This window comes from Podospora pseudopauciseta (genome assembly GCF_035222475.1).
Source record: "Podospora pseudopauciseta strain CBS 411.78 chromosome 2 map unlocalized CBS411.78m_2, whole genome shotgun sequence".
Classification (NCBI taxonomy): Eukaryota; Fungi; Ascomycota; class Sordariomycetes; order Sordariales; family Podosporaceae; genus Podospora; species Podospora pseudopauciseta.
Window position 1 is genome coordinate 810,315 of NW_026946663.1, and position 260,107 is coordinate 1,070,421.

A 260,107-nucleotide genomic window follows, 5' to 3' on the forward strand; every position below is an offset into this window, starting at 1 on the left:
AAATGTTCGGGCGACAGGAAAACTGTGTGTGTGTGGGCTTGTATCAAAAGCCAGCCAAGCTCCTGACTTTGACCATGCAACTACCCGTCCGATTTCCTTGCACCTCTTCTTATACAGTATGAAAAGTAAAACGCCACTACATGTAAAAAGTTGCACTTTATTTCCATGTCAAAAGCATGATCAATCAGTGGTGTTGGTGTGAATCCGAGCCTCTGTTGTGTGTGTATTGTGTCACTAAAGGTGCCCAAACTTGCCATGTCTGCCCTCCCACCATAATCACTCTCCCCGAAACACCATCATGATATCTCGCAAGAAAAACCACAACGCCACACACACGACCAACCGAACAAATCTTTTCACAAAAACGACACACACCACCCCCAAGAAAAACGTACCACACACACGCACACACACACATGCGAAACTCAAAATCAAAACATAACCTCTCTCAAAATATCTCTGTTTCTTTCTCTTTCTTCTTCTCTTCTCACATATAACTCAAACACACACAAGTTACACACCGCCCCCCCCCCCCCCCGCCCCTCCCCAATGATAAAAAAACAAAAATGCCATGAACACTCCCCCTCCCCAGTGATAACACCTTCCCCTTCCCCCCCAAACCCCAATCCCTACCTTTGCCCCACCGTATATGTTTGTACTCTTCTTTCTCCCCATTGCACCATAAAATAAAAGCCAGCCAGCCAGTAGCAAAAAAAGAAAATCAAGTCCCAATAACACAAGTCTTTCAGGCGAGAACAGTAAAAAGGAAAAAAGGGAAAAAAAAGAGGGGGTATATGTATATACAAATATCAACCGTACACAAACCAAAAAAAAAAAAAAAAAGATCTTCACATTCGCATTTTCCCACTTCTTTTTGATTCCTCCTCCTCCCCGGCGGCAGTGGTGGTTGTTGCAAAGGTGATTGAATATATTTCCTTCTCCCACATGGAGAAAAAAAACGTATTCGGGTATTCGAAAAACATTGGGTGTGTGATATAAAAAAACGACATGGTTGCAGAAGACGGATACACGTGTTTGTTGCCTGGAAGGAGAGAAGACCAAAAAAACAAAAAAAGAAAAAAGACCGGTCAATACTAGCTCCGGTCCTCGGATGGCTTCGGCCTCAGCGACCTCTGATCAAGCTGCCTTTTTCGCTCCAGTTTCGCATAGTGAAGACCGCAGGCGTTGCATAGCGTCCTCGCCCCGTCGGGACCGCGCCTCCACTCTGGGGTGTCAATCCTGTTGCAGCTGTGACACCGTCCGGGAGGAGCCGCACGCTGTTTTGATAACTTTGTTAGCTTGCCATGTGCCATTTATCCGGTAACCATCTGTCAGACAACAACAAAAAAAAAAAAAAAAAAAACTTACGCCGCGCCGCTTCTTAACCTCGTTCAGACTGTAGGCTGGCTTCATCCCGTCGTTGTACATGGCCACATCCTCGTCCTCGGGCTTTCGGCCGTGATCGCGCGCTCGCTCGTCCTGAATTCTATTCCGTTGAATCATTTCCCGCACCTCCTCGAGCTTCTTGAGGGCAAGCAGGAGGCTGTTGAGAAGCCCGCCGACCTCGTTCTCGGTGGGCATTCTCGACAGGATGGGCTGCGAGCCACCCTGCTCCCGCGCGGCAGCTACGTAGGCCTCGGCAAAATTGAAGCCAGTACGGCACGAGTTGGCAACCTGGTATAAGTTGTTAGCATCTGAGTTTTGGCATCACGGTTCAAGATGCGACTCACGATTTGCAGAGCATCTTGGTAGCCATATGTTTCGTAATGCTTGTCCAGGGCGGCCTTGTAGTCCGACAACCGATGGTGCATATATTCGCTGTTTTCCTCACCATACGCAGGTGGCCGTTGCGAATCATATGGGGATGCGAAGCTTGGTCCTGAGCTTCTAGGGGATGCTGGGTATGCCGACAGAGGCAACTGTCCAGGTGGCAGGCGTCCGGTTTCAGAATAAAGCCCTGGCAACTGCTGCGGCGGCTGCTCGCGATGGCCAGCGCTGAGAGGCGGTTGTTGTGGCTGCGGTGGCCTGTGGTCCGACTCAGCCGAGTCGACTTTGTGTGCATGTGAAGGGGAGTGGTGTGGCCCCGAGAAAGTGTTCAGTGGTGGAGGTGCAGGTCGGCTAGCCAAAGCAGGCCGTGATGGGTCAGAGAAGGCAGGGAGGGTATCTGATCGTGGGTAACCCGACGATACAGGATGCAGTGTTCTTGGCGACTGGTTCTTCTCGACTCCAGCCTCAAAGGACCGTGGCGGACCTGTGAGCGATGCGACCGAGAAAGGCGCTGGGAGGCTCTGAGGAGGCATTTGTTGAGGCACTGGGGGTGCAAATGACCCAGGCTTTGTCCCCGAGATGACTTCGGAGATGGAAGGGAGGGATTGCCGGTGGTTGTTAGCGGATTCTGGTTCTTCAGCCGACCGGCGCGGCTCAACCGGCGAGATCATGCCAGGGATGCTGGTGACGGGAGCCGAGTGTGGGTATCCCGAATTATACGAAGAGTGATGCTGATGGTAACCCGGGGCGCTCGGGCTGATGATGGTAGCGGTCGCCATGTTTTGCCCTTCTCTATACGAGGTATCGATGCGTTGGTCTCGAGGTCGTCTATCAAAATGATCCAAGGGGTTGCTGTTGGCAGTTGGAATTCCACTGGAGAATTGAGAATGTTAGACGCGCCTTGGGGGAGGGAGCAGCAGCAATCAAGCAAAGAAGAAAAAGTCACAAACCTTTGCCTGTTACCCGAATCACCCGCTTCCATAGCGGGTCTTGTTCAAACTATGTGTGTATATATATCCTTCAAGCAAGCAAGGCGCTACGGGGTGTGTTTGACGTGCAGATTGACGGGTGGTGCTTGTCGAGTGTGCACAGTCGCTACCATCCAGCTGGCGGTGACGGTCGGACTTGGGACCGTTTTTGGCGTCGGCTCTGCGGCTCAATCAGGGCCGGGTGGGCAACGGTGGTTCGGCGAACGTATAAGAATGCTATTGTCGGCTTTCCGCTTTTCGGTTCCGTAGGCAGTCCGCGGGCCAATTCCTGAGAGGAGAGGCCTAATAGCACTCAACAAGCACGGGGCGATGCTGCAAGAATCCTCAAAGGGCACGGCGGCGGTAGATTGGGGGGGGGGTGGAAGGCAGTAGGTCACAGGCGTGCAAAAGACGGACAGGAAAGGGAGGCCAGGTGGAGGTGGGCGGACAGGCGCGGTTTTGTGTCTTTCCTTATTTTGTTAGGGGACCCGGGGGAGGGGGCTGCTGAGGCTAGAGGACTCGCAGATAGCCAGCCGCTCGGGGGGAGAAGGGGGGGAAAGGTAGGTATGTATGTGTACTGTGTGGGTTTGGGGTGGATTGGAGGGAGGGGCGATCGAGATCAGGTGTGGGTCACCACTCTCCCGTGGAAATGGATTGTGGGAAACGTGCTGTTTCCCCCCGGACCCTTGTGTCTCGCGCCGACGTGAGACCAGGTACCTCGACCAAGCGTTAGCGTTCCCAGCTCCGCACCTCGCAAGCCTGGGCAGAGAAGCAGCCAGCCAGCCTACGGATACAGCCAGCCAGCGGCCAGTCAGCCAGCCCGTCCACAGCACAGCACAGCACAGCGCAGCTCCCACAGCAGCAAGCACCAAACAGCTCACTCACCCCCCTCTTTTCGAGCCGAGTGAGAAGAGGAAAGCAAGCTGCCAAGCCCGGGCTACCAGATTCGATGATGCCTGTGCCGTGTTGATGTCACTGTCCTGTCAATCTGGACGATCGTTGCGAAGAAACCGAAAAGGCGGAACAATTCGCTCTCGGCCCTGGCGGGCTCGTGTGGTTGGCCAGAAATCCCTCTGCCTGGATAGTGATGACGACTGGTCGTTGGAATTGGGAACTGGTGCACCGTAGTCAAAGCAGAAGAGACAGGAAAAGAGAAGAGAAAGTGAAAGCGGGCCGCTGACGGGCGAGGGCCGGACGACAGACAGTAATTATTACACCTCTCTCTCACCTCGAGGTGGGAGCACCTCCAAGCTGCAACACGGGTAGATGTGTCTGGTAGTGGCAGTTTATCGCTTGCTGTGCGTACACTACTGTGCTCTGTGTGCCTCGCACAAAGTCGGAGAAAAAGACGGGAGGACTTGAAAAGGCTCTCCCTCTCCCCAGATCGATTGGAAAACATGTTACAGTATGTAAAGTACTGGTACTTGCCCAACAGCGTCTTATGTCCGCAGTCTCTTTTGCTGGTTGCTGCTGCAGCATCAGGCACTTCTGGAAATGCTCTCTACCTGTTCTTCCAAGTACTGTACTGTACCTCGCGGTACCGGAAACGATCGCGTTCCCGGCATGGCATGGCATGGCATGGCTTCTCCCCCTCTCTGATGAGATTTGATGAACCGATGCGCGGGTCGTCCAGTCAGGAAATGCAGTTGGTTTGAGTGGGGGAGGGAAAGGGGGTGCATGGGGGCGCCATCTCATGCTCCACCTGATGCTTGGGTTACCACTGGGCTGGGGCCTTGCTGCGATGCTGGCTGGGATTTTGGTCAGCCAGGAATTTGGTACCCCAGCCCGATGCGGTGAAGGCGAACCTTGTCGCCTGGTTGGCCGGCTTCCTGCCGAGTCCACTTTGTCCACGGGTACTTGGCGGTACCATGTCGACACCCCGTCACCGTACCGTGTGCTCTTTTTGGCTTCGAACTGTGTCGTCGCTTTTTCCTCGACAGAAGAAGGAAAACGTCAGCGCCCAGCAAAAAAAACGCCAGCTGACAAGGAAACACCCCCCAAGGTCTCCAAGGTGGGTGCATTTCGATCTGCAGGATCCTTTTCGAGTCACGTTATTAGAAGAACATGACAGATAACAGTCTCAACCACAATCATTGTTTGATCAAATGGCAAGTTCCGCCGTCGTCCCGAGCTGCTGCCATTGTCTGCCGCATTCAAGAGGGCGGCTCGCATCTCTATCCGTACGTACACGGCCTCTGTCCCCGCACACAGAAGATCTGGCTATCGGATCGGACATCGCCCCCCGATCTGGGTGCCGTATCGTGCCACTGTGCCTCCACCATAGGTCAGCTTTTGAGCGCGTACGTAAGGTAGCTATTGTACGTGTGTACTAGGTGGCATGTTGGGCAGATAAGGAAACATCCAGGCAGCAGCAAACACGCCCAGCGTCATAGTGTATAAAAGTCTGGTTAAGCTTATGTTACGGACCTATTTGTCGGGTCGCTCAGGGCGGCAACGGAGGCTGCACCAACAACAGCTGGAGAGCACTTGTTTCTGTGGTGGGTTTTCGGTAGGGAATCTCTGACTCTGCCGAGGCCAATTCATCACTATCGCACGATTTCACCCTGGTGTTTGCCCGGCTTGGCGTCACATTCTAGAAGGAAAATGTCTGTGACTGCCCCCTATGCTGGATCGAGATCCCTGGTCTTAGCCCCCTTTGTCGTGTAAATCGTTGCTGTAAACGGCAATCCCAGCCAGACCAGATGGATGGGACGGATGAGATGACGCCTTTGTTCCAATACAACCGCTGTTTATACTATCTGGCCGGCCGTCTGGCTCTGCTTGAATGTGCTGTCACAGGGCGCTGTGGAACAGCGTCGTAGCTGTGAGCTATTGAGGAGTTATATCCAGTGGTTGCTCACTAGTCCAGTCGGGGCACTCCGAGCATAGCAGACTGCCGATTTCCCCAGCGATCGGTACCGGTATCTCGGCGGAGAATGTGCATAAGCAGTTCCCTGCTTTTCAGTCGGCTCCGTGGTCCGCTGGAGGGCTCAGCAGAGGGAAAATTGCCAACGGTTGGCAGTTTTCCAGTCCCGGCATCTGTCAGAGGATGCCAGCGCCCAAGGCGGCTGGTCTGGCAGCCGCTGACCTGACAGACTCATCTGATGGAGGGGTAGTACTCCGACCTCTCCATCTCCGCCTCGACGAATGGGCTGTGGCATCACACTGCTCCCAGGTGCACTCAGCCATATGAGCTGGCACTCTCGTGCGTGATACAAACAATGCGGTGTTGTTGCTACCAGCGGCCCCCAGAGATATGCCGAGCGAGGTGATTGAAAAGGCCTCATCGTGGTCAGAAGAGGCGGGCCCCCGTCCAGCATGAAATTCCCTCTATCGAATTCTGGCTTTTATGACGAATCTCCAAGCGGGAATAGTGTCAGGTATCGCATCCGCTCCATCCTCTCGCCCCTCCAAATCTCCGGGTCTTCCAGCGTGGGGCCGCCGCGAGGGTCGTGTCGTGATGGATTCAGGAGGTTCGCACACGAGGAATACGACGCTGTTCCAACACCAGCACGTGGGCTCTTGCTGGGTTGTACCACGGGATACCCTGAGGATTTCGAGGGAGCGGTTTGAGCCGAAGGATTGGGCCACAAGGGGTTTCTCATCGATCGGATCTGGCCTGGTGTCCCCGCTGACGGGCAAGGGTCATGAGATGAAAGGACACGGCCAATCTTGAGTGCCACAGTGCATGGCGCTAGGCTGGCAGGCCTGCGTGCTGAAAGGTTGCGGTTTGCTGGATTTTTCTCGCTAATCGAATGGCCGAATCGGGCTTGGGCCTTGTCGAGAGCGTGGATGGGTGGAATATGGGCAGATGGGATGATGGAATCAGTGGATAATGCAACGCACCCGAAAAGTCCCGCCAAGCTCGGTTTTGTGAGCGGCCCAATCTGTTTTCCCCGCTCTGCAACTCCACGGGCAGACGGGTTGGCCCTATCAGCATTGGCTGATTATTTTCCTGCAGGCCAAAGAGCTGTCTGCGACAAGAAAAAAAAATCGCTGAAACGGGCAACATTCACGGGTAAAGTCAGATGATGAACGGTGGATCGGCTTCGGGGGGGAACCGCGCGGGACGGGAAAGATGGCGTCGATATGTTCGATATTTGCATGTACGGCACGTGATTGTGAGGTAATAGGTATTAGGTATCTCCCTGCAATTTGCAGGATATTCCTCTTCGGACAATAGAAGCAGTGGCGGTGGTAGTGTACCTATGCTGTCTCGAGAACTTTCGGCAGAATGCTACCTGGAGAAGCATCAGCAGCATCAGCAGCATCATCATCAATCAACCCGCAACTCTGGGAGATCGAACCAACAACAGCCGGGAACGGATATCATCATTTTATTACATGCCGCGGGAAGAGGGTCACCTATCTAGTGTCGCGGTCCCTGTCTGCCTTGACCCGCTTTTTGTTCCACGCTTGGGCCTGGTGGACGATGGAACCGTTCGTCCTAAAAATACCACCAACGCCCGCACTGTGTACATCTGAAGCTTCCCAGCAGTGAGAGGTGTACAGTGTGCCGATGATCTCAACCGCTCTTGCATCTGTCAGAAACAGGAATTCTGCGCCCCTGGCATTCTTCTCTGCATCTGCCACTCACTTGTCATCACTTTCCCTTTTCCCCATCGCTGTGCCTCGTCAGCCATCACAAAACGAACACCGAGCCCAGGACTGACCACCAGTGCAGTGAGATGTGTGCGTGCCCAAGGCCCCACAGCGGGGAGAATTGGACGGAACAGCATCCGGGCTCTGTGCTCTCTGCTCGTCGAGTTTCAAAACATGCTGATCCGATAGATCCCCAGTGATTTCTTCAGAAAACATTCAGGCACCCGAACCTGAAGGCACCATCGCTCTTTTCCCCTTTCTGGCCTGCTGTTCATCAAGACCCTGACAGCTAAAACGCACTATCGACCAGACCAGGATCGGATATGGACAGGTTTTCTTAACGGTTGCTTTTATCACGCTAGCCATCTTGATCTCGTGTGGGGACCCAGCGGGCTAGAGGAAAGCGAATACGTGAGATCGACACAACGAGACATCCACCCAACGGCCGGCAGTTGTGGGTGCAAAGAGACCGGAATAACTGGGAACAAGTGGCCGTTCTTACCGACACATCTTCTTCGAAGCCTTCTTCCCGAGCCTACCTACCAACAACCGCTCTTCCACAAGTTCTTTGTATCGTGCGGTCTGTCTCTACGAGGAGTCATACTCACCCTCGGTCCAACACCATCCCGCAGATGTCCGATGTGGCAGCCAGGGGATACGGCAAACCTCGCACAAATACAACTCTGCTTAAGTCAGCGGTGGTTGCGTTCTCGCAGCCCTCACACTCTCTGGCCGTCCAAGGGGATGGGCTCTGGATCGGGAATGGTTCCTGAATGAGCCAATGTCCCAATTCCTGCCATTGGTGCGGGGGTCCGTAGCCGCATCCCAGATCAGGCGATATCTGCAGGAAATCACATCTCGCGACCTCCCCACTGGGTTCCATCGAGACCGATGTCGCGCTGGCCCCCCGTCAATGTACTCACAGGTACCTTAATTACTGGCCGACCCCACTGACCAACAACCCTCCCTGTCCGGTTTCATGGTTCGCTGTCCACCCTTGCCCGTCCCACGAGCCTGCCGAGCTCCGGACTAGTTCAGAGGATTATCAGCTTCGCCGGCGACCTTTCCAGAAGTCAGATTGGCTGGAAAAAGAGGGGTGGGGGCGGTGGGGGCACGGGGAACCGTGCTCCATGTTCTGTTCTGACGCGGTCGACGATGGGGATTGCAACGTTGGAAAGGACGCCTTGCATCCGATCATCCAATTTTATCGCCTCTCCATCGCATCCGCATGACGAGATCCAAGTTCTGTTTCTCGTGTGTCGACCACTAGCACGAGTCCGTTGGCAAGTGTTGGAGGTTGGGGGACTTTGGCGGGGGAGGGGGGGGGGGCAGGGCAGTATCTCACTGAATATCAGTCACCAGGTCTTCTTGCCATGTGGCATGTCGTTAGCCCGCTGCAGGCAGAATTATTGAGACTGATGGCTCTGACGTTGACAGCTTTGACAGGTTCGGCCAATTTTCTCGAACAAGAAGAAGCCTACTACATACATGTCGGGTTGATATAAATGCACATGCATTCCATTGATACACACCGAATCTCACCTACTACTATTGTGCTGTCTCATTGGATATGTTCTGTTCAGCCTGAAAAGCGAATTGTGTGTGTTTTTCCCCCATCGATCTCACAAAATCTCTTATCTCAACCCGTCCGTTCCCGCGGGCTGCGCACCCCACAGTCCATCGCATCTGATGGGTAAATTTTTTTTTTCCCGATCTGATTTCCATCGCATCTGATCTGATCTGGCCCGACCGATCTTGGGAGGATTTTTTGATTCCGCAGCAGCCAGGGTGTGGTAATTGATTTACTACGTCAACTCCGGCCCCATATAGCCTTGTTTTGAGTTTTTCCAACGGTCAAAGACACATCGGGTTTTGCGTTGTCAAGGACTGAAGAAAGATAGGTAATACCCGCATTCGCTTCTAATGCAGGCAGGATATCCACCGACTTTTTCGGATGTGTGGGGGGAGTATGGATGGGACTTGGAAGTGTGGTCACGGGATGGGGATATGGAGGTGGATGGCTGGGCTAAAAATATCGGGGATTTTCCTGCATTGGACACATCACTTATCCTACCTACGTGCGGTCTGGGGGGGTTGCCCACTACTTACATGTGTCACTGAGACTGAGAAATGTATTCTCGTGTGAGAAGATATTTTTTGGTTTTTTGGCCATTGGAAAATCAAGGCGGCGGTGGCCAACATCTGTCTCACGTGGTCGAGCAGTCAGTGTTAAACGAAACGTACATATATAATCGTCCTTGATATGTACCGATCCGTGGCAGGCACGCGGTGTCATCAACAACAAGTCGAGGCTGAAGGATTGGCACTAGGTTTGAACAGCCAGACAACGGGTGCTTGCTTTTGCCTTCCCGCTTTTTTTTTTTTTTTTTTTTTTTTTTTTTTTTTTTTTTGAAAATCCCCGACGGGTTGTGTTACCTGTTTCTGTGCGAGGGTGTATCATGGTTTTTTTTGTTTTGGACCAGTTGATGCTTCGGCTTGATGTATGTCAAATGGCAGCCGGCAGTCGGATAGCTTCTACATAACTTGCAGATTTGAGGATCCCGATGCTCGGACTGGGGGGGGACGCTCGGATAGGGGAGTGGTAGGTTCGGAACAGTGGGTTTCCCTTGTCTGTTGCTGTACAACCGTGGTCGAGGTATACTAAGGTAGGACAACTCTTTGCTTTGTTGTTTTAGTGGTCCGCTTGGGCCGCATGTTGGGCTTGTTGAGCCTCCTTTTCTCTCTCGGCTGAGGGGGCATGGTGAGGATATGAGGCTGACGACTGAGTGATTGTGACTCGGGCAACGGATCATACGTATTGCATATATCGTTGCCTTACTTTTGTACCCCCACTCTTTTGGGGTCTCTCTACCTGCAGCTTTGAGGGGGAGGAGAGGAGGGGGAGGTGATGGTCAAGAGATCAGGATGAGCTTGGCGGGATCAAGTTGCTGTTGTTGGACAAGGACAAGTGGGTGGACTTTCCGAGGTTTTGGGGGAAGTTGGAGCAACTCCAGATCCCGCACGCTGAGAGGTTCGATGTGGTCGATTCCCGTTTTCGTGTTTTAGTCGTACTGGATTAGGAGAGACCAATGGTTGCGGGGGGGGGGGTTTGTTGAACGTTACGGTTACGCAGTTTTGTAACGAGAGATTCTGGACTCTCTGGAGTGGACTGGATGGGGAGGGAGGGAGCGTAATCTCGTCCTTCGATTTTGTTGCTGTGTGTGTGACAGTCATCAGGAAGTTGTGGTTGGTCGAGTGTGGTACTGTGGTTAGAAGGCCCGAAGGGAGGTGCAAGAATTACTTTACCTATGGGAGTACATTTGAGAAATGGGTTTGTGTGTTCCAGAAGAACAACCGACTTCAAGGGGAGAGCGATCATCACTATGAGAGTGGGTGTGGCTGTCTCACACCGGTCAATATCACTGACACATATCCACACGCCGGATGACCTCAACGGTAGGAGAGAAGGGGGGCAGAGGGGGGGACCTGTCTCGCTCGATCTGGACAGATCTAGGACCTTGGGTTTGAGTGGTGTGGTTGCAAGCAAACCCCAAGGATGTCAGCACAAATACCACCACAGCCGCGGAGGGTTTGAAGTTCCAGGCTGCTGGCCACGTAGGAGGCGCTTTGTGACAGCTTTTGCTCAGGGTGCATGGGCAAGTCACGCTCTGTATTTGATGCATCTACCCTTGAGATCAGCAAAAGTGCTGTTTTTTGCTCATCCGGCTTGGGTGTCAGTCAGTGCCTCCCCTTTTCACAACCTCTAGGATGCAACTTACACCTGGAACTTTTCACGGCAGCTCTTCTTGTCTGTGTTCGTGATCATCGTTGCGGTGTAGCTATTGCCACGGCACACAGCTTGGATAGGACAGAGTTCAGATCCTGCAGAGGGCCGATGAGGGACAAGGCCTAGAAAAATGTGCTTCGTATACGATCTGCTGGCTTTTCCCCGAAAACAGATTTGTGGTCTCCAAGTTGTGGTCGCTTGCGTATTTGCAGAGAGATCTTGAGACAAGTACGCCTATACACTAGCACACACGGGCCGCTTTCTTTTCTTCTTTCTTCTGTGTACATACATGTAAGTCAGTGTCGGTGATATGCACACAGACCCCTTTTTTTATGCGTTCTGTTCTTCGATATCATTGCTTCTTTTTGTCTTGTCTCTTGCAGAGACGCTAAGCTGAGAGGAGCTTGGTGATGTTTCTGAGCTTGGTTTTCCCACAAAGACTTCTTCCAAAGAAGGGAATTCATCAGCACGAGCGTGCACGACACCAGGCAAGCGGTCCCCGCCCCCGGACCGTTCCTTGGGTCCGACCGTCCGTTGGTGGTTTTTGTTCCCGCTGAAGAAAAAAATATGATAAAATCGATACCATGCGAGCTTGCATGGATAAATATACCAGGCTGGGTGAGACTACGCTATGTTACTAGTAACCGAGAAAGTAGATCTCTTTGGCATGGTGGGTAAGATTTTCAACAAAGTTGCACAAGCAAAATGCCGAGTTCGAAATGGGGGAAGAAAGAGTGGTGATCGCTTTGGGGGAAGCGGGACCACCACCTTGCAGCTTGCAACTGTCAACCTCGGATCCCCCGCTTTTTTTTTTTTTTTTTTTTTTTTTTGTGCTTCTGGTAGCCGATCGAAAAGCTGCCCGGTGGTCAGGGAATTCTGATTCGGGGGTACTTGATCCTGCTTCCCCTGTCTTTCCCCCATCTCTTCTCTGTCTTGCTTTCCCCTGCCTGCCGGCTGAGCTGCGCTGACGTCTATGGCGGATTCTTTTGGGCATCCAGCTCGCGGTTGTCGATTTTCAGCTCTTTCCTACTGACGACTATGTGAAGAAGCTAAACCCAAAAAAGTCCAACATCACCTTTTCTCCCATAGTCACATTCATCTTTCACCACTCATCTCTCTCAAGCTCAACTACCGAGGTCCAAACCCCCCCAAGTCTAGGCTCATCTGGTACGCTCTGGATCTGATCAGCGTGTTGTCCATCGAAGGAAATCAGATCAGACCAAGCCCATGACTTGCAGTACCTTCCGGAGAAATGTCAAAAGTCTGGTTGAAACACTGCAGCACACACGCACACACGCGGGGTTGTATCGAAACGCTGATCTTTACCTCGAATCCGGAACCAATATCTCATTCACTATAGCAGATCGCCTACAGATTTTCCCCATTTGTTACCCTGGTGTTAGCCTCCTGCTAGTCTAAGACATATATATAACGGACGATAAGGCAAGTTCTCCAAAATTAAAAATCCAGAGAGGTAAAATTGAGAAAAGCTAATTGTACGCTACATCTACCTATCAACCTGCTATTATATAAGCAAGGATTACCAAACTTCTCTTATATTTTTGCTTTTTTAACTCATAACTACGCGCTAAATGCTACATCTAAATAATATTTAATTCAAGTCTTTATAAATATAATTACTCGTTGTGACGAACCCCTATCCAGAACCTCTGAAAGGGATATCGGTTGAAGGCACTTCTGAATAATCCTGGTTCGGTGCAGCTAAACAGTGCACAACAAGATGTCTCAATGTAAACACTAGATGCCGTGAATACAACTTGAATTGCATACTGCGGAACTGTCTATCTACACCAGCCAGTTCCTCCGTATATATAGTCCCTATGCCAAGCCTGGCATCGTTCTGGATCGATTGACTCGACCCTCGATCCTATGGATACTGTCCCTTTTGGGATTGACTCTTCTGGATCGATCCTCGATCCCAATGATCCTGTCCTGATTGGTCCTTGCTTATGTACTAACGATTGGTCCGTGGTGCGCCCCGCGCCCCACCAGGTGTCAAGCTGTGACACTCGTCTATTTTATTATATATTTTCATTTTTTTAAATTACAAAATATTATTTGTATGTAAAATTATATATAAACGTTATTTACAGCTATAAAGAAAATATAGCAGTAATGATAGATAATATGTACTATGTAGTGCTCAAATAGTAATACGACAGTAATATAGTAAATTAAAAGTTATTTGTAAGTAGTATATAGGACTTAGCATATAGCATGTAGCCTTAACATTGTTCGGCTTTAGTAGGTAACTGGCCTAGCCTTAGCAGGTAGCTTGTAAGTACCTAAATTGTAACTCGAGCAGGTGCCACAGTAAGCACGGGCATTTTTTTAGCTAATCTTTCCAATGTTAACTTTTTAGAATTATTTTTTTTGGAAAAACTTGCCTTATCGTCCTTTATAGACATGGCCGTGTATAGACCTATATACATAGCTGCTTTTATTCTGCACAGGCGGCAAAGGCGCTAAAATCCTAAGGTTTTTTTTTTTTTTTTTTTTTTTTTTTTTTTTTTTTGCGCGGGAGAAGAAACAAGTAAAAGAAGAAAAAAGCAATGTCTGTCAAAACTCTTGGGGGTTCCTTGATCCGGTAAGGACTATCTGTACGGTTTCTGTGAGTCTTTTGGGGAGGTGTGGGAAGTGGGTGAATGTAAGCTATGTCTCACTTTATCTCGCAAGCATCTATTGGAAGTGGAAAAAAAAAAAGTGAGATCTGAGCTGCTTGTCTTGTGTGTGTGTGTGTGTGTGTGTGGTGGTGGCGAGCCAAGAAGGGATAGGCATAATCATTACATACGTGAGAGGCACATACATCAGCATCGAATCGATCTTACTTTTTGCCTTTGCGTCTCGGGGACCCGGGGACAGGGACGTGGGGAGGTGTGAGATGATGCTTGGGAAGGGGGAGGCTTGGCGGCTTGGTGGCTTTTGTTGGTTGGGGATGGGGTGCTGATGGTTTTTGTCAGGTGCTGGTGGTGAGCAAACTTCACAAGACCGGCCATGTCAACGTGATGTAAGAGATGATAGAGAGTCTATCTATTGACATCAGCACGTAAAAGGGATTCCAAGTACCAAAAGCATACCTACCTGAACTGATCAAGCGGAAGTTCTCAGACAAAAATTGCAGACAAATCATTGAGTTGGGCTGCCAGTATCGTATTCGCGCAGATTACCCCTTGGAGGAGATAGGACAATGCTATCTTTTACACGGCCACAAACATGATAGGCTAAGATAGGTAGGTAGGTGTGAGAAATAAATGTCAGTTAAATGTGTCTTCATCTCTTCCAAAACCTCCAAATAAGGGTATCGGAGCCTATGTAGCAGATGTGAGCACACTCCATGTGTCAGGCATATCTTCAATAACAACACTGGCAATTAAAAGTTACAGGACAGCTCACGCGTCATAAAAGACGCTGGGTTTGTAGCTATGATATGGCGAAGAATGGGTATGGTGTTGGTGGTGTATGCGCCATGGTGGTCCTGAGATGATGAATAACTCACTTACCAAGAAGTATTCCAAGGTACCTTTTGACCTGGACGTAAGCCCAGATATAGAGATTCGAACAAAAGATTTATTTCATCAGGGAATCACTCTTTAGTCGCCACAAAGCCAACTCTGCGCCTTCTCAAACTTGAACTAATGTACATACCTGACCTTGACTCTGAACCTATACTGAGCTCGTACGTGTGGTGGAGTATCTTATAATAGTAGTAACAGATCAGACATGAATGTGTATCCTCCCTTCTCGCTCGTAGGAATGAGATAAGCCTGATTCCTAACTGCCCGATTCTATCTAGCTCAACGATTTTGACTTCTATTCCCCTCGCTTTACGTCTCTCTGATGGATCTGGTATTGTGAAAACCAGTGAGATTGTTCCAAAAGAAACAGCTCCTTCTTTTAAATGTTCGTGGATAGGTATCTAGAGTCGGACAATTACTTGGCCACCGCCCAGGAACCTCCACATCTCGCTCATGACAACTTTCTTTCGCCTCTTTATCGTGTCCCGGAGCGATTAGCCTAAAGGAGGGGAAAGCGGCTCTGGGAGACTGAGGATGCTATACATCCCTCAGGTTGATGGTAGTTGGGTACCTACAGAGAAGGTTGGTTGGACTGTGAGAGCCACCTAGTAGTCGATGTCCTCCGCTGTCCACTCCTTCTGTCCAGAGGACTCAGATATCTCGCAAGCCTCTACTTCTTAACGATTCTCTCCAGTTTCACTTTAACTCGACATAAGGATCATAATGTATCGGACTCAGAACCCTGGAAAGGTCGGTCGGTAATAACCAGAGCAGCAGCAGCAGCAGCAGCAGTAGTAGTAGTAGTAGAGGCATCAGAATCAATTAACACGGGAGCTGGCGCTCACAGCAGGCGCTCAGTCACAGACGTGTTGCATATTTCAACGTGGATTTGAGAGAAGTTTTGATTTGTTGTTGTAAACGTAGTCGTAAATTCATGCTTCATAACTCATTCTTAAAAGCCAAAATGAAACAAGCGCTCTATCCCCCAAATCGCAGACAAAAGTTACAATATTGTTACAGGGTATCTCCATCATCCCCATCATGCGCCCATTACATCCATTATCATATCCCATCATTCATATGCATTTAGTAAAATCTCCTCCTGCTTCCCCGGCCATCAGTGCCATGCATCCTCCTCGTGCCCGCAGCCTTCTGGCCAGGTCTTCCAGTGAGAGTTCCCTTCAACTTCAGGAAGGCACCACTGATCTTGTCACCGATGGAGGGCCGCCTCTGCTGGTGATGGACAGGGGCGACGGTGGTGTGGTGGTGGTGATGGGTGGTAGTGGCATGATGTCTGCGCTTTCCGCCAAAGAGACCGCCTCGGCGACCGGTAGAGGTAGTTATGGGAGCGGCGGTGGTGTGATGAGTGCGACGAGGGCCGCCGAAGAGACCTCTGCGACGGCGGGGAGCGGTAGTAGTGACTACAGGAGCGGCGTGGTGACGGCGACCGAACATTTTGATGGTTTGGGTTTGGTGTTGTGGTTGGTATTGGTTAAAGTAGGTAGTGTTTGGTTTGCAGTTGATGTTCAAATTGAACTCTTGAGAATGCTTGTTTGTTTGTTTTGCTTCTGTGTAAATGCTGATGATAATGAGAAATTAAGACCTGTTTCTCGAGGTCAGATCAAGCAAAATATATACACCATCTCATCGGCCCTTCCCTCTCCCTCCCACGTCACAGCTTTCTTTCAATGTGATCTCACATACTTGATTCAGACCCTTGGACCCTTGATGCATTCAGATCTCGATCTTATCCACAGCTTAATCCAACTTTCCAAAGACAGGGATGACATCAACCTCTTGCCAAACCAAAGAACACAAAACAAGCAAAAAAGTCAACCATGACGAGCCCCTTTGGACCCTTGAACCACCTAACATCGTCAGTGGCGTCCGCTGCGGTAATGCACTGAGAATCTCATTGGTTGCCCTAAACACCCTTCTCTTTCAGCGAGCCTTCATTGCAACCAAATGCACACCAATCAGGTCTCGTTTCTTGGACTTTTTGGGCAACCGAAGCGGCCCCACACAGGGTATGATGTCACGGTTCATGTCACTTGTCAGACGGCTCGTGCCGTGGCGACCGTTGGACTCAAACTCGAAGTTGGCATTCTACCTACTGCACATACCGCTGGGCACTGACGGAGTAAGCTCCAATGATTTGAGGACGTTGATTGTTGCGCGAGCATCATAGCTTGCGTGTTCACCACGTGGATGTGATACCTTGTTCGGACCGTTGGACCGTTGGGCCGTTGGGAGTGGAAACTTGCGATGTTCGACATGACGACTGCCTATGTATATAGGTAGCCGAATATTCCAAGGAGGAAAACAAGTGTCTGCTAAGAATAGAATTCGAGCATTAGCTAACAGCGATAGAAGGATTCTAGTGGTATTATACAGTCTTGATGCTCTCAGCAACATGTGAGAGTCTTGCACGGCTGGGTGATGCCATCACTTTACTCAAAGTCACTTCTGATCCAGACACTCCTTGCTTATTGATATCCCACCTCAATATTATCACATTATTCAAGTCCGAAGATATGTCATATCCCTTGCACCAACTTTTTGTCCACCAAAATCAAATTACAACTTGAGTAGGTACGGAATAAATAATTGTTGTCACCGAACTGTAACTGCTGGCTGCCCCGTCCCGCCAAGTCTCGCATCTCCAGCACACTCGGATATGTGTCCACAAAACCCACATTCGATAACAAATTCATGTCGGGAATTATTGAAAAGCCCTAATCCTGCACCAGATCCACAACAACTCAATAAAATCCCCTTGTGGTGTAGTTGGCTATCACGTTCGGCTGTAAATGCAATTTATCGATACCGAAAGGTCACCGGCTCGATTCCGGTCGAGGGGACACATCCTTTTGCCTTCACCTCAGTAAGGTGACTCTTTGTTTTTGATCCAGCTATGAAGACTCTTCTTTTTTTCTGGGATGCTATGTGCTTCACAAACAACCCTGCGTGCATAATTCTGGAGAAATATATTATACAATGGGTTGCTTAACCTACACCGCACCGTCATTACATAGGTCACCAGAACCCATGACATTGGACTCAACCCATTGAAATGCCATGTCGTTCATCAGAAAATCATTAAACAGGCTGTAGATTCCTGGTAATAGCTTCGGCGAACATTGAGTACCAATCTTTAGGATTTGCTAGCAACTTTAAAAGACCCATTTCAGGCTGTTTCGTAGAAAACAATAAACTTCCTCCGCCAAGGGTATCATTCCAACCAAGCCACTCTACAGTCTCATCAATGCCGTATCCACACTTCGCGTTATCATACAACGAAAACTTACAACCCCCCTCAAGCCTTAAAGCTGAAACAATCACTCACACCCTCGAAGCTTTCCACGCCTCCCAACAACCCCTTCTTATCCCCAAAGTACCTGATCCGATACGCCGTCCCCTTCTCCATCTCCCCCTCTCCCTCAAGAGCGGTATCCCACCCGATCGTCACCTCACTCCAACCCATAAGCTCACTCGTCCTCTCCCACTCAAAAATCACACTCCAGTCCCCATCATCTCTGAACCTTTCCCACGTCCCATCCTTACCCAGCTTCTCAACAGCAGCATACGTGCCGCCCAGCTTCAGATTGTTTCTCGGATTGGCTCCAACAAACCGAACCTTGACCACATCCCCAATCACATAAGGAGTACCCTTCTCAGCATCCGTCAAAACATCCCCAAAAGACTTGAAAAGCGGCGCATTGTCCATCACCACTGACGGGATAAACGACAACGACCGGTTCGTATTATCCGGCGGATACACCATAGACTTCTGATCATGCGGCGGAGGCGCCGGCGAATCCGGATTCAAATACCCCAACAGCCCCATCGTGACGTTGATATACGCCGCCAGCGTGTGCGGTCCATACAGAGTCGAAGCCCCTTCATACCTCTGGATCTCGTACTCCTCTTCCGTAGTGATATAATGCGTATAACTGTTGGCCGGACCCCCCAACACAACAACCGCATCCTCTCCCGCCTCATCGCTGGTCCTCACGGCCTCCTTCCATCTCCGTCCAGCCATCGTCGTCGCTTCCCCAGGTGAAACAATAATAAAAAGCTGTCCAACTCTAAACACTTGAACATCAACCACATTCGGCGTCCACAGATACGGCCTCTCCATCTCCCCCACATCCAGCAAAATCGGCTTGGCACCATGACACGCCCTCTGCTCCTCGTTCGCATCCTTCAAAAACCTCGACACAACCTTCCACACCGGCGAAGTGGTGTTTTCGTTCCCATCATGCTGCGTAAAATCAAACGCCCCCGGCCCATCACTCGTCCCCGCCGCAAAAGAATACCCCAGCGCAGCCGGACAAGTCTTTGCCATCCTCCCACCCGGCAGCTCAAACTCAAACCCGGTCATGTTGTGAAACTTGTGAAAAGCCTTCACCCAACCCCCCCTCACCGGCGTGAGGCCCCCCTCGTCAAACAGTTTCCTCGCAGGCTCAAACTGCCTCTTCCCGATCTCGAAACAGGACCTAGCTCCGCTGTCCGGAGTTTGAAACCCGGGCCCACGACCATGACAAGACTGTGACTTGCCATCAATAGGACAAGTGCTATTCTCAAAACTGCACATCTTCCCTGACCCATCCTCGCACCACGCGCCCAGAACATTAGGACTCGTATCACCCACACTCGCCTGGCTAAAACCAGCCACAAAATCTGGATTCTCCCCTCTCATCGACTTTTCAAACAAATAGGCCGCAACCCCTTTATTATCCCCCGCAATAAGGGTGTTGTTCCCCAACAACGAAGTCCCATGGACGGGAAACCACGTCAGCACACCCAAAGCCTTCTCATCAGCGGCACGTTCAAATTTCAAGAGCGTCAAATCCTTTTCAACGGACCCGTCGTCTTCGATGCTAATATTATACCTCACCCTCTCCTCCTCAGGGTTGGCAAGGTAAGCGAACAAACTCCGGTTGATATTCGCGCCAAAAACCTTTGTCGTCCCGACGCTGAGATACCCCGGCGTGAGACTCTGATGCGCTTTTCTGATGGATTCCACCGCCCCGTCCACAATGGCTCGGTAGCCTTGATGATCAAACCCTTTGCTTGTGATTTGTGGGAGGAGGTAATTCAACCACCCAGCTGGCCCAGCGTGGGAGTGCGTTCCCGTAACAGCAACGTTGTGGTGACCGTACACTTTATATTCCTCCCCCAAGCTCTCGAGAGCGTTGAGGATGCCGTAGCGAACGGCGGTGTCACCTGATTGGGTGTCCAGCACCAAGTAAACCAACCGGTCGGAAGGGTTGTCGATGTTGCCGACGATGAAGGCGCGGGAGTAGAGGCGTTGACGGAGACCGGAACCGACTTGTCTGGGGTCGGCGTAGCCCATGAGGTTGATTTCGACTACGGGGCCGGTGATGTCTGCTTTGCCCACGCCGAGGAGATATGTGTTGTTGTTGTTGTTGTTGTTGTTGTTGTTGTTTGTTGGTGGGGGGTGGGGGGTTGAGGTTGTCCATGATGTCCAGTTTCCGGGGGCTTCGGCGGCAAACAATCTAAGTAGTGCACAGCCGAGGATGAGGGCGCCGAGAATGGAGGTGAGGTACCCGATGATGGACCGGTAGTATATTCTTTTCGGTAGTGATCTCTTGTTCTCCGAGTCCCCGTCTTTGGTCTGTTGATGTGGTTGTGATAGCAACGGCTGTTGTTGATAAGCTCCGTCCTTTTCCGAGTCCACCCAGACGTTGGCGGGGTCGAGCAGTTTTTCATGGGCGTCCATGGTGGAGGATTTGCAGGGCGGAAGCTACCTGCACTGCATATTCTAGATGATAATTGAGAGAAACAAAAAAAAGTTTGAGATAGGTACTGTTGAAGCGGTGTTATCTGTTGTTGATCACTTGAACCCAACTGTATTAGAAACCAAGCAACCATGAACGATAGGCCTGGAGGTGATTTCTTGGCAGCGACTGCCTTGTGTCGTCATTGTCGCAGGAAACTGCCCGATTCGACAAAGGGGCGGTGCACACCCCGCTGCCAAGAGTATCGGGGTGGGTGGCAGCCGTTTGCACTGAACTGAGGAGTTTGGCATTATATTTTACTTGGGAAGCTGTTGTTTAGTTTTGAATGTCAGAACAGTTTTTCTATATTTTGGATGGATGAGGCAGGTGCAGTATTATATCTTTAACTGCCGAAGCTGTCTTGGATATCTCATACCGGAAGAGCAGCAAGTGCTGTCTTAACTTGAAGTTGTCGTGCAGACACTAGATAAGAGCTCCGATAAGAAGGCTAAGCCCACCCCGGGCGTCTGTTCACTGTGTAGAGTGGAGACCGCATTTTTCCAAAGTGAGATCCAGCGCGTCTTCAAGCATCGCATCGCGCAGTCGCATTCATTTTGAGATTTCGTCAAGTTCAACCGTCCAGCACCACCACCACCACCACCAAGATCCCCACGCCTGCTTCACACCAGTTATACAATCATAACAACAACAAAACAACCAACCTTTTCGCCCTCCACAAGTTCCCAATCTCTCTCAAGTATAACCACCTACCCACCCTCCAAAATGCCATCCATAACCACCGTCCACGAGTCCCTCCCATGTAAGTTTCCTTCCCCTCCCCCCCCATCTGCCCTATTATCCAACTCTCATCCTAACCTCCCAGACATCGACCCCCCCCCCACATCAACCCAACTAACCGCCGCCCAAACCCTCATTACCCGCGAACGCACCCTCCACCCTGACGACCCCAACCACGCCCTCCTCCCCCCCCCCTACCACCCCCAATTCCTCACCCCTCTCCTCACATCCGAATTCTCCCGCCTCTCCAGTACCTCCCCCCCACCAAAACTAAACGCCCTGGACCTGTCCCGATACAACACCCTCCCCTCCCAACCCCCCAACCCCACCCCCCACTCCCTCCAGTCAGAACTCTCAAAAGCCTACACCTCCCACGCCTATATCTCCTCCCGCCGCTCCCACCTCGCCCTCCTAGACACCTACGGAAAAACCGCCTGGCTAGTCGGCAACTACCACCTCGAGGGCGAGCTCAAGGCCCTAGAGAAGGAACTCGCCCAGACCAAACAAGAGATCGATCTTGTGACTCTGGCGAGGAAGACAAGACAAGAAGAGGTCGGGTCGGAGATGAGGATGCTAGAGGAGAATTGGAAAATGGGGGTGGGGAGGGTGCTGGAGACGGAGGTGGCGACCGAGGGGGTGAGGAGGGAGGTTTTGGGGGTTCTTGCCGGGAGGGAGTAAGAGATTGTTGTTGTTGTTGGCAAAAGAGACTGCGAGAAACGAGGCGGTATTTCGAGAAGGGGGAGAGAAAGAGGTCAGGTGAAAGAAGCAAGGGAGATGTGTGAGGTGGGAATTGTAACGAAATGTTGGGAGTTTTACGAGTTTACCACAACAGGGGAGGTTCTATGCTGAGGATTGTTGTTTAGGGGGCAGAGTAAGGGACAGACACGTAAAATGGGAAGGGATATTGTCATAAATATGCTGGAGTTTGGGAATATAAATCAGGGAGAATATGTTGCTTCACACGGAAAGTGTTAATATACTTAAATATGGCCGGGTTATAAACCAAAAGTGCTGCCCAAAGAATTGTCGAAAGGCGTGAAAAGGGGTCCAAAAAACTTCTTGACACGGCGCTATATTCCACAAGACAAGAAGCACTTTGTTGTCTATGTGTCCGTCAACGACTATGCATTTCACACAATACATATGGGTGGGGTGAGCAATGTACATAACCCTAGGCAAACATAGCATTTGCTATTATGACCTGTTTGCTACTCCTTCAGGTATCTAATAACAAGCCAAAGTGTTTGGTCTTGAATAATCATGTAGGCCCAAAAAAAATAGGGAGACAGCAGAGTGAGAATAATAATCCAAAACTCCAGCCCCAACCCACAAAGCCACACCAAGAATACCATACTTTGTTCCTTCTCCAATATTTGTTCTTTTCACCACCAAAAAAACTCGAGAAGCAAGCGCCCACACCGCGCCCCATTACACCTCGTTTCCCTATTCTGATCTCTCTCCATGCTCCATCATCCTTTAAACTGTCTGAAGGGGATCCATCTCCTCCACCCCAGTCTTGACACCCACATACTTGGTTCTCCGCATAATACTCTCGACCGGCCCCAACAAACGCTGGAACGCCGACTTGCCAAGCGACACAACCTTGACCTCGGTGGTGCTCACGACGCTGGCGGCGCGTGGTGCGTCGTTTAGCAGAGCGAGCTCGCCAAAGAAATCGCCCTTTTTGTAGTGCTTGACAGCGGTCTCGTCGCCCCTCCTAAGAGCGACCGCCTCGCCATCCACAAGCAAGTAAAAGGAGTCACCCGGGTCGCCCTCGCGAATAATGGTGTGACCGGCCGGGAATTTCTCGCTCTTGAGCGCATCCGCAATCTTGGAGCGCTCATACGGGGTCAGGCTTGAGAGCAAAGGCACCTCCTCGAGGAAGCCCTCGTACATGCGACGACGGGCAAAGGTCGACTCCATCAGGATCCTCCGGAAGGTCATACGGTCCAAGGCCCAGAGGGTGCAGTTGGGCTCGGCGGAAATAACAGTAGCGGCCCGCGGGGCGTTGTACATGAGCGCAAGCTCTCCAAAAGAACCGCCTGCACCAATGGTGCTAACCTTCCTGCCAGCCCCGTCCAAACCAGGCTCGACCTTTCCTGTGAGGCTGACGTAAATATCGAAAGAACCCTTTTCGATGATATAAAAGAAGTCACCGGTATCTCCTTGGGTAATCACCTGCCAAACAGATTAGTCGTGCCCTTTTTGGCCAACACGAACGCCCAACTCACCTTGATATCCTTGGATGGGATCGGCTTCTCTATCAAAGCCCCCAATACCTGGGCGGTTTGCTCGTCATCGAGGTGGCTGAACAGGAAATTGCCGCTGATGGCTTCCTTCAACCGCTCCAGCTGCTCGGGCGTCTTGGGATGCACAGGAGGTGTCCAATTGTCATAAGCTTCTCCGGTAGGGGGTTTCAGTGACTCGGCCGATACCGAAGTGCGACGGCCCAAGTTGTACTGGGCTGGGTAGCCTGTTGGATCAAGATGGGGCCTGTTGACTCCAGTCATGTGTGTATCAGATGCCGCATCGGCACCAAAAGGGCTTCGGAAGAGACCGGCGCCATGGTCGGCTGGAGCGCGGCCAAAGCTCGCCGTTGTGGGCGAAGTCACCATGTCATTTTCGTCCTCCTCGGCGACTCTTTGCATACCAGTGGTCTCCAGTCTGCCAAATGGGTTCGAGTTGCCCCCGAAAGGGCTGCTGAAGCCAGTGGACATGTTGGACAACGTTCAGAAAGTGGGTGTGGTTTATCGATTGGAGAATTTCAGGATCTGGTTCGAAAAAAAGGGGGGCCGAGCCTGATGTACTTGAGGTCGGCCTGGGCGAGTATGTCGGTTACAGAGTCAGGATACTAACTCTGTTTCTCTCTGGGTGCTGCAGCACACGGTTAGAACATGGCCGACTCAAGCGGTGCAATGCGAGGATGTAGGAAAAGGGCCATTTAGAGACAAAATGGGCTGCGCGACTCGGAGAAGTGCAGGGCGCCGGCAAGCTGCTGTTGTATGAACGGTCTCGTCATGCAGAGCTCAAACCCGTCTGGTTTCGCCGAAAGAGAAATTGAGACAGGGCAACAAAAGCCGTGAAACATGAGAAGGCATGGCTTGACTTACTTTTCGGCCAGAGACACAGGAGGCGTCGATATGGTTTGGCTGGACAAAGCCACCGACGGTGGGAGTATGTGTGGTGGAGTGGCTATGGGGGGTCTGCGGCGTTCGGAATCCAGAAGCGGGAGCTGGCGAAGAGGGGTAGTGTTGTAGGAGAAAAAGATGCCGCAGTCGACGAGGAGCTTTCTCAATGATAAAGAACAGGAGAGAGAGGGTGCAATCCGAGCTAAGCCAGGGAGGTGGTAGGGAAGCTTAACGATCGGCTTGCAGGCGAACAAGGAATAAAGGCCGAGACAGACAAGTCCGGCACACGGCGGCAGAAATTGGGAGAGACAAACGGCAATGTGTAATGTAGGTATGTAGAGTAGAGATAGTGACAGGAGAAACGGAGAGAGTTAGTACAAGGAGGTTGGGTTGAGCAGGAGGATCAGGTATAGAAGAGGCCGAGATGGCAAGATGCAGAGATGGAAAAAAAATAAAGGGGAGTCCAGGAAGGCGGAAAGGGGGGGAGACTGGAAGGCGAGGAGGGGAGATGGAGGTGAAGCTTTACGTTTGGCGAGTGGGGTGGTTCCCGCCCTACAGTTCGACAGTGCGGTATCGAGACGCCTGTGTTCCCTGCATTTCATCACCGAAAGACTTTGGAGCCATCAAGGACCCCAGTCAGGCCCGCAACCAGGCGGCGCAAATCCGGGGAGACGCCACTTTGGAGCAGCGGTTGACGACTAGGCAGAGCAAGATGATATCTAATACCTCGCAGCTCAGAGTCATGGGTGCCGTGACCAAGCACATGAGTGACATTGGTGAGAGCTTGCTGTTATCAGCAGAGTCACTGGCTGAGAACGGACATCAGGCCCCCCTCACAACCGGGACCTCCCTCTCGCTTTGACTCCACAATACCGCTAGGCGCAGGCCAGTCATTTGCGTCGAACAATTCTAGAAAGCGCATGGACCGTCATATGGCCCATGCCTTGGCCGCTGACGTGCTGCTGAACTTGACCGATCTTCTGCTTCGGCTTCTCTTGCAGATCTGCCGCAGCGTGCTCACCAGGTGGCAACTGCGTACCCTTGGCACCGGGAGTGAAAGAAGGAATGCTTCTGTCCGGATTTGGGGCACACAAGCCAGGGCAACACTTCAGACGTTGGAATTGGGGCTCTGTCTGCCGGTGGCCTGGCACATGCGCAGGAACACTGTGTGGCTGTCACTCTTCCATAAGGCTTCATGTCGGTACTAGGACGGCATTGCTGAGGCCTGCAGCTCCTCCCAATCCCTACTATTTGATAAACACCAGATAGTCGTCAACGGTACGGATATGTCCCTTACCAGAGAGATTCGTATCAATCAGACAATGGCTCTCGCCCGCCCAGAGTGGTATTCAGCAATTTACGAACCCTCTGATCGGACACCCCGAGAGTATCTCAATCTCCACTGTTTTTCATGATTTCCCCTGTGATGAACAGTCCCATCACACTCGATATTTGTCCCACGTGCTGGATCGCGTGACCGCTCTCTCTTGTCTGGTCGTCGCCATTGGGTTGTTCCAAAAATGGATTTCCTTCTGCCTGTCTCCGTCAGCACTGGAGCCGTCACAGCCTCCTGCCAAGACACAGCACGGGCCATTGAACTCGCCGCAGACACCGAAGACTCCGTGTCGCTCCTTTTCCAGAGATCCTCTCCCTTTGACAACCCCCCAAGCCACCCCGCAACGACGACGACGACGACGTCGGAAAAAATACGCCCGCCATGGCTCCGAGACGTCGCCGCGGAGCCTCCGACGATGCTGCCGCAGATGACCACTCCGAGACGGATGCGCCCAAGAACCGCCCACCCAATACAGCCTTTCGCCAGCAACGCATGCGCGCCTGGCAGTGTGTGCTGACACCGAAACTTATTGTCACCATCTTCTCCATTCTCGCCGTCATCTACCTTGGCTTCGGCGCCTATCTTACATACCTTGCGCATACTGTGGGTTGGCTGTCCGATGAACTGCCCTTGTAGGGCACATGCTTATAAATTATGTTTCCAGGTCCGCGACATCTCGATCGACTACACCAAGTGTATCACCGACGCACCAACAGATGACTTTGGACCGATTCCGGCTGAAAACATCGAGGCTCATTTCTCGGTGACAAATCCCGACTTGGATCCCTTCCGGTCTCAGTGGAAAAGAGAGACGATCAATGATGTCAAGGTCGCCAATTACACTGCGAAGCGGGAGTATTGCTATGTCCGAATCAACATCCCCGAGGACCTGAAGCCGACCATCAGCTTCTTCTATCACCTCAACAACTTTTACCAGAACCACCGTCGTTATGTCAATTCTTTCAATGCCAAGCAACTTCTCGGCGACGCAGTAGATGGCGGTACCATCAACGCCTCCACCTGCGCACCCCTGACTCACAACCACGAGGGCAAGATCATTTATCCCTGTGGCTTGGTGGCCAACTCAATCTTCAACGACACTTTCTCTCCGCCCCTGTTGTTGAACCCGCGAAATTCGTCAGAGGACAGTGTCGAGTATCCCATGTCGACCAAGGGCATCGCTTGGCCTGGAATCAAAGACTTGTATGGCCTTACAAGCTACAAATATTCAGATATTGTGCCCCCACCCAACTGGGAGGAGCGTTACAAGTTTGGTTATGATGAGGTGAACAACCCGGTACCGGATCTCAAGAGTGACGAGCTTTTCCAAAACTGGATGATGTTGGCTGCCGCGCCCAACTTTTACAAACTGTACCAGAAGAGTAACACCAGCGAGGTGATGGCTGCTGGTACATACGAGATCAAGATTGAGTCCAACTTCGACACCACCAAGTATAATGGCGGGAAGTCTTTCGTCCTCACCACTGTCTCGACAATGGGATCGCGCAACATCTGGCCAGGAATCATTTTCCTGATTGTTGGCGGTATCTGTCTTGTTCTTGACGTCTACTTCATCTTGTCGTTCTTTTTGTGGAAGCCGCGCAAGCTTGGCGACCCATCATATCTTTCGTGGAACCAGCCATCGGCACCACAGGGGCATGCTTCGACTTCATAAGGCCACAGCATGGGCGGTGGGAGAAAAGTAGAGTTATGAGAGCATTATAGGGCGGGGCTGGACTCGCCGTTCTGTTTTCTGTCTGACAACAGTGTGCAGTGTCTTGGGAATAGCTTAGGGGTTACACGGCGTATGGCGGTCACTGGGTTTTTGGCTTGTTTTCTTGTTATTTCTCTATGCCCCACGATTCCTGGAAAGGACGTGGTGGGTTGTCATCAGTTACGCTTGAACTGTACTGTACAGATACCTGGCTCCTCTCGGGGCTCTATTTGGCATTGGGGTGTTCTGAATCGAATGAATATAATGACGTGTTCTTGCCTGACGTGCCTACCTAGGTAAGTAGCAGACTCGCAACAGTTTGTGGACGCCCGCCGACCCATCTACTACCAATCTGCGGTCAGTGCTGTATTTCTCTAGCAAGAACCGTCCACTAATCACCAATTCACTGCTCGCACCGACGAGCCTTTGCTTTGTCTTGCCATCCACCCCGCACCGGCGACCTTTCAACACTCGGTTCGCCGTCCCGAGTCCCGATACCGAATAACTCACGGCAGCTAGTTTCATCTTCCAAAACTCCGGATCATTGTTGGACCTCAAGATTGACGGACCAAGATTTTCATTCCCTCAGACTGCTCAGTCAGAAAAGTGGCAGCCTCAGGCCACTAAAAAACCACTTAGGCAACCAAGCACGCCAAAACGCGACGGGGTGGTCCGTGAACGTCCAGCAACGCGACACCCCTGTAAATTTTTGCCTTGGCCCGCCGAGCCTTGTTAAGTTGTTGCACCCCTGCACACCTCCTTTGCTCGGCGGCAGACAATCTGCTACCTCTCCATCTCCATACCTACCGACAACCACTTTTCCATCGAGGGCGACGACTCTTCCCACCAGCATCATCACCCCACCGACTGGCTTTTGCGCCGCCATCGCCATCGTCAACCCCCGCGAAAGCGCAGTCGCCCATCATGGCCGACATCAAAATCGACGCCAAGGTCTTCCAGGAGCGCATCTCGCATTTTGTCAACGCCTGGAAGGCCGACAAGCGCTCCGGCGACGCGCTGTTCAATGGCGCCTCGTCCATCCTCATCCTGATGGGCAAGGTCACCGAGGAGCCCGAGCTCTACAAAAATAATGCCATGCACGTAAGTTTATCAACATTGCCCCGGATTGTAGCTTGCGCCGTCTGACAACAAGCTCTGCAGTTTTGGCTCCTCGGCTACGAGTTTCCAACGACATTGATGCTCCTAACTACCGATACCCTCTACATTCTCACGACTCAGAAGAAAGGTCAGCTTGATTGATCTCCGGCTCGATTGCCACCTGTTTGTGCGCTGACACTGCCTACAGCCAAATACCTAGACCAGATCAAGGGCGGCCGGTTCCCCGTCGAGGTGCTTGTCAAGGGCAAGGACGCGGCCGAAAACGAGAGGCACTTCATCAAAATCACAGATGCCATCAAGGCAGCAGGGGTGAGTCATCACGCGCGTGAGTTCGTATGTCTGTTTTCGGAGCTAACGAGCCATGGTTACAGAAGAAGGTCGGTGTGCTTACCAAAGACACCTCCAGCGGCCCATTCATCGATGAGTGGAAGAAGATTTATGCCGACAACTGCAAAGATGTGGAACAGGTCGAGATCGCTCCGGCACTCTCCACCGCTGCCTTCTCTGTGAAGGATGAGGCAGAGCTCCGCGCCATGCGTAGCTCATCCAAGGCCTGCGTGGCCCTTTTGACCCCGTACTTCCTCGACGAAATGTCCAACATCCTCGATCAAGACAAGAAGATCAAGCACAGCGCCTTGGCCGACAAGGTGTACAACAAATTGGAGGACGAGAATTTCTGGAAATCTGTCCAGCTTCCCAATCGCCAGAAATTACCGAGCGATTTTGACCCAGAACAGCTTGACTGGGTCTTGGGTCCTATTGTGCAGAGCGGCGGAAAATTCGACCTCAAGTGGCAGCAGGACTCAGACGACGAGATCCTCCACCCTGGTATCATCATTGCGGCCATGGGCCTGAGATACAAGTCATACTGCTCGCAGATTGCCAGAACCTTTATGGTGGACCCCAACAAGTCCCAGGAGAGCAACTACAAGTTTTTGCTCTCTGTTCACAACATGATCCTGAAGGGGATCCGGGACGGGGTGGTGGTCAAGGATGTTTACTCCAAGGCTCTTGGCTTGATCAAATCAAAGAAGCCCGAGCTCGAGAAGCATTTCTTGAAGAATGTTGGCTACGGAATTGGTCTTGAGAACAAGGACCCCACTTTGGTTCTGAACGCCAAGAACCAAAGGACTCTGCGGGATGGCATGACACTTGTCATCACCACTGGATTCAGCGACATTCAGAACCCCAACCCACAGGATAAGAATAGCAAGACTTACTCCTTGGTTCTCACCGACACAGTCCGCGTCACCGCTGCAGAGCCAGTGGTGTTCACAGGCGAGGCTCCCGTGGAGGTTGATGCTACCTCTTTCTTCTTCAAAGACGAGGATGAGGCTCAGCCAACCCCCAAAAAGGAAAAGAGAGACTCGCGAGTCGGTGCTGTTGCTACTAAGAACATCACTAGCACTCGCCTGCGCTCTGAACGTAACACGGCGGTGGATGACGACGCTGAAAAGAGGCGTCGCGCTCATCAAAAGGAGCTTTCAGCAAAGAAGCAGGCCGAGGGTTTGGCCAAGTATGCCGAGTCCACGGCCGACCAAAACGGCGTAGAGGTGAAGAAGTTCAAGCGCTTCGAGTCGTACAAGCGCGATAACCAGTTCCCACCCAAGGTCAGGGATATGGGCATTGTTATTGACCAAAAGAACGCCACCATCGTTCTGCCAGTGATGGGCAGACCCGTTCCGTTCCACGTCAATACCATCAAGAATGCCAGCAAGAGTGATGAAGGCGAGTGGTCATTCCTGCGCATCAACTTCCTGTCACCAGGTCAGGGTGTTGGACGCAAGGATGATCAGCCATTCGAGGATGCCTCGGCTCACTTCGTCAGAAGCTTGACCTTCCGTTCGACTGATGGTGATCGGTATACCGACATTGCCAACCAGATTGCCAACCTCAAGCGCGAGGCCGTCAAGAAGGAGCAGGAGAAGAAGGACCTGGAGGATGTTATCGAGCAGGACAAGCTGGTTGAGATAAGAAGTAAGAGGATTTCGCTTTTGACTACTGTGACTGCCACTAACCTGTGTTTCAGACCGCCGCCCCGCTGTTTTGGATAACGTCTTCATTCGGCCGGCCATGGAAGGCAAGCGTGTGCCAGGTAAGGTAGAGATTCACCAGAACGGTCTCCGCTACCAGTCACCATTGAGCACCACCCAACGTGTCGACATTCTCTTCTCCAACGTCCGCCACCTGTTTTTCCAGCCCTGCGAGCACGAGTTGATTGTCATCATCCACGTCCACCTCAAGGACCCCATCCTCTTCGGCAAGAAGAAGACCAAGGATGTGCAGTTTTATCGTGAAGCCACCGATATCCAGTTTGACGAAACCGGCAATAGGAAGCGGAAGTACAGGTATGGTGATGAGGACGAATTCGAAGCCGAGCAGGAGGAGCGCCGTCGTCGCAACGAGCTCGATAGGCTGTTTAAGAGCTTTGCCGACAAGATAGCCGAAGCGGGCAAGAACGAGGGATTGGAAGTGGACATGCCGCTCCGCGAGATAGGATTCAATGGCGTGCCCTTCCGTAGTAACGTGTACATCCAGCCCACGACCGAGTGTCTGATCCAGATCACGGAACCGCCATTCATGGTCATCACGCTGGACGACATTGAAATCGCCCATCTGGAACGTGTGCAATACGGTCTCAAGAACTTTGATCTGGTCTTTATCTTTAAGGACTTTACTCGACCGCCAGCGCACATCAACACCATCCCGGTTGAGTCGCTCGAGGACGTGAAAGAGTTTCTGGACTCCGTTAACATCGCCTACTCGGAGGGTCCCCTGAACCTCAACTGGTCGGTCATCATGAAGACCGTCACGGCAGACACCCACCAGTTCTTTTTGGACGGCGGCTGGGGTTTCCTCCAGAACGACTCGGACGAGGAGGGCGGGTCTGACGAGGAGGAGGAGGAGTCGGCGTTTGAGATTAGCGAGTCGGAGCTGGATGTTGCCAGCGAGTCGAGCGAGGAGGACTCGGACTTTGACAGTAATGCGTCTGCCGAGGCTAGTGATGAGGCGGAGATGTCTGATGAGGAGGAGGGGGAGGATTGGGATGAGCTGGAGAAGAAGGCAAGGAAGAGGGATAGGGAGAGTGGGTTGGAGGAGGAGGATAATAAGAAGGGGGCCAAGAAGCAGAAGAGAAGGTAAATTTGGATGGGGTAAAGGAGCAAGAGAAAGGGGAAAAGAAAAACTGGTGATGATGATGGTTTCGTCTTCTTTTTTTTTTTTTTTTTTTTTTTTGATGGGGTCTTTAGCAGGTTATCGTCTATTGACTGGTCTGTTTCTGTCGAAGGATAGGGAAGGGGGGTACCAACAAAGTGTATATGTATTTTTCTAGGCTTTTCTTTTAGTAAAAACGGAAGGAAAGGTTTTTTTTCGTTGTCTTAATTTGATTACCTACCCTGTCACCCTTTTCTATGTTGCTGGACACAGAATGGCATGGCTGGGGTGGTCCAGGCAACAAGGCGATGAGTTGGCATCTTGGGGTTTGTATAGCAAGCAGCTTGTCTAGCTAGGTAGTGTTGGTTATTGTATGACTATTTTACATGAAATTTCCCTTCCCTCATTGTGACCATTATCGCCGTGGAGACCTACGTGCGTGCAAAGTAAATCGTAAAAAGCAAATGACCAGCAAATATAAACAGTCAGGTAATTACCACCATCCTTGAACAAGATTATCCACCAACATGTCAGCACCACAGAGATCTTGCTGTTCCAAATGTTTCACCACTCCACACCCAGCACACACAACCTCCCCACCCTCGGCGACCACCCAAACGTCAGCGTCACTCTCGAATACAACAGCCGCTCCTCCACGTCCCTCAGCGAATCGTTATCAAGCCTAGTCAGCACCTTCCACGACTCATAACTCTGCTTTGCCACCACCTCCTGCGGCTGGAGATCATCAAACGGGTCGTCCAAATCATCCAGGTCGTCAAAGATGTCGTCTCCAAGGAAGTGCTTTTCGTACTCGATCTCAACACTGTCGCTTTTCTCCTTTTTGATGCTCACATCACCATTGTCATCCCCGTTCTTGACAGCGACGACACCTCCATCAGCGTGAGAGTCGTCGGCCAGTTCGGAAAACACATGCGTAGCCTGCGTGTGTACAGCTTCGGCTGGGGCAGTGTTGTTATTCCCGAATAGGAGTTCAGTCCACGCTCTATCACTCCAGATCAGTTTCCCTGCTGCCACGGAGCCGGCCTCGTCTGTCAAGGGGCCGATGATCTTTGGGTTGAGGGAGAGCTCGTGTGTTTTGAGGCAGTTTTTGCAGGTGGCGTTGGCGTTGTGGGAGTAGAGGGGGATGTTGCAGCTGAGCAGCAAAGGTGTCAGTATACTTGAGTGGAAGGGATGGGGGAGGTGATCAAGGGGTAAAATAAAGTGTAGGAAATGAGTTCACAAAAGGGTAAGTGAAGATGCGAGCCTACCATTCGAAGCAGCAGAGCTGCCGCTTCCTGCATTGCTCCACAATCGACACCCCCGTGATCAACAGGTTGAGTTTGCCTGTGAAAACTACCTCTGGTACTTCGCGGACATACTCATCAATGTCTGCCAGCGTGTAGAGCGTCCGGCCAGGCCCGTGGATAGCAGCGTCAACATCCCAAATGTCAACCGGGAAGGGGATATGGACGCTTTCTTTTCTCGTGCGAGCGGCAGCCATGTGTCGAAGCCAGTCAGCATCCGGAAAGTCAGGGTCGACCTCGACCATAGAACTCGATCCGATGCCAAGTTCCACCAGCCCATTGCTCCTGATAGAGTGCTTCAAGATTGGGTTGGTGATGAGAAGAATGGTCTGGTTGGCGACCCAGGATGCGGCTGAGGACACCTTGTCCTCCCAGAGTTTGAGCACACAGTTGTTGCATGTCTCGTCAAAGACTCGAACTTCGATCAACTCCAGATCTTTCTGCTTGTCCTTGGACCAAACCGTCAAACATGGGCCGGCACTGAAGACGCATACCAGAATATGGGCGTCCTGGTTGTCATCATACCCACTGCTGATGTAGGCTTTGAGACTCATGAGACCAGGAACCTGAGATAAATTGATGAAGTTATCGTAGTTCAAAGGCACACGGCAAAGCTCGGTGGTGTCTTGCGATGGATTGGTTTCGTTGTGGAATCTGATACAGGATGTTGACCCTGCAGAGGGATGAATGGAGATCATCAACGAGACGAATGGGATTCGAAAATTAGAATACGCTATGTGTGCTGCCGAGTAATCGGCCACAAAGCCAGACCAGACAGTCACGAGGGTGCCGAGTTTGAGAAAGTCCTGGTCAGAGCCCGAGCTTAGGAGTTTGAGCTGCCATGTATATTAGAACTGACCATGTACTAATGCATAGGGTACTCACGAGGACAACGCCAGTGTCATCTTTGACGATCAGCGTGTGAAAGTTCTCTGGGAGCGCAGAGCGACCTCTTCCTCTTCCATGTGTGGCGGCAGAAAAGTTCACGATCCTCGCCTTGAACCGAACCTTGGCAGGTCCAGGTTGAAGTTCAGCAATAGTGACTTCCTCGTAGACGCCCTTTGGTCGCCAGGATTGTGTAAGTGGTCGGCGAGCTGCCTCAATCTCGGCCTGTGTAAAGGCCTCGTTCTCAGGATTGTGAGGTTTGCAAGACCTAGAGGGGGCCGAGTCTTTGTGGTAGAAGGATTGTATCGACGACATGGTTTGTGTATGACGGCAGCTAACGGCCTTGTGCGAATACAATTGGTAAGAATGCCGACAAAATGATATTAAGGTATAAGAGTGAGCACAATGCTCTTGGAACTGGTGAAAATGCTGTGTGGGTTTCCCATGAAGCAGGGCCACATAAGCCCTGCCTGTGTGTTCCTTCCTCGCCTTCTCATAATCTCAGTAGGCCCTTCCTCGCCCTCTCACCCTGAATTCCAGGAGCTCCTTCCGCCTCGCAAGCTAGGCAGGTACATAACATCACTCAAGTTTCCGACTTTTTGGGAAGGGACGAGGGTAAGTCCACATGAAACAGAAACCTCGAACTTGTCACGTTCAACGCTAGGTAAGTGTTCTACACAAATATTGACCCCCAAACTCCATCCCAAATCCCCCGACAAATGCTCAAGCCAGCTTGGACGCCTTGGGCGCACTGTCGCCCACCTCCTTCGCCGCACGCTCCCGCAGAATCTTGCGGAGAATCTTGCCAGACTAAAATTATCGTCAATATTCATCTTCATCGATGTGGGATATGATTTACTTACCGGATTCTTTGGAATCTCGGCCACAAACACAACACCACCCTTTAACCGCTTATAACGAGTAACCTTGCCCTCCATCCACTTGGCAACGTCCTGCTCCGAAGCCTTCGACGTTGGATTCCGCACAATGTACGCCCGCGGCAGCTCTTCACCGTTGATCGTTACACCAACAACAGCAGCATCATTCACGTCTGGGTTCTCAAGAAGAAGAGCCTCCAGCTCTGCTGGTGCAACCTGGTTACCCTTGACCTTGATCAGCTCCTTGGAGCGGTCCACGATGTGGAAGATACCACCGGGCTCATACTTCTCCACGTACGAGATGTCACCGGTCTTAAGCCAACGAGTCCCATCGCCGTCGACCACGATAGTATCGGCAGTCTGTTCAGGCTTGTTCCAATAGCCACGCATCAGAGTGGGACCCGACACCCAGAGTTCACCTCGCTCGCCAGCCTTGGTGATTTCTGTCTTTCCATCCAGAGACATGAGCTTTGCCTTACAGTTGGGGTTCATCTCACCCACACCACCGGAGGAACCCTCGGTGCTGTTAGGATCCCAGGCCATTGCCGTGCAGGTGACCTCGGTCATTCCCCATCCCTGGCGGATGTAGTCGGCATTTGGAAGCAACTTTTCAACTTCTCTGGCGACCTCAAGGCCCAACGGGGCCGCTCCAGATCCTATGCTCTCGATACTGGAAAGGTCGAACTTCTTGGCCGCAGGGTGCTTGGCAAAGGCGATGACGATTGGGGGTACGCAAGCCAGGGTGGTGATGCGAAACTTTTGGATATACGTGAGAAGCTTCACAAAATCAAAGCCTTGCATGATGTATACTGGGGTACGGAGGTACGGCATGGTGGCGACGAAGTATGTCTGACCGTATGCGTGATAGAGTGGAAGGAAGCAGACCATCCGGGCTCGCTTCTGCTTCTCTTGAAATTGGGGATCCAGGTTGTTGATGTAGACGACGCCGACACTGTTGGCAACATAAGAGTAATGAGTGATCATGACACCCTTGGGCACTCCCGTCGTCCCGCTGCTGTAGTTGAGGCAGCAGAGAGTGTTCTCTGGGTCAGCAGGCTCCTGCCACGACCACTTCTCAGCCTGTGAGCGGTTGCCAACAAGCAGCTCGGTCCAGTGTCGGGCCCCTTCCGCCTTCCCCTGAACACCTGGGCTCGGGTTCGTGGAAGCAATCAACTCGGGAGCGACAGGGGTGTTGCCGCCAAGGATGAAGACGCGATCTCTGGGCAGTCCGGCCTCCTTTGCCGCTTCAAGGCCCGTCTTCAGAGCTGCCTCGGCAACAAACATGTAACTGGCGCCACTATCGCGAAGCTGATAGGCGAGTTCTCTTGTCACCATGGTTGGGTTGGCACCAGTGAAGATGCCACCCGCCATGAGAACGCCGAGGAAAATCGAGGGGAAGAAAATGTTGTTACCCGAGAAGATCAAGACTCGTTCGCCAGTCTTCAAGCCGGCCTTTTGCAGGCCCAGGGCCACCCTCTTCGAGAGGAGTCGGTAGTCACTGAGGGTGATGTAGTTGCTGTCGGGGTTCTCGGGGTCGATGAACGACTTTGTATCCGCCAGAGGTTCGGTTGCTGAGCCAAAGATCCATTTCTGTAGGGAGCTGCGTGGAATATCAACCGTCCATCTTGAGTTGATCACCATTTTGGGCGGTTACTGGTTGGCTATGGGTCGGAATTCGAGTAACAAAAGGAGGAGGAGAACGGTTAACGGAATAGTGAGGAGGACGGAAGGTGAGCCGAACGCCAATATGTATAAACGCCAAAATGATTCACGATGTCCACTCGCAATGTTCTTGAAGCAATCCGAGGAAGTTGTGCAACTTGACCGGGGGGAGGGGGCAGCTGGGTTTATTAACGAGGAACGGGTTGAGCGCCCGCCACGGAACACGTTTGTCGAGGGCCCCTAATAAATACCCCAACTTGGTGTATGTCTGGTTCGGACGGGACGGTGGGCTAGGGAGACGTTCGCCGGTTCGCCCGAAATCCGTCTTGTTTCCATGACTCTCATATTCGAGGGAAGGGGACGAGCTGAGGGGAGCTATGGTCGGCTTCCCTACAGAGGTGGGGGTGCGCAGAAGTGCCAGAGATCTGGAGGAAGTGGAAACTTGAAGCTTCAACATCCTGGAAGGTGCTGTGACTAGGAAAATTATTGATGTTGCGATTGGACGCCTTTGTTGGAGAAGGAGGATGGCGGTTGGGGGAGCGGGACCCCATCCCCGCGTTTTGCAAGGACCAGCTTCCCCGCAGAATGAATGGATACCGAGGTTCGAGACCGATTTGGCGACACGGAGCAAGACGGTGTTAGATTGAGGAGTGTTTGCCTAGGTATGGATAGACAGATAGATGTCTTTGTCAGGATCGCGATTATGGAAGAGGCGGAAACTCGAAGTCAATCTTCGGGAATGTTCAGACGTTGTCGGCTGGTGGCCGTTATGTTCGACATCGCATCACCTTCCGACACTGCATCTTGGATGTTGCTCGCCGTGGACGAGAGCTTTATATCGGTTTGGTTACAGCAAATATATGGTGACTGGAAGCCCAGTTGACTCGGCTGCACGGCCGTCCCTCTTTGGTTGAGGGTTGTCGCTAGCCGACAAGTCCACGCCAAACCTCGGATTTTCAACTCTCGATATCTGAAAGGGTCCGTCCCATTTGTTACACAAGATTCCTATCTGCCCTAACACGGACCGAGCCACAGGAACCGGAGTCAGACGTTGGCACACCGTTGTAGCCAGCGCAGGATAATTGTTGGTTGCTGGTAGTGGCGTTGGTGTTGGCCATGGAGCTTAAATCCACGTCCAGTGTCAAAGCAGTCTCAAAATTATAACGTGCAAATGCTGACTACAAGTCAAAGAGCAGACACAGTATGTGTCTGGTGTCAAAAAGTTGGAAAAAGTAATCCGACGTGGGCCTGATTCGAACAGACGCTCCCGAAGGAACAAGATTTCTAGTCTTGCGCATTAGACCACTCTGCCACCACGCCTTGTTGATATTCACGTGACTGAAATAGCACTTATGTATGTCAAAAATACCCTGCATCGGCATCGCCTCTTTGCATCAACCTCCTTTCCAGTCATCTTCAAAAACAGCACATTATTTTCCACCCCTTCATTCACATCTCAAATCACATCAATGCCCAAAGTCCAAACACCCCCGCCACCCCCAGTGTCAACCCTCCCACAATCACCCTCCCACCCCCGGAGTCATCACCACCACCCCCGTCCCCTCCCACCCCGTCAAGAAAATACGCAGCTAATACACCCCCCCAACCGCCAGAAACATCCCCCTGCCTCACCAAACCAACCTGCTCACCAACCCTATAAACCATATTCTCCACACTTTTACTCCCCATAGAAAACCACCTCACCCCTTCCATCGTCCCCCTGACAAAAACCATATTCGTCTGACAAACCCCACCCGTCCCCTCACACTGCGGATCATCCCACAAGTTATCATCCATCCCGTTGAAAAACACCCACATTGCCGACCCGTGGATGGTTGTATCGGTCACGTTGTCGAGGTACGCTCCCCAGGCGCGGAAGCACCTGTCATCACCACCCATTCCTTGTTTCTCACAATGATGAAATGCTACCTCTCCCTCCCATGGCCCCGGAGCTCGCAAGGAAGTACCCTGACCCTGCCAGTAAGGTGATTCAGTCTGTTGCCCTATCACCAGAATATCTCTCGTGTCGAAGAAGCCGTATTGATACAGTACGCAGTGTTCGAAGCTCGTTCCGATCATGGTTACCGGCCCCGAGGTGTGGGAGATGGCCAACCCGCGACCAACAGCTATGTTTTGCGCTGGGACGTTGGGGATCACATCCAGGGCATGGTCGGCTGCCCAGCCCCAGATGTTTTCTAGGTAGATGTTTGACGTTGTGGAGGTGATATCCAACAAGGTGTGCGCGGCGAGGCAGGTTGATGGGTTCGGGTTGGAGCAGGAATCGGTGATGATTGTGTCGATGCTGCCTCCTACTCTCAGCACGACAGACCAGAGGGAGACATCGGGGAGGGAGATTTGCAGGAGGGTGGCGCCGGGGGAGATTTCTTGGACTGAAATGAGGATGTCGGATAGCTCTACTGGGCCAGTGACATCGGAGTTGGGGGGAGCGGCGATGTGGACGACTGGTTGGGGGGAGGAGGAGTTGGAGAAAAGGGGACCGGTGCCGGAGATGGTGGATAGGACTTCGCCGACGAGGCGGGTGTTTGGTGGGATCAGGATGGTTGAGCGGGTGAGGTAAATGCCTCGGGGGAAGAGGACCACAGTGCTGCATCCGGGGGTGTATGCTTTGGCGAGGATAGCGCTGATGGAGGGGCCGTCGTCGTGGGTGTTGTCTCCGTAGACGGGGTGGGAGGGGTCGGATCTGATGTTGATTATTTGGGAGGGAGAGAACGAGGTGTATTGCGGCAGGGGTTTGGTGAGGTAGGTTCCTTCTGGGGTGACGAGGGAGGGCTGCCGGGGGGCAGGGTAGGTTTTGGGTTCTTGAGAGTCATTAGGCGATCTGGAGTGAGTCTTTGTCAGTTGTGTTCTTTACCACACCCCCCCCTTCCACCTTTCCACCTCTTCTTTTCAGATCAACAAACAGAAAAGACTCACCTATTCCCCATAACCCACACCTGCCCCCTTTTCACATTTCCCCTCAGTAACACCTCCATATCCCCAGTTCTAACAGCCACATTCTCTCCACCACCAACCTCAACCCAATCCAACACCACCCCCTGCCCCCTGTCTCTCACCATCACTCCTGTCTCACATTCCCTCAAAACAGTATCAACAACCGACACCCCCCCAACCACCTCCCCCTTTTGCCATTCTCCCCCCCTTAAATCCAACCCAATCCCACACCCCTCAACTTCCGCCCCTATGATGTTAACCACATACCCCCTCTTCACCCTAATCCCCACCTCCGCCCCCTTAACCTTCACCCCCTTTAACGTGTATTGCTGATTATTTATTTCCAACCCTATCTGTCCGCCCTCAACCATCACCTCACTAACAACCTTCCCCGACCCACCCCCAAAATCCATCGCCACCCCCCTATGCCTCACCCCCTCACCCCTCGGCATCACAATCTTGATGTTGGAGAGACTACTCCCCTGACTTACACTCCATTCGATCCCCTCTGTAACGCTGGTTACCACCATCTCCAACACAGGGAACAGTGAAACGACTTACTAGCTGCCGTCTCTTTCGGTACAGCAGTCATATCAACCACCACATTGCGGAGGGCGATATAAAAGTTCTTGTTGGCGCTGCCTTGGCCTTGGTAGGGATCGTAACCAAGCACCACCCTACAAACACAAGTTCATCAGCACTTCTCGCCAGCAAAATCGGAGTAACCCCACGACAGAACAAGAAATAAACAAGTGCCAGCCACCAGCAAGAGCAAATCACCCACTCACGGCCGTGTCCCCAATTCCGGTGCCGCCTTCAACACCGTCTCCCCAAACACCCCCGGACTCCCGACAAGATAAGTCGACACCAATAACTGCACCGGCTCCGTAATCAGATAAACCCCCGGGGGCAGCGAGACATAAGCCGGGAGGGTAGTAACAGTATTGTTCGCCCTGTTCCCGGCTGATACCGCCGCATTGATGCTCTCACTGCTCGACTTCCCCCCCGTCGGATCAGCCCCAAACTCGACCACGTCCCGATAATACTCGTATGCCTGATCTCCAGCGTAGTAAGGTGTACTCCCGTTTCGGGACATCGAGGCACGCCACCATTTTGGTGGTGGGTGCTGCTCTTCACCCCCAGAGTGACAATCCTGTGGTTTGTGATGAGCAACAACATCATCACCGGCTACTACTGATGAGGAGGAGAAAGATGGGAAGAGGATTAACACAAGGAGAGTTTTCATTGTTGATCACCGATGATGATGATGATGATGATGATGATGATGATAATCCGGTTGAAGTGGAAATTGAAAAGTCGAGTGTCTTGGCTACCGCATTGTTGTAGGTGAGTAAAGCTGTAGCTGGTTAGCTAGCTAGCTAGCTAGGTAGGTAGGTAGGTAGGTAGGTAGGTTTGTGAATTGATCGTGTGTAACTTGGATGACACTTGCACTTACGGGAAACGAGCAAGACAAACGACCTTTGACGGCAACAAAAGTCAAGTCAGCAATCACTCCCTCATACAAACAAATCCCCGAGTGTATACCAGTTTGTCTGCAGTCAGCATTTTACCCCAACAAAACCCATGGTATGGCGGGCAACATTTTGTCTGGACGCCTTCTACACCTCACACAAGCCTCACTCACACTCACACACTCTCAACATCCAATCAATCCACACAACACATCAAACACATCCATCATGTTCACCCTTCTCACCTGTAAGACCGGCAATATTTACAAATACACATTCTCCCCTCTCATATTTATTCTCTCTCTCTCTCTCTCTTGGGAATCTTCAAAATACCCGATCTCTCATTGTTTTGTTCACTCGCCCCCTTCCCCTGCACCCTCCCCCAACAGTTAATCAATCTCAAGACAGGACAGCCCCAATCATCCATCCATCCATACCATACCAAACATTCCAATCCAAACCCCCCATACCAAAAAACAACAACTTGAAAAAAACTGGTAGTTACATTTAACAGAAAGATGGAAAAGGTAAAATCGCAAACCAATGAATGCTGATGCCCCCCCCAAAACTGTGTCGATAATAAAGTTACATTTCCTTCCTTACCCTCCCTACCCCTACCCCCTAATCCCACACACACCACCCCAATATCAAAATATGTGCTGCCATCTAATGCAAACTAAAAAAAAAACCATTTCTGTCGAAACAAAAAAATAACCTTACCTTTTATACACCCCATGCTGATCAATGCCTAGGATATACAATACCCCCAACCCATACACCTTTCCCGAATTTTAAATAAATAAAAAATAATAATAAATTACTCCCCCAACCCCTCCCCTCACTTCTTCTCATTCCCCTTCTTCTCCCCCTCCAACTTCCCCGCCAACACCTCCGCCATCTCCTTCGTCTTGACCTGCAACATCCACGTCTCTAACCCCTTCCCATTATCCTTCGCCACCACCACCTTCACCGCCTTCGCCCCCGGCGGGTCAACCTTGTACGTTATGCTCGGAATCAACAACTTATTAAACGCAATGTGCCCGCGCGGCTCTGCTCTCAACAACAACCTCACCGCCCCCGTCTCCTTGTGCTTCAGCAGCTTCAGATTACCAATCCCCTGCACCGCCCACCCCTTCTTCTTGTTGCTGTTATTATCAGTCGACGAGTCGTTCTCGTCAGCCTCTCCCGTGTTATACTTCATTGCCTTGGCGCGGACTTCATGGACGACGGACTCGTCCTCCTCGCCCCGGCCGCCGTCGGTTAGCGAGATTTGATGCTCCTGTGGTGCGTCATCCCCGTCAGCGTTTGTCCCTTGAGTGTTACCATCTTGAGTAGCAGTGGTGGCAGTAGCAGCGGCAGCAGCGGCAGCATTATTGCCGCTGGCAGAAGGCTCGGGGGTCCCAGCAGCCGGCGTCGTCGCCAGACTTGAAGCACCTCCGAATGTGAAAGGGGTATCTGGGGAGAAAGGGGAAAAGATCGAATTAATATGGATTTTGAAGTGAAGTGAAGTCAGGGGTAGGGCAAATACTCACTTGTACCTGTAGAGGTTCCCCCACCAGGAGCCAAACTGTTTGCAAAGATGGAACCCCCGGCGGGGTTCTGGGACGCACCACCAAAGGAGAACACGGGCCCCGATGAAGGAACGGCTTGAGAGGCGCCGGCATCCGACGCGCCACCGAAGCTGAAAGTAGGGACACCGCCCGCACTAGGGGCAGGGGTGCTGCCAAAGGTGAAGGACTGCGTGGCGGCAGGAGCACCACTGCCGAAGGTGAAAGATGTCGGGGCGGTCGGGGGACCGTCCTGGCCCGACGTGAATGGGTTGTTGAACGAGTTGTTGGCCGAGTTGCTACCACCGGCCGTGAAGTTGAACGAGGTGGAAGCGCCGGCAGTGGCACCGGCGTTGCCAAAGGTGGAACCACCCGCCGGCGCCGCAGGCTGCGAGGCAGGTGTAGATCCAAAGGTAAAGGACTGTGTAGCCGGAACCGTAGTCTGTGAGCCACCGAAGCTGAAAATGTTGCTAGCCAGGGGCGCAGAGGGCGCCAGAGTCTGGCTGTTAGCAAACAGGCTGGCAGGAGGCTTCGACTCTGGCTGGATCGTGCTTCCACCAAAGAAGGGCTTGCTCTCTGGCGCCGAGGTGGTGCCAAACAGGCTCTTCGTTTCCGTGGCAGCGGAAGAAGTGTTGCCAAACAGCGACTTGGTCTCCGCCGCAGGAGCAGCACCAAACGTAAAGGGCTTGGCCTCCGGGGCAGGAGTGGTGCTGCCGAACAAAGACTTGGTCTCGGGGGCCGGCGTAGTGCTACCGAAAAGAGGCTTGCTCTCCGGAACAGGTGTAGTCGCAGTGCTACCAAACAAACTCTTGGTCTCGGTAGCCGGGGCCGCAGTGGTGCTGGCACCAAAGAGAGGCGTGCCGGCAGCGGCAGGCTGTTTGTTGCTTCCGAACAAGCTGGCACCCGGAGCGGCGGTCGAGGCGCCGAACAAGCTCTTAGTCTCCGTGGCAGGAGCAGCAGTACCTGCGCCAAAGAGGCTCTTAGTCTCGGCAGGCTTGGGAGCCTCAGGTACAGGAGTGGAAGCATTAGATCCAAAAAGAGAAGGAGTCGCAGACTTGGTGTCAGTGCTGCCAAAGGCAAACTTCTTCGCCGCAGGCTCCTCGGTAGACGGGGCAGTAGCGGAAGCACCAAACAGGGTCTTGGTCTCCATCGTGGGGGCCACAGTGCTCGCGCCAAAGAGACTCTTGGCCTCGGCGGGCTTAGCAGCCTCGGTGGTCGCAGTGCTGCCGAACAGGGACGCGGCGGGAGGAGTGCTCGCCGCAGGAGTCTCCTCCTTCTTGGCCTCGCCAAATAGGAGCTTGGCAGGGGCAATCTCCTTCTTGTTCTCACCAAACATGTCCGTAGGCTTGAAGGTAGCAGTAGCAGTAGCAGCCTTGTTGTCGGCAGCAACGCTGATAGACTTCCCGCCGAAGGTGAACGAGGTAGGGGCAGTGGTTGGCAGACCAGGCACGGTGGCAACCTTCTTCTCCTCCTCCTTCTTGGGCTCAGAGGCAGCGGGAGCAGCGACGGACGAGCCAAAGAGTGACGAGCCTGTGCCGGTAGACGTGGATGGCTTAAATCCGTCAAAAGCAGGAGTAGCAGCAGGAGTCGAATCAGCGGGCTTAGGCTGGAAGCCCGAGAATAGGTTAGCAGGAGGCTTGGAAGTCTCCTCGGAAGCCTCATCAACCGTCTTCACAGTACCTCCAAACAGGTTAGTAGGTGCAGGCGTCTCCTTGGGTGTCTCCGCAGGCTTGGCCGACCCGAAAAGGCTGCCACTAGACGCGGCAGGCTTGGGAGCAGTAGAACCGAACAGAGAAGTGCCTGGAGCTGTAGCCGCAGCCGGGGCCGCGAACTTGATAGGAGTATTAGCATCCCAGGTCTTGTTGGCAGGCGCAGGCTTAGGCGCAGGCACAGGGGCAGTCTCCTTGACTGGGCTGACAGCTCTCTCCTTTTCAGCAGGGGTAGGGAACAGAGATCCATCATGAGTACCGAGCTTCCGGACTGGCTTGCCGTCAGCGTCCCGTGTGATTCTTTCAAACAGGCTGCGGCCCTGGCTGAAGCTCTCGCCCGCCTCCGACGAGGAGCTCGAGGTGCCGTTAACCGACGCCTTCTTATCGCCAGAAGAACCCTCGCCGCTGTCAGTCTGGTCCTCGGATCCGCTAGCCTCCTCGGTGTCCTCTTCCTCGGCATCGGATTCACTGTCACTGTCTTCATCAGCACCCTCATTACCGCTGTTCTTGCTCGTGTCGGACAGATGACCAAAGATATTAGACGACCCAGCTGGCTTCGAGGAAGACGCAAACAGTCCGTTGGGCTTGGCTTTCGTGCTAGGCTCGAAGAGGCTGCTTGTCGAAGCCTTCAAGGACTTGACAGGAGTGTTGTTCGCGACTTTCTCAAACAGAGACTTGGTAGCCGATGGAGCCTTGGCAGGGGAAGAACCTGGCTTCTGCAACTTGGCCGGCTGGTTGCTCTCCTCGGGCTCCTCGTCGGCCTTGCGCTTGTTCTTCGCAGAAACCTCGGGCGCACGAGTGCGCTGGATACTGCTCAGACCAAGGCCTGGGCGGGCCCCTGGCTGAGGGCTCAGCTCGATCGACGCCTTGCGCTTCGCTCCGCCGTTCGTCTTGGGCGCAGTCTCTTCCTCGTCATCGGAATCGGGGATATTGTGCTTATCCTTCCATTCCTTCTTGACAGCCTCGGAGGCGCGCACCGTCTTGAACTCGTAAAGGCCATATCGCAGCATGATCAAGCTTCGGCTCTTCTCGTACTCCTTTGCAAAGTTCAAGATATTAATCTTCCAGTCTTTCTTGTTAAAAACCTCGTCGGCGGCATACTTCAACCGTCGCAAGTCGAGAATGCAAAAGAACTGGCGTCTCTGTTGCTCGTCGAGATCGGGGGGGCAGTAGTGCGCCAGGAACTCGTCGGCATAGACCGATCCGGTTCGGTTGAGCTCACTGGGCACCTCCTTAGCCATCATTTCTCCCGTGAGATGAACCGGTGGGGACTGAATCCTCATCTTGAAGAGATCACCCGAGGTGGATGGTTGGGGCAGGGCGCGCCCATTAAGCTCGGCGGTAGCAGCCCGTGTCGTCGCCCTGCCGGGGGTGTTTGGCGGGAAGCTCTGGTTCAGTGAGCTCGTCGGCTTCGAGGACGAGTAGTTGGGAAGGCCAGGGCGGGATGAGATGGCTGAGGAACGGAAGATGTTGGTTCGGGTAGAGCTCTGGCCTGTGAAGTTTGTATTGGGGCGCGTCGCCATGGACGAGGAAAACGAGGAGGGTTTGTTGGGATTGTCGCCAGGCATCCGTCTTGGTGTCCCGATCGTGACGGTTCTGGTGTTGAGTTCTGATGCTGTGAAGCTCTGGGAGAGCTTGCTTGATGGGCCATGGGGCCGACCGATGATTCTGCGCGAAGCCATCTGGGAGTCGGAGGCGCGCTTCGCCGGACTCTCGGGCGCAGACGACGCGCTGGCGGCACGTGGCAGTGAGGGCGCAGCGTCCTTCATGGTGGCATCCTTCTTGGAGTCCTGCTCAGTTGGGGTGGTAGAGCGCTGGAACAGGGCGCCGAGGCCGAAGATGCTTCGCTTCTTGGATGAGGGCTCCATGATTGCGAGTCGCTCGTGTGGCCGGTGTTGAGCTTTTCGAGTGCAATCGGAGGGTGAGGCCGAAAGTCGCCAGAAAATAATTTCTATTATCTAGACAACAATGGCAGAGTCGAGACAAGGGAGTGAGCGAGTCTCTCTTGTCGATAGAGCCGCAGGTGGTGGGTTGGGGTTGCGTCGCGTGTTAGGTCGCGTCGTTAGTAGTGGTAGGATTTTGGTGAAGAGGCTTTTCGGGCCCTGTTGGGGTTGATTGACGTGATGTGATGTGCGCGAAGTTGCGCGGTGTGGGTTTGCGACTTTTTGGCGCGGCTAGGGCTGTCAACCAACGCGCTTTCTATCGGGCAGAGATAGCGGAGACGTGGGAGACAGAAATGCAGGATATGGTGGTCCTGTGAAGAGACAGGTAGACGATGGCAGATTGCCTTGGTCGACAGCTGGGAGCAGCAACAGGAAAAAAATCCTTGCAACTTTTCCCAAGCAAAAGCAGCGGCACAGGAGAGCAGCAAAGCTGGAGAAAGGGCGCTAGCTGGGCAAAGCAGAGACTGGGGGTCGTGTGCACGGGCCACATTCTTCTCCTGACCGATTGATGACTTCTGGCGCCTTCTTTAGGCGGCGGATCTTGCCGAAGCCAACCATTTTGCTGTCTTTGCTGCAACTCTTTGAGCAGCCTTGCAGACAATGTAGCTGTAAGGTTTTCACTTTGGCGCGAAGCCCGATGCTCTATTTGATCTTGTTTTCACATGGCTATTGATAGGATGTAAGCAGTAAGCAAAAGACTTCCAAGCAACACCAACTTCTATCTATACCTGTCAGTTACAGGGGGCCACTTGTGGCCTTGGTGAGAGAGGCGCAAGTCTCTTCACCTGACAAGAGCATGCTTAAGCCAATCAGTTTGTACTACAGGCCCCAGAGACTCTTGCCCCTCGGAGAGAGCTGCTCCAATGATCTCCGTGCTCCTCTCCAAGTCGTGTCCTCTCTGACATGCAAACAATACTTCGGCCAAATGTCCAGCATATGCCTTACCTTAGCATATACTCCAGCCACGGTATATCAGACCCAAGACAACGGTTCAGCCAATAGCCTGCAAAGTGCAAAGTTTTAATTGTTACAAACCCCATCCCCAATGCCCGTTCACCCTCCCCGCGAAATAGTTGATACACACAAGTAGGTTAGCCCGTATGATATCAAAGATCATTAGTAGGCCTTTTAAATATCTCTAAAGGCCTATTGATCTGCTTTTAAGGTATAGTTGATAACAGAGCATAGGTTGACCTGCTTTTACTATGTCAACTATTTTATGGTGAGGGTGCCATTCAATACAAGGCAAGTTTCGTGACCCGCATCACCACCCTTGGCAACTTGACAACAAACCCACCCCAACAAAAAAATATAATCACAGAAAAAAATAAGTCGCATTCGTCCGCCCTCATCTCAGGAGCTCTGCCTGCCCCCCCTCTGAATCCAATCCTCAAGAGGGGAACAGGGTGGTATAATACTAATACAAAGAGATCCCAGCAGTACATCGCACAATCATTAAATCAGACAACAACAACATCTAAACTCCCAGCCCCTCCCCAAAAGGAAAACATCTAAAGCTTAGCCTTAGTCTGCGCCTTCTTAAGAATAGGATCCAGCTTGGTAGCCTTCATGACATCTCCCTTGATCTTGAGCTTGCCAGACATGAACAGTCTCTGCGCGTTGGCCTTGCCGGCGACAAGAGCGCCAAAGTCGGCGTCGGAGAGGGAGAGGGTGACTATTTCCACACACCACACACATCAATAAACAATCCTTCCAATTTTTATTTTTTTCAGGGGAAAACATACCAGTAGGCTTTTCCCCAAGCCCCTTGCCAACAGCCCCCTTGTTCTTAAGATCAATGTGCCACTCGTCCGTCTCGCCAGCCTTGTTCTTGAGCACAAAGGCGAAAACAGCGTTGCCGGCCTTGATGGCCTCCTTGCGGTCGGCGTCGGAAGCAGAGATGGCCTGGTTGATCGCGTCAAAGGCGGCCGAGGAGGGGAACTTGTCTGTTCATTGTTAGCAATCCAGTGTTGTTGCGACACGACGTCGGGTAGCGCGGGAGCAGGGGATTGCGTACCGTTGGCGAGAGACATGGTTGCGGGTTGTAGCGGTGATAATGATGTATGAAAAGTTGTGTAAAAGTCGCGAGGTGATACGATGGATGAAAGATTAAAAACAAACCACCCCGGGAGAGAGAGAGAGAGAGAGAGAGAAAAGGCTTATAAGTTGTTCGGTCTTTCGGCGCACTTCTAGCGCTTCCTGCCTCCGGATGCGATGACGACTGTTACATGTGAACTCAACCTCGGCGCATTTTCTCTCAGGTCCAACAAGCCAAGCCCTCACGCGCCATGTGGCCCCAAACGGGAATCGGACCCATTACCCCACACCAGGGGATCTTGGCCTTGTTTTCCTCCTCCGTGATCAACACTTTGCTCGCACTTTCACCAGTCATTAATGTCGACGACTTGAGGATGAACTGCATGAACCCATTCCCGCGGCTAGGAATTTGTGTTTGTTCCCGAGTCCGTTTTGCAGGCATGTGCCTGGTTGAGCAGCTTTGCGTCGAGTCAATGTCAGGCACTACGAAGTAGCGCAGCATACGTTCCAAGTTTCAAACGGCCCGTTGCCAACGGTTTTTGATTGTCTTCTACCACGACATATCTTGACCAGGAGTAAGCTCTTCTGAGAGAGATATCGCCGATCTCTGTTTATCTTGCAGCTTCACGGTTTACAAAGTAAAAAAGCACGTTAAGCCACTGGGAGGCAACCTACTAACGAATACACACATCGTCAAATATCAAGCCCATCTCACTCAACCCACAGTCCAATCAAGTATAACTCATCTAATACTGTCCCCCGTATTACAGAACCGACACACATATCAACACCAATCAGCAACAATATAAATCAAACTTCTCTTATTCATTTTCCCCCCCACTATCCCTTCCCTAAACACACCCAAACCTTACAACATTAACAAGTATCCCTTACAAAAAAAAAAAAAAAAAAAAAGACAAAGCTCTCCCAGAGAATAATCACCACTCCACCTCATCAGCCCCAACCAACCACAACCCGGCCACATCCTTCGCCAACCCCAACCTCAACCTTCTCATAATCTCCTTCCCCGCCGTATTCCTCCCAATCCCCTCCCCAACCCTCCAATCCCACCCCCTCTTCACATTGCCAACCCCCCTTCCGCCGTTCCCACCACTCAAGCTCTTACTCAACTCACTCACAACCCTCCCCATCCCACTTCCCGCACCAGCAAGCATCAAATTCCCCCCCTTGCCCTTCCCCAACAAATCCTCCGGCCTCCCCCCCTTCGCCAGTCCACTCCCAGGCACATTCCCCAGCACCACCCTCAAAAACTCCTCACACGCCTCCTTGACCCTCTCCCCCACCGCCTCCAGGTCCTCAATCGCCTTGAGTATAGTGTCAATCTGATCCATGCTCAAGACCGGCTGGCTAGCCTGTCCAAAGTGAACGTTTGTATTAGACGGATCAGTCACAAACACCAGTGCCTCCCCGAGCAAAGCAAGAAGGAAGTCTTCCGAGACGATCCCATCGCGTGTTTGATCGTACAGACCGCCGCGGATGTTGTCGTCCGAACTGGCGATCACGCTGACTAGAGCAGTGGCGGCTTGCTGCTTCCGTGCAAAGGGGCTGATGTGGCCAGGGAGGGAGTCTTTGTTGTCTCTAATGTCGTAGAATTGTCTGAGGGAAGCATAACCGCTGAGCATCTTGCCGAGGAGCTCAGCACCTTCCATGTCTCTGGCAGCGAGGTCCTCGAGGGTTTTGTTCCTGTCGTTGAGGAGACGCTCGAGGTAGTTGTCTAGCTCCTGGGCAGGAGGGAAGGCGCAGGACTGGATGAGGGAGTAGGACAGCAAAAGGTTCATGACCTCGCGGACTTTGTTAGGGCGGTGAGCGAGAGCGTAGTACCACATTGCCTCGCCGTAGCGTTTCGAGTCGCGGGCGAGGATCTCACCAAAAGACTGCAAACGATGTTAGCATCAGTGGCAGACCACAAAACAAGGCGAAAAAAACATACCTCAGCGGTGTCCTCAGCATAAGGAATCATCCCCAACTCATTCAACAAGCTCCATAGCTTATCCACCGTCCTGCTCGAGTCAACATGCAGCTTGTCAATCTGCTGCTGCACCAAATCCTTCATCAGGTCCTCGCTGTACTCGGCAGAGTCCATCCTCCCCAGCACGTGAATGGCCAGCTCCCATCCATCCCTGGTGACTCCCTGAACCGCCACCTTGGAAAGCTCCTCAAACTCGGACAAGGCCCTGGCGTACTGGGCAAGGGTGCTATCCTTGATGCCATCAACATCGTCCGGGCTCCCAGGATCGACACCCAGCACCTCCAGATCATCCATGTCCAGGTCATCAAACCCAAACACGCCCACCGGCCGGTGAGCTGGCAGCCACTTGCCCAAGCTGGCAATCTCGGCCAGTGCAGTCGCGATCGGCAGCGACCATCCCCTCAGCAGCCCAATAACAGCCTTGACGTTATCCTCAAAGATGCACGCCATCCCCAACTCAACCGGGTTCTGACTGTTGAAGTGGAAATCACTCTCCACCGCCGCGTGAAAGGCCCTCCCCAACCTATCCAAATAATTCCCATCCTCCACCCCCCTATCCCTCACAACCAAAGCCTGTGACCTCCCCATCTGGCTTCCCCTAAACCCCTTCCCACCCTCCCCCCCCTTCCTCTCCACCCTGCTCTCATCCCACCACCCCAGCAACCCAACCGTAGCCTCCAGCCAGTCCTGCGCCGCCTCCATAATCGCCGCCTTCTCCCCCAGCACAATGTCAAAAACAATATTCAGATTCTCATAAATCTCCCACGGCACTTTGCTCTCCGCCCGTCTCGCCATCCCCCCAAAACTCTCCTTGTTACTCCCCAGGCTCCCCCCAAATTCCCCCTCATCACTCCCCTCCGCGAACCGCCTCAACAACTCCAAACTCGCCCTCGCCCTCACCCTAAACAGCTCCCACTCCCCCCCATAAATCTCCCAACCCCCCCCCACCCCCGGACACCCCTCCAAAACACTCACCAGCTCCCCCACCGCCCTGTCCACATTCTCCAGCGCCCTCTCCGTGTAGGCATACTCCCTATTCACCCCCCTCACAGCCTCCCACCCGGCATTCGCCAGCAGCGCCACCGCATCCTCCACCTTCCCCCTCAGCAAGCTCACAAAAACCGCCTGCCAGAACAGCCCGTGGCACGCCGGGCTGGGGTTGTGCGCCAAAATCTCCTCCGTCTGGTTCTGGTACATATCATGATACTCCTCCAGCCACTGAAACATCGTCTGCGGCAGCGGCTCCGCCATCCCCTCCTCATATCTCGTGTGGTGGATCCGCAGCGCCAGATTAGCCAAATAGTTTGCCTTTTCAAACGTGGTCGCATGCGGGCCGGGCCCTATCTCGACCGGATGCTCCTCGTACGGCCTCGGCAGCTTGTTCGCGTAGTCCCTCCACAGCTCCGCCACGCCGCCCGCAACCTCAGCGAGGACGTCGTCCATCTTCTCGGGGTTTTCCCCCTCCTCGCCAACGCCCTCGTCGTAGAGCTTCTCGATGAGGTTCTCCGTGTTGAGGATGATCTGAGGAGTTTCATTGATTTCGGCGGTGCCCATCCGGCTGTAGGCATCCTTGGCCAAAGCCGCAAAGCGGAATTCCTTTGGCTTGGTGAAGCCGCTTGGACCGACAGACGACCGGGCGGTAGCACGGAAGATGTTCTCCGCGTCCATACGAGCTCTCTCGGTGGCAGCGGGTGTGGCGAACATGAGCAGATCAGACTCATCACCTACTTGGGCTCGCTTAGCAGCAGCAGCCGCGTTCATATCCAACCACATGTCGGTGTCGCCTTCGTCATCCTCACTATCAGACTCTGGAACGGCGAAACCTCTAGTTGGCGCCGTGGTTCCCGCATTGCTCGTGGTCGTGGGGGCAAACTGAGTTCTCTTGGCGGTAGGAAGAACCGGTTCCTCGATTTCTTCAGCGATGCCCTCTTCCTCTGAAGCAAATTCCTCGGCCATGACGCTGCGGCTCAGTTTGCTAGGTTGTCTGGTATGGTGCTGCCCGATGGCGGATCTGCCTCCGAGAGATGGCTTAGGAGCAGCACCTCCAAACAATGGCTTTGGGGGAGCCTGAGGCTGTTTGGGAGCAGCAAACATGTTTGAGGATGGGGCCTGCGGCTTTGGCTGTGCGAAGAGACTGGCGGGGGGCTTTTCTTGATATTGGTTTGCAAATAGGCTCGAGGGTGGTTTCTCCTGAGCCTGGTTGGCAAATAGACTAGAGGGCGGCTTCTCCTGTGACTGGTTCGCAAAAAGACTCGCAGGAGGCTTGTCCTGAGCTGGCTTCGCAAATAGGCTGGCAGGAGGCTTATCCTGAGGAGGGTGTGAAAACAAGCTAGAAGCTGGTTTCTCCTGGCTCGGTGGTGGTTGCGAGAAAAGGCTCGAAGGCGGCTTCTCCTGCGGTTTTGTCCCAAACAAATTATCCGATTTGCTCGTAAAGAGACCAGACGGAGCCTTAGTCTCCTTTGCCTCTTGCCCAAACGAACCCGAAGGGGCCTTATCGGCAGCTGGCTTGGCAAAGAGACTGGAAGGTGGCTCCTCCTGAGCTTTCTCCTCCTGCGGGTTCGTCGAAAATAACCCTCCCGTCGAAGGCTTTACCTGGGCCGTGTTAGTGTTAAACATGCCCCCTCCATTCCCAAAGAGCCCCGACACCGGCTTATCCGTCGTCGTCGTCGTTGTCTGCGAAAACAACCCACCCTCCACCTTCTCCCCCCCCTCCTCCTTCCTCCCCCCCGCCTGCCCAAACAAACTCTTCCCCTGCCCCCCAAACATCTTATTCCCCCTCCCCCCTCCCCCACCACCACCACCACCCAACCCCTTCACCTCAGGCGTCTTATCCCCCCCAACACTACTCCCAAAGCTCAGACTAAAATCATTCATCTTCTCTTTGTTATCCCCCCCACCACCAGTAAACAACCCCCTTCCTCCCCCTCCCATAACCGAACTAGCCATATACCTCGGCTGCCCCGCCGGCGTAAAACTACCCGCAGTATCAAGCCCGCTACTAGCAAACTCAGGATGTTCCTCCTTGAATTTACCACCAAAACCACCACCGCCCGCGTTGTTTGAAGAAACAGACTCCCCAAACAGACTATCCCCAAAACTCGAAAAATTCTTTTTATTCACCCGAGCGTTGGGACTCCCAGGCGGGGAGGACGACTCTGGGAGGCGAAAGCCCGACATGGTAGCTAGTTGTCGGGCGGGTGCTTCCCTTGTCAAATTGTGATGTGGTGATTCGGGGGTGGTGTTGATAAGAAGTCGTGATCGAGTCGAAGTCGGTTTGTATTTTGCGATGGAACGATGTCGCTCGCGCAAGTCGCAATGTTATGTTTGTTGAGCTTTTCCTATGATGAAAGTCGACTCAATATTCGTCGTGAAAATAAATCGACTCGTATCTCAATTGTCGCCGCTGACAAAAAGAAAAAGAAAAAAAAGGTATCGCGACAAAAGTCGGGTCGGGGTCGGCGATTGGTTGTTGTTTATGGTTGAAGAAAGATGGAAAGCTACCCCAAATGGTTACAGCAGGGAGAAAGCTTCAGCACGCACTTGTTGCTTCCAAGCCAGTGGTCTGGGGCACAGACCCGACCCGACGCGACTTTTTTGCCCAGGGCAGCAGCAGCCAGCGCGCCTCGCTCATCAGCCGGCAAGTTCCGCTCCACTTTTTGGCTTCACCACTTCTTGGTTTTCACCACTTCTTGGCATTATCAACTCCTCCTCAACATCAAACATCTTCTCCAAAATGTATATTCTCGCTATAATGCTAATCTCTCTCTCTTTCTCCCTCTCTCTCTCTCTCTTTCTTTCTTTCAAAAAAAAAAAAAAAAGGTATCGACTTTCTCCCATTCGTACACTTGTGCCCCACCCCTCCCCCTCATCTCATCAAATATTATATTTACATCCCATTCCCATCCATCCCATCATATCACAACCTCTCTCTCCCAGCGCTTCGTCACCCAGAAACCTCATATTACAAATCACCAAAAATACACACCCACATGAAAAAGACATGCCACAAACATAACAAGAGACGACACAAACAGGCTTCCAAAGGACATGATAGAATACTTCAAATCGGCCTTCACAAAAAAAACTTGGCACAAAATTCTCCTCTTCCTTGACCTCCAACTCCTGTGTCAAGACCATCGCACCCCCCTCATTGTTATCATATCATGTATCACTCTTTCGCTAACCTCAACAAAAGAAAATCTCGCTCAGGCGCAATCGATCGTTTGACCGTGGGTATTTTGGGCAAAGCACTTTGTAAAAATATGCGCCGCCGCGACGGCAGCGAGTGAAACTGATGCGGGTTCAGTCGTCTCCCAAGCTCCAACTAGGCACTCTGGGGCACTGAATCCTTTTCTGAACCGAAGCTGGCAAACCTTCCCGGCGCGCGGGCACTGTCGGGATGCGGTTGCAAGCCAAACTTTCCCATGCCGGAAACTCCACTGTCCGCCTCGCTGTAGGTGATTCCGAGACCATTCTTTTCCTTGTCGGCCGCTCGTTTCTCGGCCTCGCAGTTCTCCCCGTTGTTGCGAGCGTTCTCGTCCAGGCCCATGAGTGCTGGTGGTCTGTGACGCATCTGCCGCGCCTTAGCCAGCGAGATTGTCTTTTGCTGGTATGTCGTCGTTATGGGCTGCGTGTCGTCGCGATCGATGGTGGCCTTCATGAGAGCGGCCATCCACAGCCGGCCCTGCTTAATGTTGGGTACCGCAAAATAATGGACGGTTGGCTTGGTGAAAGTAACCGCCCGGGAGAGACCAGCGCGAGGTGGTACAAGCTTGAAAATAAAGATCGAATCTGGGCCCTCGGAAGTTGGATCACGCTCTGCATCACTGGCGGCAAGAGTGTGAATCTGGCTTCCGGCGGGAATGGCTGGCGAGTTGGTAGCACCGGTCAAGGTAGCGTGGAGCCCGGTGAGCTTCTCGTTATCGGCAGGCAGAACGCGGTGGAATGAAATATCGATCAGGCCCTTCTCCTGGTCATCGTCCTCCGAGTAGTAGTACGCGAGACGTCTCCCCTTGAGAACAAACAGACGAGGCTTCCAGGTCGTCATGAGATTGGCGCTCCGCTTCTTCATCCAGCCGCTGTAATCAGCAGTCTTCATGGCCTCCTGCGGCGTAATCTTTTGCAGACCACGAGTGTACGCGCTCGTCTCCTTCTTGGTCTTCTTGCGGCTGCCGCGGCTTGCTTGTGTCGTGGCCGTGCTAGGACTCTTGGTGGCATCGGCAGAGTCCATCTCGAAGCTCGGGCCAACCGAAGGGGTACTAGATCCTGTCCGGGCTGGCGAGTACATTGGCGAGTCCTTGAGCGGTGAATCCAGAGGTGACAGTTTCGCCTTTTCGTTTCCTGTGATGGCATCCGAAGCTGCCCTCAACCCTCCCAACCCGCTGCGCAGCATCATGCTGACGTTAAAGTCGGGGTGGTTGACTTGGCTGAGGCGCTTCATGGCGTTGACGGATTTTGGCGATGATCGAGATGCGTCTGACGTATTGCTGTCGAGCCGGGTGACGGTGGGGTTCATGGACTCCTTCAAGCTCCCCGAAGTTTGGCGCATCGAATCGGTGGTTATTGTCGAAGGTGTGCGCTTGTTCAGGCCATAATACTTTTGGGCGGCAGCCGACACGGATGATTCGCGCACCGAGTCCACACTCCCAAACCTTGAGTGCCTAGACAAGGCGGTTGCGCTCCTGACACGCTGCTCTTCGGCGTAGCTCGTCTTGGGTGAGGTGCGTCCAGCCTGCACACTGTCGCGCTTCTTGAGCACATTTCTCTTCCGGGGGTCGGCGTCGGTGCCGGAAAAGTAACCACGGTCCAGGTCGACTGCTGAATCTTGCAGTTCTGCTCCGGGCTCCGAAGACTCTCGGACGCCGGCCGAGGACAGAGGTCTTTGCTGGAAAGACGACGACGAAGTAGCGCCACCCAACGTCCAGTTTCTATCAAAGGACGGTTGCTTCTTATGGGCCGTCTGCTGTTGGGGAAACGTGCTGGTGGAGGCGGGTTTGGTGGGTGCACCGGTAGGGCCCGCGATCCGGAAATCCGTCGACGAATGGCGGCGCGAGTGATGCAAATCTCGGATTGACGCAGCAGAGGGGCGTTTGTCGTGGTACGTGCGGCCGGGCGAATCTACCAAGGGCGATACAGGTGATACGGGCTCATACGGCTCAATCTTGGGTGTTTGTGACAAACGTCGCGCATGGGGCGACATGTTGGACTCCTGGGTCGAATTGTACCGCTGTGGCCCCGAGCTCGTGATGGTGTTGGTCCTGCTTCGCATTCTCCCGACATCAGACCCGGCCTCGCTCCCATATGTCTGAGTTGTCCTCCCTGTGCTCGTCCCCAAACCGTTGGCTTCGTCCTGGAGCTGCTTGATCTTTTGCCACGTTTTGAGCCGCCTTCCTACCGAGCCCAAGTCGAGGGCCTTGATGAATACCGAGGTCTGATCCATTCCCAAAAGCACCTCTCCTGTGATTTCCTGGTCCCGAAATACCTCGCAGTGGTGCTTCTCGACACCAACCGTGAACAAATATTCAGCGACCTGATCTGCGTTCCACGATTCGACCTCGAATCGAGAGTGCACCGTCTCTTCCTCTTCGTCTGTTTCCTCGCCCTGGATATACGAGATGCGGTGGCCGACGTGAGAGCTGTACTCGCTGCCCGAATCATTAGCCCTATGCCCCTGGCCGCCATCGGGGGATCTCAGGTCGGTGATGTGTTCGTTGATGACATTGAGTGTTTCGTGCAAAACATGGCTGTCGGTGCTAGCGTTGGGCCGTATCGAGTCCAGGCCAGATGCTGCGCCGGTCGGCAGACTGCTAGAGAACGGAGGAGGGCTTATCGTAGGGGAAGCAAGCGTATTCAGTGAGCTCGGTGGGAGCTGAGCGGGTATTGGCTTCGGTGCGCTTTTCGTATCCTCTGCAGGGTGGGCTAGGGGCGTCGCATGCTCGTTATCTTCGGCTAGGGGGGTCAGTGGTGGCTTCGATGCGTTAGAAAACGATGTGTTGGTTGTGACGACAGCTTTCGGTGCTGGTCGGGTGTAGACTGTTGACACGTCAGCCTGAGTTTTGCGAAACCAGGCTCTCCCTTCTCGACCTACCCTCAGGGAACAAGCCGCTGTTGTTGTTGACCAAATGTCGGCCCAAGTACCATCCATCGCCAAACTCGTCGTCGCGCTCGAGCAGCTCCACGCGCTCGCCCTTTACCAAGCTCAACTCGTCAGAACTGCGGGCTACAAAGTCGTCTGTATCTCGAGAGAGTCAGCGACGGTTCTATATACCTAGGTTCAGGGGCAGGCATGGCATACGGATGACAAGCAGAATGTCGCCAATCTCGGGCTTCGCATTGTGAGCCGCCATTGTGTGTACCGGGGGTGGCAGCCCGATCGCTGCGCGCGTTGCGGTTGCGTGTGGGTGCTGAAGAGCAAATGTTCAAAAGCGACGACGGCCCAAAATACACAAACCCCGGAGGAAAAGAAAGGCGTCAGAGTCGGCGCTGAAGGAGGGGCGGCAGTCGAGAACTGAAAAATCACGGGCGGGATGCCCCGAAATAAAGGTCGAGTAGTAAGTAGGGGACCTGGGGGGTGGTGACCTCCAAGACCTCTTGGAAGGTGGGCGGCGGCCAAATGAGGCCGGCTGGAGCCAGGCTGCCGTAGAATCCAATGCAGTGGCAGTACAGCAGATCACAGAGATCACAGATATGCGGTGTTCTTAGCAGCGCCGTGGTCTTTCGGCATCCATGATCTCTTGTTGTTGGACTCTTCTATTTCGGTGGCGGTACCTATATGTGTAGGTCCCGTCTCCGGAGTAGAAGACCACGTATTGGGAGAGGGGGAGGGTGGTAGGTATCGGGCTGAAGCGTCGGCGGCGTGGGTGCAGGTTCCGAGATCTGATTGGGGGAGAAGCAATTAAACGGGCGCAAAAGGTTGGGCAGAGTGTGGGCTTCTTCCAGACCTTCTGCCAGGGGGGGCACAGCGCACGCTGACGGAGGACCAAGCGGCGGGAGGGGTGAACAGAAGCGTATCAGAAGTATCAGAGCCAGAGAAGCTGTGACGGTTGGCTTCCGATGATGACAGATGACAATTCAAGAACTTGAGCAAGCAAAAGAAAAAGGTACGTCCGTACAGATAACCAAATGGACCAGGGGAAGGGGCGACAGCGAGATGCTCCCGCAGTCCACAAAAAAGCCGCCAAGACCAACGTAGCGCTCGCAATGGATGGGTAATTCTTTTAGCAGTAGCGCCGCTCCCGTTACGACGTTTACGGTGTACCTACTGTGTATGGTCTTACAATTAAATCTATCTGGCACAGTCTTTTGTTGAGATATTAGTACAGATGGTCACATTCCTGGCCTCCTACCGCAGCAACAGTTTGTGTCACCCAAACCCTCTCTCTTCCTTGAATGTTTGTCTCTTCATAGGTGTCAGGACCTTTTCTCTCAAGAGGAAGCGCCACCCTTGGCGGACCTTGCTCTCCCGCCGTCACAGTCGTCCGCCAGCATTACAGCATGCCTTTTCCCTGTTGAGCATGCAGTGTGCAGGATTGCAGCAGAAACACGTGTGTGGGGACAGGGGTTCTTGAGAGTGGGCTACGAAAGGTCCATTCATCACACATATATATCTCGAACTCGAAACCAGACTGATGTGGTTTCTGTATGAATCATTATCACAGCTCTTCAGTAATATGCGAATGACTCGGACAGCCAAAACCGGAACCTGTCACACAATGCCAAAGATCGACTTACGAGTCTCTACTTCTTACCGGCCTCTTCGGTGGTCACAACGTCAAAGCCGCCAAGCTTCATCTTCAAGCGCGACCAAAGATTCCGAGTTGACAGGATGTCTGCCGAGCTGACAGTCAGTCAGCCTCGACCTCTCCATGTGTTTCAAAGATCTTCACATTTCACATGTTTGTTATCAAAATCGAGGGTCTCATTTTGTGGAGACATCTCACAACACACCCCGCTGAAGCCCAGTTGCGGGCCTTGACCTCTTAGCGACCGGTTAGTGAACCCCAGATTCGGCGCCGGCCCAGCTTCCCGTCTTTGGGGTAGCTCCCTCATCTGTGGTAGACGAACCCCGAGCCGTCCGTCTTCCGTGTGCCGAGGCATCTTTTGTCTTGGGGCCAGTCCGGTGATGTAGTCCCGTATGCCATCATAGCTGACAGCTACAAATCATTGACGTTTCTCATCAAACAACGACACTATTTGCGGCACCAAACTGAATCATCTTACTTCTCTGCTGTTATTCCATTTCATCGCGCCGCCCACTTACACCCCAGGTCCATCACCACCACTCCCAGCTCACCCAGCACTGACCACCACCCCAACCACCAAAAATGTCCTTCACAGAGCAATACGCCAAATACCAGTACTTCCTCACCTCTTCCCCGGCCCCTTATGTAGCCCACGTCCAAATCAACCGCACCTCCAAGCTCAACGCCTTCAAAGAGGCTATGTGGCTCGAGCTCCGCACCCTTTTCCAGCAACTCTCATCCGACCCCGAAGTCCGCGCCGTCGTCCTGTCGGGAGCCGGCGACAAGGCCTTCACCGCCGGCCTCGACGTAACGGAAGCCAGCCAGAACGGGCTGTTGAACCCGGACGGGAACCTAGACGGCGCGAGAAAGGCGGCGAGGCTGCGGAGACACATTGCCGAGTTTCAAGAGTGCATTTCGGCGGTGGAGAAGTGCGAGAAGCGTGAGTTTTCCTCTTCATCGACATGAATTGGGCATGATATTGACAACAGGTACATAGCTGTCATTGCCGTTCTGCACGGCATCAGCATTGGTCTCGCGATTGACATCGCCTGCTGCGCCGACGTCAGAATCGCTGCTGCCAACACCCGGTTCGCGGTGAAAGAGGTTGACATCGGGCTCGCGGCTGATATCGGCACGCTTGCGCGGCTGCCAAAGGTGGTGGGGAGCTTCTCTTGGGTGAAGGATATCGCGCTGAGCGCTAGGGATTTCGGGGCCGAGGAGGCGTTGAGGGTTGGGTTTGTCAGTCAGGTGCACGAGTCAAAGGACAAGGCGGTCGAGGCGGCGGTGAAGATGGCGGCGTTTATCGGGGGGAAGAGTCCAGTGGCGGTGCAGGGGACTAAGGAGGTGTTGAATCATTCGAGGGATCACGCTGTGGAGGAGAACTTGAGGTATGTGGGCATCTGGAACGCGGCGGCGCTGCAGACGAATGATGTGCAGGCTGCGCTGCTGTCGGGGATGCAGAAGAGGAAGCCTACTTTTGAGAAGCTCTAGGTGTTTTCTGGGGGATGTAAATAATAGGATTTCAATTGTCCCGAAACTCCGTGCTATGCCAGTTGCTATGTAGCTATCCTGTCCGGCATATCTTACATGCCCTTGTCCTCATCACTGTCATCCAAAGGCACCTCAACACGGTAAGTCTCCTTGAGTTTCTGTTGCGAATCATCAGTGTTCACAGTCTTGTAACGTGGAAAATAAAATAAAATAAAAGAACCCACCTCATCTAACCGGGCCTGCAGGGTCTTAACCATTTGCTCCTTCACCATCAGATGAGTCTCGTCAAGGTCCTCGATGATGGCGTCGTTGTTGAGCTGGGTGTTGTCGATGTGGATGAGGATGGACTTGATGGCTGGCTCGCACTCGATGAGGACGCCGCGGATGGCTCTTGGCATTTTGGCGGTTGGATGTCGATGTGAGGCGTGGCGGTAGTGATATGGATGAAGGTATTGTCAACTGTTCTGATTCTGGTGAGTGGTTAGTATATCAAGGCGAGGATGAAAGCAATGAATGAGCGAGCGATGAAACTGGTCGATGAACAGAAATGATGATGTATAAGAACCATCACAGATGAGCAATACACTGACAGAGATATCATCTGCCCTAACTCTACCAAAATACAGGCCCCGGTTCATCTCTACCTCATCTCCAACAAATCAAAGCCCGTTGCTGCTCACCTTTTTGCCTGCCGGTACAATCACGATGACGAACTGGTGGTGTTGGTTGAAAGCGGGACTGCAACAGCAGCGGGTAAAAAACGCCCCAAAATGCTAAAAATGGGGCGCTGCAAGGGCACTGTGAAACCAAAGATCTCCCCCACCAACCCAAACCCTCGGGGTTAGCAGTGCACCACTCGGATTCTGCTCTATTTTTCACCACCAATGACCATCTCACTCTTACACAGAACCTCGCCCCAAGCGGCGCAAGCAAACAAGTCTTGCCATCAGACCCAAAGCTGCGCCCCCTCGCCTCTCGCAGCAACAGCAGATCTGCCAGTTTCAAACCCAAGCTTTTTACCCCAGTCTGACCCAACCGCGACTCCTGACAGTGCCTGTGTTGGAGGCGCTGGCGTTGAAAGGATGCAATGCGAGCTATTCTCAGGTTGAAGCCTCCTCACCTCAAGGTGGGAAACATAAGTTCAGACAAAATGGCGGTTGACCCTTCCCTCCCCCCTCCCCCGAATCTAACCTCCGGGATTGAAATGTTTATGATTTGTCTTTTTAAACACTTTCTACCACTGGTCGATCATAGCAAGAGGTCACAATGTATTCACTCAAGCAATCCTCCCTCCTCACCTTCCTCACTTCAGGCCTCACCATCCTCGCCGCACCCCAAGTCACTCCACCACCACCCATCCCATCAATCGCCGTCCCACAACCACACCCAGTCCCAACCCTCCCAGTACCACAACCACTTCCTCTCCCAACAGCTCCAAACCCAGGTCTTATCCCAACCCCAAGACCGAACCCTAACCCCGACGACGACGACGACGACCAACCTCAGGATGAACCCTCAACCACCACCACCACCCCAGCAACAAACCCCTGCCTAACCTCCCTCTCCGCCCTCTTATCAGGTTTCCCCTCCCCCTCCAGTTCCGAAAACCCCCTCTTCCCCCCCTGGGCCTCCTCCTCCCCCCCACCAATCCTGATCATCTCCTCCGCCCTATCAAGCAACCAATCCTTCTCCCCCGAGCTAGGCCTAGGCGACTCAACAGACGAGATGTGCTTCTCCGCCGTGGCAGCCATCACCCCTTCCCCTACCGAACTAGCAGCAGCCTACTCTGCCTATCTGGACGATGTCCAGATGTGGAGATTTGCTGTTGAAGGAGAGGCGTACAGGCTGGCGGAGAAGTGTGGAGGGGGGGTGGGGTTGGGGTTGGAGCTTATGATGGCGACGGAGGGGCCGATGTGCACGAGTGGGATTCGGGAGAGTGTCAGGCCTTGGGCTACCGGGGGGGTGGAGGGTGGGTTGGGTGTGAGTGCGGGTGTTGGGGGGGGGGAGAAGATGAGGTGGGGGGTTATGGGGGGGATGTTGGGGTTGGTTGCGGTGGGGATGGTGATGCTTTAGGGGATGGTGATGCTTTAGGGGGGCGTTGAAGAAACAAGGAAAAATAAAAAGAGAAAGGGCTGCGTGGAAAGTTATTCGAAAGGGGAAGTGATAGACTTACTGCTGTGCCATTGGGCAGGTTGTTTGTGTTACTTTATTGTCTAGTTGTATACCCGGGAGTGTATTTGGTGTTTTGACTGGATAGACTGGAATGTTGGATATGGGTCGAGATAGAGGCGAACTCTTCGGAAACGGCAAATAATACAATCTACTATTGATTTTGAACACGACGATGCCTGTTCCGGCGTGATTGGGAATTGTCTGTGCGGATGCATGATGCAATGGGAGAGGTTTACACAGTAGTGTCACAACATTGGCGTCACCAGGGGACAGCACACCGAGTTTGGGTGGAAGACACGATGCTATCTGGGATATATATCCTGGTCGTTCAGGTTCTAGAACGTGAGGATCCAAGACATGCGTTGTGTGTGTGGTTCGATCCGGCAAGCAGGGGCCGGTCAGCTTCGGTGCAAACACTCGGTGTTAGCGGGGTGGGTGTGTTTCGGTAGCAAAGCTTCTTGAACTCTACCTGAGATATCTCAACCCAAGCTTCTTCTTTGTATTTTGTTTTGCTCTCTTGATGTCATATCATGACATGTTGCAACAGGGATAGCATTAAAACAACATGCGTTCTCAGTCTCGAACAGTCTCTTCATCATCTGTCATGATTTATTCCCCCCCCCCCCTTCCAAATGGGCATCGGCACTTCCACCCACTCTAACACAAGCTGCATGCAGCAGCTCTTACCACGTACCTCGTACTAAGGAAGTTAGGTACTGCCAGTCTGCAAACGGGGCTGCATCTCACCAGTCTTAGCACCTTCAACATGCCCAACAACCGTTGAAAGCCTGAGCACCGAGGACCGATTGAAACTTTGTTTTTGTGGTTCTTTTCTCTCCGTGCCCTTTGTTGTTGGTGTTGTTGTTGTTATTGTTGTTGTTGTATCTTTTTTTGCTTTTCCAACACATATGTAATCCACTCCCCCTGGTTCACTAATAACCCACCTCACATACCTCTCTGTTCCTGCTGTGTGAAGAAGAATAGAAGACGAGAGTGAAAGGCCTGTTGGGGCTCTTTCTTTATTCTTTTCACTCGTTTATTTATTTTTGTCCCCTCACAGTATTGTTATTCCACACGACTTTCACCTCCTATCTTACTTTACCCTCCCTCGCTGATTTTAACGGTGGTGGTGGTGGTAGTGGTGGTGGTAGTGGTGGCGGTAGTGGCAGTGGTGTGTCGTCATAATCCTGCCCGTTAGAAGGGGAGCCGTTAACGGATGAACCTCCTTCCCCTTCCTGCTCATAGCCGCGGGGACTCACATCAACCCACCTAGCTTACCAGCCCGTTGGTACCCGTTATCCGGTGTTTTCAATGACATCCCCCTTCGCAACAATGACCTCCTTCGGACCACCCCCGGGCTTCACCCCCCCCTTTTCCTCCTCCCCAACCTCAGCACCGTCATCCTCATCCTCCAACGGTGACGACGGGTTGTTTTCCGCTGACCATCCTTGGTATGTTCCCCCCCCCCCCTTTTTTTTTTCATATTACCCTCATGGTTGCTAACTCTCCCAGGGCATGGGTCCTAATCCCAGTAGCCCTCCTCTCAACTTTAGGCCTCCTAGCAGCCTGCCTCCACAACTCCCGCCGCCGCCGCGCCGCCCGCAAACAAGCAGCCACAACCCTGCTACTTAACCACCCACGTCGTCCCGGCCCCCCAGACTCAACCCAGGTTACGATCCGGGATCTTGAATCAGGGTGGGTGATTCCCGGACGGGAGGCAGCAAGGTGGGCTTGGCCTCCTCCGGCGATGAGAGAGGAGGGGTTGAATGAACTTGGGGAGGCGCCGCCGCCGTATGAGAATCATAAGGAGAAGGCGGCGGCGGTGGAGCTGGGTGGGGAGGGGGAGGTGAGGGAGATTGGGGAAGGGAGCAGTACACAGATTGGGCTGATGGAGTTGGATGGGAGGGAGGTGGTGGTGGGGGAGGAGAGGAGTTGGGTTGAGGGGGTGGATGACGAGATTGATACTAGGAGGGTTGGGCCTGATGGGGAGGATGGGGAGGTGGATAAGGAGGGGAGGGGGTCTGACGGTGGGAGTGAGGATGAGGAGGAAAGGGGGCACAGAGAAAGGGAAAGGAAAAGGGAAAGGGGGAGTAGCAGCACTGATCGTGCGTATGATGTTGCGGAGGAGGTAGTTATCACGCAGCCACCTCCGGCGGTGCTACGGGAGACTGACAGTGGGAGGCAGCAGCAACGGGTGGATGATGGGAAGGGGAAGAGGGTGTGATGCTGCGTAGAGCTGGTTGGTTTTGCAGATAATTTGTTTGGGATTACACAAGTGGTCATGGAATCAAACCAAAAGAGAAAGAAAAAAAAACCTGCCTTTATTTTTGAAACATTCCAAACCATGCAATTTCTATAGCAAGTTGCTCTCATGTCATGCCACCCCGTCATCCTTTATATGTTTTCCCCCCCATCACAGCCTCTGACCACCCCTAGTCTCAACCCTCAACCCAACCACGGCCCCAAAAGCAGCCAGTATCAAAACCCCCGCCACCATCACCGGCCCGTCATTCCCTTTCTCTCCGTCACTCCCCATCCTCGCCGCCACAACCGGCGCCAGCAAGCCCATGACCCTATTCAAAAAACTAGCCACCCCCACCGCCGACCCCCTCACCGGCGCGGGGAATATCTCCGGGGTGTACGCATACAGCACCCCATACATGATATTCTGACTAAAAGCCTCCACGCAGCTAAACACCACCCTTAACACCTCGTTTCTCCCCCACCGAACAAACGCGAACAGACCCACTGCCGACACGAGCGTTGAGGTCGCCAGTGTCCCTTTCCGTCCACCGAGGAACGGGAGAGGGGAGTCAACGAGGTGGTAAGCCAGTACAGACCCCGGGATGCCGGTGAGGGAGTAGAGGATTATGGATGTGTACACTGATGATGATGATGATGATGATGATGAGTCCGGTGAAGAGTGGGATAGATACTGCGGTAAAAACGCATTAAACAACGGGTATCCCATTCCTATCGTCGCCCAGGTGAGCCAGATCAGGCATGTCGTTGCGCCCAAGCGGCGGGTTGCAAACAATGGTTTGAGACGGGAGGTAGAGAGGAGGTGGGATCTGACTATCGCGAGCGTTGACAGCCGGCGTGGTTGGCGAAGATGGCCGGTTGACCCGCGGTGGCCGTCATCAGCAACAACATCCAAAAGCTCCTCCGTCAACCACGTCTTCCTTCCATTCCGAAACGCAATCCCATGCACCACCTTCACCGCCTCCTCTTGTCTCCCCTGAGAGAGCAAAAACTTGGGTGATTCCAACAGGTCGAAAATGAAGAATCTCGTGACAAACATGCCAAAGGTGATGACCCCGATGCTAAAAACAAAGCACCGCCACCCCTCGTCGACAGGCCAGTGAGCAATAAAAAACCAGGCGGCTATCGAGGAGAATAGCTGGCCTATTGGCCACCAGACCGACAGCAGGGTCAACAGCGAGCTTGAGGCGTCGGGGAGGAATTCGAGAAATAATGCGCCGTCGACAGGGAGGTTACCCCCTACCCCGAAACCGAGGGCCGCATACGTCAAGCAGACGGCCGGCCAGGTCGGTGCCCAGGCCGAGGCGATGCCAAAGAGGGAGGTGATGAGAAGCGTGGCGTTGAAGGCGATGCGGCGGCCGATGATGTCGGACCCAATCCCCCAGACGAAGCTGCCTAGGCAGAGGCCGATGAAGAGGGAGGAGGTGGTGTACCGGATGTCGGCTTCAGAAACACCAAACTCGGCAGAGAGGGAGGGGAGGGTGAGGGCGATCCCCTGGAAGGTGTCAGTATCAACCTCTTTCGGGAGTGGCGGAAACAGTTGTGAGATACCTGCATCCATAAACTACCATCCCGTCAGCACTCTCCCGTTTCATCATCTTGTGTGTAGTAAAGAACTCACTTGTCAGCAAACCACCCAAACCCACAGAGCACAAACAACTGCCAGTTGTACCTCCCCATCCCGATGTCCTGTATAGCTTTGTTCACCAGCCTAGATTTCACTGTTTTTTTCTTTTTCTTCAGCAACCTTCTCACTTTCCCCCCCCTCTCAAGTTCACTCACTCTCATATTCCCCCCTCCCAGCTGCCGTCCTTTTCCCACCACCAGCCCTGACCTCACGTCTCAAGCTCCCAATCGTGTACTCCCTCTCAGCAGCCGTCATGCCCAGTAGTTCCCCAGAAGAGCTGCTTCGTCGGAGTAACATGCCTGTTCCTTCATCACGATCACCACCACCCTCTAGGTCATCATCATCATCATTGTTATCATCATCATCTTTTGGGGTATCCTCAACGGTGTCATCCGTGGAAGTGAGTCTTGACCGGTAAGAATGACTGTGTAAATGCGCCTCTGACAGTGGAATAAGGACATTATCGATGGTGTTGATCACCACGCCGGGTGGTAGTGGTGGTGGGGGGTCCAGGAAAAGCGTTGAGATTGTGCGTAGCATTTTCTTGAGGTTGTTGTTGTTGTTGTTGTTGTTGCTCCCAAAAAGGGGGGGGTTGTGAGGTGAGGCGGGTACCGTTTACTGAACGAAACATACACGGTGTGCTCTGCAGCTTCTGATATTTGACCGCCAATCTGAAGGATCAGAAAAGGGGGTTTTGCCGAGTCAGGAGAAAGGGGCTAAACTGAGATGTCAGATTGTCAAAAGGTGTGAGGAAACAATATTTCGAGGCTGGAGTTGAGGCTTGAGGCGGCTGGGCTTGAAGCTGTACTGTGGTGAACCAAGAACGTCCTTGTGGCCGTTCCAGGATTCGGGCAAAGCGACAGGGCGGGGCCGGATCGGATCCGCTGTGGGTAGGGTTGGTGCAGAAATGTCTAGGCCAAGAAACTCACTCACTCACCACTCACTCTCACCAAAACCTCAGCAACATCAAAACTGCCATTTCATCACATCACTGCACCAAGGTAGTAGATTTTTCAGCGGTGAAAATGAACTCAAGCCCCCAAATGAAGACCCTCTCCCCAAATCCTGTGCAACGTCGGGTGATTTTGATGCTTTGCGACAGCTCAGTTCTTTTCCGCACTGTGGCACTGTGTCCAGTAGACCACCGACGGAACACACGTCCCTGGATTCCGCCAGTGTGGAAGTTGGGAGCTTTTCCCATGCGAACAGCAATGAAACACTGCCAGCAGCTCACCTTCATTGCATAATTTACCTCCAGCCGGGCACTCCAATCCACCCGACATTCCGGGTCGCCATCCATCTTTCGGTGAGAGAAACACGTGGATCCTAAACCCACCTATCCATAGTCGGGGGCCAATATGGCATGCTGAACCGCTGTGAACCGTCACCAGCCCACAGCGAATGGCGCCAAGTTCCGACAAGCTCGCGTGATATCGTTTTGTAATCCGAAAAAGAAACAGCTAAAGAGACCCCTAAGTGTTATGCCATCAGATGTCTTGAAAAGGCGGCGAAAAACAGTTCAGCTGTGACATCTGATCCCTCCTGCGCTCGAGGGAAGCGATCACCACCAATCCGCCCCGGCCTAACCATTTATCCCCCAAGCTACGCCGTCGTCCCATACCCAAAACTGTGACTTTTACCCCTGACCAATGTTGACCCCACTCTGCCTCCTCCTCTCCCACCCGTGGTAGCAATTCCGAGTTTGAGGATGAGTGCTGAGCAACCATGACAATCCCACCTGCATTTCGAGTGTCACTCCCCCCTTTTATTCTCCCTCGTGTCGTGCGCGTTCGATATTTTCCATTCTCTAGCGACTGCAAGACTGCAAAGTTGAAGTGACCCGCGTGCTGTATGCTGTTCTATTGGAAGTGCGGGTTCGAGACCCGGATTATATACTGCGTCCCTGATAGCAAATACCCTCCATTCTACCCTGTCATGATCTGGGAGCGTCATATTCCTCCCCGTATTACATTATTATTCTTCTCTGTGCACCTGTCCAAGTTCTCCAACCCCTGCATCCTAATCCCATTTCCGCTTCTTGAACACAAGTTGAGCACCATCCTAGCACAATCAGCATCATATCAACATAAGCATCAGGATAGCAACACTTACCATGGGGAACAGGGTGGCAAACACCTTGATCTCCTCGGACCTAGGCGTCGCATGGTGCGTCCAGTCTAGCTCCAACGACGCCTTGCCAATCATGCCCGCAAAAGACATGGGCACATATCTCCTCGCAAGACAGTCGTGAGGGCCAGCCCCAAACACCAACCAGTTCTTGGTCTTCGTCTCGGCATCGCCCGTGATCCACCTGTCAGGGTCAAAATACTCGGGGTTGGGGTACACCGCTGGGTCGTGGAGTGCCGGGTAGCACGAGGGGATGATCATGGACCCCTTGGGAACCGTGTAGTCAGGTGTGACCGGAAAGTCCTTGAGAGCCAGGTAGGGGACAAAAATGACGGGCGGTCTCCAGCGGAGCAGCTCCTTGACGACCGCGTTGGTGTAGGTGAGTGATTCGATCATTTCGAGGTCAAAAGGCTTGGTCCTGTCACCCCCGCGCGCAGCCAGGTTTTCCTCCCGCACCTTGTCGAGCACATCCGGTCGTTGAGCAAGAATCTGGAACATCCAAGTGGTGGCGCTGCTCGAGGCATCCTGTGAAGCGAAGAGGAAGGTGAACAGAGTCTCCGAGATCTCCATGTTGGTGAACTCGCGGATCAAGTTCGCCGGCTTCTCCACTCCTTCTTCCCCGGCGGCAATTCTTTCGCGGTATCTGTTGGACTCGAGCATGTTGAGGACCCAATGGTCAATGGTGCAGATCGGGGCGGCACCGGTGGCCATGTTCTTCTTGCAGGCACCAGCAGCGCGTGCAAACTCCTCGTGAACCTCATCGGCCACCTTCTTGCCGATCCATTGCTTGGTAAACGGGATGTACATGGAAAAGGGAACATTGACTAGCTCCATGGCAGCAGTGACCTTGTAAAAGTCGTCGGCGATTCGCTTGACAGCGCCCTCGGAGATGTAGTCGCCGAAGAAGGTGCGCAGAGAAAGGGCGCATTGGATTTCGCGAAACGACGTCATGAAAGCCGTTGGCTTGCCGTTATTGGCTTCGCTGATGGCCACAAACCTGTCAAAATACTCGCCCAGCACCTTTTCTTGGACTGGCAGGTAAGTCGACAGGGCCTTGCTGGTAAACAAAGGCGCCAGTCCTCGACGAAATTCGACATGGACCTTGCCGGTGAGGAAGACCCAGGCCTTGTGGCTCAGGAGGTCCTTTGCAATGGGGACAATGCATGGCTCGGTATACTGGGGCGATTTGAATACTTTGTGGGCGAGATCGCGGTCGGAAGCAAGGACAACGAATCTGGGGCAAAAGTGTATCAGCGTTGGGGTTAGCAATGACAAAAGAAACAAAAAAAAACATACTTGTGGAAGACGGAAACACAGCTGAGGGGCCCACTTGCCCACTGGGCCAGATAACCGTCGAATTTGGGGTCGAGGGCCTGCAAGAAGGGTCCCATGAAGGGAATCTTGAAGCTGGGGCCAGCAATGGATCCTTTGCGGTAAATGTACATGACCTGGTCGTAGACCACCAGACCGAGAAAAATGGTCACAACATATTGCCAAGTCTCCCACCCTTTGAGGCAGCTCGTTGCAAGCCCAATGACCGATGATGGCTTCAGGTTATGAATCAGCTTCTCAGGCTGGCCATACGAGGAGGAATTGACAGGGTCAGCCATGTTGCCGGTGGTGTTGCTGGAGGAAGTCCCAGTTGGTTGGTGGGGGCAAAGTGCGGGTTCGGGGGAAAACCTTCAGGGAAAATAGAAGAAAAATTAATGGGCGCGCCATGTTCATTTATTATTTGCGGACGGACATCCGCGGCAGTCAAAATAACAGCAGCTTAATCACAACCGTCCCCCTCGAAAGAAACAAACGGCGGCTCCAAATTGGAAGGCAGGAACGTTGTGCTTCGACCTTGCGAACTGTGAAAGGAGGAGCGAGGTGTCCAAAAGAGGACTAGTCTCCGAATGTTGCACATGCCAAGCCGGACGCTATCTCACCCTCCTTGGCCGACGTTTGGCTGAACAGTTCGGTGAGCTGCGCACTGTGTCGGCGGCGTCTAGTCCTCTTTTGGAATTCTGCTGGTCAGTATATACGCGGGAAGTCGCGGGGGACATTGCACACATTGCATGCTGACCAAACCACAGACAGAGATTTTCGAACCGCCTGGGATCTCTCTTCTCTTTTTTGATTGCTCAATTCCCCGTTCGACTTGCCCTGCCTCTCACAACCATGCGCCACACGCTCCGGCGGTCGTGCTCTGCATGCGCAAAGTCCAAACACAGCTGTGATCTTGGCACTCCCCGCTGCTCCCGCTGTGTCAAACGCAAGGTCCAGTGTTTGTATGCAAATGAACCCTTGACTGCCCCTCAAAAGAAGACAATCATCCTCCCCGTTGGCACCAGGTTCTCGTCTGTTGATCCTTTCGAGTCCTACCCGCAGACCAGACTGCCCCGAAGCCACGTCCAGCGTCTCATTCACAGCTTTCTCCACAAGATTGCCTTTCAATACTACCCTCTGGATCTCAGCCCAACCTCGAACCCCTTTCTGGTGTCTTGGTGGCCCCAAGCGCTCGGTGATCCAGCCCTGTTTCACGTCTCACTACAGACGGCATGCCTCGACGAGGAGCTGCTGGCCCAGAGGGGGTTTCAGGCTTCGACGGTGCTCATGGCTGATTCAGTGGCATTGCTGCGCCGAAAGGTCGAAGACTCGGCTCTTGCAGTCCAAGACGGGACCATGAACTCTGTTATCACGCTGGCGGCTATCGAGGTGAGCCATTGCCATCACTTGTATCGGCCTATTGGCTAATTGCCGTGGCCAGTTTGGGAAAGGCAACACGAGGGTCAGTGAGATGCATGTGGCTGGAGTCAAGAGACTGGTCGACCTACGAGGCGGCATCAGCTCTGTAAGGCGAACGAGTCCACTTACAGCGAGGATGGTCAGTTGGTGAGTTTTTCTCTTCATTCACTCACAGCACATCGTACCTCTGACTCTGCCAGGGTATCACTGCTCGTCATGGGCCATCCACAATTCGACACTCAAGATGACGCCGGCATTGGAGACGGCATACCTCCAATACCAGAATGGCGGCTGGACTTGCCCATTCTCGAGGACCAACTTGGCAACCTCAATATCGACCATCCCGTCAAGAACGTTCTCACACGCCTTCGCTGCGTTTTTGAACGGGCACAATCCGCCCCATTCCCCAACACACGACTGCACGACCTCACATGCTTTGCAGTACACCGTCTCTTGCTCACCGCCGCTGGGGCCCATGTATCATCGCCCACGACCGAGTGCATCCGTTACGGCATTGTTCTCTACATGTTCATCATCCAGGGGCCAACCTACTTCTCCCACGCCGTGCTCATGAACAAACTGGTCACCAACCTGAGGCAACACCTCGAGCAGCAGCAATTCGAGTTCGCAGCACACCAAGACGTCAACGTCTGGCTTGCCGCAGTCGGGCTGGTAGCCTCCGCCAACAACACGGCTCACTACGAGTGGTTCGCCGAACGAGCACGGGCGGCATCGGCTTCGTTGCAATTACGCAGCTGGACCGACACATTATCTTGCATCAAGAGGGTGCTCTGGCTCGAGACGGTACACAGCGAAGGCATTTTCCGACCACATTGGGACATGTTTTTTATATCAAGCCACAATGACGTGGCCACTACAGATATCAGCCAGCCGACAACGCCCCGTTCACTAGTAGCGATACGGTCACTGCCAAGGGGATCACCGCCAGGGAAAAAGCAGAGCGGTGTTGTGACTAGCAGTATGGATGTCATAGGTTTTGGGTAGACATGTGGGCTTAATGAAGAAAAAAAAAAAACTGTATGACCCTACTACTAGTTTCATGCTGCTTGAAAAAAAACTTTAAATTTGACATATGTAGGATAAGGAAATATTTATCTAGTGGTATTCCTATATCGATCAGTTGTTTTGAAAACCCCTCACCACCACCCCCCCCAATCCCATTTTCAACCCGACGCCAGCGGCACCCTACTCGCCCTACTACCATCCCCCATCTCAACCTCCCACCTCCCTTGCTTCTCTCCCCTAACCCTAACCACGACCTCCACATCCCGCTTGGGATTTAAAACAGTAACCGGATCAGCAAACTCCAACCCCGGCTTCTCCTCCCACTCTGTCCCCTCAGCAGGATGGATATCAGTCCTGACAACCAGCATAGCCACCAAAATCAATATCTCCGTCGCGGCGAACTGCCTTGCAGGACAGAGATGCGGCGGGGCGCCCCAAGCAAGAAAATCCGCACCGCCCCTTTTGAGATTTGGATCCATGAACCGCTCAGGAACGAAATCTCGAGCGGTCGGGCCGTAGGTGGATTGGGAGTAGTGGATTGCGTGGCCTGGCATCTGGAGGTAGTTCCCTTCCTTCAGCAAAAGCTTGCCGCTGTCCAAAAGAGTGTTGGTTGTGACTTTCCGGATGGCGGCGTGGATGTGTCTTGTCCGTTGGGTTTCCTGAAAGGTGGAGAGGAGGAGCGGGCATGAGGTTTTGAGGTTGGTCAGGTTGAGGATGTGACGAGGGCCGGAGGTGGTGATGGCAAAAGTGAGGATTTCGGAGCGGATCGAGGACAAAAGAGCAGGCCGGGAAAAAATCTCGTAGATGGTCCAGAAAAAGGTCGGGACTGTGTTGGAGAGCATTCCTATTGGGAGTGTGGCTTGTTGTTTGGAGGCTTCTGACACGGAAAGGCCAGAGGAGAGGAGGCACTGCCAGCGGGAGAGGAAGAGGGAGGAGGTGTCCGGGGGGATGGAGGTGCAGTATTTTGCGTGGGCGGCAAAGACGACGGCTCGGGCATGGTAGCCGTGGGAGAGGATGTCAAAGTTGATTCCTGAGATGTGGGCTGATAGGTGGGCGTGCCAGGCCCTGGGGGGGGGGAGGATGTCAGCAAGGGTTGACGAAGGAGGGAGAGGGGGGGTTAGGTGTGTACCAAAAAGCTTCATAAACCTTGTCATCGAGAAACGGGTGTTTATTCCCATAAACACCACAGCTACTCGCCTGCGTGATAGCAAACCTCGCCCACTCGAGCAGTTTGATTTTTTTATCTTTCCCATCCCCAAGCAAGAGATCCAAATCAACCAGTGCCCGTTGTGCCATCCTCATATTCATCTCATCCAGCTGCGGCCCGGGAGCCAGACTCGTCTTCATGACATGGCTAAACTCAGTAATGAGATCAGTCTCACGAAACAACCTGTCAGTCTCATCATTTGCGTCACCCCATTTTCTGGCCACCGTCTGGATCATTGGCCGGAACGAAAGGGCTCTGCTCTGGCGTTGGATCAACGGCAGCAGCCGGGTGGACACCGAGGTGTAGAGTTTGTAATTGAGGATCCCGAGCGTGTAAATCTCGGTGGTTTCATCATTGCGGATGACGCTGTGGTAGGAAGGACCGTTGACGATGATGCCGATGAGGTGTCCAATCAGCGGTATCCTCGCCCGCAGGCGGGGAGGTTCCTTTGGGTCGTCGTTCCAGGCGAGCAGGTAATCTGCTAGATAAGCGAGCGAGACCACGGCGAGGAGAGCGTAGAGTATGGTTGTTATCATGTTGATCATGATCGTCGTTGCACGGCATGACACAACACACGCCCACCGGGAAAGAGAAGTCTTACTGGAACGAGAGGATGGGGACCACAAAAAAGCTTGACAGCGAGCTGAGTGTAACTGTCTGTCCGTGTATCCCAACCTACCTTTGGAGAGGGATCAGGATTGACTGACCGCTCGAGTCCACATGTGTGTCCCGGACCAGTTCCTCACATGGAGGGGCTCGAAAATCAAACATTGGATGGCCGAGGATAACATGCTCCCCACCTCGCTGCGGCACAGCAGCTATTGGCAATTTGGCCCCCCTCTCCATCATCAATCAAGGCAGTCCCATCGCTTGCATGACCCAAGACAGCAAGAGCATGACATGACTGCAGATAGCAAAAATCTACTTGCCTTTTTCTTTTCCATCCACACTTCGCTAAGCTCGCCCAAATCCTTAGGTCCACATATAAGTAAGACCGAGAACGAGCAGCGGAGTCCGTGGAATCCTTCGAAAGCTTCTCCCAGCTTGGCTTAATGCAGAAATTCCGTACGCAAGCGCTTACTCTGGGAACCGGATCCAACCCTGGAGACGCGGGGGAACATCCGTTTTGGCCAAGCCAGCAACCTGGAAAGTTCTGGATATATCCTGCGTATCATAGAGCCTCTTCCCACGATTGGTGACACCACACTGGGGACTTGATTCCTCATGGCCCATAAACAAGGTCGCTGGGGGCGACGATTCCCTTATTCCCATTAAGCCGAGCGTCGACAAGCTGATAAGCCAGTATCCCTACGTGTTTTCGGACTGTGTTCCTGTAATGCCACGTTCTCATTGAAGGCCTTGTCCCGCATATATTGCTGTGCCGCGGGCTGTGCCTGCGTTATTTGATTTTTATATCAAATTCCCAGTGCGACCTTGACGTTGATGGATGCACACAAAAAGCCCACACACGGATATACAAAGGTATGTAGGTCCTCGCTCGCTCCCCACTTATCGTAAGATCTTCTTTATTAGTGTGGTTTACTCTAGACATCGTCCCTCGGGGAGGGTTCCCTGATGAAGAAAGAGCTCGTACGTACAGTACACTGCACAACCAAATGAGGGGCTGCGCCGTAGGATCTAGACACTTATGCACAGTGCCAATAATTCTGGCCAGAAAGGTTTGGGGTTGCGGCCGCTTTATGCAGTCATGTCCGCGGCTGGAAGGCACACAGAAGCTGGCAGTGTTTGTGGTGCTCCGTCGATGTCGAACTTTGGCTCGATCTGCATCAACTGACCGAGCTCATGGGAATAAGCATAAACCCACGAGGTGTGACACCCGGTTGATGGGTATCACAGCATTCACCTGAAAGCTTATGTTAGTGATCGTGGTAGGCTGTGTAGCTAGGTCAGGTCGCTGAGCATGCAAAAGAGTGGCAGGCAATGCCAGGTGGGGGGTAAGTAGGTGATATGCAAGAGATTCAAGTATAAACTCGGTGTTGACGTCAAAGCTTGTGGTGGTTGGGTGTTAGCTACGTGCAGACTGCACCAGAGCACCGCATCGAGAGCTCGCCATATGCAACGTCCCAGCATCCGGCAATGTAGAAATATATCCAGATCCGTATTACAGGATGGATGGTTGAAGCGGGGAGCGGCGTGGCACATGCAAACGTGCAATGTCACCACTCCCACGAGGTCGAGAGGACAGTCCGAAACGAGGGGTGTGTGTTGCAGCAGACTGAGCCGCACATGCACCGATAGGTGTGTGGATTCTCCACCTCGCCGTCGCCTTGCTTCGCACCAGTAAATAGAAGCATATGGCTCGGGTCATCCAGCTGCTGTGACTGATAGGCGGAAACAGGTCGGCGGATGCGCCCGTGGTTCTCGTGGGCCTTATTCCGGGCTGCAAAGAGTGTTGTTGGATGACATGATTGCTATGCTCCGGCGGGAGGATCTGGTGCGAACCATGGTGCCACCTGCCTCTTTTTAAACATAAATTTCGGCCTCTTCGGAAGTGTCTTGTTCCTTTCCAACCCTGACATCTTCTTGCCGGGCAAATCGTCAGCACCATGGATATCGTCAACAGGTCCTTCGCCAGTGTACTCCCAGAGGGTAGATCACTGCCCGCCGGGGGCATTGACTCCTCCACCTTCCAATTCTCATCTTCCATTGCAACTGCCATCCTCTGTGGCCTCACACTCTGGTACTGGTGGGCAATCACCAAGGCGAAGGCCTCCCGGGACTTCATCGACGGCAATTACAACTTCGATGCCCCCATCATCGGTCCCAAAAATGCTGTCCTGGGCCGTCTAGCCTTCTTCCGCAATGGCCCAAAGTACATCGCCGAGGGCTATGCCAAGTACAAAGACACCTTCTTCAAGGTATCGGGCAATGATCTGCTGATCGTCCCCAACAAGTACCTCCAAGAGCTGGCCTCCATGCCCCCTGAGAAGCTCTCTCTCAACACCGCCATCGTGGACGCCTTCCAGCGCCTCCACTCCATCACCAATGTCATCACCGACCACAGTCTCCAAACTCGCATGCTCAATGCTCGTCTCACCCCCAGACTGGGTCTCCAAGTACCGGCAGTCCAGGAGCAGTTCAAGAAGTACCTTCCCGTCGAACTCCCTGCGAATTCCACCACAGAATGGACCAGCATCAACGCCCTTCACTTGGCCAGGAGAATGGTCCACCGCGGAGTAGCCACCCAGTTCGTCGACGAGCTCAAGGAGAACGAAGAGTATATCCAGACCGCCATCAACTACTCAGAACACGGTTTCAAGCACAATTTTGCCCTTCGCCTCTTCCCCGACTTTTTCAAGCCGATTGCCGCCCAGTTCTCTCCAACTTCATGGGGTGTTGACGCCGCACTCCGCAAGGCCAGAAAGATGCTCATCCCCCTCATCCAGAAGCGTCGCGTCCTCGAAAAGGATCCTGACTATAAGAAGCCAGAGGACTTCTTGCAGTACCTTATGGACGGCGGAATTGCGGAAGGCGATAGCGACGAGATCACCGTCCAGAGATTGATGGTGACGTATCTCGGTTCCGGCCCGTCCACCATCATTGCCGTGGCCCAGCTCCTGTTTGATCTCTGCGTGCACAGCGAGTACGTCGAGGTGCTGAGGGAGGAGATTATCCAAGTCTTGACTGAACACAACGGGTTCACTCACACCGCCCTGGCCGAGATGAAGAAGCTGGACAGCTTTATGCGTGAGTCGCAGAGGCTCAGTCCGCCTACTCTTTGTAAGTCTCTTTTTCCCTATTCAATCCATGATCAACTGAGACTGACACCGCCTCAGTGGGCTTCAACGCCATAGTCCGCTCCGACATCGTCCTCCACGACGGTGTCGTTCTCCCCAACGGCTGCCACATCCAAATGGCCACCTACGCCATCGGCATGGACCCGGAGAAGAACGGCCCCGACCCCGAGAAGTTTGATGGTTTGCGCCAGTACAACAAGCGGAAGCTCCCAGGCCAGGAGAAGATCCACCGGTTTACTACTACTGCTGACAACAACCTCCATTTCGGGCACGGCAAGATTGTGTGCCCGGGGAGGTTTTTTGCTGATCACTCGATGAAGATGATTGCGGCGAACATTCTGTTGAGATATGACTTGCAGTTCCCCGGGGGTAAGAAGGAGAGGCCGGGGAATACGAGTATGTATGATGTGTTGATTCCGGACTTGGGGACGTGTGTTGAGTTTAGGTTGAGGGAGGATGCGGGGAGGTGGAATTGGTAGAGTCCTGTCTGAGATTGTTAGCGCGACATGCATGTTTGAAGTGTCGGGTTGAGGTTGTTGATCGGCTGGGAAAGAGACCATTGGGAGGAAGGGTAAATGTAGACAAATAGGGGAAAAAAAAGATGAATTTCCATATGACTGGAGTAGTTAAGCCACGGTTAGTATTTTTGGTGATACTAAGAATGGGACTCGAGGTGAAAGTAAAAGGTACAATGGTTGGTTTGTGTGCTGCTCGACAACCCTAACCCACGTTTGACATCATGTATTTTAGGCCAACCCTAACCCTCATATTTTGTGATTACATCTGAAATCTTCACCTTTCAACGACTATTTCTCACTCTCAACCTCGTGATTCTTCTCGTGATATGGAGAGAGCCATATCTTACGTACACACTGCACTATCCACATAATGCGCCACACTCTCGTCGTGTTCTTCTCGCGCGACCAAGCCACTGCGCCACACCCAATCTTTTAGCTGATCAAGTGATGTCATGGGCACATGCAACCACTTGTGGCTGCCTCCCACGCCAGCGCATACGTCACTGGGGTTGTCGGCGCGTCCGTGCCCAAAGCTTGGGGACGGGAGGCTTTGAAAAATCGCGAGCGAACGCGCAATCATTATTCAATTGGCCAAGGAAGCTATGATATCAAGGAGGGGAATTCGCCTGGGGCAAAAGCCTTGGACTACGTTTTGCGATTTTGGGATGGTTGGTTTTGCTGTTTAACGTTGAACTAACTGGCGGGGTAGCTAGCTTTGTGAGACGGAGCGGTTTGGTGGCTGGAACTACACGATGATGATGGTGATTTGTTGGGGGGTGTTAGAGGGGGAAATTATCTGTGGGGAGGGATGTGAAACGGGGGACGAAAATAAATGTTGTCAAGAGTACTTTGGATGGGGGGAGGATGGTGAAAGGTGAGGTGGTTGGCTGTTGTCAGCCCTAGAGAGCTGGAGCTGTAGCTGGATATGCGGCACAAGGCTTCTGGACTTTTTGGACCCTTGTCACGTCATAAACCTGCCCTCTTTTATTAGCAGAAAAGTCGACGGCGTCAAGACGGGTTTTTTGGTGCCGGGTGGGTTGGGCGGTGCCGGTTCAACCGTCTTGGGGGGCTTCCCGAAGGCGATGGTGGAATCCAAGGTTTGGGTAGTGTATTTTCTGCTGGAAGAACGGTGATGGTTTGTGTATGACGCATATAGTGAAACCTGGATAGAAGAATTCCAGTTGAGGTTGCCGGCGAGCAAGCACACCAGGCTGTGTACACACCACAGCATCTTATGACCTACGTTTGAAAAAAGGTGACCTCTCACCGCAACGGGCACACGGGTTACGGCACGGGAAAGCTTCAAGGCAAAGGGACCCGCTCATGGGTCAAGAGTGGACTTGGGCCTTGGCAGGCGGTAAAGCCAGCCATGGCATGAGATCGATCAACGGTGCGCTGCCCTGGTGTGCTGCCGGAAGGTAGAGTTGGACCAGGTCCCCAGTTTCCTTGCTGGGGTGGGCTGCCCGGGCTGGTGCTGTCGCCTGACGTATGAAAGGTATTTAACTAACCTGACCTGACCTGGATTTTGCTTTTCGGGTCCTCTCTCTTTGTTTCTTCATACCCCAACACATACCAACAATCACAGAACGAACCGTTTTCGATCAACCAATATCGATACCATCTACACCTACCAGTTTTACACACAACTCAAACAAACAACACCATCAACATGCCTTTCACCGGGTCTGACATCTGCAAGATCATCTTCGCCGTCTTGCTCCCTCCTCTTGGAGTTTTCCTCGAGCGCGGCTGCGGTGCTGACCTCTTGATCAACCTCCTCTTGACGATCCTTGGTGTATGTGCCCTTTCTTCACCTTCGATCTTTTTCTATCCCACTAACATAAATCCAGTACATCCCTGGCATCGTCCACGCCCTCTACATCATTTGCAAATACTAGTCTCGTCCCCTCACACAAAAACCGCCCAATTGAATTCTCACCGATAGCGACGCAAAACTCACCGTCGGGGAAGAAAAATGAGGTTGGGCGGTGGAGGAGGATGGGACCGACAGGAAGATGGGCGGAAGAAAACCAATGACATAATTGCGCTTTCTCCAAGCCTGCGCCGCTGACGCTGACCGCCCTTGCGCTACCTTACCAACCACCGCACGACCCCGCTCTCTTTTGCTCGGTGGGCTGAGCTACCCCTAGCTTCAGCGCCAAGAAACCTCGGCAATCGATGGCATGTCACTTTCTAAGATCGGGACTACCGGTGGTGGTATCAACGGCAGTGGGAACGGTGCGGAATCCGGGGACCGTTAATTTTTGTTCTTTGGAACAAGGAGTGGATAATGACTTTACGGCTCTTGTTTTTTTGTTGTTTTCAGTTTTCTGAGCGAGGGTTTACTCAAGTAATTGTTAGCTTGGGAAGGAAGAAAGGCGAGGAGGGAAGGAAGAAAGGCGAGGAGGAAAGGAAGTGGTGGTTGTAATAACTTACGATACCCGTTGTTTTGAGAATTGAAGATACTATCGTCTCATGATTTCGTGAATGTTGAATAAACTTGTTCGCAGTGACTCTCACATGTTTCTTAGACGGGCGGTCCATGACGTTCCAGATTGATATCGGTCTCGTATGTTTACAGAGAGCTCTGACAACATCACAGCCCAGCCAAAAGTTTTGATGGAATTTTCGACTATGTATATAGCAAGTGTTATTATCTTGCCAAACTGGTCCATTCAAAACATGGTTTCCCGTCGTCATAAGTTCTCGCTATCTCTTTCTCCCCTATACTCTTCCTCACAACCTCATATACTCCCTGTTATATAGGGACAGTGTCTTACATAACCCACCTTTCCTATGTCGATAATTTGTCTGGTTTTTCTACAGGGGCGATAAACCTCAGCATCAAACTGAACAAGGGGCCAGACGGGGTATATAACATTGCTGCCTCTGATAATCAGATCTGGAAAGGCTGATATGGTCGCTGGTATCTCATAACTCGCAGGCCCAGAGTCGCAAAGAGAGGTGAATGTGAATAAGTCCTATAACTAGCATCAACCGGTTGCAACCGACATTGGCAATTCGCTATGCCTGCTGTTATACATTTATATTCCAACACCACCCCCATCTACCTATCCTGCCGCAAGGACTCGTAGTACGCCTGTAGAATATATGAATTCCATAGTCGCAGATCACAACGCTCTCAGCCCCATCTAACAGTTCCATGGAATCGTCGCCGTAGCGTCAAGATACCACCCACTCGTCTCAATATCCTCCATGTATGATACTCCGCTCTGTATGCCATGCACCCGACCTACTTACCAACCTTGAAAGACAAAATCTAAGAAACCGTTAGCAACCCACCGCACCTCTCCCGAATCAAAAAGCACCGCAACAAAGCAACTCACATCGTTCTTCCCAACCGCCACCAACTGATCCTCCGCAACCCTTAACCCCCCAGCCCCCTCAATATACGCAATCGGCGCATCCCCCATCACCTTCCTCGCCACATCCCCCACCGTTGACCCCTTCTTCACCAGCACACAATCCCTAAACACCCCCTTATTACTCCCCATCCCCTCCCCCACACCCCCCGACCCAAAGGTAGCAATATTCCTCACCGGAAAAACCGGCACAAGCCCCAGAATCTCGGCTGCCTTCGTCAGGACATGCACCACGCCCGTAGATCCAAACCGGTAGAGAACCATATCCTTGAGGTTCTCTATCCTGTTCCTGTTCTTCTCGTCGAGCTCTTTAAGCCCACCACCATCCGGATCCCCATCTGCTATCAAGTCCTCTCTCGTGTCGACAAACTCTGATCCTTCCGTGTAGCGGATATAGCCTTGCTTGGCCATCTTCCTGAGAAAAATCTCCGAAATGGCCGAGCAGAGCACGATCGAGTTGGGGTCTTGCTGCTTGGCGATTTTGGCAATGTTCTTGTCCGCATCGGGGTGGTCGATTTTGTTGAGGGCGATGACGGTGGGGAATTTCTCGTCTGTAAAAGCGTTTACCACGCGGTCGATGGTTTCATCTATTGCCATATTAGAAAGGAGGGAAAAAAAAAAGGAAAAAAAACAAAGGGGGGGGGAACCAAACCACTCCACTCCTCCAATGGCTCCTTCAGTCCCAACTTATCCAACGTTCTTGCCACCACAGTGCTCGTACTCCCGTACCCGGAGAACTGGTTCTGTAAGGTTTCTACTGCGGTCGCTTTGACGGCGATGTGTCTTCTTTTGATGCTTCCCCATTTCGCCATGAGATTCCCCCTGATCCAGGCTACAATCTCGCTTCGTAACCAGGCGATGTCGACGGAGGGGTCGTAGCCCCGGGTTACTTTGCCTTCTGCATCGGTGGTGCCCGAGGCGTCGACGACGTGGATGAGGGCGTCGGCGTGGCGGAGGTCGTCGAGGAATTTGTTACCGAGGCCTTTGCCTTCGTGCGCGCCGGGGACGAGACCGGCTACGTCGAGGAGCTCGATGGGGACGGAGCGGCGGCCGTTGTCGCAGGAGCCGTAGTTTGGCTTGCATTTGTCGGTTAAGTTGTAGCGGGTGCAGGCGCAGTCAATTTGGAGGTAGCCTATTGCGCGTTGGGGGTCTATGGTTGTGAAGCTAGTGGGCGAGTTGGGGGTTAGTTATGGGAGAGAGATTGGGAGGGAGAGAGAGAGAGGTCGTACGGGAAGTTTCCTACGGCGGTATCAGCCTCTGGAGCTTGGGAAGCAAGGGTTTGTTTTGTTTTGTCTCTACCCACCAACTTTGGAGGAGGCATCTGTGAGGGAGTTGAGGGTGCTTGATTTGCCGGCGCTGGGCTTGCCCACGAGGCCGATGAGGGGGTCTCGAGGCATGGTGGACGTTTGTCAAATCTGGTGAGAAGGAGGTTTCGTATTTTAGGGTATATATCAGGAGATGGGGCCGGTATTGAGAGGTGAGCGGGCGCGAGGTGGTTTGCGCCGCGAATGTCGTTGCGCGCGATTGAGTGTCCTTGGTTGAAAATATCTGCCCCGCAGTGGTTGATAACGATAACGGGCCATGGAGGGGCACAATCGTGGTGTCTCGGGATTGAAATTCAATGTCACCTTCACACATGGCATGTCTGAGATTTGTTCAGCCTATGAGAAGCATCAATTGAATAGTTGATGTTTTTGAGTCCAGTGGGTAACCTTCACAGAACAGACTGCTGACTATCGCCAGCCCTATACGTCCTCGAGAAGGTTGATCTGTAAGTCCCACCAGCAAACGGACAATCGAAAGAGCATACACCGTCATGACAATTTAAGAGTTTCGAATGTTTACTGAATTCTATTCCATTTGAGCGGGTAATAATTTGGCGGAAGGAAGCGATCACCAATACCGGCATCGACCGAGGAAAGGCACATTCGAGCGAGAGTAACTGCATTTGTGTCAAGTCCAGTGGAGTCGGTCATTCTTAGACCAACCGGCAATCAAGGCTGTTGGTCAGCACAATCACAAGCTTGAGAACAAAACAAACAAAAACCCGCCATGGCCCTCCCGATACAAGATCTTCCTGCATGGGCCCGCCTCAACGATGTCTCCTTCGACAATGTCGAGGTAACCACCACCGTGGACAAGGGATACGGCGTGGTCAGCCAAAAGGACCTCGCTGCCCCTGAAGGCACCGTCGAGACCCCACAGCTGCTCGCTGTCCCCCACGACCTCATTCTCAACTCTCTGGCTGTCGAGGAACACGCAAAAGAAGACAAAGAGTTCAAACAGCTCCTAGAAGCCGTCGGCCACCATGTAACCGTGATCCCCAAAACTTGACCTTCTGACACAGACGGCTGACAATAACGTAGCCACCCCGCGTCAACGTTCTGCTCTTCCTGCTTGTTCAGTTAGCGCGGAACTCCAGTCACGCCCATGTGGGTGTTTCCAATCCATGGACTCAGTACTTGCAGTTCCTGCCCAAGACAGTCTTGCTGCCTACCGTCTGGACCGAGGACGAAAGGCCACTGTTGAAAGGCACCTCACTGGAGGTGGCTGTGGGAGCAAAACTCAGAGCCCTCGACAATGAGTTTGAAATGATTCGAGAAGCCTCGTCTGATATCCCTTGCTGGAACGGCCTTCTTTGGCACAGTGGCACCGTCTCGCTCAAAGATTGGGTGCATCTCGACGCCCTCTATCGATCAAGATGCCTGGAGCTTCCCAAATCCGGAGAGTCAATGGTCCCCTGCATCGACATGATCAACCATTCGTCCGACCCAAGTGCCTACTACGACCAAAACTCCGACTACAAGGCAGTACTGTTACTTCGCCCGGGAGTGAGCATGTCCAAGGGTCAAGAAGTAACCATCAGTTACGGCGACACCAAGTCTGCAGCTGAGATGCTCTTTAGCTACGGCTTCATCGACCCCAAATCGACGTCCGAGAGCCTGGTACTCCCTCTGGCACCCTTTCCCGACGACCCATTGGCCAAGGCGAAGCTTGTCGCGTTTGGGAAAGCGCCCAAAGTCCACGTGGCTCGGGACAGCGGCAGCATCCGGTGGGACAGCAATTTTGCATATCTCAAGTGTGTCAACGAGGAGGACGGCCTGGACTTTCGCATCCTGCAGGACAACGAGGGAAACCAGCAGCTGCGCGTTTTCTGGCAAGATGAAGACGTTACAGATCAGATTTCCGAGTTCCAAAAACTAGTAGCCCAAACTCACCCCCTCCCCGAAGTCCTCAGACTTCGAGTTGCCGTCTCAGTTCAGGAGAACCTTGAGATCCATCTTGAGCAGCTCAAGTCGGAGCTTCCCCGCCACGACTCTTCGACAGTCAGAGAAGAATGTCTCAAGCATGGTCTGCTGCTCCGACAGATCGAAACGAGTCTATTGGAAGATGCCATCCAAGCGTTGGAACAAGAGGTGCGTCTCATTGCTTCCCTACCTGCAACATGGTGGTGATGCTGGTCTGGGAGAGCCAAGCTCACCGGCTATGGTAACCAATCGGGGCAGCTGCTAACCCAGTCATGCAGAAAAACTCGCTACTGGAAGCCGAAAACGTGGTGGCTTATCTCGGATCGATGGAGACTTCCAATTCGGACCTAGTCGGCGAAGAGGCGTCCAATGAGGCCGACGACTTCAGCTAATGGTTGCAGACGCACATCATCCTCCTGCTTCTTTCTGAGTGGTGTGTGGCCTCAGCAACATTCGTATGTCAATCGCCATCGAATGGTTTTGGCTTCTTGAGACGCGGCCTTACCGCACCAATCTCAGCATGGTTCACTTTTTGACAAATTCCTTCCACATATGCCGCTTTCTTTTTTGCACAGAATGCAGAGCTGCTTGAGCTATTCCGCACATCGCTATCTCTACGAAGTTGGCGAGAGTCAGCCTAGAGGGACTACATTGACTAACAAGGCAAAAGGTTCCTCATTGTCTCAGATGCAGCTTGGCTAAGGTCTCTTCAGCAAACTCGGCATAGGTTCTAATCTCGGATTCAGCATCCCGACAGTTCACGGACGCTATAGAAAGCTCTGGTTATTCTTGGAAGGATTTTGGAAGCGACAACAGCCAGAACAACGCTACCAAAAAGACAAGCTCAACACCGGCCCCCAACCGCCGCTATCAACAAGGTGTGCCTGGCGGTCAGGACTCTTGTCATACACAGCAGGCGTGGTTCGGCCCTGTCACCCCGGTGAGGACACGGCAGGAGAGCTTCTGGAAAAACCGGACGCATTTCTACAGCAAGGCACCTTTGCCTTGAATTTATTGACACACTCAAGGGTCGAATGCAGCCGCCTGCCATAAGAAAAAACAATCTCCACACGACATGGGGTATTTTGCCGGAAAGTCGATCTCAAAAAGAAGGCCACAACTATCCCCAAAATGCGGGGAAATCTTGGGACCCTCGCGAAGAACCGGACCTGTAACGGCTTTGATGCTCCCTCAGCCTTGGGGTTCTTTTTGTTAGTGCGGGGATGACGTTTAAACCGAAGCGCCGAATGGAATGGTTCAAACAGAAAGCTTCTTAATGCGCTAGTTGGGGATTGTTAAAATGTATGTAAGCGGCTGCTGTACAATCGACCGACTTGAAGATATATCGCCGACCTGTTATCCAATTCCATCATTCGAATGAAACAAGCCCGGCAGGGTTAACCATGGAGTGTTTGCCGGCTGATCGTTTGGAAAGAGACTTGATCATCGCTGTTTCAACCTGAGAAGAAGCTCATCTGTCAAGTTCCAAAGCGGGAGGAGATTCAACGCTTCTGTTTTCAAGGCATAGGTATTTGGGATTGATTTGGGGTATTCGTACTTGGCTACGACACACAAGTCCTATGCCTCCAGGATAATAATCCCCTCTTTTGGACACCTTGTGCTGATATTAAAAGGTACACAGACTTGGTCACTGTTCACCATGGCCTTTTGATCACCGCTTCGGGTGGCAAGGAGCGAAGCTGCTTGCAGTATAGCATGCTGATGCTGTGTGGCCATAGCTGTCATCACGCATGCTGTCGTCGTTATGATGAGCTTGACGAGGCTGGTCACACAGACGACAGCGATCGTGACGAGGTTCGCCTGCTCTCTCGCACTTGTCCCAACAAACAGTCTGGCAACTGCACAGAAACCTGGTCGGTAGTATCCCATCGTCGCAACGCCCAGGAACTTCGCAACGGCGGGTTGTGTCTGCCAAGAGAAGGCGTCCCACTTTCCAACTTTTGGTCTGCCGAAGTGCTCATCAACAGTTGCAGTGGTGATCGCCAGCGTTTTCCAGTCTCTGCCAGTGAGAGTGGCCGACGTTAGCCTCAAAGTAGCAAAGGACAGCCAGTTGGAGAGTGGCAGAAAGGTTGTTAGGGCGTGGTTGGCAAAGTCTTGGGAGCTGTGTTCACCGTCCATGCCGCGCATTGTTTTCGGTGGCCATGGTTTTGCCATTGTCCATCACTTACCCCGGAACCTGCCAGAGCTGCTTACCATTTTGCCATGCGGCGTCCTCGTGATGCAGGACGGAGAAGGCCCCGGTTTCTGGGCTGACGGTAAGCGTACCATGGACACACTTCTCCATGATGCCATCATCACCTGGGTGGCCTATCTGAGCCCTTCTCGAGCATTGAAGTGACGAGTTTGAACGGATCTAGCCCCATGGCCGACACAGCGAGTGACAGAAGAGGGTGGTGCCATTTTCTGGTCTGGCACTTTCGAGTGGGTGTGGTCATCAGGAACAGGGGAATCTGTTTCCCCAGACTCAGTACGGAGCAGTGCTAGCCCGTTAACTCTCAGCTAACGCAATAGCCTCCCCCAGTGAGCAACCCCCCATCCCCCCTGCTCACCCCGGATTCCCCTCCATGTCCTGCTGGACCATGATTGGGGCTTTGAGGGCTGGGCGACGTTGGCAGGCCAGCCATCCAATGATTTGTCTGGATTTCCAACCCCTACAACCCTGCCACGCCGCTCCGGCCAAGGGTGCGCCTGGTTGCGAGTGCTGACCGACCGTTTCCATTTTTTCTCCGCAGATTCAATCGCATTTGGACTGGGCCAAGGTCGACCAGAGCCAGAGAGACCAGACTCCGCGTGGGCCGAAGTCCCCAACGTGCCAGCGGACGAGGGCCTGCAGCTTGGCTGTCCACGGCGCCTTTCCCTTTTTTCCCTCACCTCCCGGGCACACACACTCGTCCTGGCTTATCATCCCCCGTTCCGACTCTGGGCAGGGCATGTTGTCATTCATATTAAACCCACCCGCCCCGCCTGTCACGTCTCCCAATTCCCCCCTCTCGAATATAGATTTGCCTCTTTTTACTCTAGAATTCAAAATCTTTTGTCTGGTCCATCCATCAGTCAGTCCATGGTAAACGAGACACCTGCACTACGACGACAAAGCCACGGGGTCCGAGACAGCTGGTGAGGTCTACCCTGCTACTGATCGCATCGCCCGCACCTCCCGTTCAGCCATTCCGCGCCGCCCGCAGCCCGATACCACCGCCACCATCACTTCTACTCTCAGCAAAAAAAAAAATCATACTGCGACGTTTTTTTTTTTGTTGTGTAACGGTATCACTGTGCGAATGAGAGGATATCGATAGGCTATTTATTTTTGTTGTTGAAGAAAGAACGAAAAGAAGAAGCAAACGAATTCAGGGGTTATTTTTTTGTCGACCAAAACACAGACAGCAAGCAATCAACAAGACCGCCAAAATGCCAGGAATTCTGCCTATGAAGGTCATCAAGGTGGGCACGAGCTCCCAGAGCCGTATTGCCCAGGCCTGCGACAGATGCCGCAGCAAGAAGATTCGCTGCGATGGCATTCGACCTTGCTGCTCGCAGTGCGCCAATGTTGGCTTTGAATGCCGCACCAGTGACAAGCTCAGCCGTCGTGCCTTTCCAAGAGGCTACACCGAGTCGCTCGAGGAGCGCGTCCGCGCCTTGGAGTCGGAGGTTAGGGAGTTGAAGGATCTGTTGGACGAGAAGGATGAGAAGATCGACATGTTGTCCAAGATGCACAGCAACCGACGGTCACCGGCGGAATCACCACACAGATCACCACCGCCAACCAGTGTGAGACTGGAGTCTAGCCCACCACCAAGGGAAGATACCTTCCGTGTCCAGGCCTCACCGTTGCTGCTCGGTGTTGAGAATTCGGATTCGTACTTCATGGGCGCGTCGAGCGGGCGGAGCTTCATTGGTTTGTGGCCATCTTTGAGCAGACTTGCTTTCTTGCCATGTTTTGCTAACATGCCATCCAGAATCATGCAAGAGGAAGATGCAGGAGAATGGCAAGTCGTGTGCCGATTTCAATCCAGAAGCGTTCTTGCACATCCAGGGGTGCTATCCTCTCGCACAAAAACAACCATCGCCGCAGATGAGGGTTCCTCCACGGTTGTTCACCGACCGCTGCGTTAATGTTTACTTCCAGGAGTGGTCGCCCCTTTTCCCGGTCCTTCACAAGCCGACTTTTCTTCGCGTCTACGAGGAGTTTGTGGCGGACCCGGATAAGATCAAGAACAACCACAAGCTTGCGCAGCTGTACTTGGTCTTCGCGATCGCTGCGCTGTCGAGTGAACAACCAGATCTCGAGCAGATCGCGGCGTGTGAACAGCAGTGGCAGCGGGCCCTCGAGGCGATTCTCATGGATAATACCATGGTGACGCTTCAGTGCCTGTTGCTTGCTCTCATGTACTGCACCATTCGGGCTGACTACAAGAGGCTCCAGCACTACAAGGGCATTGCTGTTGGTTTGTCGCACCGGTTGGGACTCCACCAGAGCCAGAAACGGTTCTCGTTTGGTGTCTTGACAATCGAGACCCGTAAGAAGGTCTTTTGGTCGCTTTATATGCTTGATTGGTATGTTCATCAGTCTATCAATTCGCTCACAAGCACGTCACTGACCGGTCATAGCTTCTCTGCTGCCCTGCTCGGCCTCCCCAAGCTCCTCAAGGAAGAGGACATCCACTGCGAGTTCCCATCCGACACAGACGACGAATACGTCACGGAGAAGGGGTTCCAGCCGAGCCTTCCTGGCGAGGCGACCCGTTTGTCCAACGCGCTCGCCCTCTTCCGGGGATCCCAAGTGCTCGCAAAGGTGCTCGAGAAGATTTACCCTTCGGCCACCTCGCACGACCTGTCTCTCCAGCAAATGTCCGCTCTCGAGGCCGAGCTGGACGAGTGGTACAATAACCTGCCCCAGCACCTCAAACTCACCTTCAAGCAGGACAAGCCCTCGACCGACGTGACAGGCAGCCGGTCCCCTATCCTTGTAAGTTAGCGGACACTACAAAATCCGATACCGCGTCGGTGCTCCACCGGTGCTAACCAGGTATCCAGGCCCTTGCATACTACTACATCCGAACCCTGATTTACCGCCCCGCAGTGACGTCTGGCCTGGGGCCCAAGGCGGCCCCGGCGCTGCTGTCGGTCGGCGAGTCGAGCAAGTGCATTATTCAGATTATTCAGCTGCTCGAGGAGCGGAGCCTGAGCTTTTCATTTTGCCTGAACAAGTACGACACGCTTATTCTCTGTGGCATGGTTTTGCTTTTTCAGACGTTGGACCTCAAGCCGGATAGCAAGGTGTTGAAGGACCACGAGAAGCTGGTCAACGCGGTGATCAAGGTGGTGGATAGGGCAAAAGCCCCGGGGTGCTATGACTTCAAGAGGGTGGCAGGGATGTTGATCGCGGTGGAGGAGCCGCCGGCGGTGGTGGTGCCAGCAGCAACGTCGCCCCCGCAGAGTTTGCCGACCCCGCCGAGGCAAAGCCCGGATTGTGCTGCTGCTCCGCATCAGTTGGGTCAGCAGCAACACCGAGCTTCACCCGGGGCTGCTCCGTCGCCGACGACGACCACGACGATCCACAAGACCATCAACAACAACAGTCAGCGGCACAGCATGAGCGAGACGGACCTGAGGATGCAGCAGGAGAAGTTGAGAAGAATCTCCATGCCGCAACCGCAACTGCAACAACACATCCAGCAAGCTCGGGATTTTTCCTCACGGACCCAAAGGGCGTCGTTTGACGGAGCAAGACCGCCGAATGTGCCTCTTCTTCAGAGAGATCAAAGGCTTAGCATGAGCAGCAGCCATGCGCACCACCCTCACAACATCATGGCACGGATCTCGACGCCGTCGTCGCCCGTGCAGGCCCGTCCTCCGCCGCAGAGCCTGATAAGCCAGGCGCAGATCTTTGCGCAGATGCAGAAGCACTCTGGGGCCAGCACGTCGGAGTGGCAGGCGCTGCTGACGAGCATTGAGGGGGATCATCTGAATGTGTATGATGCTATTTATGGGGGGCCGGGGTTGAGCATGGCTACTGCTGGAGACGCAAGTCCTGTGAGTGTGAGTGCTACTTCCGTGCCGACGGCGGGGGGGTGGTCGCCTGAGAGTTGGGATGTGACGGGGTTTAATTTGGGGGATTTCGGTGGGGGACAAAACGGTGGTGGGCATGGGACGGCGCAGAGTGTGTTGAGTTTGCCGAGCGAGGATAGTTTGAGTTGTAGTGAGGCTGAGATGGGCGGGCCGCCGGGGGGGGGGATGAGGTTGGATGGGTTGGGGGATTTTGGGAGGGGGGGTTTGATGGGAGGGGGGGGTTGTTCGGTTGCTGGGGAGGGGTATTTGGTTGATGGGTTGGAGTTTGGAATCTGATGTATAGGTATCTTGACTTTTTGACGAGTTTCAAGGGCGTGGAGTATTGGAGTTGGGTTTGGTATTTATTCTCGGTTGGGGGGCGAGGGACCTGGAATTGGGCTTGGATACCGACAGTACCGGCTGGAGTTTTCGAAAGTCATTCATCATCGGGTGGTATTTGGTTCTATGATGACAGGTTGCAAAGCTTGCATTTGTTGGATCTTTTCGGTGGGGGGATGGGGGGATGGTGGTGTTTATATTAACGCTCGCTTTGTTTTTTTCTTCTTTTTTCTTTTTTTGAGCGGATGGATATTATTGTCTTTTTTGGGGATTCTTGGGGTTTATATGGTTCAACATATGGTTATTTTAGTTACAGACGGATTTTTGGTCAGTTAGTATAGCGGGATTTTAGCTATCAATGAATGGAGTCAAAAGCATTCATACACATCCAGTTGTGACCGATCATGGTAGAGGTTGAGTTGAGCTTCCCCCTTGAGACATGCGTCGAGTGTTATGAGACACCAGGAACACCAAGACATGGACAAGAATGGTCTGGTCTCCGATAAGAAATCCGAATAGCCTCTTCCCTTTGGCGGTGCATTTACGATAGCCGCCAGAGCCCAAGCCTATGGGCATCGTTGCGCACCTTGCCTAATCCATCTCACGCGACAGGGTGACAGGTCGCCATCAGACCACCGCTGATGAGCACATTTTTGATCGGAGAGAGATTTAGTCAGCTCGGGGCTAGTAACTTTAGCGGGGATCCATAAAAGATGCCAGCCGGGGGTTCTCGTTCGGGATGCTCGCTGTTTGGGAATTCTTGTTGGGATTCGGGGATCTGTTGTGGTGTGGAGAGATCAGGGTTTGCGAGTCAGTTACCTGCAGGTTGGATCTGGGGATGGGAGGAAGACCCAGAAGGGCCGGGAAGGGAGGGGGGTGAGGGAGGTCCACATTCTTATTCGGAATACCGAAGGATGGATAAGCCTTGATGATTGATGGTCGTTTGCTAACCCTACGATGTGGCCGGGGGATCGTGACTGGTGGCATGGGGCCTGGCTTTTAGGTGGTGGTTATGCTACGTGGTCTGTTTGATGAAATGAGGGGAGAGTTCGTGGTGGATTATTGTGTTGGTGTGTATGGAGAGCGAGCTTGAACAGCTGATGACGATAAGAGTGACGAGGACAGGTGCTGCTATGGAAAACCCTACACGGGAAACAGCTGAATGCCGATGCTGGGAAGCACCCAAAACGAGTTTGCCTCCCCCTTTTTGGCCAATTTTATGGAATCTGGGGTTTGTGTGGGCACGTGGGGAAGGAGGAGGTTTCGAACGAGGTTGTTGGAGTCTGGACGGAGAAACAGGTACCGTGGGTTTGATACAGGCTTCTTCCATGGGATGTTGGGAGGGATATGAAGTTGGGCGTTGTACAGTATGATCACTTTCTCGTGTTGACATTGAGTGAGTATAATCGTTACGTCTATTGATTGCCCTCGTGACCAATCTATCAAGAAAGAAAAGAGAAATTCTAGGGGGGCCATTACCCCCCCCCCATACCACAACGTATTTTTCTCATTACATCCATTTATTTCCAGTATGACCAATATCGAAGTGAATTTTTTGCCTTACAAATTACAGTATATACTTTATGTTTAAAAATGTTGTGGTTAATATACTACCGTAGTGTTAATGCCCGATACCTACACCCCAATACAAGCCTTCCACCTCAAACCACCTACCCCCAGGCCTTCAATTGTCGGGTCTTCATTTGCAAGTCATGAGCGTTGATGTGGTTGATTATAATGTGCGAGGCTCAGGGACCATATATAACCCTAACCCCATGGAGGGTAATGCCCCCCTAGAATTTCTCAAAAAACATCGGTTGCAATATCGGAATGTGGGCGTTCTTCCGTCTCTTGCACTGTACCTACATGCGTATATACGCCGTACATCGACGGACATATGCTGCGATGCGTCGACACATAAGCGACTCCAACAATTCTCTGCCGCTTTCTTGGAGGTAATCATCTGTAGTTGGCTCGTTTAAGCTGCGGTTGTACCGCATGGCTGGCTCGTCCACAATGTATGCCCGTCATGCGACGCAAATCCGATAGCCGTCTGCGACGCTGGACGGTAGGGTGAGCACCTTATTATAGAGTGCCAAAGACTTCAGGCTGAATAGGCTCGCCTCGCGAGCGGGTGTGACCTAAGTGTGTTTAAAGATATTTTGGAGATGGGGTGACCAGAAGTTGGAGGCGAGTGTCGGTAGCAATGATCAGTGTGTCAGTCAACCCGCAAACTGCCGAGATCTTCAGGGCATAGCTACCTAAGATCACCTCTTTGTAGCCTTCGGAGCATTCACCACAGTAGGATATGATACTCATTACAGAACTTGGAAAAAGGATGCAAATCCCGCAAAAATCCGATCTGATCTGATCTTGTTGTGCCCCGCCCTCCGGAAACCGGAACGCGTACCTAGCGCCAGATGGATGGAACGGCCGCAAAAACGGCGTGGAGGCGGCCATCGCACCGGGATTTAAGGTGGATACTAGGTCCGGTACCTCCGGCCGCCAACAGCGGTTGGGCGCAGTTGCACCAGCGGCGGAAGCTCCGCCTTGGCAGCTAAGACAAGTTGCCGCCGCCGGCTCGGGATCCACCAAGAACCCGCCCCGAATGCGACCGTGTTTCCTGCTGGCTGGGTATGTACGACTCCACTTGCTTGCGACGACGACGAGGCGTGGATTGCATCACTCTGGATATCCATTAAGACCTCACAGTTTCAGTATTGCTTTTGACGACGTGACGTTGAACTAGAGTTCAGCTGCCAACTGCAATTCACTCAACCGGTCTCATCTGATCAGCTTACACCACATCTCACCATCAACTAGCACACTACAACCCCCTTGAGCAACATGACAGCAGAAGAGATCCTCAACGACAACACCAAACCCCCATCCCCCTTCCCCCTTGAGAAACCCCCAACCCACCACCATTACAACCACCACGCCGCGAAACCAACCCCCCAAATCATCGCCCACCGCGGCTACAAAGCCCTCTACCCAGAAAACTCCATGCTTGCCATCCAAGAAGCCATAAAAGCAGGCGCCCACGCCATCGAGACAGACGTTCACGAATCAAAAGATGGAGTCGTAGTTCTATCCCACGTACGTCTCACCCCTCCACCCCCTCCCCTTCCACATCAAACACTAACCCTCCCTCCCCCCTTTAGGACCCAACCCTAAACCGCTGCTTCTCCCTCCCCCCCAAAATCTCCACCTGCACCTGGCCCTACCTCTCCACCCTCCGTACCACCACCCCCCCTCACGTCCCCTTGGCTCGCCTCTCCGATTTGTTAAACTACCTCTCAACCCCCGATCTGTCCCACATTTGGGTATTGCTAGACATCAAAACAGACGACGACCCCAACCTCACACTTGTGCCCTCCATCGCAACCACTATCGCCTCGAACCCACCGCCAGAAGGAGCCTCCTGGACGTGGCAGGAGAGGATTGTGCTTGGGGGGTGGAATGAGAATTACTTGAGGGCGTTGGGGGAGGAGCTCCCTGGTTTCAGGAGGGCGTATATTGGCTTCTCGCTGCTGTACGCAAAGAGGTTTTTGGATGACGAGAAATGGGCGGGGGTGCAGTTTAATCTGTTGCAGCAGGCGGTTGTGGGGCCGTTTGGGAGGGGATTTGTGCAGAGGGTGAGAAGGGCGAGGACGGAGAGGAGGTTGTGGGTCTGGACGGTGAACGATGAACGGTGGATGCGGTGGGCGTGGAGGAAGGGGGTGGATGGGGTTGTGACGGATGAGGTTGGGTTGTTGAAGAGGGTGCTGGATGGGGATGAGGACAGGGGGAGGGGGAAGGGGGTGACGGTGGGGATGTATATCAAGGCGGCGATGATACAGGCTTTGACGTTGGTTTTGGTGGTGGTTATATGGGGAAGGTTGAGGAAGGTGGGGAGGGTAATTGGAGGGGAGGTGAAGAGGGAGCAGGCGAAGGGGAAGAATTGATTTGAAAGGTGGTTTGTCAGTTTGTGCTGGAAAGGGTGTCCATTCTGGGGGTGGGGCATATAACAAGGATACTTATCTGGGACCGGCGGGCTGGTTTCTTTGCGGGGGCCATCACAGCCCTATGGACCCGTAAACAGGGCGTGATGGATACGTTTGTGTCGAGATGGGAGGGTCAGGGCGTTTTATGAGGATAATTCAGTAGTCATAGCGTGCGGGTGAGCGGGATCGTGTGGGCGGTTATGGAGATTCGGGGTCGGGTGGGATTCCATTGATTGATTATGATACGGAGCTGTACACAGCGAGTGTTTCGAGTCCTCCAATGTTGTTTTGTGTTGGAGGCCATCCTGATAGATGTAATCTTTAATCTCCTCTATTGAACTATCAAGGTGTTTGAGCAGGAGCGAGTGACAGCATGCTGAAACTGGGTGGTGACTGAGACAGGCAGTGTTGGCAGCCTTGCTTCAAAGAAATAAGATGGAATGGTTTCAACAATGGTGTACAACAAACGTAAAAGGCGGGCACTTTCCATTCGAGTCTCAGGTGTCCAAGGTACAAGTAGAAAAGCGCAGCCATTCCTGCTACATTTTACTAGTGGACATCAAAAAGAAGCCATTCACGAACCCAGCCCCTATTTTGACCATCACTCGAATCTTGTAATATTCTCTAACTTAGTTTCCCAACATGAAACTGTTCTCCTTTTCGAAGGGTCCCAGAACGCAAACATGCATTGCGAAGTCTACGACCTCTGACGGGAAGCTGTGCGGGTTGCCTGCGGTGGAAGGGGGAAGGAAGTCTTTGCTGCAACCATACATGGTAAGTCGCCGTATTGCAATCCCCGGATCGCTGCAGAAAGGCCTTGCTACTAACAACCTTCAGTGCCTTAAGGAGAACAGACAAGAATGTCGACGGTGGCCGTTGCGCTCGGGAGATCCCCTGGTACTGGTGTTATTGCAGAGCTCATCAGTACCAGATGTACAAGAACATGCAAGTGAAGGATGAGCTGGATCGCGGTGCTCGAGCTCAGCAAGCAGACGAGGCCCCGGATCGTACAGCTAAGCAAACGAACGACGAGTGTAATCGCATATTCACCCCCCTGAAAAGCCACTTAGATCGCATACTTTCTCCCTTAGAAAGCCACTTAACGGACGAGGAGCGAATGCGGGGATTTCGCTCGCGAATCTTTGGGGGCTGGAATCGCCCAGCTCAGGGTCAACAAACTCATGAGGGGCTGAGAGAAGTTTGCTTCCGCTGTTTCTTAGACAAGGCCCTCGATATATCCATCACAGGGGTCCCGCACCTTATCCTTCCTTGATCGCGACTGTGGTCAGCACTGTGAGAGAACTGGCAAGAATCAAGTGATATTTCCTCATGCGCAGAAAAAGAGGCAGTCAGTCAGAACCCGGTGGTCGAGAAGCCCGTTATGGGAGCCGGTATTGTCTGGAGCATGACAACAGGTCGACATACAGTCTGTAGGGGCGAGTAAGAAGCAGCAACAGGTCGACCTTATCTTGTACATAGAATATAGCTGGACGCTGAGCTGGGTGGGATCGGAATTGAGAACAGTTGATAGAGCCAGCAGAAACCAGGTCTTGTTGAGGTATCCTCATAGAATGTATACTTGCAGTACGGGTGTTGGCATCTGATGAGAGCGACACGCAATGAATGGGCCATGACTGGAATATAGAGGATAAATCGCTAGCTAATATCCAGAGATTGTACGCTGCACTGAACAGAATCACACAGCTCAGGTAATGACCGGCTATTGTAGTCCAGACAATTCCGCGCACCTGATGGATGGCTCCAGTGCATGCTGCTGCTAGGTATGACAGGTATCAGTTATGGCCAGGCTCGATGCAAACAACTTCAATCACCATTTTCAACTCAACCACGATCATGAGCTCAAGTCTCACCAGCCACAATCACACATGTATGAATAGATCGTCACATCGCAGTTCGGACGAATTCTAGAACCCGGCCCGCCCAGCTCCTGCTGCAGCGCCTTCCCGCACCGCCCCACTCCAAATCCTCCCTAAAAGAGCTTATCTCCGGGTGACGAGCCAAGGCGGCGGGCTGCTGACGTAGCTGGCCGACAGCCTTCATGAGACACCTCGGATTTTGGAACCCGCATCCGGCCGCGGCACTTCTGTTTTTATACAAAACAACAACGATCTGTCATTTTGCTTTATTTGCTTGATATCGCTCTCTTGTCCTTTTTTGTTGCAGATCGACCTTGAATTTCTGACAATAGCTCCAGGCCATGGACGAGTACTCGGGCGGAACACCGGAAGCTGACCATCTCTGCGTCTTGGTCCACGGGGTATGTCCTGTCAATGGCGCATTAGCCTCAAGTTAAATCAGCTGCTAATTTTTGTTGCGCAGCTATGGGGGAACCCAAACCACATGAAAAACGTCGCCAAAGCCCTTCGCGATCAATTTCCCCCAAATAAGCTGCGTATCCTCGTCGCAAAGCGCAACAGCGGCTCCTTTACCTACGATGGGATCGAACTCGGTGGCGAGCGCGTGTGTTTGGAGATCGAGGAGGAGCTGGCGTTGATCAAGAGCAAGGGTGGAACTATCAAGAAGATAAGCATCGCTGGCTACTCATTAGGTGGACTTGTCGCAAGATATGCCATCGGGCTGCTTCATGCGCGGGGTGTTCTGGATGACCTCGAGTGCAAGGTATGATGGCCAGCCACCTCGATTGATGCAACCGACCCAATGCTAACCTGATCCCTAGAATTTCACAGCTTTCGCGAGCCCTTTCCTGGGAGTACGAGCCCCTTTGAGAGGTTGGTCAGACAGGATATGGAACAGCCTGGGCGCACGAACACTCTGCATGTCTGGGAGGCAACTCTTTGGCATTGACGAATTCCGTGACACGGGCAAGCCTCTTGTTGCTGTTCTCGCAGATCCAAAGTCGATCTTCATGGCCGGTCTGGCCCGATTTCAACGACGCACGCTCTACACCAACATTGTAAATGACAGAAGCGCCGTTCATTACACGACGGGGATCACGAAAACGGATCCATATGTGGACATGTCAAAAATCAAGACCAACCCTTTACCAGGCTACGACGGTGTCATTCTCGATCCAAAGAACCCAGTGTCCCCCGCCGCGCCCAGAGACCCAGAACCGCTGATGCAATCAGTCGAGAAGTGGGCAAAGCGAGTCCCAATCATCGCGACAATAGTCGTCTTCGTCCCCGTTGCGCTCCTAGCTTTCTTCACCAACGCCGCCATCCAAACAGTCCGCTCGTCTCAGCGTGTAAAACTCCACGAGAGTGGAATGGCTGGTATCAAAATAGAAGGCTACAGAGTCAACCTCTGGATCAAGGAAATGCGCGAAGCTGTCGAGGACACCTACGAGAACATCAATAACTCGCAAACTCAACAATACTTGGGACTGTCGGAGGATGACGATGACAACAGCTCGGAAGATAGGCACCTGCTTTCGCTGGAGAGGAAACAGTCGCACCCGCATTTCCCTACGTTGGCGCTGGCACCGTATCAGTTTTCTGCTATTCAGGCGTTGGATAAGCTTGGGTGGAGAAAGTATCCGGTTTGGATACACAATGCGAGGCATAGTCATGCGGCGATCATTGTGAGGATGGATAAGAAGGGGTTTGAGGAGGGGTGGGTTGTTTTGAGGCATTGGGCGAGGGATGAATTTTTGGCTTGAGTAGAGAATACCCAGGTGGAATTTTGAATTGGTTTTTTTGTTTGGGATATTTAATGGTATAGAGAGCGGGAGTTTGAGAGGTAGTATTGTTTTAGCGATGCTTGGAGAAGGGTTGGATATATATTACTTCGAGATTCTTTTGTTGGGTATGTTTTTTATTGTCTCATACCCATCAGTAGAAACATGCTTCTGTTTTCTTGCATGCAAGCCTCTCAGCAATGATCGGGGTGGGGGGAGGGGGTGGAAGGCTGTTTGCGCAGGAGGTTGTTGGGTTTGTTTACATGAGAGTGTTGTAAGTTGGCACAGATGCCGCTAAACTAAGAATAAATAATGATTAAACATGTAGTACAGTTTTGCTTGTGATGATGTTTGTCGAGGCTCAGATGGGGGCCTGATAATACAGAAGTCGATGCGATGAATCCTCGAGGAGTCGGGATGACGTTAATAATACAACAAGACGAACATCGGTCAGTCTCGGTTAGAGCACCTTTATAAGCATCTTTCTTATCTTGCAATAAAACGAACCGCTTTAGTAACCCACCACTAAAGGAATGAATCACGGCGTTATCCCTGAGAAGTTGTCTCCAGGAAGAAATCTGGCCCTCCTCCAATACCCCAAGCATGCATCCTCGGTCTCCTAAACATGCATCAGTCATGGTCCAGAGCCAGACATACGAAATAAGAGGTGGACCCGGGTTTTTCCATTTGGTTATTGCCATAAGTTAATCTGAGAGACAGAACCGGACAAACTAAGCTTTGGTGTGCCTAGGGGCGGGTGAGCGAGAGACAGAAAGAAGTTTTCATTGAAAATCCTCAACACCACTCCGCACTTCCCTAGGTAAGGTAACGCAGGGTGAATGTGTCTATGGGCAGGTTATCCTGTTTGCCGACCGGTTTATCATATCGAGCACATGCAACCGCAGGTGGTGGGAATGAAGCGCAAGTGGTGATGAAAGTTGGAGTTGCTCCACTTATCTTGAGAGTTTGATAAAGTCGACGTCAAGTTGGGATGAAGACGATATCGGTCTGAGTTTGGGGATAAAGGTGAAAAAATATGGGGAAGGGGGATGATAAGTGAATATATGGGATGTTGCCCCCGAGGACGTCTCATGACTACCCTAACCCCCTTGACGTGGGTGGTCGCTTCCAAATTACTGACAAGACAAGGGAAGTACTTGGTTTGAGTTTTTTAAGGGTTATCCTAGTTCGAGAATATCAGTCTCTATAGCTAGAAATAATAGATTTGGAGGAATAGAGATTAAAGTAAATACTTGTAAAGATGAAAAGTGTTGAGAGGAGGGATTTTGATTTAGGGGGGTTATATACATTGCGACATCTTCTAGACAGGATCAACACGAAGTTCTCTATACCAAAAAGTGTCCCCGATTTGGATAATTAACGCAAGAGTGCAGGATTACTGAAGAGGATTGGCCAACATTTTGTTTTCTCTCACCATTCAGTCTCCCCCAGAATCACTCGATCAACTGGTCTTATCTTACATAGGTATCAATAAAAAAATCACTAGCTTATGCAGCTTGTGCGACGCTGGCCTGACCAGCGCAAACCACCTGCCGCATAGCATTGCGCTGTTGTCGCATCGAAATCGTGAACTCAACCCCACTCCCCCACCCAGTAAGATTCCCGCTGTTGCAGATCGCCACGTGGGCTTGACGCTAGACCTCTCTGGTACTAGCGCCAGCAAACACTCCGAACCCAACAGCTTGGTGCAGATTTGCGCCACTTTTTCTGGGCCAATCAGAAAACATCCAAAAAGCACAAGAGCTCCCTCAATTTAACAACCTCAACGCGTCTCCAATTCACCATTGTGGCTGCAGCTTGTTCACGGCTTCAAACTTGGCAACCAAACCACCACCACCACCACCACCACCACCACTAACAACAACAACAACAACAACAGCAACAACAACAACAACAGTTGTAAACATGAGGACGTCGCGCGTTGCTAGGGAGACCGCACGGCTCTTTGAGACTGCGGCCTCGACTTCAACACCGCTCCGGCGTTCATCCAGAACCTCGACTTTGGCCGCGCGATTCTCTTACAATACCAACGCCAGCCCCGGCGCAGCTATGACAAAGGTCGAAGAAAGCGACGTCGAAGTCGACGATGACGTCAAACTATCCTTTGGCTCAGATATTGAAGATGCGATCACGACAACCAGAGCGGCCAAGCGCCAACGCACCGCGACCACAGCAGTCACCACACAAACCATAAACTCTTCGCCTCACCGGCGAACCACCAGAGTAAGGGCAGAGCGCACGGCTGTCAAATCTGAAGCCGGCTCCGATTCCGACTTTCTCTCTTCCCTCTCCGACAACGAGGACATCAAGACCGCCATCAAGGAAGAGTCCAAGCCCGTCGTGCCCCGCGGCCGCGCTCGAAAACCAGCCCGCCGAGTCACTTCCCCGTCCGGCACGACCACCATAACCCCACCTTCCGATTGGGAGGATGTTTACAACCTCGTCAAAGAGATGCGCATCAACGGCCCAGCCGCCAATGCCGCGGTTGATACAATGGGCTGTGAGCGCCTTGCCGACCCCTCCTCTACAGTCAAAGACCGCCGCTTTCACACACTTGTTGCGTTGATGCTTTCCTCCCAAACTAAGGATACCGTCAATGCTGAAGCGATGAAGCGTCTTCATACCGAACTCCCGCCGTTCGAGCCTGGTGCACCAGCTGGTTTGAACCTCAATAACATGCTCCACTGCCCCCCTGCCGTTCTGAACGAGCTCATTGGCAAAGTCGGCTTTCACAACAACAAGACAAAGTACCTACTTCAAACGGCGCAGATTTTGAAGGACAAGTTCAACGGGGATATCCCGCCTACGATTGAGGGGTTGGTGTCACTGCCAGGTGTAGGGCCCAAGATGGCGCATTTGTGCATGAGTGCCGAGAATGGATGGAACAGAGTGGAGGGCATTGGTGTCGATGTTCACGTCCACCGGATCACTAACTACTGGGGGTGGAATGGACCTAAAGAGACCAAGACACCAGAGGAGACGAGAATGGCGCTGCAGAGCTGGTTGCCCAAGGACAAGTGGAAGGAGATCAACTGGTTGTTGGTTGGACTAGGGCAGAGTGTCTGCTTGCCCGTTGGGAGAAGATGTGGAGACTGTGAGGTTGGATTGAAGGGGCTGTGCAAGGCGGCGGATAGGAAGAAGGTGAACGAGGGAAAGAAGAGAAGGGAGGGGGTAAAGAAGGAGGAGGAGTTGGTTGAGAAGATTGAGATCAAGGGGGTTGATGGGGGTGGAACGGCGGCTAAGAGAGAGCAGCAAAGGGTGGTCAAAATGGAGGTTGTGGATGAGGGGATGCCCCCGCCGCCGAGCGATACCCAACCCGAGCCGACGCCACAACCTGATCCCGAGTCGAACGTTGCCATCCCCTCCGTCGAGCAGGACGTTAAGCCCATCATCAAGGATGAAGAGGATGTTGAGATGGCGCGCAGCGTGCCTGTCAAAACTGACGGCGATGATCTCGATGAGGACATGGTCAAGAAAGAGGAGGAGGATGCCGTCAGAATCGATCAGTCGAGCCATCAACCCGAGGACGTCGAAATGAGCGATAGCCCCGAGGTCAAAGTCGGGATCAAGCCCGAGTCCCGAAGACGCCGTCGTATCCCCGCTGCGATCCCCTCCCGAGGCCAATCTGAAGACCCCCCGTTGGAGGAATTCGATGCCGAAGTCAAGGCCGAGGTAAAGCCCGAACTCCTCACACGCCGAGTCCGCATCCCGGCTCACATACCTTCTAGCCACGAGCCCGAGGTCAAGGTCGAAGTCAAGACTGACTTTGACAGAAGAGTCCGCATTCCGGCTCGTGTTCCCGCTGGGAATGAGTGTGACGATGAGGAGGCCGAGGTCAAAACCGAGATTAAGCCTGAACCGTTTTCCCGACGAGCTCGCATCCCTGCCCATATCCCAGAGCGAGAATCATCGCCCGAGGTTAAAGTTGAGGTGAAGACGGAACCTACTCGAAGACGGTCTAGGATTCCGGCGCGTGTTTCTGGGAGAAGTGAGGAGGTGAAGGGCGAGCCGGATGTTAAAGAGGAGGATTCTTAGTATGAGTCTGACTATGACTTTCGGTTTGCCTCTAGCCCCGACTTGGACTCTGATGAAGATGGGGATGAGCAAAAGCCGGTTATCAAAGATGAGGATCTCGGCTTCGATGACGATAAGCAAAAGTCAGTCATCAAGGATGAGGATTTCGACTCGGGCTACGTCTTTGCCGCTCACTTTGAAGAAGAGTTGCCCTCTGTCAAGGATGAGGACTCTGACTCGGGCTATGGATTTGACTCGCATGATGATGAGATCAATTCAATTAAGGACGAAGACTCTGGTTTCGACGATGGTTTAGACCCGCTCTCTGATGAAGATGTGGTTTCCATCAAGGAAGACTGCGATTACAATTCTGATTTTGAGATTGGGGAGGTATTTAGAGCAGATGCCCTTGCGTCTGACCATGGTTCTGATGATGAGGAGATTAAGGAGGAGGACTCTGACGATGAGATAATGGAGGAAGGCTCAGACTACGACGACCTAATGGATGCCTCGGACGACAGCGAGATAAAATCAGAAGACTCCGACGACGACGACGAGATTAAGGAGGAGGGATCCGGCCGCGAGATCAAGGCTGAGGACTCTGACGACGACGAGATAAAGGAGGAAGAGTCTGACAACAACAACACCAACAATAACAACAACAACGGCACCAACAATAACAACAACAACAACACCAACAATAACAATAACAACAACAACGACGCCCCATCTATCAAGGATGAATACGACTGCAGCTCCGACTACGGAAACGAGCGGTCTTTCAGAGCGGATGCTCTTGCTTCCGACTACAGCTCTAGCTCTGACGAGGAGGATATCAAGTCGGAGTATTCTTCTGACCACGGATTAGACCGAGAAGACGACCTCCTCGACGATCACATTGAAGACGATGGAAACCTCCCAAATCCACCCAACGCGACTGGCTCCCAGTCTAACCCTGCCGATGCCGAAGATGAACACGAACGTACCGTCTTTGAGAATTTAACTGCCAGCGAAGAAGAGGTTCATGAGTTACCCTTCTCATACCATGACCATCAGTTGACCGTGGCGGCCGCAGCCAGGGATCCTTACGATTTTCTCGGGTCTTTCCCAGGGTATCACGAGTTGGACGCGGCGACCTCGGTGAGGATTCGGGGAGACTTGCCCGGATTTCCGTTCTTGGACGGACATGGCGAGCGGCCTCTGTGTGCTGAGGATGACGGGTTGTGGGACGTGCTTGCCGGGGAGGAGGATGACTGGCGGTTTGAGCAGGATGGTTTTATGGGGGGTGATGTGCTTGATGACTCTGTTTGGGATGAGTTTGGTGGGGAGGATGAGGTGTTGAGGTATGAGGAGGAGTATTTGGGGGTGCAGATGGTTGGGGAGTTCGAGGGGGTTTATGTTGAGGATGGGGTCACGGATGCGTTTGGGCTGGGGTCTGAGGGTGGGGAGGGGGATTTTGAGGATGAGGAAGATGAGATTTAATGATTTGTTGTTTGCCAGTTTGTAATATACTGGGGCAGTCGTGATTTTAAGCGGTTGGGTGTATATCACGAAATACCAAACACAAACCTACTACCCTCGGCATATAAGAATGGGATACTGTAAATCAATGTCACCGATACTACCGTATCACACAGTTTCGCTTTTAGAAAATAGATTCCACATGCTAGTGATTATTCAAAACGGTAATGAACGTATCGATCTTGCCGAGTAGTCCTGGATATGGCTTACCCCCGGTATCCCCCACCCAGCCTCCTCCCCCTATCTCTCTTCACCGAATCTGACCCGGCAGATAAACAACTCTGAGTTGCTGTTATTGTCGTTGTCTTGTCCGGACCCACCAACAACCGGTTTTTATTGTCACCAATCTCGTGTGCAAACAGATACCCGCAAAAACTGTTTACTGTCTGCGAACGCCATGCTTCGGCTTGCTGTGCGTGGATCCCGGGCAGCCAGCGAGACCTGACCTCCCGCTAACCATAACAGATGATCGAGCGTCTCCGCGATTTGACCATCGATTGAAGTGTGGCAAACGTCTTATGCCAACTAAGCAACTTGGGATGTCCCTTTTTGAAAGCTACCATGTTGGGATCATGGGTCTGAAATTTCATGCTGTTTGCGGTTGGTTGGGAAGGCTGGAAGGAAATGACAACGCTGGGTTTGATGGAAAAGGCATTCGAGACTGCTACCGTAAACGGGACCTGACCTCTGACAAAACGGGCGGTCGGCCGGCTTTCGAACGGTCGTCATCGTGGGCGCAAGAGCGACATGGTGTCCGGTGCCACTCTGATCTTCCCTTGGGATCGGTGAGCAGATCAGTGAACGGGGGGGATTCCGAGTATTCTGTTGCGAGCCTTGGCCGCCGCTCTCGCGCCTGCGCGCGCAGGGGAAGCTGTCGTCAACCCCTAATAAGACTTTAATTAGTCACTGGGAAGATGATACACCAAAAAGTTGTTCTAATCGACAAGTTTGATATCATAAAGAGACAGCAAAGCTGGCAGGAATGTGATCATATTACTCGGTATTCTCAAAGTTTATAACAGTACCCCTGTCCAGTTTACAGCAGGATATCCTTAAATTGATATAGTCTTTGAAGCCCGAGAAGCTTGTTATAAATCATAGACCAAACACTTCTTCATCAGTAACCACAACAGAGGCCTGCACACATAGTCATCACCAAGCAATAACAACAACAAACTACTAAAATTCTGGATCTTGTTTGTCAAAATCCAGATATGACTTTCATCTAGGGTTCACGACATCCTCACCCCAGTGGATAATCCACCAGCCCAATCGCCATTGTGACCTCCATGATACGATACCCCAGCTTTTAGTTCCGCATACCCTACATGCGAGGGCCGGTGGGTCACCCAACTACCTATCTAGGCTGACGCTTGCTTGCTTGCGTGGTCATTCCAGGAAAAAAAGAGAGTCATGTTTCCGCAGATACGATATCGGAGCTATTCGGAAAGACGACATCGTGCTCTGTCGTCAACTTGTCGTCATTAGCAACCCTCCAATTTCGTCACCCATGGCGAAAAAGCCACCAACACTATTGAGCATCTAGTTTGTTTGTTTGTTTGTGAATTTTTATTTTATTGTTTGTTTGGTCAACTCGTCTTCCAAACGAGCCAACGTAAAAAAGGTGTAATTGTAAATGTCCATCCATCCATAGCCATGATTCTCAGCTGCACGCCACCTGTCGGCGCGGCTGCCAAACAAACCCATTTATCCCCCTCCTGTCTTGCGCCGTGACGCCTTGCCAAATTCCGGAAAAGTCAAGAAAAAAAATTATGCTCGAGGAGTGGTTTCGTTTTTGCCGAAGAGCCGCCCTCTTGCCCCCATCTGAAATGGGGGCGATGTGAATCAGAGGTTGTAAGATATATACTGTGTGTGGCGTTGGGACGATATGCTTGGTGCAAGCCACGTCGAGTCTTGGATATTCGCAAAGATGAACCTAGGTATCATCATCGCAAAAAAAAACAACAAAAACAGACCAAGCTAATTTGGATCACTTTTTCCCTACTACCGGAAAAAAGGACCGGACGGCTTCGCTATGTGTGATGGACGATGGGCGCATGCTTGCTCGATAGATAACAAGGTCGTAAAGGAGGCGAAAAGAACCGAGCCGAGTCACGACTGCATCATCGGCGGCATTGGACGAACAGGGATGGCCGATCGTCGTGTCGTCGGGAAAAACAGCGAGAGCGTTTATACACCCCTGATGACTTGGGTTCTTTCTTTGTTGAGCTGCATCGCGTTTTGCTCGAAGGCTTCCTTTTTGCACTGATTGGGGGAGAAGAAGAAGTGTTAGCGAACATGTCTTCTTGTTCCGAGAGCACGTCCGATAACCCCACGAGCCACCACTGAGATGGGTCGAAACTTACGTCCTCCAGGCCCTGGCACTTGTGGTCTTCTAGCAGACGGTGGTTGCTGCAATAGTGTCCGCCGCAGAAAGCACAGTCGCCGGAAATGCGTTGGGCGACAGCCTTGCAGTCGGTGAGCGAGCATCTGACCTTCTTGGGCATGTTGGGCGGTGTTGATTATTGGTCGAGTGTGAATGATGCCAGTGTCGAATAATGAAAAAAGAAGAATCGAGGAGAGGAAAACGGCTCGGAGGCGGAAAGAGGGAAGGGGGTGGCTGGTTTATAACAAGAGAGAGAGATGGCCTGTCAGACTTGTTGAACAACACACAGATCTCACGTGGTGAAAGGTCGCGAACCAGGGCAGGGGAATGGTGGCTAAACTAGCAGACAAGCGCAATTGGAAATAGTTGGAAACCGTTCGACTTGACCAGGCCGAGGACCAAGGACCAAGGACGGACCGTGGTGAATGGTGAGGCAGGCGGGCGGGCAGTGGGCAGCGGGCAGCGAGTGAGCAGCGAGGTACAAGTGACTTGGCCGTCGATGACGGCAGGGAGGCGAGGCCGGTCCCACCCAATGGATTATGGAAGGCAGGGCGGTGCTTGCGTGGTCGGGTCCGCCGTTTGTAATCCAAGAGATCCACCCACCTGTTCTCCGGAGTTTGATCGCAAGGAGCACAGTCGGAGTCGGTGATGGCAAAGCAACAAGTAATTAGTCACTTGGTTCATGTCCATCACCACCTGTCGCAGACGGGATTTTCCTAGCGAGTGTTGCCTCTAGAGCGCCTAGGTGTTTGTCTAAGCGTGCTGAGCTGTTGATAAGCCCGAGAGAAGACAGTAGCCTCGACTCGAGACTTGTCCCGGCCCGGCGAGAGGTATCGGGTACCTGTGGGACCCTCAAGGTTCCCTGTGATGCAGTGGAACGTACCCGAGCTAGGCCCAAGCCAGCGCATCTCACAAAGACAGCCTCTTCCCCAAGACGTCTCTCTCTCGTCTCTCGATAAAGAAGGTCCGTCCACGCGCCAAATGGCCATGTCCATCGGCCACCGGGAATTGCCAGATCTTCCCTCCCTCGGTTGACAGGTTGGGACCATCATCTTCGTCTCCTATCTTTCCGAGTGAGCACGGCGTTGCATCCCGCGGAACCAAGCAGCAACAACAACAAACAAGTATCTAAATGTCCAATATCTGAGGCCTCATGTCATGGCATATCGCCTCCCTGCTTGCATCTTGCATCCTGCCCCCAGCACCCGGCTGTCGCCATGATCCCGGGTTGGGCAGCGGAATGAATCTCCAATGTCTCACGGCGCGCCGGGCTAGACCACGCAGCACTGCAGTAGCAGCTGCAGCCATCAACCACACACCCAAGGTCACACATGTCCTCTTGTTGTTGATGTTGTACATCTTTTGGGTTGGTAGAAAGCCACTGCGGGAACCGGCCTGGTCACACATCCCGCCCGGAGTCCTGCTCTCGCGGGAACAAAACCTCACCGCCAACCACTCACCCACTCAACCCCATATTAGATCCGACCACAGCGTCAACTCCATTTCGAGCTTTTGCCTGCCGTTCCTTTGCCTTCTTTGGATCAGCGAATTTTCGATGCTCCCATGGTGACTCCAACACCAATAATCTAGTTCTAGGGCCCATCACACAACCCCAGCGAATGACCTCGCACCACGACAGAGCCTAGATTATGGGCTTCGGTTGCAACACCCCAAAACATAACATATGATCAGATATGCTTGTCAGCTCTTTTGTTGTCCCCAAGCTCTCAACCTATCTTTTTTTTCCTTGCAAAAGATCACCGGTCTCGCACAGTCGTCCGTCTCACGCACACTATATCCCATTCTGGATTGTGGCCCCTCCCCTCTCCAAGGATCTAACAGGTCGGGTTGAACTCCGGCGTGCAGGATGCAAGGCCAATCATTTTAGTTTTTTGTTGTAACCAGCATTAACCCAACGGCCTTTTTTGGAGTCGTCCCTTCGGATAATCTACACCCGATCGCAACGACTCGACAGCGGGTAGACGAATCTGTGAACAACTCACATGCAGGTCTCACCTTTTTTTTTTCTGCCTCGTCCACCACGACGACGACGGTTGAGAACACAACAGCATCCCGGGTGTTTCTGTCTTGATGTAGGGGATATTTCACTGCTCATATTTCATCAAACCTCACGGGTTGGGTCTAGACCGTTGTATACCTACCATCCATATCAAATATCATCTTCTCAAAAGCTTACACAAAGGGCCTAGATTGATTTCCCCAACAACCAAGATTTCTTGATCGTCTTACAGAACTTAAATACGAAGCTACCTACCTAGCTGCAAGCAATCAATACGCCAAAGTCTCTTCGGGCTTTCCCTCTCACCCAACTTTATGAGGGGCGGCCCCCCCTTCCGGAACGTTACACTACCTAGCCGGACCGGTAACTGTCAAACCGAGTCAGTCAGTCAGCCATGAGGCGAGCGGAAGCTCCTCCGTGATTAAACAAATAAGGGGTCCGTATTTGTTGAGCAGCAACCCCCCAAAAAAAAAAAAAAAAAAAAAAAAAAAGTACCAAATCCGACAAACCCCAAGTCGTGTTGTTGCATACTTACTTCGTATCACGCACCACACCAAGATACAACGTTGGTGGCGGTGGTGTTGTTCCGTTGGCTCTCAAGACGAACTATTTGCTAAAGTCGAGAGTTCGTAATGATGTGCGTTGTTGATTACAGGTCTTTAGGGGGAATGCTCAACCAGAATACATACACAGCAACAACTTCATGTTAAACCAAAACTTTCTCTCCAAGCATCACACCTCAGCGCCACTAAACAATAGTTCACTCACGGCACCACGTACCCACTTACAACAACAACTTAATAACCTCTCTTACTCACAAACACAAAATTCCCAAGTTCTTTAATCATCTTTTTTTCTTTCTTATTTTGCCCACAAAGTACGAGTACAAGCCAACACGAACCATCTCTCTTACTCGTCCATAGTGACAACAGCACGAATGCAATCACCCTGCTTCATAACCTCAAATGCCTCATTGATCTCCCCCAACTTCTTGCGGTGGGTAATAAACTCATCCACCTTGAGCTTGCCATCAAGATAATCCTGCACCAGCCCAGGAAGTTGGGACCGGCCCTTGACACCGCCAAAGGCGCTACCCCTCCACACACGACCAGTGACAAGCTGGAACGCTATAGTTTTGAAAAACCACATGTTAGCCATCTGACATCTTGACCCAGTCCCACGGTCATGGGAAGTAGAAGACAGGAAAAAAAAAAAGAAAAAAAAACTCACGTCTAGTAGCAATCTCCTGCCCCGCCGCCGCAACCCCAATAATGATACTCTGCCCCCACCCCTTATGACACGCCTCCAACGCCGCCCTCATCACATTCACATTCCCCGTGCAGTCAAACGTGTAGTCGCACCCCCCATCCGTAATCTCAATCAGCTTGTCCACCACGCTCTGCCCCTCGGGCAGCTTGGTCGGGTTCACAAAATCCGTCGCCCCAAACTTCCTCGACCACTCCTCCTTGCTCGGGTTCACATCCACAACAATAATCTTCCCCGCCTTGTTCGCCACCGCGCCCTGAATCACACTCAAGCCCACACACCCCGCCCCAAAGATGGCAACCGAGCTCCCCTCCTCCACATTCGCCGTGATCCTCGCCGCACCGTAACCCGTCGTGATCCCGCACCCCAACAGGCACGTCCTATCCATCGGCGCATCCTGCTGCACCGCGACAACAGAGATGTCAGCCACGACGGTGTACTGCGAGAAAGTCGACGTCCCCATAAAGTGAAGGATATCCTGCCCCCGTGCCCTGAACCGGGAAGTCCCATCAGGCATGACACCTTTCCCTTGGGTGGCACGGATTTTGCCGCAGAGGTTGGTCTTGCCCGACTTGCAAAACTTGCACTCTTTGCATTCGGGCGTGTAGAGGGCCACGACGTGGTCGCCCGGCTTGACGTTGGTGACGCCCTCGCCGACGGACTCGACGATGCCGGCGCCCTCGTGGCCGAGGATGACGGGGAAGGCGCCCTCGGGGTCTTTGCCTGAGAGGGTGTAGGCGTCTAAGGGGGCGTTTTAGCGACCAACCCTGATGAGGAAGAAGGGAACAACAAACCTGTGTGGCAGACACCGGTGTAGGCGATTTTGATTCTGACCTCGTGGGCCTTGGGCGGTGCGACTTCAACGTCCTCGTAGGAGAGCTCCTGGCCGGGGCCCCAGGCGATGGCCGCCTTGCAGGTGATGGTCTGGTGGCGGGGGTGGCATTGTCAGCGGTGTGCTCTCTTGGGAACAACAACAACAACGACGACGACGACGACGACGACAACAACAACCGGGGTTATGAGTTGAAGCCTTCATGGTTGAGCGTTGTCGACATGAAGCAAGGGGCTAGGTTGATGATGATGATGATGATGCGGGGTTATAAAGTGATGTCATTTACCTTGCCAGCTGTATCGGACATGTTGACTTGTGTGTGTCTCTTGATATCCTCGACTTTTTGTCTCCGGTTATGAAGATGAAGTGAGAGAGAGAAGGTCCAGACAAGAAAAGTTAAATTGGGAGCTATGAGCCTCCTTTTGTTTGCCTGATTTCCGAATGGTTAATTGACGTCGGCCGTGTTCCCCCTTTGACCCCGCTTGTCGACGAAGGTGGGGTTATTTATCGCGCTGCGCTGTTATGGAGGGGGAGGGGCGGGATTTGGATTACGGCAAGGAAACGAAGGGGATTTATCTCTTATTCTTATTCTTTTTTCGATATCAATGATCAATCATTACTGGGTAGATCTTGTAGGTGTGTGATTCTTTAATGTCCTCGAGGAGCTTGGCTTATAGCAGGCTCGGTGATTTCACGGCATCTTTTGTATCTTTCGCCTTTTATTTGGATTATAACTGCTACAGGAAAAGGTGACGGCTCGGCAGTTCTTTTCGTTTCTGTGCCATTGACTAATAGCAGTCAGTGGTGATGTCGTGATAAAGGCCTTCCGATATCAATCGGTGGAGTAGGTGGGTTTTGGTTTTTGACAGCAGAATATCTGTCAAACTGTATGGCGAGAAATTCCCAATTGGGAAAGATTATGGCACTCAACACAGAGTGGCCCTGTCTGAGTTGAATTTGCGTTGTTACTTGATGACATCTCTTTGGTGGTGTGGTGTTGCTAGCACCGGACCGGACCGCACTTCAATTCGCCGATTCGGAGGGGGCTTCATTTTCCCGCCAGGGGCAGCAACAGTTTACCGCGCTCGCGCAACGCAAGTTCAAGGTGACGAAAGCACGGATGTAAAAAGTTCTTAACGCCGGGTTTTATCTTCGGCGTGCGACTCTTTTGCTCGCTGTCGAAGAAGATAGGTCTTCTGGGCGAGAATTCAACGGGCATATGGGCTGTTGTGAATCTCCAGAAACGAAGACGGATGGGATTTTCCGGGGCGAAGGGAACCCCCTGAGTTGATCGTGTGGACAACACGTACATATGCAAGGTGGGAAGATCACCGTTGCAGGGTTGGGGGACGCATGAAAATAGGCAAGATTGTGGTGAGGTTATGCTACCTTCTTTGGTTCTATGCTTGGTCGATGATGAATTGCAGCTTTGGCTTTGAGGCATAGGGTTGCGTTCGACCATCACAAGATCAAATGAGCCACACATCTAAAGATACCTTCCCTTCAGGGCCATTTTGAAAACTTGAACTCAAACTTCATGGCTATGGTACTTTTGAAGAGAAGTCCAGACTTCATGAACCTCTCCCACGTGTAATAAAGTGGACCCAGCTCACCTGTCACCATTCTCGCAGCTTACCACCAGCATCTGCTTATCTCATCACCCCTCAACCTCACTTCACCACCTCACTTTTAGTCTCACTCAAACACAACCGAACAATTCAGACCCTCATTCTCAACATCCATTCAGCCCTACAACAGTAACAAACCCCCCAACGCAGCAAAATGAGCGGCGAACCAGCCCCCTCCCCCCTCCCAACCTACGTCTACAAGATCATCCCCTCCGCCCCTCCCTCCCCGATCCCCGATTTTTATCCGCTCTCGGATCTCGACCGGCAAGACGGGTTCGTGCACCTGAGCACCGCATGGCAGGTCAGTGTTTATCTAGTGCCCGTTTTGTCCTAGCTCCTCGCCTCCTCACCTTACCACCACCTCTTACCTGTGTCACTCATATCCATTTGACATACATACCCCCTTCCCCTCAACATGACATAATCTTTCTGCTGTGCTAACACAGCCCCAAGGTCCCCATCACCTCCTCCCTCTTCTTCACCTCATTCAAGTCCTTCCACATCCTCAAACTCCGCCTCTCCAACTTCCCCCAAGAAAGCGTAAAATGGGACGAAGTCCCCGGCACCAACGGCTGCCCCCATCTCTACGGCACCTTTGGCGCCAAGGACGTTGTTGACAGCAAAGAGTTCGTCCGGGGAGATGACCAAACCTGGGAGGATGTCTTGAGGGGTGATAGCTGGCTCGAATAGAGCTCTTAGACCACACACACTCAACAAATATCAAACCCTCTTCCGCCCCCAAATAGTTCATAAAAAAAATCAACGCTCTCATTGAAACTGATCTAAACCCAAACCCAAACCCAAAGCAAAACTCCATTCCCCTTCTCACCTTACCCCCTCTACTTTGTCCCCCTGGCCCCAACCGGCGCCCCTGTCCTCCTCCTCGCCAAACTCCGTCCCATAGCATCCCTCACCATCGGATCACTCCTAATAGTATTATGCACCAACCACTCCCTCACCCGCCTCCACACCTCCCCCATCCCCTTCTCATCCCCCGCAAACGGCGCCAGCTCCAACTGCAACAAATTCGTCGCATCCGTATCCAACCTTCTGACCGTCCCCTCCAACCTCTCAAGCCCCTTCCTCAACTCCTGCTCCTCATTCCCCGTCCCCCTCCCACCCCTTCCCACAACAATGTTCCCACTCGTCGTATCAGCCGTCAGCAACGGACCAATCTGCGAAAAGGCCAGATACAGCGTCAACGCCAACTTCTTGGCCAGCGTAATCGCCTGAAACTGCAAATACGGCTGCCGACCAGGAAACCAAGTAACAAAAGGGTTAATAAATTTTGTCAGCAAAACCGGCGGGTACGGTCTCGTGACAGCATGGCTCTCAAACAAAAACAGCAGTGCCAGCACCAACCACCTCTCAAACTTTCCCCAGTCCAGATACCCCAGCAACCCAAACCCGTACATCGACAGCGCCGCCAGCGTGTAGTACGGCACGATCCCCTTGAAGCCCCTGTACACATAATCCGCCACGCTGCTGCAATGCTGCCACCCCGTCACCGCCTCCGGCCCAAACCGATCGTAAGCAAACCTCTTGGCCCCGTTCGTCAACGTATCCTGCGCCAGCTGCAGGTGCACAAAATAGGTATTCGCATCGTCGGCAGCGATCTTGCTGTCTTTGATCTTGTCTGGATGGAAGTGCGCCGCCAGTCTCCGGAAGCGGGATTTGATCTCCTTCTCTGTGGCTGTCAGGGGGACTCCAAGGGAGGAGTAAAATGAGGGGGTGGATTGTATGTCATGATCGGCTTCGTAGATGGTATACAACAAATAAACCGTGACGACGGCAATGTGGATTTTGCGACGGTGTTCGGCCCATCGGGGGGTTCCCGGCGTGGGGTGGGGGTCGCCGGCGCGGATGACGATGCTGTAGAGGATTGTTTGCGTCCAGCCTGTTACCAGCTACGAGAGTGCGTTAGCTAGGAGAGCAACATACCCATTTCTACCCGCAAAACACAGAAAAAGGACTACCCGAGTCGATTGGTGATGACACTTGTAGAGTACAAGTGGCATCACCCAGCAATACAGATCTTGCAAGTGAAGGGTGTGTGAAGCGGGTGTGAAGGGGGCCTACATTGGGGAGGAAGCTCCAGGCTATCAAAGAGAGAAAGCCGGACATGGTTAGGTGGTGGTAGCAATGCCAGAGAGCAATCCAGGCGGTAGTAATAAATGTGAAAGAAATGCTGCTACCCTGTCATAATCTTTCATCTGCGCAAACAAAAGTGTTTGGTGGTGTTGCGGGAGAAGTGAATGGGAATGTGACCCAACCCTCGAAATGATGTCGCGTCACAAAAGCGCTTCTGCAAGCTGGCTGCAATTGGAAGTTTGGAGCACGGACCACCCTGGCCATCAAGGTTGCCACATGGCCGGCAGGCAGCTCAATATGAATGAATCAAAACAACGGACAGGAGAAATCACCAGATCTCGAAGTAAAAGCTCAACAATTGGGATGGGGAAGAAATAGCCAAAAGCTTACCGGCCAACTCTTAGAGGTGAGCCGGCTACGAAACCCTCGGTAGGCTTACTTCGCAGGGGGATAGTCGAGGTGGGGGGGGGTCCAATATTCCCTGAAGGCCATCTCGAAAGACAGGGCCTCACTGAGGAATCGAACTCAGGTGTCGACGGAGCAGTGTTTTCACACCGGGCATTGTTCGTTGCCTGATTCGGGTGCACTTATGTCTTACCTGCTGAGCCATCTGACCTTTCCAGTTACCAGATGAGTGCGTAGGCGCTTGGTGGAAGGATCACGGTTGACCTAATATATAGACCATGGTTGTAAGAGTATCATATTTACACAAATGCCTGCCCTTCCCAGCTCCCTTTTCCAGTCTCCTGTTGCCATATATACTAGACACACCTTGCCGCCCCCACATACCCTACAATAAATAAAAAGAAAAAAGTATGCAAAACTAAACCGCTCGACGAAAACAACCATGGCCAAACACAGCTAGCTGCAAGTCGCAAAAAAAGGCTCTCCAAAAGCACATACTAGAATGTTCAAGAAAAAAAGGTTCCCAAAAGTATCGCCCGCTCAATCAACCCCATCATCATCATCCACCCTATCATACTCCCTCCTCGGCGTACTCGCACCACTGCCCATCCCCCCCCGCCTCGGTGAACTCGTCCCACTTCCTCCCTGTCCTAGTCTGGGACTGCTAATCAGCAACGGACTCCTCGCCCCGGCACCCCATCGCCCATTAGTCACCACATTCATCGCTATCCTCTCCTTCCTCGCCCTAATATCCTCCTGTTTCACTTGTTCAGTCTGCTCCCCTTCATCAATCTCGTTATCAATCTCCTCCAGCTCATCCTCCACCGTCCGCCCGGCGGGACTTAACCTCCTCAGATTAACATCCTGCTGCCCAGCTCCAAGCCCAGGGCTGACGGGATCGTCCACATAGAGGTTGGGATCGCGGCCCAGTATCCTGTCGGCTTTGCTTTGCGCCTTTCTGTGACCAGGAGAAGGCAAAGGTGACGGAACTCTGCTGGCCGGTCTGGAAGGCTGTAAATAATGTCTCCCTGCTCCGCCATCAACTCTCACCATGGGCGGTTGAGGATCAGGCTCAGGGTAATCCGAATCAGCTCCCCAGCCTGCCACCCGCTCTCTTTCCCGTTGCTGTTCCCGCTCTCTTGCGATCCTGTCTCTCGCTTCAAGCCACTCGGGACTGGGCTCCCAGCTCCAGCCATCGCCAGTCGTGTTGCAGATTGGAATCGGCCATAATAGCGGGACAGGGCCGAACAAATGAAGCAGGTTCCTCTTGGCGCCGAGGTCGAAAGCATTGGGAAGTTTGGTTGCATCCTGCTCGTCCATGAATTCTTCATAGCGCTTGCGGGCCCGGTACTGCTCCATTTCAGAGGGTGTAAATCTCCTCGAGCCAGCTTGCAACTCGGGGTTGACGGAGGGATGCGAGGGTTCTTGACGAAGTTCCTCGCCTTCTTCAGGCCGAGTGACACCCGGAATTGCGTTTTGATGAATATCGAGGAGTTGTTGACCGTAAGAAGGGAGCTGGACGCCTTGACCGGGAGTGTGTTGGTTGATGTAGGTCCTGTGCATGGATTCCCTGAGAGGGGTCAAATATCTAGTTTTCTCCAAGCACTCGATGGTTGTTTGGCCTCTGGTAGCGAGATAGATATGCCACCCTGTGAATGCCCCGACTACAATGCCGATGATACCGGCAACGATGGCAAGGCAGATGTAGTTAACTGGCATGAGATTTTCGACGTAAGTAGTGTTGGCGAAGATCTCTTCCCAGACCCAGCTGGCGGAGCCAAGGAATGCGTATAGAGAGAAAATTGTGGTATAGATGAGAAAAAGGAGGAAGGCCTTGTGGTTTCGGAGACCGATGCAGGTTGCTAGCCAGGGGCAGTGATGGTCCATCTTGAGGACACACCGGCGGCAGGTGGAGCAATGATGGGCGCGGTCGGGCTTCCGAGCCTGGCATTTCTTGCAGAAACGGAGCTCGCCATTGGACTTGACGGTGTATGATGTGGCCGAAGGGGCGGCGTGGGTCGGTAGCGTGCTGTAGCCATGATCGTTCGTCGTGCTTCCCGGTGGTGTAAATACGGCAGTGGTGTAGCACCAGTTGAGCATGGCGTAGAGGGCAAAGCCAACAAGTTTATAAGTGGTCCCTATCGATAAGGCGAGACTCGTCAGTGTGGTTGGGTGACATCGAGGTAACAAGCAACATACCCAGCCATTCCACCCTCGATGGCACAGAGCAGAGATCCCACAACACATAGACGGCCCAAGTTGTTATCCCGTACACGAATGCCAAGGGAAAATACGTCGCGCAAGTGCAACATGTGCGCTCAATCTTTCTCGCCCACCGGCGAGCGCTTCCCATGTTTTCTGTCGAGGATTCGCAATCGTGGGATGGTGCTTCGAGAATAGGGGGAAACTGTCTGGTCGCGGAACGAGCAACTGGAAGGATCGGGGAAGGTGATGGCGGAGGGGATCTGGATAACGGCGTTGCATCCATCAGTTGTCGGTACAATCGGGGCACCGTGAATTATGGATTCATCGCTGGTGGTTCGAGTGGTGGACTTGTCGAGAAAAAGAACAAGGGGCAAGGCGGCTGGCTGTCAGTTTAGTGTTTGAAGTTGATGGCGACGGCAATTACAGGGGTCTCTCGCCTTGTGTTGCTGCCAGCCTCAGCCTCAAACACACTGAGCCAATGGGGTCCCCGCGTCACTGACAGCCCGGGACAACGCTCGGGCCGCATGAACGGTTTGGCCCCTGATTTCCGGCTTCATGGGACCGTTGAAGACTTCTTTATAGAATTCTGCTTGCTACAGACATGTATGGACGATTGTACTTTGGTTTTGACTGCTACATTACTCTCAAGAATATGCTGATCATTGTGGTTTGGCAAGAGAAGACCTATCTGTCAATTGAAATATCGAAACCTGGACTATGCTGTGACTGGCCAATTCTGTCCAGAGGCGCTCTTGGTATCTTAGTCTGAGGGAATGCTTTAGCATCGAGCATAGTTTTGAACTACTACAGATATCCATGATCAATAGGAAGAGATGCCGGGAACGTAAAGTCAGGATCTTCCAGGTAGCCTCACCTCACTCAGCATATTCGCCCCCCAGTAATGCTGCAAGTCAAGAGATTGAAGCAAAAAAGCATGCCATTGGGTATCACCAGCTCAGACATGCAGTTGTTTCTGCGTTGTGGCATGGCGGTGAAGCTCTTCCGGCCAGTGCCAGCTGAAGTTCGGCGGAAATGCACTTGGCAGATTCGCTGTCACATGCAACTACTGACGACAATGCTGGGATGGTGGATATGCAGGAAATGAAAAGCCATCTAGGGGATAGCTGCATAGGCACGGTACCTTGCGTAAATCCTCCGTGGATGACGGAAGCTCTTCTCCATGTACATAAAACCAGGCATTTAAACACGCCTCTACAAGACTCCCAAAATTTCGGGTTTTCAGCTCTTGCATGCCGCATCAGACCAACCGTTCATCCCCCGGTAACGAATCACGCAATCAGATCGCACCCAGCCCGTGTTCAAGCTCACTGAGCCTGCAGCCGCATCGGGACACGTGAAGATAACGGGCCGGTGGAGAAGGGCCAAGGCAAGTGAGAGAGCCAAGACAGCGCCTGGATCTGGGACCACCGTGGACAGGGAAGGGAAAAAAAAAAAGCTCGATAAGATCCATCTCGTCGCCAAATCCTAGCCGCTATTTTTCTCGTGCCGGATAAAACCCCATCGCCATCGTCTGATTTGCCAGACGCCCAAAAGAAACCCCAGATGGGTCGTGAATCTAGAGCCTTTACAGCAGGACACCACAATAACGGACCCATCCCTCCTCCTCCAGCAGGTGCCTAGCACCACCACACGCCTCGAACCACACAACTCCCCATCTGCCTTTCCCCCTCCTCCCCCCCCCCCCTCCCCCTCCTCCTGCGCACCATTTTTCGAGCCTGCCATTCCGCCGTTAGATCGACACTCGTCCCGCGACAAGCTCACGATATTCGATCGATCGATCTGTCTCGAATACGCATCTAGAAACAAACACTCGCTTGGCAAGCTCCCCGAGACCACCATCGACGTCCTCTCTCGCCCTCGCTGGTAGCCCCGCTACCTTGCACGGCGCACAACGCCTTTTGAGCCACCAGGCACCTATATTCCTTTTAAAGTGCACTCCTAGTGGGGAGGGGCACTGCGGGGGAAGAACACTCGCCCGCCGCAAACATGTGGTGGCTCATCAACGCCTGCTCAAGTGCCATTTTCCTGTTCAGCATCGTCCTGTCGATACCAATCGCTTTCGATGTCGGGGGCCGTGATGCTGGCCTGGCTTATTCGCTATCACTTTTCCTTTTCTACATTTTCTACAGTACCAGCAAGCTTATAACGCCAGAGAAGTCTCGGATACGCTGGTTCTTCAAGAGTCTGGTTGGGTTATCACAATGGATTGTTATACCCGCATTGTTGATTTGGGCTCTCAACCGTTTCTCGGTCGATGCCGATAGTGCCAACTGGGTGTCACGTACGTTTGCCCACGTTACAGGGCACCACAAGAGCTGGAGAGAGTGGTTTTGGGGGTCTGAAGGCTTTGTGGAAAACGTTGCGTTAGGCTCTTGGGACAATACCTTGAGTTATTCGAGCCCTGTTTTCCAACTTCTCGAGGGCTTCTGCAGCTTGTTGGTGATCCAGGCTGCTGGTCAGATTGCGAGATGGCTGGTCAACCGGGGAAGAAGTGACACCTGGGTGGCACGTATTTTCCTCACTCTCACGCTGTTCTGTGCTCATGCTGACATTAACCCCTCAGATCACGCTCCTGATAATATCAGGTGCCATCAGCTCCATGGCCATTTACTTCTTATGGCGTGTCATGTGCTTCCCACAAATCGGCAACTTCGATGCCACGCTCATCGGCGTTGCCATGACCTCAGCCTTCTTCCTCTGCGGTTTTGGCATTGCCAGCGGCCGAGGGAATCCGATCGAGTCTTCCCTTCTTTTTGCGTACACGGTTCTCTGTGTCTATCAGATTTTCACCGATTATCAGCCCTCGCCCGAGGCTGCCGCCGCAGCGGAAGCTGCCGCTGCTGCGCAGCCGGATTTTCCGCCTCTGCCGCCCATCCTCATGGCCTCCTACACCACTCTGATCCACATGCTCAGCAGTCTTCCGTCGGCTTTTGGTTTATCATTCCAGTTTCTTTACGCGGCATTCCAAACCATCACCCCTAGCGTCATCATCTCGCTGACATATCGCACCATCGTTTTCTATTGCGCTACGAGAATTATTCCGGCTGTTAGAGAGTTGGGTGCTCAGGCTATTATGGAAGAGCCCACGCTCGACGAAAGCGATGGCGCCAACCGTGTTCTTGGTTTCCTCAGCTGGTTTTCGCCTTCTATTCTGATTGCGGTATACACCAGTTTGCTCCTGCAGCACTTTACTATTGCCGATGGCGACGAGCTCGGCTGGACTCTCCGGGCCGGCGATGCTGGTGGCAGTACTTGGCGATGGATCAACTTGACGGCCACCATGGGACTTTATGCCATCGAGTTGTACCTCGGTGGTGATGGTGATGGTGGCGCGCACTGGAAGACGGACTGAAGTTCTCCCGAGAGAACATTAGCAGGGGGCCGGGGAGGTCAACGGCATGCCAATCCATGGGGCCATCCGCAGCATGGCCGATTGGAAGGGCTGTATTGAAACTCAAGCTGGATGACAATGACAATGTCCCAGCCAAATGGGATTCCTCGCCGGATACTAATCGACGTCGAGAAGAAGGAATTCAAAACGGGGAAAGCTATCAGAAGATCAAGGAACAGGGCTACTAAAAACAAGGATACTAAAGGAAAAAAGGGGACAAGAGGAGGAAGGCAAGATACCCAATGGCTAGGAAGCGCAGGTTATGAAAAGGTGATGCAAAACATATCACCAGTAGAAGAAAGATAAGCATGCAAGTCATTAACAAGATTGACTTGGCAGGACCGCTCGCACGTTCCTCACGCACAACACACGCTTTTTTCATTTTTTTTCTTCATGGCTTTGGCTCCTTTCAATATTGTATTCATAGTAAACAAACCAAACGGGCAACGTGGATGAGAACAGGGGATTGAGAGTTGGAAGCAACGTCTGGCTGGCTTAGGGGGCATCATGTTGCAACATTGTACAATCATACAGCGAATGGCGTTGGTGTCTTTTTATTTTCGTTTTCTTGGACTATGACCGGGGGCCGGAACTGGGACTGGAATTTGGTTAGCTGGCTGGAGCATGTATCATTTGAATTTTCCATATGTCTAAGCACAACTATCAGAGCCTGCCTTTCGATCATAATCTACCGCATACCCCCTTCTACATGCTACAAAATTCTTGCAGCATGGCATTTCTACAGTAACACAACACAAAAGAGACCCAGTATCATTAGAAAGAAAATGCATCATGTATTATTCGCTAACCCCCATCCCATGCAAATTGACATCTCATAACAACCAACCTCCCTCCTCTTATATACCACCCCCCCTCTCTGTTCAAAACAACCTCAATATCCTCCTCCAAGTCCTAATCCTCCTCCAATCCTCGCTCGTCGCCCCCTTCAAATCATCCACATTCAACATGCCCATCCCCTCCCCAACCAGCACCTCCCAAATCTTATTCCTCACATGAATCGGCCAAGCAGGCAGCTCCCAGTACCTGCTCACCAACCCCCTTTCCTTTGCCGCCGCCAGATGCCCCCTGATCTTGGCCAGCTGCCCAGCTGTTGGCTCGCCCCCCTTCCACCACTGGGTAATACCTATCGACCTGAAGAAGCTCACCGAGGCATAATAAGAGTTTGAGCTGTTATATGGGGAATCGGGTAGAAGTTTATCAAGCGGGGCGTCAAAAAACGCGTCGCGGTCAGGAGGAGAGGTCAGGTTGGAGTATTTAGCGGTGGTGGTGGTGGTGGTTGGGTAAGGGGGTGTCAAAATGAGGTCAAAGGGTGTATTCCCCGTGCCCACAACCGTCACAGGCCTCGAGCGAAATTCCCCATCCTCATAAAACGAAAGCCATCCCCTTTCCCTCAGGGGATCAAGTTGCCTCAGCACGTGCGGCCAAGTCTCATGACCCGAGGTCTTGAGATCAATCAGCAAGACCAAAGTTTGGGCAGGGTCGACGTCAAAGACTCCATTGAGCGTCCCGTTGTAGTACGGTGTTTTGGGGTTTTGCTTCTCCAAGATGTCGACGATGGGGTTGACGTAGAGGGATTGAAACGTGCGGTTTACTTGCAAGGAAGCCAGGTCGTGGCCGACAAGCAGGTCGTTGTTGAATAGCCAGACGTCGGCTTCTACTCCTGTGCACCCCGCGTAGAGGGCGTCGAATAACGGGACGCGGCGCCAGTAGTCATTGTGGGAGTGGCAGGGGAGGGGGATGACGTCCCGGAGGAAGTCAGTTGGGTACCAGGAGAGATCCTCCGTGCCGGTGTTGGGTTGGCCCCAGTTGACAAAGGGGTCGTAGTCGTTGTGGCGGGCGCCGATGAGGGAGTCTTTGATGGCGGAGAGGAGGTTGAGGAGGAGGATGAGGGCTCTGAGCGGGGGTGTCAGTGAAACTATCATAGAATAGATGAGTGCAGGTATAAACAATAACAAAAAAAAAACACATACAACAATCCTACTCCAAGCACCGTAACCCGCAATTGCAACCCCCACGACTTCCACAGCCCCTTCTTCCTCTGCCCTCCTCTCCCATGCCGTGATGATGGTTGCCCGCATTTGCTGCAGCTCGCTGGCTCACCATTCACCGTCTCCACACCCTGCTCTTCATGCTCAAGTTCGCTGCTGGGAATCTCGGTGTATTCCACTCTTACACCGCCCAGCTTCCTCTTCTCAAGTGACTCCATGACAGAGGAGCGTATCCTGGCAAAAAACCCGCTCGTTTGGTGTTGTTGTTGTGGTTGTGGTTCAGTTTCGAGGATGAAGGTGGTCGGAGTTGGCGGCGTCGATGACGATGATGGCGGCGATGGTCTCGGCGGATCCACTATCTCCTCCCCGACGATCTCCATGCTGGCAGACGGCCCCACCGAGACCACTTCTGGGCGCATTGATGTGCTGGCTTGTGATTTTTGGATTGTACACGCTTATAGATATGGCTGTTTTCTGTTGATGAATTGAGGATGTTGCCAGATAGGTAACTGTTGATGTGACCTATTGCAGGAGAGGATGTGGTAAATCAATGGCTGAAAGGCACATGACACTCGCCACTCGATGCTGCCCTTGTACTTCACTGGGGAAACAGCTAGCCTGGAAACGTGTGAGCATGAGAGGTCGAGGAGGCACAACCAGAAAAAGATCAAACTGGGACGAGGCAACGAGAAGAAGACAACGTTTATAGTAATCTACTGGCAATTGGCCCGCCGGGGTTTTGGTCATGAAGAAGGCGTTTAGGTTGGTCTGGACCCTGAAATGGTTACACTCATGGCTTGCTGACTGCTGCCGTTAACCTGCCGCCTGATGCTGTGCCGGATCCCACAATGTTGTTCAGTGGGGTTTGGGTTGCATAGCTTTGACAATGCCTATTACGAACGAGGATACTATGGGGAACGGATTCCAACCAGCAGCGAAGACGACGATATTGATTGGTGTGAATTGTCAGATGGGATGAACTGGAGATGTCAAAAGGTCAGCGCGATATGTAAGTCCCAACTGAGGGTTAGGGTCACTCCTCCACTTCAGCCCACTCCAGCCCCACCCACTATCTTATCTTATCGTCCCAATCGGCGCGACCAGCCAAAAAAAAAGTTTTGGAGCAGTCGCAGCTCAATCAAACTCGCCCATTTCTGCAGGTTCAAATCGCATTCAAAACCACAACCACCCCGATCCCCACCAACCCATCACCAAGTCGCACACCAAGCACGACAAGATGGCCAAGAAGGGCGCAAAACTCGCCGCAAAGGCATTAATCGCCAAGTCGCAATCAAACGGAGTCACAGACAAGAACAGAAGAAAGTCCAACGACCCACCAGTCGAAGCCCCCATCGCCGAAACCAACGAGGATGAAGAGTGGGAAGATGAAGAGAGCGAGGAGGACTCCGACCCGGAAGAAGAAGGGGGTGGCATCGACTTTTCCAAACTAGAAGACATCAACGACTCCGACTCCGACTCAGAAATCAACAATTCCGACTCCGAAAACGAGGACAACGACGACGAAGAAGAAGAATCCGAAATCGACGTCGACGACCTCAACCTTGACGACATGGACCCCGAAGAAAAGGAAGAACTTGCCGCCACCACCCGCGTCCGCCAAACAATCAACAACAAGGACGCCCTCCTCGCCGCCCTGAAGCGCATCTCCCTCGTGCCCACCGACATCAAGAAGGCCGCCTCGGTCCCCTTTGCTTACCACATGACCCTCGTCACGTCCAAGCCCACCCAAGATGTCATCCCCTCCATCGATGATGACCTCGAGCGCGAGCTCGCCTTCCTCAACGCGGCGCGCGAGTCGGCTCTCAAGGCGAGGAACTTGCTCAAGAAGGAAGGGGTGCCGTTTACGAGACCTACCGATTACTTTGCCGAGACGCTCCGCAGTGATGAGACGATGGAGGCGGTGAAGCAAAAGATGATTGAGGCCGCAACGGCGAAGAAGGCTTCTGCCGAGGCGAGGAAGCAGAGGGACTTGAAGAAGTTTGGAAAGCAGGTTCAGGTGCAGAAGCAGCAGGAACGGGCCAAGGAGAAGAGGGCCACGTTGGAGAAGATTAATGAGTTGAAGAAGAGTATGTTTTCCGTACTCCCCATTCCCCGTGCAATTTTAGCTAACACACAGAAATAGAACGCAAAGACGGCGGCTCTGCCTCCCTCGGTGCGAGGGAAGCAGACGACATGTTTGATGTCGCTGTTGATAACGAGCTTGGTGGCGGCAACAAGGCTGGTGCCAAGAGAGGAAGGTCAGGGGGTGAACATGGTCCTCCTAATGCCAAGCGTCAGAAGAAGAATGAAAAGTATGGGTTTGGAGGCAAGAAGAGGTTCGGCAAGAGCGGCGATGCGATTAGCTCGGGGGATATGTCGGGCTTCAGCGCGAAGAGGATGAAGAACGGGGGTGGGGCGGGTGATGGGAAGAAGACGACGTTTAGTGCTATGAGTGCGAAGGCGAAGGGGAGTAAGCCTAGGTTGGGGAAGGACAAGAGGAAGGGCGGGGCGGGGAGGAGGTAAGCCCAGAGGTGGGGGTGGTAAATGTGTAATAGGAAGAAGGGAATGCCTGTATAGTGATTTTTTTTATGGTAATGCTACGGGGCTAAATAAATGTCTAGCGTCAACAAGGGAGATATCCTGGTTGGTTTTGAATGTCTTGGTGTTGCTTTTGAGGGTGGCTGGTGAGGTGGTGGGTTTACTTGAAGGGGGTCGTGTTTACCAACACCCTACTGGCGCAAACAACAGTTACATGATGGCGAGACTCTCCTTGCCCACAGGATCTAGTTCACCCAATCTGTACCCGAAACATGAAACCAAGACGGAGGGCAGCATCCCCGAGCTTTGCTCAGCTTCAGCAAGGTTGTTCCCAATAAGTTGAGCACAAAGGAGGATTGGTCTTGGCAGTTTGCTTCTAGAGAGGCCGAAACATTGTTGAGTCCTCGACAACAAAGAACAAAGCGGGATGGCTGGAGATGGGGGTTGTATATGGGACGGCCAGTGGTTGGTCAATTCAAAGAGTTGGGTTGGTGCTCAGCTCTTTGATATTTGGAGATGTGAGTAGTAGCTTAGAGGCAAGTCCAAAGTCAATTACGAGGGCGATGCAAAGTAGAAGAGCCTCATGATGGTGAATTTTAAATTTGCTATGAGTCGATCCGTCTCGGAAAAACATATATACAACTCCATCACCACCGCCATTCTCTTATTGATGCCCTGTTCCATTCCTCCTCCGTTTCGATAACAGACTTGGTTGCGCACGCTACCAACCAACCGTTTACCTATATAACCCCCCTTCAGGTCCTTTCCCAGAGCGTATCATCATTCTTGATCCCTCCCCCCGTTGAACCACCTCCGCGTCCCCCCCACCCCCCCTTCCCCATAACCGTAGCCACACCATTGACTGCCCGCCCTATGCCACAACTAACCTATTCACTCTCTCACACCAGCACCCTTCCCAAAAACATATTTCATTTCACCACGACACATCACTATCACCATCCTCCCCGTCACAAGAGGCAGAAAAGAGGAACATATACTCAAAACCAGTACCCAAAAAAAAAAAAAAAAAAAAAAAAAAAAAAAAAAAAAAAAAACCCAAAACGCTCCATTGAATTCCCCTATCCTAAAACCAATTCGTTTACCAATTCATAAAACAGACATAACTCACATATACACACCAAAGAGAAAAAAAAACACCCTTTCAGAGTTCAATGAATTCGTCTTCTTTTTGCCTAAAAAAAGGGAGGAAAAAAAGGTGGGGCGTCATGATATGAGGATTGATTTGCTCCAATCGAAACAAAAACCAAAAAAAACAAGCAAAAGAAAGCAAAAGTCGAAGCGGAAGAAGAATACTACTAGTAAAAAAAAAATAGGGAACATGTTTGGAAAGAACCGGACCTGACACCAACCCACCCCATGGACCGCTCACACCTACAAACTATATCTCTGCTTCAAGGTCCATTCCTGTCTGTGTTGTCTGTCCGCCCCAGTTCTCCCAGTTCTCTCTCTCTCTCTCTCTCTCTCTCTCTCTCTGTGTGTGTGTGTGTGTGTGTGTGGTGTGTGTGGTGTGTGGTATCGTTTCGCAACGCCATGCATGCGGAAAAAAAGAAAAACAAAAAAACAAAAAAAAAAGACATGAACAAGTGCCCACATATATGCTTTGCCCCGTTCTTTCAGTCCCCATCCCTTCCTCCCAAGAACGACGCCGTCAAACTACAACCATGAACCCCCAATGCCAACCCCAGTCCCCAAACGCAACAAATCACACGCTGTGCCCCTTAACCATCAACCCCCTAGATTTTCGTGCCAGTAGACATTAGGGATAACGCCATGCAAGAGAAGCAAGTCCCGGTATTAAAACGAGAAAGAAAACAAGCCGGGAGGGGTATCAATAATGACCATTGTTGGGAATTTCTTTCCTCTTTCCTGTTCGCGATGAAATTCAACCTTTGCGCTTCGGCTAGCTCGCTTCGTATTATTGCGTGGCGGCAATGCACCAGTGCCGGTGAAAGGCCCAGGCGCTCTTTTGGCATTCTTTGCTGCAGTACTTGGTTCGTCGACAGCGGCGGCATTTAGCAAATTGCCGCGTGTACTCTTCCCATTTCCCGCACTGGTAGTAGGCACATTGTCGGATGCCGCCGCGGGTGTCGTCCTTCCGGCACAGGTTTCTCATAACTACCCCGGCCCAGTATTGCATATCGGTGCTGTGGTACCGGACCGTGAACTTTTCCACCAAGGGGAAGATGTTGAGGTCATTGGGCAGTAGGTATTCCTCTTCACATGTCTCGTCTTCCTCCTCGAGCTCGGCCTCGAGGGCTGCCGGATCGGCTCCATCAAGAAGTTGAATTTCCTTGCCAATCTTGAGCTTAGGAACCAGGTGACTTTTTTGGAAGTACTTTCGGAGGTTGCAGTATTTGGAAACGTAGGCGAGCAGTTGGAGAGACATCAAAACGTCTTCTTCCCTGGGCATAGCGGCAAGCATTTGTGGATTTGGTGTGACTTGACGATCGAGCAGGTAACGAGGCACTGTCGCGTTTGGCATCGATGGCTGCTGTGGGCTCACCATCGTCGGTCTGTTTGGCGACAAGCCAATTGCAGGAACTGGCGTCGGGGTCGGATTGGTGACAATGCTGCCGTCTACCGGCCCTTGATGTGTGATGTTGAAAGTGCCGGCTTCCTGAGTCTCGGATACCGTGGGCGTTGTCAGTTCCATGGCGGTGCCAGTCATCATACCCTCGCCATCCTCCATGGCAATGTCCTGAATTCCTACGGCCGGTTGGATTTCGGCCGTCTCAGACATCTCAGTATCGGGCGTTTCATCCGATGCAACACTTTCAGCATTCATATCATCCGACTCGGCAGCTGTCGAGTGCTGATGGCGGATAGATGGTCGTTGGCGAGACCGAGCAGCGGCGGTGAGCATGGTGGCAGGTCGCACGGTAGGAGAACGAATCTGCGGTGGCGGAAGTGGAGTGGTGGGTGACGCCGGCTGAGATGTCAAGGGAGGCCGAGCAAATGGCAGAGGTACGATTCCAACCAAGCGATCCGCATCCCGTGTCGGCCTGACAAATCCATCGGCGGCATCTATCGATGGTACGGACGGGGCAAGGATCACGTTGGGCGTGAGAGCCATAGGTGGGCGAGCCTCGTGCGTCCTGCTCGTGTGATGGTGATGGGGGTGGTGTCCCACCAAAGGCGTCCGATCGGCTGGTGGCGTTACCTGGAATTGCGGAGCAGTGGGTGCGGCCTCAGAAGTGGACTGTATGACTGTGGTGGAAGGGCCGGCGAACGGGGCAGACACGTCAATTGACGGTGGTGGCGCTTGTCTTCTGAAAGTCTCCAATGTGCCGGATCTTGATGAGAAACTGGAGGATTTGTGCGCCCGGCTGCTGCCACCAACCCGGTGATGATGATGGCGGTCCTTGTGCTTGGCTTCCTCGGCCTTTGCCCGTACGTTTTCAATGACTTTGATGTAGTTGTCGAGGATTGTGGCAATCACGGGGACCATGTCAGCCTCCACCACCCGAGTCCGAACAGCTTCTGTGCCCCTAACGCCTATGTTGACGACACATTGGAAAGCCAGATTCCACTTCCACATGTCCATCATGTCTTTGCTGCGACCCTGCTTCAGGATGCAGACCAACCTTTCGATGCCGCCATCGACGGTCAAGATGTCGCGGATGCGAGCCGACGATGTTGTGAGGTAAGCGAGATGGTTGAGAGAGTTGATCAGGGGCAGGGTCGACGTGCAATCGAGAGCGCGTCGGTCGTAAAGGGCGGTGGTAATGCCCACCGACGCCTTGTTGACATTGGGTATGCTGAAGTTGACTTCCCTCATCTTGGCTCGCCTCCACGGAACACGAGGTAGGCACCAGACAAGGAGAAGAGATGATGATCAGGAGAGGTTGGCCGCCGTAATTCGATGCCCGGCGTGCGATTGCGTTTTGATGGGGGGGTTAGAAATGGCGTGCCCTATGCGTTGGCAAAAGAGATGGTTAGAGATGAAACGCATTTCAAAGGTTTATGCGTCCATAAAGGAAGGGGTAGAGCGAGGGCGTACCCTACTCTCTAGGATCGGCAGAGGCCCTCGCGAAGGGCGAAACCAGCGTGTCTACGTACAGAAATGTTCAAGGTATATAGTTGATGGTAGGCCGCAAATGCAGAAAAAGGGCGTTGCAGAGATGAAAATGAGGATAATCCGAGTCGGCGCCGACCAAATGCCTCAGCCGCGATGGAGAGGATGGTGTCGGTGTCGGTCTGCTGTGCCACTCACGGGCAAGCTGTTGATGGCAATGGACGTGGCGGTCTTGGGTTGCAGCAGTCGGTCGAATGCTGCTGAAGATTCGGTGATGGAGAGAGTGTTTGGGTGTGTGACGGATGGGCTCGCCGTGCCTGATGGTGTGAGAGGCTGGGTTGTCTGGGTTCAGTTGGAGCAGGCGAGCTGCTGGTTTTTTGCAGTCTTGGGCCCTGGAGAATGTCCAGAACATTACAGGTTGGCCCAGCCTGTGGTAGTGGCTAGATGGATGCCTAAGGCCAACACCACCCGCGCTTGTGGGCCCAAATTTGTACCAATTTCCAAGTCTCGGCACCACATCCGACCGACATCGCGCTTGCATATTCACATTCATCACAGGGTAAAATTGTATGTTCTACAAGAGATTTGCTCTTTTATTCCATCTATTTTACTTTCATCACCCCATCACCTCCGCTGGGAGACCCGGAGACTCGAGGAGAAAGCTTCCATGTCGGCTGACTAGGTACTTCCAGGTACTTGTTGTCTAGGGGCGAAGCGGAGCCCTAACAGCCTTTCAAGGATGGGGGTCCACGGTCGAGGTCTTTTGCTGGGTGCCAAAGAAAGCTGGAAGGGGCAAAATTCACAAGCAGCTGCGGGGTGAGATGGAGGATAACCCACCATCAACTACTCACCGAACCCTAGCACGCGATGCTGATAGACCACACACACTCTCTTCTGGATGACATGGGAGTTCATGCAACAATTGAAGGGGCATCTGATGCTGAGGAAAACTAGACGCCGTTGGCGGTCATCAGGTTTACACATGGAGGGCCATTGAAGCGAGGCAGGCGAGCGGCGCCGTTTCAACCAGCTCTTTAGAGTTTGCCCACCATCAGATCGAAAACACTTCTCACGTCGACAACTTCTCCTCTTCTCTCCTCTCCTCTCGCGGAGCTGCAGTTGGTAACATGCACAAGAGCCGGCGTTGTGTGACCCGTCCACTTCTTACACCTTGATGGCCCAAATGCCCAACAATGTATCGCCCTCGCCGTCTGCCGAGCTGTTCGGGTCGCCTGATTCCCCAAGCCCATCGTTCACTCGTTGGAAACTGAGCGCTACCTCCCACCCTCCCACCTACTGCACTCCAACTCACAAACGACAGCTCGCAACTTTCATGCATTCGTGGGGTCGGTGCGCATATCACGTTCTCGTAGCTTTACGGTGTAGAGCTTCAACCGAAGCGGAGAAGGGCCGTGATGCCACCCCTGTTGGTGGTTGATCCCCCACCGACCCTCTTGAACAACGTTCAGGCCCAAACCGCCATCCGCACCAGACCCACCCCGTCGCCCTTCTTCTTTCAATATCACTCCCTTGTGATTCTCTCTCCGACATTTAACGGCGGCGTAGTTACCACCCTGCCTACAGGAAACGCTTGCGTAGACCAGTCAGCCTGAAACGAATACCTATCACCAAACCGCCCAGATCCTAGTGTCCGCCCATCGACTTAGAAATTTTAAGTGCCATTTACCGCTGACGTCGTGGCTGGAAAGCGGCACAGATCTGACCTTGGGGGGTTCCAGCCCGGAGAGGCAAGTTCCATGATGACACACAGTCAAGGCGAGGAAGGGTACGGGAAAAAAAGATCTTGGTTTTATAGCCTGAAATCAAGCATTTTTCAGCTCGGCATTTCCCCCCTTGCCTCACCGCAAAACCTCCAGCATCAAATACCTGTCTCAGTTCAGCCTCCTGATTCTTTTGCTCAATCGAAGACTATCATCGGCATCTTTCCGCGCTGATCACCCATCAGCTGAGGATGAGGGGCTTTGCTAAACCTCATCCGTCACATACACACGTGAATATCTTTGACACTCTACACAAGACACACAGTATGGATACCGGTCCATCACGCCAAGCATCACCACCACCAACAAGCCAAGAGCATGCAATGAGGGGTAACTACCCCTTCTCCTCACTCTCACCCCCGAGCTGAAAGAGAAAGGATTCCACATCTCAAACCAGGTTTTTGCGTAATGTCAAACGGCAGCGGGATGGACGGGCGGCTGTGTCTGTGTTATTTCGATCGAAATGTAAGATCTTTGACATTTTCTGAAGCGCTGTAAAGGCTTGACATCTTCCCGCTGGTGAGTTTGTGTATAAATATACGTACTGGCGGCAGCAGGAACCCGTATACGCCTCGGCGCTTAACAATGTTCAACAACAACCGCCAGCCCCCAAAAAGGAACTCTCAGTTGGACAAGAGACGCGGCTGTTTGTCTCACTTTCTTCTTTCTTTCTTCTTCTCGAACCTCGATCTGACAAAGTCTCAGGGTTCGATGAATCGAAGTTTTATTACAAAGAGAGAACGAATTGCGCGGTTGCGGATACCTGCAGGAGGTGGGAGCGGGGGGACATTCGATTCCCATATTAAAAACATGCAATACAAGCGGAGAATGGGAGTTGGTAGCAGCAGCCAAGAAGGAACCCCTATTCTTTACAGGTTATATTACCTACCTGACTTACATTCTCTTTCTTTGTGCGGGTGTAATGAGGTAGGGTTGTATTGGATACTCCCATACATAACATATGGAAAATGTAAGAAGGGGAGGTCTGTGTGTAGGTTCGTTTAGGTAGGTACACAAACGTAGGTTTCATGTTTGGGAATTTTTCTAGCGTTACCATCTGTGGAAGTTTGAAGGTTGGATATGCACGCTCGGATGGCCAGCCAGACTTTGAGTTTTGGCATACTTTTTGACCGATCATCCGACCTACAGGGTGAGGAAAGGGAAGAGGCGGCGGTAGATCTGGGAGGCGATATCGCCGGCATCACCGGTTGTGGGATCGACAGTTGTTGACGCCTTAACACCAACCCAACTGCCTACATTATCTTCAGCTGACGAGATATACACTACAAGAGAGGGGTGTATAACATATACACTATTACTTTATGACTTGAGATCGACAAGCTGTGTGTTATATACACCCGTTATTCCCGCCTTGTTGGGTTCTGGTCTTATGTCCGAGCTGTCAAAATCTCCGGCTCCGATCCCGGGTTCTGTGTTACTGGGGAAGCATCGCACGAATCTGAACTTAGGTAAGGTGAGGTGGGGATAACGAAGAATCATTGCCATGTCAACATGAAGCTAGTGTTATGACGAAAATGGCACTGGGAATAGGATGATGAACTGCTTCCGATGTTTCCATTATACGCCTTTCTAGCTAATCAGCCACCGAGAAGCCCAGCTATATGACACGAGTCCAGAGAAGCGACTGAGTGACCTAAGAGCAAATTGTACAATTATTTTCGCCGAGTCGTTATGTGTGTCCATCTTCCATATGTAGCATTATGGATTAAATCCTTTCAGCTCAAGATTTTGTCTCGTCGTACCTGGAATAACAAAAAGCCGTCACACTTCAACACTATAAACTAATTGTAGAAGTTCTCTCATCATGGAAACGCCTGTAACTTAATAACATCAGGTAATCCCATATTACAACTCCTCACGTCACGCAACATCTACATATAAGTTCTGTGTTGTAATTTTTTTGCATGAGACAACAAAACACTACAAGTGAAAGAATATACAGAGCCCCAAAGGCAAAAGTCATGATTCAACAAAGAAAGGGAAGTGACGAATATTCAGCGCCAACTTCTCGACAAGACCCAAGTTGTGTCTCGACTTTGTAGTCGAAAAGCACTTATAGGAATTAAACAACCAAGCCGTAAAGTCAAACAGAGACTCAGAACTTATAACTCAACTCGATAGCTAAAGAACATTCTCAAGAAATACAGACAGCCAACCAAGTCATAAAAGTCCAGCCTCAATACTCACAGAAAGCTCACCCCCCATCTTCTAACAAGAAGCTACGAAAACCTCGAAAGGTTTTAACGAAGAAGGATCGAACTCGGGGCCTATCGGTTGCAAAACCCCGGCGATGGGCGGTGGGCGGTAAACAGCAGCTCTGACATCCTTACCATTTGACCTGACCACACAGGTGTGTGGCGCCCTGGTAAGCATTCCAGAGCTGCTGTTGGGAAGGGGCATGTTTTGACCTAATATATAAGCCATCGTTTGCTCCTTCCCTGAAGGTGTGCACAAAGTCGAGTCGTGAGGTCAAGTTGCACAGCAACAGAACCACACCAGACCCATCTCGTCTCACAAAGCTGGAGTCAAACAGTTGATCAAATTACTTTAATTACACAGCAGCAAAGCCGAGCAACCCATCATACCCAATATGCACAACCAACATACCCCCTTCAATGCTATCCCAAATCAAAAGCCCACCAACGCCTTGCTCAAATCAACCCTCTCCCCCAATCTCAACATTAATCCCCACTAACCCTAGCATGCCTAAAATACTTCATCCCCACCCACGCAACCACCACCCAAACCCAGGCCATCACACAGCTAAGTATCATCAACGCAGGATAATACCCCACAATCGGCAACGTTGGATCATCCTCCAACTCAGGCGGCGCATACGGTGTAGTCCCCACATCCCACGCCCAGCTCCAGACCCCCAAGCAGCTCCCCATCCCAATCACAAACACCGTCCACGTCACAATCAACACCACCCACCCCCACCACTCCGTCTCGGAATAGTCCCAGTCTGAGTCTGGTTGTGGCAAGGGTGTCGTTGATAGCCCTGCCAGAGAGTTGAGTGCCAGCGGGGACTTCGCTCTCTGAACCGTGCCGCGACGGCGTTGGATTGATGGGAGGATTGATGAGCCTGAGGTGGATGATCCGAGGCCCAACGGTCGTGGAGGGCTGTGGGGAGAATGGGGGAGGTTGAGAAAGTAAGAATCTGACCCCGAGGCGGAGGAGACAGAGGCTCTTTCCGGGCGGAGGAGGTTAACGGAGGAGGAGGTGGACGAGAGGTTCGAGGTTGATGAACCCGGCCCGGTGGGGACGGCCATGTGAAGGGCGTCTTCATCGTCTGTGGTGTTGTAGCTTATACTTGGGCTTCTTGAGCCGGTGATGCTATTTCTTGAGCTGGGCGTGTTGGCATTTATAGGGGCCAATGCGGCAGTCGGGGTTGCGTCTGGATCGGACGGTTGGGAACCACTTCGGCTGGCATATCCGTCCATGCTGGGTCGGGGTGTGAGGTCTGATATTCCCAGACCGTACGGTGTAGATGTATTAATAGAATTCTTCGAGATACCGCTATTACTCTGGAGGTGTAATGTGTTTGATGTAACCGAGGTCGGCGCGGTGCCGGCTGTGACTTGGATTGGTGTCCCGTTTGGTTCGCCATAGACGTTCAATTTTGTGTCGATTGTTAGTCCACGATCCCGCTTTTCTCTTTGAGCACCCCGCCCCAACAGGGCAACCTTTCGCAACGATCCTCTACGTCGTCGTGTTTTTAGCGATTGCGGCTGCTGGGTTTGATATTGGATAATGTGAGGCAACGGCGGGGGCGCAGCGTTGGGCGCACCCGCGTGGCGTGGAGGAGTGTCGGCGGGTATGGAGGTGAAAGAGGGCGTGGGAGGAAATGTTGTGATCTCGGTCTCGTTGGTGTTGCGGCGGGATCGTGGGCGGTGTTCGCCCGAGTTTCGCATAAAAGGTAGTTTCGAAAGCAAGCCTCCAGCGCCAGAGCTGCTGCGTTTGCGACCGGGCGCTGGACGAGTTGGGACGGAAGATGGCGTATCGGCGCCGGCGCCTGTGACCGATGACGACTCGTCCATGGCCAATGGGAGATATCGGGGACCTGAATATGGCGTAGGAGAACAGACAGTTTCCGAACAAGGTTCTGGCTAGGAGGAAGATGTCTGTGTCGCGGCGGCCACGGGGCGTCAATGGCGTGTTACCCCTCGAAATAATAGGGCACGTCCAAACAGGATCTCAGATCCATCTGTCAGGGCAAGCCGGTGGGGTGGACTGGCGTTGAAACTGCTGTTTTGGGACCAGGAACAAGACATGGACATTCACATCTCGAGATGGAATTTGATGGATTGAGGCTCAACAACGCGAGAAATGCAACATTTCCAAACCCCTGCAAACGTTAGGTGACAGGCCACCCGGCGCCATCCCGGCAGGCAACGTACCCCTGAATTTGATGGTTTACGACCCACCCGCCTCCCCCAGGTCCTCCATTGGCCAACACTGAAATCAATGATGGAGGCTATGAGACAACGGAATGAGACAATATGGGAAGATATGTATTGCAGATTCTACATGTTCTCTTGCATAGCGCTATCTCCAAATCCAGTCAAAGATATCAAAGACGCAAAGACATCCACAGCCCAGCGCATCTGGCCTTCCCCAGTAGGAACCTCCTGCAAAACGGTGTAACCCCACGCTAGGCAAAAAGGGGAAGGCGTCCAGGAACACCCTGGAGATCGGACACGCCCAGCTCCGCCCGCCTCGAACACTCCTCGACGACGAACGAACCACCTGCTGCCCACAGCGTGCGCTGTCGATGGCTCCAGGTCCAAAGCCGTCTCTTCAGCCTCCAGGGACGCCGCCGACGCCGGTTTTTGCGATTACCGGTCAACACGGCGAGCCCTCTTTTCACTTTGTTTGCGACGATTTTGATCTGGATCAGCAACAACAACAGCCAGGTCGAAATCATCCAAACAACGAACCCGAGGCAACCGTCCGATCAGAGCCGGAAGCCGCGCCCTTTTCGTCCCCGGTACAGCATTACCTCGCGCCCTCCCCACGAAGCAGTCCTGCCGCCTTCCTCGATCCCTACTCTCACCACCCGTCGCTACGGCCGCCGACGCCCGATCATCTCTTCAACAGCATGTCGTCCGATGGGGGCCTTGCCGCCAACGGCGGCGATGCGCCTGCCATGAAGAACCCCTTCAACTTCCAAACCCAGATTATCTCGTCTGGACCGGTCAAATCTGTATGTCTTCGGCCTCTTCCTATCCAATCACTCAGCTAACAACTCACAGAACATCGGCCAACGCCGCGGCCACAGATACAAACACTCCTCCATCTCGGCCACTCACCAAATCTTCCAAGAACCACCCCCTCGACCGCCCCCCGTCCTCCCCGCCTCCCTCCCCATCCCAACCCTCCGAGAAGCCTGGTCGAGCATGCAGCGCGATCAAAAAGCCAGGTTATGGTGGTGCTCCCTCCACGCCTTCATCGCCCTCTACGTCTTCCTCTCGGCCGAAGGCTCCCTGGCCATGACAGCCCTCTCCCACCTAGTCTTCTTCGACGTCGGCTCCGCCGCAGTCTGCGTAGCAGTCGACGTCCTAGGCAACTTTGAAGTATGGCGCCGCTCCTCGATCCGGCACCCCTTCGGCCTCCAACGAGCCGAAGTCCTCGCCGGCTTCGCAATGTCTGTCTTTCTCGTCTTTGGCGGATTCGACCTGATCTCGCACTCCATGAAAGACGTCCTCGAATCCGTCGGCCACCACGCCCCTCACCACCCCGTCTCAACAACCGATGACTCCTCCCAACCCGCCGGTGGTGGCCACGGAGGTGGTGGTCACAGTCACGGAGCACGATACATCACCCCCGGCACCCTCGACCTCGCCTCCTTCGCAGCCTTTGTTTCAACCCTCATCTCTGCCTACGGCCTGCGAAACCACGGCCGGATCCGCCGTGTCATGCGCGTGCCGCTGCCGTACCTCTCCTCCCTCTTACCCGAATCCACCATCCTTTCCAACCCCTTCCACTTTCTCACCCTCTTCTTTTCAGGCATCATGCTTGTCCTGCCGCTAGTCTATATCCCCCACATCATCTGGCTCGACCGTCTAATCTGCGCGACGATTTCCCTGTCTATGTTTTTTCTCGGGGCTCGTCTAGCAGTAGGACAAGGGTTTATGCTCCTCATGTCGTACAACCACGTCGACAGCAAGAAACAAAAGGGGGACAGCAGCGAAGTCGCCAGCGTGATCAAGGAGATTGAGAGCGAGCCGCAGGTTCAGAGAGTGGAGGAGGCGCAGTTTTGGCAGGTGCACTATGGGCTTGCGATGGCGAATCTGAAGGTCAAGGTTAAGGGGGGGGAGATGATGGGGGGAGGGCAGGGGCAGGATGGGGCGGTCAGCCAGTTACGGCAGAGATTGGGGAGGGTGGTGCAGAATCGGTTGGGGGAGGGGTATGGGAGGGGGGGGAGTTTGAGGTGGGAGGTTACTGTGCAGATGAGTAGTGACTGATTGGGTAGGGGCCTTGGGCAGAAAAATGGGAAGGAAGAGAGGGACTGTACATAGCTCTGTCATTGTGGGGTGGGAACTTACATGGCGTTATTGGATTTATATATATATATTCTTTTTGGAGGATGGGTTTATATTGGATGAGATACCTTATATAGGGCGAGTTTACAAGTTGAGCGTTTTGAAGGACTGCTGTTATCATGTCGTGAGTGATGCGGGTGAGGTTACATATCACTTGCCTACTCCTTAGTTTTGTAGGCACCTTGATGGATAGTACCCCTGACACTCATACACACACACACACACACACACACACATCACAACACACATCAGAACCCCAGTACTGATCAAAGTATTCCAAATCTGAAAGCTTGCATTCAAGAATAATTACAAAGACATATACACAAAAACAAGAGGTATCCGATCCCGCTTATTCCACTTCCCAACCAACGCCGAAACAAGCCAAACCATAACTTTTGACTCCGCAGTACGCCAATTGTGCCCGTAACCGACCTTTGCCCAAAACAGTATCCCCCAAAAAGTCACCAGCAACCCTACCGCAGCGCCAACTCGGGAAACATCCTCGCAATCTTATCCGGATTCCCATACTCTGTCCTCGCCGGCGTCGGCTCCGGCGTCACAGGACTGGTATCGCTCAAATACGGCCCCAGCATCCCCGCGTGCCCTCCCGCATCCACCGCGCTCAAGCTCGCCCTCTTCTTCTTGATGTTCCCCTGACTTGGCTGGGTTTGTCTCACAGTCGGCACCTCCGGCGCCGGAGGAGCCCCGCCGACAAGCGTCGAGCTCGACTCTGAATGCGAGAGTGGTGTCCGTGTTCTTGGGATGGTTGAACTGCTCTCTTGACGGGCATAAGGAAAGGTAGGGATCGTGGGGCCGAGGAGGCGTTTTTGTGGGTGGTTTTGTTTGTTCTCTTGAGGTTGGGGCGCGCAAGCTGGACCGCAAGTGGTGGATGGGCCGGCGATGGTGGGAATTGGGCCCGAGATGCCGGCGCGGAGGGTGGTTTTCTCGTTGGCCGAGAGGCCGCGGGCTCGGACAAAGGCTGCCGAGCGGCGGTGTTGGGGGTTGCGGTCGTAGTATTGGTCTTTGATGGGATGAACCATTACCGTCTGATTGTGGATGGTGAGGATTGAGTTTGTTGGGACGTTGACCCAGTTTTCTATCGCACGGATGGTTAGTTTGGGACAATTATGGGGATCGGGGGTGAACATACCTCGCTCAAAGGAAAGGGGTTCACTGGCTACTAGAACTACATCTGCCCCCTTGTCGCTGCGCTCCATTTGATAGTCCCTCTTGTCGGGGGTGGGAGCGCGGGTTTCCCAGAGTGTGCCCGACGAGTAGTATAAACTGGCGGCTTCGTCCGAGGCACTACCTACGTAGCGGGTGCAGATGACGCTATGGCCGTCTGATACGGCAAAGTTGAGTAAACTTCTGGTGTCGACATTCTCAGAGTGGATAACGCTCTCGGGAATGTTGTCGATGAGTTCGTTGATGATGGCAATTGTCTTGAGCATCGCCTTTCTAAGAACCGTTGGCCCAAATCCATCGGTTGGCTGGGAGCTGGGGTTGTGTCCCATGCGCTCGAGTGTGTCCAAGAACAAGGCAAACGCCCATTCACTGTCGGTCCCTCCCACTACTCCAAGATACCACTTGTCGGCCAACCGCTCGCCGAGCCTCCTCTTGATCTGCTTCCAGCCGCCGATGCCGCCATTGTGCATCCAGATCAAGCTGCCGTGGGAGAATGGGTGGCAATTGTCTTCGCTCAGTGACCCTTCGGTGGTGGCGCGGACATGGGCGAAGATAAGGTGAGAGGCTGTCTTGGAAGCCAATCGTTGGAGGTTGACGCAGTTCCAGGCTGGTGTGGTCGAGGTGAAGAGGCAGGGCGCAGCGCCTAGCTTGGGGTCGGTGTAGAAGCCAATGCCGAACCCGTCGGCGTTGTTTTGACCACGTCGAGTGTCCTGTTGGAGGTGTGTAAGTTGAAGTCCCTTGTCGGCGCTATGCTTGCTCGCGTGGTACTCACCAGCCGGAGGCGAGAGTCAAATGACTGCTTGAGGATGGAGTGTGCTGGGTCGAGGACTAGCTTTGAAAGCAAGATCTCGTCGCTCCCTTTGTAGACCTGAGCATTAGACAACATATGTCAGTAAATCAATTCCCCAACGAGAACCGCCAAAGTATATGGCGCATAGCGGACATACCAGGAACCGGCACATGGTGATGGTGCCCAGGACGGAGCGGGCCGGTGAGTGTTCGGATTGGGCGACCTAATGGATAGATTCGGGACGGGACTTGCTGGACTGAGACGGGGGACTCAATCGATAGATCGGAGTCAGTTGCAGAGTGGCGTGTAGAGAAGGGGAGATAGTTGTGAATTCGCTGCAGGAAAGCGAGTTGGGGGTGGTTCGACAGCCTATTGTGGAAGAGACGAGACGGGTTGGGACAGTCACTTGAGGCAAGTCCCTGGCTCGCAGGGCTGACGAAATCGGCCAAATCAATGGCGGAACGAACCCATCCATCTTAGCGCAGTACCTAAAGTCTGGGGTGCATGCTGAGACCAACGCTGTATCGGCCCTACCAGGGCAGCTTTTGTTTGATCCAAACAGGTGGCATGAGCCTAAAATCGACCTGGAAACTTGGAATCCTGTCTTTTGTGTTCTCACACCCGATAGTTAGGAAGCATCGTGGTGTCTTGGTTGGGTAAAGCTCAGCTCACTCTGTACCTCACTATCACAGGACCCTGGGTTCTGGAACCACAACTGGGCCCATGCTGGTTCATCTTATCGGTTCGTTATCGCCGCTCAACATATTTCGGCATTCCTCAAGCAACACAGCAACCTCTGATCATAAAAATCTAGGAGAGGTTTTTTTTGGCTTCTCTATAACCATACAAACACGCCTACTTCTCGCAGATATGACTGCTGTCAGCGGTAACTTTTGCTTCCATCTGCCACTTGCCGCAACGTACGCAATACAGAGAGACCCATCAGTCTCAGACCAGGATTATGTCAGAGAGCCATTTTGTCTCTCAGCGTTTTTCGGAGGCGCTCAATGACGTGCTCCGGGCTCCAATCCGATGAAGCCGGAAGACGAGACTAACTGCTCGTACGGAGTAATGTTAAATCGCCATTACTCTTGCCTCTTTGTGGAAACTCCGAAACTCTCGCCAAAATGGGCATCTATAAACCCCAAAAGTCAGAATGATGCCTGACCTGATACGTGCAATTCAGGGTCTGATGATCATGCGATTAAGCCATCTTGACTGAGGGGCATGTAGCGTCCAATGCAATAATCGTGGCCTCCCAGTGTCCCAGTTTCTGCTGCGTGGGGTGGGTCTTGGCAACCCCAAATACATTGCTACACAGGGCCGCCCAAAGCACCGCGGTCCAAATCACTGATTGCCCATTTTCCATGTACCTCAACCCCTCCGAACGAAGATAATCGCCCGACCGACGACCATAACCCCCCATTGTCTGCGGACTGGATACCTGCCCGAGACAGCTTCGTATGCGTGCTAGCTACCAGGCCCCCCGTTTACCATGAGCGCACAGCTCCGCGCCGCCGGGGCGATTGCCCCCGTCGCCCGTCGCGTCGGTCTGCGAGCCGTCCGCCAGTTCCATCAGTTTCCCACCGGCGGCATCCAGAGAGCCGACCTCGCCGCCCGTGACCTCCGGAGGTCTGTGCAGTTCCCGGCCAAGCTGTACCACAATGCTGTCATGGTGCGGAACGCCTCGTTTGTCCGCCTGCTGCCCAAGCTGGCCATCAAATTCGTCAGGATCCCCGCACTGTTCGGTGGGCTGATGTTGGGTGCGGCGGGATGGGTGCAATATCAAGCTATCCGTAAGGACTTTGGAATATACAGACTAAAACGATGTAACGCTGACAGGATATAGAACTGGGTAACTCTGCCACCGAAATGTACACAAATATTAAGACTGGTGTGACGGACACCGCTTTCGCCATATGGGGAACCGCTACCGATATCGCCAACCAGACCAAAAATGGATTTAACGAAAAGAAGGGACAATTTACGATGCCAGAATGGCTGGACAATATTATGAAAGGAGAGGGTGCCGCCGGGGAAGGCTCGGGAGGACCAAATGGTGGGCGGGAACCCCCAAAGCAATCTAGAGTGGCCGGCGGTGCTGCTGCTGCAGGAGCTTCCGCGGCAGCTTATGGTTACGGTGCTGCCGACGAGGAGGACGATCGCTCATCAGAGGAGGTTGTAAAGGACGACCACATGATGTACATCACCAAGCGGATGATCGAGATTCGAAACCTCCTCTCGCGAGTTGGGCAATTCAGCAGCGTCACCCTGCCATCCATCGTTGTTATTGGTTCGCAATCATCTGGCAAGAGCTCAGTGCTGGAGGCTATTGTTGGTCACGAGTTTTTGCCCAAGGGTAGCAACATGATCACCCGCCGCCCGATCGAGCTCACCCTTGTGAACGACCCCCAAGCGAAAGTCGACTATGGCGAGTTCCCAGATCTGGGGCTTGCGAGGGTTACGGACTTTTCCTTGATTCAGAAGACCCTGACCGAGCTCAACCAGTCTGTGCCTGAGTCTCAGTGTGTGTCTGACGACCCTATTCGGCTCACCATTCACTCCCCACGAGTTCCGGATCTCTCTCTGATCGATCTTCCTGGCTACATTCAGGTTGCGGGCGAGAACCAGCCGCGTGAGCTTAAGCGCAAGATCTCTGAGCTTTGCGACAAGTACATCCGAGGTCCCAACATTATCCTGGCTATTTCTGCTGCTGACACCGATTTGGCCAACTCTACTGCCCTGCAGGCCAGCCGTAGGGTCGACCCAAGGGGCGAACGGACGATCGGCGTCATCACCAAGATGGATCTCGTAGACCCAGAGAAGGGTGCCGCCATTCTTGGCGACAAGCAGTACCCTCTCCGTTTGGGCTATGTCGGTGTCATCTCCAAGATGCCCGTCCAGACTGGTGGTCTCTTCAGAAGAGAGAGCAGCAACCTCCTGGCGAGCATCAACAAAAACGAAAAGGCTTTCTTCAACTCTCACCCGGAGGAGTTTGGCCCTAACTCAGGGGCCGCTACGGGCACCATCACGCTGCGCAAGAAGCTGATGCATGTTTTGGAGCAGCAAATGTCCTCTAAACTCACAGAAACAACCGATGCCATTACTCGTGAGCTCGAGGAGACAACTTACCAGTTCAAGGTCCAGTACAATGAGCAGCCCATGAGTGCCGAGTCCTACCTCGCCGCCAGTCTGGATGACTTCAAGCACCAGTTCCACAACTTTGCCAACACCTTTGGCCGCCAACAGCTGCTGGAACTGCTGAAGGATTCTCTGGACCAAAAGGTGCTCGACCAACTCGCTGCTCGGTATTGGAACAAGCCCATCGAGGATCTTTTCATTGCCCCCACTGAGCCCGACAGTCTGGTTGACCTCCCCAAGGCCGACCCCAAGTCGCCTTACTGGCACCGTCAGCTTGACACAGCCTGCTCCGGTCTTACGCGCCTCGGTGTCGGCCGTCTCGCTGCTACCGTTGCCTCCAATGCCATTCAGGCGAACATTGACAAACTGCTCGACAAGTCGTCGTTTGCAAAGCACCCATCCGCCCGCCAGGTGATCAGCGAGGCCGCTGCTCTTGTCCTCGCTGACAGGGCGTACGCTACTAGCGATGGCATTGAGATCTCGCTGAAGCCGTACAAGTTTGACCCGGATATTCAGCCCAACGAGTGGGAGAAGGGGCGGGAGCATGTGGTGGGTGTTCTTCAGGGCGAGCTGGAGCAGTGCCAGAATGCGCTCAAGTCATTGGAGAGCTCGGTTGGTGGAAGGAAAAAGTTGAGGGAGGTGATGGGCTTTGTTGACAAGGCGAGGAAGGGTGAGATTATCATTGAGGGAGATCACCCCAGCGGTGCGGGTGGTTTCAGCGCGGCGCTGCTTGCGAGAGGTAAGGTCTTTGTTCCTTTTTTACGAATCCCACCAGTGACTAACACCACCTTTAGGCCGTGAAGCCGTCTTCCTCCGCGACCGCGCGGACATCATCAACATGCGGATTGTTGCTTCCAAGTCGAGAAAGTGCAAGTCCCTCGAGAACAAGTACTACTGTCCCGAGATTTTTCTGGATGCGGTAGCCACCAAGCTGGCTCAGACGGCGGTGCTGTTCCTCAATGTGGAGATGCTGAATGACTTTTATCATCGGTTCCCGAGGGAGGTGGAGACGAAGCTGAATGAGTATATGAACTCTCATGGGGGCAACGGGCTGGAGAAGTTTGCGAGGGAGGACCCCAAGATTAGGAGGCACTTGGACTTGGTGCAGAGGAAGGAGTTGCTGGAGTTGGTGTTGATGAAGATTCAGGACTTGCACCGGTTTGATGCGGCGGGGAATGTGAAGGCGGATAGGGATTATCTGAAGAAGGGGAGGCAGCAGAGGGGGAGGTGGTCGTTTTAGGGGGGTGGGGAGAGAGTAGGCGAAGAGGGTGAAAATTATAGGCGATGGGCGGGAGTGAGTATATGGGTGGGATTGGGAAAGGGATGGGAAAGGGAAAGATGGGAGGTTAGGCGTCAACAAATTGTTGGTTGGTTTTCTTTTTTTTTTGTTTTTTTTTATGGTTTTGTTATTATGATGATGGTGTTCGATGGGAGTTTTTTTTCTTTTTTGCTTTTTGGCTTGTGTTTTGGTTTTATAAAGAAGCAAGTAAAGTTGGGCAAATGAATGATGTTTGGGTTTTTTTTTTTTTTTTACTATACAATGTTTTAGATGTTAAAATAGGTGGGTAGAGTGTGAAGTATGCCTTGCGTTTTTAGCCATGGTTGCTTTTTGTCCTGAGTCTTGTATAGGAGCTGTTCAATGGTGGTGTTGATCAGGGCGAGATAAAGTGATAAGAGGGGCTATCAGGGTAGGTGGGGAGTGTGACCTCGGGAAGGACCCAACTTGAGCGTGTGTGTCTCCGCGCAATTCCAACACGCCTTGAATCCTTCGGAGAGTAAGGTGGTGATTTTGTGTGTCATGGAATTGCTCGCTGAATTAGTACGGGATGTGCTTGATTTTATGGAAGTGGGAGAGATGCCGAGGAGTCTCCGGTTTATCTCCTGCGGGGAAGCTCGCAACAGCGGGCAGTCCAGGGAGGAGGTGAGGGGTCATGACGTGCGTTCGTTGAGGGATGGGTAGATGGGTATGAGGGTGTATATAACCTGGCTGTAGAGACTTTTATCTTAGTTCAGACGGACGGCTTGATGTCACAAGTACGCTCTCACCTTTTTAGTCCAGTATTAGAACAGAAGACCACTTCACAATGGCCGACTCAGCCCCCCGCCTCGCCGCCCTCGACGTACCTACCCCCTCCCCGTTTCACTTTCCCCTCCCGTACCTAGGTGGCTAACCTTTCGATTGGTAGGACTCTATCGTCTCCCGCCTCCCCTCCTACTCCCAATCCCTCTTCGCGGCCAAAACCGCCCACGAGCTCTCCTTCTCGGCAATCGCTGAACACCTCGGCCGGTCCGAGGTTGCAGTTGCGGCGCTCTTTTACGGACAGGCGACGGCCTCGCCGGAGGATATCACCAAACTGGCGGAGCTCTTGAGCTTGCCCGAGGCGCAGCTGAGGAAGGATCTCGGGACTGGGTTCCCTGATCGGGGGAGGTCAGGGCCTATGCCGCCGGTTGAACCGCTGATTTATAGGTTGTATGAGGTTGTGCAGAATTACGGGTATGCGTTCAAGAGTGTGATTAATGAGAAGTTTGGGGATGGGATTATGAGTGCTATTTGCTTTGATACAAAGGTGGAGAAGGAGACGGTGGAGGGCGCGGATTGGGTTGTTATTACGCTAAGGGGGAAGTGGTATGTTCTCGTCTCTGTTATCATGTTACCCTGTCAGGGCATGGAAGATGTGGGACGGTATTGACTGACTTTTGTGATTTGCAGGCTGCCTTTCACGAGGTTCTAAGTGGGCAGATGGTAAGACGGGATAGTAGGGGATCGAACTCTCATGGAGGAACCCTCATTCAAGGGTTCGAGTGCTTCCCAGGAAGAGGGGGAAAGTCACGATGGCTGGCTTGTGCCTGAGACAAAACGATCAAATCACAAAGATCAGGATCTGGTGTCTGACAGGTGTTTTCTGGTTTCCTTTCATGGTGTCTAGCAAAGATGTTCGAGACAACGGGCGAGGTAACGGCTGAAGAATATCATGGGCGAATTTTCAAGTTGGATTGTTTACTTGTTTTCATCGGTGTCGCCGTGGCAGAATATCACGGGCAAAATGTTCGGCTAGAATTGTTGGCTCTCTTTCACCGGTCCCAGGCGAGCCGGCGACAGGAGCTCGAGGAAAACACTTTCTCAATGAACCTTTGCCTATCACCAGGACTAGATCCAGGGTTGTCTTACCTTGGGCTCTCTGACGGCAAAGACGCGGGATCCATAATAGTAAGGGGCTCAGGGTCACAATACTACGATGGCCACCACCGAACAGCCAACTTTTTTCATGAAATCAAACATCTGCTGCTCCCACGTTGTAATTACGCTTTCCCACGTGCCGAAGCTTCTTTTCTGCCGTGTGCTTGCCGTGATGGTTGTTTGTCTCCCGGGGGACAATGTTAAGAGCACAATACTAAGACCCGCCGCCTGATTGACTCTCCTCTAATGATTCTCGAGTTGTTTGTCTAGAGTCAATGAAACTCAGGGGAGACCATCTCCAAGGATCAAAGAAACCAACTTGGTCTAGCTTGTGATCCTGTCTCTTGTGGCGGGTGGCCATGGAGGAAGATGGCCGGTCAACACCACAACTCACCGGTTTGTATGGCATTCAGCAGCCTCAAAAAAAGTATAAAACATGTCCTACCCTCCCCCCAAGCCCATCTTTTTTTTCTTCATCCGCATTCACTTCTGAACATCTTCAGTAAAACAAAAAACCAACAATCAAAATGCCTTCCACCACCGCTCAGACCAAGGTTCCCCAGACCTCCACCAACTTCAACAGCTACTGCGTTGTCATGTAAATTGACCAACATGGTATGCTAAAGGCGCGCTCCAACACTAAAGGCAGGCAAGAGAGAGGGAGACTTGTTTCTCTCTCTCCCATGAACCTCCGTCTTCACTCTTTTCGGCTGTTTTTCGACTTTTTCATCTGCCCCAAAAGACAACAAGTCTTCCTCCTGTGAACGTACGGGAATGGACTTGGATGGATTCGAGCTACTTTCGACAAGGATGAAGTCTCACAGGTTTTCCTCTCTCTTGTCCCCCGAAATCAACGCTACTCTCCTCTCTCAATAACTGGATTCGTTGCTCTTTTGGGTACCACCTCAGTGTCGCTGCCTGGAAGGAACGACAACATCAATCGGCTCTCAATTTTACCCCCAAAACCGATTTTTAAAACAATCACAAAAACTTCAACTTTCTGGATCCACCTTTTTGAACATAAACACAGAAAAAGAACAAATCGGGCTCACTTTTCATGGCCTGCTTCTTCACACCAAACTCCTTGCTTTCTCAGACAATCAATTCTGTTCGCTTTGTGGACGACTTGTTCCGACTCGAAAAAACGACAAAAATCACCACTTGGCTTTTTTTGCCCTTTCTTTGGGGAGGACAGTTTCATGGGCAAGAGAATTTTGGGAGGGGAACCAAGGGGGAAGATTCAGACGTGGATTGGAACCTTATTGCTTCTTTTTCTTTTTTAACTTATAACTTCTTCTTCTTGCTGTACCCACTGCAGGACTAGATAGATTCAATCGAGGCTGGTTGATTAAAATTCCTTGATCATGATGGTGGCTGTGACTATGATATGAGGACCTAAAACCATAATCTGACTGATAGGAAAAAACATCCATTGTGTCTCTCCTCGAGATTGTGAATCACTGCATTGAAGGTTGATTTGCACTGACATAACCCTTCCTCCATCAACCCCACCGTTCGGTTCAACAACCGAGACGGCCCCATAACCCCATTGCCCCACCTCGACTCGCCAAGCCGCTAGTCTTATCTTATCTCAATGGTGGGGATAATTTTTGCAATTGCCCAATCTTGCCTGGGCATCCCGAGTGAAGCTCTCTGCGACCGCAAACACAACACTATCACGGTTCTCACACCCCCCATCACCCTCGAGAACAGCCGCCGCCACAATGCCGCACAAACACACCCGTCGCGAGAAGGACGAAAACACGTTAGTTAAATTCTCAATCTTCCCCATTCTTGATGCAAACTAACACCCTCACCAGCTTCGACCTCCCCCCAACCCAAATAGCCAAACCACTCCCACCCACCACCATCTCCAAAAAGAAAGAAAACGAGAAAAACAACAAGAAAAGAAAACCCCAGCAGCCAAAGAAGGGCGATGATCCAAATCAGCAAAATGACGCCCCCAAACCCAAAAAGAGAAAACGCGGCGACAAGAATGACGATGCGCCTCGTGCTTTCAAGAGGTTGATGGCGATCAATGAGGGGAGGTTACCGCGCTCGGGGTTGGATAATGGTGATGCGCCAAAGAAGAAGAAGAAGGGAGGGGACATCAGGAAGCCAGTGGAAAAGGCGAAGGAGACGACCGCAGAGGAGAAGAGGGAAGAGCTCAAGATAATGCCGGGAGAGTCCATGGCTGAGTTCAACCAGCGTGTTGATGCTGCGCTGCCGATTAGTGGCTTGGTTACCAAGACTAAGCTCAAGGACGGGAAGGATCCGTTGGGGCTCAAGGTGAAGAGGACGTTGAAGGAGAAGAAGATGCATAATATGTATGCCGAGTGGAGGATGATTGATGCGAAGATCAAGGAGAAGAGGGAGGAGGAACTTGAGGAGCTGGAGGAGAAGGAGATGGAGAATGAGGCTATGGGGGTTTCTTGGAAGCTGGAGCAGGAAGCTGGGAAGAAGAAGGGGAAGAAGAAGACAAAGTATATTGGGGAGGATAATGGGCCCGAGGGGGATCCGTGGGCGGAGATCAAGAAGAAGAGGAATGAGGGGAAGGTTGGGTTGAATGAGGTTGCGCAGGCGCCGCCCGAGTTGACGAAGCCGAGGATGAATAGCTTGGTGAGGGGGGCGAAGGTGCAGGTTGCGGATATTCCAAAGGCGGCGGGGAGTTTGAGGCAGAGGGAGGAGTTGCAGGGGATTAGGGAGAATGTGGTGGAGCAGTATCGCAAGCTGATGGAGGGGAGGAGGGCGGCGTTGGCTGCGGAGGGGAAGGAGAGGGATGACTAGGGTAGATGGGTGAATAATATGTGTGAAGTGTATGGCTGGTTCTTGTGGTGGTAGCATGTGGTGATTTCGGCTTTGAGTGTAGATATTCAAAGCTGGCCAAGTACACCATGCCAGGCCTACAGTTTCAGCCAAAATATGATCTTGTGGATACCAATGACCACCAACTCAAGCCACCAAGTGCTCGAGTCAATATACTTTCCTTCATTCATGGAGCTCAACGGTGGGGCACGAGATACAAAGAGCTCCCCAAGTGTTAATGAAACGAGGGCCAAAGCTTCCTTGCAATGCCGTCCCCCACCTTGCCTCGGAGCATGCTTGAACTGCCCCTCTATTCTGCAGCAAAAAAAAATAAAAAATCGCACCCACCCTCCCATCATCGGTCATCTTCATTCCTCTGCAAACCACCAATTCTCGAGACGTCAAAATTCAAATCACGCTGCGACACAACATCAATTCGATTTTCACCACTCGAGAATGGTGCAGCGCACCTCGTCACAATGAGCCCAGTCGGTTTCGAGGTCTTTATTGAAGGCCTCATATCGCAGATCGCCTATTGCGGCTCAGAAGGTACGTGAACATCTCTCCTGAACCACCCTTCCATCATCACCTCCTGGATAACAGCACCACGTTCGAGACTCGCGTCGTCGCCAATTTTTGAGAGTCGCCTCGGTCATTGATACAGATGGAACTCATCAATAGGACCCTTTTGGACCAGTTTGCCTATATTTTGCGCGGCCTGACCTACCGTTCAAGGTTTTGCTGGAGACTTACAAGGCTAACAATTGCCGCAGGCATCACTCTCACACAGCTCTTTGAGTTCATTCGTGAATATCACGGCACCCTCGCTCGCGAGAGTGGCAAAACCCACCCAGAAGTACCCATCAAGTCAGAGGTTGATGATGGCGAAGACATTGAGAGCACGCTCACCGATGCCGAGTTGGCCTCGGCGCGGTTGGCTTGGGACTGGCTCCGGTCCAGACCGCAGATTTTGATTAACGGCCATCCTAAGAGGTATTGGAATTTCCTCGAGTTCGACCAAGTCTTGGCTCTACCCAAAGCGGCGCCCACCGGTGGTTCGTCCGAGTCATCGGCAATTGACCCTCAGTTAGAAGCTCCCGCCGCCAAATCCACAACTACGAAAGGCAAGGGAAAGGGAAAGGGCAATGGCAAAGGCAATGCCCAGGTCGAGAAGCCCAAGAAGAGCCTTGCTGTCCGACCTCGGATTGTGCCGTCAAAAGAAGTTGTTTGGCAGACCTTGACCCATCACGGTATCGACTACAAGAAGGTTCCACCTCTGGAGTGGGCTTGTTTACAGGGCATTGCCACAGCAAAGCACCATGGCATTCTTCAGAGCAACCTCCGAAAGCTTGTCGATCAAGATAAACGGTCTCTACCCAAGAGAACAGATTCACTCTTTAGGAAAGGTTACATTGTCAAACGAACCGTCGTAGTTCAAAAGATGAAGACGAGTATGCTCTGGCTGGCTGACTTTGCCCCGAAGACGGTGGATAACGACACGTTTGGTTTGGACTTGAACCCCCAGGCTCTCGAGAAGTTGGCGAAGGACACCAAAACTGTCTCCTGGCATTCGAAATGGACGGGAACAAACATTGACGTGGCGGCCCTCGGTAAAACTATTGTTGGTGTCGTCAAGGCCTTTGGCGTCATGCGTTATGCCGATCTGAGAACCAAGCTTGGAGTGTCTGGCAAGCCATGGCAGATGAAGACTGTTGCAAAGAGTTGTCAGCGGTTTGCCGATTTAGGAGTCATCAAGTATACAGCTGCTTGCTTTCCCACGACGCGCAAAGTCTTCAAAGACTGTCTCAAGTTCGTTCGCGATCCCACCGACGAGGAGTGGCAGAGGTTCCTGGCCACTGGCAAGAAGACGTCCCAGTATTCGGATCCTAGCAGACACCGTGAGCCGAAGCCAAATGCGCTCGCGCTTTACGAAAATTCTGGAGCGCGGATTCAAAACCATTGGACTCCAGAGAAGCCTCTGGCTCAGACAGTCTTCGAGGTGATCAAGAGCGCAGGCCCAAGAGGAGCCTCAAATCCCCAGGTTAGCGTTGCCACTGTCGGCTACCAACATCGGCGGTACCTGTCAAGCTACTTGACAAAAGTTGCCGAAACGCGGCAGCCCGCCCACTTGACCCAGTTTCAGGTCAACAGCGAGATGATTCGGATCGGCAAAACCTCTGCCTACATGTACAGGGCTACTGGCGGGCAGTCTACCGGTGGGCAACCACTCTTGACGCAGACAGCAGCGGCAAACAATCCTGGCTCTGCTTATGGCTTTGGAGAGGTTCGACCCAAGATGTTTGCCCCCGACGAAAAGAATTCACTCAGCGCCCTGTCTCTGATGGCACAACCCCCGCGCCAGGCGAACCGGAAGCAAAGCCACGTTGCTGCACAGTTGAGAAGACAGGAGCAGGCCCTAGAGGAAGCCAGAATTGCGTCGATGCAGTCTATTGCTGAAGAAACCCCGGCGGCTGATACTGATACGGCTGATGCGGCGCCAAAGGAGGCTGCTATTGAGGTCGTTGAGGAAGCTGAGGTTGCAGCTCCTCCTCGCCCATCACTGAAGCGGGGAGCAGACGAGATATCTGGAGGTGATCGCCCACCGGAGCTGTCCCCAGGTACCGTCTACAAGGTCCGTATCGGTGAGCCACACTCGCTCAACCCGCAGCGGAGGAAGCGTGGTGCTCAGAGCGATTCGCTTGTCATTGTATTCAAGAGGCAAGGCGATGCTCCTTTCGTACCAGCTTCAACCCCACAGAGATGGAGCGAACTTGGAAATGATGGCGCCGCAGACAACATGACGGTTGAATTAGGGGAGCCGTCACCTTCGACACCTGCTCCGGAAGCTACAGTGGAAGAGGTTGAGAGGGCCACTCCTACTCGCGGCAGAGGGCGTGGTCGTGGTCGTGGAGGTGGCCGAGGTCGTGGCCGGAAGGGGCAAACCACTGCTGCCAATGGACAGAAGCAGTTCGTCTGCGAAAAGTGCGGAAGTTCGTGGAAGAATTCGAACGGGTTACAGTATCACCTGACGGCCGGGCAGAATGCCTGCAATACGAATTTCGATCCTTCACACAACTTTAACAAGCGCCGACCCATGGAACCTGTCTCGACACCACCAGTTGAGAACTCCAGTACACCAACCACTCGAGGTGTCCGTAAGACTGGGGCCACGGCTACCAAGCTCCGAAGAGGAGCTCTTCGGCCATCTATGAGAAAGCGGCCTGCAGACGAAGCCAGGGAAAGCGAGATGGAGTTTAGAGGTGTTGAGGTTGCTGCCATTCCGGCGACTGCTCAGGTTGGGACGGTTATTCCAGACCCAGACCCGCCGGTTCAGCCTTTTCAAATTCAGAGCGGGTTGCTAACCCAGCGGAACTTTGTCCAGCAGTCCAGAATGCCACTGGGTAACAAAGCTGCGCCTGCCGCACCTTTCACTTTTCAGGGCCAAGTCAGCGCCCGCCCTCAACCTATGGACTTGGACACCCGGCCGATCTCAGCTACTAAGCCCGCGACCCAGGCTTTACCAAGTATGCAGCTGACAGGCCAGGCTCCGGCCCAGCATGTCTTCAATGGCACAGCTGATGTTGAAATGCCTGACAAGCAGCATGATGTTGCGGTTCCGGACGAGCAACAGGACGTTGAGATGTCTGAACAGCCAGACGACCAGCCAGTCGGTGTTTCACAGTATCCAGATGTGCCTGATCCGAATGCTCATCAGGCGTTCAACCCGGAGAATCGCCTGCTCACACTGGAGAAGACAGAAGCACATCCAGCCAGCACTGCGCCAGCGCCATCCCAAGACTCTCAGGGCATCAAGCCCTTCGTGCCGAATTACTCGTCCTATGAACAACTCGCAACGAACGCGAAGGTGCGGACTGCCATGGTTTTTGATATCGTGCAGTATCTTTTGGACAATAACAATGGCGTGTTTCCTGGTGAGAAAGCTGTTTTTTATGCCGCACTTCGGGTCTATTTGGCGACGTTCCCGGGAACCACTCCACCAAGTCTGAAGAACTGTCAGACTGCCATCAACTCGCTGCAGGCTCGCAAGTTGATAGACATGCACACTTACTTGTTGAGGAATATGCAGGGCAGGATGGAGACATACAGCGTACTGGTTCGCCACGGCATGGATCCTTCTGCAGAAGCCGTCAAATTCACCGCGCGAATGATCAAGGAAGCGTTTCCAGGACTGTACATCCCGCCTGCGTTCTCGCCTACCCCGGAAGAGATGGCTGATTTACAGGAGACTGACCCGAAGTATCCAAAGGGGGAAAGGGACGCACGACCAAATGCAAATGGTCAGAAGTTTCGGGCCAGGAGGCGGCAGATCACTGAGGTTGAGGTTTTCAATGCCCCGTACTACAATCAAAACATTGCTGGCCAGCCTGTCAAGGATACCTTGCGGCCTAATCACCTGCGGAGCCACGGGAATGTCGGGCAGAAGAGGCAAGCCCCGGAAGATGGGGCCGGGGCCGGGACCCAGAGCTCTTCCCCGAAACGGCACAAGTCGAACGGGGGGCATGCGACTCATCCAGAAAATCAAAGCGACTCACTCGTGGATCCCGAGCTTTTCAAAACGTCGCCCCCTCAACAACACTACCCGCTTAGCAATATCAACCACATCGACAGCATTCACAGGCCATCCATCGTTGAAGCCGTCAAGCACTTCCGTCTCTTGCCCACACGGGGCGGCAGCAAGATGCATCACAATGCCCGGCCAAGCAAGTCGCCGACGAAGATACCCGAATCCCTCGGCAGGATCAGGAACCCAGGGTTGAACAGTATGCCGACTTGGTTTTTCAAAAAGGGTTCCTACTTCTACAATCTTAATGCCAATCCCAACCCTGAGCTTGTCTCGCCTACAGTTAAATTCTTGGAGCCCAACGAGAGCCTCGAGGTTGACGATGGAGAGTTTGAGAGTGATGAAGAGGGGACGTCGTGGACTCCCGAGCTTGAGTCGAATGATGGCGAATCTACGGGCACGGATTGCGACGAAATTACTGTGGTGTTAAATGAAGAGGTTGAGAAGCCAAAGGAGTTCACGTTTGCCGAGAGCACTACGCTGACACAATTTGCGGATGGGGTGTGGCCCGAGCACAGCCAAAAGCACTTCAAGAGGCTTGATACCAGCGTCACTGTTGATGGCTATATGCCGACTCGGAAGTGGCAGCTTGAGCAGAACATCCCCAGAAGCATTGAGACTATGGCGAAGAAGAGCGACTTGGATGCCCATACTGACTGGACAGACAAAAAGTATGCGCTGTTTTGCACACTTATCGACAAGGTCTCAGACTGGGAATTGTCCAAGAATGGGTCTACCTTGCTAGAGTCTGGCAGTGTGGCGCCTGATTTCATCATCCTCAACATCACTCCCAAGCATGGAATGAGCCATATGCCGGTCAAGGCCCGCTTCAACGACCAGAAGCAGTTCACGATGGACACCCTTGATTACCAGGAGCTGGAGTCTGATGATGATCATCAAGAGCTCTTGCCCGGGGCTTTTGCCCACAGGAAGAAACGTCTTGGCAGGCCTCCCGGTTCCAAGTCGCAGACCACTCGCACTCGCTCTGGGAAGATCAAACTGAAAGAGATCAAGACCAAGCGCGAGCATACTGGCTTCCCGCAGTGCCCAGAGGACTTTCTTAGACAGCCGGGTGACAGGGCCGAGGGGCTGGACTGGTCAAGTGAGAATGTGCGTCTCGCTACTTACGTTGCCATCGGTACACTCCTGGGTGGTACTTCTCGTTCTGTTGATTGGGGCTTGATTATGAGGATATATCCTGAGCAAACGTAAGTTCTTTGTTTCGTTCTCGAGAGAGTGAAGAGGGTGCTAATAGTTTCACAGTCTCAGTCAATTGCGGCACTACTGGGGTATGCTTAGGAAAGATCGCGCGTCGAGCATTGTCATATTGACGGCCAAGTTTCACAAGAAGTTCCTCAAGGCTTACGAGGAGGAAGAGTTGCCGCCTCTCGACTTTGACGATGTGCTTGCCTACGACTGGCTTAAGCTCATCAAGTGGACGACCAGACTGGATTGGGAAGAGAAAACGGCGTTGCCCGCCACAAGCCAGGCCCTGGAGGAGAACTTCACCCTGACTCCCGTTAGGCACGAGGACCGTGAATGGCGCGAGGCTTACTATCACCCCCAGCGATCCGTCTTTAACCGTTTCCAGGACGCCACATCCGAGCCGTTGGCTGTTTCACTGGACAGCCAGCCCAAGCCCAAGCTGTCTCAAGATATGATGGTCGCCATGGCCTGGATTCGCTCGCTCTGCGTGACGCCTGTCCAAGAGAAGCTAGACGAGAAGTTGGTGCACAAGCGTAACGGCCTCTATCCACACATGAGAGCTGTCGAGATCACGGAGCTGGTGGAGAGAGCCATCGAGCAGCTTCAGCGCATGCACGTCATCTCCAAGTCTTCCAGGGACTGCAGTAACGGTCGTCAGTGGCGATTCAACACTAGAGTGTTTGAACAGCTTGTCAAGGCGGCCAGCCAGGAGAAGTTTGAGCAGGCCTATCGGTACAAGAAGAAGCTGGACGAGGCGTTCAGAACCAAGGGCAAGTCTTCGGTTCGTTTCAAGGCTGACGACAAGGGCATGACGATGGTGCTTGTCAATATGCAAGCCATGGGCCGGGTTCGCACTGTCATCCTCGACCAGAAGAATGTGCCCATGGGTCATGAGCCCGGGAACTATGAAACGAGAAAGTATCCCAAGGAGTACATGCACTTCAAGATGGACATCATTCCCACCGACAAGTATGTCTACGATGACGACGCCGAGCTTGTCGAACTTCGAGAGAAGATTTTGGCTGCCAAACCGCCTGCTGCGGGACCGGGAGGGGCGGTTCCGGTCTGGATGACTTGCCACGGCGATCTGAATGTGGACATGTGGATCCAGTACCTGAGCGTGGTGGTGATCACGCTGGCTTCACGTGGCAGCATGAGGCCTGACGAGCTGGTCAAGACAGTCAAGCCGGTAATTATGGAGTTTGAGGCGGAGCTGATCATGGATTGGTTGGAGGGCGTGGGCGTGCTCAAGGAGCAGATTGCCGGGATGGCGAGAGGTCTTGGAGAGTGGTGGTGGACTGTGGTGGAGGTTTCCAAGGAGGGATTGACTGCTCCTGCTGAGAAGGATAAAGGAAAGGGAAAGGAAGTGGAGCAAAGTGCTGCCGGTAACAAGCCGAGAAAGTCGTTGCCGAGTGGTAGGCCCACGGTTACTGCTTGAGGAAGTTTGAGGGATGATGCTTTGTTGGAACTTTTGTGCATCAGGATACTATGTTGCTCCACCACTCTGTTTGTAGTGGATAAAAGAGCTAGGAAATATGGGGGAGGGAACAGCCATGAGAGAAGGAAAAGAGGGCTTTTTGTTGGAGGTTGGGCTGGACAGGATTTTCTTCGTCGGCATTCTTCTTCACTTGTGATACCCCCTGGTACCTCTTAAGGACTGGGACTTTCATTTTGGGCGTTTGTGGAGCATAGGAGATGGGGCATTAGCGGATTGGGGGAGTGTGTATTCCTTGTAGTCATGTGTAGAATAATGGTTGGTTTCTGTACTCTGTGTTCTTGTGATGCTTGTGTTGAGGTGAAAGGATGTGCTGGATGTAAATGTCGACATGTCTCGACTTGCCTTCTTGATACCTATCAATGGCTCTTCTGTCTCCCACCGACCAGGATGGGCTGCTGGTTTGTTGCAAGATGAGTGTGCTTAAACTGATACATACCGAGTCTGGGAACCTCGACGGATGCCCTGGGCCGTGCTGACGTCTGTTCACTGTAAAAGCCCAAGTTGAACAAAATTTGGACATATCAGCAATCAAATCCCCAGTTCCATGTCCTGTCTGTTCCATATTCCACCGACCAGATCTCACCGCGATGCTATTGTAATTACAAAATATCTGTATCAATTCCAACAACTCCGTTCCCTTATTATCCCACCCCCCCCCACCCCCTGCCCCATCAAAGCAGTTAATTCAACGCCAGTTCCCAAAATGCAGTTCCCCCTCCCCATCCTCAACCAAGCATTACCCTCGCCACAGCCGCAATCAACAACACAGCCACAGCAATAATCAACCTATCCAACCAAACCGGTACCCCCTCGTCCTGACTTGTATCCTCCCTCCTCGCCTCCGCCAACAACCGCTGCTGCACCCCCCGCACATCAACCCCCGGATGCGGCGTCGGCACCCGTTCAGCAGGTCTCTCGTTATCAACCGTCCCAAGGGGTGCAGGTGCAGCAACAGTCTGAACAAACCCCTCCGCCAACCTCGCCGTTTCTTCCCCATCACTCTCCGTCTCCTTTTCCTTCACCTTTTCCCCCATCTCATCCCTCCACCCCATCTTCAACTCCTCGGGCACCTTTTCTCCTTGCTCCACGACCCCCATCTCCCGACACATCTTCACATGCTCCCCCATCACCTCCTCATTCCTCCTCCCCCCCTGTCCAATACTACAACCCACCCCACAAATCCACCCCCTTGACTCCCCCGCCAACCGTCTCCTCACTTCGCTTCCCGCTTCCAACCCCCCTAATTGCCCCTTGACATCCGTCTCCATAAACGACCGTAACGCAACCAAGGCTGTCCTAATCCCCCAAGCAGGCTGCCACGTCTCTTCGTGATGGCCGCTGATGCTGAGGCAGATTTCCCTGTTTACTTCGAATCTGCCGGAGGGGGTCAGAAATCGGAAGCTAGGCGGGCGGAGGGGGTAGGAAGGCGGGAGGTTGATACGGCCGTGGTAAAGCCCGTTCTCGTAGGGGGAGGAGGGGGGACCTAACAGGGTGAAGTGCCATTCGAAGAGGTCGGTTTCGAGGGGGGAGGCGAGGAAGAAGGGGGAGGGGTGGTTGGTTAGTTCTTGGGCTTCTTTTACTGCACACACAACGCAAGGAGGGTCAGTGACGGGGAAGGAAGAGAGGATTGGGTGGGGGGGAAAGACATACAAATGCGGCGGATGGTGGGGGATTTGGAGTTTATTTTGGGGGTTGCTGGGGTCGGCATGGTTGAGGATGGTGAGAGGAGGTGTTGATAGGTAGTAGGTGGTGTCGTGTGTGTTGTTGGGAGGGTAATGATATCGCCGTTTGATCAACAGGTGATAGGTAGGTTAAATAGGATCTCGTCGGTAAGTAAGCAAGTTTCAGTCACCAACACTTGTCGCAAGCTCCAACAAAATGCAACACCTGTCTCCGGCGGCGGCGGCGCAAAACTCAAAAAGTACCCGTGTGCAAAAGGAGAAGTTGTGAAGCTCGCAGAAAGTATGACGGAATATCCGTAATAATCTTCTGTCCGAGGATAGGATTGAGGGGCAGCAGCAGCAGCAGTAACAAAGCAGAAGCGGCCAGGTTGCAACAACGACCGCCCGATGCCACTAAAATTAAATGAACGCTTGTTACGGAGGGTAGATTCGATTTACTTTCGAAGATTAAGTAATAAGATAAAAACTTGCGCAGAGGAGAGAAAAAAAGATGATGACTTTATTCACCCCGTTCCTGTCTCTCCGATAGACTAGTTTTCAGAAGCAGCTGAGACAAAGCTGTTGCTGGCTTCGTTGCTGAACGAATGCGCGAACGGATCTGATTAGGAATAGCGCTGGTGCAATAGCTTGGCAAGGAGGGAGTGGGGATCTTCGGGAAGGTTGCTCAGCGTTGGTGTCGGGCCGGGGATTGGGAGGAGAATCTCGGAAACATCACCAGCCCGAGGATATTGGCGAGACTCTCGGCAACCACCACCTTCTTTCACGCTAAAAATGTTTCTCAAAAGGGATGGTCTTAGTAGCCCCAAACCACCTGCAGCATCCACCATGCCTGTCGGTGCACCAAGTCAATTTCAACAACAACTCCCAGCTATATTACCACAAGCCACAAAACTACATCACCCCTCCCCCCCCCCATTGTAATTTAATACACCCATTTGTCCCTCTCAAATTTCCCACCCCAAATGCCATGCTGAACAAACGCTCGCTTGGTGCTGCTAGCCCTACAAATATCAAATGTAAAAAAAAAAAAAAAAAAAAAAAAATAAAAAAAAAAGGGTATCCCATCATCATCCCACGCTTTCCTCCCTGTCTCATAAAAACTACAACAACAACGCCAGACACACAACAACCACAAACAAACCAAAAAAAAACATACATAATGCACACATCCCCTTCCCATCCCTTCCCATCCCTTCCCATCCCTTCCCATCCCTTCCCATCCCTCCAAAATATTCCTCCCACCCCCTACCTCAACTGCGTCTTCTCATAAGCCTCATTAGCCAACCTCACCCCCTCCCCCCTCGCCCTTCCCGCCTCCCCCATCCGTCCCTCAATCTCAAAACTCTGTCCCAGCATCCCCTCCGCTACACTCATCCACAACAAATTCCCGCTCTTCCTCGCCTGCGTCGCCCCCGCCTTAGCACTCTTCAGCGCCTGCTCCCCCACCACATTCTCAAACAGCTTACACCTCATAATATTCAGCGCCATGCTCAAATACTGCGTATTGTTCAGCTGCTGCGCTCCCGAAAGCCCCCCCTGGATGTGCCGTTTCGCTTGATTGAGCGACAGCTCCGGTTCAAATGTGCTCGACGCCAACACCAGATTCCAGGCCGTTCTGATTTCAAGATCGGGATTGTCCTCGCAGATGGGGCGGAGGAGGTCAATCAACTCGGCCGTCTCGGCGCTGTCGCGGTGGTTGGGTTCTTGCATAATGTACACCCTGTTCAGCGCGGCAAGGATACACAATTCTGTCTCGAGCCGGGAGCCATTCTTGTACGCCCCTGTGAGATCAAGCTCAAAACGGGGGTTCTTCCAGATGGCGAGCGCTTCGTCCATGTTGGCCATGCCCTGCTGCTGGCAGCCTTCGAGGTAGAGGGTTAAGATATCGACCGAACTGCCCGGCGAGGGGGACGTGTGCGGTTGCTCGTGGATGGCATCAAGGCTCTGCTTTACTCTGGCCCAGTCGGTGACTGTGGCTGCCTGAAGCCCAATGAGAATGTGGGTGTAGCAGGTTAGTTCTCTGGCCCAGTCGTGTTGCCTGAGGGCTTCTGGAAGGGGCTGAGGAGCGGTGGAGACTTTGGTGTCGTCAAGGACGCGGAGGCCTTCGTTCCACAAGGTTGCGCTCCGGCCGGGGGTGGTGGCTCTGTAGTGGGCGACGATGCCGTTGAAGACCCAGCTGTGATGGTTGTCAGTCTAGTTGGAGCGACTGCAAGAATGACAGGAAATCTTACGCTATAGCCCAAGCCTCCTGCTTCCCCAATGTCGACAAGACCAGATAGTCTGCATTCCCCTCTCCCTGCCGCACCACCGCCCTCGTATCGTTACTAACCGTCGGCGCCGTATTCGACATCCGGTTGATAGACAAAAACACTTCCCCATTCTGAAGCGGCCAGTCCGGCGAGTTCTTGAGCTCTTCCAGCTGTCTTTGAAGAACAGTCAACTTTTGCGCCGCAACCTGATGTGATTTCTGGTGAAGACTGCAGGCCAAATCAAGCAGTCGCAACAGTATATCGATCTGTGGTATCTGAATAGACGACTCCAACTGTATCTTGGACACCTGGGCAACACACAACTGCACCCGGTTGGCCCAGTCATCCTTCATGGTGGTCATGTGGGCGAACCCTTCTAACAGCATGGCCATGGCAAAAATCGAAAAATCTTTGCGCTGGTTGGCAACCCCGGCAATTTTTCGTAGATTGTCAATCGCACCGTGTTCGGCTGGAGATCCGGCCTGGAGATGGAACGACGCCTTGAGGAACCGGAAAGCATAGATCCAGTGAACATGTTTGTAAGTCCCGCAATCCGAAATGTGCCCCTCAATGAGCTTGAAAGCAGCTTTGGGATTTCGTTGAAAGAGCGTCTTCATGAGGAGAAACTGGGAGCAGTATTTGAGATCAAGAAATCGGTTCTGGTAGTACCTGTCAGCGTCTGGTTCCATGCAACGGTAGGCAACATAAACTTACCTTGTCGCAAACAGCTATCCCTCTCGTCAGGGTCGTTTCTGCCTCCATGATGTTGGTCGTTTCATCAATCAATACGCTGGCATATCGCAAACACAGCCTCGCTTCCAGTCGAGGCCACAACTTGTTCGACTTGAGAGCAACATCCAGACACCCCAAGCCAGTCGCCACTAATTTGTGGTGGTCCGCTACTTCCGCCTCAGACATGGATTTGGCGACTCTTTGAGACGCCGTGTTTGCCTTCGCGAAACAGTCCTCAGCTACAGATATTAAAAGGGGGAGCGTTTCGGTATGTGCCGAGGAACTGGGCGTGGCTGGCGACTTTGCAACTCCTGCCCCAACGCTAGGTCGCCTTTGGTCTTTTGGTATTTTCAATGAAGGCGCCGCTCGAGAAGGCGGCGGTCGCTCATTGAGCTTTGGGCTATCTTCGGCAAACGGTGTTCGCTGCGGGGGTCTCGCAATCGGAGGAAGCTGTGATATTTGAGGACTCATCGTTCTCGCGGGAGGCTGCGATGCCGGTGGTACATGACTCGTAGGTCTCGGTGTGGCAGGTGATTGCTGAAGGTAGGACAGGTTGACAAATTGTACGGGAGCGGCCGAGGGGGTGGGTATCGGTGGTTGCGGTGGTTGTGATGGTGAAGGTTGAGTATAGGTCCCATTACTGTAGTTTACATAGGGCTGCGGCTGTGGCGCACTCGAAGCCGGATAGTATTGGGCAGTCGGCTGCACCGGCGGTTGTGGTTGGTGCTGGCGGTGTTGTTGTGCCGGTGGTTGCGGGTGCGGGAGCAGAAGTTGCTGCGGTTGCAGTTGTGGTTGCGATTGTGGGTGCTGCTGCTGAGGGTATGCGGGATGGACATATTGATTGTGTTGGTACTGCTGCTGGTTCCCATTTTGGTATCCATTTGCATATGGGGGATAGGCAGTTTGCGACACGGATGGAAGACGCGGATGTGGTTGTCCCTGTGGTTGCGGTAACTGAGGTCGTTGCTGATGCTGTTGCGCCTGGTGTTGCCCGTATGCGTGTTGCTGAGGGTGGAACTGAGGATGCTGCGGTTGATGTTCACCACCGTATGCCTGCCCTGGCGGCATCGTGTCTCGATATGTCATCGCATTGGCCGGTCCCCAAAGAGTTTATATCACTCTTTCTTAACCTTTGATTCCGGCTGGCGGCGCGCTGTCGTGCGCATCGATTGTCGTCGAGTGTCCGTCCTTGGCCTCCAACTCCGAGTCTCGAACAGTCTCCAACGCGCGCCGCTGCACATGGATGTGGGTGCTGTCATGTGGAGTTCAAGGACCCTTCTGGATGGAACAACTGGACTCCAGCCACTTTCGTTGACAAAAAAGCACGGAGATCAAATTGTGGCGTTCTGGATGTGGCTGGTGTGCCTCACTTCGTACACATGCTCATGTTCCCTTCAATTCAAAATCACAAAGTGACACAAATGTCCGGTGCAATGAGCATGAATCACCGGCTTTGTTCCAGAGTTAGCAATCAGCTTATAATAGTATTACGGGATGGACTTCACCGGTACCACTACATGTTCTGTCCGCGGAATGATCGGCACTATCTCAATTCTTAAATCACATTTTCAGCGGGCAAACAATGGCTCTTGAATCAGTCATATCATGTCACATAGCAGAAGATATCAATTTTTGGTTCCACCAAGGGTAAGTGTGAGGTCGATTCTGGTCTCAATATCTAAAGCCCGTCCGGAGGGACACTACTGGGGTTTTATATCCTCTCAGCAGCAGGGTATACTCCGAGAATCCATCGTGATATCCCTCCCCATTTCCACCCTTTTCATCGTCATCAAGACGACGCTACGCTTAGTGACCAGCGCGGCGAGACTCAGCGATGACACGGTTCATGTCCTCGACCTTCGCCTTGGCACGGCCGAAAGTACCGAGCTGAGAAGAGAATGTCAGCAACCGAGAACAGCTTGTAAATAGACTATCAGGGTTCCTACCTTCTTCTTGGCAAGCTTACGGGCACGCTTGTCCTTGGAGTTGCGCAGCAATTCGATGATGCGGCGCTCATAGGGAGCGAGACTGTGTTTGCAGTTAGCGACCACCTTTCAAGTCCACCAGAACCATACGAGAAGAAGAACGTACCCAGCAACCTCCTTGACAAGGTCACGGACGAAGGCAGTGCGCTTGCTAAGGTGACCCTTGGTGCGGCTAACGCGGGGCTTGGCGACGCGGGCGGTGGTCTTCTGTGTTCAGGGAAAAACGGTATCGATTAGCCAGGTGTCCATCATCCGCTGTTATGCTTCGACATCCCCATGTTTCAGGAGGAAGCAGCGCAGAGATCCTCCACGAGGTGAGACAGAAGAGGCTTTATCTTACGTGGCCCTTGTTGAGACCCTGTGAAGCAAAACGTTAGCATGTTGATTTTTGACACTATTTTCGACATCGCGGGACAATTCGAGATTGCGAACTGCGACAACCACGAGTCTCGAATTGTCCTGCGAATGCGAAACTGATGAGCGTGTAGACTTACGGTGGCAATGCCAGAGCGGGGAGTCTCCTTGGTAGCGGCCATTGTGCTGGTTGATGGCGTGAATGTCGTCGTGACGTTGAGCGGAGAGGAAAGGGAGATCGAAAAAGTTTTGGAGTTTTGTGTGGTTGAAGTTTTCAGGGCAAAAGTTCGAGTGGAGCTCAAGAGCTTGGCGGGGACCAGCTGGCAGTCAGCTGAGCGGCTGGTGTCCCACCATCCTGTGGCTGCACTTCCCGCAGAGGCTTGGCAATACACAGGGGCCTTCGGAGCTTGTGAACGTCAGCTTCCAATTGGTGATGAGCTTCAATGACAACTTGGTCCCAAAGGCCGCTCCCAACGTGGGGTTTACAACATAGCAACTACGAAGTACAGATGACTCCACGCCAAATATCTTGACGAATTCCCCGATATAATACTGTGCATCTTTCAGCCGCTCGGACTCAGTAGAACGAGTCCAAATTTCCATATCAGGCGGAGCCCGGGGATAGGTGGCATCCACTGTCTGGCGACGTCACTATCAGTACTGCGCATCTTCGTCCACTGCAGCGCAACAGCGAGAGCAGATGCGATAACCCCTCCATACCATGGCTACCGATACTCCAGAGCCTTCAGCGACTCAACTGGCACAAGCACTCGTCGAATTTTCTTTACGCGGCTCTTTTCCAGAAGAAAATGTATCGTCACTGCCTCTCAAGCCCGATGCGCTGGCCGAAGCTATCAAGGCCCTCGCAGATGCCAGAGCTAAGCTCCAAGTATGAGGTTCTCCCACCCAATTGAGCACAATATAGGGATGCTAAGAACGATATCTTTGTGCCCGAGCAGGCAGAAATTCATGCGATCAACGAGGATACCGCCGACGATGTGCGAGCATGGCAAACCAATGCGCAATCTGTCCAGGACGACATGATCCGGTCGAAAGCGCTAGCAAACGAAATCATCAAAACTTCTGAAGCACCGGCAGTCTCAGGGAAGGATACCCACGATGCCGAGGCAAAGGCCGAGTTTCTGGTTCGGGAGCTCAACTACAACGCCCAAGTGCAGGAAGCTCTCAAAGGAATCAGGACAGTCAACCGCACACTCGATGAAGTTGAGAAAGCAAGAGATGAGCGGAGGATATTGGATGCGCTACACCTACTCGAACGATTATGGAAGGAACTTGATGCCATACCAGTCAACAAATCCTGTCGGGCAATCAAATTGCTGGATATCAGAGCTTTTGAACTCAAATCTGAGGTTCATGAGGTTTTCGACCATGTGTGGAACGCGCTTATCAATGTTGATGTTGAGAAGCATACGGTCTCTATGAGCAGCGGCCGGGATGATGAACCTATGAGTCTCTCGGATGCGGTGATAGGTCTGCAAGCCTACAAGGAGGTTGACAGGCGTACGGCTCAGCTCTGGGCCAGCCTTAATGCGGCTGTCCTCGTTCCCAGAATGGATATGGAGAGAGAGACCTTGCCGGGCATTCAAATACAAGATGTAAGTGATCCATTTCCAGGAGATAGATCTTGTCTAACATCAAGCAGAACACTCTGGAAGTAAAAGGTACGACAGATAAATCTGTCGAGTCTTTATTCACCGATCTCGAAAAGGTTTTTAGGTTCCTTGTTGAAAGATTACCCGGTGACTTGGTCGAGACCATTTCCCCCACCCTTCTTCCAGGGGTAATACACCGAGTAACCAGTGTATGGCTTGATTCGGCCGTCCCATCGTCTTTGAACGACATGGCGAGGTTTCAACAAGTCATCGCTCTCGCCAAAAGCTTCTGTGCGACACTACGGAAACTGGGATTCACAAATCTGGGAGATTTACTAGAGTGGACGGAAAGTGCCCCGAGGGTATGGCTCTCCAAGTGCAGGGAAGCCGCATTGGATGCGGTCCGCACAAAGCTGTCGAAAGGCTTTGGTGAACCGACCCGGGTAGAAAAGATCGAGAAGCAGATGGTGTCAAAGTCAGAAGGTCAACAAATAGCGGCCAATGGGGCCGCAGCTGTTGATGACGATGGAGAAGGATGGGGTGATGCTTGGGGTATTGGGGATGATGAGCCACCAAAAGAAGAGCCAAAAGAGGCGGAGAAGAAGGCAGCTGCCAAACCAGCGGATGACGGTGACGAGGACGTAGCGGATGCTTGGGGATGGGGAGATGAGGCTGCCGAGGAGGAGCAGCTCATTGAGGAGACACGGAAGAAGACCGAGATGGAAGACGAGGATCCAGCTGATGCTTGGGGCTGGGGTGATGATACTAATAATGACGCGCTTACGGCTACAGCGACAGCTACAAAATCGGAGCCAGAGATCAGGGAACTAGTGTTGAAGGAGACATATAGCATTTCATCGATGCCACATCCTGTCTTGGACCTAATAGCAGCCATTGTGGAAGATGGTGCGGCTCTGACCCAGGACAGACACGCGAGTAGCCCGGTAGCAGCAGCTGCGGCTGGACTGTTCGGTGTGCCGACTCTTGCGCTGGCATTATTCAGAGCCATCTCGCCTCACTACTACGCTCCAAAGGAGGGTGGGAATATGTAAGTTTGAACCCCCCTCACTCAGTTTTTGCTATGTTGTTCATCTCTAACCGACACGAAAAAAAGGTTCCTCTACAATGACGCAACCTGGCTATCGGAAAAACTAGCGGATTTCTCGGCCACCTGGAAAACCCGCCATGATATCAGCACCCGAGCGCAAAACATGCTGAGACTAGACAACGACGTCAAGGCTCTTCAAGGGTTTGCCAACCGCGCCTACACGAACGAGCTCAGTCTCAAAAAGATGATGCTGCGGGATCGGTTGGGGGGTGAGCAAAACCTTTTGCAGCTGGACGACACGGAATCCTACGTTGCGTCGGCGGTCTCGATGGTTAGGTCGATAGCGCTGGAGTGGGAGCCCATCCTGGCAAAATCTGTGTGGCAGCAGGCGGTTGGGTCGATGGTTGACGCGTTGGCGTCGAAGATTGTTTCTGATGTGATGGATCTGCCGTCTATTGGGCAGGAGGAGGCGTATAATATCGCGAAGCACATCGCTTCGGTGGAGGAGCTGGATGATTTGTTTTTGCCGAGCAAGGGGGAGGTGCCGTTGACGGCGCAGTTTGCGGGGAGCTGGTTGAGGTTGAAGTACTTGAGCGAGGTGCTGCAGAGCAATTTGAGGGATGTGAGGTATTTGTGGACGGAGGGGGAGCTGAGCTTGTATTTTGGGGTGGAGGAGGTGCTGGATTTGATTGGGGCTAGTTTTGAGGATAATGCGAGGACGAGGGAGGTGGTGAGGGAGATTAGGGGGAATCCGAGGCCTAGGGGGGAGTAGTGGGAGGTTGGAGACTACGTTGTTCATGCAGCATCGTTGTTGGCAAAGGAAGCTTGCAGCCAACACAGTCCAGACAGTATTGATGTGTAGAATGGCGTTCTTTTTAGCGTTGGTCAATCCGATTCACATGCAAACCATTGAATACATACCTGGTTATTTATTGCGGAGGGTGGGGTCTCTGGGTTTTTTGTTGTCCCTGTTTCTCCAGAGGCCAGCCCCTCTTGATGTGTTCTCCGAGGAGCTCTCTCGCTCACTAAGTTTTTCCAGTTGTCTAGACATCTCGGGCATAATCTTTCACGATCTTTTTTTGGCAGGGTTTGGTGGTGCTCTTTACTAGATAGGTAAGGTGAGGTGAGGTATCTCGATCAAAATGTGCACTTGAACAGTTTTGCATGTTTTTTTTCCTGCAGAGGAGAAGGAATGAAGGAAAGATCCTCCCCTGCCCGGGTTCGCTTCGATGCGATCTCTCTCTCTCTCTCTCTCTCTCTCTCTCTCGCGCGCGCGCGCGCTCGCGCTCAATTCTTTCCTTCGGGGTGGTGTGTTTCGGTGTGGAGGAGGTGTTTTTTTTTTTTTCGTGGACTGATCTAGAACTTTGAGGTAAAGTACCTAGGTAGGTATGGCTTGGGAGAAGAAGAAATGGTAGGTACCAAATGTCTCAGATATATGTGTGTGTGTGTGTGTGTGTGTGTGTGTGTGTGTGTGTGTGTGTGTGTGTGTGTGTGTGTGTGTGTGTGTGTGTGTGTGTGAAAAAAGAAACATACATAATAAATTATCATGATATCAACAGTAAGGTAACATGCACACTAACTATCGAATCGGTTGAATCGGACCCGGGGATCTGACGATCTACTGTATCTCTTTCTCCCCCGCCTTTTTGGGAGCTCCCAACAATTGAGGAAAGGAATGGTTGTTGCTTTTTTTTTTTGGTGGATTGGGAGGGGGGCGAGCTGAGTATCAAGATTGGGGAAGGGGAGGTAGGCGGGCAGGCGTGCTAGTATCGTACAGTATGCACAGCTGCTGCTGGAGGGGGATGCAGGAGGGAGAGAAAGCGGAAGTTCGGGAGAGACGGAGTTGGAAATGCCGAGTGAGGTGGAGGGGGGGGGCGTTGTTTGGTGGTGAGAGAGAGATGTGTGTGTATGTGTCTTTTACTCAGGACATCGGTTGTAAGACAAAAAGATGCAGGAGAAGAGAAAGAAGCTAACTGCTGCATGGACAGGTGCTCATATGCGTGTCTCTGCGTCTTTAGCGTGGCAAGGCGTCCTTCAAGAGGCAGGATCAGGACAGTGACTGGATGGGATGTCGAGAGATGTTCACTGTCATGTCGAGTACGTACAGTACTTTGAGTTCCAAACCCATTGTCGTCAGACCAGTTGGGAGGGCTAAGGTTTGGGGTAGATTGTACAGACTGTATGAGTTGCAGCAACTAGCCGTTGTTCAAGTTGTCAGCTGCTCGCTTTTTTTCTGGCTTTTGAGAGAATTATGAGGAGACAGCAAGACATGGGGTGTGGGCACTGGGATGAGGTGTGATGAGAGGAGATTGGAGAGAGAGCGGGTAAGGGGTAGTCAGAAAAAGATCCGTCGGTCGTTTATTCCCTCCCTCCCTCCCTTCCTTCCGCTGTCCGTTTCTTGTCTATGGGTCAACGGGGGACGATAGGACCCGTTGCCTTCTTTCTCCGCTACCGCTACCGCATCCGTTCCCGTAACCGTAGCGTACCCACTTCATCCATTGTGCTGGGTCTGTTCTTGCTCTATGGGATTTGGAAATGTGAGATGGGATTCATCTCATGTGCATGTTAGGATCGAGGAGCCTCTTACTGTCGAAGAAAAAGAATTACGAGATCTATGTGAAAAGAAGCAAATAGCTGTGAGGCATCACTTCTCCGGCTAAATCGTGCCGTCTGTTTATCTTGTTGCTCTGAGAGACAATGCGGCCACTTCTGCAGCGTCCTCTGAGACGAGATTGTCTTCACCTTGCTACACGTCCGCCTTGCCCTGTCTCCCAGAATAGCCACACAGACTCACCGTCTACTATACGCAAGCACAGATCAGCAAGCAATATATTCCAGCTTCACTTTTACCTGATCCGACAACAGCCAAGGCCATGATCCGAGCTGGCTCTGAAACAAAGTCACCGGCAAACAAAGCAATATTTCACCGCGCTGGCTGGCCCATCCATGTCGAGGCAGGAAGCCTTGTGTGACCCGAGAGAATAGAACACCTCCAAGCCTCGGGCCGGCAAGTTGCATCTCGCTGATCGGAACGGCCGGCATTATTCCTTCTTTTTTCTGTTCTTTCGCTCTTTTGTTCAGCCAATCAGCTTCAAAGGATTGTTTCCCCTCAAAAAGGATCACACAACAGATCAAAAGAAGAAATGAGCATATGCAAACCAGGGGAAAGAAAGGGGGCTGGGAGGGGAACCGTCCATTCACAAACGGTGATATACCGACATGATGCATGCGTAGTTTATATACATACATAACAGCTGAACAAGGAGGGTATGTTGTGGATGAAGAGATTGGTACTGTAAAAGTAGGTTGACGTATATTATATTTTAAACTATGCTTCAAAAGATACTTGATAGGCTTGTATAGATAGTTGGAGGGTCTTGAAAAGATAACCAATAGGTCTTGAAAGATAGTTGAGAGGCCTATTCGACGTGGAGGGGTGAGGGCGAGAGTGAGTGGTTGAAATGACAAGACAGAAGCCTCCATCTGTTCGTCGGTAAACAGGCTTGGACTGAGGCAAGCTGCAAGAATGCAGAGACGCAGAGATGGCATAGTGCGAATAAATGAGCCCACCAGCAGCCATCATCAAAGTTGCTCACCACCGAAAGAAGCAGGTCAAAGATTAGGTATGGTCGGGTATGTCCGTCCTTTCACAGGTAGTACAGCACAGAGTGATAGCTGCCATGCCAAAGTTTACGATACTTGACGCGAGAGAGCCAATACCGAAACAGGAAATCCGTCTCATGTCTATCCTCAGATGCAAAGGCAATTGGCATTGATGCGAGTTACATACCTGCATGCATACCAAGAGAGCAGACTCAAAGAATGATGAATTGCCGCTTGCTGCTGCAAAGTCCCAAAGCCATCAAGGTCCTCACTTTGCAGCGCCTTTGCAGCTGATGACCTCTCGGTGTTACTCATTCCCAGTTTACTTGTGATACCTACCTCAACCCTGTGCCACCTCTTCCCCAGATTATCTGAGCAACTTATCTATGTGCTCGTACACAGGGTCAATCTCAAGCAGTATGTCCAGTCTGCTGACTTTGTTTGTTTGGAAACATTACCCCTGAGCAGACCCACCATTCCCCCCTGTCGTCTCCTCGCCTCACTTTACCACAATGCTTCCAACACGCCTCGTTCAACACCACCCATCCATCCTATGATGTGGGGAAAATATTGAAATCCACAAGGAGCTTCCCTGCCCATCAATCTAAAACATCCAAATCTATCAACTCGCTGCAAGTACCCGCTGCTTGATCATACCCCCATCCTTGCTTGTGTGCCCTCCCCAGGCCAGTCAAGCCTCACCCCCCTCCTCATTGACCGCTCCTTTCTTCCTGCAACCCCCGCGCAGGAAAAGAGACAAAACGCCTCAAATGTCTCTGTCCCTCCTGTCGACTGTCTTGTCAGTCGCCTGTCGTTGTCAGATACTGAGACTTTGCTCGGCAGGAGAGGGGAAAATATGCGGGTAGCCATATCCCTCATCCAAATGCCACCCTCCCCATCTCCATCCTGGCTATCTTCTTTTTGACCGCTCCAAGATGACGTTTGCTTCGCGGTTACCTGCTTGCTTCAGAACGCGAAAGCGAGAACCTCGCCGCCTTGTCAAGGGGTCAACCCCGCGACGGCTGGGTACATTCTTTCATGACTGCTCGAGGCTATCAAGGTATATCTAAGAACGATTTCAGAGGCGCCATGTCTTGACCGTCGTATGTCTCATCCGCGGCTGTTGTTAAGTCACATATCACGCTCAGATAATCTCGGCTAGGTGCTTGCATCTTCGAGGCCATCAAGGTCAGGCTCAAGGTCACAAGCAAATCATTCTGCTTCCATAAGGTAGCCTCATGTGTTGCTGTCTCGTCTTGCTTGGCTGCCAGCACTATCGGTTCATGATGAGCTCAAGGTTCAAGGGTCCACTGGCCAGTTGCTTGCATGATTCTTCTCAAGTCCGTCATTCTGTGCTGGCTGATTTTGGTTCTAGCCGCATCCGAGTGTCTTGCTTGTCACTTTCTCATGACAAGGTCAGGGTTCATCGAAGATACTCGACAAATACAGACCCCAGACTACACCAAACATTGTTTGAATCATGATTCCCAGCTCCCGACTAGGCCGCATCATGTCTCTCATGTCGTTGGCATGATCAAGGTTCAGGGTTCTAGACTCAGGGGTACTTGGCCTTTCTCTCTCAAGGTACCGAAACTACTCTCGACAATTGTCGAGACCGGTATACAGACAGCACACATTCGAGGGCATCACAACGACATGTCTCACCTCCTGCCTCGCTGCCCAAACCTGCAACCTGTTGCTACCCTTTACCGACCGAGAGCGACCCGTACCGGCACCATCCGTCCCGTGCCCGTTCTTTCATTATCTCTGGCGTTCTTCACCGCTGGTCTCACACCTAGTGTAGCAGTGAAGCTGCCCTTGCCCAGCCCGTGATGATCTTGGAATCGGGATAGAAAGTACCAGGCAGTTTAAGCAGGTATTCAGAACCCGGTCACCTCACCGGTACTTCTCACCTCGTCCCTTCGTTCCCCGTCTTCACCGGTGGTCTCACTTAAACCAAACTTTCCAACGAAAGAGGTCTGCAAGTAAGAGTTTTCTGCATCAGACACGCAATTGTCTCTGTTCAGCCTAGCCCAGACCAGTCTACTCGGCATCGGCAATGTTGACTGAAAGTGATCCGAGACCTCGTGTAAGCCGGGCACAAATGAGTGTTACCGACGACACATGCCACTCCCTAATTCCCGAAAGCCTACCGACCAACACCGAGGCCTCCTCATGATATCTCCGAGCCTTTGGTTTTGTAATCAGCTAGAATTTGTAACACACAGGTTTGCTATCATCAGTCAGCCATCTGACGACACTCAAACAAAGACCGGGAACATCTCAACACCTCGAGCATTGCATCTATGACGAAATCCGGTGATATTTCCGAACAAAAACTACTCCCGACCTCGGACAACGTTTGGTCCAGACTGTCGGGACGATCTGTCCAACAAAGCAAAGCCAGATGGCAGCAAAGAAGAGCCGGAGTAAGCCCCGAGTTTGACCTCCGACCTCGGTGGCTACCGCTCTAATCATTTCTCGACGAATCACAATAAGGGGCTAGAAAAAGAAAGGAAAAAGAAATGAGGAATGCAAGATGCAGCACCCGGGGCAGGTACCTCGCTGTCGGGAAAGACCATATTGGCAAGACGATAAGACTGGCCGGGCTGGCAGGGGATGAAAGGCACAGAAAGAAAGAAGGCAACCATTACCTACATTGCTTCCGAAATACAGCCAATCACACAGCCCTCACACAGGGAGCCACGAAAACCATCGTACTTGCAGCGATATTTTCTTTGCTGGTTCCAGCACAGGCAAGTAAAAGTGCAAAAGTGATGCTGTGTATCCCTCATCGTCGTTCCCTCCGTCATACCTACCCGCCCGCTCCATCCATCCCATCCCAAACCTCCCTGATCAAATCAACCAAAATCTCAAAATATCACTCCTACTCTCCCGGAGAAGCAGACCAGGCTGGCATCGGGTACAGTCACCACCCCCTTCCCCTTTCCTTCTAGTCTCCCCGAGTAGACTCATGCGGGACCATGCGGCCTACCTGTCGTGTCACCCGGCCACATATGTACAGTTCAAGAAAGGACCGTAGCATATGTATAGGTAGAAGCACGATCCTACATCCAGCCCCCAGTCGCCCAGTGATTCATGACATGGGAGGAAACTGCACGAATGCACTTGGCTCTCATCTGCCGTGATACATGACGCCTTATTTCACTTTGTTTGAGGGAAGATCAAAGCAGCAGTCAGTCACGGTTTTTTTGGTTTTTTTTTGTGCCGTGACGCTGGAAACATGGTGTCGGGTCCAACCTTGGAAAACAGAACCTTGGATTGGAACAGTCGCTTGCGCAAAGTTGATCATACCAAGGACTAACCAAAGCAAGAAAATATGCAACTGTAACCTCCGTCCCATTTCCGGCACAAACACAGGTTCTCTGCCTTATGGCCGTCCACCGCTCGCTCGGGCCGGGAGCTGCCCGGGGTATCCGGTCTTATCGTTTGCAATTCCCCGCCCTGGTTCTTTCTCTTCCCGAACAAGAGCAAGTGCTGAACGCATGAAATACGATAACAAAAAGCACATCACTTACGGGCGATAGCGTAGCATTTCCAGTCTCAATCTTACTGACGTGTCATGCAAGCCTGTCCCAATTCGAATGATGTGGAGCAGCGGTGAAGATACCGTGCAGCTTCAAGCTGCTTCCTACAGGAGCAAGACCAACCTCCGACCCCCGACGACGTGCCAACCAACCAGCGGAATATCCTCCGTGGACTTGGAATCCTTCCGAAAAGAAGAAACGCGGCGGCAGTTGACGAAGACTGCCAGGCGGTGCAGTCGTCCGCAGTCCGCGCACGATGATGAGGCATCCATCAGCCCCAACCAGCCATCATCTTCGGAAGCAACCGAGATCATCTCAAGACTTCAATCTCGGGCTCTGTCACGGAGAACAACAGTGACACGGTATGCCGAGGCCTCTTACAACAACATCAACTGCCTCACTGCTGGCTGGCGTAACCACCTCACCACCACCCACTCCACGTGCCAAAGCCAAATCTGATATCTTTGGCCATCTCTAGTATTCTTCCTTCAGGGGGGTGTTGTACCCGTACTACAGGATACCAACCAACCAACCAACCTAACCCACAGCCAGCCTTCCTGATACAGCTGCACTCCCCCACATTCACCATTATATCCATCAGCGCCTACCACCATGCGTGACACTGACCGACACACTTGCTGCCCGCTGATAAGGAAGCTACAGCAACAAAGCTGCAACTGTCACTCGCTACTATACCTACTGCAGAGTTCTCCTTTGACAATAATAAATGCAACGGCGATACAAAACAATGACATTGATACCTCATATTGCCGCTTGTCACACATGATGCTGCTCCTTTACGCAAAGAAACACGGCTGACCAACCTGTCGCCTACTCATCTCAGCCTCACCCGTTTCAAGCATCTATTCTCACCCAACAAGACAAGTTGTAGGGCTGGATAAGCTCACATGACCCTTCCTCACGTTAGCTCACGTTAGTTCTCACGGGGACATCTAAAAACAACGGCATTGCTCCGGCGCATAACTCCGATGGCAGATATGACAGAGACAGCAACACCTGATTTGGAAAGCTCGGTCTTGCCAGACCGCCTGATGGTTCTGAACTGAAAAGATAGCCTTCTGCATGGGCTTGCTTTGCATCTGATATGTCGGGTTACACAAAGCCCAAAATACCACCTTGAGAGAAGCACAAAGAAAAGTCAGAAAGGGAAGGACCGCAAGAGGCGAGAGATCTATTGGGTAAGGTAATGAACAGGAGGTGTGACGATGAACACACTGCAAAGGGCAAGAGATAGAAAGAAGGGGGGAGAATGTAAGTTGCATGCTGGTGTCAAATGTCAACATCTCTTCAACAACATAAGGTACACCACACTACAACCTGCGGCCTGACTCATCACCAGGAGTTTGTATATCCCTCTCACCCATGACACTCTTTCATTAGATGCGGCAGCAAATAACAACACCAGGTATCTCACTGCCTAAGTCAGCCATAACCTCAAAATATGCACTCACGATGCACCCAAGACCTCTCATCTCACAAAGCCCTCATCACCTTCGACACCAAGAGACATGAGGAGACCGGCGAACAACCACGAAGTTTTTACAAAGTTCTCAGACCCCTTCTCACCTCTGCATAAAGCCTCCTCCTGTAAAAGCCCCAATCCAGCCATCCGATCGCTGCAATCGACCCAATGAGGCTGATTTATACTAACATCTTGTGCCGATGCCGAGGGGGACATCTCCCCGTTATTATTCACGAGGGACAATAACAACAACAACAACAACAACAACAACAACAACAACAACAACAACAACAACAACAACAACAACAACAACAACAACAACAACAACAACAACAACAACAACAACAACAACAACAACAACAACAACAACAACAGCAACGGCAACGGCAACGGCAACGGACATCCGACTGCAACTAACAGACCACCCACTACACCAACAAAGTAACTACAAATAAAAGCTCTCTCATAAGATGTATCAAACCATAACCCCCGTCCAGTAACAACCGCAGAGAGGAAAGCACGCCACATCTCCGCAGATTTGGTTTTTTTTGGAGAAAGGTTGAGAAAGGAAATTGTGCAATTTGACAGCTCACATCCCGCAAAACCCCGTGCCACGCCGAGCAACACGCAGAGAGAAAGTCGAGCAAAGCATGTTACCTACTGCCGTGTGTGTGTGACCTCCCCCTTTTTTGGTCTTTTTTCCTTTTTTTTTTTTCCGAAGACAGAACGGAAGTAACGTTTTGTGTGAGTTCCTAAATATATGTCCCAAAGACATCCTGGTAGCTATGCACTCCTGGACAGGACAAGACTACCTATACTGCAGCCTGGCTTTTGTCTGATGCTTTCAAGGTTCCATACAACGGACGGCACACCCCGACTGAGTAGTGCACTTGATGTGAGGCGCTGCTTTGCCAAGTGCGAAGACCATGCAACAACACAGCAAAGCACGAGAGAGAGGCGGTGCCACTCCGGGATCGAAGATCTCAACCACATCTCGACCAAAAAAACCCAAGCATCAATAATACCTACTGACTACACACTTTTCGGGCCGTCTTCCCTATGGCGGCCACTGGTGGTGAATCAAAACCCCTAGCACCCTCACTTACTCCCCCTCCTTCCCCCTGATAATAATGAGCCGACTTTCCGTTCCCCCCCAATTGAAGCCAAGTAGCCGTGTTATTCACCAGCTCCTCCCCTACCCATCCCAACGTACGTCGTATAACCCCCCATCAGTTGCCTCACCTCTGAATGCGAGATGTCAATATCATAAATATTTGTCACTTTCTTGTTGTTTTGTCGCATAAGCCACCATCACTGCTCTGCAGGCCTTGTCCGTTAAAGATGGTCATATGCATTGTCTCAACAGACCTCTCATTGTCTTTTTCAGTACCGGTGTTTCTCTTCAGCTGCTCAACTTGTGTCACGTATCACTTTTCTTCGGTCTCCCCCAAAGCAGATACCAAAACATCAAATGGCAACTTCCACCCAGAGCCTTGTCCAGTAGGTAGTCACTTACTGTTGGTACCTGTGTACTATCAAACAACTGACCCTCGACGACGACTCGGCCGAAGCTGCAGTCTGTTAAAAGCGTGACACGTTACACCCACTCATTCTTCCCCCTACCCCCACATCTCGTGGTCATCACCCCCTACACATGACCTTCCCACACACGCAAGCCAAAAATCCCAGCCAGGCTCGGAGGAATCCAACTTGTAGTCTTATCCTTCCTGTACAGCAGGCCCTTAGTGGGTGACCCTACCCACCGCGTTTAGCCTCCTCCCAAAAGTAGGGCGAACAAAGATGGATGGATGGTTGGGCAAGTGTCAGATAGATCAACCAAAATCTCAGATCTCAACCCCATCTCCCCCTCAAGTGGTTGATGCAAATGTGTGTGGGCGCACAACTCACTCCCCTCCTCCTTCCTCCCCCCCGGTTCCTTCACTGTCTCAGCAACCTCACGAACACAACCACCTTTCCTCAACGAACAGGTATGGTATTACAAACTCCCTTCGTTCCTGATTTTCTTTTTTTGCCAAACAACAAGAACAAAAACCCCTTGCCAGTCAAACCCGCTGCTGCCAGGCGCAATCCCCATGTCAGTTATCGGTAAAACAACCCCCTGTTGTGCATAAAATTCAACTACGTCATACCTTCCCTCCCCAGGGCATCCCCACTCACACCCCTCCGAGCAGGCGGGTTCCGGGTTCGGGTTCTTTCCCTCACTTCCTTTTTTTTTGAGGGGGGGGGCCAAATGTGGAACCAACAGCCACCACATTTAAAAAAAATTGGAAGGATTCTAGAAAACCCTTGGAAGAAAAGGCTGGAAAGGTAAAATAAATAAAATAATAAAAAATAATAAAAAATTGATAAAAAATCAAAACCAACCAACCAACCCTGCTTCAACCCTGCCTGCCCTTGACCTCCCCTTGGCGGGGTAAAACCAAACTAAAAACCGTGAGGGGAAAGGTGTTTCGCGGGGTTGTTTATATGTGTTAGATAATAATCCAACATTCAATATCAAGCTACACTGGCGGAAGACATGACAGGTAAAAAGATTCTTGTTTCTCCTCGGCGGCGGCGGCGGTGGTGGTGGTGGTGGTAAGGGTAGTTAGTTAGTTGTGTCTGGTGGGTGGGACAAGCCGCCCGCTGCGGCTTGAAAGACCTCGCCATTATGACAGAAATATATGCAAACAAACGCCCTATAGCAATGGTGGTCATGATTAAAAAGAAAATCCTCGGCAATGTAGTCTGGTCTGGTGCAATGTACCACACATGTCCCCGTCTTCAAGTCCAGTACCTAAACCCTGCCTACGTACACTTACCATCGTGGTATCTTCATGATTTCTTGTCATGGCAGTCAAAGCATCTCCGCACTGAATTCTTCATTTGGGTCTCTGCATCTTTCACTGTCACTCTCGAGAAAAGGTCAGGTAGTTTTATCACCCTCCCCCCGTCTCCCCGGCAAACCACGCTCACAAACCCCAGAACATCTCACACATCCTGGCTGCTGCAGCAGAAATGATATGCAGCAGCAGCAGGGCCAAAGCGCCACCACCACCACCACCACCACCGCTGGGGGGTTGGGGGAGCAAAAGAGAGAAATTGATGGCATCGTGGCCCATCGTCCCCAAAATCTGCAACCCTGCCATCCGAATCATCTCCTGCAAACAAGGGTGTTGGATTAATACCGCTCTCCCTCTTTACCCCGTTGATGGATGTATATCAAAGCTTAGTGGTGTTCCTTCCTCATCAGCAAAAAAAGAACCCTTTCTGGTGGTGGTGGTGACCCCCAACATTTCTCCTGCTACTACAACCCCATCAATTTCCCAGAGACCACCTTATGATAAGAAACAAAAAGTTCTCAGTCTTTCTGGTCAAGTTAGGTAGGTAGGTAGGTCAAAAGAACCGTAAAGAAAGACTGCCGTGGATTTGGAGAAGACTGAATTCCCCCCTCTACTCCTTCACCCCCCTCTCCCGCCCCTCAACCCTTGCCGGCCATGCGTACATATACGAACTGATGCACCCCAGGTGGTGCAGTCCATGCAAATATATACCCATTAGGACAATACCTACATACCAAACAAACAACCCCCCCGTCTGTTTCCAAGAACGCCACAAAAAAAGTTTCCTCTCAAAAACAACCTCCGTTGCCTGCCCCCAGAAGCGATGAGGGGAGACCACCACACGAACTGCTGACCTGTCTCTTCTTGCCGGATTGAGCGATTTGCAGAAGCCGTGAATGCAACAAGCAGGTTGAAGAAACTGGTTGGGCCCCACCAATTCCCGCCCGCTGCTGCGCTGTCACTTTGATATGATGAGGAGTGCCATGTCGATAAAAAGGCAAGTCGACGGACGGGTTTCTTGCATGGTGCAGCAGCAAAGCAAGCAAGCAACGCTTTCGTGCCCACTCCCCCCCCACCCGCCCCCAAACGCCCCCAAACGCACATCTCCAGATCGCAAACCAAAGGCTGGATCTTGGTTGCTTGCTTGCCCTCACATGTCTTTCCCCTATCTCCTAGAAATCACCAACGTCATGTTGCCTTATCCCGCGGGGTCGAGATTGGCCAGAGAGAGAGAGAGAGAGAGAGAGAGAGAGAGAGAGAGAGAAGATAAAAAGGAAGAGAACGTGTACAGAACAGGTGTTTGCTACCATGCAGCGCGGGATGGCTTGAAGAACTGCTCCATATTGAAAGCGGGCAGAGAGCAGGAGTTGACGAATGTAGTTGAAGAAATAGCATGCTTCGAAACGCCCCACAATTTTTGTTTCGCTGCAGATGTTCTGTGCAAGCGAACACCACCCCCTGTGGCTGATCGGAACCTTTTTTTAATCCCCCACCACCACCACCCCTCCAAGAAAACGACTCCAGACCTCCAGACCTCCAGACGACAACAAACATCCCGCGCAATCATCAGGCCATATGCTACGGCTGGCACGACCTCCGCGGTAGTAGAAAACAGTGGCTTCGCAAGTGCCGCGGGGAAGATCGCCGGGGCAGTCGGCTTCAGATCCTCAGTGGGTGGCACGCAATCGGAATTCTTGATGAAGTTGCTTTGCATATTCGTGTGTGTGTGTGCGTGTGTGTGTGAGCTGGCGTCCATCCCCATCACGGAATCCATTGCTGGTTCCGCGTACCTCTTCTCATTGCTTCTTTTTCGTTGGAACAGTACCCTCTCCTTGGACCTGAGAAACGTCACGGCGGTCCATCAGTGCAGCTTGCAGCGGGACCTCCCGCTCTCAACTCGGCCTATCAGCCCCCTTGTAGCCAAAGAAAGGTATGATAAGGGGCTGTGCCAAACCGAATAGTATTCGGTCATGTCCATTCGAAAGACGACAAACACTTCCGGCCTTGTTGGTCCGTCTGCCCCGGGCCTTTATTGGCACCGGTCCTGCAGGACTGTGAGCCCAACACAAAAAAAAGAAGAGAAATATTGGGTGCTGCGTACTGCGTATGGAAGGGATACGGTAGCACCGATAGCTCAGGGGAAACCAACTGTTGACGATGAAAAAAAATTCTCTAGTGGTAGCAAACTACAGGTAGCTGAAAAGGGTTTTGCAACCCGCATCGAGTCACATAGTCGGTGAGCATTTCAATAAGTCGGCATTTCCGCTCTTGCGTGCGTGATGAGAAAAACCATGGCCGGTTCGTCACATTGGGCATCACGCTGCTGGCGGGTAGAGGGGGGCCAATGCCGTGAGAGCGAGGCCGGAGTGGAAGGCCGTATAGGGGCTGTTGTGACCCCTTCCCTAATGAGCCCACGAGGCACTGGTATTTGCGCCGACGAACCAAACCACCTCACATCGGCGGGTTGTGCTCATGAATTGCCATTGGTTCTGCAGTATCCGACTGCTGCGCACAGCGTGTGTCAAGGCAAGACAGGGCAGATCAGGTCAGGTCGAGACAGAGAGGCATGACGTGGTTTGCTGTATCAAAGTCCGTGATAGGCTTGCGAGGGATGCAGGTCCCCTGGTTCCGAAGAGGGCGAATAGACATAGGCAACGGAGGTTGCATCGAGTGAGGAACACCGTGGGCATTTGCCGACATTCCACTGATTCAGCGGCGAGCTGCCACATGACTGTGAGGGACGAGGGCGCTGATGAGATTATCGAGAGAGATAATCTGCGGCTTGCCAGGTTTGAAACCGCTCGGGAGTTGGACGTTTTGGGTAACGGCGGCTAACACGCCATCGTCGCCGATCCGTCGTGAGGTCATCCCGACGCCGGCCACTAACGGTGCAAAGTCCCGGTTCATCAGGATGCGGGGGCACTTGGGCGTGTCGGGGTTTCCAGGCTGGCGGTGAGGCAGCCGTGACGGTGCGGGTGATCACTGGGTGTCACCGATGCCAGCCCAGGATGAGCATGTGTTTGTCCATCGCTGATCTGCACATCAAGCCATCAATTCCTTCCTGCGCTACCGTTTCAACTTTTTGACAGTCCGGGGGAGGTACGGAGCAAGGCAAGGCGGCAGATTATCGGATCATTTCATCTTGTTTGGCTGCCTCCGGAAGAAAATGACCAGTCGAATAGGATGGCGACTCAGGGAATAGTGTTGGCATATTCCCAGACAATGCGCGTGTCGCCGGACATTGCAAAAAAAAAAATAGTATATGTGCGTTTTCATCAGAAGTCGATGTTGCACCCAATTGTCAGTACCTACGCCGCCAGCCATCACGCCATCATAGTCCATCTTGATATCGCGGGTTTTCCCACTAGCGCCATCGACCGGCCTACACTACAGACATGTTGGCCGCTGGCGCTGTTGCTGGTGACCCGCGACGTTTCTTTTCCAGAAGGTGTCGTCTGGCCGCACGACGATGTCGGTAATGCCCCAAACAGCTGGTCGACTGCGTGGTGCCGGGTGATTCGGCTTGCTAGAAAGAGCTCTGCCGGGAAGGCGGGGGGCAGGCGGGCTGGGCTGGCAAGGTGGTATCACAAAGAGGGCAGAGGAAACGATGTCATTGGGATGGGTTAGATCTGGTCCCTGACCAGCGGCAGGGACTTTATCGCTTGAAGCGAGAAGGAAAATGGCGCCCAAGGCTAAGATTTTTGGCCCCGTGACATGATTCGGGCGACCCGCTATTATGCCGAGCACGAATTGAGGGCATTCAACTGGTTCAGCGCAATCCAGGTACCCAATCAAGCTGCGGGGACAGCACGGCGGGAATGGATCTTGGACTGGTTCTTTTCTTTGACGGACGAGAGCGTGGCCGTCCGAGAGATGATCAAAACGTTGATCGTCAGCCTGGGCATGTTTGAGATGGCAGTTAGGTGTCGTTGCTGCCATATCCCGAAATAATGCCATGTTGTGTGTTTGCTACCAATTCGTCTGCCGCCGCCAGTGGGTTGGGGGTCTCTATCCGCGCCGTGAAAGCGATTTACTAGAACAAAGGTGCCTGTCAGCACCCATGCATTCGTATTGCTATTATCGGCGCGACTCTGTCGCGGGCATGCTTGGCATCCGAGCAGCAATGGAATTCTTGGGCACCTCCTCTTCGGGGAGGTCGGTGAGGTGCTTCGTAAAACGAGATCGAAACCGAGGCTCTGCGCCCGCTCGCATGGCCCAGGGCAGTGATCCTGCAGCGACCCCCTAGTGTAGCGCCTCGATATTTTGTGCATATTGTACACCGTATGGGTGCATATGCCATTAAGGTGTGCATGTAGGTGAGGTGTGAGATTCAGGGCGAAGGCCGGGCAACGCCCTGGTATGAAGATCACCCACAGCGTGCCTCAGATCGCAGCAGCGAGCAAAATCATACCTGGCTGCAGCTACGCTACGGAGGGGTTAGGAACGGAGTCAGTAGAAGCGCCAAGAAATAGCCTCTTGGGTTGTAGACGGAGAGGCCTCTCCATGCGGCACAGGCTACAGCGCATTCGCTTTTGAGAAGGGTTGGTTGTTGGAAGTTGGATCGATCGAAGGCTGCCGACTTGCCGGACTCGGTGCACCATGCTCCCAGCTGAACTAGCGGTGGCTCCCCCAACACTGGATGAGTGAAATCTCGGGCGTTTTGCCATGTGCCATGTGCTCGTCAGTGCCGGCGGTCAACAGTTGTCGGGTCGAGGGTTGCTTTCTGCTCTCAGCATCAGCAACAGGCTCAGAGGTGCTCGAGGGCATAAGCAGGGCTTCAGGTGGTACCGGTGAGGGCGATCCCTCTGACCGCATCCCGTTTCCCATCCAAGTGGCCTCGGTCGATGGTTACCTTTGCTGCTCTCGGCGGACGGCTATCCGGCTCCGGAGAGAGGCAGAGGCAGAGAGGCTAGGAGGACAACGTGTGCTCTGTGGCTGCAAGTGGCTCGCCGCCGTCGTTGCGGGACAGGCTTCAGCCAAAAAGGCCAATGAGGTTGGAATGAGGGGCAGTCCAAGGCTCCAAGCTGGAGCCATGTGGACGATATCGTTGGGTGGGGCTGGGCACGACAGGGGCAGCTTCAAGGGCTGCAGCTGTTTGGCAACCACCCAACCGCTCGGATCCGCTTTTCTGTCCCTGTCCGCCGGGAGCATCAGCGTTTTGTACCTGTACCTGTGCCGGTGCCGCACCTGAATTGATATGTGTGATTCCATACCATAGTCGTAGAATCAAGCGTTGAAAACGAGAAACGACCGCTGCGAAAAATCAAACGGCAACCTCATCAGATGATTCGGGCGATGAATGACATCTCCATCCCGTCAGGGAGAGGTTGCAGGGCAGCACAAGTGTGAACCCCGCCGTCCGAACTGTGTGTTGTTGGATCGTCTGCAGTGTCTTCCCATTTCAGAAGGGCAACGACGGCAACCGGCAACGGCTTCACTTTCATGTCAGACTGCGCCTGCAACAAAAGGTCAGCATTAATATCATCACCATGGCACGAGGCTCCATTCGTATGTCAATGGATCCAAAACGGGCCATACAACCGGAGGTGCCCCGCCATCTGATAATTATGGTGATGGCGGCAGAAAGTTTATTTTGTCCTCAGAGTGGCGTATGACTGACGTTTGGTTGGTCGGTCCTGCTTGCACCGGGGCATCCACTCGAGCAAATCCGAAAGAGGAAGGCTTGATGCGAGGGCACCGTGTCAGTCGCGTTCGGTGGTTTGGTTCGTAGAAAGCTGCGGGGTTGCGGGTTGCGGGTGGTTTTGCGAGCCCCGTTTTCTTTGGGGGTTGATTTTCCAACCTGTTCCATGATCTCATCCCTTCCACATCCGTCCGTTCTCCCAGCGAACGCCAGCGAATCACCGAGAAATACGGCCGTGGGGACCTGAAGTTGTACTGGGGAGAGTCGACGACGACGGTGTTTTCGGAGGTCGGCTGTTTCGTAGGGCTTGAAAACGAGACGGTGTACTTTGTACCGGTACTTGTACCAGCTTTTGCTCCGCGAACACTAGCGCTAAGGCAATGGTGCCCATCAAAATTTGCAGGCCAGTGAGTGACCACAGTTGCAACCTACCCCCATGCTTCAGAACAACTCGACCTATCTCACTGGATCCAATGTATTATTCTCGGTATCTTTTGCAGATTTGTCTTTTCATATTATCAGCAATCCGGAGTCCTTTTGACTTGCAAACAGCGTTTGTCTTCGAGCGAGTTCGTTGCTCTGAATAGAGCTACATCTGTTAGGTAATAACAAGACACACTGTGCTGTTTCCGGCTCGTGGTCCAACAACAACCCAACAAGAGCAAGTAACAAGTATCTTACACTTACTACCGTAGGAATCCGCTGCCATCGCCTCCCGCCAAGGGCTTGTTCAGACAGCTGGGTTTTTTTGTAGCCGTGTTTCCGTAGATTGGGTTCCCTGCTCGAGGTTCATGGTCCAAGGATGCTGTTGCTGGTGCCCGGTCCTGGTCCCTGGAGCGCTTACCGCGAGGAAGGTACAATGTACTTGCAGCTTGGATGACACAATTTTCACTCCATCAGAAGGGAACAGTCACCGTCTATTTCCCATTTCCCCATACAAGTTTTTGCAGCTCCTGCTGTTGCTTCTCCTGCTTTGCTCCCTTGCCCTGACCGTGCCATGGCTTCTGCGCCGTCACTCGAACTAATAATTTCCGGGCATTGCCTTCTGGAACGCAGCAACAAAAGAGCCAACGCCCACCCACTCCAGCTCACCCACATCCCCCACCCTACCACAGGTCCACGGCCTTGAAATAAAGTTTTGGCTGCGCGCCCTCGAACTCGACAGACGGACACAAATCAAACTCTCCAAACCTGAAACCACCTTTAGGTTAACCTCAACTTCCAGGTTACTCACCATACGACATCTAACCACGCCGGTACACGAGCACACACCCACTGCCAACTGCCTACCTTATACTGCCTGTCCTGCCGCAGCAGACCTCGAGCCATTGTTCTGCTGCTACCCGCGTCCTCGACTGATCAGCCATTCCCGACGACCACCTTGGCCTGCTCCTGGGCTGAGAGCTGCGGTACCTCCAGGACAAAGTGTCGGGCAATTTTTGTGTGGTTTTTTGGTCTCACCTCTTTTTCTCGACGCTGCACGCGCGCCACAAGCGAAACCGCATACCTCACCCAGCAATAGCGCTGCTCGGCTGGTCTGGCGCATTCGCCAAGCTACACACGGAATTCACTCCTCGTCTCTCCCCCAAGTTCCCAACCTCTGCCCAGCACTTACGGACCCGCAATCCCACCAGGAGACGAGCACGGGAAGTGGGCGCTGCTATAGGGTTGCTGAGGAGGCCCTGTGTCTGCTGCAGTGCGGTCGGCATTCATCTTTTTGGACTGCTGCTGCTTGTAATAAGCTGTGTTTGAAGCAGGTCTTGTCAGTGTGGACCACCAAGGTCCCCCCCCTCCAAAGCTGCGACTCTCCAGGAAACGTCCCAATAGAGACACTTGCATACGACTGCCACCTCGCCAACCAGGGCTTCACAACGCAAGACAGGCTCTCGCACACACGGGCCACTCCCGCCCCATCCACCCCCCAAGAAGCACTCGACCTGGGTCGTACATGCTGTGTGAAGGTACCTAGGTCTTGTTCCCCGTACCTGGTACCCACAGATACCGCAGGTACATCACTTACAGCGACCACTCACGACTGGTTCGGGTGCGCCTCGCTGCTCTTTGCTGATTGCGCGTGGGACTGGATCTTCCATCGCCTTGCATCTTCTCACACCCATACAACCACTCAGTCCTGGGCCCCTGGCCGTCCATTCCTTTATACTTCAAGAACGACACCCCCTCCCCGGAGTCGACTGGTCCGTATATCTATATCTTCCCCGCATTTCTAGCCATTGGCATCAACACACATCACAAGCACCATACCACTCGAAGAAAGATGCGACCAAAGGCTTCCCATTTCAGATAGTCCTCCAAGATCTTTCCTTGCCTGTACCGTGGCCCTCTTCGTCTCCACGTCCACGCCTTTGGGTCGGCAAAGCGGCTGCTCCCTTTCCTAGTGCCTGTCTATTTCCCCGGAGTCTTTTCTATCCTGCAACAATCGTCGAAATCATGTCCGTCTCTACCGATTCACCGCGTCCATTACTGCCCTCCACCTCTTCTCCCATGACTCCCGATCTCCTCCAGAGCAGGCGTTCTTCACGCCCCAGCCAGGTCCGGACGGACCTGGTCCCTCCATCACATGCCCAGCTCGTCGTTATACCACCATCAGCAGTCAGCAACTCGTCCGCCTCCACCATGTGGCCAAGCTCGCAACATGGCTCGCCAACCCAGTCTATGGAGGCTGTTGCCAGTCTCACGACGGCCAGCTCCCTACAGGGCTCACCAGACTCGCTGGAGCCGGGGCAGGAAAAGGGGCTTGAGCTCGTCACCCCTTTGCAGCTTCCGGAGGCCATTGTCTCGAAGCAGCCCGACCAGACTACCACCACACTGTCTCGAAGAACCAGCAACACCTCACTCGGCAGCACCCTGAAGAGCCCCCTTGGAAGCACAACGGCCATGGCTGAGGCTAGCAAGTCGATGAGCCTGATCCGTCGAACCTCGAGCTCGCTTCGTAATAGGGCCAATGGCCTGTTCCCTCGAAGGGGTTCCTCAACCCATCCAAGGAGCCGGGATGGGAGCGTTGGTCCCGGTGTCATGCGAAGGAGGGGCAGTATGAGCAATCCCGGCACCCCCTATGACAATATCAGTCCCTTCGAGACTGATTCAGATGATGATGTGGTACTCGTGGGCGTCGATGAAGTATTTGGCGGTGATGGGGCCATCCGAGAACCAAGCCCTCTTGCTTCAACACCATTGGCCGCGAGTTTTGGCTCCGTTCCGCTCTCCCTCCGCCAAGGGACACCACTGACGAAAATCACCAAAAAGAACAACCGAAAGCGTATCGTTCTGACTCTGGACCCCGATTCGGCCAAAATCTGGTGGGATCGGACCAAGGCATCCAAGTGTGTTTATGTCGACGATATCAAGGAGATTCGCATGGCGGGAGACATTGGACAGTACTTGCTCGATGCGAAACTCGAAGAAAAGGACAGGCCCAGGTTCTTCTCCTTGATGTATGCGGTTTCAGGGAAGCCAGGGGTAACAAAGTGGCTACACCTCATCACCGACACAGACAAGGCCTTCTATGACTGGACCCAGACACTTGGAGCCTTCTCCCAGTACCGGCAAGATTTTGCGGCCAGCCTTATGGCTTTCAATGACGATGCTGTTCGTGTTTATTGGGACCGGGAGATGGAAAAGCGGTTCGGTACGGTGCGTTCCAAGGAGGCCGAACAAATCGAATTTGCCGATGTTGAACGTGTGTGCCGAAACCTGCACATTCATGCGTCTACCGACTCACTGTGGAAAATCTTCAACACTATCAAGGGCAAGCCCCTGTCGTACTCCCAGAGCAGCAACCCTGGCCTCAACTTTGATGAATTTCTTGAATTTGTACGAATGATGAAGGCGCGAGAAGACATCCGCCGCGTATATCAAGAACACACCGCGAGTCAGGAGAATGGTATGACCAAGCCCGAGTTCTTGCAGTTCTTGCGACTTGTGCAGTGTGAGAATGTCGACGAGGACTTGGCAACTTGGGAGGCCACATTCGCTCGCTTTGCGCGCAGGGGCAAAGCGAAGGATGCCGAGTCTCAGGGTGATGCAGGTCTTATCATGTCAGAGGCCGCGTTTGCCAGTTATCTTTCCTCTTCTTCCAATGCCGTCATTCCCAAAGCACCACCAAAGTACGACCTGAACAGACCAATCAACGAGTACTACATTTCCAGCTCCCACAACACCTACTTGCTCGGTCGTCAAGTAGCAGGCACCTCTAGCGTAGAGGGCTACATCTCTGCACTGATGGGAGGTTGCCGATGTGTCGAGGTCGATTGCTGGGATGGTGCTGATGATCAGCCCGTCGTCTCGCATGGTCATACGATGACCACGCGCATCTCCTTTCTCGAGGTCATCAAGACCATCAACAAGTACGCCTTTGTCAAGTCTCGGTTTCCTCTCTGGATCTCCCTGGAGGTGCGGTGCAGCCAAGCGACGCAGGTCAACATGGCCAAGATCATGATCGAGATCTTTGGTGACAAGCTGGTGCAGAAGCCTCTCGAGTCCTTCACTGATCGCCTCCCAACCCCGTCAGATTTACTGGAGCGTATCCTCATCAAGGTCAAGAAGCCGCAACAGCCCGACCCCGTGGAGCGGGTTGGTCGTAGACGCGGCAACAGCATGCCTTCGCCTTTCCAACGCCCACTGCCAGACAGCGGACCGGTCCCATCCAGTCCCCTCCTGAGTCCCACAGCGATGGCCCGCACCAACCGCATCAACACCATTACCGAGGGCAAGGTTCACGACACGCCCAGCAGCAGCCCCAGCGAGTGCGACAGCGAGAGCGAAAAGGATTCGGCAAGAAAGGTGGCCAACAGTAAGATCAGCCCGGTGCTCGGCGCGCTCGGAGTTTACTGTGTCGGTATCCAATTCGACGGCTTCGACACTCAAGAGGCCAAGTCGTTCAACCACATCTTCTCGTTCAAAGAGAAGACGTTTGCGGAGAAGAACCAACCTGGCCCATCGAAGCAGGCGCTCTACCGCCATAATATGCGGCACCTGATGCGGGTTTATCCCAATGGTGGGCGCATCACATCCAGCAACTTCGACCCACTGATCTACTGGAAACGCGGAGTGCAGATGGCAGCGCTCAACTGGCAGACATTTGACCTCGGCATGCAGCTGAACCAGGCCATGTTTGCTGGCGGAACAGACCAGTCAGGTTATGTTTTGAAGCCATTAGAGGGGCGTCAGATCCAGCTCATGCCTAACTTGACCGCTGATGAATGCGTGGGCAAACGGCCGCGCAAGAGGGTTTCCTTTGATATTGATGTTATTTCAGCCCAGCAGTTGATGAGGCCGCTCAATCTCGGAGAGAAACGGACGTTGGATCCCTACGTCGAGGTTGAAGTCTTCCTTGCCGACGACAAGAGAAACAAGAACAATGCCGTCTCCAACGTTACCGTCGAAGAGTCGAAGCGCACCTACCGCTCCAAGTTTGTTCGCGACAATGGCTTCAATCCCGAGTTCAACATGTCCTGCTCGTTCGACCTCACCACCAAATACCCGGACTTGATCTTTGTGAGATTCAAGGTCAAGCAGGCCGAATCCAAGGGTTACAATGACAAATCTCCTCCTCTCGCAACCTACACTGCCAAGCTTTCCAACCTCAAGCAAGGCTACCGCACAATCCCACTCCTGAACAAGGAAGGCGAACAATTCCTGTTCTCCACTCTCTTCGTCAAGATTCGCAAGGGTCCCGTGGAGGTGTTCATGGCTGATTATCAGGAAGAGGCCCCCAAGAACGGGAACAGACTCAAGAATATTGGCAGGAACGTCTTCAACCAATCCAACACGAGCCCCAAGTCAAGCATGGACAGTGGCCGTTCCTGAGAGCCCTTGCACACACCCTACAGCAACAAAAAAAAGCTGGACTTTCCACTTCCCCCTTGTATCAATAACAGATTTGAACGGGTTTTCCTTCTGGCACAGCCATCTGAGCCGCTGTTTTCATCATTTTTCCGCACATTTCTGTTTTCTGTTCAGGTTGAATCTATTATGAAATACCCGGTGGCTCATATCATGTATCATGGATAAACAGTGTTGGGGTTGGAGAGATAGCTGTCTTGACAGCATTGTGTTTATTTTTCTTCAACTTCTTTTTTCATGTGTGCTCTTCCCCCTGGAGGAGGAATGGTCTAACATGTGAACACTTTTGGGCCAAGGGAGGAATCATCAATTCACAGGAGCAGGGGTTTGCACGGGACTGGGGGGAGGGAAATATTTGCATGTATGTTTTGTGTATAAACAATACCCGTTTGACACAAACAAAATATTTGATGAATGTCCTGGAGACGCATGGGTTACAAAATGGGACTGGGGGTTTTATTCAGATTTATTGTTTTTCTCTTTTTCTTTTGTTTTTTTCTTTTGATACCAAGCATGATACCAAAGCATATTTTGGAAGATAGGGAAATTGGGAAAGGGGAGGAGGAGGCATATGTGACAAACATGATTTTGAACTTTGGTGGCGCAAAAACCTTTTGAGGAACGGGGGTTGGTTTGGGTGGGTGGGTGGCTAGCTTAGGTGGTGTTTGTGGTTTTTTTTTGTACATTACATAGAGGAAATTCAAAGAGAAGATGAAAGCCAAGAGATGAACAAACATATTTGGACGGAGGTTTTTTGTTTTTTGTTTTTTGGTGATGGTGGTTGCTATTTTGCTTTGCGGGATTTCGTCTGGGAGTATAACCTCGAGTGGGCTTGGGTTGTTATAAGGGTGTTTGTTGTGTGCTACGCAGCTGGAACAGAAGAGGTAGCACGGGTTTTTGGATTCATGATTATGACCGAGGGCAAGGGATATGGCATGGTTTCCATAAGGGCAAGGGGGTGTGTGTAATCTCTGGGAATTGTGAAATCATTTTCCTTCTAGCTGCTAGTCAGCGCACGAACTTCATTCATTCTTTTTTTTCCCCCTGTTTCTTACAAGTTCTCATCAGCATTCTCAAAAGATTCATAGGGACACGCATTTTGAGGAAGGTCATAACTATCAGGGCATGGATGGGACAAACAAACAATGAAAAGAAGGGTTTACAAACATTGGGGTTGACCATTTGTGTGTATGTGTGTTGTGGGAGAGAGGCAAACTTGTTATTTCATGGGTTCATACTACGTTGGGGTACTACATCACAAAGGATTATGGAAGGAGGCTGTTTGTTTGGGGGAAGTCAGCTGCATAGCATAAGCATCATTATATACTCGTTGAGCGGCTCACGCTGCTGCTGTTACTCTACGATACCTACACCCATTCTAATCCGCTGTTGAACATGCACCCCCCGACCCAACCCACCTTTTATTCAATATGCTCGTAGATGTTTTCTGTGATATTGTGGTAGGAAATCCTCCGGGGCCGGGGGGTGGGGAGGGCAAGCCATGATGAAACTGAAATGCCTTCAGGTAACTTGGAAATATACCTCTCTACCTTACCTCTGAGATCCACAAAACTCAACTACGACACTCGACTCTCTGCCAAAACCCATTTGTAGCATTTGCCCCCCAGAATAATCTCAGTAGGTGCCTGGCCCATTGTCGCGAGTCAATGACAATTGGAAGGTATGTGGTGATGATCAACTTCCATTGTCATCGACTCTCACACAGCCCGCCGTATTCCACCCTACCTAACTAGGGTACCCAACATTTGCGGTATACACCACGAGCCAAACCACACAAAAAGCCATGTTCAGTCATCAACTGTAGTACTCATATAGCAGCCGCGAAAAATAAGGGAGCACGACATCAAAGCTACAACTCCCTACCAAAGTCATTGACATCACCACTCTACATTCTCACTCCCTGATACCTACAGCCGCGCTGCTTCCGGACCTGACCCCGGCACGCCGGAAAGTCACGGGTACGGTAACATCCCTGACAGGGACAGGCAGCAAGGTGTGATTCAGTTATCAGCATCCAGCAAAGAAAATTACCATAACCTTCAAGCAATTTCTCATCCTGTATCAGATTGATGTGATTGGTGGTAGAGCTGATCAGATGATCGAGATAGGAGTGACTCCTGGTAGAAATCACATGTAAACAATCGTGGCCTTCAGTCTTGAGCGGAAGCAATTGTACTGGTGATAGACATGTTGCCATGGAAAACTACAAGATGGAGATATTCATCACGGCGGCAGTAACATAACCTGGTGGGAGTTACTAGACTCAACGTACACAGTAATTGAGTAAAGTCTCGCTGCATTGCCTTGAGGCACTACGTACATCTAAGAATATCATCTATGAGCCTTCGCTATGAATAGCTACCGATGATAGTAGCTAATAGACCTAATGAGATCATAAGCACTCCTCCCCGAGTCTCAAGCATGCATCCCAAGATCAACTGTAGAGCCAAACCAAATCAACGCAAACGTCTTTCACAGTCCAAGCCAAACAATAAAACTCACCAGCGAGCCCCCTCCCAGCCATCAACCCACTCAACGAGATCACCACTGACCCTCCAAAGCATCATTCTTCTTCTCAGCTTTCTCCTCGGTCTTCTCCTTGCCCCAACCATCAACACCCTTATCCTCCTCACCATCCTTCTTGTTACCGAAGGTCTTCTTGGCCTGGGCAGACACAGTGTACACAGTCATACCCGCCGACCCCAACTTTGTATCCACCATACCAGCCGTAAACTGGCCCATAAAGCGGGCGTAGTCTTCCGACTTGCGGATCTTGCACTTGCTACCCTCGGACTCAGCATGCTGGGCCAGTGCTGCGTTTGTGTCGAACCATTTGGAACACACTGGGCACTGCACTTGGAAACCAGTGGTCGGATGTGTTAGAATGTGGTTTCGGAGACCATTGCTGGTGGGGAACGACTTGCTAAACAAAGCGTCACTACATAAGCTTATTAAATTGGGCCGTTTTGACGAGTCATACATGCACCTTTCCCTAGGACACCCATACTTTCTGGTATACTGGTTATAGTACTGTTTGGGGTCCCAATTGGGGTTGCGAGGATCGTGTCTGTCGTAGACTGGTCTCTTCTCAGGCTCTCGCCAACCTTGAGCTTGCGCGGGGGCGGGACGCGCAGGAGCAACAGCGGGGGTGGTGGCAGGACCAGTGTAGCTCGGGAAGAGCACCCTCATGTCCCCAGCCTCACTTGACTGTTCCGGATGGTCGCTCCCCGGCCCAGTCAGCAAATCGCCCTTCTGACCAAGCGACATCATCTGGAAGGCGACGGGATCCGGCTTGTGGCTGCTGTCAACCAGAGGACGGAGAGAGGAGAGGGTGTCGCCCGCGGTCTCGTCCTCCGTTGTGGAAAGATACTGGGTGTAATGGGCAGGACCCTTGTTACTGCCGCTCCAAGCGGTGAAAGTGACAACCTTGTTTTCATGTTGACCAGGCACCATCTGAAGCTGGCGGGCAAATCTCAAGGCTTTCTCTCGCTCCTCGTGGAATCTCGCATTGGAGATTGTGTTGCATCGGTTCTTTTCGATGTGATCCACGAAGCCGCTCATGCGAACAAAGGTGGCTTTGCAACCGGGGCAACCCATTTTCTGGTCAATCTGGTGGAACTGTATCTAGGGACTTAGCTAAGAGTAACGCGGGCAGTCAGCAGAGTCCTTACCTGCTTGTAGTGCATCTCGGCAGCACCCTCGGTGCGGAACATCATCATACATTTCTCGCTGTTGAGAGAAAGAGGGTTAGGGACAAGCGGGGAAAACAAGAAGCCATAGACAAACCAGAAGTAGTGTCTGTTTCCCTTCGCATACTCCGTCTTCCAGTGATTGATCATCGTCTGCTTGTCATCGAACGAAGCCTTGCAGGTTTGGCAGATAAATCTCGACTCCTCTGGCTTCTCCATCTCGTCCATGGTGTTAGACGACGACACCATGACCGTATAGGTAGAGGAGGAGGCAGAGGAAGAGGAGGAGGCAGAGGAAGAGGAGGAGGCAGAGGAAGAGGAGGAGGCAGAGGAAGAGGAGGAGGAGCAGGAGGAGGAGGATGATGGAGAGCATAAAGAACAAGTGTGGAAGAGATGGAAGAGTATAAAGAATAAGTTTGTCACGCGATTCCGACCTCAAAGAAGATGAGACGAGGAAGAGGAAGAAGAGTTTAGTTGGGATGAAAGTTTCCAGCAGCAGGTAACCTAAATTTCAGAAGACAAAGGGCAAACAGAGTTTGGCTGACCGTGCAATGATTCGACTTCAACTGGCAGGTACATCCTTTACACCAGTAGGCCGACGTTTTCAATTTTCAGCCGGTCGGCAATAGTGGGCAAATACCTATGAGGAAAGAACAATGATGCCAGTAAAGGCTCCCGCTCCCTCTCAAAGACCGGAAGCATCAGATATGGCAATTGCGGGCAGACAGGGCTGTACCTTATGATGTCTGGGATCTTGAGTGTTACGAGATCATGGGGAGGATCGGTCTGATATCATGTGTATATGGGGGCTATTGTACAAGTTCTGCTCTGGCAGTATGCGAAGAGGTCTAATGCCTACCAGGTAGATGAGGTGAGTAAATGTGGACAGACTTTCATGATTGATGATCGTATCTGTTGTTGTGCTTGCCCAGCCACTTCAAGCAACCGCACGGTAAAACAACCATCACAGTAACAATAAGTTCGGCAAACATACAGATCTTCACATTTGACATCAGAGAAGATACAACCGGTCACCTACCTAGGTATGTTTGATCCATCAAGCTGCACACTCCCAACATCTCATCACAAGATGCTACTTCCTTCATCTTCACACTCTTCGCTGGCGATATCGCCCCCCATATCCAGATCCAAGCCTCAACCACCATGCCCGAACAGTAGCATCCTTCTCCTTAAAACCAGACATTAAACAAGGCTGTATACCTAGGCCTGTGGATGTGGCTATTCGTAGTCAAGCCATGCAGCATATTTCACCCCTAACTCAGCAGCTGTGCCCGATACAAACAAGGGGTGTTGTTACTTTAGATCCCAAAACCGATAAAAGATTTACAGATCAACGAATCACCCGCCCTACTCCCTCCCCATCTCCCTGATCTTCAGAAAGCCTTACTTCACCCCCCAGCATTGTTGTCGCCAAACATGAAGCAATGCACGATGTGTTGTTTTATTCCTCAAGCTCAGGTGAGCTGACAGTGGCAAAACCCACACCCACGCCCAAGATCCCCCCCCTCATGAGCTCCTCTATACGGCAATTGATGGACTACATCACCCCCTACAGCTCAACCCCCCGCCCCCAACATATTCTTTGTCACAGTAGGTAGCTTCATGTAGGATTCCTCATCGAAAAAAGAAAAATAAGCCTGAAAACGCAGCTTAAGGTGCAAGTAAGGAGAAGTAAGTAAAATAATAGCATTCGAACCACGTATCTCAACTAGTTATCGCCACTTTGGCTCTCATCAATCCCTTTCCCACACCTATGCAATGTAGGTACATATTCGACCGGTCTATACGTAACATACATTCCCACCACAACCAAAACCCACAGTCCTACATACGTCAGATCAATACCCTCCTAACGCAAGCCCATTACATACGCAGGATCCGGCTCTCCTAACTCAATCCACAAACCCCCCCATGTTATTCCTCATCCTGCCCCTAAAAATGCGCCTTGGCTTGATATTCCCTTCCAGTCACACATCTGATCCCAGGAAGTGAGTGGTTGTTGTCTCAATGCAATGCACCATGCAATGTGCGTACAATCATACCTACAGCCAGCCAGCCAGCCAGCTTGCGGCTGACCAACCAATCCCAGCCTTTTGTTCCAGGAATCCTTCCATTGTGCAGGAAATTGTCCAAGACATGTCTTCATGTTCGTTGGAATAAGCCCAAGGAGGGAACCAATATCGGTTCAGAGATCTCTTTCATGAGGTTTATGAGGGAACAATGACGCGGCTCTGCGGTCAGTTTCAACCGCCTACTGGAGTTGCTTGTCCAGAAGCAGAAAGATCTCGGGCGGTGTAGCCTCCTCGTATTTACTCTCAGAGCTAAAAAAAGCTGATCAAATATCAACGTGAGAGATCAAACCTTCGGCGAGCGGATACGGTGATATTTTGAAGACATCCTGGGCTCCACCACCCGGGAAGTATAACCCAGTTTGTGTCAAGTCCATTGAGGCTTAAGATGAAAGTGCTGCTGCTGTGGTTCTCTGCGAGGTGATATGAGGCTGGTATCCCGCCGGGCGCTGACCAGCTAATGTAGGAACGGCTGCCCGTAATCCAGTAATACGAATGCTATTGACAACATGCATCCACGCCCGGCATAAGTACCCAAACAAAAGCCAAGGACCAAGAAAAGGCATATCGTGAACATTAATACCATGGATCAAACAGAAGATCGGCCGTAAATGAACACCGAGATACAAGCTCTAGACCGAAGCACTGATCAGAGGTTTGAGGACAAGGCGAGCTTCATTGCAACCTATCGCCGGATCAACAGACAGCCTCAAACGCTAAGTCGATGTGGACGATAACCTATGCGATGAAACGAGAAGATCACCTCGATGCACCCACAAGCCATGGGCCAAGAGCATGGTTTGAGCCACGAGAACCGGGTGTGGCAATCTTTCCGAAGAACCAGGGAGACGGATCAGCAGATCGCATTTCGTGCAGAAACTAAAAGAGACATCCGGGAGATTCTGCCGCCGGGCGGCACCTGACGATGATACACAATTACCGCAGTGTCGTTTATCGGTTGAGCTACTGCGAAGCTGATAGGGCTGCAGACAATCCGTGACACTGGGCACCGTGAATGAGAGCAAGGGTGACATAGCGCCTGGCATGATGGCGCTGAAATGGGCACCCTCCGACCCGGAATCATATGGACTAATTCAAATGAAACACAATGTGTGTTTCTGGAGGAGGTAGAATACCGAGGAAAAACTCCTCAAGGGCAAGTGTGTGGTGGTTTTGGTGTGAGACGAGGCGAGAAAAAAGTGAGGCGGACGAGGTCAAGCTCTGGGCAACCAGTAGAATGGCACCTTGGAGATTCCGTACATGCAATACTGTGCCTTTCACGAGCCTATAGAAGGATGTCCCTGAATGGCTAGAACCAAGAAGAACAGTAGGATGGAAGCGGTACTGTACTTAGTGACATTCTTCTCAAGCCTCCTCGACCGTAACCGTGCTTCAACTGACCACCTCAGCCAAGGACCTTGGTTCAACACAAGCATATAAAGACACCAGAGTCCCCGTTGCTTTGACAATGACGATGACAGGGAGCTCAGTACCTTTTCCCAACATTATCATTATTTACCGTCGCCCAAGATGTCGTCTTCGCCGCCTGAATCGATGAACAGATACTGGATTCCCAATCTGGATATCCACAAAAAGGTCATCACTCAGGAGCTTCAGTATTACCTCGGACCCGACGCGAGCGTGAGGCCTTTTACTCGAGAGGTGTGAAAAATGCCCTTCCGTGAGGTTTGCGACAGGCTGACGAGTGCAAACTTTCAGGGTGAAGATGGCTTCTTGATCACCACACCAGGACCTTGCCTGTCAGATGTGAGCCGTCGATCCCACACCAGAGCTCCGATCGAGCCCCAACGTTGACAATGCCCCCAGGAGCAAATAGACGACATATGCGTCAAGTCAAAGCAGCTGTGGGAGAAACAGGCAGCAGCGCGAGCAGCCGGCAGTTCGAGCAAATCCCTCAAGCGACCTCTTCACGCACCTGTATCACTCGGGAAGTCGGGCGGCACCAGTGAATCGTCCAGTAGACGGAGAAAGCCCAGAAGCCATCGGGATGACAGACGATGAGAGTTTGGGGGATACCCACTATCGGGCACGAGGTAGCTTGGTTCAGATCGTTTCGGATGCCTGATGAGGGGACAGTAGCAGAGGGATCAATGTGGAACGTGGGGAAGCAAGCCACGAGGGGCGAATGGTGAAGCAGAGTGACTGAAGTTGGCGGTTTGAGGTGCATGTGCCATATCGATTGTTGTGTTATGGTGGTTGTAGAGTATTTGGTCGACCAGCAATATCGTGCCATCTGGCAATGGAACGGCGTTTTCCTATCTTCGGCGGATGACTGCAGTGCATGATGCGCGTCGGATTCTGCAACCGAGAGAGCTAGCCCAAATTCGAAAGCCTCCACACGTTCCAATTGGAATATTGCTTGTTTCCCTCGTGCATCTGGGACCCGATGAAAGTCGCCTGCGACAACGTAGGCGATATGTTGTGACTTCTGTTGTGCGGTGTTGCGGCGCGCACCAAGAGACGTTTATGGCAGCCGTGTGGTCGTTCACACGTCCAATCGCCCGGGACCTCCATCGAGCCAATCCGAAGCAGTTACCACAAGGCAACCGATTTGTGCAGATCCCATAGTTCATTAGAGCCCAGGCATCGTCAAGTATTAGCAGATGATGAGCAGAGCGGCGCCGTATGCAGGTTTGAAGGCATCCACAGCCGTCATTGCGGTCATTCTGGCCCCAATTCCGGACAGTAAGTTCCCAGTAGACCTCGTCCTACGACATATGCTGTAGCACATTGTCGGCACCGCCGTCTGATATTGTTGATCAGTGTTGTACTGGCACGAAGAAGGTATATTCGGAAATGGCTGTAATCGTGAGCTCGGGAAATATCACCACAATTGCGAACAGCGGGTGCGCCAAAGTCGATGAGTGAGTCCTGAGAGAGGCACTTGTTAGGCGTTAACTCAACTCTCCTCACCGTCCAATGCCTGTACAGACGCTTCGTATTTTTCCAGGTTGAGGGGACCAGCCGACCAAAGAAGTGTTGCTTGGACCTCAACCACCGGATTCGTGTCGCCTAGCTTTTTGCTGTCGGTCGAGGTGACATATCCGATGACATTCACCCATTCGCCAAGGCGTGTTTGTTCCGCCTTGAGACTCTGCAGAACGAGGTTGACATCGACCGAGGCGAAAGTGAGTTGTCTGTCCTCAGACCCTCTGTATTGCAAGGTCAAAACGCCAGACTCGGTGGAATAGGATGTTACACTGGAGCCACCGTCAGCTTCATTCCTTGAAATTTGAAGGTGACAAGTTTCAAGAGCACTCACCATCCCAGGAACCTCACTTTATCACCAATATCTTTTTGGGACAGGGAGGAGAGCAGACACAGTTGGGAGGGAAGCGGACCAAAAGACATGTTGTGAGCCAAAAAGAGTGTGTATAGTTCATTCTTGAATTAGATTTGACGGCAAAAGTATCTTCTGCTTTCAATGAGAACTCATACCGCAGTATTGCACTGTCAAGAAACTCCTGCCTTCACGTCAATGAATGGGACGATAGCATGAGACTGCTTAGTCACCCAGACAGATAAGATCACATGATACCTCCGGGTAAAGTCCGGGATGGGGGTGGCCTTGCATCCGCGTGCCGCAATCGCCAGTCACATTGTTGGAATGCCTTGCATCACTGGAAGCATCTCGATAGGCAGCCTTGTTCTTGCCAGAGACAACTCCTCACCGTGCATTCGTCACCCTAACCAGCGATAATCCTACGAAGCGCTTCTTCCTGTCAAGTCCTACGTTGGTTCTTGCGCGTTCACTTGCTCCGTTTCAGACCCTGTCTCGAGAGAAAGCGAGGTGCCTGGCGTTAGGCTGTGACCCCGCCAAACGTTGCTGAGGCGTCATCGGCAAAGTTGATCACCTGCACCGACCCTCGCTCAACACCGAAACTCAAACCTACTCGTCCACAACCGCGTTTGCTATTTTGCACCTCCATCGCACAGAGAATCCCATCCCAGATACTTAGATTTTTCGATCTCTCACTCGCGATAATCAGCCATGTCGGGCATCTGGGGCTGGTTCGGTGGTGGTGCCGCGCAGAAGCGGAAGGATACCCCCAAGAATGTCATTTTGGATCTGCGGACAAACTTGGAGATGCTGCAGAAAAGGGAAGCCCACATTCTCCGCCAGATCGAGGAGCAGGAGAAGGAGGCCAGGAAGCATGTAAACACTAACAAGACTGGTAAGTCCTTTATCTGCGCTTTGTTTGCTTATCGCCCAGCTGGGAGACGCTGACGGCTCGTGTGATAGCGGCCAAGAATGCCCTGCGACGCAAGAAGGTCTATGAGGGCAACCTCGAACAGACAATGAACCACATCGGAACCCTCGAAACCCAGATTAATGCCATCGAGTCCGCCAACATCAACAAGGAGACGTTCGAAGCGATGCAGAGAGCCAGCGAAGCCATGAAGTCAATACACGGCAAGCTCACGCCCGAGAAGGTCGACGAGGCCATGTACGTACCGAAAGTTTGGTTTCTATTTTTGTGCGATGGTACTGATGGTGGTTATAGGGAAAAACTCCAAGAGCACAATCAGCTCAACGAGGAAATCGCGGCTGCCATCGGCTCGGTCAACATTGGCCAGTCCATCGACGACGGAGAATTGGATGCGGAGCTGGACGAGCTCATGGCCAAGGATCTGGAGGACAAAATGCTCGAGACTGGCACAGTACACGCAGATCGTCTGCCGAGCGTGGCGACCGGAGAACGTAAGTTGACTGGTAAACTTGAAGCATGAATCCTGCATCGCTAACACCCCCTTGCAGTCAAGAACAACAAGGGCAAGGCGCCCGCGGTCGAAGACGACGAAGAGGCGGAACTCAACAGACTCAAGGCCGAGATGGCCATGTAAGTCTCGGGTTTGGCATGATGACATGCTGTATAACACTATATGACGTGGGGAATGAATACACGAGGCACCGACTTCTTTTTCTCATTGTATTCGGTATGGAGGGCTTCCAACAGTGAGCAGTTGGTGTGACGGGTAGGGGGGAGACCAAGGACGAAGACAAGTGGATTTGCTTTTGATATTATATCATCTTTACGACGGTCCCTGGAGTTTGGTTTTTCGTTGCGATTGATGGCACTGGCGTTTTTGAGGTTTTACGAATTTTGATGTAGGTAATGGGAGGGTCGCATAGGAGACATATCTTCACACAGCACAACCACAGCACGCTCCATACACATACACACACGTGGAATCTTCCTAGGGCAGATGCACTGCATAACATACCTACATAGGGGAGGGAGAAGCTGCATGCATGAAGCTTTGTTGAAATCCTTCACTTTTGGGATATCATGTCCCACTTGGCGTTTGGAGACTTGGAGACTGGGTTCTCAGCCTCGCGGGTTCAGCCTTTCCCCACGCCCAGGCCAAGAGGAATTCATGATGGCATCATCTGGTCTGCTTTTGTTTACAGATTTCCCCATCACGAGATGCCGGTAACCGTGGGGCATTTCATCACGGGTCTAATGCATGAGAACAGCCTTACCGATGAGGGGTCGATCTCACCGCTGTTTTGTTATTGTTGGATTTTGATGTCTTGGCTTTGGGACCCGGGACCCAGGACCCGAGAGTTGATTCTGCAACGGTTCTGGCGGATGGAGGGAATATTCAAAATGAGGGGTTGTGGTTATGACTGCCATCTTTCTGGGGTGTCGGAAGAGGTATTTGGTGGTTATCAGGCAAGATGAAGAGATTTGAGGGGGAGGTAACTGGAAGCGCTTGGGGTAGATACGATAGATAGATAAGGTGTTGAGTTGAGTTTATTTTCCATGGCGCTCTTCCATCATCTTCAAGATCATTCACAGATGCCCCGCGAAGCATTGGAGGTTATCGTCGATCATCACAAGCTTTGTTTCTTGGGCTTTCGGGCGCTAGAGGGAGACCATGTTACCGCGGGGAGGTTGGGCTTTTTGATATTGACATGGATGCCCTTGAAGCTATTGAAGCTGAACGCGGGGTTGGGCGGTTTGAGTCTTGAATCGGGGACCGGGAATGATATTGCATGATTCTCGCTACATATCTGCTTGGTTTGACAATGTTTCCAGCCATGAATTATTCCAGAATAGCAATCACCATTCGTAAACCAGAGATATCAGCAGAGACAGGTGTGAATATCGAAGCACAGACCGAGACGGCCGACGACCCTTGCATGCGGCAGCCGGGCCGGGGTACAAAAGATGGACCAATTCCAACGTTCCTCTATCAAATGTTAGCGGGGAACACGGACAAGGGTGTCCAATAACTAGCATCCTACAGCGAACCACGAATGTCAACGCCTACCAGACGACCCCATCGCCGTTGACGTTCGCCAGCATCGTTGGGCGATTTGATATTTCCCTCATTGTGTAGCCCTGTGAGGTCTTCGATCCCTTTCATGAGAATATCGAAGCAAATCAAGTGCAACATTTGCCATGAAGGCCATGCGAATGAGAACGAACCAAAAATTTCTTTGGCTGATGCGTTGGCATCTGTGGATCCTCCACACAAGAACAAGAAGGGCGGGCCAGCCGCGGCAAGGAGGTAGAGATGGCGGTTCTTCCACAGGCAGATAACCACGTAGCACGCCAGTGACACCACACCTCTCCATTCTTTTTCACCATCACACACCTACGGCGGCCACACAGGTAGACCCTTTGGCGCTTTTTCTGGATCTGCGAGAGAAAGTTCGAAATACTTGGGGCTCCCCGCGGTTTGGAGAGGTGAGGGGTTGTCACTGGGACTCCCGTCTCTGCCATGCTCACCACCCCACCAGCTGCCACACTTTGAGGGGTGCGTATGTGTGGTTCAGGGACAGGAGCAGAAGAGGTGTCAAGCCGGGAGGATCGGGATGGAGTGAATAAGGGGATGGTGGTTGTTGAAGCCCAATATCATCCCAATAACGCTCATTGTTCTTTGGCCATGCCTCATTTTATATGGGTGGCTTCTTCATCTGATGTTCAGTCAGTCAGTCGTGACCGTGATGGCCTATGTAATGAGCTGCGGATTCCCATGAGATTTGGCCAATCTTGGGACTGTGCTACACTGGTAGCTTGCGTGATTTGCCTCCTTGTAGAAGATATCATGATGAGGAGGGAAGGTTGGTTCGAGGTGATATGCTCTATTCCAGCGAGTAGTATCCATTCGACGTGGCGCCACTGCAGGTCGGTGGGCCAATGTCTGCGGTTCAATGCAGTCACTTGAGCGAAAAGACCAGCCGAATTGACCTCTTGCGTGGGGTTGTGATGGGTTTGAAATGTTCTTGCCAAGACTCAGACGCACCCATCTTTTTACGCACCTGCCCCTCACTCTCGTCTGTTTGCACCAGGGTGCTCCCATCAACTGGAGAATTCTCGACAAGGTCAAGGCAAGAATTTTGCATCTTTTCGCCTTTCTTGCCTTCCTGCTTCAGACCGAGGCTTTGTTTTCTTTCTCTCTCCTCTCTTGTTGCCCAACACAACAAAACCGACCAAAAAAACAGTGATCCGATCTTCGCCGTCGTCTTGTTTACTTTTTCCTCTCTCTCCCTTTCCCGTCTCACTCACATCTCTCTCATCTCTCCCACCCTACCTACGAGCGAGACTTCCTCTCTCGGTCTGGCCAGAGTCGCGGCCAACCACAGCCCGTCACACACCACCCCCCTCTCTGCCGACTGTGCATATTCCAGCACACAACATACATTAAACAACCCCTCCAGAAAGCAGGCCCGTCCCCGACATCGTCCAGCCAGACTGCACGGCACACGGCCACCACGCAGCACGAAAGCCCCACCTTTTTCTCACTTTGGGCACCCAATCTGCAGCCTTCCGATATACCACGAGCCAGAACCAGCCGAGCCGTAACCAGGCCACAAGTCCGTCTGCATGGAGAATAATAAGAGAGCCCCTCAGGTCATGTCCGTCGAGATTTCCTCCGACAAGGCAGAGTTAGATGTCCCACAAGTATGAGTCTCCCTCAAGATGTCGAGTTTAGTCCAGCTAGGACCACCCTTCATTGGGCCCAAAGCGACTATGATTATGATCAAGTTCAGTATGCCGACTTTAGCCAAATACAGGAAGCCAAATATGGAGATGTGAAGTACCTCCAAGTATCCGAGAGTGAGATGGACGATCAAGAGATTGAGGGTGAGTTTTCTCCCACATGGCCCCAATCCTGCTACACATGTGACATGTCTGCTGATACACACCACATCAGGCAATGGCGAGTTCACCCACCAGCATAATCCCAGGGACTCGATAGCGTCTCTCACCCACTCAGAGCCATCATCAGCCCCTCTCTCAAAGAACGCCAAGAAGAACAAGAAGAAGGCAGCGAAGAAGAAGGCAGCCAAGGAGGCCGAGAAGGAAGCCGAGAAAGAAGCCGAGCCACAACCCGAAGCCGAAACTGTGCCGACACCAGCCGCGGAGCCGACGCCGGAGCCGACAACGGAGGCCAAGGAGGAAGCCGAGGGGGAGGCTTCGGCCGCCAAGAAGAAGAACAAGAAGAAAAAGAAGAAGAACAAGAGCAGCGTCGATTCGACACCTGCTACATCTTCTGACTCTCTTGCCCCCGCTGCCGCCGAGCCAACATCAGAAGCCCCTGCGACTGAAGAGCAACCCAAGGTTAAGGAGGTCAAGGAACGCAGTCTCGAGGCCCCTGCTGCTGAGAGCAAGCAGAACGAGGAGCCCGGGACTGAGGAGAAGGTTGAGGACACCAGTGCCCCTGCTGCTGCTGCTGAGCCAACGCCTGTCGCCGAGGTGACTGAGACCAAGGAGACTGAAGCTCCCGCTGCTGAGGTCGCCACACCCAAGGTCAAGGAGGAGGAAAAGCCCACAGAAGATGCTGCTCCCGCCCCTGAAGCTGCTGCTCCAGTAGAGAAGGTCGAAGATGCTGCGTCCTCAACGCCCGCCCCTGAGCCAGAAGCTGCCGAGGAGGCTGCCTCCACACCTGCTGTTGACCCCACGCCAGCAGAGGCTGCCGCTGAGGTGAAGGAGGAGCCAGCTGCCGAGACAGTGGTCGAAGTCGAAAAGTCCTTCGCTGAGGTTGCGGCCCCAGATTCTACTGAGGGTGCTGCCCCCGTTGTCATTGATCTCAAGTCTGAGCCTGAGGCTGAGAAGCCTCAAGAGGAGACCAAGGAGGTTGAGGCGCCCAAGGTTGAGGAGCCAGCTAAGGAGGCTGAGAAGACCGAGGAGGAATCCGCCCCTGTTGCCGACGCCACCCCAGAGCCTATGCCTGTTGAGCAGTCAACACCTGCTGAGGAGGTCAAGCCTGCTGAGTCTGAGAAGACTGCCGAGCCAGAGGTTGAGCCTACTCCTGAGACCAAGGAGGAACCCGCCACTCAAGCCAAGGATGAGCCAGTTGCTGAACCAGTCCCTGAGGCCAGGGAGGAGCCTGCTGTCGCAGAGCCAGTTGCCGAAGCGAAGGAGGAACCTACTGTCGCCGAGCTTGTCACAGAGTCCAAGGATGAACCAGTTGCCAAGGTCGCCAAGGAAGAGACTGCTGTTGAGACCAAGGAGGAGGCCACCCCTGACGTCAAGGAGGAGGTTGCCCCCGAGACCGAGGTCAAGGCTGAGGCTGTTCCCGAGGTGAAGGAGGAGCCCGCTTCCGAAGTCAAGGAGGAAGCTGCTGCAACTGCCCCTGAAGTTAAGGAGGAGGATACCCCCGAGATCAAGACTGAAGAGGCTGAGGTCAAGACTGAGGATATCCCTGAGGCGAAGGAGGAAGCCGCTCCAGAGGTCAAGGAGGAGGCTGCCGCTGAGGTTAAGGACGAGACTCCCGAGGTCAAGGAAGAGGCTGTCGAAATCAAGACGGAGGAGGCTGATGTCAAGATTGCGGACATTCCCGAGGCGAAGGAGGAGGCTGCTCCTGATGCTAATGAGGAGGCCACTCCCAAGGCTGCCGTTGAGGCCACCCTTGAAGTCAAGGAGACTACCACAGAGACCAAGGAAGAGGCTGTTGTGGAGCCTACTGCCGAGGTCAAGGAGGAGCCCGTCGTCGACGCCCCCGCCGAGGCCAAGGACGAAGCTCCTGTTGAGGCTGTGCCTGGAACCAAGGAGGATGTTGCTGCTGAGACCAAGGAGCAGTCCACCTCTGAAGAGAAAGACGAGCCTGTTGCTGAGGTTGAACAATCTGCCGCTGAGACCAAGGAAGAGGCCGTCCCTGAGGCTAAGACTGAGGCTGTCCCAGAAGTCACGGATGCCGTACCCGAGACCAAGGACGACGCTGCCCCCGAAGCCAAGGAGGAAGCTGTTGCTGAGCCCAAGACCGAGGTGGTCGAGGAGCCCAAGGATGAGCCTGCTGCAGAGATAACTGTGGAGGACAAGGATGTGTCTTATGCCGAAGTTGCCGCTGCTGAGCCCGCCGGCGAGGCCAAGGAGGCTACTCCTGAGACCAAGGAGGAGACTGTCCCTGAGACCGAGGAGGAGCCAGCTGTCGAAGCCAAGCAAGAGCCTGCTCCCGAGACCAAGGATGAGCCCGCTGCTGAGGTAAAGGAGGACACGACCACTGAGACAGTTGCTGAGTCCAAGGATGAGCCAGTGGCTGAGGTCAAGGAGACTGCCCCTGAGCCTGCCGTTGAGGCCAAGGAGGAGCCAGTACCCGAGACCAAGGAGGAATCTGTTCCTGAACCTGCTGTTGAAGCTAAAGAGGAGTCTGCCCCAGAGCCAGCCCCTAAGACTAAGGAGTCTGCTCCTGAGGCCCCGGTTGCTGAAACCAAGGAGGAACCTGCCGTTGAAACCAAGGAGGAACCTGCCGTTGAAACCAAGGAGGAACCTGCCGTTGAGGCTAAGGATGAGCCAGCGGTTGAGACCAAGGAGGAGTCTTATGCTGAAGTCGCCCCGGCTGCTGTCGAGACCAAGGAGGAAACCGCCACCGAGACAAAGGATGAGCCCGTGGTCGAAGCCACGGAGGCTCAGGTTGAGGAGTCTGCTCCTGAGCCCGTTGTTGAGGCCAAGGAGGAGCTCACCCCAGCGCCAGTAGAGGAGGCGAAGGATGTACCTGCCGCTGAGCTTTCTTCTGAGGTGAAGGAAGAAGCTGAGCCAACTTCCGTTGAGGACTCCAAGCAGGAGGAGCCCGAGGTCAAGAAACCTGTCGCCGAGAACAAGGAGTCCTACGCTGAGGTCGCCGCCGCTCCGGCTCCGGAGGAGACAGTCAAGGAGAAGCCCGCAGTTGAGTAAGTTTATGCGGTTGTCGTGTTATCAGTTGCATTCAAAGGCTAACGATATGTTGTAGGGAATCTGCCGCCAAGGAAGATGCGCCAGTCACTGAGGACAAGCCCGAGCCCGAGACTGCTGAGGAGCCTGCCAAGCCCGAGGAGGCCAAGGAGGGGGTTGCTGCTGAGCCTGCTGTCGAGAAGACCGCCGAGCCTGCTGTCGAGCCTGCTGTCGAGCCTGCTGCCGAGCCTGCTGAGGAGACTGTCGTCGAGTCTATTCCTGAGAAGGTCGCCGAACCCGCTGAGAAGTCTGCTGAGCCGGTTGCTGAGAAGGCTGTCGAACCAGTTGGGGTGAAGGTTACCGAAGCTGCTGATGAGCCTGTCGCCGAGCCTGTCTCCGAGAAGGCTGCCGAGCCCGAAGCTGAGAAGGCTGCCGAGTCTACTGACGAGACCGTTGCCGAGCTCAAGGAGCAGGTTGGTGTTGCCGGGACTGTTGCTGCTGTTGCCGGAACCGTTGCTGCCGCCACCGAGATTGTTGCTGAGGCTGCCACTTCTGTAGCCGACACTGTTGCTGCGACTTTTTCTGAGCCAGCTATTAAGCCTGCCGAAGAAGCTGACAAGTCGACTCCAGTTGAGAAGACCGAGAAAGAGCCGGCCGCTGTTCAAGCTAAGAGTGCTTCCGTTGCTGAGCCTGTTCCAGCTGTCGAAGAATCCGCCAAGGCTGCCGAGACCGTTGAGGAGAAGGCCGCTCCCGTCGAGGAGGCCCCGGAGACTACCCCTGAGCCTGCAGCTGAAATCAAGCCTGAGACTGAAACCGAAGTTGCTGCCCCCGCCTCTACTGAGGACGTTGACAGCACCCCAGCTTCTGTCGACAGGGCTATTGTCGAGGAGACTCCTGCTCCTGTCGAAGAGGTTGCCAAGGTCGAGCCTACTGAAGAGATCAAGCCTGCCTCAACCGAGGACGCCAAGGTTGAAGTCGCTGAGGAGACCAAGCCTGAGGAGACCAAGATCGAAATTGTCGAAGAGGCTCAGCCTGAGGTTGCCGAGACCGCCACTGAAGCTGTCGAGGAGACCAAGGTTCGCGCACCTGTGGAGGAGGCCAAGGCCGAGCCCGCTGAGGAGACCAAGACTCCCGAGCCTGTCGAGGAGGCCAAGCCTGCGCCAGTAGAAGAGGTCAAGGCTGAAGCTGTCGAAGACGTCAAGACTGAAGCTGCTGAAGCGCCCAAGGCTGATCCAGTCGAGGAGCTCAACGCTGTTGAGCCGGTCGAGCAAGTTATCGCCCCAGCTGCTGAGAGTGTCGAGGCACCCAAGGAAGAGTCCCAGCCTGAGCCAGTGGTCGAGAGATCCCTTGTCGTCGAAGCTCCCGTCGAAGCTCCCAAGGAGGTTGCCGCCCAACCCGTGGTCGAGGCGCCTATCGAAGCACCCAAGGAGGTCGTTGCTGAGCCCGTTGTCGCGGCGGCCAGATCCGTTCCCGAGACTGTCGAGAAGGTTGAGCAGGAGGAGAGTAAGGACACCGTTGGGCCAATTCCCAGCGAGAACAAGGATGAGAAGGCTTCAGGTGAGGAACACCCAATCCCAGTATTGCTTGATACCCCCGGTGGCTTGGCAGGAGAGGAGATTTCAGAATGCATTTCGGAGCCAAAGGACACGGACACGGACTTGCAACAATCGGATACCCATGATACCCCCATTACCCATGATACCCATGATACCCAGGACGCGAGTGCGGCTATTTCTTCTGTTGACAACAATGATACCCTTGACACACCTAATATCGATAATACCCCTGGCGAGGAGGAGGTCGTCCCGGAGACGATCGATGAGACAGAAGTCACGGCGGACGACAAGGAGGCTGTCAAGACAGTGGAAGAGGACCAGTCTGATGTCACCCCATCGGACGAGGATCTTGCGGCGGCGGAGTCCAAGGAACCGGCGTCTTCCATGCAGGAGCCCGAGGCCAAGGACGACAAACCAGAGACTGAGGCAGCCCCCGAACCTGACATCGCCCACGCGGAGACGGCGCCAGTCGCCGAGGCCGAACCAGTTGTGGAGAGCACCCAGATCGAAGAGCCCACCCTGCCAGAGGTGAAGACACCATCCGCTGACGTTGAAGAAGCTCTGGAAGAACCCCCCTCTAGGACCAAGGAGCCCACTGAAGACTCCTCTCCTGTCGTCACTGATGATGCTAGCATTACTGTGGAGGAAGCCACTCAGCAGTCTGAGGAGGAGAAGGAGCAGCCCATCATCGAACAGTCTAGCACCGAAATCCCTGCCGTTCAAGAATCCGTCGATGTCACCAGCACCCCAGAAGTTGAGAAGTCGGTGGTTGAGGAAGTTGCTGTTCCGGAGAAGGAGGAGGTTGCTCCCGAAGTCGAGTCTGTGGAGAAGACTGAGGAGGTTGAGCCGGTTGAAGTCTCAGATGCCAAGGTCGCCCAGTCCGTCGACGATGCTCAAGCCGTAAACGACAAGTCCAATAGCCCAGTTGCTGCTGTTGCGGTTGCTGCCGGCATTGCCTCTGCTGCTGCTATCGCCGCTACCGCGGCCTCAATCGAGGAGCCTGCCGCTGTCGAGAAGGCTGTTGTTGATGAGCCTGAAGTATCCGAGAAGACTGAGGAGCCGATCAAAGTTGACGAGCCTGTTGCTGTTGCCGATAAGTCTGTTATTGCCGATGAACCTGCCACCACCGAGGAGATTGTCATTGCCGCTGCCGAAGAGCCTATCGAGACTGACAAGCCCACTAGTGTCAGCGAATCACGCAGCATTGACGAGCCGCCCGTCTCTGTCGAGGAACATGTTGATGCTGAGCACGTCGTTCCTGCTGCTGCTGTTCCTTCGGAGATCTCAGCCAGGTCTGTGGAGTCAGCTATTGACACCGCTTCAGTCGTGGCTGAGAACGAGGCGCCCGTAGTCGTCCCAGCCCAGGAACCGGAGCAAATCTCTGACGCTGCTTCTGAGGACTTTGTCTTGATTGAAGCAGAATCCATCCCCAAGGAGGCAACCGAAGAAGAAGCGGTTCTCATCGACCAATCCATTGCCTCGCTCAAGCAGGTCGCCAGTGAAGTCGAAACAGAAGCCCCTGCAGCAGCTGTTGAGGAGAAGTCCGTTAACGAGACGGTTGTGGAGCCTGCCGTCGAAGTGACTGCCCAACAAGCCGCCGAACCCGATGTTGAGTCTACCACCAAGCCTGACGCCCCTAAGGAGGTGTCTGTGTCCGACTTTGCCATTCCTGTGGCTGCCGCCGCCGGAGCTGCTGCTTTCGGGGTTGCCGCCGGTGAAGCGACCAAGGAGGAGGCTCCAGTCACCGAACGCTCGCTCCCCAAGTCTTTGGCCCAGGTTGAGCGTGATGACGTTGTTTCGGACTACGATCCTAGAGATACCAATCTCTCATTCGGCACACAGACAACTTACCCACTACCTACTGACACATCTTTTACCTTGCCGACTGACACAACCTACACATTGCCAACTGACACATCATTCTCGCTGCCTACCGAGAAGACTGCTTCCGAGTCTCTTTCCAGGGGTCTTGCCTCGACTGAGGAGTCGAAAAAAGAAGAAACCTCTGAAGGCAAGTCTTTTGCTAAGGAACTTGCCCTTGGTGCAAGCGTTGTAGGTGCTTTGGGTGCTGCCACCGCCGTGGCTGCCCACACAGCTTCGGATAAAGAGTCTAGTGATGCGGTGAAGCGCCTGGAGGCGTATACCGCCATTTTCGATGACGAACCCAAGGACAAGGTCTCCAGCCGCTCTCTTCCCCAAGATGGCGCCAAGAACACGACAATCGAGTCTTCTGAGGCTGTGAGCGAGACGGTTCCGCTCACTGAATCTTTCCACATGGTGGACAAGAAGGACGGCCAAGAGGTGGCGAGGGGTGGTGTAGAGGCGAAGAGTGATGGTGAGGACAATGTTGCCGCGCGGCCTGCTATTATTGCTGTTACTTCTGCTGGTCCCAAGGAAACGATAACTGACGATGCCGTTCTTACCACTCAAAGGTCAACAATTCCAGGATCCCGAGGACCCGATGAAACCCAAGGAGAAGAAGTCATTGTTGACTTCCGTGTACCCACCCCTGCTCTTATTCTTCCTGACCTCAATGACCCTGTGGCTCGCGAGTTAGGCCGGATGCGCAGTTTACGCCGGCAGCGCAGAAACACGATCAAGCAGGTGGAAGAGATGGTGGCAGCCGCCGTCGTCTTGTACGCCACAGCCGATATTCTCAGCCCGCCAGGAAGTCCGACAACCGAGAATCCAGGAGCCGAAGTCCTTGGTCTAACCGAAATGCATTCTGACGTGAAGGGGAAAGGAAAGGAGGTGCAAGTGTTTACCGATGGAGAAAGAGGGAGGCGCAGATCGAGGGACGAGCAAGAAGTTTCTGCTCTCGTGACTGACCTCTCAGCAGACAAAGACAGGTCGAGGACTGATGAAGGCAGACGAAGACGCCGTAGCCATCACTCGAGCCGCTCTTACCGTGATCTTGAAAGCCGTGATCGTGACCTTGGTGATGCTCACGACTATCGAGATCTCAGCAAGGACGGCTCGCGGCACTCTTATTCTCGCCGCCACCGATCCGAGAGCTACAATTCGTCTCGCTCTCTTGGCGCTGATGAGCGCCCTCGCACTCCTCCCGCACAAGACAAAGACAGCAGCTATCCTCCTGAACACCGAAGCCCTCGTAAGCAACGCACACCCGAGGAGCAGGCTGCTCACGACAAGCGAAAGGAGGAGCGCCGCCGTCTCCGTGAACTCGAGAGGGCCAGGGAGGAGATACCAGCTTCTCCCACCTCGCCAGCCAAAGAAGAGCACGTCAAGGAGAGATCAGCACCCCGTCAACGATCTGAGCGTGATCTTTCCGAACGTGATCGTTCTGATCGTGACCGCGCTGAACGCTCTGAGCACCGCCGTCGTCGTCATAGTCACAGCCGCGCCAGCGTGGAGTTTGATGTGCCATCTTCCAGCAGGAAGACGGAGCCCGTCTTGAACTCTAGAGAAGGGGTGCCCATGCCACCTTCAGCTTCCAGGACATTCCCACCCGAACTCAAGCGCTCCAGCACTGGTCGCAGCTCCAGGGCTCGCAGGTCCGAGAGATCAGAGCGGTCAGAGAGGTCTGATGACCGGCTGGCTCGTGACGACGATTATCGACCCAGCAGCCGAGAGCACCGCGAACATCGCGAGCCTAGAGTACGCAGGTCCGAGGATCGGATTGTTCGTGACGAGGAGGTCCCCCGGCAAAGAAGCAGCAAGAGATCAACAGCCAATGTGCTTGATACTAAAGATTCGGCCGCCTCTGTCGGCGATGCTTCCATCGGCAAGGGTGCTGCCTCGATCAGCAGCACTGGCGAGCACGAGTCAGCGTCTCACCGGGCAAAGAGGCAGGAGAAGCGCGAGAAGGTGCGGGAGAGCGAGACCAAAGAGAAGGGCGGTATTCGTGGTGCTTTCAAGCGTCTTTTCACGAGAGGTTAAAGTTTGCAAATTTGGTGAACACAAGACACAAGACACGGAGGAGGAATGCATGAGGCTTTTATGAGGACATGACCGTCTTTTCTCTTCGTTTCGTTTTTCAACTTCTGTTTTTTTCGGTCTGACGATGGGAAATGAAGATTGATGAGGATGGGAATGATAAGGCCGTTATGGTACTTGGTTTCTTTTGGTGACGATGGATGGTGGAGGAGGGGAATTTGGTGGTGGTGGGGGGGATGAGACGATTATGATGGCTGCTGCTTGATCTGATGGGTAGATGTGGTTTGGTTTCTGTTGCTGTTTGGGGATGATAATTAGGGAAGAAGAGGGAAGAGACTTGCTCTGGTTTCTTGAGATGAGAATTGAGAATTGTATGTTATGACTTTATGTGTGGGATATGAATTTCATTTTGATTTTCACTCATCATGCCTCATGAATCTTTGCAACAGTGATGATCACTATGATTTGATATGTGGCCATAAGGCGGCCGCCCTTTAATTTTGATGCTAAGGAGAAACTTATAGGGGATGGGCATTACAAAATATTCCACTCGTAATGCGTTAGCTCTTTGCTTGATCTGTGGCCATCATGAAGACATGAATGGCCGGGCCATAAGCTTGAGCGAGGTAACTAAAATAGTATTTGTATTGTTCATTTTCAGCCGGGCCCTCGCCACGTATATTTTTGATGATCCATGGTAACTCTTAATGAAGCCCCCAGCACCTTTCAACTTTGTTGATCATGTAAACGATGATTCCGTTTCTTATCATGACAGTTTTTCACTCCCCCTTCTTTTCGTCCTCCGCCCCAACAGCAGGAATCAACCCCCTCAAACTCAAATCATAAACCACATCCTCGACCTTTTTCACGGCATACTTGATGCTGTCAACCCTCTTCCTCAGGATATCATTCTTCAGATTCAAGACCTGGAACCCGGCGTGCAGGTCCCTGATGAAGGCGGAGATCTCCACCGCGAGAGCGGTGTCGCCGAGCGTGACGGAATTCATCGCCAGGCGGGAGAGGTCGTCGATTATGGAGACGAGGGCGAGGAGGTACTCCTCGGTGGTAATGTGGAATGCATCGTCTTGGGCTGTGAGGTTCAAAGGGACGGAGTAGTATGTGGCCAGCTGGAGGGGGGTGAGGAGGGTGTGGGTGGATAGCCAGGTGAAGAGGAGGCAAGTGGAGAGGGAGTCTTGGAGGGGGCGGGTCCATTTGTGGTTGTATCTGGGGAGATGGTTAACATTGGGGAATGGGGATTGGGGGGAAGGGGGGAGGAGGGGACGTACTTGTAGTAAGGATATTGAGATGCAAACGCTGAGAGCTTGCCTACGGTGGCGACTTGGGATTTGATGCCCTCTTCTACTTGGGGGAGGAGGGTTGCGTCTTTCAGGTAACATTATCAGCCTATACGCTCAAAACACCGGCAGTGGGGGGGACATACACTTTGACCGCGGGGTTGAGTGAATCTTGGACAACAAACCCTGCGTGAAGGAGACATGCTGGTGAAGCTCGTCGACAATCTGCTCGAGCTCCTTGCGGACGGTGGTGTCCTCTTCGATCTTGGACTTGATTTGGTCGAAGAGGGAGGGGTCGATCATGGGGGGCATTTTGACGTTGGGTGAGATTGAGAGTGGTGGTGGTTGTGAGTGAGGTTGAGGTTGGGTGTCAAAGGTTGCCAAACACACACACTGTTCAAATTTTGAGATGTCCACACCACAGTTGCTGCACGGTCGGATTATCGGGCAATTGTTTGCAAGAGAAGGATTTTTAATGATGCCAAACTGCTGTCAGGCCTTGGTTATTTCAGATTCGAGATGGGAAGACACGAGAGGGTCTATGCAGGGAAAATTTAACCCATGGAATGGGAGTCGCAGTTGAGTCACGGATATCATCAACAACAGGCAACAACTCGACAAAAGCATCAAAATTGGTCGCCAAACAGCGACTCAAGACAGCAATTCACCATCAATTCAACCAACACACAACACAGAAAATTCTTCCTCGCATCCCAGGATATAATCCCAAGACTGCAATGAAAAAGATGGTTGGGTTCGCGTCGCCTGGAGGCAGTGTAATACCAGGGACACTGTGGCCGACGATCATGGGCAAGCCCAGAGGAAAGTCAGCCGAGAGACAAAAATTAGGATAATCACGATTCTACTCCGTAGAGTAGTTTCAGAGATTAAACTGAAAAGAACAGATACTACACTTGATCTAAGCCAAAAGGCAAAGAGAGCTAAAGAAGAAAAAAGAAAACCGAGTAAATTTGGAAGGGGAGCCCTGAATATATACTCGACCTGGATGGTCTGTGCACGCCTGCAAATTCTTCGGCGGGTGCAAATTGTCTGTGCGCTTCAGTCTGCCCCACCTGTTGGTCAGTTTGGTCAGTGCGTCCGTCCTCAGTCCTCGCGTGCGAGCGTGTTGGAGAGAGAGCTTGGCAGGCGTAGTCTCAGGGTTCGGGTTTGGCTGGAGCTGTTTGCGATTCGACCTTCCTGTTCAGGGATCTGGTATCTGTATCATCCTGCGTGCAAATGTTGTCCTCTTTCTCTCGTCCTCAAGCTGTAACAAACACACGTCAATGCCTTTGGTAGACCCTATAACCATGGCTTCGGCAGTCAGCAAGAAGGGCGCTGCGTCCCAAACCGTCACGGTCGAATCGAGTGCTTCACCTACAGCCGAGACGTATAACCTCCTCCCGGTGTCCGTCAACCAGACGCCGCTCGCCCAGACCCTCCGCCATGCTCAACCTCTGTTGTTGTCGGGCGTCCTCGCTTTTGGGTTCTCCTCGCTGGTCAAGGACCCAGTAGCGGCCATGTCCTCGACCACGTTGCCATTGACGGCCGCGCTGCAGGCTGTCTATGCCGTTATCTGCCTTCCTGTCGCTGGGCGCGGAGGGAATGATACGGCGAAGAAGGCCAAACCAAGACCGGGGGAGAAGACGAGCAAGAAGAGGGCGAAGGAGGGGGGAAACAATGCCTATGTGGTATGTTGTTATGCTTGCCGTTTCGTTGCGAGAAATCAAGTACTAACTACTAGTCGTGACACAGCTCGCCACCCTCTCGCTTCTTATCACTGCTCTCGTTACTCCGTTCATCTACGCCTCCATGGTTCTTTTCGGTGCGCCTTTCCTCACCCACGGGTCTCATACGCTTCTCTGCGCCGCCCACTTGTCTCTGCTGGGACTCTTCCCGCTCTTCTACGTTCATGGTGTCGATGCTAGTGCTTGGGCTGCTGTTGGTGGTTTCCGCGCGCCGTTGGACGAAACGTTTGGAGGTCTTGCGGGTGCTCTTGTTGGTGCTTGGCTGGGTGCTGTCCCCATTCCTCTAGACTGGGACAGAGATTGGCAGAAATGGCCAGTAACTATCCTGGTCGGCATCTATGGTGGATATGTGCTGGGCAAGGTCATTGGTGGTACAGCGGCTTGGGGAAAGAAGTTCTGAGTTTGGAGTCTTGGATGAGGTACCTGGAAACATGAGGAAAAGGGGGAAAGGGCTGTTTGGAATGAAGCTGTGTGTGATACCCTGTTGGAGTTGCGAGCCGGAATTGGTGTTGAACAGTGTACATCACGGGTGCGGTCTATGAAGGCGACCGTTGTAAATACTAATTAATGGTAACTAAATACCTACCAAAATACCTCCAACGTTAACAGATCGTGATATTTCAACTCAAACATCGAGCGTCAATCACAAGTGTCGAAGATCCGCCAAGACCAGTCATCCTGCTTGCCCGCCGGCGCATCACTCAAAGCTCCTCCCCTGTCCCCGATGCCGCAAGGTGGGGTGTCGAGTGTGCCGAGATGACTCCAACACCACGGCACCACGCTCCTTTATGACCCTTCCGTGGGCGTCCTCGAGTCTTTGGTTCCTCCCCTCGAGCACTCTATCTCTTCTTCCTTCAATTGACACTTCAAAATGACCAAACTACCCACCCCGGTGCTCCCAGCACCCCCTCCGAACCTGGAGTTACCACTCCAACCCCTCCCGTCAACATCACCACCACCACCACCACCACAACAACAACAACAACAACAACAACAACAACAACAACAACAACAACAACAACAACAAGCCTCAGCAAAACACTACAAAGGCTTCGTCGCGGGTGTCTTTTCCGGGATCGCCAAGCTAGCTGGTACCTCTCCCCCTTCCCTAACATGACCTCCCCCGCGCTTGTACTAACCCTCCCTCTCAGTCGGCCACCCCTTCGACACAATCAAAGTCCGCCTCCAAACCTCTTCTTCCACCCGCTTCTCCGGCCCCCTGGCATGCCTCACCTCCACCATCCGCAACGAAGGCATCTTCGGCCTCTACAAAGGCGCCACACCCCCTTTAGTAGGATGGATGTTCATGGACTCCATCATGCTCGGCTCCCTAACCTTCTACCGTCGCCTCATCTCCACCAATTTCTTCGCCTCCTACCACCCTCCAAACGACCCTTTTCTCCCCCCCTCAGTTATCCCCCTGCCAACCTACGCCCACGGCCTAGCGGGTATCCTCTCCGGCTGCACCGTCTCCTTCGTCGCTGCCCCCGTAGAGCACATCAAAGCCCGTCTCCAAACACAATACTCCTCCTCCAAGTCTGACCGCTTATACACCGGGCCAATCGACGCCCTACGTAAAATCTACAAATACCACGGTATAAGGGGGATATACCACGGTCTGGGGGCTACTCTCATTTTTCGAGGGTGCTTCTTCTTTTGGTGGGGGAGTTATGACGTTTTTAGCCGGTGGATGAGGAATAACACTTCTTGGTCTGCGCCGGTGATCAATTTCTGGGCGGGGGGTTTGTCGGCGCAGGTCTTTTGGGTCATGAGTTACCCGAGTGATGTGGTGAAGCAGAGGATCATGACGGACCCGTTGGGAGGCGGGTTGGGGGATGGGGAGAGGAGGTTTAGGAGGTGGAGGGAGGCTGCGAGGGCGGTTTATAAAGAGAATGGGCCCAAGGGGTATTGGAGGGGGTTTTTGCCTTGTTTCTTGAGGGCTTTCCCTGCTAATGCGATGGCGTTGGTGGCGTTTGAGGGGGTTATGAGGGCGCTGCCGGAGTAGTTGCGGATGGAGACGCCTATGGGAGGGAGAAGAGGGTGAGAAACAAGAGATATAATAGGGGTGTGGTGTTGCATGACGGGAAGAAACGGAGATGAATTCATAGAATTGATGTTTGCATAGGTTATACCCAAAGAGTTGGAGGGCAAAAGGCAAGGGTTGGACGGTATATATATACCCAAGGGAATGGATATGGACGCATATGAGGCTTAAGAGCAATAGAGACAACATATACACATCACAAGCAAGCAACAGAACTTAAAATTTTGTTTTTGGCCAGAACGCCTGGCCGCGCAACGGCGGCGTTGTCACTTTTCATTGACCCCGTTTCTCCCAACCGCTATGCACAACCAATGATCCCATTATTGTTTTGGTATCTCTTGTCTTGCCAGATTATACTCCTTTCGGATATATCCTCCCTCGCTCAACAGATAGACCACCAATTTACTCGTCATCCTCCTCCTCAGCGTCGTTGACGACGTTGAAGAACTTGAGCTCGTACACTCCCTTAGAGGTGGAGACGACGCGGAGCCAGTCACGAAGCTGCATCTTCTTAAGGAACTTCTTGGTCCTGTTTGGTGCGCACCGTCAGCACACATGTCCTCATATTCTTTTCTTTTTTGGCTTTTATCGCAAAAAAAAAAAAAAAAAAAAAAAAAAAAAAAAAAAAACTTACAAGTACTTAAGGTAACGGCCAGAAAGCTCGTTGTGGGCAATGATCTCAATCTTGCCATCGCCAATCTGGGAGATCTTGATGGTCTCGCCGAGGTTGCCAACACGGCCCTCGACCTTGATCCTCTCGTTCAAGAACTTCTCAAAAGCGGAAACGTCGAAGATCTTGTCCGAGGCGGGCTGGGAAGCATTGATGACGAACTTCTTGGTGACCTTGGGGCCCTTGCCCTTGGTGGACTTCTTCTGTGATATCCCAAAAAAGAAAGACTTAGCCTACTGCTTCATGCCATCATCTCCCATCTTTTTGCAATGATGGTGGACTGGGCCAACAGCAAAGCGATGGTCATTTCAGGTGGGGATGGTGATGATGAGGTTGGTCATGAGTATACGTACAGCGATGGGAGCCATTGCGACTGTTGAGGAGAGGTTCAAGAGATTGACCGGTGGAAGCTGGATGGGGTGAGGAGAACGCAAAGAGGTTGATATCCTGCGCCTTGGTTGTGGTTGTTAAAAGTCTGGGGGGAGGGGTGGACGTTGCGATTTGCGGGCGGTGGAGAGAGGAAAATCGAGCAAGGGAATTTCTGAACAAATTGTGGCCTGCAGCAAAAATTTAGGGCTCCGCATTAGCAGGGCGGGATAGCTTCCTGTGGCTTGTGCCAGGCCCGTGCCCAGCTTCGGCCGGAGCGCCGTTGTTGCCCCACTTGACACCGAACATTGAGCTTTTGGCGGCAGCAAGTTCGGGGTTGCCTCATCAAGATTCAGATGATTGCCATTTTCTTGACGAAAAGCTTCACTTCTGCAGTGCTTTTGAACCCAAAATCAACAAAAAGAAACCGAACCGGCCGGTTTAAACCGGCAAAAGAAAATACTTCGACGTGGGCCTGATTCGAACAGACGCTCCCGAAGGAACAAGATTTCTAGTCTTGCGCATTAGACCACTCTGCCACCACGCCTATGATTTGATGTAATTCCACGGCGGAGGTAGCATTTATATAAGACGACATTCTGTTCCGGCGCGAAAACAAAGTGTCAAGAGTCTTATCAAATCTGTTGAATGACAACGCCAGCAAGCTAGAACTTGGCAAGTCGATGTAGTATCCCTACACAATGTCAGATATCAGCTATTAGCATAGAGCAGCATAAGTCAAACAAAACGCTCACAAATGGTATCAAACATCTCAAATTCAACCCCTTTCAGACCATCGCGGTCAACAACCTCCGCTCTATCAGAACACCCCAAAACTGGATACAACGCAGACCACAAAATCAACTCACATCCCTTCATCCTATGTTCAGAAGAAAACCAAACAGACCAAAGTGCCAACACAGGCAAATTTCAAAAGAAACAAATAACCAAACAAAACCACGCAAACAAACAAACAAATTCAAAATGGATATCATATCATCCAAATTTCCAATCCAAATACCCCAAACGATCTCTTTCCGATCGTCCCATATCCCAAATATTCACTCAAATTCCCAAATAGCTTTTTAGCTTTTCTTTCCCTTCATTTCAATGCCCAGAACTCAATATCCAAAATCATTTAGGCACATCGCCATGCATCAAAAGAAAAAGAAAAAAGCCCACACATTAAACAAAAGCCCCTTCAAAGATAGATGTCCCCTCCCCTTCCGTTAACCCAATCGCTCCAAGCCCGCCCATATGCCTCCTCCAAGTCCCTCACCCATCTCCTGGTATCAAACAGCGCGCACCCCCACTTGCTCTCCCAAAGCAACCTCCTCATCTCCGCCAATCTTCCCTCTCCCCTCCCGTAGACTTCCCCATCCTGTCCCCTGACCAGCTGGTAGCCCATCCTATTCACCAACCCCACTGCAAACTCTTCGTATTGCTTCTCATCCTCTGCAATGAGTTCCTTCGCTGCTCTCTCCCCCTCCTCGCTCTTTGGAAGCGCACCCTTGAGGATGGAAGCCGCCATACGGGAGCACATCTTGTATTCGTATCGTGGGAGGGTGAGCAATGGCGTGCTAGACCAAAGGATGTCCGCCGCGGTGGTATGGGCGTTGCACTCGGGCGTGTCGAGAAAGAGATCGCAAACTCGGGCGCGAGAGATATGCTGTTGCTTTGGTGCCACGTCTGTGAAGTGAATGCGAGAGGCGACGGCTTCCCCAGCCCAGTCTTTAGCTGTGCGGCGGAGGTGGGTTTCGCCCAGCTCGGGGAATCGTAGCAGCCAGAGGTGGGCTTTGGGGCAGGAAGCCAGGATGCGGAGCCATGTACGGAAGGTTGTTGGGTCGATCTAAATCTTGTTAGGGAGAGTATGAAATGAAAAAGGGAGGTGAGCATACCTTGTACAACTGGTTGAAGTTACCCAGGATGATAGCATCGTCGGGTAACTTGGGGAACAACTCCTTCCGCATCCTCCACCTCCTCTTCTGGTCATCCTCCCAGGACATATGCCTCTCATTGTGGCCATCTGCTGATTGCGCATGATCGCAACAGAAAAACGTGTCCCGAGCAAAGATGATGTTCTCCGAGTAAATCCAGTCCTCGCTTTCCGTGTAGGCCTCATCCCGGAAGACATCTCCCAGGTTTAAATTGTTGCGGTGTGGTCGAAGTGTCGAGGGAGGGATGGCCGTCGTATCAGCTAGGAGGTAATCGCACCACTCGGCTCCCAACGTCCCAGCAAAGCCCATGAACGACATCTGGATCGGCGCAGGCCGCGCGGCAAAGATCTCATTGCGCGCTCCGCGGGTGTACCCATTGAGATTGACCAGAATATGAATTCCATCAGCCACAATCTGCTCGACCAGTCTGTCTGATGGCCACGTGCTGACATCACGGAAGACGGGCGCTTCACGCTCAATCTGCTGGCGATGGATCGACTTGTCACTGGCTGTGGTTGCATAGCAATACGCCTTGACCTTGTTAGGATTGTGAAAGCCAAAGACAGATTGCATCAAATGTGCCAGGGGGTGGTTGTTGAAATCAGACGAGACATAGCCAACCTTGAAATAAGGGGCTGGTGGCTCCGGTGGTTCATATACAGTAGCTGGGACCCAAGGTGAGCGAAGCGTCGAACACGATATTCTAAGCGCATTCCTCTGCGAAATCATCCGGATGTCCTTGGCTGTCAACGGGCAAGTAAAGGTGTGGAACGGCAACACCGTCGGCGCAGATGGAATCGAAAGGCTGGCAGGAGGCCGCGGCCGCCTGTATCCAGCTGATGACTTGATGCCCTTGACATGTTTGTCGACATACCAGCACCACATCGCAGCTCTCGTCGACCGCTCAATCAGCCTCAGGATTCTTGAGCCCTCCCACGATCGACCAGCCCATTTTCGAAGTTCGGTTTCAACATCCAGACCTCGGTCGGTGATCCCAGCTCCGGCATCCCTTAACTGCGCCACCAGCTGCACAATCGTCTGATCTTGCAAGGCGCCAACACCCCAAGTGCTGGACTCCTTCAGCTGCCGCCCGACAATGTCAACCACACGTTTCATCAGCCCACTGCCTTGGCCTTGTGACTTCACATCCTGAAGCATCCCTTGCTCGTCAACATGCCAGCGGTCAAACTTGCCACCTGCCAGCAGAACACCACCACGACCCTTCCAGTCGCAAACCGAGTTGAGCGCAGTGGACAGCCCACAAACAGCCTCAGCAAAGTCGGGATTCGCCGATACAGCTCGCTTGTAATACCCGATGGCATCACTGATTCTGCCTCTATCCTTGACAGCATTGGCCAAGTTGGTCAATGCAATATCGAAGCTTCCATCGCACTGCACAGCCTGCTCATACATCTGAATAGCAAGATCCAGCTGTCCGATATCTTTGAGCAAGCTGCCCAGGTTGGTATGCAGGTGCACATGTTTTGGATCCAGGGTAAGGCCATAATAATAGTAAGCCAGGGCGAGCGATAAGCCGCTGCCTGGTACGATCCCAGGGATAGCGGGAAGATTCCCCAAGTCCATAGGCGGCCCAGAGTGAACTTGGGTAGACGTCTGCTGAACACTGGCGAGCAAGATGCCGACGTTGTTTGCTGTTGACGGACTTTCCTGCAATGACAAGGACAGGTAATAGAGCGCCAGAATATCGCCCACTCCAGCAGGCTGTCTGACCATACCGGTGTTTGGCCCACCATTCGACATGGTGTCCTGGAAGATCTTGGCTAGCGACAACAATGAATTGCTCGTTGTGACAACCACGGATTTCTTGTGAGTACCTTCGGGAACATATTGTAGTCCCGGCAAGAGTCCTCCGTGCGAAGCAAATACCCGCTGTGCGGTAAGCTTGGCCCTGTCTGGCGACAGAAGCAACGGCGCGGACAGGTTCGCCTGAACAGCACCCCTAAGCTGCCCTGAATGCATATCCCTCGGTGCTAGGACGGTTTGGATCCTTCTGATAAGCGATCGCACCCCTTGAACCTGTCTTCCAGCGCTGATGAGCACCGCCTCCTCAAAAGCATCCGAGGCTTGTTCGATATTTTTCAACGAGTACAGCATGTTTCCTTTGGCGTGTATCAGCAGGATCATCCGTCCATTCTCGGTCCCGGCTATCGCATATCCGCTTGACCCAAAACCTGGAACGTGGCTATTGTCTGCAGGTCGGGCAAAATGCTGGGTCGGGCTGTCGTTGTTGAGGTCGTCTAGCACAAAGTTGTCGGGGCTCAATTCTCGCATCGTGGCAGTCGACGCCGTGTCGGCCTCGCTCGCTGTCTCATTAACTTCATGTACGGTTCCGTTTGTTCCAGACATCCTCAACGATTTCTGAATGTACTCGATAATGTTGACTGCCTCCTGACTCCTATGATTCGAACACAGCAAGCCAACCAAATGTTCCACTGCTTCCAGGTAACTTGGCCTTAGCTTGATCGCTTTAGACCATTCCCGTTCAGCCTCATCCTGCCTGTTCATGCAGTACAATGTCGCAGCAATATTTGAAATAGCCTCCACGTGGCTGTCCTGTTTGTTAGCATCACCCCGTAAACCTAACGCGGTCGACCAGACCGGGAATACGTACCTAGCATCCATGCTCACGATGCGCTTGAACCACTCCAAAGCATCTTCATAATGCTCAAGGCCATAGTGGAGACATCCTCCCAACAGCATACCATCCACCCATTTCCATCCACTTTGCTCACATAGGTTGGTGAGCATCTCGAGTGAATTTTTCGCATTGTGAAGTGGTGATCCGGTCTCAAAGTATGGCCGTTGTTGAAGCCCCGTTGAATATAGATTCCTCGCTTGGTTGAAGCCCCCAACAATCATTCCTTGCCCTCCCATTGCCATACTCCTAGCTGCCGCCTGCTTCTGTGCCATGTGCTGTGCATAGCTGACTGTTGGTTCGGAGAGGGCTGGCGACGGTCGTACTTTGGTTCCGCTCGCCAACGGTGCTATTGAGGGTTTCGGGTATACCACCATCTTCGATGACGTTCTTGATAAAGATCCGGTCCGGCTGTGGTGTGCTTTCTTTGCATTGCCTAGATAAAGTAGCAGATCATTGTATGTTTTATGTGCTTGCTGCAGGGCCAACTCTTTGAACCTTGCTCTCGAGGCAACATCTCCGCCACTGCCCCCTTGGGCAATATGTCCAGCTAGTTGTGCCAGAGACTCATGACCCTGATGAGCAGCCCCATGGTGCGCCATGTGTGCCTGAGCATGACGAGCGTACCCATCATCAAGAGGGTAGCTTGACAATGGCAAGCGGAATGGGTGTGGTTGGCCCAGTCCTGGTGCGTTTGGCATGCCATGTATGGTCGACTGCGAGGGCATAAACGCACTATCAACGACAGCATTTTGTGGTGTGTAGCCATTGGCTAGGGGTATTGGTGTTCGATAATCCCCTAGTCCACCATTCCTCCACACCATCGACTGCTGTGGTTGCTGTGGTTGTTGGTAGCCACCCGGGCTGTAGACTGTTTGACTCAACGGCTGGTGGTATCCTGGCCCTAACAATGGCTGCAAGCTGGACACAGAGTTGTAGCTTTGTTGGGGTATTGGTTGCAGAAAGTTTGTCTGCTCTGGCGCGGCCGGATTCGTTATCATATTCGTACTTCCCATACCCCATCCTCCAGGCGTCACAGGTGGGCTACTTAATGGTTCCATTCCACCATCGAGCCTCCCAGTCGGATTCGGTGCCTGATATTGCCATGATGATCCAGAGAGTGTTGACCTATGGTAGCCAACCCCAGTTAGCCCTGATGTTCTCTGAGACACAGCAGTCGGAAATATTCTTGACGAGGCAGGCAAGATCATGTGCTTCAATGGTGGGGGTCCGGAGGCCAGGTGGGCAACCGAACCATCGTACCCATTGTCGATGGTGCCGCTTGGTGTCTTGCGTCTAAGTGAGTGTTCCGAACTGTGGTCGTGGGCATGTGATCGGATGAACGAGGTGGTGATGCGGTGCAACGCCGGGGCTGGCTGGGCGCTGCGGATGGCGAACGCCCGGGGCGTTGAGTCTGTGTTGTGGAGCGAGGGGGAGGGTCGCGCGAACTGTGGTCTTTGGTGATGCGACACGTACTCCAGGTCATGTTTTACGTGCGGTTGATGGGGTCCGAGTAAGTCGAGCTGTGGTTGCACCATCGGGTGCATTTGGACAAGAGGTAACATGGTGGAATCCGATACTACGTATGCTGGTGATGTCTTCTGCTGAAAGACGATGAGATTGTATCGCAGAGAAGTGTAGATAATAGAGTAAGTAAGGAGCGTCGAGATCAGTTTGCGGGTCGCCTGTTGCTTGGGAAGGGGGGGGGGGGAATCAGGCCAGACTCGTTACTGCCCAGTGAATACCTCAAAGCATTGTTGACTTTGTTGAAGAGGTTGTCGAGCACACAATGGCCCCCGGGAAAGGGTATTCCATCTGAGGAGTGGACAGCAAGGTCGAAACAAGAGCAATGCTGGGATCTCGCCCAGACTCTTAACCATGCACCTGCGTCCCCTCTCAGTCAATCAACCCACCGATCCCCCCAGTTCCGCCCGGCTGCGGTCCGGGATCTGCAGAGGAAAAATAATCACAAAATTCTGTCTTGTTTCGTCCGACGGGCGGTCGCATCCACTCTCTCCAGCGCCCACAACAGCGTCAACCACAGCTCCCGTCTCCGCACCGCCGGGCTCGTGAATAGCGACGGCCGTGTCCTGAGCCGGAGTCGATCAGGTCGGGGCGGGGTTTGATGTGGAGGCAGTGGTCGGTGGTGGAAAAGAAGAGGAGAACGGAGGGCCCGGGAGGTGCGTGCGTGGGTGCGTGATGAAAGTGCCCTTGTCAGGTACCTGGCTGTCAGTCGAAGGTGGATATGGATCAGGATCAGGATCGGATTATCGGGACCCGGCACGGCGGTGATCAACGGCGACGGTGGCGATGAATTGGGGGTTTTCTGGTCTAATAGGGCAGCAGGATCGTCCCCTCTCTTCTCCTGCACTGCTTCTATTCAAAATAATAAAAGAGACGGGAACTGGCCTGACGTTGAAATGCAGACGGACAGGGAAGTCGGCGGGAATCTCACTTGTCTAAAATGTGGAATGGGGCCGCATTTAGTCAGGCTGGTGCACGACGGGGGCCTGCGCCTGCGGGCGTTCTCGGGCCTAAACTCTGCAGGGAAGCCTCCCCCCACACAAGCAGCAGTAGCATGGAAACGCTAGAGCCCTGCTGCTCCAACAAGGTACCGTCACCTCACCACGGCGCTGCTGCACCCTATTAGTGGCTGCGGGCCGAGCACATCCAAGCTCTGTGAAGCACTTCAGAGACCACTGGGCACGCTATGTGACCCTCCGGGACATGAGGGACATGGATCGCGTCCCTGGGTGTGGTTCGCTTCATTACGACGGTTCGACTAAGGCATGTATAAACCTGATTCATCCCGGTCCATCATGGCCGTCGACATCTGATAGGCACCTCAGTAAATGCCATGCCACGCCAGCTGTGCGACTCGACGAGGCAGATACCTCTCAATCACCGACAGACTGACAAAAGAGATAAAAGAGACCAGAGACCAGAGAGACAAGAGAGACTAGAGAGACACACAGTATTATGTGCCGGGCGATGTGCCGTCACCCGCCGCCCGAAGAATCAGAATAGCACAGCAACACAAGGAAAACCTCTGACCTGAGGGACATGTGCGGGACCTGTGAACACAAGCAGCAAGGGTCAGGGCAGGGCAAAGGCAGGGTCGGTTGTCTATCCCATGGATGCGAGTCGCAGCATGCAGACTCCAATCATCTCATCTGGAGCCTACTTCTGGGCGTCTCCCACATCAGGTTGGTGAGTGGGTGTGTTGGACAGCCCGTCTTCGTATCAATCTTGCATTTTTCTGGAAAACATCCCTATCCCGTGCCCCTCATTCTTCCCTCGGCAAACTCGGCCCAGTCTTCCTTTCCCCTCCCAACTCTACGACGCAGAATATGACAGCTCTCCTCGCTTCATCATGATGTTTTGGGGTGCAGTTGCAAGCAGCATTGCGTGGCATGGCTGTGTCAATACTGGGGTGGGTGTGTGTGAGCACCACAGGCAGATCCAAAACCCATCCCACCATTCACCCCGCAGATGGCCCTTTTCAAAAGTCGACTGGTGGAAAGCCTCATGCAAGGTTAAACCTCTCAAGACCCGCATCAGACATTATCACATCTACGGTCTGTTACTGTTTTCAGCGTCTATTTGTTTCTTACTAAATAGACTTCCCCTTGGGGTCTGATCGGGGTCCCAATGGTCACCAAACTGGCCCGCCCCCTCATGCCATGCTCGATCCTATATACATACTTCACGCCGTCAACCTACCTCACCTACCGGCCTACTATCCAGCTTAGGTTACATCCACCCAACCCTCTCCATTCCCATTGCTCACTCGCAGAAGCTCAGAGGATAGCCCTATATGTAAGGTTCCGTATCACCCACCACACATGCTCGCACTATACTGTGATAACAAGTGACAGCCAAGACACCAATCCATCAACGAGTGAGATCAGTCAGAACAGAAAATCCCCAGAAACCAGTCGGTGAGAACCCAATCCAACCACCCCAAGGTCCCAACCGCCTTACTCACCACACCATCCCCCGTCTTTCTTCATCCCCCCGGACTCCGTACATTACTACCTAACCCAACCATGCAACCTACTTTCGGTGTACGTTGTCTGAGATTGAGGGTCACTCTTTCTCATGGCTGAGGAACCAAACATCAGGTAATTCTGAGCCCGCCCTCACTGAACCAAAGATGGTCACCTGCAAAAGCTCTGCATGCCTACTGCCACCCGGCGCATATTCCGGCGGCACTTGCGGCACTTGAGTGTCTCTCGTTTCTGCAGAAGGGAAATCTGGGAGTTTCAACCTCACCTCACTACTCTCTCACACTCACCCTCAAAAAGATACCCCAATATTCTAAACATACCCAACAACCCCACGGTAACACCAAACGCCCATCATTCACTCACTGATCTGTGACCCTTGAAACGTATCCCCTCCTGCCGTGAGCCGTTGTCACTCACCCCGTCCCACCCTCCTTCCTCTCTGTGAATCACAACAGTGACAGTGACTTGCATAAAAAATACTTAGCATAATGTACCTTACCTGCCAAGGCATGAAAGAATAGCAAACAACCACCGCAATTCCTCGAATCCAAAGCCATGAATCAACGGATCCGGCCCGAAAGAAAGAAACCGGAACCCCCCATGAACAAACGGTTGATCAACACCCAGCTGCGCCATCCTATCTTACTTACATAGTTACCCGTGTCCTCGCCGCGCCTCTTCTGTGCCATTCGGGATGGACCAATGCCATGCCATAATCCCATCTCAACACCACGAACATACTTGAATCTTCGATAAACCACCCCCATTGTTAGAAACATCATTGCAACTATCCTGCACGTCTTCTTCAAGACGTTGAATTGTCATGTATGTAAACTGAGGCAGCCAGGTACAACCTCAGCCCTACGACTGAACTGGCCACGTAATTATGTCTCCCAACGATGAGACCTGCTGTGCCTCAAACCCTTCGGTATCCTTCACTCTTGGCCTTCATCCTTTCATCAAAATCCGAACCGAACCGCTCGCACCCAAACATTTGAACCTCCCGCACCGGAACCTCATCCCCTTTAGATAAATTCCCAAGTTCCAAGTGCTCAAAAGAAACTCGCTAGACCCGTGAAACAATAAGATGCTTATACCACGGCACTGAAGAACCATGAGCCTTGACCGTGAACCTGGCGCCGAAAAAATACAACATTTTGAAGATGATCAGGAGAAAAGAGACACACATTCATTACCCAATCTTCAAATCCCTAGCTGGCATTTCCAAGCCAAAATTCCTCTTAACCCCCTTCTTAAACCCTCCTGGACGGTCAGAACAAGCGTTAAGAAGACATCCTAGATCAAGCCCATTCACACTCATCGCGAACCCATAGTCAAAACTCATACCAACACCTTGCCAAATCCCACGAGAACATCATTTCGACAAAATAAAAAAGTTAACGATTTTCTACACGAAAGAGCAACACCATCCCACCCGTATCATAGTACAAAAAGAGAACTAGGAACCGCGTCGTATAAAACCAAAGCCTTAGAAGAGAGAAATAGATGAACAGAAACACCCTCGACTTTTCCTTTCATGACCCCTCGATGCAAGTTTAAACCTTGCATTCGCCATCTTTGAAAAAGCCATGTTGATCATTTCATATCCCGCCCTCCACTCTGCACCCTCCACTCCCCCCAAGACCATACATAAAAGTCACTCGTCCCGAAACACGCCAATGGAATCCTAAACTTTATCCAAAGTAGTAAGCCATCATCAAGTCATCAAATCTACCTACATATCAGAGCACTTCTCAACAGAGCACCACCACCATCACCACCAACAAACAAGCCCCCAGCTATCGTCAACATACAAACCAGTGATTTTTCCCCAACTGGAAATGAAACCATGATAAATGGCCTAACACGAACATTCTGAAGCTGGTGGCGCCCTCACCTCGTATCACCCGGAAACAAAACCCCACGAACCTGCAACACACCACACCAGGCATACTCTCAATGCCAGTGGCATCATCTCGTATCTACTACTTACAGCACTGGACATCAATCACACTCGTCAGACAACAACAGCAAGAAAGGACCTCGACTTCCACAGCGCCTACACACGCCCCTCCAACAAGCCATAGCGAGTAATCAGACGGGACGCAAATATCAATCTTTCGGAACAAGATAATGAAACCCAAAAGTCATATCGAAAGCAAGGTCAAAGGTTTGGGGTGAACGTCAGGGTCTGGTTTCTTCTTCATCTTGGTGTGTTATTTGGTATAGGTATGGGTATCTCGGGGCGAACTGTTTCATCAGGGAGCGGCAAAAAAGGAACACGGGATAGGCGCGGTTCACCCATTAAAGGGCTCAACAACTCCTTTGGAAAAAAGGTCCTCTGTGTGTCGTAATTTCCCCCGTCCCAAAAAGCAGCAAAGCAATTCGCACCTATCCCCGGAAAGCCAAAACATATGTACTGGCAAGACCATGCTCGGCCACGAATCATCTTCTTTTGATTTGATTTGCCGTAGTCTGGCAAGCCTGATGTAAAGCAAGCCCTGAACTCCTAATCACATGCCAAGAGAATCCCAATCCGACCATATTTTTTATCGTAAACGACGCGCTTATTCCTCAGGAACTAAAAAAAACACCAACTGTTAGCAATGATCCCCTCTCTCTACCCGTAATCGACCGTCCAGATCCCCCCCGAAATGTCGTAGAATGAATGGCCACACATACTGTCAATCTCGCCGTTGGCGATAGCGTCGCTGATGGCCTTGGGGCTCTTGCCGTCAACCTGGCAGCCAACACTGAAAGCAGTGCCGAGGATCTCCTTAACGCAGCCCTCGAGGGACTTGGAGAAGGACTTGAACTTCATCGTCCTCGCAATCTCGATAACCTCATCGAGGGTGATGGACTTGTTGTGCTTGATGTTCTTCTCCTTCTTGCGGTCACGGGGGGGCTCCTTGAGGGCGCGGATGATGAGGGAAGAGGCGGTTGGGACGACGGAAACGGCGGCTTGACGGTTCTGGATGGTGAGCTTGACGGTCACACGGAGACCCTTCTGTATTCGCAGCAAAAAAAAAATCATGTCTCGTCAGAAATCGTGTTCTCTCTCTCTCTCTTTCGGCTCTTCGGTTCTCGGAGGGGTGGTGTGGTTTTTCATACCCAGTCGCCAGTAGCCTTCGCGATATCTTCACCGACCTTCTTGGGCGAAAGACCAAGAGGACCGATCTTGGGGGCAAGAGCCGAAGAGGCACCGACCTCACCACCGGTGGCACGGAGGGTGCTGCAAAACCATATCCGTCAGTTTCCTGTCGTTCGTTTTCCAATTCCTTGTCGGCGCGGGGGAGAGACGAGGTGCGGTTTTCGGCTGGGAATAATTCTTACATCACCTTGATCTCGTTGGGGTCGACCTTGGGAGCTGCACATGGCCCAAAATCAGTATTCTGGCATTAATTCATTTGGTAGATTCGTTGGGGTTGACATACGCATGGTGTCGGCTGGTTATCTGACGACGGACTTGGGTGTGTTCGTGGTGAGTGCGGCCGGGCCAAGTATCAAGACGACGAAATCAAAAATCGCAGTTGTGGGTTTTGCCGACCTGCCCTAAGAAAATTGATTGTGTGGCTGATTGAGGTTTGGCGGGGCCTGCAAGGTTGTAGCCACAGCTTCATGGAGGGGAAGCTCCCACCAGCCACACGGACCCACCTCTTGGCGATATGCAAGTCGGTTGCTTTCCCCCCTGGGTGAGCCTCTCTGGAGATAACGAACCGAGCTCGATTCAATGGACCAAAGCGCATGCAAAGGAATGGGAAATATCTGCTTTTGATATTGAGAAATATTTCAATTATCGAGGTCACATACTGTGCAACGCTTCCACCCCTGCCTCAACTGCATCAAAAGGCACATCACATGTTTCCAAAAACGCCGTTTTCTCTGGTATAGATTCCGTAACACTACGCTAAACAAATCACAAAACCATCTTTCTAGTAATGAGTAAATCCCGGGATCGGGCTGAATTACCCTCCCACACTCTAACAACCACACTAGTTTGTCCCGCTCACCGCCAACTTCATCAAGTGCTCCATAAAGGTTTGGAGAGACACATCGTCCGTGAAGATGGTCTGCGCGCTCTGGGCTCCGACACCGCCGTACGCTCCAGCTCCTGATGTGTGAGTGGTGGAGGGATTGAGTTTAGAGAGGAGGAAACGAGCCTGGGAGCCGCCGTGGTCGCAAACAATGAAACGTGGGAGAGGGAAACGATCCGTGATGAGGTCCTAATCCAGAGTCAGTATGAAATGTGTTGGAATAGATCAGGCAATCTTGACTTACCCTGGCGTCCTCCTTGGGAGCCTCCAGGAGAGCGGCAAAATTCTCGTAGCCCTCCTGGTCCTGATAACCCGCCTTTCTCCATTCTGCAATGGTTTCACCGTGGAAGATGAGAATGTGGAAGAACGTATCGAGGAGGAGAATGTGTGTTGGCTGGATAGAGGTCGAGTCCAGAAGCACTGGTTGACCGCCCTCCTGGTCGAAAGTGTATGAATCGAGTGTGGGTTGAATCATGATGAGGGAGTTGCTAACGTCCTCATGGTTAAGAACATGGCGATAGAAAGCTGTCTCATCAGGCGAGTTGTTGAACACTTGCAAGAACTGACTTCTCCTCAAGTGAAACATGAACTGTGGGTAAAGCGTGAAGTTCTTCTCGAGGCGGAAAGACGAAGGGTCGTCCTTGCGATAGTCGGCAAAGCGCGAGCACAGTCTGATAAGCATCCTGTCGACCCAGCGGAGGACATCCGGTCCATCATCGGTTTCCGCCTTGAACACCGCAATACGGGACATCAACACAGCGGCGGCCTCCTGATCAAACGACCGGGCAATCGCCGGATCACCAGCTGGACCGCTAAGGTCGCGGGCGATGGTGGTGACACGGAGGTGGAACTGACCAGACGAGTGCTGGTAGTATGTGAGGAACTGAATCATACCCCTTTGAGCCGCCTGTTGGGATTGCGAGGGGCCGCCCTGAGCAATCTCAAAATAGATACCGTAACTGGCATTGGGGTCAATTCCGCACATTTTCCACGAGCAAGTATTGCCAATACCGCACTCAGTCTCACCCACCGAAGTCGACTTCTTGTTCAGAGACACAGCGTGGCCAATGAGACCAGTGACCTTGAGCTCCTTTGTAGTCAAAACTTCGAGAACCGCGTTGAAGCCCATCAGGAGGTTATCGTCGGCGTCCTTCTCGAAGATTCGGATGAAGGATTGCTTGAACATGGACGATGTGAAACTATCGGTCAAGATCATGTGCCCGCCGGTCGAGTTGCAAAGCCCCTTCATCTCCAGCAAACCAACCTGATCAAGACAACCAGCAAAAATATCGATAGTGTGGCCGTTGTGAGCTGTCCTCTTAGCGAGGTTGTCGTAGAACTTCAACGCCTTCTTGTAGTACTTGATGTTGTCACGGTCAATGTCGTGATGCGACCGAATAGGCTCTCTCAGCTCAGGGCCAACCACCATTCCGGGGCCCTCCGTGGCCGGACCACCAGCGAACAGCATGATACGGCCGCCAGCATTCTGGAAAGAAGTCTCGAGCAGACCGACAGCCACAGAGAGAGCGACACCAGTGCAGCGCAAGTTTCTGCGATCGCTGGCAACAGGCCATGGGTCCTTCTGCAACTGCTCGAGCGCCTTTGTCAACTGGAATTCGGCCTGGGCGACAGGGAGGAGGAAGCGGGCGGCGGGACCGGTTGGGAAAGCTCTGGTCTGCTGGTGAGGAGGCACGCCAGGGCGAAGGGCAGGGGCGGTGAGGCCAAGCATCTCCTGTACCTGCTTAGCAGCATAATCCTTGCTGCCGCGGAAAACGTAAGACTTTGCGCACTCGGTGTATCCAATCTCGTGAACCTGGGCCATCGTTCCATATGTGATCAAACCAACAAGAGCATTCTCAGGGAGAAGGCTCAGACTCATGATCAGGGACTCCTTAAGAGCAGCCAAGCTGTCCTCCTCCTGGCACGTATCGACGACATAGAGGAAAATCGGAGCGCTCGGGGCTGGTCGTGAAAGTCTATACTCGATAGTTGTGTTGGCGGGATGAAGCTCAGGTGGGATGGCATTGGCCGTGATATCCTTGTAATGCGGCGGGAGGGGGTTTCTGGAAAGGCAAAAGGGGCAGATCCAAAGGCGGGCGCGGGTGTCGACCTGGCTGTCCTAGATGTGAGCAAAGTGGCCAGATAGTCAAGGGTAGAACGTCATATTAACCTACCAGAAAGGATTGAGAATTGAGCGGCAGGGTTGCTTGCAGGTGACAGGCTCAAACTGCAGCAAAGGTGTGTCGGGCTTCTCCTTCAGAGGGGTATACAGAGCACCGATGGGGACGACCAATCTCGAAGCCTCCTATGTTGAACATTAGCCACCGAATACTCGGCAGATTGCCTTGAGCAGATGCACTAACCATGCGAGTGCTTGGGAACACATTCCAACTCAGCCGAACTCCATCGCGATCCTCCACCTCACCCCACGACTCCTTCAGTTGTTCATAATCCATGATGGCACTAATGTTCGGGGATAGTCGAATTACGGAGTTGCGGAGATGGAAAGAGTCGAGGTACTTGTGTGACTGGGAATATGGGGGCCGAAGTCGAGGACGTGGTCTTGTCTTGGACTATAGGAAAGGTGGCATCAGCATGTGCGAGTCCAGGGCCTTGGTGAACTGTACAGCGAGGCAGACAGGTGATTCAGAGTTGGGGAGGTAGTTGGGTTGGATGACGAAGAGGAGGAGACTTAATACCTTCTTGGTGGGGTTGTGGTTAGCTCAGAGATGCCGACGCCGAGCAATCACAACTCGAGGTGGTGAAGCGCAAGATGGCAGCCGGGATCGTAGCAGTGCGGCGGATAAGGGAGTCGTGGTGCTTTGGCCAGCTGCTGGAGCTCTGGCGAGGTTGTCCCCTCACTGGAAAAGGACAAGTTCCAGGTCCATGCCGGCTGTTGTGGCGCATGCATGTGGCTGGAGCTGCATTCCTTGCTGCAGACACCCCTGGCAGGTTGTCGTGCCAAGCCATTTTTGGCGATTGCTTGGCATCGGTCAACTCAACTTCAACTTTCATTGAACATCATCATTCTCGAGTAAATATTTGTCTACATATCAAAATATAATAAGGCTTGTTTTCCGCCCTATGTCGATCTTTCCTCGCCAGATCATGAAAATGCCATTAGCGATGAACTGCTTCCACGCCATCGAACCTTGCAGTCGGAGACCATAGACTTTTGTTCAGTTCCAGGCCTCGACTCCTGCTAGTCTAGCAACCGTCCACCGGCCACCGGTTCTTCAGCGTTGAACGGTATAACTCGAGTCATGGCAGTGCTATTTGACAGACAGAGAGACTCCTGCTCTCTAGTATCCTTCAGTCTGCTTGTCATCCTCACCTGCTGTCTTCCTCTTTTATCTTTCTGAAGAACATCTGTCCCTCAAGCCATGGCGGCGAAATCTTTTCTGTTCCTGTGGTGTTTTCTAACTGCCAAGATCTCACTAAGCCATCGGATTGGTCCTCGACAAGCAGATGGCGATGTTGACGACCAAGTTTTTTTGAGGAGAGCATTCCATTCCTGTAAGTCAAGTTTCTTGGGTAGTCGTTGTTGGGCTCCCGCTGATACGATGCCATACAAACAGCGGCCGTGTTGAACGGATGGGTGTACATCGACGGAGGCGAGTTCTCCTACAAGAGCGGAAGCAACATTGTCTACCAGTACTGTAAGCCACCTGTGCAATTTGTAGAACTCTGTCTATGAGCTGACGGCTTGCAGCAAATACATTGCTATCCATTGATCTTTCGAAGGATTGGCCCAATGATACGATCGACATACAATCGTCTTCCAAGCCGGAAGGTGTCCCCAACTTGCGAAACGGTGGCATCTGGGTCGACGAGAAGAATGGAGTTCTATACACGGGGTTTGCCGGGACAGAGCCCTTCTTTGGTGATGGAGCGCTCTGCTCACAGGGTCTGTGGTCATTCGTTCCAAATGGATCAGGCGGGGGTGACTGGAGAAATTTGAACGATACTGCCGACCCCGGTTTCGTGAACCTCCCACGGCCCTACAAAGGACAAACAAGCAGTGGCGATGGCCGGGGCTTCTTTCTCGGCGGTATGTCTAATGGAGAGCATCTAGGGCTGTAGCTAACATCTCTCCTGGGTAGGCGTCATCAGCAATGAGACGGGCCAGGAGACCACCCTCAGCAACCTCGACACCTACGATTTTGCCACCAACAAACTCACAAATCAGACGGTGTCTGGCGCGTTTACTCGGGGATTGGAACGGTATGGAGGCCTGATCTACGTGCCCAACTTTGGAAATCGCGGAATCTTGATCAATATAGGCGGTGAGCAAGGTGGACGAGGACGAGTCGAGACCGACGAGTTGATATCTTTTCGGCGAGTCCAGGTATACGACCCAGAGAGTCAGACATGGTTTGAACAAAAGACGAGCGGCAATACTCCTCAACCTCGTAAGCAATTCTGCATTGCCGGCCTGGCATCCAACAATCATACTTATGAGGTGCTGGTCTACGCGGGCTGGGAAGGGCAATATGGGTCGTCGTCGCTGTCCTATGACAGTGCCTTTGTGCTTACACTTCCTGGATTTCATTGGGTCAAAGCAGACTATCCGTCACATAACCCACGACACGGCCTGACCTGCAACCCTGTTGGCGGAAGTCAAGTCTTGATTATCGGTGGTGTTGACACAACACAACAAGCTGACAGCTCAGGCGCACAACAACGCCAGCAGCGGAACGGTTCCTCAGATAACATATCCGATTACATTAGTGCTTTCAGCACCCCTGATCCTTTCCACCGAGGATTGGCGATATTTGACATGCATGCCATGGGTTGGAACACCTCGTATACAGCGAATCCTGCCGTTTATGCGCCCGCTCCAGAAGTTCAGGATTACTACAATACCAGGTAAGCCGAACCCAACCAGAGGTACGAGGCTTGACGCTAACACTTCTATTTAGGGGCCTCAAGCCAGAAGCAGGCTTCGCCTCACCGGAACTCGAACACATATTCTCCATCGCCCGTTTTGACAACAACCCAGACGAGAGCCCAGCCAGCTACGGGCGCGGAAGTAATACAGCTGCCATTGCGGGAGGGGTAGTCGGAGGCGTTGTTGTACTAGCCGCAGTATTCGGTTTATTTCTGTTCTTCAGGCGCAGACACAAGAAAGAGTCACTGCCATCCACGGTTGTGGGTCAATCTATCAGTTCTCACACGGCCTACGACAAGCCCCCGACGTTGTCTTCACTGCATTGGCAGGAGCTGGCAGTGGTTGGTAATGAGCAGCCACATCCTGAGTTGCCAGTGGAGGGTCCTGAACAGCCCCATCCAGAACTACCTGTGACTGGACACGAGAGGCCCCGGATTGAGCTACCACCGGAGGTGAAACCTGAGAAGCAGCAGGAGGCGGTTCCAGCACCACCAGCAGAGCCGGAACCTGTGGAATTGCATGGGGACAGTCTGGTCCTGAGCGAGCTGTCTCCTAGGTCGCAGGACATCATGAAGAACTTCAAGTTCCCGACTGAGCATATCCAGAAGCCACTTTCTCGGACAAAGAGTTTGTGATTACTCGCCGGTCACGTCAAGATATCTTTTTTGGTGAAGGTCTTGGTTTCAGGGGTTCAGGGCTAAGGCAGATTGAGGGCGTTGAGTTGATGATTTTGCTGATGTCACCATTTTCGCTCGACTGATGACAGTGTGAAATTTGTATTCGCTCGCACGGAGTTTCTATATTAATACGATGGAACAGTGTCAGTATTTCAATTGCACGGTCGTATTCCTCTTTGCCTTACTGGTGAGTCGCTTGATTCGTCGCATCCCATCTGAACTTCACTCCAGCATGGCAGCTGCTGCTCCCGTCTCCATGCACGTCATTGAAGCGACAGGGAACCCCCGGCGATGCAGCCGCAGCGGGCATGGAGCTTGTTGCTTCATCGCCATTTACTATATTCACCATAAGCTTTTGAGCTACCATTCGCGACTTTGGAATTACTCTACCACTTTCATCTGAATCATAGCTCTCATGTCCCATTGTTGGATATATCCATTTTGAAGCTCCTTCTTACAGTACTATCTGGATGTCCTCCGCAGTACACGATGATCACTCATATTTCTCACAACTGCGCAATACCAAAAAATGCCAGCAGACCTTGATTTTCCCGTTATTTTCCTCCTACCTAGTCATCTAGGATCCGAAGAGCTTCAAGAACTCGTAGAGCAAATACCTACTCTGACTTACGACATCAACGAGGCAGAGGTCATTCTCGGAAAGATTTCTCGCAAAGAGCGCGCGCTGTTTGAGCTGAGAAAGCGCAAGCTTGTCACTGAAGAAGTGGAAAAAGATGAACGCACACCTCCAGCCTCACCTCCTCGGAAGCGAATCCGACTGTCAGCGACTCCGGCCCTTGGGAGTTCAGATCTCGACTCTGACACCTGCTCAGAAGGGGAGATCCAACGCCGTCTTGTAGGACCAGTTTCCGTTCCCAAAGTCGAACCGACCGTCAAAGTTGCCAAGTTATCTTGGTTCACCGACTCCCTTTCCGCCGGCGAGGTCCTCCCTCTAGACGACAAATATGCCATCTACCGCGGCCGCAAAGCCATGCAGCCACCCCCTGCTCCAGCTTCAGTCCAAACCATACCTACTAAATCCACCTCCAACCTCTTGACGCGAGCGCATGAAGACTCCCACCCGCGTACACCTCCTTCCTCTCAAAAGCGATACTCCTCCCAGGGTTCCTCCCAAAAACCAGGCTCAACCTACGCCTCCCACCCAGTCACCAAAACCCCCAAACGCCCTGCCTTATTAAGGCAGACAACCTCTGAACACGACCTAGACACCCATCTCCCCCCCATCCCCCCTTGCCTGCACACAACCTACTCGTGTCAACGCTCCACCCCAGCCAACCCCCCAAACCAAGACTTCATCTCCCTCCTCCTCCAAATCCGCCTCGCGCGCACCCTGACTGGGGATAAAATCGGCGTCCGCGCCTACAGCTCTGCCATAGCAACAGTAGCAGCGTACCCTTTTCCCTTCCAGACCCAAAACGAAGTCGCCCGGCTCCCCGGCTGCGGCCAAAAGATCGCGTTGCTATACCAAGAGTACAAAACCAGTGGGACACTCAAAGAAGTGGAGGAGTACGAGTCCGACCCCAAGCTTCAGGTTCTAAAGTTGTTTTATGATATCTGGGGCGTGGCAGAGACGACAGCAAGGGAGTTTTACGATAAGGGGTGGAGGGACATTGACGATGTGATCGAGTATGGGTGGGATGGGTTGACAAGGGTGCAGCAGATTGGTGTGAAGTATTATGACGAGTTCTTGCTCAAGATACCGAGGAGAGAGGTGGAGGAGATCGGGGGGGTTATACTGAAGGAGGCGAATAAGATTGCGGAGGGGTTTGGGATGGTTATTGTTGGGGGGTACAGGAGGGGGAAGAAGGAGTCGGGGGATGTGGATGTTGTGCTTTCGCATCGGGATGAGGAGGCCACGAGGGGGTTTGTGGAGAGGATTGTTGTTGGGTTGGAGAGGAGGGGGTATATCACTCATACGCTGCTGCTGAGCACGGCAAATACGGAACGGGGACAGGAACCGGTTGCTTGGAAGGGGGACTCGAGGGTGGCGGGGAGCGGGTTTGATACTTTGGATAAGGCGCTGGTTGTGTGGCAGGATCCGAATTATGAGGGGGGGGGGAGGAATACCAATCCGCATAGGAGGGTGGATATCATTATTAGTCCTTGGAAAACGGCTGGGTGTGCGGTTATGGGGTGGACGTCGGGGACGACGTTTCAGAGGGATTTGAGGAGGTATTGTAAGAAGGAGAAGGGGTTGAAGTTTGATAGCTCTGGGGTGAGGAGCAGGAAGGATGGGGCTTGGGTTGATCTGGAGAGTGATCCTGTTACGGGGGAGCCGGCGCCGGATATGTTGACGGCGGAGAGGAGGGTGTTTACGGGGGTTGGGCTGGAGTGGAGGGAGCCGGAGGAGAGGTGCACGAATTGATGATGACAGTACTGTCTAAAGAATACCGGTGGTCTGGTTAGAGTTGAATTGCGTGATTGCACTAATCGTGACTGTAAGCTCTCTGGTTGGGTGGTGCGGACTTATACACACACAGCCAAGTGCTGGTGGCAACTGTACATGATCTTCTGCAGTTGGCGGGCGGGGGCGGTTACACCCGCTGTAGCCCGGCTTTATATTTCAATTCGGCCGCGGGTAGTCACCAACCGCGAACTCCTTTCCATCAATTCCTCCACTACCGTATCACCTCGGAAACTTTTTACAAAGGGAATGGGAACAATTGCACCGGCCAAGGCGCTGAGACACGGAAGTCGGGCGAAAGCAACCTCCGTGTACGTTGCAATTCATTGACGCTAAGACCACCAATTAGCCAGAAAAGAGATTTTGAATGTGGGGTAGTAGAGGACAGGCAATGGGTGATGCGTTGATGATGTTTACGTAGCATCTTGAGGAGAGGCGACGGATGGGGGACTGCGTGTCTGTGTTACCTGCGTAGGTAAGGGCTTATAAATTCGGGGGGAATGTTTGCCTGTTGTATGTAGTCTTGAAAAAGTACAAGGCAAATCGAACGGTTTTGACGGTTTGTTGCTCTTTGGAAGCAAGGAGAAGCTTCTTTGGGTACAGTATAGGTAGGGGTACTATCGGCAGTGGTTTATATACCCATCCCGCTAGCCCTTTCGATCTTCAAGTCGCTCGCTGGCTGTCCACTTCTAACCTCAATCTCAAAACCTCACCTCATTCTACAACAACCTCGACTTCACCTCTCACCCACCTCGCTTTCCACCACACTCACCAATACAACACAGTCAAAAATGGCCCCCATCACCCTCACCCTCCCCTCCGACTACGGCTACGTCCTCCTCGCCGCCTCCTCCACCTTCTTCATCAACACCCTCCATGCCGTCCTCACCTCCAAAGCCCGCAAGGCCTCGGGCATCAAGTACCCCGTCTCCTACGCCTCCAACGACCTCGCCGAAAAGGACCGCAAGGCCTACCTCTTCAACTGCGCCCAGCGCGCCCACAACAACTTCACCGAGAACCTCACCCCCTTCCTCGGCTCCCTCCTCATCTCTGGGCTCCAGTACCCCAAGTTTGCCGGCGCCCTCGGCGGCCTCTGGGCTTTTGCCAGGGTGTTGTTTGCTTTGGGGTATACCAGCAAAGGACCAGAGGGGAGGATGATGTAAGTTTTATTTTCTCTTTCTAAGATGTGATGGGTACTGACAGTATTAATAACAGTGGTTCTCTCATCGGCTCCCTCACCGACTTTGTCCTCAAGTTCACTGCTGCTTATACTGCCGTTGGCTTTGCCCTTCAGTGGTGACTTTGGGAAATGTGGGGGTTGCCGTTGATTCATTGGGAGAGATCTTGGTGATCGATTGAGGTCCGGCAGTGAAATGTGTTATAAGCTCTTGTTTTTTGTGATGAGCTTGATAGGGAATGGTAATTATTTGTGGAAAAAACTAGATGGCCGATTTCTGACGACTGTTTGGCTCCAAGGCACAGGTGATATGATACATTCAACAACAGCTGGCATATGAGATGTACTAAATTAGCCAGGAGAATGTGCTATGATGTCTTTGAGTACACACACAAGTATTGTTACAGAATGTACTAGTTACACGCACATATATACCCCTCCCATCGTTCCCTTGTCCCTTGAAATTCCTGGGGTATGTATGCCATGCATAATTTTTTTTACACCACCGACGCCGCCCACATACCCTTTCCCTGTCCCTTTCTTGTTTTTCTTTGGGAGATCATATCTATTAAACAACAGCCCACCTGTCTAGACGCCCACCCCCCCGTCTATTTTCCTTTACCTCCAAGTCTTCTTCCTTCCCTTCGGGGGCCCGCGAGGGGGGCCCCGAGGGATTCCCAGTGGAGTGGCCTTCTTCCCCTTCGCAAAATGCGCCGCCCTATACCTCTCCAACCAAGCCATCTTGTCTGTGCTCTTGCTCCACTCCTTCAACTCATCATCCGTGGGAAACCAAGTCTTATACGGCACCATGTTCCCCTGGGCAATATTAGGAAACACCGAATTGTACGTATACGGCGTCTCATGCCCATACACAAACACCGGCCTCTCCTTTGCAATCCTATCCTCCATCTTTCTATAAAACCGCCCAGCGCCCGTCTTTTTGGGCAGTTGCCCGCCAAACATCCTATACCACTCCTTCTTGCGGTTCTCGGGTCCCATGAGGTACTTCTTCCGGCGAGCACGGGCCCTCTTGTAGAGGTTCATCGCCCGGTCATCCGTCATCTCCTCAATCGTGTACTCGACCGTCCACTTTGTGTTCTTGACCGTGACGGTAGGCCGGTCAACGTACTTGCCGTCAATCTTGTTCTTGGTCGTGAGGATGAGGCCGTAGATGGGCTCGGTGAACTCGCTGTCGATGGGGGGGTCTATCTCCTCTTCGGAGAGGGCGGCAAGCTCCTCGACTAGCTCTTCGGACGGCTCGTCAGTGGCGGCGGTTCTGGTGGTCGCCTCGGCCTGGTCTTCTTCTGAAGCCTCGGCTTCGTCGATGCTGCGGAAGTTGCGCGTCTTGACGAGCAATTCAGACATGATGTTTTCGAACTGGGCGAGCTTGGCGGCGTCTTCGTCTTCTTCGCCTGTGACCTCGCCCTCTTCTGTTGGGGAGGGTGTCTCGCCTGACTCTTCTTGCAACCGGGAGGCCAGCCTGAGGATGAGATCCTTCAGATTGAGCTTCTCCGGAGAGGTTTGACTTCCGATCTCTTGACCCTCCTCGGCGGATTCAACCTCTGTCGAGACCTCCACGGCTTCGTTCTCCACGACGGCAGGTTCCGCGGTGGCTGTTTCCTCCGCCGCCTCAGACTCTTCCACAACGTCAAGTTCGGTCTCCTCACCCTCTTCAGCCAGCTCCGACTCAGGCGCTTCGTTGTTGGCCTCGCTTGTGAGCACCTCAAACAAAGCCTGGACATAATGCTCAGCCTCCTCTTGGGTGGTGTTCTTCAAAAGGCCGCTCTGCTGCAGGGCGTCCTGGATGGATTCCCGAATGGAAGTGGCACCGTGTTCTTCGTTCTCAAGCGAGTGCTCAACCTTGAGCATGACATCATCCCAGACATCTTCACGGGTGTCGTCGTCTTCCTCAGTCCGCTCAGCAGCTGATTCCACTTCCCCTTCATCTTCCTCCGGTCGGGTATCGTCAACCAAGCCCTCGTCGTTCTCTTGATCCTCAACCTCCTCTTGACCCTCAACCTGCTCCTCGGCTTCATGGTCCAGACCCCTGAGAACCCGTTCGAATTTCTGAATGCGCTCCTGGGCAGACTTCTGAATTTCATCAATCCGTTCCTGCGTAACCGGGCGAGCAAAAATACACATGTAAGGAGGCGTGGTCGCGTGCTTGACTGTCTCGAAGTGAATACGCAACGTTTGCCCCGGGAACTTTGCAGTCACCTTGTCGAGGACCTGGTTGAGCAGATGGACGCTCAGCTTGAACTCTTGGTCTCCGATGGTGGTGTCCGCTGCCTCGTGAAGAGAGACATCCATTTCCTGAAGAGGGATATACTGGAAGCCAAAGATGCGCTCAGTGTTGTGATAGGCCACAAAAATACCGTCCATGCGGCCCATGCGCACCTGGAGAGAGTATTTCAAGAAGGCTGATCGGATCATGTCAAAGTATTCACGTTCATACGACTCCCAGGTCCCAAACCGGCCGCGAATCTCGTAGCCTTGGCCCTTTTCGTATCCTTCTGGATCCATGCGGATCGTGACAACGGCTCTGGTCTTGAGATCAAACATGCCCGTCCCGGGAAGTCGCGGATCGAAAGCGTCGAGCTGTGACCGCATCATGAAATCACCCATCGTTGTGTAATGGTAAGATTCTGGGCCATTCTTCTCCTCGTCGGTGAGCTGATCAGACTTTGACTTGCGGTACTTCTCAAACTCCTCCTTGGGCATGGTCAGGAACTTTTCCATCGACTTCCCCAGCATGGCCAAAATATTGCCCGAGTCAAACTCCTTGTCAGCATCAATAGCATATGTTCCGTCCTTGTGGTGCAGGAAAATAGCCGCTGGGCTTCTCAAGATTCTGTTGAAGTCCTCGCTGCTTTGCTCCGGGTCGAACTGCTTGGACAACATGGCTGTATTGATCGGACGCCAGGAAGACAGAAGGAAATGGAAATGTGCAAGTGTCGCCGTCATACTCGAAGTCGATCCAGAGTACTTCTTCTTCTTCTTGGCTGCCACACCAATAAGTGTCTTGTCCCTGGACGATGTGATGTACTCCTTGAGCGCACCGAAGTCGAACTCGTGGGTGGGCATGATTTGAGACAGATAGGGGTCATGGTTGTAGACTTTGGATCGGGGGTCCTGAAGATAGGAGACTCCGGGGTTAAACAGTACGCGATCGAGGCCGTATGCTAGTGTAGGTACCGGAGGTTGGCGCAGTTCAATGGGCTTGAGCCTGAGATATCTCGGGTCGATTTCTTTGATATCCAAATCCGGCTTCGCTTCGTCCTCCTCTTTCTTGGCCTTTTTCTTCTTGGGCTTGTCTCCTCGATCTTCTCCTGCGGCCGCTGCGGCCGAGTCCGCGGTCTTCTTCTTTTTGGCAGCCGCCGGTTTGCTCTTCTTGCCGAGATGTTTTGTTTTGGAACCCTTTCGTTTTTTGAGAACACCCTCCTTCAAAACCTTTTTCACGGCATCTCTGAGCATATCCTGATCACCTTCGGTTCCGGCGGCATCGGTCGATGTTGAGAGGTCTGTCGCATCCTTCTCCTTGGCAGATTTGGGTTTGTTTTTTGGTTTCCGTTTATTTGAGGTTTCCTCGGGGTTTTCGTTATTCTCGGCTGGCGGATCGGATGATGGAGGAGTAGCATCTTCAGTAGTGGTTGCTGGCGCCGATGGTGGTGGTGGTGGTGGTGGTGTTGTCGAATCAGTATACCATCGAGTTGCACCAAGATGGTTGATGGCTACTGGCAAATACCTCCGGGGCGCAGGGCTCTGGGCAAGGAGGGTTCGACATGCCGAGCATACAAAGGGTAATTTTAGTGTCTGTCGAGCCTGTCTCGCCAAATGCAACATTGTGGCTGCCCTGTTCGTCCGTGGAGGATGCCGTAGAAGCCGTTTGAATGTCTGTATCAGTGCATATCTTTTGCGCGCCGTTGTTCAATTTTTTTGCCCTTGTCCAATCGTGCCAAGCCGCTAACGACCCCTGCTCTGCTGCCATTCCAGCGCCAAGGCTTCAATGACGTCGATCTCTTCGAGAAGCATCAACAACAAATGTTCTAGGTAATATCCATTTCTGGTTTTTCAAAGTCGGTAAACTCTCAAGGGGGATGCTCGTGTAGAATTCAGCCCTTTATGATCTCTATCTTGGGGGTTTCCTTACCTCTAAACAGTTTCCAACCTTCCCTAACCTTGCATGCCATGTCATGGTCAAATTGACTGGCATTGCAAAGCAAGTCAACAAAGGAGCGCACTCTAAACCACGCATTTATAGGCTCTCCAGGGTAGCTGGCAGCCTGTTCTGTCTCTTATGTTGCGAGTAAGTCGTGGGCCGTACATCTTCGCTAACTTGCAGTGCCCGTTATCTTGATCACCTCAACAGGATAGAAGGAGGCCACGCATCCAGGACCAAAACACACAAACACCAACAATATCATCACGCACCTTCTCCCAAGTGTCATCACCTGCTTCTGTACTTGAACACACGTGTACTGCTTTCTTACGCGGCCAGACAACCCATCTAAGGCAGGTACACCAAAATCACGACATGGTCAGCACACATGAGGCAATGTCCAAAGAGCCTTGCCTGTCCAGAAATTTAACCCCCACGCTCACCTCGCTTCATGGGCGTTACACAGCCTCTCTCCTATCTCTGTCCCTGTGTCGCTTTGCCGTTATGTGCCACGCAAAACAATATCGACGGCGATGGGCAGCCTTGCTTCAGCTGGGGTCTCACAGCGGAAACAATAGACGACATCAACATCAACAAACAAACCAAAAATCACTCACATCTTCGGCCCGTTTCACGTTCGTGCTTTGTGGTGATAGTGATGTTAGCTATACCCAATACAAAGTCGCCCAGCAGTGGGTGTCCTCGGATCTTGCACCGTAAATACTCCAGAGTAAAAGTATGTCAGCAATGCATCAGCCACTCATACTGTTGTGCCTGCTCAGCCAGCCATCATGTCGAACGGGAGCTGGGCGTGGGTAAGAATATCCTGTCCATTTCCAAGCGCCTGTGTAGGCCTCAGCATACCTACGTAGCCCGAGCATCGATATCTCAAAGCCATCAGATCAAGTACCAAAACATCGGATTGCCCGAGACCTGTCTTGCTCAACTGTATTCCACATAAGACTTTACACGCTTAACTGTCCCACCTCACTACATCTCCCAGACCGCCCATCCTCGCACTCAGCATCCCTGAGTCCAACCGCTAGAAACATTGGAAGTCGATCCGATTGGACCAAGCGCCGCTGTATTGCCTCGAGCTTTCGGGAAGATATCCCCTTCCTGACAAACCAGATGTATGCAGTTGACCAGAAGAGATAAACAAATTCCCAGCTCCGGCCACAAAACATGGAAGCCTAGCAAGAAACAAGCTTCTCTCCCGCTCCCCCCTTACCGCAGGCCGCGGGTGAGGCCGCGCGGGCAATTTCTGGTGTTTTTGGAAGGAGTATCTACCGGTATTGGTTGTGGACTAGGGGAGAAGCCACAGCCGCAGTCTTGCGCTATCTTTGGGAGGCACGCACCAGTGACACCACAAGGCCAAGAGCAGGGATGGCTTCATGAGGATGGGGGTTGTGAATGGAGGATGCCGATTGCCGGGGTAGATGGTGGTGATCGAGGAGGAGGTTACCTGGCCATCATCTTGGCCCTAAATATCCCCAAGACACGACTAGTGATGTTGGTTGCCGAAGATATGTTCTCACACTAGGTATGCGCAGCGCATACAACAGACCGCACTGCAAGAACCTCACACCACCTCCTGGGCCATCTCAAACGACGTGGTTTCACAACCTGAAGGTCACCTACCCTGCTCAACAGCTTTCTGCAAGTCATACTTCGCATATAGCTATCTACGACAACGTCTCTTGCGTGGGTTTGGTTATCTCTTTGTCTCAGATCCTGACTCACCTCACACCCGTTGATATCAACATCATTCATATTCCGACTCCCAAAACAGCAGTTCACTTATGCTTGTTTCTTTTTCACACATGCACTCCCGCCACCTAACCCTCCCACCCTTACACAACCCTACCTGCCAAATCCACAACCATCTTCCCACAGCAACCCCCAACCCTTGAGGCCTCACCTTTTCTTTTTCACCTTGCCAGCAAAGGTGGCATTTCTTCTTCTCCCGATGATGGATATCGACCAACCTCACACCTGCCCTATGTATTCCGAGAAGGTAGCCAAGGGCCTGGACTTTTATGCCTTCAAAAAACCCCCACCCACGGAAGCCCACCGCCATGTCGTGGAAGATGGCAAGGCAATTTGTAAAAACCACATGACACACATCACCTGCTTCCCGCGGGGATGATCGCAAAAAATTATGGCGTGGCGGGCAAAGGAGAATAAGGCGGGAAGCTGACTTATGGGTAACCGGGGGTTTTGCATCCGCCCAGCCCTTTTTTTGCCCTACGAATTTATCTAGGAAAGGAAAAAGATGTTCTTGATCAAGAAGGTGTGCAAAAGCAGTATATAGGTATGTATGACTTGCATTATTCGAGTCACCACACCACACCTTGTTTCGGAGCATTGATTAGCCCTTCTTGCTGTTGTGTGTTGTATGTTGCAACCACTCCTCTCCCACCTCTTGATTGTAACGTCCCCTTCTTTTCCACCGTGCTATCGAGTCCTCCTCATACAGTACAGGAACACATTCCCCCATCAATATCTCCCCTCCCAATCTTACATACCTATCTCTCAAACCCTTGATAATCACAAGCCAAACCGAACCCCTTCTTTCAAAACCCACCATACCCCCCTCATGATCATTCACATTTTTTTTTCTTCCATGCTGCCAACCCCATTTCGTCTGAAAATCGATCGGACCGTTGACAAAGATCTCCACCTTCATCCCAGCCAGCCTAGCGTGCCTTGCGTGGGGGTGAGTTCGCCAGGTGCTTCCCGCAAAAACCCCACCACTTAACCGGGGTTTCTTTCCAATCCCGGGCGGAATTACCTAATGACTTACACATTATTTCTTTCCCTCAACTCCAATCCCGGCGAGTGGTTTCGCCCACGAGGGTTGGGCGATTGGTTTTCGGAGAGAAATCCGACTTTCGGACACTAAAAAGAAACTCGGAACTTTTTTTTTTATTAAAAATAATCATGGGTGAGGTTGTATTCTAGGACTTGTGGGTCAAAGTGCTTGAGAGAATTGTGAGACCCTGGAAAGGCTTGTTGTGATTGTTCTCAAGGTTGCTTTTGAGGTTTTTGGATCCTGTTAGCGGCTGTTGTAATGGAGTAGGAAGGGTATAGGTGAGTCTATTTTCATGGCCTGGGCAGGTATGTAGGTCAAGCATGTAAGTGATGGCTGTCATTGCTTTATCTGTCACGGAAAAGTCTAGATGTCTCGATCTCCATTTCACATCTGGCAAGTTCGGGAATGAGACGGGGACAGAAGCCATATCCTGGTTTTGTAAGTGTATCGTGGTGATATCGACCAAGCAGGTCAAAGTTGGCTGCTGGCTGATTGTGAGATAACAGCGTTGCTGTCTTGAAACCGGGCAGATCAAGGTTGAAGATATGAGGTGGTCGTGAGACCGGCGAGGAACTGCTATTATATGCCATCACTCTCGTTTGACTTCTTGATAGGTCAATCATCTTATTCTCTGAGAGGTGGTCAGTTCAACTCCCCTACCCATGATGCAGCTAGATGGCATCCCTGCTGCGGCTCTCCAACTTGCTTTTTGCTCAAGAACCTCAACACCAAACCCTAACTCTCCTTTTCAGCTTCCGATTCCCCTCCTCCCTCTTCCTGAATTCCTATCTGCTTGCTTGCTTGCTCGCTGCGTATCAGCGTGTGGGTATCATCCGCCCCGCCAGCCAGGCCCTTGCTTCCCGTGTCGTCCCAAACCATTCATCGGAACGGCTGCAATTCTTGATTGACTGCGGGCATGCAACATCAGCTATCTCGCATACCGGTACGGAGTATGGCCTTCGGTAGTCCAGATACAGAACAACTGACGAGTTATTAGCATATACGTACCGAGTCATTCTTACCGGTTTCTTGTCGCGATCATTGAATTCCTTGATGCCATCCCAGCATCAAGCACGACACAAAAAAAAAACCCTCTCTTCGCTCTCGCTTATTCACCATTCATGCCCAAAGTATCCAGTCAAAATGGTCGTGTAAATACGTAACAATTATCCTCTTTCACCCCCCCTTTTTCTGCCTCAGCCGTGTGTGCGGCGCGGTTGCCCAACTTCTTGGTTAATCGGAAGCTGATAGAACGACAGAACTGATATCGCGATAAGACGTCGGAATGGCGCCAGTGTAGCGGTCTGCCTTGGTCAGAGCTGCAAGCACGCACACAAACTGTGTGTAATCTGTCTCACTCCATCTCCCGGGCTTTGCCTTGTGTACCTGTGTCTCGGAGGCTGTAACTGCTAAATAGGCGCTGCAGCTATCCTATCAATCAATCTCGTGGGGGTCCTTCTCATGTCTGAGATCAGTCTCACAGAGGAACAAGACCAGGGCTCAGAGGCAGGCAGGTACCCGCGTTATCGTCACTCATCACTCTGTGATCCAAGTGAAGCCATCACGCAAGGTCTGGTTTGCTGATACGTCTGGCTAAAGGAGGTGTTCACGACATCGTGTTACCACCCTACGACCCTGCGGGAACAGTACCGCGTCCGCAGCCCAGGAAGATATAATGCCGCACACGTAAAATCCACCTCGGATGGCAAATGTCATATGCCTCTCTGCTTGTCGGATTGCACTGCAGGCGGCCGCATCAGAACCTTGACGGACACTGGGGATGGATGGCTGGCTGGATATGAACGAGCGAGCCGCCCATCCCGCTGTGGATCTCTGTGCCGTCAAGCAAAGAGGCAGACATGTGTGTTGGGTCCCAATGAGCGTTCTTATCCGTATCATGAGACCATTCAACCCAAGTATGCAGCGATAACAGGATATCATGGTTGGATGGATGGGCGATGAGAAAGGCCGCCCATTGCCCGAGAAGCAATCAGGAATTCCGAGAGCAAGTCCGTGTAGTGTAAAGAGGGGGATGCAACCTCGATTCGACAAGATAAGTCGGCGAGCTGGGTATGGCTCCAGTAAAGAACGGGTGAAACGTCGTCGATCCTGAGAGATCAGTCTAGCATGAAATACAGCGATAGAGGAGCGCTTGAAGGGCGATCCGGTCATCTCCATTCGCGAGTGCTTTGATTGCTTGGCCACCGAGCTGCCGGCACATCTAACCAACGGTTCTGCCACATGCTTGAATGTCACGATGGGAGTGATAATCAGATAGGGCGGGCGGCGTTAATCAGGGATCGCCCGAAAGGGAAGTACCAAGGAGCGGGCCAAGAATTCGAGAAAGAGAGATGCAGTCAAGAGAGGAGACGTCCGTGTGTCCGAGAGCCCAACTGAGATGTCCGTGGTGCGGTCCGGAGTCCTGACAGGCTGGTTGGGCTGGTCGATGACAGCCAGGGGAGGCTGTGAGATGTCATGATTGTCACCAAGGGGCACAGGGGCGGCTCCAACGGTCGAGGCGGCTCGAGCGCTCGCGTCTTGCCTTGCCAACTGCTTGCTTGCTTGCTTGCTTGCTTGCTTGTGCTGCCCTACGATGCGTGTTTGCTAGTGGCCAGGTCTGTGGTATTTTGCAGTTTCGTTTCTTATGACGCCTTATCTCTCGCCTGGCAGGTTGGTTGTCCCTAGAAGGTGGAAGCTCCGGTGGCATATGTTGGCTGTTTGCTGTTTGCGGGCAACAACGTACGATTTAGACCGATTAGATTCTGGAATGGTCGAATGGGAAGTGTTCCATGCCGCCGCCAGGCCTTGTCGTTCACTTTCTTGGAAAATGGTATCTGTTTCGCATCGGCCTCTGTGTGTGTGAACAGCACAAGAGGGTCCATCGGCTGAGCGGCCCTGCATCTGAGACGTGGGGCTTCATGACGGCAGCACGCATGCCTCAGGCACTGGTAGGGACACAAGAAAAACGCTTATCTGGACCCCCACAGACAACCCTTCGTCATCCATGTGGCTTCCCTTGAGCTGGCCGGTTCCCACCCATGATCCCTGTCGCTGACCCGTCCGACCGCCCGCCCCGTGTCACTCGCTGATAAAGTCGCAGGTTCCTTGGCCCCCAGTTCGTCAAGAAAGTTGTTGTATGTTGGAAGAGGACGAGCCCCCTGATTTGACTGTCCGTCCACTATGAAGAAGGAAGAATATCAAGGTGCCCTGAATATACCGTGAGGGCACCTCAACGGGAACCTCGGAGAAGAAAGACCCTGTCTAGCTGCAACCGATGGTGGGTGAAGCGGGGGAACGGTGGACTTCCAAGTGGACCAAGGTGTGCTGTCAGAAAAATGGGAAAGGAGGGGAAGGCTCCAAAAAGCTGGGGAAGAAGAGCCACGATGAAGGGCTTTCCCAGTCACAAGCTCCGAGTGTAGCTTGTGATGCTCGCAAAAGAGGAATAGCAGACAGGAACAAACGGGCCATTTCTCCACGGTTCGTTCGCTTCCCTCACCGTCCAGAAGCAGGTGCGAAAAAGGTGGTGTTCCAAGGTTCCAGTCAAACCCACCCTCTTTGCCCACCACCCCGCGGGCGACACACATTGCATCTCCACGTCCCACCCGCGCTTGTGAAAAAATGATAATATTGGCACCATTGGCCTTGCCCTCTCCGATTTTCTGTTCAATGCGCCCGCATAGCACCGCATTCGCCTGTTTGCCTTCCATGTAATAGTAATACTCAAGTAAAAAGTATAGGCTCGGTGTGTTCCATGTGGGATGATAGGGTCATATCCTATACGGTGGTGCTTGGTGGATCGGCGCTCTGCTTTGACAACAGGACCAGGTCTTTCTCCTAAAACCAAGAATGAGTGTGTGTCTCGGGTCAGAGTAGGTAGGTATGTAGATGGTAGATGTCGCGATGAGATGCTCGTCTGTCGTTGACTGACACCCGACTCACTGCCTGCTGTGACCGCCAAGGACATCCATCAACACCAGTAAAAGAGCATCCATCGTCACGTCACCTTTCGCCATCGATTGCTGGACCGGGGTGCATTTTGACCCCAAAGTATCTTCTGCCGAGGGGTTCTGTTCCGTGGAATAGGCGGGAACCTCTTCCCACGCCCGCCCACCGCGCGGGAGCCCTGTATCTCGCTAGTGATCGAGACCCGCGCAATGCCTATCAGAACGGCAGGTACTTGGGCCAGGTAGCAATTTATCTCCCTCAAATCCTAGCTGCCGGCGCTATCTCGCAGACCTGAGCACTCCCTCCCTCTCTTTTCTCCCTGCTTTTAGCTCTTGTCTGCAATCCTTACCAGGCGCCCTGTTTGCTTTTTTTGTTTGTGCCCATCAGGGGAGTCTTCTTCCAACCTCGATCGCTGCCCCATCTCCCGTTTTATCGCTGCTGCATCGCAATCCACCAGGGGCAAGCCTACCCGTCCCAGTTCAACTAATAACAAAAGCAGACGAACCACCACCCGCCCGTCTGCTGCCGACGTGAGCCGCAGGAGCGAGCACCACACAGTTTCAACGTCAACTCATCTTGAAGACCCCCCCTTGGGAATTTACTTATCAGCGCCACGACGGGAAACAAAACGGTTCTCGCACGCCAAGTCGTAGTCTGCCACGGCCGTATCAAGATCTGGCGATACCGTCATCGCTTGCCTACCTATCAGAGCTCCCTAGTCTGCAACCCACATCGGGTATCAGATCCACCGCCAGATTTGGACCACGCCTGCTGCGCCAGGAGAATTTCACCGAGGGCACTCCGTTGGACCCAACCCTGCCCCTGGAGCCTGCTGTCCGTTTATCTATCGGCTGGTCCCTGACTCCCTCGTTGCCTTGCTTTTGGGTCTTGACCGCACATGGGCGTCTGACTCCCGGCCTACAAGCGCCTTCCCCGGCCATCATCCCTCCCCCCCAATTCCCGGCAAGCCCTTTGTAGCACCACATATATACTTGCCTGCAGAGAGCCGCCCCCCCTTCCAAAGGACCCAGACGCGATAGCCATCACATCTCACGCAAACGGGCACGCACGCAGATAGATACCACGCACCGCCCACCACACTCAAAAAGCCTCGCGTTCCCCTTCTGTCGCCGCCGCCACCACCACCACCACCACCATCACCACTACTACCACAAGCATTAACCCAACCCGTCTCTGGCTTTCCCGAGGCTGTGGATAGCTTATCAACCACTACCGCGCCACTGCCTCTGTTTCATGGATAACATCCGACCTGTTCAGCCCCTTACTGCCATGTCTGAGTTCCGGTAGTCTTTGTCGTCGTTGGGTTGTTGTTCTTACTTCCACCTTTCCCTTCACTCTCACCACCTTTGGACACCATCTCACCTTAGTGGGCTCATATTCCGACCCTCTACAACCGTATTAAGGCCCATAACTCGGGCTTCTCCCTCCCGCTCCTAGGCGTCATCATCACCCTCTCATATCACAGCCATGTCGACTCCTTCCGGATCCCCGTCGCCGCTACAGGTGGCGGCCAACAGCTTTGTCGATGAAACCAAGATGCCCAAGGGACACTGCCGCTACATCCTGCTTCTTCCCGAAATCAAGGGCCAGCGATGTGCCTGTGTCGGCTTTTCACTCAATAAAGGCATCCCAGGTGCCAGTTGTGACTGCGGTCACTTGGCGTGCTTCCACAACAAGGAGCCAGAAGTGGCCACAGACTCGAAGCAAGAGCTGGAACTCTTGAAGAAACGCATTCAGCAGCTTGAGGATCAGATGACCAGAGGGCAGGATGGTGTAACTGAAACTCTTGTCAGCAGGATCAACGAAATGGAGGAACACTTGGAAAAGAGCAAGGAAGAGTTCAGTGAACAGATCAAGGGCACCTATCGAAATATCACCATCAGCTGGCGATCCATCGAGCAGGCCGAACAGAAGAGCAAGCAGCAGGATGAACAGCTCCGCCAGATTTATGAAAAGTTGAGGGACCACAACGAACAACTCGAGAGGCTGGATGCTGGGCAGTTGGAACTCCGAGATGCTGACCTGAGCCTGGAGGAGCGGATCGAAAATATCACCGAGATCTTGGAGGAAGAGGAGGAACGCCGAAGATCATCACCTGCCCGGCGTCCCAGAAGAAGATCGACCTCTGACACATCACGCCCAAACCTCCCTTTAGGGCAGGGGGCCGTCCCGTCAGACGACTATCGTCGCCCATTTCCGCCAACGGCCGGCCCCCGCAACCCAGGACATGGCGAGGGCCTCGAACGAGGCGGGACCACAGCGTTCCAACTGATGAAACCCCTCCCCGTTTCTGCCCGGTCCACGGGCCCGTGGACAGTGCACATTTCGCTCCTCCCGCATGCGGGTGTGCCGATGCCCTTCGAGCGGAACACCAACGCCTACCAGCGGTGTCTATCCCGAGGACTCCACCGCATGGTTGCAGTCCACGGACCCGACGCAGAGTCGTTCAACAGAGCGGTGGAGGAGGCATTCGGCAGCTTCCTGAAGGGGCGGGAGTGGATGCCGCTGCAGGCGAAGCTCTGCGACGCCGAGACACTTCAGGGTCTTCCGATGCTTCGTCAACTGGACCCTCAACTAATTGATCCAAAGAAATACGACCAAGACTTCCTCCGCCACCAATGCGGCGTCTGTGACTCCAACGGCATCATCGATTCGCTGTACATCGCCATGAAATCCCACACCATTTCCTGGCACACCTTGAGGCATTCCCCCGTCTTCATGGCTGGTCTTGAGTCGTGCTGGGCATACGACGCCCTTCTCGACAGAGACCAATACGACGGCGACATGGCTATTGACGACGAGGACAGACCGGCAGCGGGCGATATCACCACCATCTTGCCTCCAATCCAACCGTCGCTCAAGAGGCCCCTCACCGAAATGTCGCGGTCAAACAGCTTCAGTGCCGGCGCAGCCGAAGGGGAAGACACGCGAAAGAAGCGAGCATGTCCAGTCCCGCCTCCTCCAGGCACCATTGTCGAGATCAGGAGGCGCGGTGTTGGGGCAGCGTGACTAGCCAATGGGTTCGACCAGGAGCCACCCATTTTGACGATGCAAGATAATGCGAAACACCAGAGAACAAGAAACGATAAAGTGTGACCATAGCGCTGGGTAATGTTATAGATCAGGTCGGCAGGCAACGGGCGTTTGATGGAGACGGGGCGTACAACGAGATAAACTGGGGGGACATTTGGAGCACCAAAAGGGGTGCTTTTGTCGACTGATTTCATGTTTTTTTTTGGGCATTTGGGGGAACCATTTTTACCCCCTACTTTGTTTTTCTCGAATCTCCTGTCAATCATCAAATTCATACGTTGCATTTCTGTTTCTTGTCGGGGGGCGGAGGAATTTTGCTGAGGAATGATCCAAGATGATCAAAGCTATGCTGTTGTCTGTAAGAGAGGAGTTACTGTCATGGGGGAAGGACAGAAGATCATGATGAATGAGCGGTGGGTTTACCTTGGTAGTCCTTGGAAGTTTCCAGTGGTTTTTGGACCTGACTATGTAGACAATCCCATGGGTGCCTGGGACTTGTACTGGACTACTTGTGACTGTGAAGACGCCATATGAGTTGTTGATGCCATGTCTAATCGAGGGGCGTGAGAAATATATGACTGCTGAGATGTTTGAGGGGTCAATGATGCATGAACTTGGAACAGCCCGTCAGGTCGTAGAACCGAGAAGTGTCCCGCTCCTTCCTCGAATCGCCAGTCGTCATCACCACTCTTTTCCCTGCCTGTCGAAACAACGGAATTGATTATTGTTTGGGATATCAGCCAATGACGTGCTGTCGAGATTGCTCGGGTTGGTCCTTATAAGCAGGGCCTGCTTTGTACCGTTTTACAAACAGTAGAAGGCCTTTTCAGTTCTCTAGTGTCGATAGGAATCAACATACTCCCAAGCTTTATATTTCTTTTCTCTCTGTGCCAGGCTGTCTCTCCATTCTTGGTCCGACGTTGAAGTGAGAGCATCAGGTGGGAGATCAGGTGACTTGGGCCCCAAATTTCACCTGCCAAGCAGTCTTGTCAGCAGCCGGCCGCTGTGGCGCCCGAGCCAGGAACCGCCCAGTGCCTAGGGACCCACGTTATCGGCAGGCGCACCTTCAGGTCCGTCTTGTTATCAATCGCGCCCAGCGAACCTCAGCCTGGCGCAACAATTGACAGCCAACGACTGCCAGCCTTGCATTTTCTCCCAACCTCAGCAACCCATTGTGTCTGGAGACATTGGGCCCTGCTGTCAGCTTTAACAACGACGTACGGCCCAATTTCCGACCGAGTCCTCGTTTCCAGCCATTGATTCAATTTTAATCTCGGCGCGTCACCTATTTGTCACCTTACGACCCGCCGCGACGCCAACATGGATCTCGACATTGAGATGGACGTGGACGACGTCCAGGAGGTCCCACAGCATATCCCAGAGGCGTACACTCATGATATAATCACCGGCGAGGAACAGGTTGGATTACTTCACGTGGCAAATCACCCTTGCCAAGCATCGCTGACAAGTTCTCTGTCCAGGAACCCGGTGAGGTCGACGACATCCCAGACGAGCAAAACGGCAGCTCGGCAGAGAGTGTTCGCGTGCCCAACAAGGTTCACATTCGCGGCCTCGACACCTTCACCCCCAACGATGTCAAGGGCTACCTTTCCGAGCACTACGGCATGATGGAGTTTGAGCGAGTCGAATGGATCAACGACAGCTCGGCCAATTACATTTTCAAATCCGAGTCGGCCGCGCAAAACGCCCTGCTTTCTCTTGCGGCGGTTGAGATTGCCGACCTGAGTCAGCTTTCGCCGCTTGAGATGCTGCCAGCCAAGAACTTTTCCCAAAAGCCAGAGTCGAACTTGCTGGTCCGGTTTGCGGTGGCGGGAGACAGGAAGGTGCAGGGGGCTGCGGCTTATAGTCGGTTTTATTTGATCAACCCGGAGTATGATCCCGAGGAGAGGCGCCGGAGGGGGGAGTTTAATAGGGGCAAGTATAGGGATCGGGATGACAGGCCTCGCAGGAGGAGGAGGGAGAGTCGTTCGGAGGAGAGGAATACGTTTGATGTTAATCTTTATGATGATGATCCGAAGGCATTGAGTAATCGGGTTGCGACGAGTCCTAGGCCACGATACCGGTCGAGATCGGTGAACTCGGCGGATTTTAGAAGGGAAAGGAGGGTTAGGTCCAGGTCGAGGGAGAGGCCGAATCGGAACAAGGAGCTTTTCCCTGAGAGACGGAGGCCGGCGGTTGGGTTGAGGGATAGGTCTGCTTCTCCAGTCAGGGATCGGGATGGGGACGCGCAGATGGATTTGGAGGAGGATGCTCGTGCTGTGGCTGTTCAGCGGAGTAGAGAAAGAGGTCGGGAGCTGAGGGAAAGACTGTCTAGGGATACTAAGGCCAAGGAGTTGTTCCCAAGCAAAGTCACGGCAAAAAAGGAGCTGTTTCCAGAGAAGGCTGGGTTGGCGGTTGGCAGCAAGGCACAGATGGATCAGGTCACTAACAGCTCAACTATTCTCGCCACCGGTATGTCGCAGCTTACTCTTCACCCCAACAAGCCTCTTTTTTTCTAGTCACAACTCACTTTTCCAACAATTATTCAGCTCACTAACACCATCTTCCACTCAGCATCATTAGCAGACAGGATAACAACTCGACCGACGGCATCAGGAGGGGAAGGGGGGCTGAATATTCGTGGCATGGCTGGGAAGCAAGGGACAGGTCAGGGGATTGCGATCAAGGGGACGGGGGCCAAGGTTAAGGAGTTGTTCCCGGGCAAGTTTGGGAGTGGGGGGAATGCTGGGAAGGAGTTGTTTGCGGAGAAGTTGGAGGGGAGGGGGAGGAGGAGGCAGAGGGCGGAGGATTCTTGGAATTGATGGGGGGTGGACATGTATATGCATTGATAGAGGCGTTCAGGGGAGGCTTGATTTGGGGTTATATAGCACTGTTGTAAGGAAATCTAAGGGCATGGAAGTTTCTATCATTGGATATGTGAGTTGTGTGGTGAGTTATGTGGCTGGTGAACGATGTGTGATGCTGTGGAACCGATATCAGAGCAATGATTGATGCATAAGATGGTGTTTAGGGGTGTATATCTCTACTTGCTTAGGGACATGGAAAGAAGTCGTGGAGGTTTCTTTCAGCTTGAATACGTGAGTTCTATATGCCTTGTGAATGATGGATGCTGGGTGAGTGCTGGAAGAAGAAAGAGCAAGTTGAACAGGTGGTGAAGAAAGCGCCAGCCAACCAACTCCTTCATTTTATGGTATCAGTTGCTCTTTCCATCCAACGGTTTCACTCTTTCCATCTGATATCACCCTATTCAATGATAACAACAACGACTGACTACCCCACGGCCGGTAGGTGAATTGCTATTTCCCTGTTTATGTGTACCCTAACGGTTTATCCAATGGCTTTGCTTTGGGGAAGTTACGTCCGCCCTTCTTTCCTTCCTTCTTCCTGAGGCATGTGGTTTTGACTTTTGCACATATCTTCAGCATCGGCTTTTTCGTTGCGGAAATATGTTCGACTGACATCACTTTTATTTAATTTCAAGGTCACTTGCTCACCTTTTCCGAAAGACGACACGACAAAGTTGATATACAATGGCGGAAAGCAGCAACAACAACAACAACATCAACCCAGCAGCCTGGTTCCGGACATTTGGAAGGTCGAAGAGTTCGCTGCAGACGTCGACCACGACAAGCCCGAGCCGTGCCGCGAGTATCACCACCACGATTGGTCACGATGCCCCAGCAACACCAACACCCGACACCTCCCCCGGCCGTCTCCGCGCCCGTCCGGCTGCTGCTGTGAGACGGGTTTCCTCGCTGTTTAGTCTTGTTGGTGGGGGTGGTGGTGGGAGTATTCTGTCGGGTGGGAGTCCAAAACGAGACAGCTTCCCTGATCATGGTCTTCCAGGGAGGGCGCCGCCTATGGGGGCATTGCCGCTCAGTGGGTTTCATGATGGTGGTGGTGGTGGTTTGGGATTGCAAGGGCTGATGGGGGGGTTGGGGGTGGGAGGGAAAAGGGGGGAGGAGGAGAGTATTGTTTGGTCGAGGCCGACTATGATGCAGATGGTGGAGACTTTGAGGGGGGTAATGATGGGGGTTATGAGGATGCCTGATCGAGGGAGGGGGGTGAGGAAGATGAAGGGGGAGGGGGGTAGGGAGGGGGATTGGGAGAGGATAGAGCTGGAGAGGGATAGGGAGAGACGGTGGGGTGAAAGGGGGGGTTGGGGGGGTCTGCCGGTTGAGTGAGTACTTCTTTGCCCTGATGCTCTGACAATGAGTTTTTATACACAGATCTACTTTCTCTGCCCTCGGTTACATGGGGAATCTCCCCTTGTCTTTGGCAGGACTATCTCAAGTGAGAACTGTGAACTGTCCTCGAGGCAGGGCTATGTTCAAACGAGGCTCGCCACGGGATTGGAATGCCCTCAAGCGAGGGCCATCCTCTCAGAGAACTATATCTACATGGATCACATTGTCTGTGGAAATTATCCCACCTTTTGGCGGTGCTTGGTGGTTGGAGTCCACCACTGGCTGGACATCCCACGGTTGCCTGGACACTACATACCAAGCTGCTTCCTACATCCTCATCTTATCCACGTAGTACAGAAAGCGAGCGTCCTCTAACTAAATCTTGTAGATATAACTCGCATGTGCTCGTTCTCCTCGAAGGCTTCGGCCATCTTGTAGAGCAGTTGAACAAAGCCCAGGAAGAGCTCGCCGAGCTCAAGAACCTGCGGGAGAAGGAAGTCGAACAGTTCCGTGGCATCAGCGAAGAATGGATTCAACGAGAGAATGGCTACAAGGCTGAAATCAAGCGTCTTGAGCTAGTCCTGGCAAAAGAAAGCAAGAACGGCGTCGCCTCTGTTGCATTGGCTAGACATGGCAGTCTCATAAACCGCTCGGGAACGAAAAGATTTCAGGCACGGTTGAAGCGGTTGAGCAGTTCCCAAGATGCCGGTAAGTTCTCCGGACCTCCATAAAGCCCCGGAGACTAGGCTGATCACGCGTGGCAGATAACACCAGAGAAGTCCACGCCGACCCAGAGCCCAGCATGGTGGGGGTGAAAGAAACCACGTCACGTTACGAAACAATCGGTAAGTAATTCTTCCCTAACCGCGGAGCTTCCCGCGGGTATTGACGGCCGCCTAATCGCAGGTGACATTCCACGGGACGTCAATCCTCACCATGATGTATTGCTCTCCCGCCTGGTCGAGAAGCAGGGCAAAGCCCAGTCAAGCCGACACTTTCAAGAGGGGGAACGAGTCTTGAACCAAATACTCCCTGATACTGGGCACACCAACAGACCAAAAAGCCCACCAACCCACCGAAATCAACGTGACAAGGATGACGAGGACATTGAGTGCCCCGCATCCGGCGAAGTTACCCTGAAAGTACCAAGCACTAGGGAGCGGGCATCACTGTACGAAAAGGGGCAAGGGGGAGTCAATGCAGGTCCCAACAGTCACGCTTACGCTGGCGTGGCAGGTTGCCCCATTGAAGACCCATCGGCCGATGAGTCCTCTGCTAGCTCAAGATGGGACGCGGAATCTTCAACATCTGACGATTCTCTGCAAAATAATGGCTCCTCATTGGTAGGTCCCCAGCCCCGACGATCTAACGATTCGGGACCTGGGCTGTTTGACGGTACAAACAGCCAGCTAGCTGATAACGGTCTCGGCGCCATAGACGAAGGCACAGGACACATGCTCGATACAGGTTTCCTGAACCGTGGATACAGCTTTAAACGAGGCGATGACGAGCATCTTCCAGTGACCTCCCCCAGCCACAGGAAAGTCAAAGGGCCGGATTCTGACTCGATGTACCTTTATACATACACACCTTTCGACGATGTATCCAGTGTGAGGCCTGACTGTGTGGGCTCGCCGTCAGAGAAGAGACCGGCTCGCCCCGCAGGTCTCGCTCCCTCTACATCGACCGGTTCTGTTATCTGGCGGGGCAATGACGACACCATCAGAGATGAAAGGACCCCTAGAGCTAGTGCCTGCGAGAACCAGGGCGAAGACTCGGACGGTGGCAGTCAACAGTGATGTTCACGTCTCAACAGTTCCACGTTCCGGGTCGTTAAGTTCAGAAGGTGACGGCGAGGGTGGGGAACGGTTGAGAGCGGCCCCGTTATCTAACTGTTGGTTCTTGTCGTCTATTGGCGGTACGGTTAATAACGACGGCAATGTTGAGCACGTAAGCCCACCGGCCCATCTGAGCTTACAGCTATCAAGGTGAAGCTTTTGCGTGGACTCGTCGCCGGCTCACCGAGAACCTTGGACAGCATCTGCAGACACGACACGAAGGCCGAGGGTTCGACCGAGACTCTCACCAACCTTCTTGTCGGCATATGATTCAGGAGGTACTTCTCGGCGGCACTTCTTCTGGGCGGCGCTTCTTCTCGGGGGGACTTTTGGGGTTTCTTGGACCGAAACTCTCACGAGCGTTCTTGTCGATCTGATTCAGAAGAAGGTCTATCTATGCGGGCCGTTGGGCGAGGGCTTTTTGGGTTTGGGGTGAGACCATCACCAGCCTTCTTGTCGGTCAGACACGGGGGGGGGGAGGTTAATCCCTGAAGGGAATAATCTCCCTGAAGGGACATCTGACTCGTGATGGGTCGATATGAGGGAGAGCGATGGAGGGATGGTGTTGTTTATAATTCTTGGAGGGGAGTTAAGGGTTCAAGGGCGAGAACCTTGATGGGCAGGGGGTTTGGGGATCTCGATGGATGGATTCACATGGGATTATGAAGTGTAGAGAGATTTGTATGATTTTGTATGAAATATGAAGGCTTGTGGCAGCTACGTTCAGTGAATATCTACGTGATGATTGGTGTGTGTTTGTCTCCATGGAACGGTTATACGTGTTGTTTGATACCTGGTAAATATGAAGACTCTCGTCAAACGGTATGACAATTTTCATATCGGGTATAACGGGTTTATGCTCGAGATATGCATTGAACGTTTAGCCACGTTTCAGGGGGCGAGAAATGACTGACTGACCGGGACAGGCGCGGGACTAAGAGTATTGAGGCGATAGATTGTGGGCAAATGTGACCTCCTTGGTTTTGCAATCCAAGATTCGGGGCCGAAGCCATAGTGTGTGCCACTGTTGTCTGGGTGATGGCTGCTTTAGGGGGCGGTTGGGGGAGATAGGAAAGTGTTACCACGAGGGAAATTGTGCTCATTGTGGAGGGTCTATGATGGGTGTAACTTCTTGGTATCCAGGATAAAAGTGAAGTCCGTAATACTAATGGTTTGAGTGGATGATCCGGGGCGCGTAGGCGTTTGTTAATTAAGGGCAAGTGTTGAGAGGGGGGAGTGGAAAGCCCTTGAAGGTGGGGGTTAATAAACGAACAATAAACGAGGCTTCTGGCGAGTGTAAATCCAGGCTGTATGGTGCTCGTGGGGGGAGTGTAGCTGTTGTGACGTGGGTTGGTGATGCCTCGCGGGTTATCTTTTGGGCTGAGGTCGGGGCTTCCTAGGCATGTTTCGTGGTGATCATGTGGTGTTGAGGCTTGCTCAGCTGCGGAGGCTGGCGAACGTTATTCACCTGAAAAGTGATAAGGCTGATGTTGAGCGTTGAAGTCTAACGTGGCGTTTTGGGAGACCTTAAGGTTTCACAAATTCGTGGCTTCGGCAACAGGATAACGTTTGGCGACGGTTGAAGCTGGTTCAATAGGTTTTATGGGCGTCTTTCTAGAAGTTTGATGGATGCATGACGATACTTGG

The 260,107-nt window shown here is 52.6% G+C and overlaps 74 protein-coding genes and 3 non-coding genes across 77 annotated transcripts, besides 1 other annotated feature; 41 read left to right on the top strand and 36 right to left on the bottom strand.

Moving 5' to 3' along the window:
- Positions 1–620: 620 nt before the first annotated feature.
- QC763_201880 (uncharacterized protein) lies at positions 621–3,975 on the bottom strand. The gene is given in 5 exon segments (XM_062909224.1): positions 621–1,298; positions 1,369–1,674; positions 1,731–2,640; positions 2,718–3,532; positions 3,544–3,975. 4 exon segments carry the CDS (start codon positions 2,747–2,749, stop codon positions 1,095–1,097), a joined length of 1,452 nt encoding a protein of 483 aa, XP_062767988.1. The 5' UTR covers positions 2,750–3,532; positions 3,544–3,975; the 3' UTR covers positions 621–1,094.
- An 11,771-nt stretch (positions 3,976–15,746) lies between these two features.
- Positions 15,747–16,115, bottom strand: QC763_201890 (uncharacterized protein; the record flags this gene model as incomplete). Its single annotated transcript, XM_062909225.1, has 1 exon — positions 15,747–16,115. The coding sequence occupies one exon, from the start codon at positions 16,113–16,115 to the stop codon at positions 15,747–15,749; it is 369 nt and encodes a 122-aa protein (XP_062767989.1).
- A 1,317-nt stretch (positions 16,116–17,432) lies between these two features.
- QC763_0031280 lies at positions 17,433–17,521 on the top strand. Its single transcript has one exon. It is a non-coding gene; the product is annotated as a tRNA-Tyr (tRNA).
- A 455-nt stretch (positions 17,522–17,976) lies between these two features.
- Positions 17,977–20,406, bottom strand: QC763_201900 (uncharacterized protein; the record flags this gene model as incomplete). The annotated part of the gene is made up of 1 exon (XM_062909226.1): positions 17,977–20,406. One exon carries the CDS (start codon positions 20,404–20,406, stop codon positions 17,977–17,979), a length of 2,430 nt encoding a protein of 809 aa, XP_062767990.1.
- A 370-nt stretch (positions 20,407–20,776) lies between these two features.
- Positions 20,777–22,247, top strand: QC763_201910 (uncharacterized protein). Its single transcript, XM_062909227.1, has 2 exons — positions 20,777–21,224; positions 21,288–22,247. Exons 1-2 carry the CDS (start codon positions 21,188–21,190, stop codon positions 21,878–21,880), a joined length of 630 nt encoding a protein of 209 aa, XP_062767991.1. The 5' UTR covers positions 20,777–21,187; the 3' UTR covers positions 21,881–22,247.
- A 54-nt stretch (positions 22,248–22,301) lies between these two features.
- On the bottom strand, positions 22,302–25,187 carry QC763_201920 (uncharacterized protein). Its single transcript, XM_062909228.1, has 3 exons — positions 24,313–25,187; positions 23,434–24,076; positions 22,302–23,380 (listed from the first exon to the last, which is right to left on the bottom strand). Exons 2-3 carry the CDS (start codon positions 23,917–23,919, stop codon positions 22,679–22,681), a joined length of 1,188 nt encoding a protein of 395 aa, XP_062767992.1. The 5' UTR covers positions 23,920–24,076; positions 24,313–25,187; the 3' UTR covers positions 22,302–22,678.
- A 154-nt stretch (positions 25,188–25,341) lies between these two features.
- On the top strand, positions 25,342–27,341 carry LEM3 (alkylphosphocholine resistance protein lem3; the record flags this gene model as incomplete). Its single annotated transcript, XM_062909229.1, has 2 exons — positions 25,342–26,269; positions 26,331–27,341. The coding sequence occupies exons 1-2, from the start codon at positions 26,048–26,050 to the stop codon at positions 27,339–27,341; spliced, it is 1,233 nt and encodes a 410-aa protein (XP_062767993.1). The 5' UTR covers positions 25,342–26,047.
- A 1,236-nt stretch (positions 27,342–28,577) lies between these two features.
- Positions 28,578–31,640, top strand: SPT16 (FACT complex subunit spt16; the record flags this gene model as incomplete). Its single annotated transcript, XM_062909230.1, has 4 exons — positions 28,578–28,626; positions 28,687–28,808; positions 28,871–30,476; positions 30,529–31,640. The coding sequence occupies 4 exons, from the start codon at positions 28,578–28,580 to the stop codon at positions 31,638–31,640; spliced, it is 2,889 nt and encodes a 962-aa protein (XP_062767994.1).
- Positions 31,641–32,038: 398 nt separating this feature from the next.
- Positions 32,039–32,361, top strand: QC763_0031340 (uncharacterized protein; the record flags this gene model as incomplete). The annotated part of the gene is made up of 2 exons (XM_062905523.1): positions 32,039–32,141; positions 32,195–32,361. 2 exons carry the CDS (start codon positions 32,039–32,041, stop codon positions 32,359–32,361), a joined length of 270 nt encoding a protein of 89 aa, XP_062767995.1.
- On the bottom strand, positions 32,088–34,156 carry QC763_0031350 (uncharacterized protein; the record flags this gene model as incomplete). Its single annotated transcript, XM_062905524.1, has 3 exons — positions 32,088–32,805; positions 32,921–33,792; positions 33,842–34,156. 3 exons carry the CDS (start codon positions 34,154–34,156, stop codon positions 32,217–32,219), a joined length of 1,776 nt encoding a protein of 591 aa, XP_062767996.1. The 3' UTR covers positions 32,088–32,216.
- A 408-nt stretch (positions 34,157–34,564) lies between these two features.
- QC763_201960 (uncharacterized protein) lies at positions 34,565–37,354 on the bottom strand (the record flags this gene model as incomplete). Its single annotated transcript, XM_062909231.1, has 2 exons — positions 34,705–37,354; positions 34,565–34,651 (listed from the first exon to the last, which is right to left on the bottom strand). The coding sequence occupies exons 1-2, from the start codon at positions 36,358–36,360 to the stop codon at positions 34,565–34,567; spliced, it is 1,743 nt and encodes a 580-aa protein (XP_062767997.1). The 5' UTR covers positions 36,361–37,354.
- Positions 37,355–37,619: 265 nt separating this feature from the next.
- Positions 37,620–37,701, top strand: QC763_0031370. The gene has a single exon. It is a non-coding gene; the product is annotated as a tRNA-Ser (tRNA).
- Positions 37,702–37,842: 141 nt separating this feature from the next.
- Positions 37,843–40,579, bottom strand: QC763_201970 (uncharacterized protein; the record flags this gene model as incomplete). Its single annotated transcript, XM_062909232.1, has 4 exons — positions 37,843–39,220; positions 39,316–39,841; positions 39,895–40,010; positions 40,122–40,579. The coding sequence occupies 4 exons, from the start codon at positions 40,577–40,579 to the stop codon at positions 37,843–37,845; spliced, it is 2,478 nt and encodes an 825-aa protein (XP_062767998.1).
- A 454-nt stretch (positions 40,580–41,033) lies between these two features.
- On the top strand, positions 41,034–41,198 carry QC763_0031390 (uncharacterized protein; the record flags this gene model as incomplete). The annotated part of the gene is made up of 1 exon (XM_062905525.1): positions 41,034–41,198. One exon carries the CDS (start codon positions 41,034–41,036, stop codon positions 41,196–41,198), a length of 165 nt encoding a protein of 54 aa, XP_062767999.1.
- Positions 41,199–41,458: 260 nt separating this feature from the next.
- QC763_201980 (uncharacterized protein) lies at positions 41,459–46,413 on the bottom strand. The gene is made up of 2 exons (XM_062909233.1): positions 42,338–46,413; positions 41,459–42,260 (listed from the first exon to the last, which is right to left on the bottom strand). The coding sequence occupies exons 1-2, from the start codon at positions 45,927–45,929 to the stop codon at positions 41,644–41,646; spliced, it is 4,209 nt and encodes a 1,402-aa protein (XP_062768000.1). The 5' UTR covers positions 45,930–46,413; the 3' UTR covers positions 41,459–41,643.
- An 899-nt stretch (positions 46,414–47,312) lies between these two features.
- On the bottom strand, positions 47,313–48,431 carry QC763_201990 (uncharacterized protein). The gene is made up of 3 exons (XM_062909234.1): positions 48,022–48,431; positions 47,750–47,950; positions 47,313–47,679 (listed from the first exon to the last, which is right to left on the bottom strand). The coding sequence occupies exons 1-3, from the start codon at positions 48,035–48,037 to the stop codon at positions 47,516–47,518; spliced, it is 381 nt and encodes a 126-aa protein (XP_062768001.1). The 5' UTR covers positions 48,038–48,431; the 3' UTR covers positions 47,313–47,515.
- A 548-nt stretch (positions 48,432–48,979) lies between these two features.
- Positions 48,980–52,647, bottom strand: QC763_202000 (uncharacterized protein; the record flags this gene model as incomplete). Its single annotated transcript, XM_062909235.1, has 2 exons — positions 48,980–49,936; positions 49,993–52,647. The coding sequence occupies 2 exons, from the start codon at positions 52,645–52,647 to the stop codon at positions 48,980–48,982; spliced, it is 3,612 nt and encodes a 1,203-aa protein (XP_062768002.1).
- Positions 52,648–53,755: 1,108 nt separating this feature from the next.
- On the bottom strand, positions 53,756–58,188 carry QC763_202020 (uncharacterized protein). Its single transcript, XM_062909236.1, has 3 exons — positions 57,326–58,188; positions 57,119–57,262; positions 53,756–57,063 (listed from the first exon to the last, which is right to left on the bottom strand). Exons 1-3 carry the CDS (start codon positions 57,375–57,377, stop codon positions 54,356–54,358), a joined length of 2,904 nt encoding a protein of 967 aa, XP_062768003.1. The 5' UTR covers positions 57,378–58,188; the 3' UTR covers positions 53,756–54,355.
- Positions 58,189–58,357: 169 nt separating this feature from the next.
- Positions 58,358–60,309, top strand: QC763_202030 (uncharacterized protein). The gene is made up of 2 exons (XM_062909237.1): positions 58,358–59,712; positions 59,770–60,309. Exons 1-2 carry the CDS (start codon positions 59,355–59,357, stop codon positions 60,261–60,263), a joined length of 852 nt encoding a protein of 283 aa, XP_062768004.1. The 5' UTR covers positions 58,358–59,354; the 3' UTR covers positions 60,264–60,309.
- On the bottom strand, positions 60,267–60,975 carry TFB5 (TFIIH complex subunit tfb5). Its single transcript, XM_062909238.1, has 2 exons — positions 60,488–60,975; positions 60,267–60,421 (listed from the first exon to the last, which is right to left on the bottom strand). The coding sequence occupies exons 1-2, from the start codon at positions 60,659–60,661 to the stop codon at positions 60,356–60,358; spliced, it is 240 nt and encodes a 79-aa protein (XP_062768005.1). The 5' UTR covers positions 60,662–60,975; the 3' UTR covers positions 60,267–60,355.
- Positions 60,976–61,529: 554 nt separating this feature from the next.
- QC763_202050 (uncharacterized protein) lies at positions 61,530–62,336 on the top strand (the record flags this gene model as incomplete). The annotated part of the gene is made up of 1 exon (XM_062909239.1): positions 61,530–62,336. One exon carries the CDS (start codon positions 61,530–61,532, stop codon positions 62,334–62,336), a length of 807 nt encoding a protein of 268 aa, XP_062768006.1.
- A 578-nt stretch (positions 62,337–62,914) lies between these two features.
- QC763_202055 (uncharacterized protein) lies at positions 62,915–64,782 on the top strand. Its single transcript, XM_062909240.1, has 2 exons — positions 62,915–63,886; positions 63,948–64,782. Exons 1-2 carry the CDS (start codon positions 63,747–63,749, stop codon positions 64,657–64,659), a joined length of 852 nt encoding a protein of 283 aa, XP_062768007.1. The 5' UTR covers positions 62,915–63,746; the 3' UTR covers positions 64,660–64,782.
- Positions 64,783–64,848: 66 nt separating this feature from the next.
- QC763_202060 (uncharacterized protein) lies at positions 64,849–66,873 on the bottom strand (the record flags this gene model as incomplete). Its single annotated transcript, XM_062909241.1, has 4 exons — positions 66,480–66,873; positions 66,319–66,418; positions 66,249–66,261; positions 64,849–66,192 (listed from the first exon to the last, which is right to left on the bottom strand). Exons 1-4 carry the CDS (start codon positions 66,862–66,864, stop codon positions 64,849–64,851), a joined length of 1,842 nt encoding a protein of 613 aa, XP_062768008.1. The 5' UTR covers positions 66,865–66,873.
- Positions 66,874–68,109: 1,236 nt separating this feature from the next.
- On the bottom strand, positions 68,110–70,300 carry QC763_202070 (uncharacterized protein). Its single transcript, XM_062909242.1, has 3 exons — positions 69,748–70,300; positions 68,437–69,685; positions 68,110–68,385 (listed from the first exon to the last, which is right to left on the bottom strand). The coding sequence occupies exons 1-3, from the start codon at positions 70,059–70,061 to the stop codon at positions 68,344–68,346; spliced, it is 1,605 nt and encodes a 534-aa protein (XP_062768009.1). The 5' UTR covers positions 70,062–70,300; the 3' UTR covers positions 68,110–68,343.
- Positions 70,301–70,520: 220 nt separating this feature from the next.
- QC763_202080 (uncharacterized protein) lies at positions 70,521–73,215 on the top strand. Its single transcript, XM_062909243.1, has 3 exons — positions 70,521–71,151; positions 71,204–71,328; positions 71,382–73,215. The coding sequence occupies exons 1-3, from the start codon at positions 70,615–70,617 to the stop codon at positions 72,184–72,186; spliced, it is 1,467 nt and encodes a 488-aa protein (XP_062768010.1). The 5' UTR covers positions 70,521–70,614; the 3' UTR covers positions 72,187–73,215.
- On the bottom strand, positions 72,352–74,354 carry QC763_202090 (uncharacterized protein). Its single transcript, XM_062909244.1, has 2 exons — positions 73,337–74,354; positions 72,352–73,272 (listed from the first exon to the last, which is right to left on the bottom strand). The coding sequence occupies exons 1-2, from the start codon at positions 73,957–73,959 to the stop codon at positions 72,366–72,368; spliced, it is 1,530 nt and encodes a 509-aa protein (XP_062768011.1). The 5' UTR covers positions 73,960–74,354; the 3' UTR covers positions 72,352–72,365.
- Positions 74,355–75,550: 1,196 nt separating this feature from the next.
- Positions 75,551–77,858, top strand: QC763_202100 (uncharacterized protein). The gene is made up of 2 exons (XM_062909245.1): positions 75,551–77,155; positions 77,212–77,858. The coding sequence occupies exons 1-2, from the start codon at positions 75,982–75,984 to the stop codon at positions 77,649–77,651; spliced, it is 1,614 nt and encodes a 537-aa protein (XP_062768012.1). The 5' UTR covers positions 75,551–75,981; the 3' UTR covers positions 77,652–77,858.
- A 1,059-nt stretch (positions 77,859–78,917) lies between these two features.
- On the top strand, positions 78,918–80,063 carry PMP3_1 (plasma membrane proteolipid Pmp3). The gene is made up of 2 exons (XM_062909246.1): positions 78,918–79,485; positions 79,541–80,063. The coding sequence occupies exons 1-2, from the start codon at positions 79,360–79,362 to the stop codon at positions 79,586–79,588; spliced, it is 174 nt and encodes a 57-aa protein (XP_062768013.1). The 5' UTR covers positions 78,918–79,359; the 3' UTR covers positions 79,589–80,063.
- A 584-nt stretch (positions 80,064–80,647) lies between these two features.
- QC763_202120 (uncharacterized protein) lies at positions 80,648–82,470 on the bottom strand (the record flags this gene model as incomplete). Its single annotated transcript, XM_062909247.1, has 5 exons — positions 80,648–80,970; positions 81,038–81,660; positions 81,726–82,237; positions 82,303–82,312; positions 82,377–82,470. 5 exons carry the CDS (start codon positions 82,468–82,470, stop codon positions 80,944–80,946), a joined length of 1,266 nt encoding a protein of 421 aa, XP_062768014.1. The 3' UTR covers positions 80,648–80,943.
- A 236-nt stretch (positions 82,471–82,706) lies between these two features.
- QC763_202130 (uncharacterized protein) lies at positions 82,707–85,976 on the top strand. The gene is made up of 4 exons (XM_062909248.1): positions 82,707–83,383; positions 83,440–84,489; positions 84,600–85,849; positions 85,956–85,976. Exons 1-3 carry the CDS (start codon positions 83,126–83,128, stop codon positions 84,711–84,713), a joined length of 1,422 nt encoding a protein of 473 aa, XP_062768015.1. The 5' UTR covers positions 82,707–83,125; the 3' UTR covers positions 84,714–85,849; positions 85,956–85,976.
- A 983-nt stretch (positions 85,977–86,959) lies between these two features.
- CAT8 (DNA-binding transcription factor cat8) lies at positions 86,960–91,123 on the top strand. Its single transcript, XM_062909249.1, has 4 exons — positions 86,960–88,240; positions 88,302–88,899; positions 88,954–89,311; positions 89,380–91,123. The coding sequence occupies exons 1-4, from the start codon at positions 87,754–87,756 to the stop codon at positions 90,688–90,690; spliced, it is 2,754 nt and encodes a 917-aa protein (XP_062768016.1). The 5' UTR covers positions 86,960–87,753; the 3' UTR covers positions 90,691–91,123.
- A 1,814-nt stretch (positions 91,124–92,937) lies between these two features.
- Positions 92,938–94,974, top strand: QC763_202150 (uncharacterized protein). The gene is made up of 2 exons (XM_062909250.1): positions 92,938–93,831; positions 93,897–94,974. Exons 1-2 carry the CDS (start codon positions 93,580–93,582, stop codon positions 94,677–94,679), a joined length of 1,035 nt encoding a protein of 344 aa, XP_062768017.1. The 5' UTR covers positions 92,938–93,579; the 3' UTR covers positions 94,680–94,974.
- A 1,790-nt stretch (positions 94,975–96,764) lies between these two features.
- QC763_202160 (uncharacterized protein) lies at positions 96,765–98,586 on the top strand. The gene is made up of 3 exons (XM_062909251.1): positions 96,765–96,996; positions 97,059–97,358; positions 97,417–98,586. The coding sequence occupies exons 1-3, from the start codon at positions 96,937–96,939 to the stop codon at positions 98,356–98,358; spliced, it is 1,302 nt and encodes a 433-aa protein (XP_062768018.1). The 5' UTR covers positions 96,765–96,936; the 3' UTR covers positions 98,359–98,586.
- A 1,716-nt stretch (positions 98,587–100,302) lies between these two features.
- On the top strand, positions 100,303–102,161 carry NTH1_1 (alpha,alpha-trehalase nth1; the record flags this gene model as incomplete). The annotated part of the gene is made up of 2 exons (XM_062909252.1): positions 100,303–102,069; positions 102,126–102,161. The coding sequence occupies 2 exons, from the start codon at positions 100,303–100,305 to the stop codon at positions 102,159–102,161; spliced, it is 1,803 nt and encodes a 600-aa protein (XP_062768019.1).
- Positions 102,162–102,882: 721 nt separating this feature from the next.
- On the top strand, positions 102,883–103,893 carry NTH1_2 (alpha,alpha-trehalase nth1; the record flags this gene model as incomplete). The annotated part of the gene is made up of 1 exon (XM_062909253.1): positions 102,883–103,893. The coding sequence occupies one exon, from the start codon at positions 102,883–102,885 to the stop codon at positions 103,891–103,893; it is 1,011 nt and encodes a 336-aa protein (XP_062768020.1).
- A 1,576-nt stretch (positions 103,894–105,469) lies between these two features.
- QC763_202180 (uncharacterized protein) lies at positions 105,470–107,237 on the bottom strand. The gene is made up of 2 exons (XM_062909254.1): positions 106,299–107,237; positions 105,470–106,197 (listed from the first exon to the last, which is right to left on the bottom strand). Exons 1-2 carry the CDS (start codon positions 106,437–106,439, stop codon positions 106,123–106,125), a joined length of 216 nt encoding a protein of 71 aa, XP_062768021.1. The 5' UTR covers positions 106,440–107,237; the 3' UTR covers positions 105,470–106,122.
- Positions 107,238–109,173: 1,936 nt separating this feature from the next.
- On the bottom strand, positions 109,174–111,609 carry FDH1_1 (formate dehydrogenase (NAD+)). Its single transcript, XM_062909255.1, has 4 exons — positions 110,723–111,609; positions 110,399–110,528; positions 109,569–110,345; positions 109,174–109,465 (listed from the first exon to the last, which is right to left on the bottom strand). The coding sequence occupies exons 1-4, from the start codon at positions 110,741–110,743 to the stop codon at positions 109,248–109,250; spliced, it is 1,146 nt and encodes a 381-aa protein (XP_062768022.1). The 5' UTR covers positions 110,744–111,609; the 3' UTR covers positions 109,174–109,247.
- A 56-nt stretch (positions 111,610–111,665) lies between these two features.
- On the bottom strand, positions 111,666–114,581 carry QC763_202200 (uncharacterized protein). The gene is made up of 2 exons (XM_062909257.1): positions 114,144–114,581; positions 111,666–113,971 (listed from the first exon to the last, which is right to left on the bottom strand). Exons 1-2 carry the CDS (start codon positions 114,186–114,188, stop codon positions 112,904–112,906), a joined length of 1,113 nt encoding a protein of 370 aa, XP_062768023.1. The 5' UTR covers positions 114,189–114,581; the 3' UTR covers positions 111,666–112,903.
- Positions 111,822–112,914, top strand: QC763_202198 (uncharacterized protein). The gene is made up of 2 exons (XM_062909256.1): positions 111,822–112,365; positions 112,518–112,914. Exons 1-2 carry the CDS (start codon positions 112,219–112,221, stop codon positions 112,752–112,754), a joined length of 384 nt encoding a protein of 127 aa, XP_062768024.1. The 5' UTR covers positions 111,822–112,218; the 3' UTR covers positions 112,755–112,914.
- A 225-nt stretch (positions 114,582–114,806) lies between the features above and the next one.
- On the bottom strand, positions 114,807–117,752 carry PFA3 (palmitoyltransferase for Vac8p). The gene is made up of 3 exons (XM_062909258.1): positions 117,640–117,752; positions 116,760–117,566; positions 114,807–116,698 (listed from the first exon to the last, which is right to left on the bottom strand). Exons 2-3 carry the CDS (start codon positions 117,046–117,048, stop codon positions 115,101–115,103), a joined length of 1,887 nt encoding a protein of 628 aa, XP_062768025.1. The 5' UTR covers positions 117,049–117,566; positions 117,640–117,752; the 3' UTR covers positions 114,807–115,100.
- Positions 117,753–118,462: 710 nt separating this feature from the next.
- Positions 118,463–120,944, top strand: QC763_202220 (uncharacterized protein). Its single transcript, XM_062909259.1, has 2 exons — positions 118,463–119,288; positions 119,350–120,944. Exons 1-2 carry the CDS (start codon positions 118,773–118,775, stop codon positions 120,136–120,138), a joined length of 1,305 nt encoding a protein of 434 aa, XP_062768026.1. The 5' UTR covers positions 118,463–118,772; the 3' UTR covers positions 120,139–120,944.
- A 103-nt stretch (positions 120,945–121,047) lies between these two features.
- Positions 121,048–123,156, bottom strand: QC763_202230 (uncharacterized protein). Its single transcript, XM_062909260.1, has 2 exons — positions 122,169–123,156; positions 121,048–122,091 (listed from the first exon to the last, which is right to left on the bottom strand). The coding sequence occupies exons 1-2, from the start codon at positions 122,603–122,605 to the stop codon at positions 121,059–121,061; spliced, it is 1,470 nt and encodes a 489-aa protein (XP_062768027.1). The 5' UTR covers positions 122,606–123,156; the 3' UTR covers positions 121,048–121,058.
- Positions 122,902–124,822, top strand: ebp2 (rRNA-processing protein EBP2). The gene is made up of 2 exons (XM_062909261.1): positions 122,902–124,273; positions 124,330–124,822. The coding sequence occupies exons 1-2, from the start codon at positions 123,424–123,426 to the stop codon at positions 124,707–124,709; spliced, it is 1,230 nt and encodes a 409-aa protein (XP_062768028.1). The 5' UTR covers positions 122,902–123,423; the 3' UTR covers positions 124,710–124,822.
- A 1,838-nt stretch (positions 124,823–126,660) lies between these two features.
- Positions 126,661–128,523, bottom strand: QC763_202250 (uncharacterized protein; the record flags this gene model as incomplete). Its single annotated transcript, XM_062909262.1, has 1 exon — positions 126,661–128,523. One exon carries the CDS (start codon positions 128,521–128,523, stop codon positions 126,661–126,663), a length of 1,863 nt encoding a protein of 620 aa, XP_062768029.1.
- A 4,720-nt stretch (positions 128,524–133,243) lies between these two features.
- Positions 133,244–134,602, bottom strand: QC763_202260 (uncharacterized protein; the record flags this gene model as incomplete). Its single annotated transcript, XM_062909263.1, has 1 exon — positions 133,244–134,602. One exon carries the CDS (start codon positions 134,600–134,602, stop codon positions 133,244–133,246), a length of 1,359 nt encoding a protein of 452 aa, XP_062768030.1.
- A 374-nt stretch (positions 134,603–134,976) lies between these two features.
- On the top strand, positions 134,977–137,029 carry zrg17 (cation diffusion zinc membrane transporter Zrg17; the record flags this gene model as incomplete). Its single annotated transcript, XM_062909264.1, has 2 exons — positions 134,977–135,768; positions 135,818–137,029. The coding sequence occupies exons 1-2, from the start codon at positions 135,337–135,339 to the stop codon at positions 137,027–137,029; spliced, it is 1,644 nt and encodes a 547-aa protein (XP_062768031.1). The 5' UTR covers positions 134,977–135,336.
- Positions 137,030–137,369: 340 nt separating this feature from the next.
- On the bottom strand, positions 137,370–139,620 carry DUG3 (glutamine amidotransferase subunit). The gene is made up of 4 exons (XM_062909265.1): positions 139,240–139,620; positions 139,065–139,160; positions 138,258–139,002; positions 137,370–138,203 (listed from the first exon to the last, which is right to left on the bottom strand). Exons 1-4 carry the CDS (start codon positions 139,252–139,254, stop codon positions 137,581–137,583), a joined length of 1,479 nt encoding a protein of 492 aa, XP_062768032.1. The 5' UTR covers positions 139,255–139,620; the 3' UTR covers positions 137,370–137,580.
- Positions 139,621–140,366: 746 nt separating this feature from the next.
- On the top strand, positions 140,367–143,463 carry msp1 (mitochondrial dynamin GTPase Msp1; the record flags this gene model as incomplete). Its single annotated transcript, XM_062909266.1, has 3 exons — positions 140,367–140,878; positions 140,932–142,962; positions 143,018–143,463. The coding sequence occupies exons 1-3, from the start codon at positions 140,578–140,580 to the stop codon at positions 143,461–143,463; spliced, it is 2,778 nt and encodes a 925-aa protein (XP_062768033.1). The 5' UTR covers positions 140,367–140,577.
- Positions 143,464–144,125: 662 nt separating this feature from the next.
- Positions 144,126–145,461, top strand: cyn1 (Cyanate hydratase). The gene is made up of 3 exons (XM_062909267.1): positions 144,126–144,343; positions 144,410–144,849; positions 144,934–145,461. Exons 1-3 carry the CDS (start codon positions 144,308–144,310, stop codon positions 144,953–144,955), a joined length of 498 nt encoding a protein of 165 aa, XP_062768034.1. The 5' UTR covers positions 144,126–144,307; the 3' UTR covers positions 144,956–145,461.
- A 467-nt stretch (positions 145,462–145,928) lies between these two features.
- Positions 145,929–146,003: a sequence feature (Short protein (QC763_202310, KAK4669364.1) was converted to a misc_feature.).
- A 1,047-nt stretch (positions 146,004–147,050) lies between these two features.
- QC763_202320 (uncharacterized protein) lies at positions 147,051–148,188 on the top strand (the record flags this gene model as incomplete). Its single annotated transcript, XM_062909268.1, has 2 exons — positions 147,051–147,166; positions 147,222–148,188. The coding sequence occupies exons 1-2, from the start codon at positions 147,126–147,128 to the stop codon at positions 148,186–148,188; spliced, it is 1,008 nt and encodes a 335-aa protein (XP_062768035.1). The 5' UTR covers positions 147,051–147,125.
- Positions 148,189–148,472: 284 nt separating this feature from the next.
- QC763_202330 (uncharacterized protein) lies at positions 148,473–155,760 on the top strand (the record flags this gene model as incomplete). The annotated part of the gene is made up of 3 exons (XM_062909269.1): positions 148,473–148,755; positions 148,980–153,996; positions 154,052–155,760. 3 exons carry the CDS (start codon positions 148,473–148,475, stop codon positions 155,430–155,432), a joined length of 6,681 nt encoding a protein of 2,226 aa, XP_062768036.1. The 3' UTR covers positions 155,433–155,760.
- Positions 155,761–156,005: 245 nt separating this feature from the next.
- On the bottom strand, positions 156,006–158,363 carry QC763_202340 (uncharacterized protein). The gene is made up of 2 exons (XM_062909270.1): positions 157,143–158,363; positions 156,006–157,071 (listed from the first exon to the last, which is right to left on the bottom strand). The coding sequence occupies exons 1-2, from the start codon at positions 157,198–157,200 to the stop codon at positions 156,218–156,220; spliced, it is 912 nt and encodes a 303-aa protein (XP_062768037.1). The 5' UTR covers positions 157,201–158,363; the 3' UTR covers positions 156,006–156,217.
- Positions 158,364–158,419: 56 nt separating this feature from the next.
- On the bottom strand, positions 158,420–161,548 carry QC763_202350 (uncharacterized protein; the record flags this gene model as incomplete). The annotated part of the gene is made up of 3 exons (XM_062909271.1): positions 160,138–161,548; positions 159,406–160,082; positions 158,420–159,350 (listed from the first exon to the last, which is right to left on the bottom strand). The coding sequence occupies exons 1-3, from the start codon at positions 161,239–161,241 to the stop codon at positions 158,420–158,422; spliced, it is 2,712 nt and encodes a 903-aa protein (XP_062768038.1). The 5' UTR covers positions 161,242–161,548.
- Positions 161,549–161,769: 221 nt separating this feature from the next.
- rpl36_2 (ribosomal protein L36) lies at positions 161,770–162,927 on the bottom strand. The gene is made up of 5 exons (XM_062909272.1): positions 162,635–162,927; positions 162,481–162,498; positions 162,247–162,347; positions 162,102–162,183; positions 161,770–162,042 (listed from the first exon to the last, which is right to left on the bottom strand). The coding sequence occupies exons 1-5, from the start codon at positions 162,674–162,676 to the stop codon at positions 161,962–161,964; spliced, it is 324 nt and encodes a 107-aa protein (XP_062768039.1). The 5' UTR covers positions 162,677–162,927; the 3' UTR covers positions 161,770–161,961.
- Positions 162,928–166,108, top strand: YTM1_1 (ribosome biogenesis protein ytm1). The gene is made up of 4 exons (XM_062909273.1): positions 162,928–163,383; positions 163,454–164,110; positions 164,158–165,155; positions 165,222–166,108. Exons 1-4 carry the CDS (start codon positions 163,216–163,218, stop codon positions 165,925–165,927), a joined length of 2,529 nt encoding a protein of 842 aa, XP_062768040.1. The 5' UTR covers positions 162,928–163,215; the 3' UTR covers positions 165,928–166,108.
- Positions 166,109–184,721: 18,613 nt separating this feature from the next.
- On the top strand, positions 184,722–188,099 carry QC763_202390 (uncharacterized protein; the record flags this gene model as incomplete). Its single annotated transcript, XM_062909274.1, has 1 exon — positions 184,722–188,099. The coding sequence occupies one exon, from the start codon at positions 184,722–184,724 to the stop codon at positions 188,097–188,099; it is 3,378 nt and encodes a 1,125-aa protein (XP_062768041.1).
- Positions 188,100–190,697: 2,598 nt separating this feature from the next.
- Positions 190,698–192,335, bottom strand: QC763_202410 (uncharacterized protein; the record flags this gene model as incomplete). Its single annotated transcript, XM_062909275.1, has 5 exons — positions 192,175–192,335; positions 191,943–192,135; positions 191,828–191,885; positions 191,137–191,774; positions 190,698–191,079 (listed from the first exon to the last, which is right to left on the bottom strand). The coding sequence occupies exons 2-5, from the start codon at positions 192,092–192,094 to the stop codon at positions 190,698–190,700; spliced, it is 1,230 nt and encodes a 409-aa protein (XP_062768042.1). The 5' UTR covers positions 192,095–192,135; positions 192,175–192,335.
- Positions 192,336–193,452: 1,117 nt separating this feature from the next.
- Positions 193,453–196,309, top strand: QC763_202420 (uncharacterized protein). Its single transcript, XM_062909276.1, has 3 exons — positions 193,453–195,597; positions 195,655–195,702; positions 195,763–196,309. Exons 1-3 carry the CDS (start codon positions 195,466–195,468, stop codon positions 195,955–195,957), a joined length of 375 nt encoding a protein of 124 aa, XP_062768043.1. The 5' UTR covers positions 193,453–195,465; the 3' UTR covers positions 195,958–196,309.
- Positions 193,475–197,393, bottom strand: QC763_202430 (uncharacterized protein). The gene is made up of 2 exons (XM_062909277.1): positions 197,219–197,393; positions 193,475–197,156 (listed from the first exon to the last, which is right to left on the bottom strand). Exons 1-2 carry the CDS (start codon positions 197,305–197,307, stop codon positions 196,856–196,858), a joined length of 390 nt encoding a protein of 129 aa, XP_062768044.1. The 5' UTR covers positions 197,308–197,393; the 3' UTR covers positions 193,475–196,855.
- On the top strand, positions 196,789–199,708 carry SNF7 (ESCRT-III subunit protein snf7). The gene is made up of 3 exons (XM_062909278.1): positions 196,789–198,131; positions 198,200–198,658; positions 198,716–199,708. The coding sequence occupies exons 1-3, from the start codon at positions 197,948–197,950 to the stop codon at positions 198,799–198,801; spliced, it is 729 nt and encodes a 242-aa protein (XP_062768045.1). The 5' UTR covers positions 196,789–197,947; the 3' UTR covers positions 198,802–199,708.
- Positions 199,709–201,874: 2,166 nt separating this feature from the next.
- QC763_202450 (uncharacterized protein) lies at positions 201,875–210,517 on the top strand (the record flags this gene model as incomplete). Its single annotated transcript, XM_062909279.1, has 3 exons — positions 201,875–202,055; positions 202,126–205,081; positions 205,141–210,517. 3 exons carry the CDS (start codon positions 201,875–201,877, stop codon positions 210,515–210,517), a joined length of 8,514 nt encoding a protein of 2,837 aa, XP_062768046.1.
- A 620-nt stretch (positions 210,518–211,137) lies between these two features.
- tsn1 (Translin-1) lies at positions 211,138–213,082 on the bottom strand. The gene is made up of 3 exons (XM_062909280.1): positions 211,956–213,082; positions 211,801–211,897; positions 211,138–211,738 (listed from the first exon to the last, which is right to left on the bottom strand). The coding sequence occupies exons 1-3, from the start codon at positions 212,119–212,121 to the stop codon at positions 211,294–211,296; spliced, it is 708 nt and encodes a 235-aa protein (XP_062768047.1). The 5' UTR covers positions 212,122–213,082; the 3' UTR covers positions 211,138–211,293.
- A 10-nt stretch (positions 213,083–213,092) lies between these two features.
- On the top strand, positions 213,093–213,954 carry GPI11 (Glycosylphosphatidylinositol (GPI) anchor assembly protein; the record flags this gene model as incomplete). Its single annotated transcript, XM_062909281.1, has 2 exons — positions 213,093–213,497; positions 213,562–213,954. The coding sequence occupies 2 exons, from the start codon at positions 213,093–213,095 to the stop codon at positions 213,952–213,954; spliced, it is 798 nt and encodes a 265-aa protein (XP_062768048.1).
- Positions 213,955–214,425: 471 nt separating this feature from the next.
- On the top strand, positions 214,426–215,559 carry QC763_202480 (uncharacterized protein; the record flags this gene model as incomplete). Its single annotated transcript, XM_062909282.1, has 3 exons — positions 214,426–214,537; positions 214,589–214,645; positions 214,706–215,559. 3 exons carry the CDS (start codon positions 214,426–214,428, stop codon positions 215,557–215,559), a joined length of 1,023 nt encoding a protein of 340 aa, XP_062768049.1.
- A 235-nt stretch (positions 215,560–215,794) lies between these two features.
- rpl22 (60S ribosomal protein L22) lies at positions 215,795–217,328 on the bottom strand. Its single transcript, XM_062909283.1, has 3 exons — positions 216,622–217,328; positions 216,233–216,471; positions 215,795–216,127 (listed from the first exon to the last, which is right to left on the bottom strand). Exons 1-3 carry the CDS (start codon positions 216,634–216,636, stop codon positions 216,001–216,003), a joined length of 381 nt encoding a protein of 126 aa, XP_062768050.1. The 5' UTR covers positions 216,637–217,328; the 3' UTR covers positions 215,795–216,000.
- On the top strand, positions 217,100–217,181 carry QC763_0031920. Its single transcript has one exon. It is a non-coding gene; the product is annotated as a tRNA-Ser (tRNA).
- An 18-nt stretch (positions 217,329–217,346) lies between the features above and the next one.
- On the bottom strand, positions 217,347–223,793 carry QC763_202500 (uncharacterized protein). The gene is made up of 3 exons (XM_062909284.1): positions 221,204–223,793; positions 218,533–221,140; positions 217,347–218,483 (listed from the first exon to the last, which is right to left on the bottom strand). The coding sequence occupies exons 1-3, from the start codon at positions 222,790–222,792 to the stop codon at positions 217,836–217,838; spliced, it is 4,845 nt and encodes a 1,614-aa protein (XP_062768051.1). The 5' UTR covers positions 222,793–223,793; the 3' UTR covers positions 217,347–217,835.
- A 3,631-nt stretch (positions 223,794–227,424) lies between these two features.
- Positions 227,425–228,919, bottom strand: RPL12 (60S ribosomal protein L12). Its single transcript, XM_062909285.1, has 5 exons — positions 228,672–228,919; positions 228,571–228,604; positions 228,349–228,469; positions 227,920–228,244; positions 227,425–227,818 (listed from the first exon to the last, which is right to left on the bottom strand). The coding sequence occupies exons 1-5, from the start codon at positions 228,673–228,675 to the stop codon at positions 227,805–227,807; spliced, it is 498 nt and encodes a 165-aa protein (XP_062768052.1). The 5' UTR covers positions 228,676–228,919; the 3' UTR covers positions 227,425–227,804.
- A 63-nt stretch (positions 228,920–228,982) lies between these two features.
- On the bottom strand, positions 228,983–231,727 carry SEC23 (GTPase-activating protein S23; the record flags this gene model as incomplete). Its single annotated transcript, XM_062909286.1, has 5 exons — positions 228,983–229,460; positions 229,516–231,009; positions 231,046–231,385; positions 231,446–231,576; positions 231,635–231,727. 5 exons carry the CDS (start codon positions 231,725–231,727, stop codon positions 229,230–229,232), a joined length of 2,289 nt encoding a protein of 762 aa, XP_062768053.1. The 3' UTR covers positions 228,983–229,229.
- Positions 231,728–231,756: 29 nt separating this feature from the next.
- QC763_0031960 (uncharacterized protein) lies at positions 231,757–232,182 on the bottom strand (the record flags this gene model as incomplete). The annotated part of the gene is made up of 2 exons (XM_062905526.1): positions 231,757–231,844; positions 232,022–232,182. 2 exons carry the CDS (start codon positions 232,180–232,182, stop codon positions 231,757–231,759), a joined length of 249 nt encoding a protein of 82 aa, XP_062768054.1.
- A 57-nt stretch (positions 232,183–232,239) lies between these two features.
- On the top strand, positions 232,240–234,797 carry QC763_202530 (uncharacterized protein; the record flags this gene model as incomplete). The annotated part of the gene is made up of 5 exons (XM_062909287.1): positions 232,240–232,787; positions 232,850–232,930; positions 232,984–233,322; positions 233,375–234,140; positions 234,194–234,797. Exons 1-5 carry the CDS (start codon positions 232,655–232,657, stop codon positions 234,795–234,797), a joined length of 1,923 nt encoding a protein of 640 aa, XP_062768055.1. The 5' UTR covers positions 232,240–232,654.
- A 571-nt stretch (positions 234,798–235,368) lies between these two features.
- On the top strand, positions 235,369–237,225 carry QC763_202540 (uncharacterized protein; the record flags this gene model as incomplete). Its single annotated transcript, XM_062909288.1, has 1 exon — positions 235,369–237,225. The coding sequence occupies one exon, from the start codon at positions 235,369–235,371 to the stop codon at positions 237,223–237,225; it is 1,857 nt and encodes a 618-aa protein (XP_062768056.1).
- Positions 237,226–238,055: 830 nt separating this feature from the next.
- QC763_202550 (uncharacterized protein) lies at positions 238,056–238,864 on the top strand (the record flags this gene model as incomplete). Its single annotated transcript, XM_062909289.1, has 2 exons — positions 238,056–238,423; positions 238,480–238,864. 2 exons carry the CDS (start codon positions 238,056–238,058, stop codon positions 238,562–238,564), a joined length of 453 nt encoding a protein of 150 aa, XP_062768057.1. The 3' UTR covers positions 238,565–238,864.
- Positions 238,865–239,059: 195 nt separating this feature from the next.
- On the bottom strand, positions 239,060–242,284 carry QC763_202560 (uncharacterized protein; the record flags this gene model as incomplete). Its single annotated transcript, XM_062909290.1, has 1 exon — positions 239,060–242,284. The coding sequence occupies one exon, from the start codon at positions 242,282–242,284 to the stop codon at positions 239,060–239,062; it is 3,225 nt and encodes a 1,074-aa protein (XP_062768058.1).
- An 8,564-nt stretch (positions 242,285–250,848) lies between these two features.
- Positions 250,849–252,390, top strand: QC763_202570 (uncharacterized protein; the record flags this gene model as incomplete). Its single annotated transcript, XM_062909291.1, has 1 exon — positions 250,849–252,390. The coding sequence occupies one exon, from the start codon at positions 250,849–250,851 to the stop codon at positions 252,388–252,390; it is 1,542 nt and encodes a 513-aa protein (XP_062768059.1).
- Positions 252,391–253,333: 943 nt separating this feature from the next.
- Positions 253,334–255,377, top strand: QC763_202580 (uncharacterized protein). Its single transcript, XM_062909292.1, has 3 exons — positions 253,334–253,833; positions 253,896–254,886; positions 254,989–255,377. Exons 1-3 carry the CDS (start codon positions 253,735–253,737, stop codon positions 255,234–255,236), a joined length of 1,338 nt encoding a protein of 445 aa, XP_062768060.1. The 5' UTR covers positions 253,334–253,734; the 3' UTR covers positions 255,237–255,377.
- Positions 255,378–255,788: 411 nt separating this feature from the next.
- On the top strand, positions 255,789–258,951 carry QC763_202590 (uncharacterized protein). Its single transcript, XM_062909293.1, has 4 exons — positions 255,789–256,615; positions 257,011–257,330; positions 257,387–257,467; positions 257,529–258,951. The coding sequence occupies exons 1-4, from the start codon at positions 255,966–255,968 to the stop codon at positions 258,419–258,421; spliced, it is 1,944 nt and encodes a 647-aa protein (XP_062768061.1). The 5' UTR covers positions 255,789–255,965; the 3' UTR covers positions 258,422–258,951.
- The last annotated feature ends 1,156 nt before the right edge of the window (positions 258,952–260,107 follow it).

What these genes read in the sequence shown, in the direction of transcription:
- QC763_201880 (XM_062909224.1), bottom strand. Translation starts at nt 2,749, where the DNA reads ATGGAAGCGGGTGATTCGGGTAACAGGCAAAG. An exon ending in GATTCGGGTAACAGGCAAAG is followed by an intron (nt 2,641 to 2,717) that starts GTTTGTGACTTT and finishes TCAATTCTCCAG; the next exon opens with TGGAATTCCAACTGCCAACA. An exon ending in AGGTTAAGAAGCGGCGCGGC is followed by an intron (nt 1,299 to 1,368) that starts GTAAGTTTTTTT and finishes GCACATGGCAAG; the next exon opens with CTAACAAAGTTATCAAAACA.
- QC763_201910 (XM_062909227.1), top strand. Translation starts at nt 21,188, where the DNA reads ATGCCATCCATAACCACCGTCCACGAGTCCCTCCCAT. An exon ending in CGTCCACGAGTCCCTCCCAT is followed by an intron (nt 21,225 to 21,287) that starts GTAAGTTTCCTT and finishes CTAACCTCCCAG; the next exon opens with ACATCGACCCCCCCCCCACA.
- QC763_201920 (XM_062909228.1), bottom strand. Translation starts at nt 23,919, where the DNA reads ATGTCCACTGGCTTCAGCAGCCCTTTCGGGGGCAACTCGAACCCATTT. An exon ending in TCCCATCCAAGGATATCAAG is followed by an intron (nt 23,381 to 23,433) that starts GTGAGTTGGGCG and finishes TCTGTTTGGCAG; the next exon opens with GTGATTACCCAAGGAGATAC.
- QC763_201980 (XM_062909233.1), bottom strand. Translation starts at nt 45,929, where the DNA reads ATGGAGCCCTCATCCAAGAAGCGAAGCATCTTCGGCCTCGGCGCCCTG. An exon ending in GGGAACCTCTACAGGTACAA is followed by an intron (nt 42,261 to 42,337) that starts GTGAGTATTTGC and finishes CTTTCTCCCCAG; the next exon opens with ATACCCCTTTCACATTCGGA.
- QC763_201990 (XM_062909234.1), bottom strand. An exon ending in GCTTGGGGAAAAGCCTACTG is followed by an intron (nt 47,680 to 47,749) that starts GTATGTTTTCCC and finishes GTGTGGAAATAG; the next exon opens with TCACCCTCTCCCTCTCCGAC.
- QC763_202020 (XM_062909236.1), bottom strand. Translation starts at nt 57,377, where the DNA reads ATGGCGGCTCACAATGCGAAGCCCGAGATTGGCGACATTCTGCTTGTC. An exon ending in CGACATTCTGCTTGTCATCC is followed by an intron (nt 57,263 to 57,325) that starts GTATGCCATGCC and finishes CTCGAGATACAG; the next exon opens with ACGACTTTGTAGCCCGCAGT. An exon ending in CAGCGGCTTGTTCCCTGAGG is followed by an intron (nt 57,064 to 57,118) that starts GTAGGTCGAGAA and finishes ACGTGTCAACAG; the next exon opens with TCTACACCCGACCAGCACCG.
- QC763_202030 (XM_062909237.1), top strand. Translation starts at nt 59,355, where the DNA reads ATGTCCTTCACAGAGCAATACGCCAAATACCAGTACTTCCTCACCTCT. An exon ending in GGTGGAGAAGTGCGAGAAGC is followed by an intron (nt 59,713 to 59,769) that starts GTGAGTTTTCCT and finishes ACAGGTACATAG; the next exon opens with CTGTCATTGCCGTTCTGCAC.
- TFB5 (XM_062909238.1), bottom strand. Translation starts at nt 60,661, where the DNA reads ATGCCAAGAGCCATCCGCGGCGTCCTCATCGAGTGCGAGCCAGCCATC. An exon ending in TGCAGGCCCGGTTAGATGAG is followed by an intron (nt 60,422 to 60,487) that starts GTGGGTTCTTTT and finishes GATTCGCAACAG; the next exon opens with AAACTCAAGGAGACTTACCG.
- QC763_202055 (XM_062909240.1), top strand. Translation starts at nt 63,747, where the DNA reads ATGACATCCCCCTTCGCAACAATGACCTCCTTCGGACCACCCCCGGGC. An exon ending in TTTTCCGCTGACCATCCTTG is followed by an intron (nt 63,887 to 63,947) that starts GTATGTTCCCCC and finishes TAACTCTCCCAG; the next exon opens with GGCATGGGTCCTAATCCCAG.
- QC763_202070 (XM_062909242.1), bottom strand. Translation starts at nt 70,061, where the DNA reads ATGGCTGACCCTGTCAATTCCTCCTCGTATGGCCAGCCTGAGAAGCTG. An exon ending in TGTGTTTCCGTCTTCCACAA is followed by an intron (nt 69,686 to 69,747) that starts GTATGTTTTTTT and finishes CTTTTGCCCCAG; the next exon opens with ATTCGTTGTCCTTGCTTCCG. An exon ending in TTGCCACCCTGTTCCCCATG is followed by an intron (nt 68,386 to 68,436) that starts GTAAGTGTTGCT and finishes TGATTGTGCTAG; the next exon opens with GATGGTGCTCAACTTGTGTT.
- QC763_202080 (XM_062909243.1), top strand. Translation starts at nt 70,615, where the DNA reads ATGCGCCACACGCTCCGGCGGTCGTGCTCTGCATGCGCAAAGTCCAAA. An exon ending in TCACGCTGGCGGCTATCGAG is followed by an intron (nt 71,152 to 71,203) that starts GTGAGCCATTGC and finishes TGCCGTGGCCAG; the next exon opens with TTTGGGAAAGGCAACACGAG. An exon ending in ACAGCGAGGATGGTCAGTTG is followed by an intron (nt 71,329 to 71,381) that starts GTGAGTTTTTCT and finishes TGACTCTGCCAG; the next exon opens with GGTATCACTGCTCGTCATGG.
- QC763_202090 (XM_062909244.1), bottom strand. Translation starts at nt 73,959, where the DNA reads ATGATCAACATGATAACAACCATACTCTACGCTCTCCTCGCCGTGGTC. An exon ending in AAGGTTTATGAAGCTTTTTG is followed by an intron (nt 73,273 to 73,336) that starts GTACACACCTAA and finishes CCCCCCCCCCAG; the next exon opens with GGCCTGGCACGCCCACCTAT.
- QC763_202100 (XM_062909245.1), top strand. Translation starts at nt 75,982, where the DNA reads ATGGATATCGTCAACAGGTCCTTCGCCAGTGTACTCCCAGAGGGTAGA. An exon ending in GCTCAGTCCGCCTACTCTTT is followed by an intron (nt 77,156 to 77,211) that starts GTAAGTCTCTTT and finishes ACACCGCCTCAG; the next exon opens with TGGGCTTCAACGCCATAGTC.
- PMP3_1 (XM_062909246.1), top strand. Translation starts at nt 79,360, where the DNA reads ATGCCTTTCACCGGGTCTGACATCTGCAAGATCATCTTCGCCGTCTTG. An exon ending in TCCTCTTGACGATCCTTGGT is followed by an intron (nt 79,486 to 79,540) that starts GTATGTGCCCTT and finishes ACATAAATCCAG; the next exon opens with TACATCCCTGGCATCGTCCA.
- QC763_202130 (XM_062909248.1), top strand. Translation starts at nt 83,126, where the DNA reads ATGGCCCTCCCGATACAAGATCTTCCTGCATGGGCCCGCCTCAACGAT. An exon ending in TAGAAGCCGTCGGCCACCAT is followed by an intron (nt 83,384 to 83,439) that starts GTAACCGTGATC and finishes ACAATAACGTAG; the next exon opens with CCACCCCGCGTCAACGTTCT. An exon ending in TCCAAGCGTTGGAACAAGAG is followed by an intron (nt 84,490 to 84,599) that starts GTGCGTCTCATT and finishes CCAGTCATGCAG; the next exon opens with AAAAACTCGCTACTGGAAGC.
- CAT8 (XM_062909249.1), top strand. Translation starts at nt 87,754, where the DNA reads ATGCCAGGAATTCTGCCTATGAAGGTCATCAAGGTGGGCACGAGCTCC. An exon ending in GAGCGGGCGGAGCTTCATTG is followed by an intron (nt 88,241 to 88,301) that starts GTTTGTGGCCAT and finishes CATGCCATCCAG; the next exon opens with AATCATGCAAGAGGAAGATG. An exon ending in GCAGCCGGTCCCCTATCCTT is followed by an intron (nt 89,312 to 89,379) that starts GTAAGTTAGCGG and finishes CCAGGTATCCAG; the next exon opens with GCCCTTGCATACTACTACAT.
- QC763_202150 (XM_062909250.1), top strand. Translation starts at nt 93,580, where the DNA reads ATGACAGCAGAAGAGATCCTCAACGACAACACCAAACCCCCATCCCCC. An exon ending in GAGTCGTAGTTCTATCCCAC is followed by an intron (nt 93,832 to 93,896) that starts GTACGTCTCACC and finishes TCCCCCCTTTAG; the next exon opens with GACCCAACCCTAAACCGCTG.
- QC763_202160 (XM_062909251.1), top strand. Translation starts at nt 96,937, where the DNA reads ATGGACGAGTACTCGGGCGGAACACCGGAAGCTGACCATCTCTGCGTC. An exon ending in TCTGCGTCTTGGTCCACGGG is followed by an intron (nt 96,997 to 97,058) that starts GTATGTCCTGTC and finishes TTTGTTGCGCAG; the next exon opens with CTATGGGGGAACCCAAACCA. An exon ending in TGGATGACCTCGAGTGCAAG is followed by an intron (nt 97,359 to 97,416) that starts GTATGATGGCCA and finishes CCTGATCCCTAG; the next exon opens with AATTTCACAGCTTTCGCGAG.
- QC763_202180 (XM_062909254.1), bottom strand. Translation starts at nt 106,439, where the DNA reads ATGCCCAAGAAGGTCAGATGCTCGCTCACCGACTGCAAGGCTGTCGCC. An exon ending in AGTGCCAGGGCCTGGAGGAC is followed by an intron (nt 106,198 to 106,298) that starts GTAAGTTTCGAC and finishes TCCCCCAATCAG; the next exon opens with TGCAAAAAGGAAGCCTTCGA.
- FDH1_1 (XM_062909255.1), bottom strand. Translation starts at nt 110,743, where the DNA reads ATGTCCGATACAGCTGGCAAG. An exon ending in TGTCCGATACAGCTGGCAAG is followed by an intron (nt 110,529 to 110,722) that starts GTAAATGACATC and finishes CCCCGCCACCAG; the next exon opens with ACCATCACCTGCAAGGCGGC. An exon ending in GCAGGAGATTGCTACTAGAC is followed by an intron (nt 109,466 to 109,568) that starts GTGAGTTTTTTT and finishes TCAAAACTATAG; the next exon opens with CGTTCCAGCTTGTCACTGGT.
- QC763_202198 (XM_062909256.1), top strand. Translation starts at nt 112,219, where the DNA reads ATGAGCGGCGAACCAGCCCCCTCCCCCCTCCCAACCTACGTCTACAAG. An exon ending in ACCTGAGCACCGCATGGCAG is followed by an intron (nt 112,366 to 112,517) that starts GTCAGTGTTTAT and finishes CACAGCCCCAAG; the next exon opens with GTCCCCATCACCTCCTCCCT.
- QC763_202200 (XM_062909257.1), bottom strand. Translation starts at nt 114,188, where the DNA reads ATGTCCGGCTTTCTCTCTTTGATAGCCTGGAGCTTCCTCCCCAAT. An exon ending in CCTGGAGCTTCCTCCCCAAT is followed by an intron (nt 113,972 to 114,143) that starts GTAGGCCCCCTT and finishes GCACTCTCGTAG; the next exon opens with CTGGTAACAGGCTGGACGCA.
- PFA3 (XM_062909258.1), bottom strand. Translation starts at nt 117,048, where the DNA reads ATGGATGCAACGCCGTTATCCAGATCCCCTCCGCCATCACCTTCCCCG. An exon ending in ATCGAGGGTGGAATGGCTGG is followed by an intron (nt 116,699 to 116,759) that starts GTATGTTGCTTG and finishes CCTTATCGATAG; the next exon opens with GGACCACTTATAAACTTGTT.
- QC763_202220 (XM_062909259.1), top strand. Translation starts at nt 118,773, where the DNA reads ATGTGGTGGCTCATCAACGCCTGCTCAAGTGCCATTTTCCTGTTCAGC. An exon ending in GGGGAAGAAGTGACACCTGG is followed by an intron (nt 119,289 to 119,349) that starts GTGGCACGTATT and finishes TTAACCCCTCAG; the next exon opens with ATCACGCTCCTGATAATATC.
- QC763_202230 (XM_062909260.1), bottom strand. Translation starts at nt 122,605, where the DNA reads ATGCGCCCAGAAGTGGTCTCGGTGGGGCCGTCTGCCAGCATGGAGATC. An exon ending in GTGCTTGGAGTAGGATTGTT is followed by an intron (nt 122,092 to 122,168) that starts GTATGTGTTTTT and finishes ACCCCCGCTCAG; the next exon opens with AGCCCTCATCCTCCTCCTCA.
- ebp2 (XM_062909261.1), top strand. Translation starts at nt 123,424, where the DNA reads ATGGCCAAGAAGGGCGCAAAACTCGCCGCAAAGGCATTAATCGCCAAG. An exon ending in GATTAATGAGTTGAAGAAGA is followed by an intron (nt 124,274 to 124,329) that starts GTATGTTTTCCG and finishes ACACAGAAATAG; the next exon opens with AACGCAAAGACGGCGGCTCT.
- DUG3 (XM_062909265.1), bottom strand. An exon ending in TTGACTCTCGCCTCCGGCTG is followed by an intron (nt 139,003 to 139,064) that starts GTGAGTACCACG and finishes CACCTCCAACAG; the next exon opens with GACACTCGACGTGGTCAAAA. An exon ending in ACCCCTTTCCTTTGAGCGAG is followed by an intron (nt 138,204 to 138,257) that starts GTATGTTCACCC and finishes TCCGTGCGATAG; the next exon opens with AAAACTGGGTCAACGTCCCA.
- cyn1 (XM_062909267.1), top strand. Translation starts at nt 144,308, where the DNA reads ATGGCCGACTCAGCCCCCCGCCTCGCCGCCCTCGAC. An exon ending in CCCGCCTCGCCGCCCTCGAC is followed by an intron (nt 144,344 to 144,409) that starts GTACCTACCCCC and finishes TTCGATTGGTAG; the next exon opens with GACTCTATCGTCTCCCGCCT. An exon ending in ATTACGCTAAGGGGGAAGTG is followed by an intron (nt 144,850 to 144,933) that starts GTATGTTCTCGT and finishes TGTGATTTGCAG; the next exon opens with GCTGCCTTTCACGAGGTTCT.
- QC763_202340 (XM_062909270.1), bottom strand. Translation starts at nt 157,200, where the DNA reads ATGCCGACCCCAGCAACCCCCAAAATAAACTCCAAATCCCCCACCATC. An exon ending in CCCCACCATCCGCCGCATTT is followed by an intron (nt 157,072 to 157,142) that starts GTATGTCTTTCC and finishes TTGTGTGTGCAG; the next exon opens with TAAAAGAAGCCCAAGAACTA.
- rpl36_2 (XM_062909272.1), bottom strand. Translation starts at nt 162,676, where the DNA reads ATGGCCGCTACCAAGGAGACTCCCCGCTCTGGCATTGCCACC. An exon ending in CTTGTCAAGGAGGTTGCTGG is followed by an intron (nt 162,184 to 162,246) that starts GTACGTTCTTCT and finishes CTGCAAACACAG; the next exon opens with TCTCGCTCCCTATGAGCGCC. An exon ending in GTAAGCTTGCCAAGAAGAAG is followed by an intron (nt 162,043 to 162,101) that starts GTAGGAACCCTG and finishes TTCTCTTCTCAG; the next exon opens with CTCGGTACTTTCGGCCGTGC.
- YTM1_1 (XM_062909273.1), top strand. Translation starts at nt 163,216, where the DNA reads ATGGCTACCGATACTCCAGAGCCTTCAGCGACTCAACTGGCACAAGCA. An exon ending in ATGCCAGAGCTAAGCTCCAA is followed by an intron (nt 163,384 to 163,453) that starts GTATGAGGTTCT and finishes GTGCCCGAGCAG; the next exon opens with GCAGAAATTCATGCGATCAA. An exon ending in CGGGCATTCAAATACAAGAT is followed by an intron (nt 164,111 to 164,157) that starts GTAAGTGATCCA and finishes AACATCAAGCAG; the next exon opens with AACACTCTGGAAGTAAAAGG.
- QC763_202420 (XM_062909276.1), top strand. Translation starts at nt 195,466, where the DNA reads ATGTCGTCTTCGCCGCCTGAATCGATGAACAGATACTGGATTCCCAAT. An exon ending in TGAGGCCTTTTACTCGAGAG is followed by an intron (nt 195,598 to 195,654) that starts GTGTGAAAAATG and finishes GCAAACTTTCAG; the next exon opens with GGTGAAGATGGCTTCTTGAT. An exon ending in CAGGACCTTGCCTGTCAGAT is followed by an intron (nt 195,703 to 195,762) that starts GTGAGCCGTCGA and finishes CAATGCCCCCAG; the next exon opens with GAGCAAATAGACGACATATG.
- QC763_202430 (XM_062909277.1), bottom strand. Translation starts at nt 197,307, where the DNA reads ATGTCTTTTGGTCCGCTTCCCTCCCAACTGTGTCTGCTCTCCTCCCTG. An exon ending in AAAGTGAGGTTCCTGGGATG is followed by an intron (nt 197,157 to 197,218) that starts GTGAGTGCTCTT and finishes CGGTGGCTCCAG; the next exon opens with TGTAACATCCTATTCCACCG.
- SNF7 (XM_062909278.1), top strand. Translation starts at nt 197,948, where the DNA reads ATGTCGGGCATCTGGGGCTGGTTCGGTGGTGGTGCCGCGCAGAAGCGG. An exon ending in TGTAAACACTAACAAGACTG is followed by an intron (nt 198,132 to 198,199) that starts GTAAGTCCTTTA and finishes CTCGTGTGATAG; the next exon opens with CGGCCAAGAATGCCCTGCGA. An exon ending in GAGCGTGGCGACCGGAGAAC is followed by an intron (nt 198,659 to 198,715) that starts GTAAGTTGACTG and finishes ACCCCCTTGCAG; the next exon opens with TCAAGAACAACAAGGGCAAG.
- tsn1 (XM_062909280.1), bottom strand. Translation starts at nt 212,121, where the DNA reads ATGCCCCCCATGATCGACCCCTCCCTCTTCGACCAAATCAAGTCCAAG. An exon ending in CTCAACCCCGCGGTCAAAGT is followed by an intron (nt 211,898 to 211,955) that starts GTATGTCCCCCC and finishes GTTACCTGAAAG; the next exon opens with ACGCAACCCTCCTCCCCCAA. An exon ending in TCTCAATATCCTTACTACAA is followed by an intron (nt 211,739 to 211,800) that starts GTACGTCCCCTC and finishes CCATCTCCCCAG; the next exon opens with ATACAACCACAAATGGACCC.
- rpl22 (XM_062909283.1), bottom strand. An exon ending in GGCCGTTACCTTAAGTACTT is followed by an intron (nt 216,128 to 216,232) that starts GTAAGTTTTTTT and finishes CGCACCAAACAG; the next exon opens with GACCAAGAAGTTCCTTAAGA.
- QC763_202500 (XM_062909284.1), bottom strand. Translation starts at nt 222,792, where the DNA reads ATGTTACCTCTTGTCCAAATGCACCCGATGGTGCAACCACAGCTCGAC. An exon ending in ATCGTGAGCATGGATGCTAG is followed by an intron (nt 221,141 to 221,203) that starts GTACGTATTCCC and finishes CAAACAGGACAG; the next exon opens with CCACGTGGAGGCTATTTCAA. An exon ending in ACTTCAACCAGTTGTACAAG is followed by an intron (nt 218,484 to 218,532) that starts GTATGCTCACCT and finishes AACAAGATTTAG; the next exon opens with ATCGACCCAACAACCTTCCG.
- RPL12 (XM_062909285.1), bottom strand. An exon ending in CCCAACGAGATCAAGGTGAT is followed by an intron (nt 228,470 to 228,570) that starts GTAAGAATTATT and finishes ATGGTTTTGCAG; the next exon opens with CACCCTCCGTGCCACCGGTG. An exon ending in CGAAGGCTACTGGCGACTGG is followed by an intron (nt 228,245 to 228,348) that starts GTATGAAAAACC and finishes CTGCGAATACAG; the next exon opens with AAGGGTCTCCGTGTGACCGT.
- QC763_202580 (XM_062909292.1), top strand. Translation starts at nt 253,735, where the DNA reads ATGGATCTCGACATTGAGATGGACGTGGACGACGTCCAGGAGGTCCCA. An exon ending in TAATCACCGGCGAGGAACAG is followed by an intron (nt 253,834 to 253,895) that starts GTTGGATTACTT and finishes TTCTCTGTCCAG; the next exon opens with GAACCCGGTGAGGTCGACGA. An exon ending in CTCAACTATTCTCGCCACCG is followed by an intron (nt 254,887 to 254,988) that starts GTATGTCGCAGC and finishes TCTTCCACTCAG; the next exon opens with CATCATTAGCAGACAGGATA.
- QC763_202590 (XM_062909293.1), top strand. Translation starts at nt 255,966, where the DNA reads ATGGCGGAAAGCAGCAACAACAACAACAACATCAACCCAGCAGCCTGG. An exon ending in TGGGGGGGTCTGCCGGTTGA is followed by an intron (nt 256,616 to 257,010) that starts GTGAGTACTTCT and finishes TAAATCTTGTAG; the next exon opens with ATATAACTCGCATGTGCTCG. An exon ending in GTCACGTTACGAAACAATCG is followed by an intron (nt 257,468 to 257,528) that starts GTAAGTAATTCT and finishes GCCTAATCGCAG; the next exon opens with GTGACATTCCACGGGACGTC.